The sequence below is a fragment of the Aquarana catesbeiana genome, linkage group LG05 (assembly GCF_042186555.1).
Source record: "Aquarana catesbeiana isolate 2022-GZ linkage group LG05, ASM4218655v1, whole genome shotgun sequence".
Lineage (NCBI taxonomy): Eukaryota > Metazoa > Chordata > Amphibia > Anura > Ranidae > Aquarana > Aquarana catesbeiana.
The window spans coordinates 476,338,887-476,627,244 of NC_133328.1; the positions used below are offsets into that span (position 1 = coordinate 476,338,887).

Below are 288,358 nucleotides of genomic sequence, written 5' to 3' on the forward strand. Positions count from 1 at the left end.
TTGAGACCCTGTGTTAGTGTGCCTAGGACTGTGCAATGCTGTACCCTAATACTCCACTAGTGTGTGGTAGCGTTCGAAATAGTCACCAATGCAAAGACCAGGTATGTCAGGACAGGAGGGACAATAAAGGCGGGTGTCAAGCCTATATCCGCGCTTTCTACAGACACATCTTCTTTGGGGATTTCTTTGGGTAGGGGTACCAGGGAGGACATGCGGAAAATGCCTCCCATGCAGCCGGCTCACTGCATTTGGATTGGGAAGTTGGGCCACAGCAGCGTCTGGAAAAAGAAGGGTTGTGATGATCTCTTCCTGGAATTTAAGGAAGGATCCAGTTCGTTCTGAAGCTTTGTATAGCACATAAGCATTCAGCAGAGCCAACTGAAATAAGTATACAGACACTTTTTTATACCAGCGTCTGGCCTTACGGGCAATTAGGTACGGCGCCAACAACTGGTCGTTGAGATCCACCCCTTTCATATTAAGGTTATATTAGTGGACACAGAGGGGTTTCTCCACAACACCAGTCGCCGTAGGAATTTGGACCGTCGTGTCTGCGTGAAGGGAGGACAGAACAAAAACATTCTTATTATCCCTCCACTTCACAGCGAGCAAATTATATACACTTCAAGCAGGCTCTCTCCCCCAGCCTTAGAAGGGAATCTACAAGCCTGTGGGGTAAGCCCCGGTGCCGTATGCGCCAATTCCATGATCAAACAAGTGACTAAAATGTGGCACGCTCATGTAATAATTGTCCACATATAAAAATGGTACCCCTTTCCGAATAAGGGTGACACCAAGTCCCACAAAATCTTACCAGCGCTCCCTATGTAGTCTGGGCAGTTCTCCGGCTCTATGTAACTATCTCCTCCCTCGTAAACCATAAAACTATATGTATAGCCTGTGGCCCTGTCACAGAGCTTATACATCTTGACCCCATATCTGGCACGCTTGCTGGGAAGATACTGTTTGAATCACAAGCGGCCAGAAAACTTAATCAGGGACTCATCAACGCAGACAACTTGATCGGGAGTAAACAAGGCTGCAAACTGCTGGTTGAAGTGGTTTACAAGGGGCCGAATATTGTAGAGCCGATCGTATTCATGGTCACCCCGAGGACGACAGAGTTCATTGTCATTGAAATGCATGAACAGCAAGATCTGCTCGTATCGTGTCCTGGTCATGGAGGCAGAGCACACGGGCATATGGTGAATTGGGTCAGTGGACCAATATGACCGCAACTCACTCTATTTAGTTATGCCCATGAGGAGGGATAGGCCCAGAAAGGTCTTAAATTCAGAAACCATAATAGGTTTCCAATCTCTGGCAAGGGTCAACTGTGGATTAGCAGCGATGAATTGACCAGCATATAAATTGCTTTGGTCCACAATTGCTTTTGGTCCACAATAGATCTATAGAGATCTTCCGTGAAAAACAGCGAATAAAAATCAAGTGGCGTAAAATCAACTGTTTCCACCTGAATTCCGGGTTGGCCAGTGAATGGGGGAAGTACGGGTGCTGCAGAAGTGGTGGGCTCCCAATTTGTATTGGCAAATGCAGCAGGAAGGGCACTATGGGCTTAACAGGCCTGTCTTTGTCTTCTTGGTGGCTGTGGGACTCTACTCGTGCTAGCCACCTCACCAGCTTGAACTTCACTTATGGGACTCGCCACGTCACCAAGTGTTACTGCAGTGCTGGATGTACGACCAGGATGTACTAGGCCACTGGTGCTTGCCAGTTCACCAGACAGATGAGCGGCACTAGTACTGGCTCTCTGCTCCATACGAGAGCCCTGCGGTTCTTGCACCTCAACGACAGCAGAAGAACGGGGTCGGGTACGCCTGACCTTGGCAGGGACCACTACTCCGTCGTCAGAGCTATCTGTCAGGGTGCCGCTGCTGTCTACGGGTTCGTATTCTGAGCCTGAATCTGACAGATGGATGACTTCCTCTTCACTATCTGTCATGCTCAGAAACATGTAGGCCTCTTCACTGGTGTACCTTCAATTTGACATTTTGGTCTCTAAATTTACTGGTACACTAGTGAGACTCACAGGAAAAAAAGAGCTCCTGACTGTCAGCGACTGATTCAAACGCTACCAAAAAACTGTTAGTGTTCGCAGGGATCAGGGCTGACTCTGCGAACGCTGCATTTATGTGTGTTATGTTTTTGTAAGTGACAGTGATCGATTGATACTGCGCTTGGGTGGGCTGGGCGGAGGGGCTAAACACAGGTGCTAGCAGGTATCTGGGCTGATCCTGCTAACGCTGCGTTTTAGGGAACCCTAAACTGCTGGGGACGCTAATATAGTTCTGATCAATTATTGATCCGTTCAGACACTATACTTCTAAGGGAGGTGTATGGTGCGTGCGTGGGTGTTAGCGCTACTGGCACTAACCTGACGCTACCTGGGGCGACGCAGACCTTGACTGACGCTAAAACCTAACTGATGTCACCCACCGGTTGATCAGGGGGTTAAACCTTTATTGGGTAATATACGGCGGGTGCCCTGACGCTATAAAAAAAATATCTAACTAACCAGCGTCACCCGTGACACTAATAGGGTGATCACTGGTGACAGGGGGTGATCAAGGGGTTAAACCTTTATTGGGGGGGTTAGGGGGTCCCTAGACCTATCTGGGCCTACTACTAATTACCCTAACACTGATTAGTGTCACTAATGAAACCAGTACAATGATCAAAGAAAAATATGATCACTGCACTGGGTGACACAGTGACAGGGGGTGAAGGGGTTAACAGTGTAGTGTTGGTGCCACTCACAGTTAGATGTTATCTCTCCTCTCTCTGGAACAAAAAGGATTCCAGGAGGAGAGATGACATCACTTCCCCTGTCTGTGTTTAAACTTACACAGGCAGGGGAGGATTTCATTTGTCAGGACTGATAAGCAGGTCCAGGCCAGAAACCACTGGCCTGGGCCTGGAGACTGATCGGTTAGCCAACTAATCCGATCGTCGCGGCCGCCGTAACATAACGCAGATTCGCCCACCCATGCCATTCTGCCGCAGTAAAACTGCATCGGCTGGTCGGGAAGTGGTTAAAAAGGCGAGACTCTTCCTACAAATACAGGCGGACCTGCGTCCCGCCTTCCTACATGCCGAAGCATGGGGGCAATCCGCCCCTAATGTTAGGGGTAAATCTCCCCTCCACCCCTGCTTCGGTATATATGCTCTTTTTTTAACTGTGGTGGTGAAATCACCTCCTACAGCACTGGAGTCGCTGATTTACATATCATGAGAGCAAACGCTGTTGCTGTCAAGATACATGAATCATTACTGAATGGCGTACCTGAAAAGAAAATAATGGTTAATAATAAAGCACAGTAAACAGGAAAGTAAAAAAGAATTACATACCTGAAAAGCAAACATGATAAAACATATAAAACATTGGAGTTAAGCATAAAATACAGTAAAATAGAGAGAGAACAATAGAGAGAGAACAACAAGAAAATGACAACGATTTTTGGCTTTCTTATTTTTGATATTTTTTTTTTTTTACACTTTTATTTGTAACTGTAATGCCGCGTACACACGGTCGGATTTTCCGACGGAAAATGTTCGATGGGAGCTTTTTGTCGGAAATTCCAACTGTGTGTAGGCTCCATCGGACATTTTCCAGCGGAATTTCCGACACACAAAATTTGAGATCTGGATCTCAAATTTTCTGACAACCAAAATCCATTCTCGTAAATTCCGACGCACAAAGTTCCGCATGCTCAGAATCAAGCAGAAGAGCCGCACTGGCTATTGAACTTCATTTTTCTCGGCTCATCGTACGTGTTGTACATCACCGCGTTCTTGACATTCGGAATTTCCGACAAGATTTGTGTGACCGTGTGTATGCAAGACAAGTTTGAGCCAAAATCCGTCGGAAAAAATCCATGGATTTTGTTGTCGGAAAGTCCGATCGTGTGTACGGGGCATAAAGGTTCCAGTTTCAGGTCTCTCAAAATGCAATGGCATCTTTGGAGACCCTGTGAAAGTGTGCCCTAGGACTGTGCCGTGCTGTACCCTACGCTAATACTCCACTAGTGTGTGGTAGAGACGGAAACAGTCACCAATGTAAAGACCAGGTTGGTTAGGGCAGGTGGGACAAAAATAGCAAATGTCACGCCTATATTCGTGCTTGCTACAGACACATCTTATTTGGGGTGCTCCTTGGGTAGGGGTACCAGGGAGGACATACGGAAAATGCCTCTCATGTAGCCAGTTAGTTGGTTTCACTGTCAGTCTTTTATAGTGTCAGGGTATCCCCATATATAATCTAGTAAAGGTTTTAACCCCCTGATCGCCCCCTAGTTACCTCCACCCTTTCACCCCGTCACCAGTGATCACCGTCACGGGTGACGCTAATTAGTTTTTTATAGCGTCATATGTAAAGTGTATATTTTTTTTATAAACAAGACTAAAACATACATACTATCTTCTCATATCACTAACTTATCTATGTTTACAATAATATATATATATATATATATATATATATATATATATATATACACACACACACACAGTGGGGAGGGAAAGTATTCAGACCCCCTTAAATTTTTCACTTTTTGCTATATTATATATTATATATTATATATGCAGCCATTTGCTAAAATCATTTAAGTTATTTTTTTTTCCTCATTCATGTACACACAGCACCCCATATTGACAGAAGAACACAGAATTGTTGACATTTTTGCAGGTTTATAAAAAAAGAAAAACTGAAATATCACATGGTCCTAAGTATTCAGACCCTTTGCTGTGACACTCATATATTTAACTCAGCTGCTGTCCATTTCTTCTGATCATCCTTGAGATGGTTCTACACCTTCATTTGAGTCCAGCTGTGTTTGATTATACTGATTGGACTTGATTAGGAAAGCCACACACCTGTCTATATAAGACCTTACAGCTCACAGTGCATGTCAGAGCAAATGAGAATCATGAGGTCAAAGGAACTACCTGAAGAGCTCAGAGACAGAATTGTGGCAGGGCACAGATCTGGCCAAGGTTACAAAAAAGTTTCTGCTGCACTTAAGGTTCTTAAGAGCACAGTGGCTTCCATAATTCTTAAATGGAAGACGTTTGGGACGACCAGAACCCTTCCTAGAGCTAGCCGTCCAGCCAAACTCAGCTATCGGGGGAGAAGAGCCTTGGTGAGAGAGGTAAAGAAGAACCCAAAGATCACTGTGGCTGAGCTCCAGAGATACAGTCGGAAGATGAGAGAAAGTTGTAGAAAGTCAACTATCACTGCAGCCCTCCACCAGTCGGGGCTTTATGGCAGGGTGGCCCGACAGAAGCCTCTCCTCAGTGCAAGACACATGAAAGCCCGCATGGAGTTTGCTAAAAAACACCTGAAGGACTCCAATTTTGGTGAGAAATAAGATTCTCTGATCAAATGAGACCAAGATAGAACTTTTTGGCCTTAATTCGAAGCGGTATGTGTGGAGAAAACCAGGCACTGCTCATCACCTGTCCAATACAGTCCCAACAGTGAAGCATGGTGGTGGCGGCATCATGCTGTGGGGGTGTTTTTCAGCTGCAGGGACAGGACGACTGGTTTCAATCAAGGGAAAGATGAATGCGGCCAAGTACAGGGATATCCTGGACAAAAACCTTCTCCAGAGTGCTCAGGACCTCAGACTGGACCGAAGGTTTACCTTCTAACAAGACAATGACCCTAAGCACACAGCTAAAATAATGAAGGAGTGGCTTCACAACAACTCTGTGACTGTTCTTGAATGGCCCAGCCAGAGCCCTGACTTAAACCCAATCGAGCATCTCTGGAGAGACCTAAAAATGGCTGTCCACCAACGTTTACCATCCAACCTGACAGAACTGGAGAGGATCTGCAAGGAGGAATGGTAGAAGATCCCCAAATCCAGGTGTGAAAAACTTGTTGCATCTTTCCCAAAAAGACTCATGGCTGTATTAGATCAAAAGGGTGCTTCTACTAAATACTGAGCAAAGCCTACACCTTTGTTTAATCTGATTGCAGGGGTTACCAATACTAAGGGATTTATATCTCAATGTTACAGTATGCTACTACAGAACTTTTTAAGTAAACACCCTTTAGGTATGCTGGCCAAGTGGGAGAAGGATGTTGGCCCGCTTGATGGAGAACAATGGGAAGAGGTGTTGCAGGCGGTACCTACTTGCTCTTTAAACGTTACGCAGAGATTGACACAACTATACATCATCCTTAGAGTATACTATACCCCCCATAGACTACATGCTATGGGTCTCCGGCCCACTCCACTCTGTACCAGATGCAAAAGGGAACACTGGGACCTGATCCACCTACTGTGGAGGTGCCCAAAGCTCCACCTCTATTGGAAGGGGGTGGTGGACACCGTTAACAGGATATTTCAGGTTACGATGCCCACTGATCCAAAACACTGCCTGCTTAATGTAATAGATGAGCTGGGATGGGAGGAAAGTACTAGAGTGGCAATTACTAGAGTTATGTTTATGGCACGGAAACTAATAATGACACATTGGATATCAGAAGAGCCTCCTGCTCTTACAGAATGGATTAATGCTATAGGGGAACTGTTGCAGAAGGAAAAAATAATTTACCAACACAGAGGCTGCCCACAGAAGTTTGAGAAACTATGGGGGCCTTGGCTGAATGTTCCTGGGTTTGCCCCGGTGGATTTGGTCATGGGCAGATTGTTGGGTATGGGTATGTGAGGTAATACATGTCATACAGCTGGAACCTCTTCTTTCTGCTATATATACCCTTATTTAACTTGCTTTCTTCTTATATTGATTGTGAGACACTAGGGGTTATTAATTAATTAATTAATTAAAAAAAAAAAAAAAAAAAAGATAAAAAAAAGGGGGTTATACTGTGTTCCCAAGCCAAGCAGTTAGGTAAATCAATGACTCAGGAAATGCTAGATCATTTATACAATCTGCGGTGCATGCAATTATGATGTTACTCAAGGTAAATTGTTATATTGAATATAATTGTAATGTCGGTATGTTTTTATATGTTTTTTCTCAATAAAGCTTGTTTTTGGATAAAAAAAAAATAAAAAAATACTGAGCAAAGGGTCTGAATACTTAGGAACATGTGATATTTCAGTTTTTCTTTTTTAATAAATCTGCAAAAATGTGAACAATTCTGTGTTTTTCTGTCAATATGGGGTGCTGTGTGTACATTAATGAGGGAAAAAATGAACCCTAAATGATTTTAGCAAATGGCTGTGTGTGTTTTTTTTTTTTTTTTTTCAAATAGAAGTGAGGGGAAAGGGAGAGGTTCAGGAGTTAACAGAGGAGGTGACAAGAAATCAGAAACACACAGCAAGCCTGGGTTCACACATATGCGAACACAGACTTTGCATGTGATTTGCACCCGCACTGTGGGGCCAATCACATGCGATGTCTGTGGAATGCGAGTTCAGCCATAGAGTTTGTATGGCTGAACTTGCATTGGATTCGCACAGAAAAAGTGCAGGGACTTTTTCTCGCACTGGAATCGGATCGCATGGTGTTCTCACCCATGCGATCCGATTTCTGTCCGAATCCACAGTTCGCACTGCGATCTGTGAACCGATCTGGGGGTGTCATTAACATTGTATGGACACCCACAGCGGTTCGCAGAGAGCAGTGTGAACTGCCTGCGGGAGAGATGTGATGCAGGAACTGGCGCTGGAATCGAGCTGGTTCCCGCATTGCTATAGTGTGAACCTAGGCTTAGGCCCCATACAGACTATTAGATTTTCTGCAGAATTTTGTCTTCAGATTTACCAAAACCATATAATATGGTTTTCTTAAATCTAAAGACAAAAATCTGCAGAATATCTAATAGTGTGTATGGGGCCTAAGAAACAATTTCATGGCAAATAATTTACAAGTACTATAATATCTATCTTAGCTATAAAATCTATTCAAGAACAAAAAAACATACGTACTATCTTATCATATCACTATCTTATCTGTTTACAATTTTAATTTTTTTCAAACAAACAGAAGTGAGGGGAAAGGGAGAGGTTTAGGAGTTAACAGAGGATGTGACAAGGAAATTATTTCATAAAAAAATAAATTACATGGACATGGAATAGTGGATCTGTATGGATTATTAAAAAATTATATATTATTTAGTGTCATGAAAGACAATAAATTGTTAGATGGTAAAGAAGTGATGCTAAACTCTGGATTAAAAAAAAATATCCAATTCAGGTTTGTGTTCTTAACCCCAAAAAAGTGATTTTTACTGGTTTCAGACTCCTCCAAATCTCCATATTTTTTTTTGTGATCCGACTTCCTGCTGTGGGCTGTAGGCTATGGGCAGTGTACATAGAGCATTGTACATAACTGCAACGAACGTGCACTGCTTGTCCCAAACAAACAGAAACGAAGGGGAAAATGAAAGGTGTGGGAGCTCATGGAGGATGTTACAGTATAAGGAAGCAGAAAAATAAAGAAAGAAATGAATTAATAAAATAGATAACAGGTCCCTTAAAAAGGGGGGAGTGTGTATTGATTTTTACTTAAACATAAAAGGTCGTTGTTTAGTGTTGCAAAAAAAAATGCGGCCTCCTCCACCCCTTATAGCCGGCCAATCCCTCTCCTTTTTGTAAGATGTTTATGTATGAAGTGACACTAAACTATGGTTTTAAAAAAAAAAAATGTGTTTTTCTGTTTATATTTTGAGTTTGTTGCTACATTTTGTAGCCTGGTCTGCAGTGTTCACCTAAGGAGTAGTGTTTCCATCAGGGTGAACGGACTCCTTTTCGGTGGTAATTGTCTGGGAGCCTCCACCTAAGAGCTAGAGGCTGCGTCAGGATGAAGGGACTCCTTTTCGGCGGTAATGGTCTGGGAGCCTCCACCCGCGAGCTAGAGGCTGCCTCAGGGTGAAGGAAGTCCTTTGCAGCGGTAATGGTCTGGGAGCCCTCACCCGAGAGCTAGAGTCTGAGTCAGGGTGAAGGGACTCCTTTTCGGTGGTAATCGTCTGGGAGCCTCCACCCGCGAGCTAGAGGCTATGTCAGGAAGAAGGGACTCCTTTTCGGTGGTAATTGTCTGGGAGCCTCCAGCCGAGAGCTAAAGGCTGCATCAGGATGAAGGGACTCCTTTTCGGTGGCAATTGTCTGGGAGCCTCCACCTGTGAGCTAGAGGCCGCGTCAGGGTGAAGGGACTCCTTTTTGGTGGAAATGATCTGGGAGTCTCCAGTAAGAAATTAATTAATGAAAATAGATAACAGGTCCATTAAAAAAGGGGGAGTGTGTATTGATTTTTACTTAAAAATAAGGTCAAGGTCAAAAAAAAATCCGGACTCCTCCACCCCTTTTAGCCGGCCAATGCCTCTCCTTTTTCGGTGGTAATGGTCTGGGAGCCTTCACCTGAGAGCTAGAGGCCGTGTCAGAGTGAAGGGACTCCTTTTCGGTGGTGATTGTTTGGGAGCCTCCACCTGCGAGCTAGAGGCCGTGTCAGGGTGAAGGGACTCCTTTTTGGTGGTAATGGTCTGGGAGCCTCCAGTAAGAAATGAATTCATGAAAATAGATAACAGGTTCATTAAAAAAGGGGCAGTGTGTATTGATTTTTACTGAAAAATAAGGTCATTGTTTAATGTTGCAACAAGAAAAAAAATCCGGCCTCCTCCACCCCTTATAGCCGGCCAATGCTTCTCCTTTTTTCAATGGTAATGGTCTGGGAACCTTCACCTGAGAGCTAGAGGCCGCATCAGGGTAAAGGGACTCCTTTTCGGTGGTAATTGTCTGGGAGCTTCCCCCCGTGAGCTAGAGCCGGCATCAGGGTGAAGGGACTCCTTTTCAGGGGTAATTGTCTGGGAGCCTCCACCCACGAGCTAGAGGCCACGTCAGGGTGAAGGGACTTCTTTTCGGTGGTAATTGTCTGGGAGCCTCCACCCACGAGCTAGAGGCCACGTCAGGGTGAAGGGACTTCTTTTCGGTGGTAATTGTCTGGGAGCCTCCACCCACGAGCTAGAGGCCACGTCAGGGTGAAGGGACTCCTTTTCGTTGGTTAATGTCTGGGCGCCTCCACCCGTGAGCTAGAGCCCGCGTCAGGGTGAAGGGACTCCTTTTCGGTGGCAATTGTCTGGGAGCCTCCACCTGCGAGCTAGAGGCCGTGTCAGGGTGAAGGGCCTCCTTTTCGGTGGTAATTGTCTGGGAGCCTCCAGTAAGAAATGAATTCATGAAAATAGATAACAGGTTCATTAAAAAAGGGGCAGTGTGTATTGATTTTTACTGAAAAATAAGGTCATTGTTTAATGTTGCAACAAGAAAAAAAATCCGGCCTCCTCCACCCCTTATAGCCGGCCAATGCTTCTCCTTTTTTCAATGGTAATGGTCTGGGAACCTTCACCTGAGAGCTAGAGGGTGGGTCAGAATGAAGGGACTCCTTTTTGTTGTTTATTGTCTGGGAGCCTCCACCCACGAGCTAGAGGCCACATCAGGGGGAAAGGGACTCCTTTTCGGTGGTAATTGTCTGGGAACCTCCACCCGCGATCTAGAGGCCGCATCAGGGTAAAGGGACTCCTTTTCGGTGGTAATTGTCTGGGAGCTTCCCCCCGTGAGCTAGAGCCGGCATCAGGGTGAAGGGACTCCTTTTCAGGGGTAATTGTCTGGGAGCCTCCACCCACGAGCTAGAGGCCACGTCAGGGTGAAGGGACTTCTTTTCGGTGGTAATTGTCTGGGAGCCTCCACCCACGAGCTAGAGGCCACGTCAGGGTGAAGGGACTTCTTTACGGTGGTAATTGTCTGGGAGCCTCCACCCACGAGCTAGAGGCCACGTCAGGGTGAAGGGACTCCTTTTCGGTGGTTAATGCCTGGGTGCCTCCACCCGTGAGCTAGAGCCCGCGTCAGGGTGAAGGGACTCCTTTTCGGTGGCAATTGTCTGGGAGCCTCCACCCGCGAGCTAGAGGCCGTGTCAGGGTGAAGGGTCTCCTTTTCGGTGGTAATTGTCTGGGAGCCTCCACCCACGAGCTAGAGGCCACGTCAGGGTGAAGGGACTTCTTTTCGGTGGTGATTGTCTGGGAGCCTCCACCCACGAGCTAGAGGCCACGTCAGGGTGAAGGGACTCCTTTTCGTTGGTTAATGTCTGGGCGCCTCCACCCGTGAGCTAGAGCCCGCGTCAGGGTGAAGGGACTCCTTTTCGGTGGCAATTGTCTGGGAGCCTCCACCCGCGAGCTAGAGGCCGTGTCAGGGTGAAGGGCCTCCTTTTCGGTGGTAATTGTCTGGGAGCCTCCACCCGCGAGCTAGAGGCCGCGTCAGGATGAAGGGACTCCATTTTGGTAGTAATTGTCTGGAGTATGTTTTTTTTTCCAAAAAAAAGAAAAATACATATTGGTATATACAGTGGGGACGGAAAGTATTCAGACCCCCTTAAATTTTTCACTCTTTGTTATACTGCAGTCATTTGCTAAAATCATTTAAGTTCATTTTTTTTCCTCATTAATGTACACACAGCACCCTATATTGACAGAAAAACACAGAATTGTTGAAATTTTTGCAGATTTATTAAAAAAGAAAAAATGAAATATCACATGGTCCTAAGTATTCAGACCCTTTGCTGTGACACTCATATATTTAACTCAGGTGCTGTCCATTTTTTCTGATCATCCTTGAGATGGTTCTACACCTTCATTTGAGTCCAGCTGTTTGATTATACTTATTGGACTTGATTAGGAAAGCCACACACCTGTCTATATAAGACCTTACAGCTCACAGTGCATGTCAGAGCAAATGAGAATCATGAGGTCAAAGGAACTGCCTGAAGATCTCAGTGACAGAATTGTGGCAAGGCACAGATCTGGCCAAGGTTTCAAAAAAAATTCTGCTGCACTTAAGGTTCCTAAGAGCACAGTGGCCTCCATAATCCTTAAATGGAAGACGTTTGGGAAGACCAGAACCCTTCCTAGAGCTGGCCGTCCGGCCAAACTGAGCTATCTGGGGAGAAGAGCATTGATGAGAGAGGTAAAGAAGAACCCAAAGATCACACTGTGGCCAAGCTCCAGAGATGCAGTCGGGAGATGGGAGAAAGTTGTAGAGAGTCAACCATCACTGCAGCCCTCCACCAATCGTGGCTTTATGGCAGAGTCATAATTATGGAAGCCTCTCCTCAGTGCAAGACACATGAAAGCCCGCATGAAGTTTGCTAAAAAACACCCGAAGGACTCCAAGATGGTGAGAAATAAGATTCTCTGGTCTGATGAGACCAAGATAGAACTTTTTGGCCTTAATTCTAAGCGGTGTGTGTGGAGAAAACCAGGCACTGCTCATCACCTGTCCAATACAGTCCCAACAGTAATGCATGGTGGTGGCAGCATCATGCTGTGGGGGTGCTTTTCAGCTGCAGGGACAGGACGACTGGTTGCAATCGAGGGAAAGTACAGGGATATCCTGGACGAAAACCTTCTCCAGCGTGCTCAGGACCTCAGACTGGGCCGAAGGTTTACCTTCCAACAAGACAATGACCCTAAGCACACAGTTAAAATAACGAAGGAGTGGCTTCACAACAACTCCGTGACTGTTCTTGAATGGCCCAGCCAGAGCCCTGACTTAAACCCAATTGAGCATCTCTGGAGAGACCTAAAAATGGCTGTCCACCAACGTTTACCATCCAACCTGACAGAACTGGAGAGGATCTGCAAGGAGGAATGGCAGAGGATCCCCAAATCCAGGTGGAAAAAACTTGTTGCATCTTTCCCCAAAAGACTCATGGCTGTATTAGATTAAAATGGTGCTTCTACTAAATACTGAGCAAAGGGTCTGAATACTTATGTGATATTTCAGTTTTTCTTTTTTAATAAATCTGCAAAAATGTCAACAATTCTGTTTTTCTGTCAATATGGGGTGCTGTGTGTACAATAACGAGGAACAAAATGAACTTAAATGATTTTAGCAAGTAGCTGCAATATAACAAAGAGTGAAAAAATTAAGGGGGTCTGAATACTTTTCGTCCCCACAGTATTGCCCCATGTTGTTTTTGAGGCATGAGTGGTATACTATACATTACATGAAAACCATTTGTATGCCTCCATTTTCATCAATCCTCGCGACAACACGAATCTGCAAGACAGGGTCTTCATTTGGTGGAGCAAATGCCTGGCAGATAGGACAAGTTGGGGTTTGTCGAAGCCATCTGTTAATACAATCAGGATGGAACGTGGGAGAACATGGTAATGTTCTGGTGTCCTCTGCATTATACTCACCGAGGCAAATGGAATGGGTAGGCTGCTCCATTGCCGGTGGTCTCTGTGGCGCTGGGTGTTGTTGAGCATCTTTGTCTCCAGGAGAACGGCTCCTGTTTTCTGCCTCCTCCCGTCTCCCTTGAAGTTGTCCTCTTGTCCGGTGTGCAATTGGCTCCTCTCCGCCCTCCTGACGGGTTCGCCTTCCACGGGACTGACGTCGTGAAGCTCGTGGCATGGTGGTGGTGACTGATGCCAGTGTACCTGAAAAAAACTAAAAATGTTTAATACTAATCATAAATAGTAATATATACAATAATAGTACCATCAATATATTTGAATAAAAAACTATAATAATCCCAGGAGACACAATCTGACAATGTGACTCGGTCAGCTTCCAGTGCAGGAATGTTTTGAACTAACTGCAGTCAGGTTTGAACCAGTTTGCAGCCCACTGTGACATCACACACCTCATACCAGCTGCCACTTTTAAAGCCTGAAAATTTTGACTGGGAATACCTTGGTCATATAACACTGTAGCCAAATACATTTTATATAATTTCATAGATTTTACATATAAACTGTACTATGGTCATTTTAATGGCTGGGTATGCTGGGCATAATTCCCAATATCTCTTCTTATTCTGTATGTGTGGATCCTGCACAGTGCCACTTCTATTTTCCCCTATGCTGGGTATAATTCTCAATATCTCTTCTTATTCTGTATGGATGGACTCACCACAGTACCACTTCTCTTGTCCCGTATGCTGGGTGTTTTTTTTCCAGTATCATATTTACCTAGGTGGATGCTGCATCTGTCCCCCGTCACCTCGACACGGAGAACCGAGCGATCGAAAACTGTAGATCCCTCGGTTCTGACAGCTCCATGACCAGAGAGCTGCAGACTGTCAGTCACCGCTCTCTGCTCTGCCCCCTCCTCACTCACTGGAGCGCTGGGCTGTGGAGGGGGTGGAGTGGCCGGCTCAGGCTCTCAGCAGCTCACTGAGAGGCTGATCCGGGGGTTGGTCCAGGGACCTTGCGGATCCCGACTTCCATTGTCGTGATGATGCGGATTCCTGGACCGAGTTATGTGACGTGTCACAGGAGTGCAAAACGAGCTTTGGCTGTACTTCTCCTTTAACCACTTGACACCCAGGCCAATTCTGACATTTCTCTCCTACATGTAAAAATCACCATTTTTTTGCTAGAAAATTACATAGAATCCCCAAACATTATATATGTTTTTTTTTAGCAGAGACCATAGAGAATACAATGGCGGTCATTGAAACTTTTGATTTCGCACAGTATTTGCGCAGCAATTTATCAAATGCGTTTTTTTTTTGGAAAAAATAGTTTCATGCTTTAAAAATAAACAAAACATTAAAGTTAGCCCAATTTTTTTGCATAATGTGAAAGATGAAGTTAAGCCGAGTAACCAGATACCTAACATGTCATGCTCGTGGAATGGCGCCAAACTTCGGTACTTAAAAATCCCCATAGGCAACGCTTTAACATTTTTTACTGGTTATGGTTTGAGTTACAGAGGAGATCTAGAGCTATAATTATTGCTCTCGCTCGAACGTTAATGGCGACACCTCACATGTGTGGTTTGAACACCGTTTTCATACGTGGGCGGGACTTACGTATGCATTCGCTTCTGCATGCGAGCACACGGGGACAGGGGCACTTTAATTTTTTTTTTTATTGTCAATTTTACTTTAGATTTTTTTAGTTTGACACTTAAAAAAAAAAAAAAAAAATGTTGATCACTTTTATTCCTATTACAAGGGATGTAAACATCCCTTGTAATAGGAATATGGCATGATCGGTCCTCTTTACAGTGAGATATGGGGTCAATAAGACCCCACATCTCACCTCTAGGCTGGTACAGCTGAAATAATAATTAAAAAAAACGATCTAAGCTTCCCAGCCGAGTCGGCGCCGTTTGTTTGAATGCAGAGGCCGGGCATGACGTCATAACATCGCGCCCGGCCTCCAAACGATCATAGAGACTCCGGCGACCATGGAAATCTCTATGGTAGACATCCGGGGCCGGCGGATTTGTTCTCCGGCTCAGCGATGGCAGCGGTGAGTCGGTAGAAGCACCGGAGGGAAGGGGGGGACGTCCCCTCTCGCCGCCCAAAAGAACGATCAAGTGGCGGAACAGCCGCTATGATAGTTCTTATGGTGTAGGGAATCGCCGGCTGATATAATACAATATCTGAATGATGCCTGTAGCTGCACTAGGGTTGCCACTCGTCCGGGATTCACCCGGACAAACCTGGACACATAATTCAGACTGGACTATGGCTTCCCAGCAGGGTTGCTGGCTGCAGTTGTCTAAGCTGAGAGTGTCTGTTATACTCTCTTTCACACTGCCCAAAGCCAGCACTAACAATTCCCCCCACATACAGACAGGAGAAGAGAGAGGGCTCGATCTGCTCCTCTTCCTCCCGCCCCTACCCCTCTGTGTCTGCCCACACTCCAATCCCCGGCGCTGTGCCTCAGAAAAGGAAAGTGGGGGCCGGAAATTTGAAGTCCAGCAGCCTCAGATACGTCTGGCTGAGAGGTGCTGACTGCCAAGGGGTGAGTGAGCTCACCATCCATCCCTGTCTGTGACTGAAGTCTCCCCCTTCTCTCTCCTGCCTCTGAGTACACTAAGGTAAATCAGGGTTCTCAGAACACCCCTTATATCACAGTTCCCCTTTACACCAGAGGCCACGGTGTTCAGCCTTACATCAGAGTCCTCACCGTGCATCAGAGTACTCAGTGTTCCCCCTTAAATCAGGGTTCCCAGAGCATTCCTTATGTTAGAGTCGCCAGAGTTCTCCCTTACATCAGAGTCTGCAGAGTCCGCCCTTACAGTGTAAGGGAACTCTGTGGATTCAGATGTAAAGGGGGAACTCTGTGGATTCAGATGTAAAGGGGGAACTCTGTGGATTCAGATGTAAAGGGGGAACTCTGTGGATTCAGATGTAAAGGGGGAACTCTGTGGATTCAGATGTAAAGGGGGAACTCTTGTGATTAACTTCATATTATTAGAAATGTTATTTAATTGCAAAATATATGTATAGTTTACAAAAATAAAAGTGCTGTGCGCCGCTAAAGTGTTCGGGTTTGACTTAAAGAAAAGGTGGCAACCCTAAGCTGCACCCATCATTCATATATACCCGCACAAAGTCAAGGACGGCATATGACGGCCGGCGGGCAGGAAGTGGTTAAAGCTGGTTTCTCCCCTCTCCTACCCACCGGCTTTCAGCTGCTGGAAGGAGAGACACAGACATGGCCGGATCCAGGGGGGTGCTGATTTCCACACAGATTTTAGTTGTGCCCCCCCCCCCCCCCCCCGGCCAGCCCTTACTTTGATGTGATGCCTGAGTGGCACCTGATTCCCCCCCCACCATTACCCATCACATTCGGCTACCCGCTGGAGTGCACACTAAAACTGTCACGGAAGTGACGTTCCGTCGCCGCCATCTTGCTTCACCCTGTACATAGTAAGGATACACTGAGAAGGGGGAAAGCGGACATCTTCTTACACCCACCGGAGTCTTGCATTTTACACTTAGTTTTTAGCAGTAAAGTGAGTTTATCTAGTGAAATACAGTACTTACAATTCCGTCTGACTCGTTAGATGTTGAATTTTAAAAGCAGCGTCAAGCCTGCTTATGTCATAGGTTTGCTAATCTGACAGAAGTTCGCTGCTTTCAAAATTCAACATCTAACCAGTCAGACGTAGTTCTAAGTCCTTTATTTCACTATATAAACTCAGTTTACTGTTACAAATAAGTGTAAAATGCAAAACTCCGGTGGGTGTAACAAGATGTCCTCTTTCCCCTTCTCAGTGTATCCTTACTATTGAGGAGTGCGGGGTATAGCAAGATGGTGGAGACGGAACGTCACTTCCGTTACACATTCTGACGGGTCGCCTAAGCTGACGAAACAACAGTGTTGGAACGCTTATGACGGCATCGCGCATGCACACTCCAGCGGGTAGCCAAATGCGATGGGTCGCCATATGTGACGAAACACCCGCTCCCAGAGTCGGGAAAAGGGAATGGCATCCTGGAGCAGTGAGAGGAGAAGTGGCAGAGTGGAGAGATGGCATCGGACTGTACACACACACACAAAGTTTGATTACCGCCCCCTATCTCCTCCAAGGGCTACTCATCTCCCAGCAGCAGGAAATGTGGATAGGGGGCGATAATCACACTGTAATTGTGTACAGTCGGATGCCATCTAAGAGCGATCCTGTCTCATGTGCTGGAGGAGCGCTGTAGTGACATGAGGAGAGGGTGAAGGCTACAGGGAAATTGTACACAATGGGGGGGGGGGGGGGTAATTGTATGTGCTTTGGATGTTTGTGGAGAAGGGGGGGATGGGCAGCTATCTGTGATGAGAAGTGTAATCAGGATTGGGGGGGGATTTGCTAGAAGGAGGAATGGGGAAGGATAGGTGCTAGGAGAAGAGTTTGGGGGGATTTGAGCCAGGAGGAGGTATTGGGTGAATGTATGTACTGGGGGGGAAGTGCAAGTGCAAATATCTGCTAAGGGGGGGGGGGGCTTGAGCTGGGAGGAGGGATTGGGTGGGAATTTGTGCTAGGAGGGGGATTGAGGGGGGAGGGGCAATCTCTGCTAGAAGTGATTGGGAGGATTTGTGCTAGGAAGGAGGATTGGGGGGTTTGTACTAGGAGGGATTGGGGAGATTTGTGCTGGAAAGAGGAATGAGGGGGGATTTGGCTGGGATGGGGAATTTGGGGGAGTAAATTTTTGTTAGGAGGGGGAATTGTGGCGGGATGTGAGTTGGGAGGCAGGATTGGGGAGCAATGATTTAAGCTGGGAGGAGGGGAGCCCTGTCAGGTAGGCCCCCGTGATTTCTATGCCCCCCCACTCTTAGGTAACACCAGACCCCTCTATACCCCCTACTCCTAGATAACACCATAACCACTATAACCCCTACTCCTAGATAACACCATAACCACTATACCCCCTACTCCTAGATAACACCATAACCACTATAACCCCTACTCCTAGATAACACCATAACCACTATACCCCCTACTCCTAGATAACACCATAACCACTATACCCCCTACTCCTAGATAACACCATAACCACTATAACCCCTACTCCTAGATAACACCATAACCACTATACCCCCTACTCCTAGATAACACCATAACCACTATACCCCCTACTCCTAGATAACACCATAACCACTATACCCCCTACTCCTAGATAACACCATAACCTCTATACCCCCTACTCCTAGATAACACCATAACCACTATACCCCCTACTCCTAGATAACACCATAACCTCTATACCCCCTACTCCTAGATAACACCATAACCACTATACCCCTTACTCCTAGATAACAACAGAAGGATTATACCTCCCACAATTAGGTAACAGATCCCCCTATACCCCCACTCTTGGAAAACACCAAAACCACTATACCACTCCCCCCACACACACACTATACTACCAACTATGGGCAATGTGTGCCCCCCTGGCAGGGATCTCTGTGCCCCCACTTGGTAGTGTGTGCCCCCTGGCAGGGATTTCTGTGCCCCCAATGGATAGTGTGTGCCCCCCCGGCAGGGATCTCTCTACCCCCAATGGGTAGTGTGCACCCCCTGGCGGGGATATATCTGTGCCCCCACTGGGTTGGGTGCGCCCCCGGGCCCACATCTGTGCCCCCCTGGCAGGGATCTCTATGCCCCCACTGGGTAGTGTGTGCCCCCACTGGGTAGTGCGTGCCCCTGGCGAGGATCTCTGTGCCCCCATTGGGTAGTGTGTGCCCCCCAGCAGGGATTTCTGCCCCACCGGGTGGTGTGTGCCCCCCAACAGGGATCTCTGTGTCCCCACTAGGTAGTGTGTGCGCCCTGGCGTGGATCTCTATGCCCCCACTGGGTAGTTTTGCCCCCGTCAGGGATCTCTCTGCCCCCACTGGGTAGTGTGTGCCCCCAGGCGGGGACCTCTGTGCCCCCACTTGGTAGTGTGTGCCCCCAGGCAGAGATTTGTGCCCCCACTGTGCCCTAACTGCTGCAGCAGCGCTTTGTGGTGGTTTTAACCCTTTCTCGGCCCCTAGCAGGGGGGTAAAAGCGCCCTGCGAGCTGCCGAATAGTGCCGCGAAATTGATGGTAAAGCGCTGCTAAAAATAGCGGCGTTTTACCGCCAACGCACCCACCGCCCCAGTGTGAAAAGGGGCCATACTCCTGATATCATTAACTAGTCGTATTCCTCCACTGGCTGAGCGGATGGAGTGCAGAGCCAGTCTGGATCACCACAGGAGGTAAGCACTTGAGCCCGGGGGGGGGATAAATAGTGTTCCTTCTCCTGGCCCCCAGCTGAGCAGAAGTTTTTGGAATTGTTGCAGACAAGAGGTTACTCCACAGAATATACTGGCATGGTTGAACAGCCTCAGCCCGGGATCACACTTGTGCGAACACAGAAATCGCATGTGATTCGCAACCGCATTGCTGTGCCGATCGCATGCGAAGTCTGTGCAATGCCAGTTCAGCCATACAATTGTATGGCTGAACTTGCATTAGATTTGAAGGAAAATAGTGCAGGGACTTTTTTTCCCCCACACTGGAATCAAATCGCATGGGTGTTCTCACCTATGTGATCTGATTACTGTGCGAGTTCACAGTTCCCACTGCAATCTGTGAACCGATCTGGGGGTGCCATTAACATTGTAATGACACCCGCAGCGGTTCGCAGAGGGCAGTGTGAACTGCCTGCGGGAGAGATGTGATGCAGGAACCGGCGCTAGAATTGCACTGGTTCCCACATCACATATGTTTGAACCCAGGCTCAGGGGATCATTTACAAATGTGGTGTCCTCTGAAGAGCAATCCATGTTTGGATTGCTCTTCAGAGGGAATTTGACAGGCAGTGAGGAGGTGTTATATCACCTCCTCACCACCTATTTAAACCCCAGAGCAGCACCCCGCAACTGAATGCATTGCACACGGGTGCAGGAAACCCCTCATTCACTTGGATGGGCCACATTCAGCAGGCATTATTGCTCGCTGAACCCAACAGTGCAGACAATTTTTGCCACACTGTGATGCAAAGCATTTTGGCTATTGTGTGTGCAGATCCCCCATCTGCTGCCTTTGCAGCTTAAGAAGAACAGTTGGGTAGCAGTAAAAACACAGCTCAACCTCTTTTTTACTGTCCCCCAACCACAAGTGTAAATGAAGTCGCAGAGCACTCTGAAGAGTAATCCACAGTGGATGATTTTTTTAAAAGTATCTGACAGGTGGTGAAGAAGCGTTATGTTTTCTCCTCACCACCACCTGTTTTTAACCCGTAAAATCCCATGCCACTGTGCCGTAGCCATGTGCATTGCACACAGTTACTGCCCATTGACACATTCAGTTGAATGGGTGGAGTTAAGCAAGGGCAGTGCCATAGGCTAGTGGGCTCTTTCACCCGGGCGATCCTGCTGGCGGACTCAGCTTTGCTCAGCGGGCGATCGATCTGCTGATACCCGCTAAGCAGGCAGATGACAGGTCTGTCTCCGATCACTGTGCAGAGACGGACCTGTCAGAGCACCGTTCTCCATTTTCATCCGATCCGATGGACGGATGGAATATAGGGTCACCATCACTGGATTTCACGGACAGGATCGCAGTGGGTGTCAGCGGACATGTCACCGCTCCATAGAGGTGAATGGAGGCTCCGATCAGGTCCACCTGTGATAGGGGCTTTAGTGTTCAGGTTTGGCTTGAAGAAAAGGTGGCAACCCCCCCCCCCCCCCCCCCCCCGAGAGAAAACACTGACAGATCATTACAGCACAAGCCGGGTCCAGCTCTCTATTGTCCCCCCACACCAGGGCTGGAGCTAGGATTTTTGACACCCTAGGCAAAACCTAATTTTGCCGTCCCCCCTTGCCCTGCCCATGTATACAGTGGCAGTGTATATGCTCATCTTCAAGTCACAGAAGAGATCCCCAATTACTAAGCACAATAAGTCCTAGTTCTCAGGTCACAAAGTGTACCCCTCATTACAAGGTGTATAAAACCTCCACCCCCAGGACATATAGGACCTGGGGATGGGTAGAAGATGTACTGAGGTCCCCATTATAAGTACAGTGCCCCCCATCCTTTAGGATACACAGGGGTTTCTCAATATGAGCGCAGCCCCCCTAATCCAGATGACAGGGGCCCCCCATTATATGAACTACAGTGCCCCCCGCCACCCACGCCTCTACCCCCCATGTTCCATCACTGTACTTTCCTGTACACATATTCCATCACTGCACACATGTTACATTGCTGTACTCTCTACTGCACACGTTACATTGCTGTACTCTCTACTGCACACATGTTACATTGCTGTACTCTCTACTGCACACGTTACATTGCTGTACTCTCTACTGCACACGTTACATTGCTGTACTCTCTACTGCACACGTTACATTGCTGTACTCTCTACTGCACACGTTACATTGCTGTACTCTCTACTGCACACGTTACATTGCTGTACTCTCTACTGCACACGTTACATTGCTGTACTCTCTACTGCACACGTTACATTGCTGTACTCTCTCTACTGCACACGTTACATTGCTGTACTCTCTCTACTGCACACGTTACATTGCTGTACTCTCTACTGCACACGTTACATTGCTGTACTCTCTACTGCACACGTTACATTGCTGTACTCTCTACTGCACACGTTACATTGCTGTACTCTCTCTACTGCACACGTTACATTGCTGTACTCTCTCTACTGCACACGTTACATTGCTGTACTCTCTCTACTGCACACGTTACATTGCTGTACTCTCTACTGCACACGTTACATTGCTGTACTCTCTACTGCACACGTTACATTGCTGTACTCTCTACTGCACACGTTACATTGCTGTACTCTCTCTACTGCACACGTTACATTGCTGTACTCTCTACTGCACACGTTACATTGCTGTACTCTCTACTGCACACGTTACATTGCTGTACTCTCTACTGCACACGTTACATTGCTGTACTCTCTACTGCACACATGTTACATTGCTGTACTCTCTACTGCACACGTTACATTGCTGTACTCTCTACTGCACACGTTACATTGCTGTACTCTCTACTGCACACATGTTACATTGCTGTACTCTCTACTGCACACGTTACATTGCTGTACTCTCTACTGCACACGTTACATTGTTGTACTCTCTACTGCACACGTTACATTGCTGTACTCTCTACTGCACACGTTACATTGCTGTACTCTCTACTGCACACGTTACATTGCTGTACTCTCTACTGCACACGTTACATTGCTGTACTCTCTACTGCACACGTTACATTGCTGTACTCTCTATACTACACACACGTTACATTGCTGTACTCTCTCTACTACACACACGTTACATTTCTGTACTCTCTCTACTACACACACGTTACATTTCTGTACTCTCTATACTACACACACGTTACATTGCTGTACTCTCTATACTACACACACGTTACATTGCTGTACTCTCTATACTACACACACGTTACATTGCTGTACTCTCTATACTACACACACGTTACATTGCTGTACTCTCTCTACTGCACACGTTACATTGCTGTACTCTCTCTACTGCACACGTTACATTGCTGTACTCTCTATACTACACACACGTTACATTGCTGTACTCTCTATACTACACACACGTTACATTGCTGTACTCTCTATACTACACACACGTTACATTGCTGTACTCTCTCTACTGCACACGTTACATTGCTGTACTCTCTATACTACACACACGTTACATTGCTGTACTCTCTATACTACACACACGTTACATTGCTGTACTCTCTCTACTGCACACGTTACATTGCTGTACTCTCTATACTACACACACGTTACATTTCTGTACTCTCTATACTACACACACGTTACATTGCTGTACTCTCTATACTACACACACGTTACATTGCTGTACTCTCTCTACTGCACACGTTACATTGCTGTACTCTCTCTACTGCACACGTTACATTGCTGTACTCTCTATACTACACACACATTACATTGCTGTACTCTCTATACTTCACACACGTTACATTGCTGTACTCTCTCTACTGCACACGTTACATTGCTGTACTCTCTCTACTGCACACGTTACATTGCTGTACTCTCTACTGCACACGTTACATTGCTGTACTCTCTACTGCACACGTTACATTGCTGTACTCTCTACTGCACACGTTACATTGCTGTACTCTCTCTACTGCACACGTTACATTGCTGTACTCTCTCTACTGCACACGTTACATTGCTGTACTCTCTCTACTGCACACGTTACATTGCTGTACTCTCTACTGCACACGTTACATTGCTGTACTCTCTACTGCACACGTTACATTGCTGTACTCTCTCTACTGCACACGTTACATTGCTGTACTCTCTACTGCACACGTTACATTGCTGTACTCTCTACTGCACACGTTACATTGCTGTACTCTCTACTGCACACGTTACATTGCTGTACTCTCTACTGCACACATGTTACATTGCTGTACTCTCTACTGCACACGTTACATTGCTGTACTCTCTACTGCACACGTTACATTGCTGTACTCTCTACTGCACACATGTTACATTGCTGTACTCTCTACTGCACACGTTACATTGCTGTACTCTCTACTGCACACGTTACATTGTTGTACTCTCTACTGCACACGTTACATTGCTGTACTCTCTACTGCACACGTTACATTGCTGTACTCTCTACTGCACACGTTACATTGCTGTACTCTCTACTGCACACGTTACATTGCTGTACTCTCTACTGCACACGTTACATTGCTGTACTCTCTATACTACACACACGTTACATTGCTGTACTCTCTCTACTACACACACGTTACATTTCTGTACTCTCTCTACTACACACACGTTACATTTCTGTACTCTCTATACTACACACACGTTACATTGCTGTACTCTCTATACTACACACACGTTACATTGCTGTACTCTCTATACTACACACACGTTACATTGCTGTACTCTCTATACTACACACACGTTACATTGCTGTACTCTCTCTACTGCACACGTTACATTGCTGTACTCTCTCTACTGCACATGTTACATTGCTGTACTCTCTATACTACACACACGTTACATTGCTGTACTCTCTATACTACACACACGTTACATTGCTGTACTCTCTATACTACACACACGTTACATTGCTGTACTCTCTCTACTGCACACGTTACATTGCTGTACTCTCTATACTACACACACGTTACATTGCTGTACTCTCTATACTACACACACGTTACATTGCTGTACTCTCTCTACTGCACACGTTACATTGCTGTACTCTCTATACTACACACACGTTACATTTCTGTACTCTCTATACTACACACACGTTACATTGCTGTACTCTCTCTACTGCACACGTTACATTGCTGTACTCTCTCTACTGCACACGTTACATTGCTGTACTCTCTATACTACACACACATTACATTGCTGTACTCTCTATACTACACACACGTTACATTGCTGTACTCTCTCTACTGCACACGTTACATTGCTGTACTCTCTATACTACACACACGTTACATTGCTGTACTCTCTCTACTGCACACGTTACATTGCTGTACTCTCTATACTACACACACGTTACATTTCTGTACTCTCTATACTACACACACGTTACATTGCTGTACTCTCTCTACTGCACACGTTACATTGCTGTACTCTCTCTACTGCACACGTTACATTGCTGTACTCTCTATACTACACACACATTACATTGCTGTACTCTCTATACTACACACACGTTACATTGCTGTACTCTCTCTACTGCACACGTTACATTGCTGTACTCTCTATACTACACACACGTTACATTGCTGTACTCTCTCTACTACACACACGTTACATTGCTGTACTCTCTACTGCACACGTTACATTGCTGTACTCTCTACTGCACACGTTACATTGCTGTACTCTCTACTGCACACGTTACATTGCTGTACTCTCTACTGCACACATTACATTGCTGTACTCTCTACTGCACACGTTACATTGCTGTACTCTCTACTGCACACGTTACATTGCTGTACTCTCTATACTACACACACGTTACATTGCTGTACTCTCTCTACTACACACACGTTACATTTCTGTACTCTCTATACTACACACACGTTACATTGCTGTACTCTCTCTACTGCACACGTTACATTGCTGTACTCTCTATACTACACACACGTTACATTGCTGTACTCTCTATACTACACACACGTTACATTGCTGTACTCTCTCTACTGCACACGTTACATTGCTGTACTCTCTATACTACACACACGTTACATTGCTGTACTCTCTATACTACACACACGTTACATTGCTGTACTCTCTCTACTGCACACGTTACATTGCTGTACTCTCTATACTACACACACGTTACATTGCTGTACTCTCTCTACTGCACACGTTACATTGCTGTACTCTCTATACTACACACACGTTACATTGCTGTACTCTCTATACTACACACACGTTACATTGCTGTACTCTCTCTACTGCACACACGTTACATTGCTGTACTCTCTATACTACACACACGTTACATTGCTGTACTCTCTCTACTACACACACGTTACATTGCTGTACTCTCTATACTACACACACGTTACATTGCTGTACTCTCTATACTACACACACGTTACATTGCTGTACTCTCTATACTACACACACGTTACATTGCTGTACTCTCTCTACTGCACACGTTACATTGCTGTACTCTCTCTACTGCACACGTTACATTGCTGTACTCTCTATACTACACACGTTACATTGCTGTACTCTCTATACTACACACACGTTACATTGCTGTACTCTCTATACTACACACACGTTACATTGTTGTACTCTCTCTACTACACACACGTTACATTGCTGTACTCTCTATACTACACACACGTTACATTGCTGTACTCTCTACTGCACACGTTACATTGCTGTACTCTCTATACTACACACACGTTACATTTCTGTACTCTCTATACTACACACACGTTACATTGCTGTACTCTCTATACTACACACACGTTACATTGCTGTACTCTCTATACTACACACACGTTACATTGCTGTACTCTCTCTACTGCACACGTTACATTGCTGTACTCTCTATACTACACACGTTACATTGCTGTACTCTCTATACTACACACACGTTACATTGCTGTACTCTCTCTACTGCACACGTTACATTGCTGTACTCTCTATACTACACACGTTACATTGCTGTACTCTCTATACTACACACGTTACATTGCTGTACTCTCTATACTACACACACGTTACATTGCTGTACTCTCTCTACTGCACACGTTACATTGCTGTACTCTCTATACTACACACACGTTACATTGCTGTACTCTCTATACTACACACACGTTACATTGCTGTACTCTCTATACTACACACACGTTACATTGCTGTACTCTCTATACTACACACACGTTACATTGTTGTACTCTCTCTACTGCACACACGTTACATTGCTGTACTCTCTATACTACACACACGTTACATTGCTGTACTCTCTACTGCACACGTTACATTGCTGTACTCTCTCTACTGCACACGTTACATTGCTGTACTCTCTATACTACACACGTTACATTGCTGTACTCTCTATACTACACACACGTTACATTGCTGTACTCTCTATACTACACACACGTTACATTGTTGTACTCTCTCTACTACACACACGTTACATTGCTGTACTCTCTATACTACACACACGTTACATTGCTGTACTCTCTACTGCACACGTTACATTGCTGTACTCTCTATACTACACACACGTTACATTTCTGTACTCTCTATACTACACACACGTTACATTGCTGTACTCTCTATACTACACACACGTTACATTGCTGTACTCTCTATACTACACACACGTTACATTGCTGTACTCTCTCTACTGCACACGTTACATTGCTGTACTCTCTATACTACACACGTTACATTGCTGTACTCTCTATACTACACACACGTTACATTGCTGTACTCTCTCTACTGCACACGTTACATTGCTGTACTCTCTATACTACACACGTTACATTGCTGTACTCTCTATACTACACACGTTACATTGCTGTACTCTCTATACTACACACACGTTACATTGCTGTACTCTCTCTACTGCACACGTTACATTGCTGTACTCTCTATACTACACACACGTTACATTGCTGTACTCTCTATACTACACACACGTTACATTGCTGTACTCTCTATACTACACACACGTTACATTGCTGTACTCTCTATACTACACACACGTTACATTGTTGTACTCTCTCTACTACACACACGTTACATTGCTGTACTCTCTATACTACACACACGTTACATTGCTGTACTCTCTACTGCACACGTTACATTGCTGTACTCTCTCTCCTACACATATTCCCTATTGATGGTAATCCAGGTTCAGTGTACATCTGTGACAAGAGGGGCTCTGACTCCTCCCACTCTCGCTCCAGCACACATTTCATTCTCCAATCTGCACATTGTACTTCTCACACAGCTTGGACTTGAAGAGAAGGCGGGTGTAGAGCTGAGTGACAGAGCAGCAGACCAATCAGCAGCCAGAGCTAATGCTGGGAGGCGGAACTATGCGGATAGCAGAGTAGGAGGGGCTTTAGCGTCGCTCTTGTCACAGACACAAGGGGGGGACAGAAGTACAACAATCACACATAATGCTGCCTCTGTGTCAGCGGCGCTGCTGATCCGATGCTGAGCCCCTCCCCCAAAGTGTCCTCTTGTCTGGGCTCTCCATACAGGACCGCTCACTCTGTCCATCCTCACCCTCCTCTTCAGTCCCCCCCACCGGGATCCCTTCCCCAGATCTGCATCCCATTCCCCGCATACAAACTTCCTCTTCTATGGGGCGCAGGTTTTCCTGCTGCAGACAGACAGCTATTGGATCCGGATTTTGCCTCCCCCCTACCCTGGCGTTCTAGGCAGCCGCCTGTCCTGCCCCACACATCCGGGCACTGGACCCGATCTCACTGGTAATGTGACATCACTGCTACTGACACTAGATCTCCGATGAAAGAGCTGAGGATGCAATCTCCGATAAAGCCGCTATAGGGCGCTGTGCCTCTTCTGTGACGAGACCTGATAAGACACGCCTTCTCCCTGGCCATCAACAGAAGAGAATGGCTCCGCTCAGCCGTCTCGTGCTCGGTGTGACCATTACCCGCCTCCTCCGCCAATCAGAGTAAACGTGCCCCCCCAACCCCCGCACTGGGCTGGAGAGAGGATTTGGCGTTCTTCATCCTCCAGCCTGCAGGTGGCAATAGAGAGCGCCGCTGTACAGTGAGAACGGTGTAGGCAGTACTAGAGACATAGGAAGTCCTCCATATACAACAGACTGCTGTGTAGTACACAGCAGTGTACAGGAAGAAAGATGGAGCAGGAGGAGTACTACCTGGAGCTAAGTGACCGGCCAGTCCTGTTTGAGAACGCCACCAGTGTCAACTGCGTGTTCTTTGATGAGGCCAACAAACAGGTAATACTGTGCTGTATTCATATTGTCTGTATATGGGAGAGGAGTGTATAGAAGACAGGAGATCCCCCATATCAGATAATACTCTGCTGTATTCATATTGTCTGTATATGGGAGAGGAGTGTATAGAAGAGAGGAGATGCCCCATATCAGATAATACTGTGCTGTATTCATATTGTCTGTATATGGGAGAGGAGTGTATAGAAGAGAGGAGATGCCCCATATCAGATAATACTGTGCTGTATTCATATTGTCTGTATATGGGAGAGGAGTGTATAGAAGAGAGGAGATCCCCCATATCAGATAATACTCTGCTACTGTGCTGTATTCATATTTTCTGTATATGGGAGAGGAGTGTATAGAAGAGAGGAGATCCCCCATATCAGATAGTACTGTGCTGTATTCATATTATCTATATATGGGAGAGGGGTATATAGAAGAGAGGAGATCCCCCATATCAGATAATACTCTGCTACTGTACTGTATTCATATTGTCTGTATATGGGAGAGGGATCAGTCTACATATAGAAGAGATGTGATCCTCCTTATCGGGGAATACTATCCTGTACTCGTATTGTCTGTCTCTAGGAGAGGGTGCAGACTGCGCACTCAGGTGATGTGATTACCCTATAGCTGGGGCTCAGGCACTACTCACCTTCTATGCCTAGAGTGGTCAGTTTTTAATAGGAAAGCAAAGGGACTAGCAGGATCTCCAGATATTTCACGCAAAGGAAGCAATACAAAGAGAACAGGATACTTTCTCATACAAGTAGATGGTACAGCAGACACACCTATCAGGAATATGAAATGTTGGGGTAACAAAGACTTTATCTTCTGTTGGTCAATGACTGAGGACCCACGTGGCAGCCAGGTGACAAGCATTTTCAGGAGGTGATCCTGGTCAGAGCACACATTTCTCTCCTTTTTAAAAGAGAGTTTTTTTCTTTCAGGCAGGGTTCATACTTCTGTGAATTGGATGTAGGGAGTTTGCTCAGCTCTCAATGGAGCTGGGTCACAAACCTCCGGGGCGGCCGCGGTCCGCACTGAAAAAGGGTCCTGTGCGTCTGACTCAGATTCAGGTCCAAATTCAGGAAAAAAACTCATTCTTGATTCGCTTCTGAAACGGAGAACAATGACGCACCAGACCCCCTGCTGCGAGCCGTGGCCGGATCTAATGGAAACTTAGCCTTAAACAGTATTATCCTAAAAGCAAGTTCGTATTGCAATGCAGCTGGCCAATTCTAGGAAATGATGGCTGCATTCGTTTTCCTTTTTTTTTTTTTTTTTTTTTTTCATGCTTTGTGTCTATCTAGAGCTCCTGCCTTGCATGCAAACACACGGAGCCCATAACTTTACTTCCATGGAGTCATATGCTTTCTCTTAACACTCATTTCCTCTTTTCTCTCGTTTCTGTTCTGATTTCCCACATGATCTTCTCCTGACTACGCCAGCTATCGCTCACACTTTATTTCTGTATATTGCATTAAGTGACCGCTCGCTGATGATCATTAACCAGCACCACGTCTCTAAGGGTCGGTTCACACTACAACGACTTGGGATCCGACTTGTCAGCCCTTAAGTCGCCCCACATTGGGAATTGCATTATAGTCAATGAGAGCCGTCTTAATGTACACTACTGAAGTCGCTCCGACTTCAGAAAAGGTTTCTGTACTACTTCAAGGCGACTTCTAGGCAACTTGTATCCATAGATTTCAATGGAAGTCGCCTCCAAGTCGGATCTCCATCTATATTGAAGCGACTTTACAGGAAAAAAAATTGGTTTACCCAGGCAAACCCTCCCTCCCAGAGAGCTGATTATTCTGTGATTGGCCACAGCCAAAGTCGCCAGTCCTGGAGGCCACTTGAAGTCACGTTGTAAGTTGCTTAAAGTCTCACTGAAGTTGTGTTGCCCCTGTGTGAATCGGCACTAACAGTCTATCTCCTGGAGCGCTCAGCTGCTTGTGTTCTTTCTGGACAGTAATAAACGGACCAATTATACATGGCCCTATCTGCCCTTCTACACCCTTTTCAGTTTAGGAGTAGAAGATGGTTATATTGGTAACAGTTCCACCAAAAACAATATTTTTGGCTTTGTCTGTGCAGTGGGGGGTTGAATTTATGGCTTACATAAGGGGATTAGTAATGAGTGTCTGAGACAAACTTTGTCAACTCAACTGGAATGCAGCCAATCCGCTTATACCTTTCTGTTTTCTAAGCTGGGTGGCTAAAATGAAAGATAGAATGTGATTGGTTGTTATGGGCAGCGGCACCAGTTAAGATGAAACTTTTGTCAAACACTTTTTATTAATTGCCCCCAATGTGTGGGCAGGCCCTTTGAAGTCAAAGCAACAGTATTGTTTTTCTAGGTTAGAATCTCCATGTGGACAAGGACAGAGAGGGGGGGGGGCATAGGCAGTGTTCTTAACCACTTGCCCACCTAAACCCCCTTCCTAACCAGACCAATTGTCCGCTTTCGGTGCTCTCTTAATCACCGCTGGGTTTTTTATTTTTTGCGCTGTAAATGAAAAAAGACCGAAAATTCTGTAATAAATAAATACATTTTTCTTTGTTATAAAACTTTGCAAATTAGTAATTTTTCTTCATAAATTTTGGCCAAAATTTATACTGCTACATATCTTTGGTAAAAATTAATCCAAATTGTGTATATTATTTGGTCTGTGTGAAAGTTAAAGTTCACAAGCTATGGTGTCAATCACTGAAAATTGATCACACCTGATGTACTGACGGCCTAACAAGCCAGGAAAGTACAAATACCCCCCGAATGACCCCTTTTTTTTAAAGTAGGCAGTCCAATGTATTTAGTAAGAGGCATGGTGTGTTTTTCAAATTTGTAATTTTTTTTTTCCCCACAATTCTTTGCAAAATCGAGGGTGTTTTTTTTTTTTTTTTTTTTTTTCACAAAATTGTCATATTAGCAGGTTATTTCTCACACACAACATATGCATAGCACAAATTACACCCCAAAATACATTCTACTACTTCTGAGTATGACGATACCACATGTGTGAGACTTTTACACAGCGTGGCCACATACAGAGGCCCAACATGCAGGGAGTACTATCAGGCGTTCTTGGAGCATAAATTACACACATAATTTCTTGACTATCTCTTGCACTTTTGAAGGCCCTGGAGCACCAGGACAATGGAAACACCCCACAAATGACCCCATTTTCCCATTTTGGAAAGTAAACACCCCAACGTATAATCTGAGGCATAATGTGTCTTTTGAACATGTCGGTTTTTTTTTTTTTTTTTTTTTTTTTTACAAGTTTTTGGAAAATGTGGAAAGAAAATGAAAACGCATTTTATTTTATTTTTTTTTTTCACAAAGTTGTCCATTTTATACAATATTTCTAACACATAGCATGTACATAGCAAAAATTACAACCCAAAATAGATTCTCCTACTCCTCCTGAGTATGGGCATACCACATGTGGGAGACTTTTACACAGCCTGGCCACATCCCGAGGCCCAACATGCAGGGAGCACCATCAGCATGCGGGGACATAAATTTCAAATCTAATTTGACTACCTATTACACTTTGAGGCACTGTAGTGGCATGAGCCGTGGATGGGGATGGCTGAGCATGGTTGAGCCATGAATGTGTATGGCTGGCTGAGTGTGGCTGGGTATGGCTGAGTGTGGATGGGATGGCTGGGTGGGTATACCTGGCTGAGCATGGATGGACGGATGAGTGCTGGAATGGGCACAGATCAGCGCTGTGGACACTACAGATCCAGCCCACAGCGCTGCTGCACCTGATCTCTCCCCTCTCCCCTCACACTGTACCGATTGGTACGGGGAGGGGAGAGATGACCCGACATGACGCCGGTTTGTTTACAAGTGATCGCTCCGTCATTTGACATATCGATCGCGTGGTAAACGGCCGCTGTCAGCGGCCATTTTCCCTTATGCGCCGGGTCCTCAGGAGCAGGATTCTGGAAGCCGACCACGCTGCAGCCGTCTTTCGGCTATGGCCCAGTCGGCAAGTGGTTGTAAAGGCTGAACGTTTTTTATCTTCATGCATTCTATGCAGCCCTCCTAATAATTACCTAAGCCCAATCCCGATCCAGTGATGTGCACAAGAGCTGAAGCTTTCCCAGGTCTTTCCCTCCTGATTTGCTTATATGCAGGAGCTATTGGCTCCCGCGGCTGTTAATCACAGCCAGTGAGGGAGGAGTGGGGCTGAGCCATGCTCTGTGTCTTATGGACACAGAGAGCCGGCTCAGGAAGAAGCATGCATGAGTGCCCCTTTAGTGGCTTGCTGAGGGGGCCCTCGGCAAGGGGCCCAGAGTGCCAGCATGGGACCCGAAAAAAGGAGGTTTGGGGTTGCTCTGTGCAAAACCACTGCACAGAGCAGGTAAGAATGACGTGTTTGTTATTTTTGTTTTGTTTTTTTACCTTTTACAATCACTTTGAGTTCAACAGAGAAAATTCTGGATTTCAGTGCAGCAGAAGCACTGTGTTGTCAGCCAGCAGGAAGTTAGGTGCACGCACTGGATTTCTGGCAGGATCATCAGGTAATTCTCTGTACTTGCAGCATTTTTAAAGTGATTGTCAAGTCTTTGTTATTTTAATAAAAAAGAAAAAACAATGTTATACTTACCTTCTCTGTGCAGTGATTTTGCACTGGGCAGCCCAAGTCCTCCTCTTCTCGGGTCCCTGGATGGAGCTCTTGGCCCCTCCCTCCTGTTCAGTGCCCCCACAGCAAGCAGCTTGCTATGGGGGCACCCGAGCCGAGCTGCAGCTCCCTGTGTCCATTAAGACACAGAACTGTGATTTGGCCCCGCCCCCCTCTCTTTCCTGATTGGCTAACTGGGTTTGACAGCAGCGGGAGCCAATGGTACTGCTGCTGTGTCTCAGCCAACCACGAGGGAGAGTCCCGGGTGGCCAAAGGACTCGTGGACATTACTGGATAGAGATGAGGCTCAGCTAAGTATTAGGGGGGCTGCTAGACACAGGTTTTTTTTTTTTTATCTTAATGCATTAGTCAGGTCCATACATATTGGGACATCGACACAATTCTAATCTTTTTGGCTCTATACATCACCACAATGGATTTGAAATGAAACGAACAAAATATGCTTTAACTGCAGACATTCAGCTTTAATTTGAGGGTATTTACATCCAAATCAGGTGAACGGTGTTGGAATTACAACAGTTTGTATATGTGCCTCCCACTTTTTAAGGGACCAAAAGTAATGGGACAGATTAACAATCATCCATCAAACTCACTTTTTAATACTTGGTTGCAAATCCTTTGCAGTCAATTACAAACTGAAGTCTGGAACGCATAGACATCACCAGACGCTGGGATTCATCCCTGGTGCTGCTCTGCCAGGCCTCTACTGCAACTGTCTTCAGTTCCTGCTTGTTCTTGGGGCATTTTCCCTTCAGTTTTGTCTTCAGCAAGTGAAATGCATGCTCAATCGGATTCAGGTCAGGTGATTGACCTGGCCATTGCATAACATTCCACTTCTTTTCCTTAAACTCTTTGGTTGCTTTCGCAGTATGCTTCGGGTCATTGTCCATCTGCACTGTGAAGTGCCGTCCAATGAGTTCTGAAGCATTTTGCTGAATATGAGCAGATAATATTGCCCAAAACATCTATCCTATCCTATCCTATCCTATCCTCTTTTTTGATGTAGCTTAACCACTTGAGCCCCGGACCATTATGCCGCCTAAGGACCAGAGATCTTTTTCCAATTTGGCACTGCGTCGCTTTAACTGCTAATTGCGCGGTCATGCAATGCTGTACCCAAACGAAATTTGCGTCCTTTTCTTCCCACAAATAGAGCTTTCTTTTGATGGTATTTGATCACCTCTGCTGTTTTTATTTTTTGCGCTATAAACGGAAAAAGACCGAAAATTTTGAAAAAAAATGATATTTTATACTTTTTGTTATAAAAAAAAAATCCAATAAACTCAATTTTAGTCATACATTTAGGCCAAAATGTATTCGGCCACATGTCTCTGGTAAAAAAAATGTCAATAAGCGTATATTTATTGGTTTGCGCAAAAGTTATAGCGTCTACAAACTAGGGTACATTTTCTGGAATTTACACAGCTTTTAGTTTATGACTGCCTATGTCATTTCTTGAGGTGCTAAAATGGCAGGGCAGTACAAACCCCCCCCCCCCCCCAAATGACCCCATTTTGGAAAGTAGACACCCCAAGGAAATTGCTGAGAGGCATGTTGAACCCATTGAATATTTATTTTTTTTGTCCCAAGTGATTGAATAATGACAAAAAAAAAAAAAATATTTACAAAAAGTTGTCACTAAATGATATATTGCTCACACAGGCCATGGGCATATGTGGAATTGCACCCCAAAATACATTCAGCTACTTCTCCTGAGTATGGGGACCCCATTTGGAAATGACCCCATTTTGGAAAGTAGACACCCCAAGCTATTTGCTGAGAGGCATGGTGAGTATTTTGCAGCTCTCATTTGTTTTTGAAAATGAAGAAAGTCAAGAAAAAAACTTTTTTTTTTTTTTTTTTTTTCTTTTTTCAATTTTCAAAACTTTGTGACAAAAAGTGAGGTCTGCAAAATACTCACTATACCTCTCAGCAAATAGCTTTGGGTGTCTACTTTCCAAAATGGGGTCATTTGGGGGGGTTTGTGCCACCTGGGCATTCCATGGCCTCCGAGACTGTGATAGGCAGTGAAGAGTGAAATCAAGAATTCACGCCCTTAGAAAGCCTGAAGGCGGTGCTTGGTTTTCGTGGTCCTGTACGTGGCTAGGCTCCCAAAAAGTCTCACACATGTGGTATCCCCATACTCAGGAGAAGCAGCAGAATGTATTTTGGGGTGTAATTTCACATATTCCCATGGCATGTTTGAGCAATATATCATTTAGTGACAACTTTGTGCAAAAAAAAAAAAAAAAATTTTGTCTCTTTCCCGCAACTTGTGTCGCAATATAAAATATTCCATGGACTCGACATGCCTCTCAGCAAATAGCTTGGGGTGTCTACTTTCCATAATGGGGTCATTTGGGGGGGGTTTTGAACTGTCCTGGCATTTTATGCACAACATTTAGAAGCTATGTCACACATCACCCACTCTTCTAACCACTTGAAGACAAAGCCCTTTCTGACACTTTTTGTTTACATGAAAAAGTTTTTTTTTTTTTTTTTTGCAAGAAAATTACTTTGAACCCCAAAACATTATATATTTATTTAAAGCAAATGCCCTACAGATTAAAATGGTGGGTGTTTCATTTTTTTTTTTTTCCACACAGTATTTGCGCAGCGATTTTTCAAACGCATTTTTTGGGGAAAAAACACACTTTTTTTAAATTTTAATGCACTAAAACACCCTATATTGCCCAAATGTTTGATGAAATAAAAAAGATGATCTTAGGCCGAGTACATGGATACCAAACATGACATGCTTTACAATTGCGAACAAACGTGCAGTGGCAACAAAATAAATACATTTTTAAAAGCCATTAAAAGCCTTTACAGGTTACCACTTTAGATTTACAGAGGAGGTCTACTGCAAAAATTACTGCCCTCGATCTGACCTTCGCGGTGATACCTGACATGCATGGTGCAATTGCTGTTTACGTTTGACGACAGACCGCCGCTTGCGTTTGCCTTAGCGCAAGAGCAGGGGGCGACAGGGGTGCTTTTTTTTTTTTTTTTTTTTTTTTTCTTTATTATTTTATTTTTAAACTGTTCCTTTCATTTTTTTTTTTTTATCATTTTTATTGTTATCTCGGGGAATGTAAATATCCCCTATGATAGCAATAGGTAGTGACAGGTACTCTTTTTTTGAAAAAATTGGGGTCTATTAGACCCTAGATCTCTCCTCTGCCCTCAAAGCATCTGACCACACCAAGATCGGTGTGATAAAATGCTTCCCCAATTTACCAATGGCGCTATTTACATCCGGCGAAATCTAAGTCATAAAATGCTCGTAGCTTCCGGTTTCTTAGGCCATAGAGATGTTTGGAGCCACTCTGGTCTCTGATCAGCTCTATGGTCAGCTGGCTGAATCACCGGCTGCATTCTCAGGTTCCCTGTTGAGACAGGAGAGCCAGAGAAAAACACGGAAGACGGTGGGGGTGGGGGGGTGGGGGGGGGCATTCCCTCCCACGGCTTGTAAAGGCAGTCTAGAGGCTAATTAGCCGCTAGGATTGCTTTTACATGAAAGCCGACCGCTGGCTGAAAAGAATGATACCAAGATGATACCTAAACCTGCAGGCATCATTCTGGTATAACCACTCAAAGTCGTGAATTGCGTACCTGAAGACAAAAAAATGGTTAACAATAAAACACAGTAAACGGTAAAGTATAAAAAATTGCATACCTGAAAAACAAACATGATAAAACATAATAACAATAAAACATTGCAGAATAGAATACAGTAAAAAAGAGCAGAACAATAGAGAGAGAGAGAACAATAAAACGACAACTATTTTTTTTAAAAATATATATATATATATATATATATATATATATATATATATATATATATATATATATATATATATATATATATATATATATATATATATATATATATATATATATATATATATATATATATATATATATAAAATTTTTTTTTTTTGTAACTAACTTTTATAACTGTAACCGGTTCCAGGTTCGGGTCTCTCAAAATGCGATGGCATCTTGGGAGACCCTGTGAAAGTGTGCCTAGTCTGTGCAATGCTGTACCCTACGCTAATACTCAACTAGTGTATGGTAGCGTTCAAAACATTCACCAATGCAAAGATCAGGATTGTCAGGACAGGAGGGACAATAATAGTGGGTGTCACGCCTATATCCGCACTTGCTGCAGACACGACATCTTTTTTGGGGGGGTTCGCTGGGTAGGGGTACTCGGGAGGACATAAAGAAAATGCCTCTCATGCAGCCGACTGCATTTGGTTGGGGATGTGAATAGGGGAAGTACGGGCGCTGCAGAAGCGGTGGGTTCCCAATTAGGATTGGCGAATACAGCAGGAAGGGCACTATGGGCACGACGGGCCTGTGTTTGTCTTTTTGGTGGCAGCGGGACACTACTTGTGCTTGCCACCTCACCAGCTTGAACTGCACTTATGGGACTCGCCACGTCACCAAGTGTTACTGCAGTGCTGGTTTGACTACGACCTGGGTGTACTAGGCCGCTGGTGCTTGCCAGTTTACCAAAACGCTACCAAAAAAACTGTTAGCGATCGCAGGGATCAGGCCTGACTCTGCGAACGCTGCAGTTATGCGTTTAGTGTTTTGTAAGTGACAGTGATCGATCGATACTGCACTTGGGTGGGCAGGGCTGGGCCGAGGGGCAAAACGCAGGTGCTAGCAGGTATCTGGGCTGATCCCGCTAACACTGCGTTTTTGGGAACCCTAAACTGCTGGGGACGCTAGTATAGATCTGATCGGATCAGATATTAATCCGTTCAGATACTATACCACTAAGGGAGGTGTACGGTGCGTGCGTGCGTGGGTGTTAGCGGTACTGGCGCTAACCTGGCGCTGCTTGGGGCTGGTGCTTGCCAGTTCACCAAAATGCTACCAAAAAACTGTTAGCGATCGCAGGGATCAGGCCTGACTCTGCGAACGCTGCAGTTATGCATTTAGTGTTTTGTAAGTGACAGCGATCGATCGATACTGCACTTGGGTGGGCTGGGCTGGGCCGGGCGGAGGGGCAAAACGCAGGTGCTAGTAGGTATCTGGGCTGATCCCGCTAACACTGCGTGTTTGGGAACCCTAAACTGCTGGGGACGCTAGTATAGATCTGATCGGATCAGATATTGATTCGTACAGATACTATACCACTAAGGGAGGCGTATGCTGCGTGCGTGGGTGTTAGCGGTACTGGCGCTAATCTGACGCTGCCTGGGGCGACGCATATCACCGCCGGGCGATCAGGGGGCTAAACCTTTATTGGGTAATAAACGGCGGGTGCCCTGACACTATAAAAAATAAACAAACTAACCAGCGTCACCCGTAACACTTATACGGTGATCAGTGGTGAAAGGGTTAACTAGGGGGCAATCAAGGGGTTAAAACATTTATTAGGTAGTATATGGGGGTCCCTGTCGCTATAAAACGCTGACGGCGAACCTAAATATTTACGTCCCTAACTAGCGTCACCAGCGACACTAATACAGCGATCAGAAAAATGATTGCTTAGTGACACTGGTGACAGGGGGTGATCAAGGGGTTAAAACTTTATTAGGGGGGGTTAGGGGGGTACCCTAGACCTACAGGGGGCTAACCCTAACTGTCCTAACACTGTAACTGTCACAAACTGACACCAATGCAGTAATCAGGAAAAAAAAAAAAAAAAAACTGCTGGTGTCAGTTTGTGACGGGGGGGGATCGGGGTGTTTTGTGTGCCTGGCATGTTCTACTGTGTGTGTAGTGTTTTCACTCACAGTCTTCTCTCCTCGGCGCCGGAACGGAAAATACCGAGCCGAGGAGAGATGATATCATTTCCTTTGCTGCTGTTTAGCATACAGCAGCAAAGGAAATGATCTGATTGGCCGGCGGCGATCGCGAGGGGGGGGCCACGAACGGATGGCCTCCCCCTCACCTCCGATCGCCGGGGGACAAAACAGGACCACCTCGGGCACCGGGGGGGGGGTCCGATCGGACCCCCCACCCGCGGGAGGCAAATCACGTGTATGTACGTGATTTTGCCTGCCCGTGCCACCTTGCCGACGTACATCGGTGTGAGGCGGTCCTTAAGTGGTTAATGTTATGTTATAGCTTATCATCTGGCACCATCTAGCGGCCAAAATATAAAAGGACTGCATCTTTATTTCTTTTATTGTTCAGAGTTTGACATGGAAGTATTCTGTTTGTTTTACATTTGGACATTAACTTGACCTACCCACAATGCACAGTAACTCCCACAAATCTTAGGGAACAGAATTGCATTGTGGGAAGCCTATAAAAAGGCTGGGAGCGGCCATCTTAGGTCTCTTGTTCCTGGGACGCGTGGCCTGCCAGCAGGGCTCTGTGGGTGTGTGTGTTCCACAGAGTTGCGGCCCACTCTGTGCGGAGTGGAACAGCAGCCAGTGATCCTGCCTTACATCACTGCGTGCTGAAGCAGCAGTGTGATCCGTTCCAGAGACCCTTGAAGGAGGTAACTGAGGACTCCTGGTCGTCTGTGAAGTGGTACAGCGTGACAGTGTGGCCGCAGCGAATAAACTGAGATACTGTGGAGACAGAACCCTGTCCATCAGAACGGAGTCTTCTGACAACACTGTCCTGGTTGGGTGAGAGGGCTGTTGCCTACAAATTTATTGATGCACTTTTATACACACGTGTACACAAGACAGAGTTGCTGGGGACCCATAGTCCCACAAGCAAAGTCAAGAGGATTTAATACTGAGTCCCCATCAAAGTTATAGTTATAGTGCGGCTGCACTAGTACTTTACTCCCACATTTTCAGCCCACTTTAATCAGGAGTCATTAACCCTTTGGATTACAAAACCTACTTTGTTATTGCTAGCAGAAGAAAAGAAGATAAAGAAGGACTGTTCAGTAAAATACAAGGCCTTGGGTTATTTTACTATATTGGGGTAGTGTGATACTAAAGGAGGGAGCTCCCTAGTGTTGTCAGGGGGACGCAGATATTCAAGAGGGTATAAAGCAGAGTACAGGCCCAAATAAATTAGCAGCTCCTTCGGGCGTCCGTGCTATATATATATATATATATATATATATATATATATATTGCAGTCTGTTTTTTTTTTTTTTTTTTCTTCTGCTTATCCTGTGAGCCTCAGTTACATCCTGCTGCCTGTTTCTGCACTTCCGCCCTTCCTCCCTCTGTCCTTCAGTAAAAGGCTCTGCAAGGACAACATAGCTGCTGGGGAGAGGGGCGGGGCATGCTTCCCTGCCAGAGGGGCGGAGCTATGTCTGCATCCAATACAGATCACAGAGCAAGACTCCAGTCACAGCCACCTCCATAGGGATGATCATAAAACAGAATTAGAATGCTTCCTATGGATGTCATGTGAACATTTCTTTATTAGTGCAGTGTGACTCTGTTAGTGATGAAGATTGCACATATCACTGACTATCATTAGGACATCAGGTTGCTATGGGAGATGTTATTGTATTGGGTGCACATTGTACTACATATGAATGGATATTGTCCTGCATAATACAGTGTTGGGGTGCAGGGTGTATATGGAGGTTCACGTTGCTGTGATATTGTTTGGGGTGGAGTGTGTTAAGTCATGTATGTATTAATCTATATTGGGGAGCAAGCTGCAGCAGATTTGGGGAAATGGTTCCTATTGGTGTGTATTACTAGTTGTGGGGTGCATTGAACTCTATGTAATTGCCTGCATGATATATGTATTGGGGTTCAGAGCAACGTGTATTAGAGTGCACAGTGTGCTATGCATCAAGGAGTATATGGGTGTATAATGAAGTGTTGCGGTGTATGGTGTGTTGAAGTACATGTACTGGGCTCTGTGCTTTTATGTATCAAGGTTTGTGATGCGGCATTCATTGGATAATATATTACTGAGTATGTGATGAATGTGGTGCATGCTGAAGGCATAGTTCTTATTATATATCCTGCTCCTGGACTAAAATGTGAAAGCAGATCAGATTGTAATAGCAAAAAGTTACCTGCGGGCAGGATGGTATCCGGGACTGAGAGTTCCTTCGGGTCATCATACATATGTGATAATGCATCTGGCTTGACTTTTTTTAGATCCAGGCCAGTAGGTGATGTCAAACAAAAACCTTGACGTGGCTTTAGGTGTCTAGCAGACCGTAGATACTCCAGATAATTGTGTATATATTAGTATTGGATGTGCTGCACCTTCCAACAAATACCTCCACTCTTCTAGGGCCACTTTGATGGCGAGTAATTCTCGATCTTCCACATCATAGTTTCTCTCCGCTGGATAGAGTTTGCGGAAGAAGGTGGCCACGGCATGCATCAAGTCCTTCAAACCCTGGCGTTGTGATACAACCGCTCCTATTGCAATTTCTGAGGCATCCACTTCAAGTATATAGGGTAATGCTGGATCAGGATAGTTGAGAATAGGAGCTGAGATGAAAAGTTCTTTTTAATTATCGAAAGCATCTTGTGCTTCAGGATTCCAGCAGAATCGCAGGTTCTGTTTGGTCAGTTGTGTGATGGGAGTGATGATTGCAGAGAAACCTTTTAATAACTGTTCAGTAGTTGGCGAACCCTACAAAACAATGCAACCCCTTCTTATCTTTAGGTGCAGGCCAGTCCAATATGGCAGATACTCGACACATGGTCGCAGCGAGTGGTCTTTCTTCGTAACAAAGATTATTGCTGCCCCTGCTGGAGAAGTAGATGGGCGGAGGAACCCTTTCTTGAGATTCTCATTTGCATACTCCTTTAATGCCTCTTGTTCCCATTTAGAAAGTGGGAATATGCGACCAAAGGGAATCTTGGCCCCAGGAAGCAGCTCAATCGGACAGTCATATGGCCGATGGGGGGGGGGGCATCAGCCCCCTGTTTACTGAAAACATCCTGGTACTCATCATAAACCTCAGGCACTGGCTGATCTATTTCCGGATCAGAGTTCATGCATAACAGTGTTGCTGGGGTATTGGGGAGCTTGGGCAAACAGTGCTCTTGGCAATAAGGTGGTTAAAGCTTGACCTCTCCTGTAACCCAATCGATCTGGGGTTTGTGAGCTTGAAGCCAAGGTAGGCCCAGGATGACACGAACCAATGGGGAGGTAATGGCGTAAAGGCTTAATAATTCTATATGGAGTTACTACAGGTATTCAAAGTGTCTCTTGAGTTACTAATCCTGATTTGATACAGGAGCCATCAGCCAGGTACACAGACAGTCCTTTTGCCTTTGGTCGCAGAGGGATAAGTTGCTGTGTGGCAAAAGTCAGGTCAATAAAGCAACTACTGCCCCCCAGAGTCAGTGATGGCGTTGACCGAAACTGTTCCTCTCGGAAAGTGGAAGGAAGGCAGAAGAGCCAAATGAGTTGCCTGGGCAGACAATGATGACAGATGAGCAGGAGGCGGACACTTATGTACTTCTGCAGGACAGGCCCGCACGTAATGGCTGGCTTCTCCACAATAAAGACACAAGTTGCCCTGTTGGTGACGTAGACTCTCTTCAGGAGATAAGGAAGGATGCATCAGTCCGATTTGCAAAGGTTCAGGGGCACTGGATGCAGGGTTGATGGAGCTTGAGCTGGTTGGAGCAGTGCTGGCAGGCTAGTAAGCAGGAACTAGGGCTCTGGGCATCATCCAGACAGGACGACTTTGTTGGATAGATCTTTCTGTCCTGCACTCACGGAGATGACTGAATAGCCAGAGTAATAAGCCCCTCCAAGTTGTTGGGTACTTCAACCCGGGCTAGTTTGTCCTTAAGACCTTTGGAAAAACTATGACTGAACTGATGTCGCAGGGCCACATTGTTCCATTGTGTGTCTGCGCTCCAGCATCTGAAGTCTGTAACATAGTCCTCATCCGCTCTGCAGCCTTGCTGGAGTGCATGAAGAGCAGCCTCTGCTGTAACAGTTCGCTGTGGGTCGTCATACAGTTGCGCCATTGCGTCGAAGGATGACATGGCATGAGTTTGTGCGTTATTCTCCTCCAGCAGCTGGTGAGCCCAGGTCTGGGGTTCCCCTTGAAGAAGCGTGATAATGAATCCCACCTTGGTGGATTCCAGAGAGAAAGTCTGTGGTTGCAGGGCGAAATATAATTGGCATGCATTGCGAAATGTCCTGAACTTGCTTCGATCCCCTGAGAATCTTTCAGTTGTGGTCAATAGGGGTTCAGGTGGCAACATCATCACAGTAGCAGTCTGTGCTGGTGCCGCAGCAGGCAGAGAAACTGTAGGTGAACTTGCGGGGATGGATAGGGACTGCACCCGTTCCTCCAGCTGAACGTAGCCTTCTTGCAGAGTTTTCAAAGCTTGTGTAAGGGCTGCGAGATGCTGACAGATCTTATCTGTCGGAGAGGTCCCTCATGCAGGCTCAGACATGGCTGTCTGATACTATCACGTACCTTTCAGGAGAGCTTGGCGGGTAGAGGGAGACCTCTCATACAGCCCTGGTGTTCTGCCATATAGTGTCTTCCTATCGGATAGTGTCCGCTCCGTACTGCGCAGGCGCAGCGCTTGCGCAGTACGGAGCAGAAGGAGATGCCGAAAATGTCCGAAGTTGATCAGCTGACCATCAGCTGTACACGGCGCTTCGGCAGTTCTTAGCGATGGCTGTGTAAGAGGGCCCCTCGCGGGCTCGCTTCGCTCGCCACGCTTCGGGCACGGCCTCGCTGCGCTCGGCAACTATTTATTCTCACTCTATGTCCACTTGGATAGTAGGGAATGATCCTGGACATAGGGTGAGAATAAAAGCGCAGGCGCCGTGTACAGCTGATGATCAGCTGTTAAACTTCGGAGACTTTCGGCGTCTCGTTTGTCCTCCGTACTGCGCCTGCGCAGTACAGGGAGGACACTATATGATAGGGGACTGTATTTGACAAGACACCGGCTCAAGGACTACTGAAGTTGTGACCATGGCTTTGAGAGCACGGCGAGGTAAGGGTGCCTGCAAGATTCTCCGTTGATAGCAGAGATGAGTAGCTGGTGAGTAGCAGGACCGGACTGGATTGCTGAGCAGCAGATAGCAGGAGTGGCGGATGCAGGTATGTTGTGGATGCAGGACAGCGGCACTAGAGCCACACAGAGCATGCGTACCTGCCTCTGCCTAGGAGCTTTGGCTCACCATGGCCAGCACATCCCTGACAGCAGCACACATACAGCTCAGCACACTGTCCATACATGTCAGTATACACAGTGCAGCACACATACAGGTGGCACCATTGGTCCCGAGCAGCAGGTTCTGAGGGGCGGCACATTGCCCGCTAATCTCCTCTCCTTATCCCACTGTGTGGATGGCCTTGCGCTGCTGCTATTAGAGGTAATGGCAGAGCACTCGTCGCCATACCTGCACAGCTGACCACCCGCTCATCCTCTCCGCAGCTCCCCCCACCCGTCCTCTCCGCGGCTCCACCCCCCCACCCATCCTCTCCACGGCTCCCTCCCCAATGCTGCTGACAAGAGAAAGTCAGCTGACAGGCTGACGGCCAACAGCGTGAAAGGGCCAACAGCGTGAAAGGGGAGGAACTTTCTGCTGAGCAGAGACCCCATGATGAAAGAGGGATCGCTATAGGCGCGGCTGACACTGAGAGAAAGTAAGTGACAGCGCAACTAATCCCATCTCCACCACCCCTGCCTGTGTCTAACCACCCCTGCCTGTGTCTAAACCACCACCACCGCTGCCTGTGTTTAAACCCCACCCCATCCCCACCCCCCCCCCCCCCACCACCACCCATGCCTGTGTCTATCCCACCTACCACCACCCCTGCCTGTATCTAAATCCACAACCACCAGCCCTGTCTGTGTCTATCCCCCCCCGACCACCACCAGCCCTGTCTGTGTCTATCCCCCCCCGACCACCACCAGCCCTGTCTGTGTCTATCCCCCCCCACCACCACCAGCCCTGTCTGTGTCTATTTCCCCACCACCAGCCCTGTCTGTGTCTATCCACCCCCACCTCCACCAGCCCTGTCTGTGTCTATTCCCCCCCCCCCCCCCCCCCCTACCACCACCAGCCCTGTCTGTGTCTATTCTCCCCCCCCCCCCCCACCACCACCAGCCCTGTCTGTGTCTATCCACCCCCACCTCCACCACCACTCCTGCCTAGGTCTAAACCCCCTACCACCACCCCTGCCTGTGTCTAAACCCCCCCCCCCAGCACAATGTCTTGGGCCGTCACTGGGGGGGGGGGGTGACACTGTGTTTTACTGCACTCTAGTGCCACTGTATCTATGTATCCTATTTATTTATCGATCTAATTGTTTTTCTTACCTGCATATAGTGTCTTTAAAATTGGCACACTTACTTTATTTTATGGTGGATTCACACAAACCTTTTCATCCTACTTTCTTGTGCTTGGTACTGAGCTACCATATCTTTGATGGGGAGATTGTCGCCATAGCGATTCAGGAATCTGTAGCAAAGACAAATCCCTACCACTACTACAATAACAAAGAGCAAGCTCCCAATCCACACCCAATAAGTAAAGTAGGCTAGAGTGTCCTGGATCCACCCTCTGTCCTTTATTGTGGTCGTCCGGGAATGATTCTTTCTGGTCATTCTCCACCTGCTGACCATCATCATCATACATAATGAGAGAGTCATACTTATATGTGTTCTCTTGGGTAGCAGAGTCTTCTTGTCCACTCTGCTGATTTATGTTCAATTCCCGAACGTCAACCAAGCCTTGCTGTTCCATGTCCTTCTCCTCCTTCTTTCCCTGCATTTCCAAGCCCTGCTTTTCCATGCCCTGCCCTTCCAAGCTTTGCATTTCCAACCGTGCTCTTCCATGCCCTGCCCTTCCAAGCTTTGCATTTCCAAGCCCTGCCCTTCCAAACAGTGTCTTTCTATGTCCTGCCCTTCCAAACTTTTAATTTCCATGCCATGCTCTTTCATGCCCTTCTCCTCCAAGCCCTATTTTTTCGGCATCATTCCTCCATGACTTTCTCTTTCATTCCCTCCTTTTCTAATCTCTTCTCATCCTGCAGCTTTATTTCCTGCAGGCGCTCCTCCTCTAACCAATCCTTCATTAATCTCTGTTCCTCAAATCTCTTCTCATCCTCACGGTTTTCCACTTCAAATGGTGGGACCATTTTGATGGCAATATGATGGGGCAGTTTTGATGGTGGCAATATGATGGGTGGCAGTTTTGATGGTGGCAATATGGGGGCAGTTTTGATGGGGGCAATATGATGGGGGGGCAGTTTTGATGGGGGGCAATATGATGGGGCAGTTTTGATGGTGGCAATATGATGGGGCAATATGATGGATCCGTTTTGATGGTGGCAATATGATGGTGGCAGTTTTGATGGTGGCAATATGATGGTGACAATATGATGGGGCAGTTTTGATGGTGGCAATATGATGGGGGCCGTTTTGATGGGGGCCGTTTTGATGGGGGGCCGTTTTGATGGGGGCCGTTTTGATGGGGGCCGTTTTGATGGTGGCAATATGATGGGGGCAATATGATAGGGCAGTTTTGATGGTGGCAATATGATGGGGCAATTTTGATGGGGGGCCGTTTTGATGGTGGCAATATGATGGGGGGCCGTTTTGATGGTGGCAATATGATGGGACAGTTTTGATGGGAGCGATGTGGTGCAATTTTCTTGGGTCAGTGTGGTGCGATTTGATGGGGGATGGTAATTGTGCTGACTGGGGGGGAATGGTAATTGTGCAGACTGGAGGGTGATAATTGTGCAGACTGGGGGGGGTGGGGGTGGGGGTGGTAATTGTGCAGACTGGGGGCATGGTAATTGTGCAGGATTTGTGAGAAATGTTATATGCCAGGCTTTGTTTTGTTGTACATGCAGTATATTTATTGGCTCCTGGAGGGAGGAGGGGAGGAGAGGTTTACATAGCTAAGGGACAGCAACATCCTGTGACACTGCCGTTGCTATGAAAATCTATTACACTGCTTGTGCAGCATTGAGCATGTGCAAGGATGAGATCCAGGAAGAAATACAGTCTGGCTTCAGATGCCCACTCTTAACATGGCCACGGTCTGCTGCAAGTTTATATAGTTAAAAAATGCTGTAATAACCTAACAAAACGGACCTTGGTTTACAGACTAACTTTACTAGAATACATTAAGCTTGTGTATTATAGGGGTATTTTCATATAAAAAGTATAATTTTGGCCGGAACACCGCTTTAAAATAATTTTTAGTTTTTGCTGGAAAATTACTTAGAACCCCCAAATATATATACACACCCTAGAGAATAGTGGTGGTTGTTGCAATATTTTATGTCACACTGTAATTGTGCAGCGGTCTTTCAGATGCAATTTTTTTTTTTTTTTGGAAAAAATTACTTTAATTAAAAAAAAACCATAACCAGTAAAGTTATCCCTTCTTCCTCATTTTTTCTTTTTTGTGATATGTGAAAGATTTTAGACTTCTCCCGAGCCTCGCCCATCCTCTGGAATTCCCTACCCCAATCTGTCAGACTGTCTCCAAATTTATCCACTTTTAGGCGATCCCTGAAAACTTTCCTCTTCAGAGAAGCCTATCCTGCCTCCATCTAATAACTGCACTATTTTCTCCATTAGCTCATCCCCCACAGCTATTACTCTTTTGTATAACTTGACCCTCCCTCCTAGATTGTACGCTCTAACGAGCAGGGCCCTCTGATTCCTCCTGTATTGAATTGTATTGTACTTGTATTGTCTGCCCTAATGTAAAGTGCTGCGCAAACTGTCTTCGCTATATAAATCCTGTATAATAATAATAAATATATATATATATATATATATATATATATATATATATATATATATATATATATATATATATATATATATATATATATATATATATATATATATATATATATATATAATTAGAACTCACGTTAAAGCAGAGTAAAGTGGAACTTCCGCTTATACGCTTCCTCTGCGTATAAGGGATCTGCTTTTGACACGTCCCCTTTCCCAATTCCAAAGACGGGGCCGCGGCCCGATCTCCTGGAAATTCAGCCCCCCGCCACCGGGCCACTTAGCGCAGTGCGTTTCGCGCATGCGCAGTAGGGATCAAGCTGTGAAACGCTTCACTGCCGGGTTCTCTTACCAGGAATGGCAGTAGCATCCGCGAGTCGATCGGAAGATCGGCTGGGGTGCCGACATCGCTGTCTCCCTGGACAAGTAAGTGCCCTATTATTTATACTTTTTATTTTTTTTTCACCCAGGCTGAACCTCTTCAAGTACATATCTGTTTAACTGCAAAATCTGCATAGGTGTCCCTGGTCCCGCCAATGATAGAAAATCACAGCCACTGGAGAAGTTCAGGGACCCCGTTGGTATAGGGCAGAAGTGATGTCGGCTTGGGGGCGACCCGTCTATATGTCACCTCCAGCCCTGTAAGCACCTCCAGCAGCCGTGATTTTCTATCATCCGCGGGACATCTATGCAGAATTTGCATTTAAACTTTTTCTTTAAAGCGGCGTTACAGTCTCTAATTTTTTTTTTTTTTTTTTTTAAGAAGTCAGCAGCTACAAATACTGCGCATGCGCGAGCTGCGCTTTCTGAATGGCCATGTCATGTTTTGGGACACACACAGGTCCCAGAAGGCAGTGAGGGGAGGGGGGGGGATTTAGGTGTAGGACGGAAGTCCTGCAGGAAACCAACAAAAGAGGTACAAAACTGTAAAAAAAAAAAGTAAATAAATATCAAATAACGAGGAGGCGTGAGGTGCTCAATTGATTAACAACTAGTTTCAATTTAACCTGGAACTCCACCTTAATGTGAGTTCTTACATTTTTAATAAACTGCCCACTAGATGACGCTTTTCCCTTTTCTGTACACACACAGAGGAGCGGTGGGGGAAATTGCATGTGATTCGGACAGGAATCGCACCGCATTCCTTTTCAAATCACATGCGATTCTTTGCAGTGCGATTTGTGCCCATTCATTTTGTATTGATGCAAACTGCACCGCAATGTATCGGTTTTGGTATCGGGAGCATTTGCGTGAGTACCGATACTTATAGTGCAAATAAATAATTGGTATTGGTGTATCCCTAATAAATATATATATATTTATATTATAATTTTTTTTTTTTTTTTTGCCCTGTCGTACTGTACACTTTAATGACCAACTTGCTTATTCACACAAATTCTCTTCTTCTCCTTAAAGGTGTTTGCGGTGCGGTCTGGAGGGGCCACAGGGGTTGTGGTCAAGGGCCCAGAGGACAGAATTCCCATTTCTTTCCGGTAACCTAAATTAATTCTAGTTTTATTTTATTCATTTTATTACAGGTATTTATATAGACCTGACAATTTACACTGACAGTATGGAGGCGTCACTAGCAGTGTCAAACCATACAATAGATACTCCTTATTTGTCAATGCACAGAGGGATTGGATTGTTCGTTTCTGAATGATCAGATCATTGGGAGATATATTGCACACCTCCATACAGAGAATGTCAGGTAATTGTCCCCTCTACATGGTGGGACATGTCACAGTGTATGGCTGACAGTAACGGTACCAGTGTTAATTTTGACATCAAATTTCGATTTAGTTTTAGTTCTAGTCTTTTGACTAAAATGCCATTTTAGTTTTAGTCGTATTTTAGTCATCTGAGTTGTTTGTCTTATTTTAGTCGTCTAAAATCTCTAGTACATTCTGGTTAAATAAAATCGAATGCATTAAGATAAATTGTAACGCATTATTTATGCATTTCTTTAGAATTGCCAAACTCATTATATACTCCTGGACTAAAAATCAAATCACATGTTGTTATTTATGGTATTAAAGTGATATTAAAGGCGTGTTTGTTTTGTTTTTTTTTTTTTTGTTTTTTTATAACAAACCTGTTGTGCTTACCTGCTCTATGCAGTGGTTTTGTACAAAGCAACCCCGATTCTCCTCTTCTCGGCTCCCCCCGCCAGTGCTCCTGGCCCCTCCCTCCTGCCGAGTGCCCCCAGAGCCAGCAGCTTACTATGAGGGCACCCAAGCAGGCTCATTCTCGAGCCGCTGCTCTGCACGTCCATTCACACACAGGGCCGGACTCAGCATCTCCCCCTCTCCTCATTGGCTCACTGGCTGTGATTGACTGCAGCCGGAAGCAAAAGCACTTCAAAAAAGTGTGAAAGCAGCCTTATAGAGTCCACAAACTGGTGTGTGTTTGTGTGTGTGTATGTGTGTATATGTGTGTGTGTATATATATATATATATATATATATATATATATATATGTGTGTGTATTAAGGTTGTCCCGATACCACTTTTTTAGGACCGAGTACAAGTACCGATACTTTTTTTTCAAGTACTCGCCGATACCGGTTACCGATACTTTTTTTTTTTTTTTTTTTTAAATCAGCCCTGTTGGGGGGCTTTGGTGAGATATCAGGGGTCTTAACAGACATCTGTTATCTCCCCCTTGAGACAGAGAAAGAGACAGAGGATAGAGATTCCCCAGTCCCTTTCTCTGCAGCCTCAGCTACACTGAGAATGAATGGAGAGAAGACAGCGGCTCCTCTCCATTCATAAACTGACACAGTAATCACAGGAGATTACAATGTTTCAGTTATGTGAATGGAGAGAGTCAGCTGACTCTCTCCATTCACAAAGGAAGGAGGAGGAGGATGGAGGAACTGAGGGGGAGAACGGAGGGGACAGAGAAGGAGAGGGGAACGGAGGGGACAGTGGAGAGGCACAGCAGAATGGAGGGGACAGCAGAGGGGGACAGAAAAGGAGAGAGGAACGGAGGGGGACAGCGGAGAGGCACAGGGAAGGAGGGAGGAATGGAGGGGGACAGAGGAACGGAGGGAGCACGGAGGAGGATGCAGTGACAGTCAGCGGTGAGCGATCACCGCTGTATGTCACTAAAGCTGCTGAAAGCCGCTGGGGGAGAATCTTGTAACTCCCCCTCGCGCCGATCACAGCTGTCTTCCAGGTATCGGGGAAGCATCGGGAGCATTTGCCTGAGTACAAGTACTTGGGCAAATGCTTGGTATCGGGACAACCCTAGTGTGTGTGTGTATATATATGTATATCTATATCTCTGAAAATCAATCAGTCCTTACCAGGGTGGATTTGATTTAAATCAACTCAATTTTAAATCATAATTTTTAAAGAGCAACTGTCATCTCTGTCCCGCAGCGGCTTCTCCTCTGACCCGCTGTTGACTCACCGACAGTCCCATTCACTTTAATGGTGATGCGGCAGTGACACAAGGGGAGGGACATGGCGGCAGCAGGTGAGTGGATGCCCGCTAACAGGCGCTGCCATGATGGATATGAAATGACAGGTGCTCTTTAATTGTAAGGACTTATTCTTGCTGGTAGTTAGAATATTTAATATTTGCAAACAAAATGAAGGTTTCCTATTTAGAATAATAGGCTGTCAGGCTAGTAAAACAGCAATTTTAGAACCGATTCAATCATATAGTTTGTAGTGTACGTAGATTTGTTTTATCTTGTGATTCCTGTGAAATTGTGTGAATGAATCAATGTAGTGCATGTTATGTCAGCTCATAGCACTTGGATTCATTGAATGAGTTTACCAAAAATGTAAATATTGCAGAATATACAGCCTCATGCTACATAACTAAGCTCCATTTCATGCTGAATAAAATCAATTATTACTGTATCTTAAATAGAAATATAACCCTTAGATTATTACTCCAAAAGCATTTTATTAAAATAATTTTGATAAAAAATCCCAAAAATCGATTTAAATCCAAAAAAATCTGATTTGACCGCTTGCCGACTGGCTCACGCCGATATACGTCGGCAGAAGGGCACGTACAGGCATATTAACGTACCTGTACATTGCCCTTTAAGAAGTGGCTTGTGGGCGCGCCCGCCCACCATGAGCTCCATGAGTGTGATCGCGGGTCCCGCGGACTCTATGTCCGCGGGGATACCCGCGATCTTCTCAAGGAGAGGAAGAACGGGGAAATGCTTGTTTACATCAGCCTAGTGACAGGACACCGATCACAGCTCCCTGTGATTGGGAGCAGTGATCAGTGTCGTGTCACATATAGCCCAGCCCCCCACAGTCAGAATCACTACCTAGGACACACTTAACCCTTACAGCGCCCCCTAGTGGTTAACCCTTTCACACAGAGGCATCGGGCATAATCATGATTATGGCGAAACATGTAGAGGCTACCCACTTTTGTATCTTGACCATCTACCTTTATGTGTTAGTTTTCAATTGAACTTTTTAACCATACTTTGTTCAAATTTAAATTGATGAAATTGTTATTGTTTCTTAACCTCCCTGGCAATTTTCCCGAGTGTGGCTTGGGGTTAAATTTTAGTACCATTAGCGGTAACCCTGAGCCACACTCGGGATTGCATTGCAGGATCCTGGTGCATTGTACTTACCTTGTCCCCAGGATCCTGCGATGTCCCCCCGCTGTGTCTGCGGGCTCCGTCCTCTGCCCGATGCCTCTGTGTGCCGGGCTCCGTTCCCTGCGAGCGTCGCGACGCACGGGGAAGGAGCCCGGTGGAAAATTCAAAAAAATTGAAAATTCATAACACAGTACACTGTAATCTTACAGATTACATTACTGTATTCATTTCACCTCCCTTTTGTCCCTAGTGCTTTGTCCAATGCCCTGCATGCAGTTTTATATATAGATAGAGAGACAGAGAGCTGTTCCGTCTGCCTGGAAACTTGAGATTGTCCATAGCAACCAAAAAGGTGTCCCTTCACGTCAAAAGTGGATTTAGACCAGCTAGAACACAGCGATAGTAAATTAGAACTCTTGCAGAATTGAGCGATAGTGAATTGCGTGGAAATTCATTTTATTATTTTTTATAATTTATAGTTATTTAGTTATAATTTATGATTTTGTGTTTCAAACTTTATCATACCCGGGATATCTACTAGACTCTTGTTTGGACAGATTTAAGTGTGTTTTTCCTAAGAATTACAAGCCTACAATATAAAACGCCAAATTTCTATGCAAAACAATTGTAACGCTTTGAGACGTAAAAATTTGACATAATCATACTGCCAGGGCGGTTAAAGTAATTTTGCACCCTAAAACTCCCATTTTTGCTTTTTGTTTATTCTATTATTATAGGGAAGTGGTGTATTGTTAAGACCTCTTATTCTTAGATTTAAAACCATTTTATTGGCCACAGCTAGTTACATGGTACAGATGGGCTGTGAATAATCCTGTCTGTACCAAGTGAATACTGTGACCAATCACAGCTAGCAACACAATTGTACACAATAGATGGCATTTAAGGAAGCCATCCATTGTTTATAACTGTCAAGTGATCTGCTGTGATTGGTCACAGCGACTACGAGGTACCGTCACCGGGCCGGTACACTGATCATTCAACCACTGGACACAGCCAATGACAGATCGCGCAACAGCGCAGTCGCCATATGACGAATGTCCCACCCAGAAATCATTTGACAGTAGGCTGGGCGGGAAGTGGTTAAAATTGAATGTGCTATTATTATAGGCTGGATATGTTCCCGATTTAGAAAAGGCCAGCAGAGGGCTCCAAAGAGATATTGTGAAAGAGTGTAATGTGATGAACTGCCTAAGAAAGGGAAAGGATTGGTTGGAGCCTGCGTTTCTCAGCCAATATAGCTTGCTGATAGGGGGCTGGGGCATTAACAGAGGTGGAGGTCCGAGGAAAGCGGAAGTTCAGGTGGGTAAACGTCCCTCCCCCACATTTTCGTTCCGTTTTTGTTTGTTGACGAAAATTGGAAATGATTTCCATCATAGTTTTTCGTCAGTTTACTTAATTCGAAATTTTATTTTCGTTCCGTCACTGAAAACAAGCAGCTGATGAAAACTATGACCAAAATATTTTAGTTGACGAAATTAACATTAAATGGGACATCAATCTTTATCCCTGGCAGAGCCCACTCCCAAGGTTCCACTTTGTGATGTTCTGTGCCCCATACATACAGTGCCTTGAAATTTCACACATTTTGCCATGTTAAAACCAAAAATGTAAATCTATTTTATCGGTGGTTTGTGATAGACCAACACAAAGTGACACAAGTATGTGAAGTGGAAGGAAAATGATAAATGGTTTTCAAATTTTTTTTTTTTTTTTTTATAAATATCTGAAAAGTGTGGCGTGCATTTGTATTCAGTCCCCTTTACTCTGTTGCCCCTAACTAAAATCAAGTGGAACCAATTGACTTCAGAAGTTACCTAATTAGTAAATAGAGTCCACCTATGTGTTTTTTTTTTATCTCAGTATAAATACAGCTGTTCTGTGAAGCCCTCAGAGGTTTGTTGGAGAACCATAGTGAACAAACGGCATCATTAAGGCCAAAGGAACACACGAGACAGGTCAGGGATAAATTTGTGGAGAAGTTTAAAGCAGGGTTAGGTTATAAAAAAAATAAAAATATCCCAACTGTTCAATCCATCATCTGAAAATGGAAAGAGTATGGTACAATTGCAAACCTACCAAGACATGGCCGTCCACCTAAACTGATAGGCCTGGCAAGAAGAGCATTAATCAGAGAAGCAGCCAAGAGGCCCATGGTAACGCTGGAGGAGCTGCAGAGATCCACAGCTCAGGTGGGAGAATCTGTCCACAGGATAACTATTAGTTGTGCACTCCACAAATCTGGCCTTTAGGCCAGCTTCACACTGGGGCGGTGGGTACGTCGGCGGTAAAACGCCGCTATTTTTAGTGACGCTTTACCGTCGTTTTAGCGACGCTATTCGGCCGCTAGCGGGACGGTTTTAACCCTCACTAGCGCCCGAAAAAAGGTTAAAACTGCCCGCAAGGCGACGCTGCAGCGGCGCTTTGCTGGCAGTATAGCCACGCTACCTCATTGATTTCAATGGGCAGGAGTGGTGAATACACCCCTCCTTCACCGCTTCAAAGATGCTGCTTGCAGGATTTTTTCTTTCCATCCTGCAAGCGCACCGCTCCAGTGTGAAGGCCCTCGAGCTTTCACACTGGAGACACAGCAGCGGCTGTTTCAGGTCAGTTTGCAGGCGCTATTTTTAGCGCAATAGCGCCTGCAAAACGACCCAGTGTGAAAGGGGTCTTAGGTAGAGTGGCAAGAAGAAAGTCAGAAAGCCATAACACAGCAAACATGTGGAAGAAGGTCCTCTGGTCAGGTAAGACCAAAATTGAACTTTTTCGCCTAAAAGCAAAACACTATGTGTGGTGGAAAACACTGCACATCACCCTGAACACACCATCCCCACTGTGAAACATGGTGGTGGCAGCATCATGTTATGAGGATGCTTTTCTTCTGTAGGGACAGGGAAGCTGGTCAGAGTTAATTGGAAGATGGATGGAGCCAAATACAGGGCAAGAAAATCTGTTAGAATCTGCAAAAAACTTGAGGTTGAGGAGGAGGTTCACCTTCCAGCAGGACATGACCCTAAAAATACAGCCAGAGCTACAATGGAATGGTTTTGATCAAAGCATATTCATGTGTTTTGAATGACCCAGTCAAAGTCCAGACCTAAATCCAATTGAGAGTTTGAGACTCTGTGGCAAGACTGGAAAATTGCTGTTTACAGACACTCTCCATCCAATCTGACAGAGCTTGAGCTATTTTGCAAAGAAGAATGGGCAAAAATGTCACTCTCTATATGTGAAAAGCTGGTAGAGACATCCCCAGAAAGATTTGCAGCTGTAATTGCAGCACAAGGTGGTTCTACAAAGTATTGACCCGGGGGGGGGGGGCGCTGAATACAAATGCACGCCACACTTTTCACATATTTATTTGTAAAAAAAAAAAAAAATTAAAAAACACTTATTTTCCTTCCACTTCACAATTGTGTTCCATTTTGTGTTGGTCTGTCACATAAAATCCCAATAAAATACATTTATGTTTTTGGTTGTAACATGACAAGATGTGTAAAATTTCAAGGGGTATGAATACTTTTTCAAGGTTGTAGGTGAGAATGTTGAATTGTTTTTTATGTCTATTTTTATTTTCTAGAATGGAAGACAAGGGAGAAGTGAAGTGTATCAAATTTTCATTAGGAAACAAAATTCTTGCTGTGCAAAGGACTGCTAAAACTGTGGTGAGTCACATGTTGATCTCTGAATGGCAATGCTGTGCAGTTCTCATGTCCTTCTGTATGCATATTTTCCCTAAAATGTAAAATAAAATGTTATCCTGCATCATCATAAAAATATTAGGTCAGCCCTGCAAGTATAAATATGGGAGAACATTTTATAGCAGCCTTCTTTGTGCATTGGTAAAGTTCAGACATCATTTGCGTTCTGTAACCCAAGGGCTGTATACATATCCCAGCAATTATACAAAAATTGAAAGGTAGAAATCATACAAACATACAAAGCCAGCAGCCGTACAAACATAAAAAATACAGATCCTATTTTTATCTAAATAGTTTGATCACTGTCATCACACTCTGTTTGGATTTCTATTTCATAGGATTTTATCAACCTAATTCAAGATTATTCTCAGCTAGAATATTCACAGGAATGTAAGGTAAGGGTTTTGTATTGTGGTGTTAATATACTGTAAATATAGACTGTATATTGTTGTAAAAAAAGAAAAGAACTTGCATGCAAAGTAATCAGAATATAACATTTATTCAGACGGCAGCACTTCAAAATACCTGAATACAAGTTAGCAATAAACTAAAATAAAACATTGTCATGCTATCTTAGAATATTGTTAAAACCTGTGTGTGTGTGTGTGTGTGTGTGTGTGTATATATGTATATATGTATGTATGTGTGTGTGTGTGTGTGTATATATGTATATGTGTATATATATATATATATATAGATCTATATATATATATATATATATATAGATCTATATATATATATATATATATTATAATTTTTTTTTTCTATCGACAGATATTTAGATTTCACACCTATGTGACACTTGCAATATTTTTTATATATATTTTAGTGTGAAATCTAAAATTAAGTGTCCATACAAAAATATTAAATAGGACCATATAGGCGCAGATGCTGTTATTCTGTGTTCCTGTTTTAATACTCCATCATCAGGAAAAAGACGCTCTTTCTGCTTACCAGATGTATTGACCCCTATACTAGGAGATCTGACAGCGCTCAAGCTATGTCTCAGCTACTAGGGGATCCAAGCAAGAAACTTCCTGCACCCATACTATTAGGTGAACTCAATAATGTAGCAGTAAACATGAAGGGGGAATAACGCAGGACCGCCATAGTGTTCTATCTATCTATCTATCTATCTATCTATCTATCTATCTATCTATCTATCTATCTATCTATCTATCTATCTATCTATCTATCTATCTAATCTATCATATCAAGTGAACCAGATTTATTGTCAATTGCCAAGCAAGTGTTGTGATGTTGGCTCCAACTCCAAAGATTTTGGTTTGTTGTTCAATTGTGTTGTACAGTTTATAAGTCACATTAAAGGTGGAAAAAGTTCTGAAATGATTTATCTTTGTCTCATATATATATTTTTTTTTTTTTACATCACAGAAACCTGACATTTGAACAGGGGTGTGTAGACTTTTTATATCGTGTGTGTGTGTGTGTGTGTGTGTGTGTGTATGTATGTATGTATAATAAGCAGGTCCATAAATATTGGGACATCGACACAATTCTAATCTTTTTGGCTCTATACACCACCACAATGGATTTGAAATGAAACAAACAAGATGTGCTTTAACCACTTACCGACCGCCGCACGACGATGTACGTCCAAACTTTGGTGGCGGATATGGTTGTTATGGCAGCAGCTAGCTGCCATAACCCCGGTATCCCCTTTTTTGCACAGAGGCCGAATTTCAGATAAAAGTGGTCCTTGCGGTGGATTCGCCGCGAGATCACTTTTATCGGTGGTGGGAGAGGGGTGCCCTCCGCCGCTTACTGGAGCTGTCAGTAGCGGCAGAGGCGATCGCATCTGTCTCCGTCCTGTGTCTGGAGACGAGTGAGGCTAAGCTGGCGCCCACTTGTCTCCATGACACTGCTGGGCGAAGTCGACGTCAAAACGTCACTTCCGTCCACGCCTCTTAAAGGCACATTTTTGCAAATGTCATTTTTTTTAAATGACTTTTTTTTAATTGCATTTTTGTGTAAATATGAGATCTGAGGTCTTTTTGACCTCAAATCTCATATTTAAGAGGTCCTGCCATGCTTTTTTTCTATTACAAGGGATGTTTACATTCCTTGTAATAGGAATAAAAGTGACACCATTTTTTTTTTTTTTTAAACCGTGTAAAAATAAATAAAATATCGTAAAATAAATAATAAAAAAAAAAAAAAAAATTTATTTAACCCCCCCCCCACTCCCGACGAGCTTGCGCGCAGAAGCGAACGCATACGCGAGTAGCGCCCGCATATGAAAACAGTGGTCAAACCACACATGTGAGGTATCGCAGCGACTGGTAGAGCGAGAGCAATAATTCTAGCCCTAGATCTCCTCTGTACCGCAAAATATGCAACCTGTAGAATTTTTTTAATGTCGCCTATGGAGATTTTTGAGGGTAAAAGTTTGACGCCATTGCACGAGCGGGCGCAATTTTCAAGCGTGACATGTTGGGTATCAATTTACTTGGCGTAACTTTATATTTCACAATATAAAAAAATTGGGCTAAACTTTACTGTTGTCTTATTTTTTTTTATTCAAAAAAGTGAATTTTTTCCAAAAAAAGTGCGCTTTTAAGACTGGTGCGCAAATACAGTGCAAAAAAAAGTATTGCAACGACCGCCATTTTATTCTCTAGGGTGTTAGAAGAAAAACCATATATAATGTTTGGGGGTTATAAGTAATTTTCTAGCAAAAAAAACCTGTTTTAAACATGTAAACACCTAAAATCCAAAACGAGGCTGGTCCTTAAGTGGTTAACTGCAGACTTTCAGCTGTTCCATGGCCAGGTGTGTGTTATCCCCTCATTATCCCATTTACAAGGAGCAGGTAAACGGTCCAGAGTTCATTTCAAGTGTGCTATTTGCATTTGTAATCTGTTGCTGTCAACTCTCGATATGAGATCCGAAGAGCTGTCACTATCAGTGAAGCAAGCCATCATTAGGCTGAAAAAACAAAACAAACCCATCAGAGAGATAACAAAAACATTAGGTGTGGCCAAATCAGCTGTTTGGAACATCCTTAAAAAAGAACGCACTGGTGAGCTCAGCAACACCAAAAGACCCGTAAGACCGCGGAAAACAGCTGTGGTGGATAACCGAAGAATTCTTTCCCTGGTGAAGAAAACACCCTTCACCACAGTTGGCCAGATCAAGAACACTCTCCAGGAGGTAGGTGTAAGTGTGTCAAAGTCAACAATCAAGAGAAGACTTCACCAGAGTGAATACAGAGGGTTCACCACAAGATGTAAACCATTGGTGAGCCTCAAAAACAGGAAGGCCAGATTAGAGTTTGCCAAATAACATCTAAAAAAAGCCTTCACAGTTCTGAAACAACATCCTATGGACAGATGAGACCAACATCAACTTGTACCAGAGTGATGGGAAGAGAAGAGTATGGAGAAGGAAAGGAACTGTTCATGATCCAAAGTATACCACCTCATCAGTGAAGCATGGTGGTGGTAGTGTCATGGCGTGGGCATGTATGGTTGCCAATAGAACTGGTTCTCTTGTATTTATTGATGATGTGACTGCTGACAAAAGCAGCAGGATGAATTCTGAAGTGTTTCAGGCAATATTATCTGCTCATATTCAGCAAAATGCTTCAGAACTCATTGGACGGCGCTTCACAGTGCAGATGGACAATGACCCGAAGCATACTGCGAAAGCAACCAAAGATTTTTTTTAAGGGAAAGAAGTGGAATGTTATGCAATGGCCAAGTCAATCACCTGACCTGAATCCGATTGAGCATGCATTTCACTTGCTGAAGACGAAACTGAAGGGAAAATGCCCCAAGAACAAGCAGGAACTGAAGACAGTTGCAGTAGAGGCCTGGCAGAGCATCACCAGGGATGAATCCCAGCGTCTGGTGATGTCTATGCGTTCCAGACTTCAGGCTGTAATTGACTGCAAAGGATTTGCAACCAAGTATTAAAAAGTGAAGGTTTGATTGATGATTGTTAATCTGTCCCATTACTTTTGGTCCATTAAAAAGTGGCAGGCACATATAGAAACTGTTGTAATTCCAACACCGTTCACCTGATTTGGATGTAAATACCCTCAAATTAAAGCTGAACGTCTGCAGTTAAAGGACATCTTGTTCGTTTCATTTCAAATCCATTGTGGTGGTGTATAGAGCCAAAAAGATTAGAATTGTGTCGATGTCCCAATATTTATGGACCTGGCTGTGTGTATGTGTGTGTGTGTGTGTATATATATATATATATATATATGTATATGTGTGTGTGTGTGTGTATATATATATATATATATATATATGTGTGTGTGTGTGTATATGTATGTATGTATATATATATATATATATATATATATATGTGTGTGTGTGTGTGTGTGTGTGTGTGTGTGTGTGTGTATATGTATGTATATATATATATATATATATATATATATATATATATATATATATATATATATATATATATATATATATATATATATATATATATATATATATACTTTTACAATATCATTTTGTTATGGTTGAAAATGATCTGTACATCTGGATAAATCCTGTGCGCTGAATTAGAAATATAATGGCATGGGTGGAGGAATCTCTTAATGACACCCCAAAATGGATCACAAATCGCAGTGCGATTGCTAGGATCACGTCACGAGTGTGAATGCCCATGCATTGCGATTCGGGTGCGGAGGAAAAAAGGGTCCTGCACCATTTTGGTGCGGATGTGATGCAAGCCATATAAACTGTATGGCTCAAATCGCACCACACAGACATTGCAGGAATGATATGCGATTGCTGGTGCCATGCAGGTCTCCTGCAGATCTGTCAGTGTATGGGCTTGCTCGTAATGAGCTACCACAGCGTCATCGTAGTTAATTGAAAACTACAAGCTGACAGCCGCAAAGGGTGTAACATGTTACAAAAGGTGAACTTATGCTTTAATCAAAGTATGTCGAGCCAAGTGGTGCCAAGAAAGCCACACGCTGCTCGAATTTCAGCTGATATCTGCTTAATCACCTTCAATTCAGCACTCCGGTGTCCCACATCTTTGGCCGGTCTGCTTCCTGGTATTGATTTCTGGTCATTTTAATTTGTGTTTGTGTGTGCAGCTTGGTGTACAGTGCAGACAGGCAGGTTTGAAACTTTAGTCTTTTTTTTTTTTTTTTTTTAACTAAAGTTCTGCTTAGGTGAAGTAAAATCTCCTCTACAAAATAAATGGCAATAAAAACCTGATAATAGATCTAAGCCTTTGACGAAGAACCTGCTATTCTGCTTTGAAAATCTCATGAACCCCCCCCCCCCCCCCGTCACACTACAAAGCCAGCAATATATTTCCTGGTTCCGCAATTCAACTGCCTATGTCACTTCTGTGTGTCTTCAGACACTGTTTAAAGCTAAATTCCGGGCACCAAAATTGTTATTCAAATATATTCCTCTATAGCCACAAAGGATATAATAAATTCACTTTGTGTGCACCAAATTCCTTTGCAAACCCATTTTATTACCTTGTAAAATTAGCAGTGACATCATCACTGTGCTGTACATAGCCTGCCCAGACAGCAGAACTGTGGGAGGGGCCCAGCAGGCCCCACACACTACAGGCTGCCTGCAGAAAACTATAGGAGGGGGCGGATACAAGACCAGTCACCCTCCAAAAAGAGAGCGAGCAGCAGTGACAGCCTTTATTACAGGAAAGTCCTAAAACAGCTGAAACGTGATCTTCATGACTGTGTAGTGTGGCAGAGGGGAAGACTAGCTGTACAGAATTACAGATCATTTAGAACCTAACATGTATGTTTACTGCTTACCTGAAGGTCCACATACAGGTAGCACCGACTTCATGCCAGTGTCTGTTTTTTATAATTTTCGATCTGATGTTATGGTCTTCGCTACAGACAGTGAAAGAAATAAGTCTGCAAAGATCTAGATTATTCTGTAATCGTATAAGCATTGAATTGTCTACATATAATTTTGTAATGTACAGTTTCATGCGTCTTTTCCTAAAAATGGAATTCAATGCTTTCATGACCATGATGAGGGGATGACAGGCTAACGGTTTATTTCTAATTTTTTTTTTTTTTTTTAAATGGTTGGATCGAATATCCTTAACAAATAACTTGAACAAAATAAAGATTTTGTTTTTTTTCTTTCTTTTTAAGACCAAGAATGCAAAGATTTTGGGATTTTGCTGGACTAGTGCCACAGAGATTGTCTTCATAACCGACCAAGGAATTGAGTTTTATCAGGTATCCAACTGGGAACACAAATGGCCGCTATACTCTTCTATTGTCTATTCAGAAGGAAAAGGTTGTAGTTTGTGTACTGGTTCTCTAACAGAAATGTTATGTGTGTTGCAGGTGCTGGCTGAAAAGCGGACCCTGAAGTTACTGAAGAGTCAGAGTATTAATGTGAACTGGTACATGTACTGTCCGGAGAGCAGTGTCATCCTTCTATCTACTGCCAACCTATGTAATGTGCTACAGCCGTTCCACTTCAAGGTAAGGCAGCACTGCAGTAGATAAACCCTAGCTAAAGCAGAAGCTGCTCTGGTGGTTTGGACCCCTGGGATAATTTCCATTAATTTGGAGTGACCACATTAAGGGAGATTAAGAGTACCTGAGACATTTATTTTTGTTTTTTTATTTAAGATAATTTGAATCTTTGCCCATTACACAAACTCGCACCCCCTGATGCTCACATACCATGTGCTCTGCCATTGCTCTGTTGCTCCACTGGACCCTTCAGTAAATACCTGGTCCTTCCTGGTATGTGGGGGGCATTTGGGCACTTCCCAAGATGCAGTGCTAAAGTCTGAACAGTCAATTGCCATGCTTAAACACTGTCACCCGATCAGCAGGAGGAGCCACCTGTTTACAATGGAGCTTTTACACAGAGTTGTGGCGGGGAACATAACTATCGGTGGCTATGGGTTTTTACATACAAAGTGTGCCACCTCAGTGGGCAAAGTGACCAAGTCCCTTTACCTGGGAATAAGGATGATACCATAATTCTTTCTGTGTTTTCAGGCACTAGTTTTCTTTAAAAACTTAGTTTTTTTTTTTTTTTTTAAAGGCACAAGGTTTTTTTTTACCTTCATGCTGTGTGCAGCAACCCCCCTAATATTTACCTGAGCCCCCTCTCGATCCAGCGATGTCCACGAGAGCCTTGCCTCTCTGGAGACTCACACTCCTGATTGGCTTTTGGCAGGAGCTATTGGCTCCCACTGCTGTCAATCACAGCCAGTGAGCCAATCAGGAGACGGGGCCAAACCGCAGCAGCTCTGTGTGTGAGTGGACACACACAGAGAAACGGGTTGGGAGCCCGGGAAGGAGCCAGGAGCGCCAGCGTGGGACCTAAGAAGAGGAGGATCCAGGCTGCTCTGTGCAAAACCATTACAAAAGAGCAGGTAATGCAGGGATTGGATATATTTATGGCAAATAGAAATCTCAGCCATGGGCATGGCTTACAGACAAAATAATTTTATTTTGAGTACTCTGAAAGCAAATTTTCCCTTTTTACTAGTTTACTTCTTTACATTTTGCTCTTTTTTTAAAAAAAATTATGCATACTAATGGCAGGTGAGAGATTTCTCCACCCATCTCCATTTTGCTACAACTTAGTAGGCAGTGGGAAGTAAGGCTCGGTTCACACAGGGACGACTTGTCAGGTGACCTAGTCGCCTCCCGTTCTGTGCTATGGAACCGTTCTAAGGGGAGCGACGCAAGTCGCTCCGACTTAGAAAAAGGTTCCTGTATGACTTTGGGGGCGACTTGGGGCGACTTGCATAGACTTCTATACAGAAGTCGTTTTGCAAGTCGCCCGGGCAGTCGTGTGCAGGTCGCCTCGGTGAGGCGACCTGCAAGTCGTGCCGCCTCTGGTGCGAACCGAGGCTAACTATACTTTCCATTTTATGTTGAGAAGTTTAGTGCTTACTCAAACAGATTTTGCAGGAAATTCTATATATATATTTTTTGTGTTATCTAGTTATTCTATAATGCCCCCCCAGGGCAGCACAACACAGCCCATTCCTTCCAAGGTGTCACAGGCAGTGTTCTAATTTGACTGTCATTGGACTGGGTCTAGCTTTTTAGTGATTCTTTTACAGTTTTAATTAATTTCTTTTGGACATGCCCCAACGATTTGTACCAAACATGGAATTCTAATATGTTAATTGTAGCTCAAGGTTTTTATTTAGAGAAACACATTCCAAACATTAGGCTCTGCCACATGTTAAATGCATTTCATTTACAGCCTTTTGCTTCTGATAGATGTGTGTGTGCTCAGAAAAGCCCCTTTAATTAAAGGGACACCTAACTCTGGATAAAACAGATATCTTCAAGTATATATTTTTAAGGCAAAAAGTACCTTTTTATTGTTCTTGGCCCCCTCCAAATTCCTTTCTTTGTTGCTGTGATCTGACTTTGCATTAGAGGGTGGCTACATTTGTTCTCCTTCATCCCATTGTATGAGGTGTGTCTATTAAATAATGAGACTGATTAAATAACTCGCCTTTATTTATATGTATTACTAATTTAATGCTTGTCCCTTTCAATATAGTCCCCATTTGCACTAATACATTGCTGCAGTCTTGTTTTCCACTGGTCAAAGGCATGGAGAAAATCAATTTCTGTCTGTTTCAACACATCCGCTGTTTTCTTCTTTACAGCATCAACTGACTCAAAACGTGTCCCTTTTAAGCACTGATTTAACTTTTGGGAATTCATTCTCGCGTCCCTCGCTGAATCTTTTGTGTCACTCACACACACGCACGAGACAGGCCGTTGTTGCATCAGATTAGGCGACCTGTCGGAATTTGTAATGGAAGTGACGTTCAGTCGCCGCCATCTTGCTACACCCCGCACCCGTCCACAGTAAGGATACAGTGAGAAGGCGACAAGTAGACATCTTGTTGCACCCACTGGAGTTTAGCATTTCACACTTATTTATAACAGTAAACAAAGCTTATATAGTGAAATGTAGTATTTAAAAATCAGTTTGTCTAGATGTTGAATTCTAAAAGAAATGGCAACCCTACTGATCTCACAGCTTTGCTAATCTGACAGAACACAGCTGCTTTTATAATTCAACATCAAAACAGTCTGAAGCATTTCGAAATAATGAATTTCACTGTATAAGCTCCGTTTACTGTTAAAAAAAAGGGTGTAAAATGCAAGACGCCAATGGGTGTAACAAGATATCCGCTTGCCGCCTTCTCGCTGTATCCTTACTGTGGACGAGTGCGTGGTGTAGCAAGATGGTGGCGACGAAACGTTACTTCTGTTACAAATTCTGATGGGTCGCCTAATCTGACGAAACACCGTCATTCCTATAAGCTGTAGTAAGCATTTGAAAACATTCTGTTGGTGTTTTGTGCAGTTTTACTAAAAATTTCAAATTGACACATTGTTCAACTTTTAAACTGATAATTTTTTCGGCACATTAGAAAACACAACCGAACTAAATGGCGACTCACAATCAACTGAACGTCATAGAGTGGTGCTGCTTGTCATGCAGGTTCAAACATGTTCAAGGTCACCACGCATGCAGTTATAACTTCCGACTGCTTTGTTTACTAGTTGAGATCACCGTCTCGTTATTTAATAGACACACCTCGTTTGTAGGAACATCTTTTGCTCGCTCCTGGGATAGGAGCTAGGGGCCATGGACTATGGGATTTCTAGTGTACATAAAGCAGTGCACTGCTTGTTCCAGACAAATGGAAGTGAAGGGTAAAAAGACAGTTTCAGGAGCTCACGGAAAATGTTATAAGGAGGCAGGAAAACACAGAACCAATTGATAATTAGATTACAAAGTCATTGAGTTGATGTGTATGGATTATTTTTAAAGGATATTGTTTAATATCAATTTAAAGTGGTTCTAGGGCTGAAGGTTTTTACCTTCTTTAATGCATTTGCTGCATTAAGGTAAAATACCTTCTGAGTGCAGTTACTCCCAGCCCCAGCCTTATACTTACCTGAGTCTGATCTTGATCCAGCGTGGTGCTTGAGAGCAGCAGCGCTCTCCACTCTCCCCCTCTTCATAGACTTGGAGACAGCTGTCGGTCAAAGCCAGTGAGGAGGCAGCACGAGGAGGGGCAGGGCCGAGCCACTGTGTGTGTGTGTGTGTGTGTGTGTGTGTGTCAATGGACACACAGAGCTTGGCTCAAGAGTAAGCATGCATGAGTTGTCCCCATAGCATGTGGCTTGCTGTGCTGGGCACTAGGCAGAGGAGAGGAGCCAGGACCACCGGCGGAGGATCTAAGAATAGGAGGACCAAAATCACTCAGCAGGTAAGCATAACATGTTTGTTATTTAAAAATAATTATTAGTGTACAATCACTTTTAATTCTCGACTTATGTTTTCATAGTTCTTCACCCAGTTTTAACATTTGTCTTCCCAACAGAGTGGAACAATGTCAAAGATGGCAAAGTTTGAAATAGAGTTACCAGTATCCTCCACAAAGCAAGCAAAGATTTCTGAGAGAGACATCGCAATGGCGACAATGTAAACACTACGGGAATGGGGATTGGAACATATACAAATAGAGATCAGTCATGTAATGGGTTAAAATCCATACAACAAGATTTGTCTTAATCATAAACTTGTTCCTGTATTTCATAAATTTAGTACAGTATACCTGGGAGAAGATGTTAGACCTTTATCTGTTAGACTATTATCACAATGATCTTTGTATAGTGTGGATTGTAATTTGATAAAGTGTTTCTATTACATTTACACACTAAACAGTTCTCGATTTCTCTAGTTATTAGTTTTAGAATAATTTTAATATTCTCTTGTTTTATTTTCCTTTTTCTTGTTAGATATGGGCAGCTTTATGTCATGTTCCTGAGACATCATGCAAAAGCTTCCAGCAGCCCTGGAGCTGAGGTGGTCCTCTATCACTTACCACGGTATGGAATTCAGTCATAACATAGAAATACTGTATATTGGAATAAATCAGCTTCATATACAGCAGGGATATGCAATTAGCGGACCTCCAGCTGTTGCAGAACTACAATTCCCATGAGGCATAGCAAGACTCTGACAACCACAAGCATGACACCCAGAGGCATGATGGGACTTGTAGTTTTGCAACAGCTGGAGGTCCGCTAATTGCATATCCCTGATATCCAGTGTGTGTTGGGTCATACTTGTGTGGCTCAAATTTCCTAAATATTAATGGACAGATGAAAAGTGATCAAGCTGTCTAACCCCCATTGGACAGCCTGCGTGTCTCTGCTTTAAGGATAGGTTCACCTTTTGTAACATTTTTACATGTTACACTTGTATATAGGGGTAGCCTGTTACTGTGATCCAGTCCTGCTTGGGAGCAGTAAAAATATAGGGTTGAGACATGTTTTTACCACCCTCCAACTGTTTGACCTTTAAGGTGCAAAATGGGGGTGGTCACATGCTGCGATGCTTTGCTTGTAAAAATGATCCGTGCTTTGTTATCTCTCCCTGAACACAATCTATTCACCTGCTTACATTGGCATGTTGTGGTATTTTAGGGGTTAAAATAGGCGGTGAGGAGGCAAAATGTCTGTCAAATGTCAATGGTGGCTCACACTTCAGAGGGTTAGCGCTAGTTTAAACTAGTCCCAACTCTTCTGAAAGTTGCTTTGTTGGGAATAACCTAATTATTCTAAGCTGTAAACAGAAATCGCAGCAAATGAATCTTCTCATTAAAGTGTATAAGCCTCATCATCGTATAGCTTATCCGTATGTTCTCCTTTGTACTCATTGTACTTTCTCTTTCTCCAGGGAAGGCTCGTGTAAAAAGATGTACATTCTGAAACTGAACAGGACAGGGAAGTTTGCACTCAATGTTGTAGATAATTTAGTAGTAGTCCATCACCAGGATACTGAGGTAAGAAGGTGTGTAATGAGTTCAGCCATTACCTGTATAATCCTGGACTTCTGAGCACTTCATTCATACTTCTTTCAGACATCTGTGATCTTTGACATTCGCCTGCGAGGAGAGTATGATGGCACAGTAATCTTACACCAACCAGTGCTACCTGCCCGTTCTATACATCCATACCACATCCCCATGACCGGTATGTATTCCCATGATCAGAGCCTGATGCTTTTTGGTGGGTGTGCTTTCCCTCTTTGTATATGATCATTTTTCGTTGACATTTTGATGTTTTGTCAAACCAATATAAAGTTCTAAATTTAGAAACCAACAAATCACAGAAAAATACATAGTTGTTCATTCTTTTTCTGTGTTCTTTAATTCACAGGCCCTTCTGCTGTGGCTGGACAGCTCCCAATTCCATGCAAACTCTGTATCCTTTCTATAATGACTTACAGGCTGAGCTTATACTGCATGTGTAAAGTGTTGGTATGTATTTATAGGGTGTATTTTATCCCAAAACAGTTGTAGGCAAGGTAGTGATTTACTGTGTACACAGCTTTATACTACTTTCAGTAGTTGTGTGAATACCATACCTCCCCCTTCTTCTTTTTTTTTTTTTTTTTTTTTTTTTTTTTTTCTCAATATCATACTTGCCTAAGTGGATGCTGCATCTGTCCCCCGCTAGCTCTAACACTGAGAACCGAGCAATCAAACACCATTGATTGCTCAGTTTTCAGGGCTCCCTGAGCAGATAGCTGGTGGCTGTTGGTCACCGCTGTCTACTCTACCACTGTGTCACTCACTGGAGTTCTGGGCTGTGGAGGAGGCAGGAGCGGTGGGCTCAGGCTATCAGCGGCTCACTGAGAGGCTGAGCCGGGTGTCTAGCCAGGCATGTGGGCGGATCCCGACTTCATTGTCGCGATCTTGCCTGAGCCTGGACCAGCTCTGCGAGATCAGCCGACAGCGGGCTTTAGCCCGCTGCATGCTGAAAACAGGTCACAGGCGTGCAAAACAGACTGCACCCATGTGATCCATATACAGTGGTATAAAAAGTCTACACACCCCTGTTTAACCACTTGCCGCCCGCCATATAGCAGAATGACGGTGGCAAAGTGGTTTCAATATCCTGACTGGACATCATATGGCGTCCCCAGGATATTGAGCCGCTGCGCGCCCCCGGGGGCGCGCATCGCGGCGATCGTTGTTGCGGGGTGTCAGTCTGACACCCCGCAGCACCGATCTAGGTAAAGAGTCTCTGATGGAGACTCTTTACCACGTGATCAGCCGTGTCCAATCACGGCTGATCACGATGTAAATAGGAAGAGCCAGTGATCGGCTTTTCCTCACTCGCATCTGACAGACACGAGTAGAGGAGAGCCGATCAGCTGCTCTCCTGACAGGGGGGGTCTGTGCTGATTGTTTATCAGCACAGCCCTCCCTCGGATCCTACCCAGGACCACCAGGGAAGCCGCCCAGGACCACCAGGGAAACCAGCCACACTGGACCACCAGGTATGCCCCTAGACCCCCAGGGAAATACTAACCAGTGCAAAGGCAACTGCCAATCAATGCCCAGGCAGCTGCCAATCAGTTCCCACTCCAATGCCTACCAGTGCCACCAGGGATGCCTATCAGTGCCGCGTATCAGTGCCCATCAGTGCCACCCATAAGGACCCATCTTTGCAGCCTTTCCGTGCCCATCAGTGTCGCCCATCAGTGCCCACCAGTGCCACCCATGAGTGCCCATCAGTGCCGCCTATCAATGCCCATCAGTGCCGCCTATCAGTGCCCATCGTCAGTGCCCGCTCATTGGTGCAACCTTATCAGTGCCGCCTTATCAGTGCCCATCAGTGAAAGAGAAAATTTACTTATTTACAAAATTTTTAAACAGAAACAAAAGCAAAACTTTTATTTTTTTTTTCAAAATTTTTGGTCTTTTTGTATTTGTTTAGCAAAAAATAAAAACCGCAGAGGTGATCAAATGCCACCAAAAGAAAGCTCTATTTGTGGGAACAAAATGATAAAAATTTAGTTTGGGTACAGTGTAGCATGACCGCGCAATTGTTATTCAAACTGAGACAGCACTGAAAGCTGAAAATTGGTCTGGGCAGGAAGGTGTCCTGTATTGAAGTGGTTAAAATGTCAGGTTTCTATGACTTAGAAAAATGAGACAAAGTTAAATCATTTCAGAACTTTTTCCACCTTTAATGTGACCTATAAACTGTACAACTCAATTGAAAAACAAACTGAAATTATTTTTTTTTGGGAAGGGGGGGGGGGGAGTAAAAATAAAATAATGTGGCTGCATTAGTGTGCACACCCTTTTATAGCTGGGGATGTAGCTGTGTTCAGAATTAAGCAATCACATTCAAACTCCTGTTAAATAGGAGTCAGTACACACCTGCCATCATTTAAAGTGCCTCTGAATAACCCCAAATAAAGTTCAGCTGTTCTAGTAGGTCTTTCCTGACATTCTTAGTCGCATCCTACAGCAAAAGCCATGGTCCACAAAGAGCTTCCAAAGCATCAGAGGGATCTCATTGTTAAAAGGTATCAGTCAGGAGAAAAGTACAAAAGCATTTCCAAGGCATTAGATATACCATGGAACACAGTGAAGACAGTCATCATCAAGTAGAGAAAATATGATACAACAGTTACATTACCAAGAACTGGACGTCCCTCCAAAATTGATGAAATGACCAGAAGAAAACTGGTCAGGGAGGCTGCTAAGAGGCCTACAGCAACATTAAAGGAGCTGCAGGAATATCTGGCAATTACTGGCTGAGTGGTACATGTGACCAGAATCTCCTGTATTCTTCATATGTCTGGGCTATGAGGTAGAGTGGCAAGACGGAAGCCTTTTCTTACAAAGAAAAACATCCAAGCCCGGCTAAATTTTGCAAAAACACATCTGAAGTCTCCCAAAAGCATGTGGGAAAATGTGTTATGGTCTGATGAAACCAAAGTTGAACCTTTTAGCCATAATTCCAAAAGATATGTTTGGAGCAAAAACAACACTGCACATCACCAAAAGAACACTATACCCACTGTGATGCATGGCGGTGGCAGAATTATGCTTTGGGGCTGTTTTTCTTCAGTTGGAACAGCATTAGTCAAGGTAGAGGGAATTATGAACAGTTCCAAATACCAGTCAATATTGGCACAAAACCTTCAGGCTTCTCTGCTAGAAAACAGCCTAACGACCCAAAGCATACATCCAAATCAACAAAGGAATGGCTTTACCAGAGGAAGATTCAAGTTTTGGGATGGCCCAGCCAGAGCCCAGACTTAAATTAGATTGAAAATCTGTGGGGTTATCTGAAGAGGGCTGTGCACAGGAGTTGCCCTCGTAATCTGACAGATTTGAAGTGTTTTTGCAAAGAAGAGTGGGCAAATATTGCCAAGCCAAGATGTGCCATGATGATAGACTCATACCCAAAAAGACTGAGAGCTGTAATAAAATCAAAAGATGCTTTAACAAAGTATAAGTTTAAGGGTGTGCACACTTATGCAACCATATTATTTTAGTTTTTTATTTTTACTTCCCTCCACCTAAAAGATTAGTTTGTTGTTCAACTGAGTTGTACAGTTTATAGGTCACATTAAAGGTGGAAAAAGTTCTGAAATTATTTATCTTTGTCTCATTTTTTTTTTTACATTACAGAAACCTGACATTTTAACAGGGATGTAGACTTTTTATAGCGTGTGCGTGTTATACGCCAATACTACAATTTCGGCTGCCTCGGAGGCAACAGGGGGGGGCAGGACAAGTGCCGTCAGATTACACACAGTGAGAATCTCCTGTTCACTTGGCGGCCTCTGTAATAGGAAGTCAATAGATGGCAATGGCGAGACTGCTGTATTGATGGCAATGGCGAGGCTGCTGCATTGATGGCAATGGCGAGGCTGCATTGATGTGGACTAATAAGGCTCTATTGATGGCACTTGTGAGGCTGCAGGCGGGCATTGATCAGGCTGCATTGATGGCAATGGTGAGGCTGCAGATGGGCACTGACCCTTATTTTGCTTCAAAGTTCCTTATTTAAAATTTAAGTTTTTTTCCTGAAACTTCCCTCTTAAAATGAATGTGCGTGTTATACGCCTGTGCGTGTTATATGCCGATAAATACGGTATATATATATATATATATATATATATATATATATATGTATGTATGTGTGTATATATATATTTTTTTTTTTTTTTATTATTATTATTTCTGCATTCAGAAAAATATATATATTTTCTGATTTTTCTGAATGCAGTGGATTAGCACCATTAAAGCCTCCTTTATCCAATTCTTCTTGATAATACTTTCACTAATTGTAATTTCCAGGCAGGGAAAATAAACCTATTGGGTAGAAACTGAACAGCCTGCTTTCCTGTATCACCGCCTTTAGATTTGCACTGCTTTTAGAGCTTATCAGCTAACTTCAGGAAGATACAGCCCAGCCAAGGAAGTTTACTGCCCTGAATGGTGTCAGCAGTGTGGTTAAAAGGCTAATCTGTATGTTGCAGGTGAATTGGGGAACCTTTTTAGGTAAATATTGCTACCCTGCAAAAGTTACTATCCATGCTTTAGTTGTAAAATTTTAGATTTCCTGACGCATTGGGAATTCAGTGTGCAGGAGATATCAAACATGGCCTAGTATGGGATAGGCAATCAGAGTGTACTGTTTAGTAGCCAAGAACCAGATGCCAGGCAAGGGTTGTTTACAGCTGAGCAGTTGTCATGGGCCGTTTGTCAGACAGGATGCTCTTACCTGTATAAACCCATGGTCAGGGGATGCAGCAATGCTGTGCGTATCCTCCCTTCTTTCTGCCTTGGCTTCCTAAGCTCCATTAATTTTCTAATAATTTTAAAAGAGGCTGCAGCATCACTGCTTGCCTATAGATGGTGCACTTAGTATTGCTGCTTGTCTACACTATCCACTCTGTCTGTAAGAAACCTGCAGTGTCGTGTCAGTTTGTTCTGTATTTTGTTCTTTAACTATCAGATTCATCTTCTTGGATTGTCTTTCAGCCTGATATCATAATCAGTGCTAGTGAAGGTAAGAGCTCAGGATGTTGTGGGGGGCAAGTTCTTTATAGGAAGAACGGTTTGATCAGCAGAGAACTTCTTTACAGTGATTGTTATGTCGGTCACCTCACACTTTGTAGTATTTGTTTTATGTCCTCAGGTTTCCTGTGGTACCTTCGTATCAAACTGCAGCCTATTGTGCACCAGCTGACAGACAAGGGGCGACTAATGGATTTTTTGCTTCAACGTAAAGACTGTAAAGCTGTCATTTTATCAGTTTGCTCACAAAGTAAGTGCTGACAACACTATATTTTAACAGAAAATACACATTGCAACAGCATTAACCCAAACAATGTTCTATTATGTCTTCAGTGTTATCAGAGATGGATAGGGCGTCGCTGCCAGTCATTGCTACAGTCTTCGACAAACTCAACTGTGAATATAAGAAATATCTAGAAGCTGAGCACAGCTATACAGTGGTAAGATCTGCTATGTTCTGGCCAGGAACCTGTTGCCCATGTTCATTGGAGACCACCATTTTCTGTATGAAACCAGCATTCAGTTCAATTGAACATATAGCAAGAATGTAATGTGCAAAGTCTGATATTTTTTAGGTGGCATAATTATGTGTCTGCTCTACTATGTCTGTTGGAGCCCCTGAAAATCTTGTGCAAATTGTGTCTTTCTGAATATGACTAAGCCCCGGTGGAAGAGGTGAAACGCGTCGGCCATGATTTCTCGGCGGAGGCATGTAGGCTGAAGCCATTCCTTACTGTTGTGTCATGCTGGTGGAGTGGTGCTCTAAGTATATTTCATGTATTTCTGAAAGGTGATATACTTGAATTTTTGAACAGCATTCTGTTGGAGAATTAGGTAGGCAGGGAGTGCAGTAACGCTAAGATTAGGCAGCTAAGGGTGTCTAATGTATAGTATTGGTCTTATTTGTACGTTTCCTTTATGCAGGCTTACTTTAAATGAAACCTTTTGCAAGAAAAATATGGGACCTCCTAAAAATTCTAGTTGCCTGGCTATAAGGCTAATCCAGTGGCTTCAGTTCTTGGAACAAGTATGACTATCAGGAGTTCTGCACTCACTGACGACAGCATGGTTGTTGAATAGTGGCTATAAAACGAATGCAGCCAAAGACAGAGAGGGTGTTGGCACTTTCAGAGCTAGGTCAGCAGGGGCTACCTCTATATATTGTTCTCTTGTACAGGTTACAACAGGATAACATAGAAGGATGGATTAAATGGATATATGGATGGATTAGATACATTAAACCGATAAAAAATTAAAGTTTTATCAATCCCAAAATTGATGTCATTCCATGCAAAAATATGATCTCTATCTGCACAACTTTTTTCATTTTTGCATGTTGTGATTGTTTGTAAATGCCTGGTTGATCCTGCTATTTCACTGTACCCCCTATTCAGCATGGCAGAGGAATAGCAGCCAATTCTAGGTATTCCTTGTTGCCACTCTCAGTGCATATCCCTTTTAAGATCCGTGTTTGATAGATGTGCGCGTCTTGTTCCGGGTCTAGAAGATGCCCCGCGTGACCATTTTCGTCATCACATGGGGCAGCTCCAGCAGGTGCTGTGAAATCTCCTCCCACTGCGCTGTTCTCTGCCCCTTTCCCTGCACTTACATATCAGCTAAAGAATGTGACTGAGGCCATCAAGCGACACAAACTCCATCTCCGCAATTGTCAAACTGATTTATAAATATATTTTTTATTACAGTCAGACTGATTTATTTATATATTTTTATTACAAGCTATATGGGAATGAAAAAAGGTGGCTTAGATATATTTCATTAGCTTAAATAGGTGTGATTGGAGTTGCACACCCTAGGACCTACATATTATGCAATATTCCTTGATTTAGATGTTTGTCTCAATATACCAATATATCAAACTAAACAAAAACATAAAGTGCATTTAGAGTTTTGTACAGTGAATCAAACCCATCACATAATAAATGATTATAATAGAGTGTCCAAATATGGCTGTAAATCGGGCCACTTAGAATCATAAAGTTTAATCCGTTAAAAGTGATGTCAAAATCAACGTCTGCTAATCACAACGTGCTCACAGAACCCTCACCTCAAATATAACTTAGGTAGGCTATATAATCAATCTCCAGTATGGCCTACTTAAAGCGGAGTTCCACCCAAAAATGAATCCTCCACTTATCTGATTCCTCCCCCCCTCCGGTGCCACATTTGGCACCTTTCATGGGGGGGGGAAGCGGGTACCTGTTTTTGACAAGTACCATGCCCCCACTTCTGTCGGACCTGGCCGCGGTGAGGTACGTCACAATTTCGGCCCACTCCTCCTCCCTCCTCCTTTCCCCTGCTGCCAGGCCAGTAAGAGTTCAGCGTGCTTCGTGCATGCGCAGTAGGGACCCGGCTGTAAAGCCGCAAGGCTTCACTTTCTGGGATCTCTTACCAGCAATGGCGGCGGCAGCAGCACCCGACAGCCAATGGAAACATTGTCTGGGGTGCCGACATTGTTGGATTCCAGGACAGGTAGGTTTCCTAATATTAAAGTGGAGTTCCACCCAAAAATGGAACTTCCACTTTTTGGATTCCCCCCCCCCCTCCGGTGTCACATTTGGCACCTTTCAGGGGGAGGAGGGAGCAGATAACCTGTCTAATACAGGTATTTGCTCCCACTTCCTGGCATAGATCACCGCGGCGCTTGCGGTGACCTACGCCACTTCCGGCGCCTACACTGTCCTCCCCCGCTGTATTCTGGGAGACACACAGGTCCCAGAACACAGCAGAGACCAGAGAGGGCGAGCAGCGCGACTCTCGCATGCGCAGTAGGGAACCAGGAAGTGAAGCCGCACGGCTTCACTTATTCCCTTACCGAGGATGGCGGCGGCAGCAGCCGAGAGCTGACGAACGGATAGGCTTCGGCTGCCGACATCGCGGGCTCCCTGGACAGGTAAGTGTCCATATATTAAAAGTCAGCAGCTGCAGTATTTGTAGCTGCTGGTTTTTAAATTTTTATTTTTTTTTTTTTTTCGGCGGACCTCCGCTTTAAAAGTCAGCAGCTAGTGTGTGTGTGTGTGTGTGTGTGTGTGTGTGTGTGTGTGTGTGTGTGTGTTTGTTTTTTTTTTCTTTGGAAAATTTTATAATTCTAAGTGGCCTGATTGACAGCCACATTTGAACACTCTTAAGTATAATCATTTATTATGTGATGGGTTTAAACACTGTACAAAACTCCTAAATGCACTTTATATTTTTGTTTAGTTTGATATATTGTTATATTGAGACAAGGAATATAGCATAATATGTATGTCATAGACTGCGCAACTCCAATCACACCTATTTGAACATTTCTCACTTTTGGAAACACTTTAGGAGTTGCAGCAACCACTTTTTGATAAGATTGAACCACATTTGTATTATTCATTTAGCAGTTGGTAGTGCGGGGGTTCTCCATACACTTAATATTTCATTAGCTATTTTTTATTTTGAATAAAATATATAAAGAGTAAAGTCACACAGACTGGGGCACTCTTCACAAGTAGTACAAAGTAATCGCTTAAAAAACCTGGCGACAGTAAACCGTACATAGGTCCTTTAGCTTCTAATGTTCCATGGGCAATGTACAAACTATAAGGACAAAAACCGGGAAGTGAAGTTATTCTTTTTATTATTAATGAATGAAGAAAGTTAAAATAGTCAAACTCCCATTCATTGATACAAAGACAAGCATGTCAGCATAAGTGAGATTCAAAGAGATAGAGTCCCCCTTTAGGTAGTGTTTCTGTGTCCCATGCGCACCTGTGCGGTCTCAAATTGTCAAAAAAAACAGTTCTCTTGTGCAGTTAGTTCCTCCTAAACAGAGGGATCTGCAGAGTGCACTGTGTGACGCCAGGCAGAGGGTGTGCAGCATGCTGGATAACAGATAATACAACCCTGCCTTAGGAAAGAACAAGTCATGCTGGCGTCTAGGCAAACACACAAGCTCCTTTCAGAAGCACTGGGAGAACTGCTGGCCACCGCAGAGGGATACCTGGCGTGCTTGTGTTGCCACGAAAAACCATTTAGGGCATGCCCCCCTTTTTTTAAGTCAAAGGCAATACATGGAGAAACTTGTATATAACTGAGCACAAGATTAACAAATTAACTCTTTAGAGTTTAAATTGAGGCTAAACCTCTATTATATCACTGAGGGGTTATAGAAAATCAATATAGTAAGTAATACGACCAAACTTTAGCATGAATACAATTAAAAAACAAATTTAGAACCCATATGTAAAAAGTTGTACATGTTATCACATCATTTAAAAAAAATTATTAAAACTCAAAGGCTGGCCATACATGGGCGAACTTCGAATGGATTTTGTTTTTTGAAAATCAGAAAATTTGTGCATTTTGTGATCCGATTACGCCACCATTGATTTCGAAATTCGGCCAACAAAGCCTTCAATATCACCTCATGTTGCTACAGAAAATAATTTTTCATGGCTGGGAATCTTCTTTTCTTTTCTTTCCGGGAATTTTCTTTTCTCGCACAATTCTCCCATCATTGATTAGAAAATCGTTCACTTTTCAAAGAATTTCCAACATGCCTGATTTCCTCAAATTGGATGGCCGCACGTAAATCGGCTGTTGCTGCAGCCCACTAATGGTGCGAAATACGAACGAAAATTCTTAGATAAGATTTTCGAAAGAAAATTCTTTCACAATTCGACCCATGTATGGCCTGCCAAAGGAGAAATATCTATGAATTAAGACTAAATATAATGGCATACATGTTATGGTTTATGTGAATGTCACTGAAAATCACTTGAATAATCAGATCTGTCAAAATAAACTTCCAATGTAACTTTAAAAGTGGATAATGTGAAAGAAAATGTACTAATACGCTCCAATACACTAACACATACCGTAAGTGACTTGGGTAAAGATTATAACCCACTAACATTGGCATGAAACCAAATTATAGTATTGACCTCCTTTCCTTCATTGAGGCCTCCTAGAGATGTGCTGTTTAGCATAAAAATCGAGGTGTCCCTTTTGGCAAAGTTTAGAAAACCTATCTGATTCAGGTATATTCAGAGGGAATGCCTCAATCCCAAATAGTGATGGGCCTTAGATGTCTTTATATAAGCGATAAGTCGAAAAATGTCAGGGCACACTATGTTTCGCGCTACCCTGTTTTATGAAACACTGTTGCTCGCATTGTGCGGATGGTGCGGCCCACATAAAGACCACCTAGGGCCGTACACTACAAACCGTGTGCTGCAGTTGGTGAACTGTTTGGTCTGGAATGTACGACCAGCAGATGTTGTGAAATTTTTCTGGGGTTCGTTTCAAACAATCATTTTAGGCATAATTTCGGAGTATTAGATATTAGAATGATATCATGTCCTGGGTCTGACTCTGCTCTTTATGGTACAGGCAGTTGAGACCAGTCAAGGTAGAAGTAATACTCTTGTGAAGAGACCCGTGCGCGGACAAGCTGTTATAGACCAGTCTGACATGTACACGCATGTATTGTCTGTATTCACTGACCTGAAGGTGAGTCTGCTTGATTTCTAATACAAAGGCTTCAAAATCAACACAGAATATTAGTGCACTTGTTTTCCTGCTGCTAACAGAAAAATATAGAATAACAAAAAAAATAAATAAATATATAGATAGATCTAGATCTTGAAAAATTTGAATATTGTGCAAAAGTTCATTTATTTCACTAATGCAACTTAAAAGGTGAAACTAATATATGAGATAGACTCACTACATGCAAAGCAAGATAGTTCAAGCTGTGATTTGTCATAATTGTGATGATTATGGCTTACAGCTCATGAAAACCCCAAATCCACAATCTCAGAAAATTAGAATATTGTGAAAAGGTGCAATATTCTAGGCTCAAAGTGTCCCACTCTAATCTGTTAATTAAGGCATAACACCTGCAAAGGGTTCTTGAGCCTTTAAATAGTCTGTCTAGTTCAGTAGGAATCACAATCATGGGAAAGACTTCTGACCAGACAGTTGTGCAGAAAACCATCATTGACACCCTCCATAAGGAGGGAAAGCCTCAAAAGGTAATTGCAAAAGAAGTTGGATGTTCCCAAAGTGCTGTATCAAAGCACATTAATAGAAAGTTATGTGGAAGGGAAAAGTGTGGAAGAAAAATTTGCACAAGCAGCAGGGATGACCGCAGCCTGGAGAGAATTGTCAGGAAAAGGCCATTCAAAAGTGTTGGGGACTTTCACAAGGAGTGGACTGAGGCTGGAGTCAGTGTATCAAGAGCCACCACACACAGACGGATCCTGGACATGGGCTTCAAATGTCGTATTCCTCTTGATTGATTGCATGTAATATTCTAATTTTCTGAGATTGTGGATTTGGGGTTTTCATGAGTTGTAAGCCATAATCATCACAATTATGACAAATCACGGCTTGAACTATCTTGCTTTGCATGTAATGAGTCCATCTCATATATTAGTTTCACCTTTTTTAAGTTGCATTTGTGAAATAAATTAACTTTTGCACAATATTCTAATTTTTCGAGTGTGTGTGTGTGTGTGTGTGTGTGTGTGTATAAGCTTTTAAGAACGCCACTTTTTTATATCTAATACAGCTACAGCACTAAAACTAAAATAAACTCATCCTATAAAGGAGGATGTTATATACTTCCTGGCAACCCCTGGTCTTCAAGCTCCTCCATTTTTCTGATCCTCATGTCATAGCTTCGCAGAACTGAACCAGGAGAAGATTGTGGGTATCTCAGCTTTGTGTCTACATGAGATGTGCAGTTGATTAACAGGATAATTAGATTGATTGGCTGATTGATAAAAGGTGTGGTTTTGTAATCACTCGATTCAATGCTGGCAAATGTTTAAGACACCTTTAACACTGGGGCGCTTTTCAGGTGTTTTAGCGTTAAAACTAGCGCATGTAAAAAGCGCCTCTAAAGCCACCCCAGTGTCAAAGCCCGAGTGCTTTGACACTGGGGCGGTGCGCTTGCAGGACAGGAAAAAAAAAGTCCTGCAAACAGCATCTTTGGGGCGGTGTGGAAGCGCTGTATACACCACTCCTCCGCCACCCCTGCCCATTAAAATGAACGGCAGCTCTGCCAAAGCACCTGCAAAGCGATTCGGCAGTGTCACAAAATGGGCCCTATTAACCCTTTCCTTGGCTGCTAGGGGGGTTAAAAGCGCGCTGCTATAACAGCGGTAAAGCGCTGCTAAAACTAGCGGCGTTTTGCCACTAATGGACCCGCCAACCCAGTGTGAAAGGGGTCTTGCTGTCCTTGGAAGCCCCTTTTTTAATACATTTTTATACATTTATTTATTTTTTTTTATTTGTTACCTAGGAGGCTCCACATAAGTTTATCATTGCTGTCCTCATGGAGTACATCCGTTCTCTGAACCATAGTCAGATCCCTGTGCAGGTATTGTATGCATATATTTCTCTAGGACTTTTACAATGTTTTATTCACTGTTTACAGTTAGTTTCAAGTAAGATTACTGATTTCCCTGTTGTGTTTTCTACCCATCAGAGCAAAGTTTTAGGGCCCCCGCAAAGGCCTTCTTTAGCTCAGTGCTTATGTTATTAGACAGTTTTACCTGCTTCAGCCCCTACTAATGTGAGGCAGGAGATTGGGCAATGGCTTTGGAGGCCTTAAAGCTTGACACTGAGCTGACACATTTGCACTGGGAGGGTTGAATTACAAGACCTGCGGGTATCCATTTGAGGTAAAACTTCATCATTTTATTATAACAATTTAAGTTCACCTTTACAAAAAGGCCATGGACTCAGTTGATCACAGATCGGGGGAAAAGGGCCTATCACAGCGGCCCTTTACCAGGTGATCAGCTGAGTCCAATGACAGCTGATCATGGATGTAAACACAAGCCAGTTATTGGCTTTTCTTTCCTCACACTGACAGCATGAGGAGAGCTGATTATCAGTCCCTTTAACACAAGCTGCTTATCAGGGCACTGATTATCAGTACAGTTCCAAGAGTGCTGCCAATCGGTGCCCATCAGTGCAGTCTCATCAGCGCACATCAGTGAAGGAGAAAAATTACTCGTTTGCAAAATGTTATAACAAACCATGAAAACTTTTTTTTTTTGTTTTGTTTTCAGTCTTAATTCATTTGTTTAACAAAAAATTAAAATCCCAGTGGTGATTAAATACCACCAAAAGAAATCTCTATTTGTGTAAAAAAAAAAATTCATATTGGTGTAGTGTTGCATGACTGCGCAATTGTCATTTAAAGTGTGACAGCGCTGAAAATGGGCCTGGGCAGGAAGGGGGTAAAAGTGCCCAGTAGGCAAGTGGTTAAGAAATAAAATTCAAATTCTTGCAAATATCCATTTCTGGTTGATTCTCTTTAAAAACCCATTCAGTCATATAGCCTATTTATTATGTAATTGGACAACAATTTTTTTAAGTTCTCCCTATATGCCTTCTTCTTTTTCTTTTGCAGCACTACTTGTATGAACTGGTAATAAAGACATTGGTACAACACAACCTCTTCTATATGCTCCACCAGTTCCTTCAGTATCACGTGCTCAGTGACTCCAAACCTTTGGTATGTTTATTCACAGATCTGCGTAGAAATTAGCTTTTATGAGAGTATTCCAAAGTGCAGGAAAAATTGCTTGAAGTGTAGCCCCCACAACAAGCAGTTACCTTCTGCCTGTCATTTTCAGGTCCACATGTGAAAATAAAATGTACCCTTGGGGTTTACATAATAACCTCTATTTTAATATCATGTTGTTATGAATAGAGTACCCTTGTTAGGCCTAGTACACATGAGCAGAATATATATATATATAATCTCTCTTTCAAAACAATCATATGATATCAGTACAATAATCTGATCTTTGATACACAGATTTGGGCCGAAATTATCTAAAGGGACAAACACAAAAAAAACTTTCTCGTATGATACCAGATCGTACGAATTTTCATTCGATACAAATACATTACATCACTTCCGAATTTTTATTCTGCCATATGAGAATTTTCCTGCTTTAGTAACCTATTCGTTTTCGATATGGAGACAAGCATGCAAAAAAAAAACAAAAAACTGGATGATCATTAGTACGATAATCTCATTGTGTGTACTAGGCTTTAGACTTGAAATTTCAAAAGAGGTTATAGTTCTCAGGGATATTCTGTTAGTAGACCCTGTACATTCAAGAAGCTTTGAAGCCAGAGGGTCAGCATGACAGTGAGACAGCTAGTATTTTAGGAATTAACTTCGCAATGGCAACCTCAATGTGTATCTCCTGACAGGTTTCATTTAAAGAGACCTGTGTCAGTACAGCACTGAAACTAATCACATCTTGTAAAAGAACATGCTATATACTTCCCAACACGCATGTCTTCAAACTCCATCACTTTTCACCACTTCATGTTCCAGCCCTGCCTTCTGTGTACATTCCAGGCATAGACAGTTGGCAGATTTTCTCAGCTAGCAGTGCCTGGAAGTGGTCCCTTCACCCAGTGGTGTTCCAGGAATTTTTTTTCACAAGATGGGGACACCAGATGTGGACATCCTGGTCTCTGGGTTAAAGCTTTTCCTTTTCTGCTTCACTGAATCAAGATGGAGGGCATTCCAATGATCCACTTTGCTCCAGCCTGATCCAGGTGGATGTGGTACGCTGACCTGGTAAGACACCTGACAGACACTCCGTAGGCTCTGCTGGAATCATCAAGATCTTTTGATTTGCCATACTGCTTCTTGGTCCCTGGCCAGAATTGCTGTTACCCTGGTTCTGAGGGCAAGACATCATACGATGTCTCGTATGATGTCTATTACAAGACATCATACTTCACTTGGTGTGAGTTTCCACCCCAGGAGTTCCTCCTTGAAACAAATGCATTCTTTCTTTCTTGTAGTTGGGTCTGGACAAGCATTTGGCTCTTAGCGCTTTGAAGGGGAAGGTTTTTGCACTGTTCTATTCTGTTTCAGGGGCTGTTGACCTCACTCTTTTTTTAATAGGACCTTGGCACAGGTCTCACATGTAGCCTTGTGGGATCTGAATCTGGTTTGCTCTGTGCTTTCTCTGTCTACTTTCACAAATTGGTTTTCCTTGTAGCCATCACTTCTGCGAAAAGAATATCTGAGCTGGAGGTCTTGCCCTACACGGAAACCCCTTTTGATCTTGCTTAGGCACAGGGTGGTTTTGAGGCCTAGGACTTCCTTCCTTCTTTCTTAAGAAGATATTTTCTGCCTTTCACCTAAAACCAGGACTTTGTTCTTCTGTCCAGTTCACCATTTTCCTCCATTGTCTGGATGTGGTTCAAGCTGTGAGAGTTAATGTGCTTGCCACTGCTTCCTTCACGCTTATGGCCTCACAAATCAGGTTCCACCCTTTCTAGTCAAGGCAAACTACTAGATTTATAAGTGTTTCATGGGCTTTTCAGCATCGAGCAACTCTTTCCCAAGTTGCAAGGCTGCACCTGGCCTTCATTTTTTTTTTTTATATATGTTCTCTAGGTAGATTTCTTGGCCTCATCTGATCACAGCTTCAAGCGTAAAGTCCTTTAGGTGGCTATTTGAGCTTCAGGCAGTCTTTAGTGTTCCACTGTTTTTTTTTTTTTTTGTTTGTTTTTTTTTTTTTCTTGGGCCTGTCAGAAACCATTTGATTGGTTGCCCACCCCTTAGCTGAACTGCTTTTAGACATCCCAAAGTTTAAAGACTTCCTGTTTCCTTCAATGGAATGAGAGAGAAAATAGTATTTTTGTAAAATTGAGTCCATTGAGGGTCACTGAAGAAATAGTTGGGTCCCATTCTGTGTATTTAGTCATGCTCTGCTACAAAACAAAACCATGCTAGGAGTATATGGGGCTGGCCTAGTTTTTTTTTTTTTTTTGTTTGCCCGCCTCTAATCCTTCTCTATGTGGTAGTATAACCCAAAGGGTCCAAACTTACCTTGGACTCCAGACAGAAAAATTTTGTATGAGGAGTACAAAAATCCTATTTTTTGTTTTTGAATGGATAGTACAGAATTGGTAAATCTTGAACATGAATTTTCAATATTTAGGAAATAGTTTTGATTTCTCATTATTTACTGTATTTTCAGGCCTGCCTGTTGCTATCTTTAGAGAGTGTCTATCCCCCAGCACATCAGCTTTCCCTGGATATGTTAAAGGTAAATATTTTTTCTTAAATATTGGGATCTAAATGGAGAATCATTCAGGACCGGTTCACACCAGGATCGCACAGGAACACGTGCCACATTCTCGTGTGGTGCCATTCTGCTGGGCTGAAATTGCACCAGAAAGTGGAAAAAAGTGCATGCACTACTTTAAAAAATTAAAATGCAAAGCATCAAATCGCATGGTACTGTTGCAATTTGGTGCACTTGGTTTGTGATCGACCTTTGGTGTGCCGTTAACAATACATAGGCACCCGCAGCAGATTGCAAAGACAGTGCGTTCGAGCGTATTGCAGGGAATGTGCCATTCCCACACATTCTGGTGTGAGCTGGCTCTTAGTCACAATGGCCCTTATGCTTAATATAATGTATGTATTGGCCATAATAACCAAAAAATGCTTACTTTTTATGTTTAGACAGTAGATAAACGACTGCTTCAATTTCATGGGCTGTGTGGATAACACCTTGCTATAAATTGTGTTTTTTTTTTTTTTTTTAAATGTTTTAAATTTTTTAAAAAATTTAGGTTTACAGGGAAAATAATAATTATAACGATACAGGGCAATGGGGCACAGCAAGAAATATTGTTATGGAAATGATTAAGAGCTCCAATCGAGCCCAAGGTTATCTGCTGCTGTCTCTAATTGGAAAGTGTGGATATGCATGCATATAAAAGTAAACACTCTGAGACACGCTCAGCACCGTTACTTCTTACACTTCTAATTTATTCAAGGCAGTGCTAATGTTTTATACACACAAATACGTCATTGCTATGTTAGTCTAATAGGTACATCTCATTGGTTAAGATAGAAAAGAAGATGGAGAATCTTCATAACGAGGTTTGGCTGTCCTTGGTTTTATCTTCAGTTCCGCGTTCTTCTGATGTGTGGGATGTAGGGGGTACCCGCCATCTTGAGAAAATATAGGAACAGAGCAAACCTGGATACTTATATAATGAGTAAGGAGAAAAATATGTATGCACATAAGAAAATAGACATTTTCAGATTATTATTATTATTATTATTTACATCACATTCCTTCACAATCCCCCCTAAAATGACTATTTTCTCTTTTCTGTCCCTAATACTAAAGGTCCCACTTTGGCCTGGCCCTTCTCCTCAGCAACTCTTTTAGGCTGTATATAGAATTGGGCAGCAACTGTTCACTTCCCTCCTCGATACAGCTGGAGAGGTGCAGTCAGGCGCTATCTATCCCTAAAACCCTATAGGATTGTGAGGTTATGGACAGAGAGTGACTGTAGAGGAGTGAAGGGTTTGTCATCTTCCATCATAAGGAGGTCCTCTTCTTCTTGGTGGAGAAATGTAGGTGTGCTATTGTCTACAGCTTTGCTCATTACCTTTTTTTCAAAAGGTAGAATACAGCATACAGTCAGGGCTAAAAGGACCAGGATTATTAATACCGTTACCCCTATCTGGGCGAGCACCTTCTGCCACCCACTCATCCAGCTAAAGTATTGATCCCATGGGTCTGTGATACCTGAGTTCTTCTTCAACTCCAATGACAGATCTTCTAATTTCTTTATAGCTAAAGTAACCTTACCATTTGGCCCAGTATTATCAGGAATGTATGTACAACAGGTTCCCGTTTTTTCCTATGATTTTACAAAACACCTCCTTTCCCAGATAGCACCATGTCTAAGGCCATCAGGTCCTGGAATGTCATGTAGGAAGTGGGGGCTAACTGGTCAACAATTCCCTGGAGGGCATCTTTAGTGTAATTTACAAATCTCTGTTGGTTAAAATATGTGTAGTGTCAGGTCACCTAGAGGCTGGGTGACAGATGCACACCGTTGGGATCAGGAGTGCACCGCAAGGTAGTGGACCATATGGCTGACTGCTGCGGATTGAACCCTGGGAGGTTCGGGAAGCAGGTCTACTGGATCACTGACACAGATCCCACTGGGAGCTAGAGCATAGATTCCCCAGGGTGCGGAGTCTAAGAGCCAGCAGGTGTTCACCAAAGCCTTTAATGGTAAGGATGGACTGCGCTGCAGTCTGGCTCCAGGTCGCGGCCCTCAGGGTCTCACAGCTCACGCTCACGGTAGACTACAGGAGAAGAGGAAGGAGGCAGCTGGCTGGAACATCAGGGTCACAGGCAAACCGGGATGGTCGGGAACAGGCCAAAGTCGGTAACAGGAATCAGATGTAGGAAACACAGCAAGTACACATAGAGGCTAACACACAATGGTTGATCAGCACTGCTGGCTTGCATTGCACAGGTTAATATAGGGTTCCCTGATAGGGCCTGGGGTGGGGCCATGCTTAGAGGAGAGGTTACAAAAGCAGTCAGGTGAGGGTCAGCTGGTCTCTAGAGATGAACACATGGAGACAGGTATGCTGATCGACAAACTCTATTGCATAACCATGACATGTAGTTAATCCAATCTACATTCTTGCTGACAGTTGTTATGGGGATCAAAGACTCAAAACCAGCTTTTACCTGGTCCCTGGCTTTAAACTCATCAGGGACCCCCCTTGTAACCCTTATGACATCTATGTGCACATGAGGGTCAAAGCTTCCGGAGAGAGCTGCTCGCTTCCTCCTCTGACTGTGTGCTGGGTCAGTGTATGTATCAGGGGTATCTTTGGTTAGGATATGGGGGCTTTCTATTTTCATCTTTTTTGTCTAATGCACTCTGTGGTCGCCCAGTCTGGCCCTGTGTTCCAACCCACTGGCCCCCACTGGAACCACAACTCTGTCCCCAGTAACTGTCTGTGTGGCATACATATATGTCCTTACCGTCAGGGATATCACTGTACCAGTGGCATCACCATGAAGGGTCAAACGGACAAGGTACTATGTCACAGTAATCTAAGGTAAAGGTGGTCACATGTGTACCTGAAGAGTTACACTAAAACGTAATTATGTTATCATTTTTGTGATGGCCACCTCCTGGGCCCCTCCCCCCTAGATCAAACAGAAAAAGGATATGCAGCACCCGAAAACACGCTCTCCTGCAGTGATAAGCGTGCATTCAGGTGTTCTTCCTGGCCAATTTGACTGAGGTGGCTGTGGTCAGCAAAACTTGGAATGGACCATCATAACTTGGCTCAAGTATCTCCAGACAGTAGTTGGTGTGTTCCTGTATCTAATTCAGGATCTGGAATGGAAGAAAACACCTGGACATGCATTCAGGTTAATTCTCGTGATAATGTGGTTACATAATTAGTCAACACATCAGACTGCAACTGTAACTGTTGTGGAAAGTAACAACCAAGTCTGGGAGCTGAACCAAACAAAATTTCATTAGTGTATAGGGCATGTTTCCTCCGGGTGTGTGTCTGACACTGAACAGGGCTATGGGCTAACTGTCTGGCCAACTCATGTTAGTCTCTTCAGCCATCTTTAACATCCTGTTTTTAGTGTCCCATTCATCCTTTCTACCTTCCCGCTACTTTGAGGGTGGTATGTGATGTGTAGTGCTAACTGAACCCCCAGTGCTGCCCAAATCTCTTTTGTAAGGGTTGCTGTTAAGGCTGGTCCCTGATCTCTCAATATCACCTCTGGGACCCCAAATCTACCTACTATCTCACTCAGTAGTTATTTAGCTGTGGTCCTGGCAGTCGTGACCACTTCCACTAGGGCGTTTTCGAATCTGCCACTTCTTGGCACTTGAGAATGATCAATTTGCATCCTCTGGAATGGGGTATAGGGCTTTTGCCAGGTGCTTCTTCTGTGTTTTTTCTGTGCGTCCTGGGTTACATTTGGTGCAGATAATGCATTATCTGCAGAAGTTGTCGGTCAGTGGAGTAACTCTTGGTGCAACACTTGTTGATAAGAGAGTTCATAAAAGTCTTTGTCAAGTGGGCAGTTCCATGTGCCCATTGCACCATGGCTGGGTACATACTCCTGGGTAGACAAGGCTTCTTGTTGCACTCGAATAGTCCATTTCTGAGAGTTGCTCCTCTCCGTTTCCAGCTTTCCTTCTTATCCGGACTTGTTGTTTCCTGTATTTCTTTTAGATAAACTCTGTCCACTGGGAAAGTCTGTAAGGTAAGCACGGGGTGGTCTTATTCTACCACCCTGCTGTCCACTTCCCGTGGACCACCAGCTGTCTGGCAGCTGAATTGGCTAGATGATTGCTTCAAGCTTCCTTTGAGTTCATTTTGTCGTGTGCTTTACTCAGAATAGTCACTTGGGTTGGGAGAAGCAAGGCATCAATCAAGTTTTCACAGGTGTTCCTGCAGCCGTCAGGAATCCTCTGTCCTAGATAACACCATAATCATGGGCAATGCTGAAAGCATATCTTGAGTCCATATGACTGTTGGCTCCTCCTCCTTTCCCCCCTCGAGAAGTGGAAGAAGGGTGGTAGGGTTCAGTGTTTGACAACTTAATAGAGTAATGCTGTCCAGTAGGAGGAAACACAGGAGTCTCAAGTGTCTGGTAGTGGACAAGTGTTTCGGCAGGATCCTGGTTGAATATGGCAACAACGTCATGGGGAGTAAGCAGAACGAGGCAGTGTCTGAGGACCAAGTTCAAAGTTTTGTCAAGCAAGGCTTGTATAGCAAAGCCAGCTCGCAGACACAATAGGCCTCCTCTTGCTACCGCATCCAGCCGACAGGAATAATATCCTACGGGGCGTAGGCTGATGCCGTGTGATTGGGTAAGTACACCTGCAGCATGTCCCAGACGTTCGGATACAAAGAGCTTGAGCATTTTGTCGTAGTCTGGGAGCCCTAGCGCCTGAGATGGCACACTTGAGGGCCTCAAACTTAGATATTTCTTCAGGAGACATCTGGAAGGGTCTGATTGCAGAGCATCAGTAGGAAGGCTTCTGGAATCCATGCTCTGCACTAGGAAATTAGTCCAAGGAAAATGACAGGTGTTGAGCACCACTGCAATTTGGGCTTTGAGGCTCTGCAGCCCTGGTTGGCAAGATAGCACAACAGGCTTTCTGAGGTGACTTCAACAGGGGGTAAGTCAGCTGCACAAAGGAGAAGGTCATCAACATGTTGGAAGAGAATCGCTTCCGGGTGTTCCTCTTGTCATGTGTCAAGGATGATAGCCATAGCTTTTGCAAACTGGCTTGGAAAGTTCTGTGCCCCTTGTGGCACAACTGTTTAGGTATGTTGCCGTTTCTTTCCGTGGATGAATGCGAAAAGGTACCAGCAGGAGGGGTGAGGGTGGACACTGAACAAAACGTTTGTAAGGTCCACCTCTGTGAGGTATTTTGCAGTCAAAGGCATCCACAGCAGGTACCTGGTTCTCTTTTTAGGATTCTCTTCTTGGGGTTATTGTGGTTTCCGGGGCAATGAAGCGCCCTCTTTTAGCTTGACTGAAACTGGTGGCACCTTTAAGTGACCGTTGTCTTCCGGTCCTGTGGACCATAAGCACACAGGGATTCTGTCAAGTAGTTCCTGCAGTATTGAACTTGAAGTTTTTGCTTCATTAAGCGTCGTCAGGAGAGGCAAAAAACACAAAGCAGATGAGTCTTCCAAACATAGGGGAGTATGTAACTTCATCCCCCCTTCAGGCGTGTCCTGATTGAGGCCTGTAGTCTGGACAACACATCAGCTCCTAGTAGATTCAAGGGACATGTAGAGGAGGCCGCAAATCAGGAAATGTCCCCACTTGGAGTGGCTCTACAAATGGACTGGAGCGGGGCAACCCATCAACTCCCACGCAGGAAACGTGTGTGTCTCTTTTCAAAGTGGGAGAAACTCAGATCATCAAAGGCCTGTACGAGTCTAGCATGATACTTCTTCAGACTCCCCTTTATCTTGGGTAATATCTTGGATTGTGGTGGTCTGATCCGTCAACTTCTCCTTTGCCCAGTCGTGGAGTTGTGCACAGAACTCCACGCCTGAGGTGTAGGAAGTGGCACTTGTCAGGCAGGCATCATTGAAGGCCATCTGCATGACTGGCCAAAAGACATATCCTGCTTTGATTTGGAATAGGCTGATCAAGTCTCTCCAGGCAGCTGAGTAAGTTTCTTGTATCTGCACTATCCTGTGGTAGAAGGGAATTGGTTGCTTCTCTGGGTCAGGCAGACTTGTCACTAAGGCCACTGCTTGTGATAGAGTAAAAGCGACATACATCACTGGTGCCCCTTCTGGTAACCGAGACTGTTGGGGCGGGGGCTGACAAGAGGCACTGTTCCTTATGGTTGCCAGCATGTGTTTGAGATCCTCTCGGACCTGTGAGTCCGGAGCCAGATTGGGGGTTAAATCAGTGGGTGGCCTTGCTGCCTGTTGTTGGGCTTCCCACTCAGACGCTTTTTCATCATGAACATATCCGGCCTGGGAATGTGATGCTTCCATATTGGGGAAGACAGATGTGTGGTATGAACCATCCTGGTTTAAAACAGGGAGGGCTGGGTACAGGCTGTTTAAGCTCACTGGGTGTACCAAGATGGCTGCCGGCAGGAAGTGCACTGGGCTGGGCAGTGAGTGAAGGCATGGGTGCACCAAGATGGCCGCCGGGCGGAGTTGTCACAGTGGGCTGTGCTTGGGCTGGGAGGGAGAGAAGGGAGTGGATGTCAGGTGGAGGGCAGGGTTGTCCCTCCCTTCTCTCGGTCCAGGTTTTTTGATAGGGGGGTGGTTTAGGCACATTATCAATTCTGTGATACACATACATAATACAATCGCCATCTTTCTTAACTTCCTTTATCCAATTTTCTTTATCACACAGGATTTTTCTCCCTGTTTCTTTAGCAACATAACTTTCGCCACTTCGTTCAACTTTGTTAACTATTTCAACATCTTCTTCTCTTCACAATATCACATTCTTTACAATATCACTTTCTGTTCTCTCTCTGTTTCTCGGCTAACGGCTTGAGAGGAGAATACGTATAACCAAGGGGTTAATATTCTTTCTCAGTGTTCTTTATCAACAAATTCCTTGGGTGTGGGCACATAAGACTGCGCTCCTAGCTTCTACTGTCTTCTATAACCCTGTAATGTACGGTTAATCTCAGAACAAGAACAAACATGTCAGGGGTAGTGAGGAGCAACGGCCCGTGACCCAACAGATCCCCCGGGCAGCCCCCCCTCCGACCTTAACCAGTCCCCAACCCCTCTCGTGTTTAGCAAACAGTAAACCACAAATACACTCACGACAGGACATTACACCTGCCACTCTTCGAACTGCAAAATTTCAGCAGGCTAAGATAACCCCAGGGGCAGACAACTCCCCTTAAACCCAGTTAAAGGCCGTCATTACAGTTACTCCCAGAGGCCGACAGCTCATCTGGGGGTGAGACATCTGTAACGCTTTCAGACTGCAAACCCTCAAAGATTCGACAAACCAATGAGTAACCCGTCCCATAACCGACTGCCACAATAACCCATCTCACTCCAGAGGCCGACAGCTCATCTGGAGATGAGAACACACATGTAGCACTTTTAGACTGCTGAGTTTCGTAGCCCAAAGAATGGCAGACAGTGAACAAATACAGACAGCAGAAACCCATTGGCAGGTTCGTTAAAACAACCTCAGGCGAGGAAATACCTGCCTCTAAGACAGTCTTAGCATACCGACAGAATCCAGCCGAAAGATAAGAAAGTCGTACAGTGGTAAGAATATAAATAAGACTTACCGGTACTGTTAGGGCTGCGCAAACCCCTGTCTCATCAATCAGTTAACGCCCGAATGCTTATCGCGGTATGGCTTCGACTGTAGCCTTAGGTCCCGGGTTTCGGCACCAGCTGTTATGGAAATGATTAAGAGCTCCAATCGAGCCCAAGGTTATCTGCTGCTGTCTCTAATTGGAAAGTGTGGATATGCATGCATATAAAAGTAAACACTCTGAGACACGCTCAGCACCGTTACTTCTTACACTTCTAATTTATTCAAGGCGGTGCTAATGTTTTATACACACAAATACGTCATTGCTATGTTAGTCTAATAGGTACATCTCATTGGTTAAGATAGAAAAGAAGATGGAGAATCTTCATAACGAGGTTTGGCTGTCCTTGGTTTTATCTTCAGTTCCGCGTTCTTCTGATGTGTGGGATGTAGGGGGTACCCGCCATCTTGAGAAAATATAGGAACAGAGCAAACCTGTATACTTATATAATGAGTAAGGAGAAAAATATGTATGCACATAAGAAAATAGACATTTTCAGATTATTATTATTATTATTTACATCACATTCCTTCACAATATGAGGACAAATTCTGATAATGTGATAGATGTAGAAAAGCTCATAGAAAAAGTGGTGGCTTAGTAGTTGGCACTGCTGCCTTGCAGCACTGGCATCCTCAGTTTAGATCCCAGCCAGGACATTATCTGCATGAAGTTAGTTGTTCTCCCCGTGGTTGTGTAGGCTGGTGGGTCAATTATCTCATATGTAAATTGGCTCTGATATGTATATATGTGTGAAATAGGGACTAATGTAAGCTCCTTGAGAACAGGCACTGCATAACATTAATAATACCAAAAACATGTACAGCATGTCTAGGGTTTTACCTACCAAAGGATGTATAATGTTGCCCATGGAAATCTTGTGATACACATGCTTCTGACAATTTCAACAAATGAATACAGCATAATGGTTTTCTTCCATTTGCCCAGCTGAGTGTGCACAAATAAGCAGAGCATGGAGCATTTGTGACACTGGTATGTTAGCATAGTAGTTTTCGAACAAAGGGATTTGACACTGTCCAAAATGTTGGTATTAAAAACTATGGAACAAAAAAAATTTAACGTTAAGGCAATATATAGAATTAAAGATTTTTTACTGTTATCCTTCAAAAGGAGAAGGGTAATCCCAGGCAGGACATAGAAAAAGAACATCCTTGAGCAATAGCAGACGTGGGTAATATGCAGGCCAACAGGGTTATTACATTTCACGTATGAATACTTTATCTCCACAGAGGCTTTCCACGGCCAATGATGAGATTGTTGAAGTCTTACTATCTAAATATCAAGTTTTGGCAGCTCTAAGGTTTGTGAGAAGCATTGGTGGACATGACAGTGTGTCGGCTCGCAAGTTCTTGGATGCTGCAAAGCAAGCAGCAGATGACATGCTCTTCTATACTGTCTTCAGATTCTTTGAGCAAAGAAACCAACGTCTTCGAGGAAACCCCAACTTCACACCAGGTAAGATTTTGTAAAAGTGCATTTCCCAACAAGATACTTTGAGTTCTCATTTTCAGAGCTTACTGATAGGAGTTCATATCCACACCCTAGTAGAGAGAAAGTGGGTACGATTCTACATTTAAAAAAACCATAGTAATCAACAGATATCTTCCTGCAGTAGCACAGCTGAACCATGTGCAGTGAGCCTCCATAGGTTTATATGTAGCCCAATGCCAAGTCCGGAGAGGCGTGAGATTAATTCAGGACGACTAGCGTGGATGGGATGTTCTAGATTTAAATCAAATGTGCAGCTCCTTTTTAAAGAATAAGTTCACCTTTTTGGTAACTTGTTACCAAAGAGCACCTGCCTGCACCCCTCTGATCTCCCACAGGCTCTTCTCCCTGCATTTGCAATTTAAAAAGAGTGTAGCTACGTCATTCATTCACAGCTTTCCGTGAACAAACTACACTTGCCGTGCTCCACCGCAGCAGATGGCTCATAGTTTATCTTCCTGCGCTCCAGTAACTGTCTACTCGTTCGGATTGTGGGTGCAATGCTCTTTGCAGGCACAGGGATGTGCGAATCCTATTGCCCAACTTCCAATGTCATGTCTTTATGGGCACAGGGTAGGTGTTTTTACATTTACCCCTAATTCACACCAGTGCAACTTCAAAGCCCACTATCAGTCTGGGTTCACACATATTTGGTGCGATTATCAAAGGTAGTTTTTCAGGTGGGATTCTGATACGATTCAGGGATGCAATTGTAAATAACTTTTTGTTCAATGTGAATTTAGTACTGCTGCAATTTACAATCTGCCTTCATATGCTAGTGCCTTCCAGCCACTTGTATGCAATACCGGCAATGAATCGCATCCTGTGTTGAACAGTTATCTCAGAATGCCACTATACTCTGTGAGTTTGGAACACATCACACCAAACTTGCACAGGACCCTTATATATTTTTTTTTCCCTAAACTGGATCGAATTTGCACCGCATAGATGTGAACATCCTTCATAGGATGTTCACATGTTTGTCAATATTTTATATCTTTTCATGTGACAACCCTGAAGAAATGACACTTTACATTGTGGCAAAGTAGTGAGTGTACAGTGTAAATGTGCTGTCCCCTCAAAATAACTCAACACACAGCCATTAATGTCTAAACCGCTGGCAACAAAAATGAGTACACCCCTAAGTGAAAATGTCCAAATTGGTTCCAAAGTGTCAATATTATGTATGGCCACCATTATTTCCCAGCACTGCCTTAACCCTCTTGGGCATGGAGTTCACCAGGTTGTCACTGGAGTCCTCTTCCACGATGACATCACGGAGCTGGTGGATGTTAGAGACCTTGCGCTCCTCTACCTTCCGTTTGAGGATGCCCCACAGATGCTCAATAGGGTTTAGGTCTGGAGACATGCTTGGCCAGTCTATCACCTTTACCCTCAGCTTCTTTAGCAAGGCAGTGGTCGTCTTGGAGGTGTGTTTGGGGTCGTTATGTTCAAATACTGCCCTGCAGCCCAGTCCCAGAAGGAAGGGGGGGGTATATCACAGTACATGTTGGCATTCATGGTTCCCTTAACTCCTTCAGATCCACGCTATAGCCAAATGACGGCAACAGCGCGGATCTGCTGTGCCAGGAGTACGTCTATTGACGTCCTCCTCTTTGCAGCACTGCCATGCCCCCCTCAGTGAGACTCGGCTCATCCCCACCCCTTACCACGTGATCAGCTGTCAGCCAATGACAGCTGATCAAGTGATGTAAACTGAGGATCGGTAATCTTTTTTTTTTTTTTTTTTTTTCTCATGCTGACAGCGATCGCCCGCTTCAGTTTGCAGGGACATCGGTCCCGAGGAGGAACAACATATTATGTGCCCACCAGTAACTCCTGCCAGTGCCACAAATCGGTGCCCACCTTACTTAAGTGCCAGCAATCAGTGCCGCCTATCAGTTCCCATCAATGCCACCTCATCAGCGTACATCAATGTAGGAGAAAAAAATACCTGTTTGCAAAATTTATTAACAAAATCTAAAACTGTTATGTTTTTTTTTTTTTAAATGTGGTCTTTTAAAATTTTTTTAACAAAAAATCCAGAGGTGATTAAATAATTGGGTACAGTGTTGTATGACCGCGCAATTGTCATTCAAGGAGTGACAGCGCTAAAAGCTGAAAATTGATCTGGGCAGGCAGGGGGTTTAGGTGCCCAGTAAGCAAGTGGTTAATGAACTGTAGCTCCGCAGTGCGGGCAGCACTCATGCAGCCCCAGACCATGACACTCCCACCACCATGCTTGACTGTAGGCAAGGCACACTTGTCTTTGTACTCCTCACCTGGTTGCTGCCACACACGCTTGACACCATCTGAACCAAATAAGTTTATCTTGGTCTCATCAGACCACAGGACATGGTTCCAGTAATCCATGTCCTTAGTCTGCTTGTCTTCAGCAAACGGTTTGTCGGCTTTCTTGTCCATCAGCTTTAGAAGAGGTTTCCTTCTCGGATGACAGCCATGCAGACCAATTTGATGCAGTGTTCAGCATATGGTCTGAGTACTGACAGGCTGACCCCCCCACCCCTTCAACAGTGCTGGCAGCACTCATACATCTATTTCCCAAAGACAAACCTCTGGATATGATGCTGAGCATGTGCACTCAAATGCTTTGGTCGACTATGGCAAGGCCAGTTCTGAGTGGAACCTGTCCTGTTAAACCGCTGTATGGTCTTGGCCATCGTGCTGCAGCTCAGTTTCAGGGTCTTGGCAATCTTCTTATAGCCTAGGCCATCTTTATGTAGAGCAACAATTCTTTTTTTTCAGAAACTCAGAGTGTTCTTTGCCATGAGGTGCCATGTTGAACTTCCAGTGACCAGTATAAGAGTGAGAGCAAAACAACAAATTTAACACACCAGAGACCTTGTAACACTTGAGTCACATGACACAGGGGATGGAAAATGGCTAACTGGCCCAGTTCAGACATTTTCACTTAGGGGTTACTCACTTTTGTCGCTAGCGGTTTAGACATTTAATGGCTGTGTGTTGACAGCAGTTTTACACTGTTATACAAGCTGTACACTCACTATTTTACATTGTAGCAAAGTGTCATTTCTTCAGTGTGGTCACATGAAAAACACAAAAGTAAGTACATCCCTCACATTTTTGAGATACTGTACATCCATTGAAAATCCTTATGCCGCGTACACACGGTCGGACTTTTCGGCTACAAAAGTCAGACGGCCCGTCCGATAGACTTTCAAACGACCGGACTTGCTTACACATGATCACACCAAAGTCCGACGGATTCATACGTGATGACGTACACCGGACTAAAATAAGGAAGTTGATAGCCAATAGCTGCCCTAGCATTGGTTTTTGTCCGTCGGACTAGCATACAGACTAACGGATTTCTGGGTCTGGCGGAGTTACGACGTAAAGATTTGAAGCATGTTCCAAATCTAAAATCCGTCAGATTTGCGACTGGAAAAGTCAGCTGAAGTCCACACATGATCGGATTGTTCGCCAGATTTGGTCCGTCAGACCAGTCCGGTCGAAAAGTCCTACTTTGTGTACGCGGCATTAGTGATAACTGTCTCATTCAGTTAGACTACTACTGAAAGAGACGCTTTGTCTTTTATTAAAATGATAAAAAGCCATAATTTATGGCTTTTATTTTATGTAAAAATGACAACTGTCCCAATTATAATGCTACTGAATGAGCCTTTTATTGGTAGGTATTTTCAAGGGATGAATGTCCCTTTTTAATTGTGTCCCTAATGCATGATTTCCTGAAAGGTGACTGTGTGTATGTGATATGGTTTTGGTTAAAATAATCTTTTATCAAGACAAGTTTGTCACCCAGATTTAGTCCCTTTTAGACCAGGTGTCAGCAACCTGGGAATTCACCTGCTAATAAATGAAGATAATAATCCTAACATAGTAATAACAGTACAGGTTTACCTCACTTTCAGGTGCTTCACTAATACAGAGCCAGTTAACCCTGAGGGAGCATGTGACTGGGATTTTACTGCCCCTCCCCCATCCTGGCACCCAGCATGGCCTGGAGTTGCTACCCCCCCCCCCCCCCCCCCTTATTGCAGTGTCCTCTGTCCCCTTCACATCAGAACTCTCCTACCTTTACACAGGTGTACAATGATTGGCATCACAGGGCGGGAACTGCTGAAGTAGTTAACTTTTCACATTAACAGGCTGGTGATTGGTTGCCAGGCGATCCTAGCAATCAATCACCTGCTGTTTAATGTAAAAAGTTAACTCCAGTGGTACACGCCCTGTGATACCAACTGCTTGCCGCTGTCCAATGAAGAGGAGAGTGGCGAAAATGTCTGCGGGCCGGGTGCCTGTGGGTTGCTGACCCCTGCTTTAGACAAACCGTTTTCTACGCCCCTAAGGCTCCAAAAAAAAAAAAAGTGTGCATATATATTTTTTTAACTTGGCCTTTAACTACTTCCCGCTCAACCTATAGCAAAATGACGCCTGGGCGGTGGTTCCGTTATCCTGACTGGACGTCATATGATGTCTTTCAGGATAACAGCTGACACGCACCCGATCGGTGGTGCGGCGTGTCAGTCTGACACACCACAACACTGATCTCTGTAGAGAGGCTCTTTACCACGTGATCAGCTGTGTCCAATCACAAGCTGATCAGGATGTAAACAGGAAGAGCCGTTTTATCGAGTACAGGAGAGCCGACCGGCTGCTCTCCTGACAGGGAAGGGGTCTGGGCTGATTGATTGTCCAGGCAGCCCCACCAGTTATAGCCGCCACCAGGGATGCAAATCTGTGTCCAAAAAGTATGCTAATCAGTGCCTATATGATGCGACATGGTGTCCATCAGTAATGCCTGCCAGTGATGCCCATCAGTAAATGAGAAAAAAAAGTACTTCTTTACAAAATTTTATAACGGAAACAAAGAAAATTTTTTTCAAAATTATCGGTCTTTGTTTAGCAAAAAATAAAAACTTCAGAGGTGATCAAATACCACCAAAAGAAAGCTCTATTTGTGGTAACAAAATTATAAAAGTTTAGTTTGGGTACAGTGTAGCATGACTGTGCAATTGTCATTTAAAAAGTGACAGAGCTGAAAATTGTCTTGGGCAGGAAGGGAGGAAAGTGCCTGGTATTGAGGTGGTTAGGCAAAGTCATTGCAAGATGTTGTCAAGGCAATAGAATATACTGCATCTTTTATCTTGATGTTCTTAACATATATTTAAAGGCCAAGTTCACCTTAAAAAAAAAAAAAAAATATGCATTTATATATATTTTTTTTCTTAGGAGCCTGTTAAGCATCACACTGCACCCATGATCAGTAGATTGAGGGTGCAATGTCAGGCTCTTGCAGACTGCCAGTATAGCTGTCTGCCAATACCTCTGATACAAGCAGGCAGTTACTGAAGTCCAGGAAGATCAATGAACTATAAGCACTCACCAGCCCCTCGTATTTCATTTAGAACTACAAGCCGTCAGCAGCAATTGTTGAAGTTCATTTATTTACAGAACTCTGAATGATGTGGCCATGTACGCACTGGGAGAGATTTAGTAAAGCTGTGTATGTTAGCCAATTAGTGTCTATATTCAGCTTTTTCAATTACTTTGACATTTAAAATCCAGAATCTGATCGATTTCTATGCAGAATTTCACCAAATTGTGTACTCTCCAGTCTTAGTAAATCTCCCCCAGTCACGGGGGTGGGGTTTAAGGTGGTGGATGCTCAACATGTTGCATCCTAAATACGGGTTCAATAGGTTGAGAAAAGGTCACCTTAACTCTTTTAAAGTATATGTTCATCTCAAATCTGTGCTCATGCTATAGACTTTGATTGCTGAGTCTAGCATTTTTACAAAAGCTAAGTTGAAATTATCCATTAGTTCTTATATTGAACCTATAACCATTGTAGTATACCGTGTGTGTGTGTGTGTATATGTATGTATGTATGTATGTGTATATATATATATATATATATATATATATATATATATATATATATTAGTGCTATGGCTTGCAGTATTAGAATTCCTATTCAGTTGATCTGACTTTCCAAAGTGAGTGTTGAATTGGTTACTGCCCATTTCCTGAGGAAGATTGAAGGGTGATAAAATGAATTAGACCAGGCTGTTAAGTTGACTTATTTTAATTAGAAAAACTGTACAGTTCAATTTTAGTTTCCCATGAAAACTGGAAGTAATGTCTGCTCTGCGGTCATAGATCTAAACTCCTGTGGTCACTGGGACAGGAAGCGAGTAGAACTTCAAGTAGGGATAGATTAGTCTGGGGAAGGGGGTTGTCAGTTTTTTCTTTAACTGGTGTGCGCTCCATGTTGGAAAGATTTCATCTGACTTGCTGTCTGTTATACTTGTCATGTAGACAGAAAGGGGAAAATATGTCTAACACAGACAACACAACCAGCGCTTCTGTCCCATTCACCACTATCCAAAACAAAGGCTTAGATGAAACTTCACTTTAAAAACACTGCCGCTAGACCATGCATCTGTTCTACTCATACTTCCTCCCTCTTTCTTCTCTGTAGGAGAACACTGCGAGGAGCATGTGACCTTCTTCAGACAGAGGTTTGGTGAACAAGCATTGCTAAAGATTAGTTCTTCTTAGCCTGTATATAAAAATTGTACAAATGTATTATACTAAGAATAAAGTCCATGCAGATTCTGCTTATAAAATGGTGTGAGCTCCTTTCTTTCTTCATGCGGCTCATATAGTCACTAATATAAAAAGTAATTAATAAAATATATTTGCCTTTGTGATAAAACATGAATCCATCTGAAATCAAGGAACGTGCATTGGTTTTGCATTTAGAAAACTAATTTTCAGGGTTGCCCATAAATTAAACAGATTGTATAAAACAAAAAAATCTTTCCCAATAAAATGTAACTTCTATATACACATGTGGAAAAACTTCTTGAGCATTGTGAAAGTCATTGGCTGTAACACTGCTATCATGGAAAAGTCCTTTCCTGAGACTGCCAGCTGCAGTGAGGGTGGTGCTGGGTTGGTCCTGCACTCCAGCTGGCTCCGTATAGCCTTCTCCATAGTCTGGGGGTGTACATAGTCACTCTAGTTGACAAGTCTTTCTTGTTCTGTGCCTCTTACTCTCTCCCGTGCTGCTTGAACCTTGGCTTTGTTTACTCGTGGCCCTGGGAGGAAACAAATATATAGTCTTGTCAGAAATACATAATTACCATTAGGGCAGTGTACATTTAATGGCTTTAAAACAGAGAGGATACATCCTAGAAACTCAGTTTTATTTTAAGTTGCATCTCCTATTCCAAATACCGGTAATTTCTTGTGTATCAATTCTATATAAAATTTGGATTTTTGTAGTCGGCATAAAATCCTTTTCTTATAGTCCATTGAGGGACACAGAAATCATATGCTTCCAGCCAAAAGGAGGATTGGACAATGGCAAAAAGTGTGTAGACCAGACCAGGATAACCTCGTTTCTAACCAGCATGCCACAGGTTTAAAAAAAAAAAAAAAAAAGCCAGTAAAGAGGGCTTTGTACCCCTGAGGCCCCTCTCACACTAGCGGACAGATCAGGTCTGCCAGTCAGTTTTTCAGAGGGACCCGGATCGGACCCTCCAGTCTCCTCCATGTTCGTTTACACCCACCCACATCTCATCTACTTAAAACCGACAGATGGGGATCCATTCCCCATCTATCTTTCGGATGGCAGTCAGGTATAAACAGACAGGCCATAGAGGGTAGCAGGCTGTGTTTGTATCCGCTCTGCATAAGTGGACCAGACCAGTAATCCACCTGCTTAGCGAAGATCAGCAGCCTCCATCGGAGCCCACACCATGTGTAAGAAGCCTTAATAGACTTCAAGAAAATACGTTTTTACGGTAGGTACAACTCTAAACAAACTACCTTCCCTGATGCAGGATCGTCTTTTGATGGAAAAGACACAGTAGTACCAAAGTAGTGTCCAAGCCAAGATATAATCAAGGTGAATCCCACAATATTAACCTGCAAAGATTAGCAACCATCCCTTCCCTTGGAAAAGTGAAGGCGCAACTTCATGCAGAGTTTCCCAAAAGGCTTAACAGGCTTTTTGTGAGAACTCACACCAGAAGCATAGGGGAGGAGAAAGCAGACCTTTCCTTGGACCTCTTACACTAAAGGCAGGCATCTGCTTTGACCCCTGGAGGTATCCTCGATGAGGGCATCTAGGGTAGGGCCAAAGAGACAGCTTCCCTCAATGACTAAGTAAGGTAGGTGCGCCATAGATACAGCAGTGTTCCAGCTTTCTAACCACAGTGCTTTGCACATCGGTATAGACATCAGACAATTTAGACACTTCGAACAGGCAAATCACAACTAAAGCATAAAGTAGGGTACACTATAAGAAAATTGGAAGAAATATTCCATACCAGGCACAATCGTTCAATTCTCGTAATAGTGTGTACACAACTTTAGACATCTGATTCAGACTCTTCAAATGACAAAACCCCAATTTTTTTTCTCGTACATGAACAAAACCAATTTTCATTCAAGGTGTACCGTTTTTGTACGAGTAAAAAAAAAAAAAAAAAAAAAAATCACATACGAAAGACAACGCATGATCATAAACAAAAAAGGCCTTTGTTGCACGAAAATTTTCATACATTAGTTCCATCCTCTGTTTCAATTTGCTGTGAAACAGAGGAAAACCGGACAATTGTTAACCTAATTTTCCTATAGTATGTACCCGCATTAAGACTTCACACACCCTATTAGGGGCTTACCCCAGCTGTGGTGAAATCCTTAGACCACGACAAGATGGGTTAGATCAGCCTGATTTGAGGTTATCCCTACCCCATGACAGATGCCAGAGAAAAATGGGATTTAAAAGGGAAAGATTCTAACTTCTAGTCAGTAGAATACTTAAAGGTAAACATACCCTCTACCAGTCTAGTTCTTGTTAGGCCACATTTACTAAAGTTCCCTCTGAAGAGGAAACATTTTCAAACACACCAAGGTGTCCTGGATAGGCTGTTAAGGAGCTTGGAAAGACCTGAAGCTGGAGGCAGCAGGGTAATCTTCCCAATGCAAAGTAGTACATACTGCATCAATAAGAACTGAAATGGTCTCTTTTGTATGGAGGTGACAGCAGGAGACTCTGATGCATCAAAAACAGTCTCCTCAAAGACAGATTGTGGAAACTGGCCACAAAGACTAATGTTACTACAGTAGACCCCCCCCCCCCACCACCACCACCCCTCTTTGGTCTTGGCCATGGTGGAGAGATTGGACCAGTGTTTCTCAACTCCAGTCCTCAAGGCGCCCCAACAGGTCATGTTTTCAGGATTTACCTCAGATGAAACGGCTGTGGTAATTACTAAGGCAGTGAAAGTGATCAAATCACCTGTGCAAAATAATGGAAAACCTGAAAACATGACCTGTTGGGGCGCCTTGAGGACTGGAGTTGAGAAACACTGGATTGGACTATGATTGCTTGCTTCTGTGGACAGATGTCTTTTAATACAGGTAACAAGTGGAGATTAGGAGCACTCCCTTTGAGAGTGCTCCTAATCTCCACTTGTTACCTGTATAGAAGACACCTGCAAGCCAGAAACCTTGCTGATTGATAGGGGATTAAATACTAAATTCAATCATTAAAATGCAAATAAAGGTATAACTTTTTTGAAATGTGTTTTTCTGGATATTTTTGTCTCTCACTGTTAAAATAAACCTACCATTAAAATTATGGACTGATCATTTCTTTGTCAGTGGGCAAACGTACAACTACAGCAGGAGATCAAATACCTTTTCTCTCACTGTACATCCCATCCACACAAGAAGCAGCAGTAGTAAGATTGTGGCCCGCCCAAGAGTTCAGCTGCACCCTATCTTAATGCTGTGACGGCAGTCTCCCATCTCTGCAAACAGCTTGAGCACAGGCACTGAAAGATCCTCCTTCCCCATCTGATTCCCTTACACACAGCTGCCATGTGCACAGTGTAGAGCTGGCTGCTGCAACTAAGCTGCCTTCCTGACCATGGATTTGCACAGGTCAGATCTAAACACGGTAGCCAGCTATAAACCTCCATGGAAATCGGATTTCAGCTCCACTGTCAAAGTGCTGTGTGGGGAGCAGGAGATCTTAGTGACTGTGTACAGTGCATGGATGGGAGACAGAGCTCTGCCCAGGGACTCCTGTTATGTGCCCTCCTGTACTATGTACAGACATAAATACATACAAACCACTTATAGGCTGGGAGAGGCATTTATGACAGGGGCGCAGTTTGTGCACAGGGAAGGGGATAGAGTGAGAACAGTGTGTACTGGGGGAAAAGAGGGTCAGTGTGTACAGGGGGGGAATTAAATAATCATTTACGAGGGGGGGGTTGGGAGGGGCAACTGTTGGTGAGGAACTCTTAAGGCCTCGCTATTGATGACATTTTGCGTCCTCCAGTATAATACACCAAGAGAGTGGTAAGACATGTTTCTGCAGAAGATCTTATTGCTAATGTACTCAGGAGCTAAAAAAAGCCAGCAAGTAACCCAATCTAAAAGGTAAATAAACAACAACAAAAAATACTGCGCTTGTGCGTTAAGTGCAAACAAATAAGCAGCGACAAAAATGTGAGAGATATACACATGAACAAATAAAATACAACTTATTTTGTATTTTAAAGTAACCCAATCTGCTGGGCCACACCTATGGCTGAAATGTCACTTCTGAATTAGACCAGTAAATCAAATCTGCAGCAATCTACTTCCCATCTATATATAGCGGATAAAGCCTGACATCAGCTTAGCATGACTTTCAGTGGGAATCTGTCCATGTTACAACATTTTTCCTACCCCTAAAAGCGCTGCGTTACACCCCTTTCACACTGAAGATGCTTTTCGGGCATTTTAGCGCTAAAAATAGTGCCTGAAAAGCACCTCTCAAGCCTCCCCAGTGTGAAAGCCAGAGTGCTTTCACACCGGGGCGGGGCAGGACGGGAAAAAAAAGTCCTAAAAGCAGCGTCTTTGGGGCGGAGCGGGAACAGTGTATACACTGCTCCTAAACCGCCCCCCTGCCATTGAAATCAATGAGCAGCGCTTTGCAGGCAGGTTTAACCCTTTCCTCGGCCGCTAACGGCGCTTTACCGTTAACGCAGCCGCGCTAGCAGTGTGAAAGGGCTCTTAACCTAACTGCATACATGAAGTTAAACACTAAACCCCAGTAAAGCTGATGTTTTATTTTGAAATTAGGGAACATTATATATGGGATGATGCTTTTGTGACATCACCCTATTATCTGACAGATCTGGCTTAATATGGTGATAATTGTTTGTATACAAAAATATTTCTGCAGCAGAATATCTATTTTGATATAGTACAAAAGGGATAAAAGTCCCAGCTTTTATAATTCTTTCTAATCCTAACATGGAAATGAAGGCACATAAAATAAATTATATAAACTATGATGTAATGAAAAACTGGTAAATACAGGATCAGTCTTGCACCCAGTTACATGATCTTTGTTGACATTTGGAGGATTTTAAGGAGTTGATTGCATGCAGAGCTGATCATCCACATAGCAACCTAGGCAGGAGCCTAGGGCACAACATATAGTATATCGGGGGTGGTGGGAATTTCAGAACAGCCTTCATGGTCCTGAAGAAAATCAGTTGGTGTAATTCAGGGGTCTTCAAACTATGGCCCTCCAGGTGTTCAGGAACTACAATTCCCATCATGCCTAGTCATGTCTGTGAATGTCAGAGTTTTACAATGCCTCATGGGATGTGTAGTTCTGCAACAGCTGGAGGGCCGTAGTTTGAGGATCCGTCTGTCATGTCACAAGGTGGATTAAACTCCTAAACACTTGGTGTTTGATGGGGATGGACCATGTCCATTAAGACAATGCCAAAGGGATCAAGCCCCTGTACAGGCACAAAACATGTCAGGGCGTCGTTGCTGAAGGCCATACACAGCCATATCCACATCTGAAGCACTGGGTCAGTTTTGAGCGGTATCTTACCCTACATATATCCACACATCTGAATTGGTGCCAGCCGCCTGCTCCCAATTTCTGAATATCGGTAGAGACACCTGTTATCCTCAAGCTTTGAGCTGCGTGATCACAACTGCTCTGTGCCTATTGCAATCCTCATCCATGGCAGTTAAACTACTGGGAGAGGGGCAAAGCTGCTACCCTTCTTGGTGCCCTATTGCTAATGAATCCGCCCCTGGAGAGACAAAACTTGATTCGAGACAGATTGATTGACTTGCTTTCAGTCTTCTGCGGTCTGCCTCCTCCCCCCAGGATTACACAGCAGATTCCTTCAGTGTTGGTCACAGGATTCAAAGTACAAGGGATCTTCAATTCAAGCTTGTTGAAGAATACATTTTTAAGCCTGCCCTTATACAGCACAGAGGATAAGTGTTCATATAAATCCGCTTTTCAGTATAGAGCAGCTTTAAAGAAAGCCCTATCATAACAGAAACAAAGGCCTGTCACCTTCTGAAAATTCTAGCTGCCTTACTATCATTCTAACAGTAATGCTCTAGAACTCAGTCAGACAAGAAAGTCTGACTGTAAAGGGTAATGTCTTGATTTTGCTAGTTTGAACCTGGGGAATGCCAAGTATCCCAATCTCATGATAAAATGCTCAGCATTCATTCAGATCTCACTGGAAGGATAGAGTCAATACCCTATTAGATTGTAAGCTCTTCTGAGCAGGGCCCTCTTAATCCTCTTGTATTTTATTGTATTATAACTGTATTGTCTCCCTTTTATATTGTAAAGCGCTGCGTAAACTGTTGGCGCTATATAAATCCTGTATAATAATATTAATCACCCTTACCTAGGCAATAGCCAGGGGTAAGGTCTGTATGTATAGAACTTTTCACCCCATGGGTTGTGTTTTTTTTTTCTCTTCACTTTAATGCAGCGCTTTGGATTAGGGGGGGGGGGGGGGGGAGTTGGGCTTTAATCCTCTTTAATATTTAAAATCACAAGATGCTTCAAGTATTCTTAGTTTAAGGGCAACTCAGTCAATCATTTCAAATTCTAACAGCATAAATTTACAAGCAGTGTGTATAAGCTGCAAAGAGCATGTGTGCATAGCCTTCAAGACTAGAACAGAGAATCGTTCTCATGTGACAGCGCTGTTAGCTATATTTAAAAACTTAAACAAGCTTGTTGGCATTAGCTTGCTTAAGGCACAAATAGTCACACATGACTGTGTAAGGCACATTCATTTATTCAGACAGAAATGCCCCTAAGACACAGCAATACACCCAGAAATATGCAGCATTAAATTGGCGTTGCCCTGTATGATCTCATCTTGATTCCTTGCTTAAAAGCACCAAGTCATTTTTTTGGTTTCAGGAGTTCATGAATATCTATTACAAATGTCTAGTTAAGACTGCTTTGAAAAACACATGCCTTTTGCATGTAGAAAATTATCCAGAGTGAGTGTTCCCTATGGGAAAAGGTGGATATCAAGATAACGAGTCTCTTTCCCTGTATATTCTACAAGTCAACATTGCTCCCGCACTCACCAATGTAACTAAGGAGAACTGGCAGAAATATTAGGCCATGAGCAGCTCCAAGAAGCACCATAGATAAGTACATCCTGAAGTAGAAAATCTTGAATATCCGAGACTTGGACAAGCCCAATACGCCAATACCCACAAATTTCGTCAGAGTGATTCCACTGAAGACCTAGGACAAATCAGATGATTAAATGTTGGTTTGATCCCACCTCAACATTATGCAATGTAAATGTTACAGTAACAAAAAGAGAACGAAACCAAAACAGCATTTTTGTTCTTGGGCTTTATTTAACAAGCCATCAACCACTTAATTTGCCCCATGCTGCCATTTTGTCACTAGTTCATAGTAAATTTATAGGCTAGAAGCATTAATAACAATCTGTGGATGGGGATTTTAAAGTGTATATGTAAGAAAACAAAGACATTAAGCACTAATGAAAAGCTAAAGGCCACTGTCAGCTGATGTTACTCAAGCCGGTCTAGACTGTGGAAAGATCCTGACTTTAATGTCAGAATCCATCCAGATGCCTGAGCCAGCTGCTCTCATCCTCTCCACAGCCCAGCAATCCAGTGAATGCTGAAGGGGCAGAGCACACAGCCTGTGACTGAGTCCCCAGCTTTTCTTACTGAAGACTTAGAACTGAGCGATCAGCAGTCCTTGATCTCTCAGTTCTTGGTGTAGAGGCGGTAGGGGACAGATGCAGCATTGGATGGATGCTGCACCCACCTAGGTAAGTATGATTATTATTATTTTTTTTTTTTTTTAATACCCTGCACTTCTCTTATTATTAGCCACGTGACCCAAGGGCAGATATCAATGTAACAAATTTAAATTGTAGCCGATTTCATCAGTATAGCTGAGGAAAAATTTTGTCATGGTACTGCTATCCATCAATATGAGCCATGTGTATTTGAGGTTAATGCATGCAGTAAGGCATTTTTTTAGGTTTTGATAGTCTAGCGCAACTCTATAACACGAAGGAACCCTTGAAATCACTTCTCATTCTCAGGGAACCTCTGCTAAGTCCTATTTCAACATCTCACAGTTCATTAACATGATAGTCAGTGGAAAGAATGCTCCTTACGTTTGTGGCCAGTGGGAAGAATGCTCTTTACGTTTGTGGTCAATGGGAAGAATGCCGCCCCCCCCTTACATATAGCTAAAAAGATCATTGGTGTCAATAATTACTTATCCAAGAGGCAGAAATTACTCATTGCTCAAGGAACCCCAACAACCTTTGGTGGAATCCATTGAACTTTGGATGGAAAAAGACTGGTCTAGCACTACCTATGAATAACAGCTGTTGGTTCATTTGCACACTTACCGAACTACCCATGTGTGCCAAGGCATCCTGTGCACGATGAACTCGACTTCCCTTTGTGCTGACTGAGAAGGCTCTGGTCACATGACTGCAGAACTCCACAGAAATGCCACAACACTGCAAGGTATAAATGTCAGCAGAATGTTATGGTAATGTTCATTGCATTAGTGAGAAAACAGAACACACGGATAGGGCACAAACATATACCAGTAAGACACAATGGACTTGGTACCGTGTAGTACACTTGCAGTCCGTGCATATGTAATACAAAGACTTCTACTCCTATGTTAATCTCCATGCGTGAATAACAGTTAAAGTGCATCTACCAGCCAAACTTTTTTTGGAAGTGTGAAAACTGCCAGGCTTTTATTTCTGTCTGTTACCCGATTAGAGAGATTCTCTTCATTTGTCCTGGTGAATATTGTCACCAGGACTAAAAATGAGGACAAGATCCAAAGTGTTACAGAACAGGAGGTGAGGGGGAAGTCCTTCAATCAGGGCACTTCTTTTAGTAATAACTGTCTAAAGCTGGCCACACACCGATTGAAATTTTTCAGGTTCAGCAGGAACCCACGGAATTTCGATCAGTGTTTGGCCATTCCCCACAAGAGACATATTGGAGATTCCCCCATTTACCTTGTTTCTGTAGATAGAGGATTTTTTGTTGTTGTAACGCAGCACAAAACATGCATGGCCGGCTTTAAGATTGCATTTTCCACTTGCTTGGGGAGATTTCCTCCTACTTCCCATTTGACTGTAGGACAGAAGTGGAGGTAAATCTCCCCAACAGGATAAAAGACAGAAAACAAAACATCTTGACAATATTCAGACTTTAAAGTGTGGCGCTCTAAACTGGTACCAAGGTAGTATAACCTAGTGCAAAACTGAATCAATTATTAAAAGTGACATTGATTTTGTTTTGCAGTAGGTTATACTATCAGTTTAGAGCACCATACTTTAAGGTTTGAATGGTTGTATATCCTGTATACTGACATTTCTACTTTATATATTTGTTGATAATCTGCGTTATCAGGTTCTTTATATTAATATCCTGACAATATTGTGCACCCTTTTTTATTCCATTCCATGTAACACATAAAAATATTTGGGCTATTAATACTTAATAGGTTTACTTAGGATTTTATAGAAAATAGAATTTAACTACAAAGAACTTACCATGACTAAATTCACCAGGGACACAGCATTCAGGCTGATGTTCCAAAGCCACATGACTCCAATCATATTGACAAGGATCATGGAAATGGTGAGACACATCAGAACAGCAGACCAGACCTCGAAGCCCAGCAGAATGACCGTCACAAAGAATATTGAAGCCAGTGACAGGCACAGATTGAACACTGTATCATCCACAATGGTTAAGTACTGTTCATAGAACACATAGAAAACACTGCAGGAAGAAAAAAAAAAAAGCCTTCAATGAATTTGTGTAAACACATTAAAAGACAAAAATAAGAACACCCCCCTTCTTTGTGTATACCCTAGTGAAATGTACGTTTGTTAAAAAGTCTGCCTTATTCCTCAGTAAAGTATGCCACAAGCCTTGTACTTGCCTCTGTCTTTGCTCCTTGAAAACAAACAACCCTTACAGTAGGCAAACCTTTTTTTTTTTTTTACCATTTTGGATAGAGTAAAGGGAGGGATATAACTGCTGTCATATAGAAAGAAAAAAAAGTGTTGTGGGTACATGAGACTTTCAAGAGGAAGTAAACCCTGATGGGTGTTACTTCCTCTTTGTTTCCCTGCAAAGGTAAAGCATAATGGGCTACTATGCATTGTATAGTAGCCCATTATGTGACACTTACCTGCAGGAGAAGCCTGTGATCTCTACAGGACTGCACAAGCTGGTAGGCTGACAAATAAATCTCTCATTGACTTGAATTTTTGACTTTAAGTCCAAATGTTGACCATTAAGTTCTCTACATCAGTATGTTTTGTAGCTATGAGAGTATAATGGTTTTAATCAGTGTACAGCCTTTGTTTTTACTTTGATTTCATTGCAGTAACAATAAAGTTTGGTTTTGGCTTTATATGGGTGTATTTTAATTGGGTGCCTTGAAAGCCCCATACACCGCAACACGTTTTTTCTTTATAATCTCAGAGATGTTGGCAGCATGTGCAAGCTCAACATGGGAAATTCCTTTAAATTGGGGAATTCCCTGGTAGTCACCAGAATTAGTGTGCTCATTGGAATATTTCCCCTCCATTCATGTTCAGATTACCACCCAAAATTTGGGATTTTCTTTCACTTTCAGTGAGAATGGTAAACAGGACAAACAAAAAGGGGGAATCTCCCCATCAGGGACATAGACAGCCATAAAAACTGATAAGTGTTCTAATCCCTCCCCACTCTATCCAAAAAACTAAAAGTACTGCATTTAGTTATACTTTTCTAATGATTACTATAATGTACTTATCATCCAACTGTCCATGACATCACAATACGGTTTTCCTCCAAGCTACACCCTTAAACAGCATGGTAAGAATTATTACTAGTCATAAAAATCTAACAGGAAGGATTCTGCAGCAGAAACATTTATAATAGCAAAACATAACTAGGAAAAAAAAATGACACACAAAGTACTAAAATTGTAATTGTCGTGATCTTTATGTTCTCACACCTCCAAAAGCAATCAGCCTTAGAAAATACCTGTAAGCAAAGACGCTGTAATTTTTGCCGGGGACATTGATGCTGTCAGTGATATTCTTTGATATCATTCGTGCTTTTCTTAAGGCATCAATAAAGTCTGCGGAGTTATGCAGGATGGTGTGGTAAGTCATAAAGTAAGTGGCCCCCACATCTGTATTACCGGAGATTAGGTCCACGGCAGTGCTGTATGCAGCATGTCCACTGAAAGGATTACAAAGAAAGAGTCACTTTTATTCCAGCTCACAACCATTACCAGGCAACCATCAATACATTCAAAGTCAATTTCCTTTTCTCAATTAGGCTTCATCTTTTGTACAAAAAAAAAAAAAAAAAGTTTGAAATTTTTTAAAAGTATGGAGTAGAAACATAAGATTACAAAGGTTACAGAAGTAAGAAAAACCAAGAGAAATGGAAAACCATATGTTAATGAGACATTAAGCTAAGTAACCAATTTCTACATCAAGATTTGTTAATGCTTTGATTCTACAGCCAAAACAATCAATGCCAAAACAAGGGCAAGTATAAAATATTCTGTCAATATGGCCCACTCACACCTTTTTACGTTTTAGCAAGTATTTTTATGTTACCTGCAAAAAAAATGCAAGAAACTGATCAAAATGTGTTAATGGCATTTTTTTTTTTTTTTTTAACTACACTGTAAATGGGGACTGGGCTAATAAAAGTTGAAAACAAAATACCCATAAGAGAGGAAATTTACTAAAAAAAAAAAAAAAATTAGGAAAGAAATGTGTAGATAATATATAAAACCAAGTTACACTAAATAATGAACTTCATTCATCACCAATAACAAAGTTAGCGTTGAGCCATTAAAGCCTCAAACAAATCTTTTTGAACGCATGCAGCGTTCATGTACTATGTTAAAAAAGTAGAAATACCTATATTAACCAGTTTCCGCCTGGCCTATAGCAAAATGACGGCGGGCCTGTCCTCGATCTGGGTGGATGTCATATGATGTTTTTGCTGCGATGCAATCTGTCACCAGCCATGTTCATTGGACATAGCCAATGATTGATAAGTGTACTGGCTCGCTGCCGGTACCATGTGATCATTGTGACCAATTGCAGCAGATCACATGTCAATTGTAAACAATGGATTGCTTCCTTTCATATCATCCATTGTGTACAATTGTGTTAGCTGCAAACGGTCACAGTGATCACTTGGTACAGACAGGGCCAATCACAGTCCATCTGTACCAAGTGAATAGGTCTGGCCAATCACAGCTAATCACAACAAAAACACACTGAATGAATTGATTTCAAATCAGTAAAATGCTTGCTTATAGCAATGAAATTCACTCAATAATACAAAAGTACAGCGCTACAATATTTTAAACAAAGTGCCATGGGCTCAAACAAAAAAGATAATTTTTTTTTTTACATGTGATCGTCACATAACAATCCTAGCGTACAATAAAAAGTCTACAGAGTGCAACACGTATGAGAAGTGTGTAAAGATCATCCAATAAAGGTATGTCCCGAGTGGTAACGGAAAGACGTGACAAAAGTGCTTCTCCACATAGGACTCCAGTGCGGTTTCCTTCCTTATGTGGAGAAGCACTTTTGTCACGTCTTTCCGTTACCACTCGGGGACATACTTTTATTGGATGATCTTTACACACTTTTGATATGTGTTGCACTTTATGGACTTTTCATTGTATGCTTGGATTGTTATGTGATGATCACATGTACTGTATAATATATGACTGCTGGTTGGAAGCTAAACAGTGGGGACCTTGAGTGGAGAGTGAACAATTCTTGCTTTTTGACTGCTGGTGATTGTTGGATTGCATTTTTAGGTTCTTTTTTGGGGCTTTTCCTTGTAGCTTTTTAACACCTTTTTCTGACACTTTTTAAACGGCTTTTTTTTTTCTTTGCTTCCTTCAGCCTACTAATTAAGGGGAGTGGTTAATTGGTCACAGGTGCTTGAGGCCTATATAACCTTGTGTAGAACTCATTGTGAGCCTGCTCACTTTTGAGTCTACTGTAACTCTGTCCAAGTGGAACTGGTCTAAGTGGGGAGTTAAAAAACTAGAGTTGTAAACAGGAGGTTATAACAGGGGTCATAGTACTTGTGTAGTGTGAGTACCCGAGTGTTGTCTGAGTAGCGTGTGTGGATCATTAGTACTTGTGTAGTATGTATTGTGTATTGCGAGTGCACGTAGGTCTGCGAGTGGTCTGCAAATGCATGTAGGTCTGCGAGTGGACGTAGGTCTGCCAGTGCCTGTGTATTGTCTTGTTGAGTATTAGTGTCAGGAAGGTAGTTGTTAGGTAATTTGGACAGGGTATAATCCCCAATCCTCATTAAATTTAATAGGTACGATGCCCGGCGGGTGTGGAGAGGCGACTAGTACATCTTGCAGCATGTATGCATTCCTTGATCATCCGATCGAGGGTGAATACTGCTGTGCAAAATGTAAGCGCATTGGTTTCCCTGGAAGCCCAGGTTCTGAATCTGGGGAAGCAACTGTTAGCACTGAGAAGTCCCTCCATACTAAAGGAGAGACAGGAACTTACATGGCAGGTGCCAGCACAGAGGCAGGTGGAGACAAAGAGGTGCAGGCACTAGCAAAGAGTAGATGGGTGACAGTCAGGAAGGGTAGAGGGGGAAAAGTGCCAGGGAGGCCGATCCAGGGCTGGAGCATCCCAATAAGTACGCTCCTTTGAGTGACATTGGTGAAACCAGTCAGGGACCAGCACTGCTGGAGCTGAGGGACTCTCCTAGCTGCCAGGGGAAGAACTGCTCCAGTGAGAGTGGGGGGGAAGCGAAGGGAAAGGAAAGACAGATTCTGGTGGTAGGGGACTCAATTCTTAGAAGGACAGAGAGGCCAATCTGTAACAAAGACCTGAAGCGCCGAACAGTATGTTGACTACTGGGCGCTCGGGTTCGCCACATCACGTGGTAGACAGATTACTGGGAGGGGCTGGGGAAGCATGTTGGCACCAATGACAAAGTCGAAGGCAGATGGAGTGTCCTAAAGAACGATTTTAGGGACTTAGGAGCTAAATTGAGGAAAAGGACCTCCAAGGTAGTATTCTCAGGGATACTACCGGTACATCGAGCCACACCAGAAAGGCAGAGAGAGATTAGGGAAGTAAACAAATGGCTGAAGAGCTGGTGTAGTAAGGAGGGGTTTGGGTTCCTGGAGGACTGGGCCGACTTCTCAGTCGATAACCTGTACTATAGAAGGGACGGACTGCGCCTAAATGAGGAGGGTGCAGATCAGCTGGGAAGGAAGATGGCCAAAAAGTTAGAGGGGTTTTTAAACTAGGCAATGGGGGGGGAGGGTCCAGAGGTAGAGATAGTCAGCGTGGAACATATTTCAGAGGGTAGTATTGGGGGCATTAGTGGTAGGTTGACCAAAGTACATAAACCCAAGGTAAGTATAGTAGCAAGTCCTAGTTGCAATCTCGGAACACCCAAAAAGAGGATAATATGCGACCGATCTAAACTACATGGCATGTTCACCAATGCCAGGAGCCTGGCGGACAAGATGGGTGAACTAGAGATACTGTTGTACGAGGAGGATTTGGATTTTGTGGGAATTTCAGAGACCTGGTTCAACAGCTCTCATGATTGGCTGGCAAACATTCAAGGGTATACCCTTTATTGCAAGGATAGAGAGTAAAAAAGGGGGAGGGGTATGCCTATATATCAAGAATAATGTACAAGTGAATGTGAGATGACATCACTAAGGGAGCTATGGAGGAGGTGGAATCCTTAGGGGAAGAGCTCCAAAGGGATGAAGCTAAGGGGAAAATAATACTGGGAGTATGCTATAGACCCCTTAACCTGAGGGAGGAAGGGGAGACAGATCTCCTATCACAATTTGGATTAGCAGCACGGATGGGAAGTGTTATCATAATGGGGGAATTTAACTATCGAGACAGACTGGGCGGAGGGAACCGCGCATTCATCTAAGGCTCGCCAGTTCCTAAATGTCTTGCAGGACAATTTTATGGGTCAGATGGTAGACGTACCAACTAGAAATAAAGCGTTACTGGATCTACAAATAACCAATACAGACCTGATCACGGATGTGGAAATACGGGGCAGTTTAGGTAACAGCGATCACAGGTCAATTGGCTTCAGTTTAAATCACACAAATAGGAAACATAAGGGGAATACAAAGACACTGAATTTCAAAAGAGCCAACTTCCCTAAACTACGAGCCTTGCTAGAAGGCATAAATTGAGATAAAATCTTAGGAACAAAGAACACGGAGGATAGATGGGTTTGCTTTAAGAGCATATTAAATAAGGGCATTAGCCAATGCATCCCATTGGGTAATAAATTTAAAAGAGCGAACAAAAGTCCTGGATGACTTAACTCCAATGTAAAAATGCATATAAAAGAAAAGGAGAAGGCCTTCAAAAAATACAAGGCTGAGGGATCAGCATTCAGACTTTATAAAGAATGCAACAAGAACTGTAAGGGTGCAATAAGGACGGCTAAGATAGAACATGAAAGACACAAAGCGGAGGAGAGCAAAAAAAAATCCCAAGAAATTCTTTAAGTATGTAAACAGTAAAAAAGGGAGGACAGACCATATTGGCCCCATAAAGAATGAGGAAGGACATCTGGTTACAAAGGATGGGGAGGTGGCAAAGGTATTGAATTTATTCTTCTCCTCAGTCTTCACAAGGGAATCGGGGGGGGGGGGGCTTCAGTAACCAAAACTGCAGTGTTTATCCTCATGACACATCACAGGAAGCACCTCCATGGTTAACAGAGGACAGAATTAAAATTAGACTTGGGAAACTTAACATCAATAAATCACCGGGACCATATGGCTTGCACCCAAGGGTACTTGGGGAACTCAGTCAAGTAATTGCCAGACCAGACTATTGTTCCTAATTTCTACTGACAGTCTGACTGGAATGGTACCAGCTGATTGGAGAAAAGCCAATAAAACACCAATATTTAAAAAGGGCCCAAAATACATCCCTGGGAATAACCAGTTAGCCTAACATAGTATGTCAACTCTTGGAGGAGATGATAAGGGATTATATACAAGATTTTAGTAATGAGAACGGTATCATTAGCAGTAATCAGCATGGATTCATGAATAATCGTTCTTACCAAACCAATCTATTAACCATCTATGAGGCGAGTTGCCATCTTGATAAAGGAAGGCCCATAGACGTGGTGTATCTGGATTTTGCAAAAGCATTTGACACAGTTCCCCATAAACACTTACTACAAAATAAGGTCCGTTGGCATGGACCATAGGGTGAGTACATGGATTGAAAACTGGCTACAAGGGTGAGTTCAGAGGGTGGTAATAAATGGTGAGTACTCGGAATGGTCAGGGGTGGGTAGGGGTGGATAGTGGGGTCCCCCAGGGTTCTGTTCTGGGATCAATCCTATTTAATTTGTTGATAAATGGACCTCGAGGATGGGGTAAACAGTTAAATTTCTGTATTTGCGGACGATACTAAGCTAAGCAGGGCAATAACTTCTTTCTCCGCAGGATGTGGAAACCTTGCAAAAAGATCTGAACAAATTAATGGGGTGGGCAACAACATCGCAAATGAGGTTCAATATAGAAAAATGTAAAATAATGCATCTGGGTGGCAAAAATATGAATGCAATCTATACACTGGGGGGAGAACCCAGGATGGAAAAGGACCTGGGGGTCCTAGTAGATGATGGGCTCAGCAATGGCATGCAATGCCAAGCTGCTGCTAACAAAGCAAACAGAATATTGGCATGCATTAAAAAGGGGATCAACTCCAGAGATAAAATGATAATTCTCTCACTCTACAAGGCTCTACAAGGCTCTGGTCCTGCTGCACCTGGAGTATGCTGTCCAGTTCTGGGCACCAGTCCTCAGGAAGGATGTACTGGAAATGGAGCGAGTACAGAGAAGGGTACAAAGAAATGTAAAAAAAATAAAGTACTGATCACTTTACCAGCATAGTACAGGGTTACTATGGTAACATTATATTGCTCTGGTCACAATGTGTTAAAAGAAAAATTTATAAAAAAAAAAAAAAAAAAAAGAAAAAATGCTATACATTTTTTTTTAAAAATGGGAAAAAAAAATAACATTTTTGGTTTCTTTTTGTACGGTCACCAGTCAGTATCCCTGATCCCCACCAAATGACAATGATGTACTGCACTGGTGACACCATGTTAAAAAGAAAAAAAAAAAATGAAAAAAAATGTAAAACTTTAAATGTCTTGATTTTCCCCAAAAAAATTGTGACAAAAAAATGACAACTTCAAAAAAATTGCCGTGCCCTTTACTAAATACTTTGGACTGTCTACTTTCCAAACAGGGTTCATTTGTGGGTATTTGTATTGTCCTGACATTTTTGGGCTTCAAGAAATGAGAAAGGCCATCAGTACATCAGGATTGATTGATTTTCATAAAATATTATAATAATTATATACACACACATATACACACACACCATAGTTTGTGGACTAACTTTTCTGCAGACTAAATATATACTGATTTGCGTTATTTTCACCAAAGGAATGTGGCAGAATACATTTTGGCCTAAATCTATGAAGAACAAATATTTATTTGCAAAATGTTATAACCGAAACGAAGAAAGACGCTTTTTGTTTATGTAACAAAAAATAAAAAACCCAGTGGTGATTAAATACCACCAAAAGAAAGCTCTGTCTCAAAAAAAAAAATATGATAAAAACGTAATTTGGGTACAGTGTTGCATGACTGCGCAATTGTTATTCAAAGTGTGACAGCGCTGAAAATGGGCCTGGGCAAGAAGGGGGTAAAAGTGCCCAGTAGGCAAGTGGTTAAAAAAAGGACACTGTCATCCTTTATGAAAACATCAAGCAGTCAAAGCCGAAACCCAGACGCACTAAGTTCCTAAATAAAGAATCCATCCTACTTTCAACCATAAGCTGCACTTTCTATACCTGCTTTTACAAATAACGGGTAACCCAAGCACACAATCTCAGACTCTCGAAATGACTACATGTGTTTCCCTAGGTTAGCATAAATACCTCTAGAAACTGAACATGCACAACCATTTTTGGGAACTTACCCTTTACCGCACTTTGGGTTAGGATTGTCTGAGAGGAACATAGGCAGAAATTTCATGAAATCCTCTCCCACTGGTTTCCGTTTGCCTTCTGCTGTAAAATTACGACAACGATGGCAGGATGGATCCACAACTGCAGAGAATACATTTAGTTAGGTTCAGTACTTTACTATGTCACACATTCACTTGGGGGGGGGGTTGGTTTGGGAGAAGTGAAGGCCCAGAGGGGGAGGTGAAGGAGAGGAGGAAGGGAAAACGAAGGAGATTCTGCACAACCCCTACAAAGAGATTAATAAGGTCACACAATATCCAAAAAGCCTACTGAGACGACCATGGGAGCCAAACATTTTCATACATCCTGGGGCAATTTTGATTAATATAAGTCAGTATACATCATCTGAGTGTCATGTACACCTAATAAGGCCAGCTCCAGGGACACTGGAAGGCAACCAAAGTATTTAAGCTCAAAACACATCCAACCAAAAAGGGGGAACTTAGGACAGTCCCAGAACATATGGAGGCAAGAGCCCCAATGATTGAAACAGCGTGGACAGGAGGGAGTGCAGTCTGGATAAATTCTATATAATCGCACGGGGTATAATACACTATATTCTGTCACTAATATAATATAGTGACAGTGTACAGTATTATCACCGATCACTGTATTAGCCTCAATGGTTAAAGTCAGTGTCATTTAGTCAGTTCCCACCCAGTTAATTAGTGTCAGATTGTCCGTCACACTATCACTTTCCCACTATAAGTCGCTGATCACAGCCATTTATTTAAAAGATAAAATAAAAATTCCAGTATATATACCATAGTTTGAAGATGCTACAAGTTTCATGCAAACCCACTTATTGAGATTTTTATTTTATTTTTTACTAGACATGTAGCAGAACACATTTTAGCCTACAATCATGAAGACATTTTTTTTTTTTTTATTATTTGGATATGTCTTATAGCATAAATTAAAGAAAATGTATCAAATACCACCAAAAGAAAGCTATTTGTGTGACAAAAGCATTGCATGACTGCGCAAATATCAGTTGAAGTAGTGCAGTGCTAAATAGAAAAAAATGGCCTGGTCACAAAGGGGATAAAACCTTCAGAAGCTGAAGTGGTTAATATCTGCTAGGCTGATCCTTATCAAAATTACCTGAAGCATTGCAGAACGTGCCAGTTTCATTATACACACGGCAACACGAAGACTGAGGCTTCACCCAGTCAAAGTAATCATCAAGCCAGGAGGAAGGGGGATAGCCTATTCTTGTGCTGGAACAGGATGAAAGTCATCAGAACGTGGCACAGTTATACAGACACATCTGACATATGCTCTATGAGTGGTTACTCACTAGTTGTCAATTTGTGCAGCATTGTAAATCTGTTGAACCAGCGAGTTGTTATTGCACCCCGCTCCACCGCACACCATCGCCTGCCCTTCCAATGTTCTATAATCATGACCTTCTTGTACCACAAAATACACTGGAGCACCGGAATGCAGGTATTTATTCAGAGACTCAAAGTATGTCAGTACATAGGAGTCCTACAGAAAGAAGAGAAGTCATGTGCTCAGCACACTGCAGATCTTCCATTCTATGCAGTAATCAGAATCTACATCTAGAATGTAAACTTACATCCGGCATCGACAGGGTCTGATCCAAGCCGATCTCTACTTTATTGACCACAGCAATACTGAAGGAAAGCATCCCCACAAAGACCGCCATCTGCAACACACAATACAACTTAGATTTTATACCAATCAGCTGAATCATTACACCTTTACTCCGGTTGCCAAGAATAAACTTTGCACTGGGCTACACAGTATAATAGATAATACACATAATTTCCCATTTAATAAATATGTAGCTGCTCCATCATGCCTCTGCCTATGGGAGTCATGCTTATAACTGTCAGCAACTTGCAATGCCCCATGGGACTTGTAGTCCTACAACAGCTGGAGGGCCACAGATTGAGCACCTATGGGTTTAACCCTTAGGTTAACAACCAAAGTTTGTTTTTGCGCATTGTTTTTTTCACATTCATGGAGTTCAACTTTAACTCTTCCAATGGTAACAATTGTTACAGTGACTACTGTTTATAAGAGGATTTCACTTCCCAATCTGTTTATGGCACAGGAAGTGAAGACATTTTCCCCACTGGGGACAGATGATTAAAAAAAGAAAAAAACCCTAACGGGGGTTGTAACTCTTACTTTGATTTATCCATAATCCAAGAAATGTTTAAATATCTGGGGTTGTAACATCAAATTAAAGGGGAATTCTATCCAAAAGCAGCTACACTCAGGAACTTTTATATTGGTTTTAGCAGCCTTCAATCCACCCATTCCTGCCCTTAGCAATGGGACCATTCCAAAGCTCTAAACTAAACCCACAGTTTGGATATTCTGCTAGTGTGCGAGATAAAAACCCATATGTAATATATATTTCACGCACCACTATAGGCCGGATCCAGTCTTGCATTAGCAGAGGGGCATAGAGCTTCTTGAAGAACAGGAAAAGACAGCTCTTTGGTTTGTCTGTAGAACGATCCTTCTTACACCCTGGGACACAACAGAGAATGTCCAGCCTGCTTCTCTGCAGGAATACAAAGATAAATCAGATTCTGTATTAATTTTCCTAAATGTTAAGAGTACAAAAGGTGATTAATATATGTTTAAGCTACATAATAGTACAAAATATCAAATATAGGTGCTTAGGGCAAAACAAAATCTGGCTTATAGATAACCTTCTGAAAATAACGGTTCAATGATTTACGCAGATTTATCACACTTCCATTAAGGTCACTGCTTTGGCACACACATCGCCTCACTAAGGCTGCATTCACACCCGAGCGTAGCTTTTCAGGCAGAAAATCGCAATATTTTACCGCGATTTTTGCAGCGGGTTTTTACCGCAATTTTGTGCAGGGCAAAAGGTCACCAATGTAAAAAGCAGAAAAACGCCCAAATCTGCCGAAAAAAAAAAAGGTTCCAGAACTTGTTTGAGCTTCAGGTGTTTTGTAGCTTCTGGCTTTTGGAGTGGAGATGTGAACCATCTCCACAGAGAATAATTGATTTTTTTTCCCCTCCAGCGTTTTGTAGCTTGAGGCTTCAAGCTACAAAACGCTCAGGTGTGAATGGGGCCTCACTGTTTAAACTGATTTTCCTTGTATAAATCTTGTCAGGCATGATTTGCCATGGGATCAACAGCGTCTTGAGGCGATATACTCCCCCCAGCAGCGGACATGCATCTCTCCATTAGGAGATTGTGCCGTCTGGTGCCCTCTTCGGGCTTCCACTGGTAAGCTATGCCTGACTATAACACTCCAAAATTATCTTATTTACTGTATCTATGTAAAATTGTACTTTGTCCTTTCTACTGTTATCATTATCTGCGATTACATAAATATGAGACTGTATTTTTCTATAGAAGTTTATGGTCGATTCCTCCTGAAGAAGCGACTTGTGTCACGAAACATGTAGAGGATTACATCTGGAACCTACATCTTTACTCCTCATATACCAGTGGGGTTTATCTGTTCTCTTTTGAACCACCTGTAACTGTATGCAATAACAATTTTATGTACAGGGGGTCCCCGGGTTACAAACAAGTTAGGGACTGTAGGTTGGTTCTTAAGTTGAATCTGTTTGTAAGTCGGAACAGGTACATTTTTTAAGTGCAGCTCCAGCCAAAAAAATTATTTTTAAGCTTTTTAGATAGTTAATGTTTTTTATCTATGTTCTTTTTTCAATAAATTTATACTTTTTAAATCCCTGGGTACCGAGATAGTCCACAACAATTCGTTGTTGTCGTCGTGGGGCAATATTTTGGAGTAGCCCAAGACACACCCTTTTCCACTATCCAAATTTCAGGGATGATGGTACCCGCCCCCATCTCTTTTTTTTACTACCTAAATTGAGGCAACATCCTAGATCACACTTCCATTAAGTAGATAACCTACTCTATGGGAAGTATTTATAAAAGATCTTAGCAGAGCTATTTGTCCTGTGAAAATGCATGTAGGTTCACATTCTGTGCAAATGATGGTAAATTGAAATGTTACAAGGCTATTTTGTCTCTAGGACGGATGTTCTTTATTCATAAGAATAGAGTGAAAAAGGAAAAGACCACATTATGGCTACTACAGGGGAACTGATGACATTAGGAAATAAGTATTTCTTAAAACTGAAACTCTAGTTCCCATATTTTAATATTTACCTCCTGACGTTTCATATCCAAACCTAGTAGGCTCACAAAGAAGGTGATCTGAAGCAGGAAATCCAGGAAGACCGCCATTCCAGCAAAGAGTGAAAAGGTTCGTACAGCCGGCATACTGGACATTGCTCCTGTGATGATACAAACACATCCCGTGGTTCAGTTTGGTCAGCATAGTGGGAAAGAGGGATATATTTTTTTATGGTACACTGCAATAAGATAAAAGTGACCATTGCATTAAAAATTTAAAAGAAACCTACCTGCAAAACAGAGGATTTATACCTGTTCTTCTGATTTTTGCCAGAAGAAGCTTCCACCTCTGGGTAGTGACAGGTACTCTGGGTCTGGAGCAGAGTAAGTTAAGATCACCTTGCACGGCTTCAGTGCCTCTGCTGTGAAATTTGAGGATGAACTGCTCCACAGTGCTTTCAGCTAAAGAGGTCAGCGAGTCCTCATTTAGTGCAGCTGAGAACAAATGAGTACGGTTGCCCTGCTTTACACTAGTGTCTTTTATCATGCGATTTGACAGTTCAAAAATCACACGACAAGTCGCACTCCACTTTTTTACATGAAAAAGTCTACAACACAAGTGATTACAGGAGGCTGATACCAATAAAAATGTTATGTATTTACACGTGATACATTTAAATGCATTTACTGAGCACATAATGGCATGATTGTTTTTTAGTCTGGACCCAAATATGACCAAGGCACACTTTTCCCTGACCCGTGTTACATTGCTTGCCCAATTATCAAGGACAAAGCTCTGTCACATGAAAGAAAAGGGAGTAAGTCACATGGCTCCTTCATTGGTGGAAGCATTTTCTTCACGCTCCTGGTCTAAACAGAACCACATGGAAAAGGAATAAAACAAAGATTTCCCTGAACAGTGCTGCAATCCAAATACTTTGTTACTGTGCTTTTCCATACTGAATTTTTACAAATGGATTCATGGTAATAAAAATAATTTTGGCAATGACTTAAAAAGAAAAAAAAAAATGTAGACAATACTTTATCTTAAAGAATAAAAGGTAAAAACTAACCCAAGAAAAAGGCCACAGTTTCAGAGAGTGAGGACAGGAATATGCTTGGGGCAACATCACCCAGGACTCTGCCGATCTGCTCATCCAGCTTCTCACCCTGTAAGCGTTCATCTCTCTGTAAAAGTAAAAGCTTTACTAAATACCAATATTATGATACTATTTGATACTATAACATTTGTTATAGTATCAAATGCTTACACCTAATGCTAGCAATACGCATTAAAAGTTTGTCTCATTCAGTCTCAACAAGAGAAAACAGCACGAATGGACAAATCTGCAGTGCCGGGCACCCGTGGCTGCCAGAATACCCAAACAGTTGCTGCACATCCTTCTACAAAAGTGGATTGAAAAATTAATTTGTATCGAACCAGGTGGTGCCGGCAGGGCTACATGCAAAATAAATTTCGGATAATTCAGCAGGAAATAGAGGCTCTCTCACTCCTCATTGGCTCAGATACAGCAGCAGGAGCCAGTGGCTCCCGCTGCTTTCAATCACAACCAGTGAAGAGGGAGTGGGGGGCAGGGGTGAGCCATGCTCTGTGTGTCTTATGAACACAGAGTTCGGGAGAGAGCATGCAGGAGTGCCCCCATAAGCAAGCGGCTTGCTATAGGGGCACTCACCGGGTGGGACGGAGACAGGAGCGCCGGCAGGGGACCCGAGAAGGGGAGGACTGCCCACAGTAGCCAAGTATAGCACGTTTGTTATTTTTTTTTATTAAAAAAAGTTTACTAATTAGTGTGCTTTCAATCATTATTTAAATGATTATTTCAGTAAATACAGCTGTGCTCAAACGTATGCACACCCTTGGAGAATTGGTGATATACAGTATGTACCATTTTTAAAGAAAATATGAGTGAGTAAAACACATTTCTTTTTATTTCTTACAGGATTAATATTTAACTGTAGGTCATAACAGGATAACATAATCATAAAACAAAACATGACAAATAATCAAATGAAATGACCCCTGTTCAAAAGTCTACTCTCAGTACTTAATACGGTGTATTGCCCCCTTTAGCATCAATGAGAGCGTGCAGTCTTTTGTAATAGTTTATGAGACCTCAAATTCTTGCAGGTGGTATAGCTGCCCATTCATCTTGGCAAAATGCTTCCAGGTCATGCAAAACCACTCATTTAAGATCTTCCCATAGCGGCTCGATATTAGGGTCAGGAGACAGTGATGGCCACTCCAGAACCTTCACCTTTTTCTTCTGTAACCAATGGAGAGTTAACTTGGTCTTGTGCTTAGGGTCATTGTCGTGCTGGAAAGACCAAGAGCGTCCAATGCACAGCTTTCGTGTAGAAGAATGCAATTTGTCAGCCAGTATTTTCTGATAACATGCTGCATTCATCTTGCCATCAATTTTTACAAGATTCCCCGTGCCTTTAGAGCTCCCCCACCCCCAAACATCAGTGAGCCACCACAATGCTTCAAAGTGGGGATGGTATAATTGTCACTATAGGCCTTATTGAACCCTCTCCAAACAGTGCTTATGGTTGTAACCATAAAACTATTTTGGCCTCTTCACTCCAGATTACAGTGTGCCAGAAACTGTATGGCATGTCATAGTGTTGTTGGGCATATTGTAACCGGACTTTTTTGTGAAATTAGCGCAGGAAAGGCTTCTTTCTGGCAACTCAACTATGCAGCTCATTTTTGTTCAAGTATTGTCGTATTGTGCTCCTTGAAATAACCCATCTTTCAGAGCAGCCTGTATTTCTTCTAAGGTTACCTGTGGGGTTTTCTTTGTATCCTGAACAATTCTTCTGGCAGTTGCTGCAATCTATCTTGGTCTACACAACCTTAGCTTGGTATCAAGAGATCCCTGAATTCTCCACTTCTTAATAAGTGATTGAACAGTACTGACTGGCATATTCAAGGTTTTGGATATCTTTTATAGCCTTTTCCATCTTTATAAAGTTCCATTACCTTGTTACGCAGATCTTTTGACAGTTCTCCCCATGGCTCAGTATCTAGCCTGCTCAGTGCATTCACGCTAACAAACTCATTGACTATTTATACACAGACACTAAACGCAATTTAAAAAGCTGCAGATATGGAAAATTAATCTTTATTTGCCATTTTAAATTATGTTACCTTGTGTGTCTGGACCAAGGCCAAACATTTCAGGGTATGTAAACTTTTGATCAGGACCATTTGGGTTCTATTTTTATTATTATTTATAAAAAGGAGTCAACAACTATGTAATAAATGGCTTCATATAATCACTATTCTTAAATAAAAGACAGTTTTTTAACACGTTCAGTCATATTGACAATATGAATACCAAAACCTCGAGATTTCTGCCAGGGTATGCAAACTTTTGAGCACAACTGTAATCACAGAAATGTGATACAATACCCAGGACAACTAAACAAACTGTAATTTATTTTTTAAAGCTCATTTGCATCCAAAAATAATTTTTGGTATCTGAATTTTGAATGCTGTGTCCCTGCTGGGGAGACTTGATCTCATGTTCTCTCCTTGGTGACCACATAGGCACTGAGGGAAAAACCTCCCCAAGTGCTACAGAAAGAGCAATAAAAACCCAGCAAATGGTTCAATCATTTTGCAATACTGTTGAAAAAATTATATATTATATTTATAGCAGGGTGACCCAGTGCCACAGGGCAAAATGGTGGTTTATGCCAGATTTGAGGAAGTGAGCACACTAATGGAACAGGTGTGTGCTGGGTTTATGTTCGAGCCAGAGTTAGAGCTCAGAGCCCCACCCTTCCAAGGAAGTCAGTGTGTGGGGAGAGCCGTGAAAGGTGTTGGCTTACACCATACTGTCCAGGTTAGGAAGGACCAAGGCCCGAGCCTGAGAGAGAGTCCAGGAGAGATAGAGCAGCTAGGGAGTGGAGCCAAAAGGACGCAGAGCTGAGGTACAGCATCTGTGCACAAACACTGGGACAAGTCTGGTGGTCAGGAGGACCACTGCTGTATTAATCAGAGCAGCTGCCACAAGAGAGCTAGGAGACTTAATGTTATGTTTGTTGTATTGATGGCGAGAACCCCCTGAATCAGAAGACATACCCGTGTGAACCTTTGATGTTCTTTAAATAAAAGTGGGCAGCAAAGCCCTGAAAACTATATCTGTTGTGGAGTAAACTCACTATTTTGGCACTACCATTGAGCTAAGAAACTCGACGTGTCAAAATTATATAAGTCCGCTCTCTACTGACGTCACAGAAGTCAGTCCAGGCACCACATAATCACAACAATAAAGTCTGGATCCACAAGGTGCCTGGATTGACACCCAGCTCAGCCTCTCGGCAAACAGCTGAGAGTCTGAGCCGGCCACCCCCTCCAGAGCCCAGCGCCCCAATGAGCAAAAAGAGGGCAGAGCAGAGAGCTGTGACTGGCAGTCTACAGCTCTCTGCTCGGGGAGCTCTGAAAACCGAGCGTTTGGCAGTGGTCGATCGCTCGGTTCTCAGCGTAGAGGCGCCGGGGGACAGATGCAGCAACGGACCACCAAGGTAAGTATGATTCCTAAAATAAAAAAATAAAGAAACCACTTCTCTTTTAATGAAAATAACTACTGTTACGGTAACCAATACTTGCTCTACTTAAGGAATTAAGCCTATATATTATATGTACAAAGAATACAAGTATCTTATATTAGACTGATGCAGCCCTGCAACAGACTGCATACATGGCCAACATCTTAATTTTTATACATGGAAAGACAAACAGCACTTTACCTGCAAGGTTTGCACAATGATATATATGTTGTCCACTCCAACTGCTAGAACCAGGAATGGGATGACCTCAATAACTATAAGAGTGAGTGGAATGCGAGCGTAGCTGAAGATTCCCAGGGAGCAAACGACTGAGCTTAGCACAATAAGGATACCAGAAACACCGAGTGAAATCTTTGAGTCCACCTGGAAAAAAATGGGAAGATAAATAAATAATTTTTACATTTAAAAATGCAAAATAAATACCAAAAATAAAATAATCACAAATGGCAGGTTAGATATGCAGTTAAGGTTTTGGATTGCAGTAACAAGGATGATAATCTATGTAAAGCGAATATCCAGCATATCACAAACCAGCTGTGATTTGTCTGCAGAAGTCCCACTTGACAGTTGAGACTTCCAAATTCTTGAATGGGTAATATTTACAAAACGCCATTTATTCTTATTACTCTTCCTATTCCAGAGGTGATCGCATCTTAAAAACTGTGGTGCTCTGTTCTCCCACAGGCAGTTACAGGGCAGATATCTTTTATGTAATGGAGTTGATTTACTAAAACTGAAATGTGCAAAACCAGACTTCAGCTTTTTATTCCCAATTGAGTTTTTTTCCCAACGCTTCTTTGAGATGCAATGTGCATGAGCCCTAAGACCATTTCACACTGTGGCGGTTTGCAGGTGCTTTACCGCTAGAAATAGCCTCTTCATTAGCACCTGAAAACCGCCTCCCATTCATTCCAGTGTGTCTTTTCACACTGGGGCGGTGCACTTGCGGGATGTTCCGAAAAGTCCTGCAAGCAGCATCTTTGGGGTGGGTTGGGAGCGCTGGATTTAGCTCTCCCAAAATGCCCTGCCCATTGGAAAGAATGGGCAGCTCTTTCAAAGCGCCGCAACACAGGAGTTTTTAACCCCTTTTTTTGGGTTAAAAGCGCCCTGCTAGAGGCCAACTATTATTATAATAATAATTTTTCCTATAATTCTACTTTAAGCTCTGAAATCAATAGACTTTTTTTTTTTTTAGCAAAGCAGACAAGGATAGCCAAAACATAAGAGGAACCTAAAGCCCCGCTTCCTGACCATAACAAATAAAGAACACATACACAAAACATTAACTTTATCTAAAGTCAAATCAAGAAAAATAAGTGGTACTCACCAAAATACGGTTACACTGGCTAATTTGACCTAGGGCCAGTGAGATGTAGACAAACATCAGAACATAGCTGATAACGACTGTTTTCACGTCACTCTTACTTTCCCTGTTAAGCTCATCTTCAATACTCCTCTCAGCAGAGAATGAGATGGATAAATTGGAGTTTTTGTAATTTTTCACAAATCTAATAAATCTAGGGAAGAAGAACAAGGCCAGATATTGTAAGCAACTATATACCTGTACAAGTCTTCTCTTGCACAAGCCATACGTAAACATCGGAATGCTCATTGATGGCTTTGGGCTGAGGAATCACACTTGGTTGTCGCTCTATCATTATACTAGTGGTACAATTCAGCCACATACATGACGCTTATCTGGAGCAGAGGCCACTCTAATCTATAACACTGGGAATCATAAAACACATACTTACTCTTTCTCCCAAGCCAGGGCCTTGTTTATCTTCTCAGTGTCATTGTGAAAGTTATTTACGGGAAAGGTAATCACAAGTGCTGTAGCATTGTTATAATTCTCTCCTGAAATAAAAGCATTTTGGCATGAAATTCGAATCTACGCAAGACTGAAGACAAACACAATCACATGAAATGCACTTTTGCACAGCACTCTTTCTCTAATATTTATTAGAGTCGATTTTATAATTGCAGAAAAACAGAAGCAAAACTGAAATTGAAGCAATTTGAAGTCAATTTGAAATAGGATTTTGTTTAAATTTTATTTAAATTGACATTAACCATTTCAATACTGCGCTGTCCCACTTTGAATGACAATTGCGCAGTCATGCAACGCTGTACCCAAACAAAGTATTTACCATTTTTGGAGAGACAGTTAGTGCTTTCTTTTGGTGGCATTTATTTACCACTGGGTTTTTATTTTTTGCTAAACTAATGAAAAAAGACCCAACATTTTAAGAAAAAAAATTAAGTTTTCTTTGTTATAAAAGGTTGTAAATAAGTAAGTTTTCACTGATGGGCAGCATCGATGGGCACTGATAGGCACCACTGATGGGCACTGAAAGGCATCACAGGTGGGACTGCACTGATGATCACTGCAGATTCTCCCCCCCCCGTCAGGAGAGCTGCTTATCGGCTGTCCTCTATTCACGCACTGTCAGCGTTAATAGAGGAATTAACGATAGCCGGCACTTCCTGGTTGCAGTTTGATTAGCTGTGATTGGACACAGCTGATCACATAGTAAAGAGCCTACGTCATATGACCTCTGATCAGGATAACTGATCCAGTGCATGTTTAAGAGATATTAATTTTACCTACATGTCGAGTTTACGAACACTTTAACCAGATCCCGCCCAGCCTATAGCCAAATGACGGCCGGGCGGGATCTGGATAAAGTGGTAGTAAATTCAACATGTAGGTAAAATGAATATCTCCTAAACATGCACTGTTTAGGAGATATTCTAGCAAGCAGCAGCCGGTGCCATCACTGGCGCATGCGCCCTGAATGAACGGCATACCCCGCGCGCAGCTCGGCAATTCAACCGGGAGGGAGACCGAGCGAAGATGGAAGCTTCTGCAGTGGTGACAGCACACTGCTGGAGGGCTTCATTTCAAGATAAGTCTTTCATAATGTGCCAGTATGCAATGCCTACTAGCACATTATGACTTTACCTTGCAGGAAGAGGTTTTCCCCCTAGGTATACTAGCAGCAGTTGATTTAATCACTTACTGAGTATGCACCTTCTTTATCTTTCAATCTTTATGTATTTGTTTAAGGTGGTGACATAACTGCTGACCCAGGTTTCCCATTTCAGGGCGACTCCTTTTTCTTGCAGTATCCTATGGAGCCGTTGCATGCAGGGACTAGAGTTGTTGACTCTACACCAGGGGTCTCCTAAATCCTAAAAGGACAGCAAACTGGCCCTTTGCTTGGAACGTTTGGAGGGCTGGACTGTGGACAGTGGGAGTAAAAAATGCCCCAGCATCAGTGCCCATCATTGGTTTTCATGGGAGGAATAGTGCCCTATCGATGGTGTTAGTAGGGGGAATGTTCCCCATTAGTGGTGTTAGTTGGCAGAATAGTGCCCCATCATTGGTGTCAGTTGGTAGAATAGTGCCCCAAGGGCCAGATAAGGACAAGCAAAAGGCCAAATCCAGCTCTACACTGTGTGCATCAATAGAAACACAAAGCCATGTAGCCTAGGATGGAAAGGTACTCCCCTGCTGCTTCTCCCTCCTCCTCCTCTAAGCTACACAGACTGGACTCCAAGCTACACTGTTCATGGTTAACTCATTCCTGTAAAAACAGGAAGTTCAAGGCAGCAGCTCAGGTAGAGCGAGGGCCAGCAGCATTGAAATTTGTATACTGCAAATGCTAAGGTAGGAATTTAACGTTTACTGGGGAATGTTTAATTTTATTGTGCTTAATGTGTTAAGCTAACACTGAGGGTTTAATACTACTTTAATAACATCTGTAAAAACTCAAAATATCTGGATACAATTTCATTAGTTGTTAGACCCAGAGCAAACAGAAGAAAAACAGCAAAACATGGTAAAAGTTGTGGAACAAGAAATGGAAAAAAAAAACGACTAAGGAGTTGTCCATGTGAGCAGCGGAGGCCATGGGAAGAAATACAGTAGAATTAGAAGACCTGCCAGAAATCCCTTATATCAGTGGTTCTCAACTCCTTTCCTCAGGACCCCCTAACAGGCCAGATTTTAAGTATTACCTGGGGGCAGGGCTTTTTTTCAGCAGAAAGGCAGGGGAAAGCAGTTCCGGCACCTCCAGCACACAATGTATGTAATGCCAAGGGGTGCTGGGGTGTGCTGGAGGGTCTACTGATGCTGGCTGCTCAGGGATCTATTATTGCTGGATGGGGATATATTTATTTGTGGCGGCCTATTGTTTCTGGGGAGGTCTATTGTTGCTGGGGGGGGGGCTCTATTGTTGCTGGGGGGGTCAATTATTGCTGGAAGGGATCTACTGTTGAGGGAGGGGTCTATTGTTCCTGGCTGCTGGGAGATCTGTTCTTGCTGACGGGGGTATTGCTGCTGGGGAGATATTTTGTTGCAGGGGTCCCATGTAGCTGGGGGTCTATTGATGCTTGGGGGAGGGGTATATTGCTGTTGGCTGCAGGGGGATCTATTTTACAGCTTTTCTTGTTATCATTACCAAATTCCATACAAATTACTTAGCATGACATAATGATACATGGTTCTGCATTCTCTAAACGGGGGGGGGGGCGCTGGGAGATGGGTAGGGGGTGGAACCAAGGGATGGTGCTCGGAGGTGGGCAGGGACAAGAAGTGACTCAAGGGGAGAGTTCCAGCACCTATTCTCTAAGAAAAAAAGCCCTGCCTTGGGGAGATGCAGACTAGAATACTGCAATTCCATCACCTGTGATGTACTTCCGTTATCTTGTAGACCTGGCCTGTTAGTGGGTCAAGAGGACAAGAGTTGAGAACCACTGTCTTATATAATAACTCCGTTACCACACAAAATATTTTCAGGCAGAGAATACCTATAAAAGATGACAGGATATACTATCCTTTCCTGATACCCACACCTCCAAACTCTTCTCTAATGCTGAGTGGAGGGGCGGATTGCATGAGCGGCACAGACCGGGGGGCTGTGAGACCCCCTCCGCTCACTACAGGAAATAGAACTCCCAGCTCGCTTTCAGAGGACTACAAGGGGGCATGTCAGACCACTGGCTGAGCTTACAGGAGGACTAGAAGCCAGCGGTCTTACAAACAGGATGTCACCAGGCAATAACTGTTTATCAGCAAGTTCAGCAGCCTATTACAGAGGAACTACAGAGCTCAGAAGAAGATGGATGGCAAAGTTGGTAGGAGATCAGCAACAAGAACATGGAAAAAAAAATGTTGGCCGGAGTTCTGCTTTAAGGTTTCCAAGGCTGGCAACCGCTTTGTAATCTTAAATCAACTTCCAAGTAGCATCCTTGTGGCTGATGTGGCCCAACACGTATAGTAACTCTCTAGTGTTGCTTAAAAAAAAGTAATCAATTAACATTGCAAGGAAGGTATCCAACCATATTTTACATTTCTCCTTATTTAGGTGTTCTAATAAGCAGCGCCTTTTCTATGGACTGGTAGCAGTTTCTGTATGACATCAGTGCATACTTGTAAAAAACAGTATAGCAAACCACGTCTGTATCCCTGCTTGATGACTCACCTGCTTAGCAGGGCAGATGTAGGCGACATCACTAATCAGGGAGTTATATGAGACAGATGTCAACGCAGTGAAAATCATCTTTCATTTAATCTGCTACACAGCTGACAGGTTACAACCACTACAAAGATAGCATACAACACTACAGAAAGATTTATTATCAATGTATTATAAAGTTGTTCCTCCTGGCAAAGCCATGTGGAAGGGTGGCAATAGGCATGGAGGCAGAGCCAGGCGGCGTGGGAGCAAGTGAGAAATTGCTGGATTATATCGTTTTACTGATATGCATATCTTTAATGAATAAAATGTGAGTTCATTTCCTAAGTTGGGTTGGTGTATTCTGTGTTATTAACTGGGATACTACACTATCAGAGTTTTTTTTCTTCTTTTTCCCTGAGCACTTCTCAGTGTAGAGGGGGCAGGGGGCTCGATGTTGCATCCACCTAGGGGAGTATAAATGTCCCCCCCCCCCCATCTTAAACTTCTCTTCTAACCCACTAATAATATGTAGTGTAGCCTTGTTAGCAAAAAGAAGCATTTCACTTTGAACAGTTATACTGCTCATGTATGAATGTTGACAGCTTATGCTGGAATGCGCATATATGTGCATACAACTACTTTTTAAAACCAACATATTCGATAAATATTTGCACAGCTTGAGATAAATAGTGCACAAATGTATACAAGTGCTCAATGTGACATACCATCATAGCCTCCAAGAACAAGCCATGGGAAGATTGGGCCACCAAAAGTGCCTAGGCATGGGTCATGAAGTTCAGAGGTGTCATTCAAAGAAGCTGGTGACCTGTAAGCGAGACGATTATGATCAGGACGATTGGTAAATAGCGACATCCTTAATAGTTTACTATTACCTACTTATCTATTACTTATTTTATTTCTTACTTTCACTGAAAATACAGATCTGCAGTAAGTATATTCAAAATGAGATTTGATTGGGATGATGACGTTAATAGGCCATCAAATGACAGGTACTTGGGAGGGGGATGGCTATAAAAGTTTGTATGATATGGCCAATGGTTTTTCTGATTCCAAAAACAGATCAGATGTCAGTTAGATGTACAAATAAGGGGGCGTGGCCTGGACCGGTATGGTGTGAGAAGCGCAACTCTGGAGCTTCGCTTGAGAAATATCTGTTTCACCTAAACCTGTGGCTATCCTCTTGCTCTTCTACCTACCCTATACTGCCTGGACCTTTCCCCAACACTACACCTCATGTCTCTGCCAAAAAAGACAGACACCATAGCAAAGCTGGATAAGTTCTGGCTCAAGGAGAAGGAGACTTTGGGGGTAGATGGCGCCACCGTGTCATCATCCACAGATGCGGCAGGAGCCGGACACTGCCAAGGTCCTGGAGGGAATATCCAACTGTCAGAGCACACTGACGAGCAAGGTAGAGGAGGTGAAGATCGATATCTCCTTTATTCGTCAAGATCTTCAGAATTAAAGGGAACGAGTCACAGAGATGGAGACCCGCATCAGCCACATGGAGGATGACATGCCACCATTGCAGGTTGCAACTGAGAGGCTCCAGCACCAGATGCATACTGTACAACAAAAGCAGGATGACATGGATAACAGGCTCCGGCGCTGTAACCTAAGATTTGTGGGGCTGCCTAAGGGTGTGGAGGGTTCCGACCCCCCCCCACCTTCCTTGAGAATCTGCTTATCTCCATGTTTAGCAGGCCTGCCTTTTCAGCAACGTTCGTGGTGGAGCGGGTCCATCGCCTGGCAGCCAGACCACCGCCGCAGGGCACGCCTCAGCGAACCTTTTTTGCCAATTTGTTTAATTATAGAGATCGGGATGCCATATTGCGTCTTACCAGAGAAAAAAGGCAGTATCCCTTTTAATAATGGCAGAACAATGGTGTTCCCGGACTTCGCTGCAGAAGTTCAGAAAATGAGGGCACAATTCACAGAGGCTAAATGACAACTTTGAATATGTCATATCTCCTACTCCATGTCATTCCCCGCTAGACTCCAGGTTGTAGGAGAAGACAATGCCTATTTCTTTGACAACCCTGAAGGGGTCTTTGCCTGGCTGGTAAAACTTGACATGCTCCGTAAGCCTGCTTGATCATCTACATATCCCCTATTGACGCTGGCTTAATGTGCTGGCTATTATCCGTAAGTTACTCTACCTTATGACTATGGCCCTGTTCCCCTTCCATTTCCCCTTTGCTTATTATGTTGCCTATGTATATGAACCCTAGATGTATAGATAAGATCTGTCTGCTGGATGATCCTTCCATTAACATGCATGCACCGACTGCTAGAGAGTACATGTTTATACATACTGGGGATGGATACTGTGACTCTTTACAGTAATTGTAATTAGCCATAACAAGGCTACCATTGTCATAAGACTTTGGGCATCATTAGTGGTCCACTTTTAGTACTAATCCTTAATGATCCATTTCCAGTCTAGTGAAATAACCATAGCTCAAGAGTATATGAATGGGCCTTGATAACATTCAGTCATTTAACATGGTACAATTAAAAACTGAGAATACAAGGCTAAGAAAGCTTAAAATACAAAAATATCAATTACATGCAATCACTGAGCTACTAGTTCCCATTTGTACATTATGTTTTGGATCCCATTCACACCAGAATGAAGTGCAGGAAACACGCATTTCGTCTGTGTTACAGTAGTACCATGCAATCCAGTTGCAATGCGTTTTAAAAAGTAGGGCATGTGAATCACACAGCAATGCACTGTGCATTCCTGTGAGATTCATGGTGTCAACCAGCCACTTACGTGTTACTGATGTACTGTTACAATCCATTTGTGAGGGAAAAAAAAAAAAAAAAACACAGCTCGGTTGCATTTAATGCCCCACTGTAAAACAAGACACACTGAATTTTTACATCTTTTGAGGAACAAAGACGTTTGTGCACTTTGCTGGGGAAGTGAAAGCAGCAGAGAACCTTTTACTGGGCAGTAAAGTCACTGCTGTATACACAGACAAGTCTGTAGGCCGGTATAAAAAGGAGCACGCCATTGTTCTAAGTGCAAGGAGGGGGAGGTGACCTGATGCATGGAGCAGTAAGACGTGCAGTGTCTCAGCTCCCAGACCCCGCGGCTGTACAGGGCTTCTACACGGCACGAAACTCGGTCCACATCGATCCCATGGGGGAAGGATAAGTACAAAGACCAGAAAGAGATCGGGGGGGTCTCGCAAGCGAGGTGATTTGGGGCATTTTTTCACCCGATCCTCGGCTGCGGCCCAGCGCCGGCCTGAATCCAAGATTGCACCGGTGCCTCAGTCCCCGACCCGCTCTGGGTCAGCCCTGGACTCTGTCCCATTAGAGTTGAATGGCATTCACAATCCGCTACATTTTACTAGTGAATATGAACTTTTCCAGAACTCTGGTTGTTTCTTCAATTGATACAACAAAAAAAAAAAAAAAATCACAAAAACCTGAAAACGTATTTTGTAAGCCTACACAGAAGAAAAGCAGATGGCAATGACATTGTATAGCATAAAAGTAAATAAAACTTACCGCACACAGTATAAGAAGTGAGTGTGGTAATCCGCATGAACATAGAAATCATCCCTCACGGTATGATTTAAAACAGAATAGCTGTTCTGGAAATAGTTCAGGACACTGAGGATTGTACAGTTGTTATTGTACGGTGCCAGTGGAGCCAGGCAGATGTCTTTTAGCATCACGGCCTCACTCTTGTACGTGGCAGTTATGTTTTCAATGGCATCTTGTAATTCTAAGACCTGCAGAGAACAGCACAAATGATGGTTAATACTGCTACATCAGAGCCAGGTCAAGATTCCCACTAAAGAACTCAGCATAAACATGCTATAATGTTCAAAGAGCCAGCCATGCACCGCATTTACCTTCTCTATTAACGTTCAAACAGATTTAAACAAAAGTGACTGCATTCTGGAAACAGATCATTTTGAATTGCCCAACACTACTCATCCTGTTACACACACACTACCCGATTATGATCAAAGAGCAGGTCACAGTACTCACACCAAAACTAAGCTTGGCATTGATCAATATGCTTTATTTAAAAAAAATATTGTTTCTATGTATAGTTTATAATGACTTAAATATATTGATTGGTATATTTCCGCATTACATATGCAAGCTTTGCTTCCTGCTGCACGATGTTTGTGCTTTAGTTTACAGCACATTCTCATAGAGCAAGTCTATATATGCTTTACTGCATATACAGACTGATTTTACGGTTGTGGGTTTAGTAATACTTTAGCGTTTCAGGGTCTGATTTCAAATGCAATTATTGCAGAAAGAAGCACTTCTGATGTTCCTAGTTTTTTTTTTAGTATTTTGATCTACTGTTCTTTAACCCGTGCAAAGTATTTAATAAAAAAACGTTTACATTTTAAATTTCTCCTTATTCTAAATTTTGCTGCTGTAATACATTTGGAGAATGGTAAACGAGAAGCGGGGTAAACCAAGCACTATACTGCTGTGCTGCATTGCAAAGCAAAAAGAATAACATTTACTGTGCGAGGAGCAAATATAGCTATCCAATGTCATTACAAAACTACACAAAGCCCGAACCCAAAGTTTAAAGAGAAGTACAGCCAAAGCTTGTTTGGCTGTACTTCTCCTGTGGATCACAGTGACCTGCTTTCAGCAGACAGCAGGCTGAAGCTGGCTGACATCAAAGATCTGGTCCAGGCTCGGGAAGGATCATGACCAGAGAGCCTGAGCTGGCCGCTCCCATCCCCTCCACAGCCCAGCGCTCCAGTCACCAGCTCTCTGCTCACAGGGCTGTGAGAACCAAGCGATTTGTGGTGTTTGATCGCTCGGTTTTCAGTGTTAGAACTGGCAGGGGACAGATGCTGCACCCAGCTAGGCAAGTATGATTAAAAAAAAGAAACAAAAAAAAATCCAACACTTCTCTTTTAAATCAGTAAAATATATTCCAGGTGCATCAAAGCCAAAAGGTGTTCAAAGTCCTACAAGTTTGTTTTCTTTGAAAAGCAGCCACAGTCTGAGAAGAAAAGGTTGTCCTGTGCCAGCATGCAGGAGTAGAGGGGAGCAGTGGTCTATTTACAGACATCGGACATACCCTGGGCCGTTAGAACTCTAGCTCTGCAATCAGCAAAAAAAAATCATACTAATAAAGATTTTATCACTCAGCACACCCTTGGCACTCAAAGGCCAGCAGTGTCTGTATGCTATGTAGGCTGTGTGCATAGACTAGTTAACCAATTCAGTCTCTGGGTTTAAACACAATTTAAACTTTAGTATAAAACCCGGTTTCAAACTTAAAGTGATTGTAAAGTCTCGTTATTTTCCCCCATAAAAATAACAAACATGTTATACTTACTGGCTCTGTTGCAGCGGATTTGCAAAGAGCAGCCCGGATCCTCCTCTACTCGGGTCCCTCTTCAGCTCTCCTGGCCCCTCCCTCCTTTTCAGTGCCCCCACAGCAAACAGCTTGCTTTGGGGGCACCTGAGCCGAGTCACAGCCCCCTGTGTCTCTATCTCGGATGGCTGAGACATTCGTGGACATCGCTGGACAGAGAGGGATCTCAGGGAAGCGTTAGAGGGGCTGCTATACACAGAAGGCTTTTTATTTTAATGCATAGAATGCATTAAGATAAAAAAAAAACTTCTGCCTTTACAAACCTTTTAAACTAGAACTATAGGCAAAATTTTTTTTTTTTATTTTGGATAGACCAAGGAAAGGTTATAACTCCTGTAAGATTTTTTTCTGCCATCTGTCCCCCATTGCAGAGATTTACCTTTACTTCCTGTCCCATAACCAGGAGGTCCCCTGTAAATTAGGGGAATTCTTTGGGGACCCCCAGGTCACCAGAACTAGTGTCCATATTGGAGGATTTCCCTTCTCTTACTTTTCTGGGGACAACCCAAAATTTGGGATTTTCTTTTACTTTTAATGACAACGGTAAGCAGGACAAACAGAGAGGGGAAATCTCCCTAACACACAGCAATAAAAACCAGACAAACGTTTTAATCCCTCTCCATTCTATCCAAAACTAAAATAAAAGTTTTGCCTTTATTAATACTTTAATCAGTTCCTGGGCTTACAATCATGCATCAGGGCATGCAATTAAAACTGATCTGTAACAATGTATAAAATATGATTTTTTCGTCATACTTACCTGTAAAATCTTTTTCTTTGAGTACATCATGGGACACAGAGTCAGGCTAATATTCAATACATACTGGGTTATACGCCATCACCAGGTGAATGGACACTGGTAAACCAAAGGTCTTCAGACAGGAAGTGATCCCCTATATAACACCTCCCACACAGGAAGCACTTCAGTTTTGTAGCAAGCACTCAATCCTCAAAAAAAAAAAGAGAAAGAAAGAAGAGGGGAGGGATCTCTGTGTCCCATGATGTACTCAAAGAAAAGGATTTTTACAGGTAAGCATGACGAAAAAAATCCTATTTTTTTTTTTCATACATCATGGGACACAGTCAGGCCAATATTCATTACCTACTGGGACGTCCCAGAGCAATAGCCTTGAGGGGAGGGAGACACCGTGCCAAGCAAGAACCATCAGAACTTATACGGCAGCCCGCAATACACTGTGGCCGACAGCCGAATCCTTGGCTGCTCGAACATCTACTTGATAAAATTTTATGAACGTATGCACTGAAGACCAGGTAGCAGCCTTACAAATCTGAGCCACAGATACCCCAGATACCTGATGGCGAAAAGCCCAGGAGGTTCCTACACCCCTGGTAGAATGAGCTCTCCCCCTAAAGGAAGGAGCTTCACCTTTCAGACCGTAGGCCTGAATGACCAATTGAAGGACCCAATTGGCAATGGAAGCTGCCTGCCCTTTCTTGGGTCTTTTTGGTAAAACAAAAAAGGAGCCTGATCCTCGGATCTCCGCAGATATAGACAAATAAACCTTGACTGCCCGGACAACATCCAAAGAATGCAGTCGCCTCTCTTTCACCGAACGAGGCTGAGAGAAAAAAGAAGGCAGAATAATGTCCTGATTTAAATGAAAGGCCAACACCACTTTTGGCAAAAAGGATGGAACATGTCATAACACAATCCTGTCGTGGTGAAGGATCAAGTATGGTTTCCTGTATGAAAGGCTTGCCAACTCCGACACCTTTCTAGCCAAGTTGATGGCCATCAGGAAGGCTAGCTTGTGTCACAGCAAGTCTAATGAAATTTCCTTGATAGGTTCAAATGGTCGCTTCTGTAACACAGATAACACCAAGTTCAAGTCCCAAGGACACATAGGTGACCTAATGGGGGGAAGCAAGCGAGTTACCCCCTGCATAAAGGTTCGGATCAGTGAATGGGAGGCTAAAGGCCTTTGAAAGAATACTGATAAATTTTTCCTAGTGACAGCTTTTCTAGCATTCACTAGGGTAGACACTACCGATCGCGAGATGCCCCTGACCTTTAACACCCTGGCTTCAATAGCCATGCCATTAAATTTAGAGACTGTAAATTGGGGTGGAATATAGGACCTTGAGACAGTAGATCAGGGCGACGTGGAAGCGTCCATGGCTCGTCTATTGTCATTCTCACAATCTCTGGGAACCAGGGCCTTCTGGGCCAGGCTGGTGCTACCAGAATGACTGAAACACCCTCTTTCTGAATCCTGCGCAACAAATGTGGAAGGAGGGGATTGGAGGGAAAGCATAAACCAGTGAGTACTGTCTCCATGGAACTATCAGAGCATCTGCTCCGATTGCCAGAGGATCCCTTGTTCGGGACACAAATTGCTGTAGCGTGTTGTAGAACCTGGATGCCAATAGGTCAACCTCTGGCCATCCCCAACGCTGGCAAATTTCCATCAACCCCCCCTTGGTGCGGGGACCATTCCCCCGGGCAGATCTGCTGGTGGCTGAGACCATCTGCCTTCCAGTCCTCTACTCCCGGGATATGGACTGCCGACAGAATCGGCACCTGTCTCTCTGCCCAGGCTAGTATGTGGTTCTGAACAGTAAAGCATATGTGCAAAAACCATAAGTGAAGTAAAATGAACAAACACAGTATAAAGTGTCCACATATGGTAAATGGATAATTCCAAACTCAAATTAATAAGAGGAACTAGTATGAACCAATAGAAATGATGTGAGACTGGAAATTAAAGTCAATAGTGCACGATGTGGATCTGTGACTATGAGTCAACAACGGGGTACAGAACTTCCGTAGCTGTAAACCAACATCTCGATATGGGGCATCAGAATGAAAACATCAGGAAGTAAGATAAAATGGGTACTCTTACCAGATAACGTGGACTCCACTGTCGTATGACATGGAGTCAATGGTGCATGGAGCCAAACCTAGGCTGGAAAACAATATCCGGAACGGTGGAACCTCTGTCTCACTTCTCGACTTCTCTGGTGGGGTGAAGAAACATCAGGAAGGGCCGCCAACTGGATATCAGCCAATAGACCTCAAGGATGTGTTCCAAGGAGAAGCCGGGACAGATTTGATCCAGACCCCGTGATGGAAGGCGATCTCCCCTTCCTTACGCTGCTTAGATTTTATTTTAATTGTGATCACTTTTATCCATTTTCTGTATGGTATTTTTAGAAATAAAAATCCCTGGTTTACCTGCACTATGCAGAAGCTTTTTATTTTTCATTTGCATATTATCCCGATGCAAGAAACTGCCTTCCAGTAGCCCCACTTCCATCACGGGGTCTGGATCAAATCTGTCCCCGGCTTCTCCTTGGAACACATCCTTGAGGTCTATTGGCTGATATCCAGTTGGCGGCCCTTCCTGATGTTTCTTCACCACACCAGAGAAGTCGAGAAGTGAGACAGAGGTTCCACCGTTCCGGATATCGCTTTCCAGCCTAGGTTTGGCTCCATGCACCATTGACTCCATGTCATACGACAGTGGAGTCCACTTTATCTGGTAAGAGTACCCATCTTATCTTACTTCCTGATGTTTTCATTCTGATGCCCCATATCGAGATGTTGGTTTACAGCTACGGAAGTTCTGTACCCCGTTGTTGACTCAGTCACAGATCCACATCGTGCACTGTTGACTTTAATTTCCAGTCTCACATCATTTCTATTGGTTCATACTAGTTCCTCTTATTAATTTGAGTTTGGAATTATCCATTTACCATATGTTGACACTTTATACTGTGTTTGTTCATTTTACTTCACTTATGGTTTTTGCACATATGCTTTACTGTTCAGTACAGCATCTCTTACTTAATTGTTTCACTACACCCTAACTTCCCAATATTTCTTAGCGCTGCATTTTTTCCTAGTTATCAGTTATTGTTTGTCACAATGTATGCAGCTGCTGGCTCACATATATTTTATTTTTGCTATTATAGCGCAGTGTTTTCATATTCTCTAGTATGTGGTTCACCTCCTTCAGAGCTGAACAACTCCTGGTACCGCATTGGTGGTTTATATAGCCCAGTGCAGCGGCATTGGTTGGACTGAACCCTGATAAGGCAGTCCTGATACTCCACCGTCCAGGACTGTAGGGCCAGACGTACTGCCCTTAATTCCAGTACGTTGATGGGCAGGATCTGTTTTGTCCCTGACCATTTCCCCTGAGCTATGAGCTCTTCTAGGGTCGCTCCCCAGCCAGAGAGAGTGGCATCTGTAGTCCAAGTTACCGGGAGAAAGGATTTTCCCTTTTGCAGGTTCTGATCCTGCAACCACCAGTTTAGGCCTAAGCGTGCCCGAGGAGATAAGCACATTGGATAATCCAGGGCTTTTCCTCTTCTGATCCAGGCCAAGAAGATGTCTTGTTGTAAAGGCCTGGAATGGAACTGGACATAGGGCACTGCCTCGAAGGAGGATAGCATCCTCCCTAGAAGACTCATACAGAGACGAATGAAGGGTTGTCTGGTGCCCCTTATCTGATGCACCTGAACCTTCAGGGAACAGATCCTTACAGGTGGCAAGAATATTCTTGCTAGAACTATATCTAGGATCAGACCCAAATACTTTAGACTTTGAGCTGGTTTCAAGGCTGACTTTTCGGTATTTATGATCCAGCCTAAGCTTTCAAATACCGCACTGTGCATATTATGTTCTGTTCTAGAGCCTGTAATGAGTGATCTCTGTGTAGGGGGTCGTCCAGATACCCGAGCACCAGGATCCCTTGGGCCCTTAAAAGACCCAGTACTGGTGCTAGGACCTTTGTCAACACCCGAGGAGCTGTAGCCAGCTCGAAGGGTAGAGCCACAAACTGAAAATGACGTTCCTCTACTGCAAAACGTAGGAACCACTGATGAGGCTAAAAGATAGGTATGTGTAAATACGTGTCTTTTATATCGATGGAAGCTAGAAAGTGGAGTGAGGCTACTACTGAGCGGACAGACTCAGGACTGTATCAGTAGATACTTGTTCAGGGATCTTGGGTCCAAAATAGGCCTTGTGTCCCCATTTGGTTTCTGAACCTAAAACAGGTTTGAGTAAAACCCTGTGTCCCTTTCAGATACCGGAACCTCTACAATCACTCCTTGATGCACTAGATGATCTAGTGCCTGAAGTAGTAAGTTTCTTTTTGGAGGATCCGAGGAAACGCTGGATCTTAAAAACCTCTGAGGAGGAACCCCCCGCAACTCTAGCTTGTAACCGCGAGATATAATTGAGGTGACCCATTCATCTTGAATTCTTGTTCTCCAAATGTCTGCAAAATACAGCAGCCTTCCCCCCACTCGATGGAGCGGATGCATCCCCTCAAAAGGAGGGCTTGGTGCTGGGTTTTGAAGAATTTTGGACCCAGGGCTTCTTCTGGCCCTGGCTCTGCAGCTTGCTCCTGGCCCTAGTGCCCTGTTGGCGATGGAACCGCCTTGACACTGAGATATTTGAGGAAGCAGTCCCTGAGGTTTTAAACGAGGGACGTCTGGTGCTTCTCTTCACAGGATGTAGGGAACTCTTCCCTCCGGAGATCTTTTGGATATATTTGGCCAAATGATCGACAAATAAACATTTCCCATGAAAAGGGAAACCTGCCAATAACTTTTTACAAGGAAGCTCGACTGATCAGTTTTTAAGCCATAAGAGTCTGCACATATGTACAGACGAGAGAGCAAAAACGAGAAACCTGCTGTATTGAATCCTTTAAGGTGTCAATAGCAAAACACAACGCTCGATAAATATCAGTCTTACTTTGAAGCAGATCATCCTCCTTGTTAGGCCTATCAGGCTGTTTGACCTGATCCTTTACGGACTGGCAGATACCAATTGCTGCAACAGCTGGCTGAATAGCTGAACTGGCCAAAGAAGCCTTTAATAATGACTCCAATTTCTTGTCAACAGGGTCTTTCAAACCCTGTGCGTTATCTACTGGACAGGTTAAATTGTAAAGCTTCAGTTTTTTTTGTTTTTTTTTTAAATAACAAACATCATTACTTGCCTCCACTGTGCAGCTTCTGGGGTCCCTCGGCGCCTCCTCCTCTTATCAGATAACCCCCAGGAGAAGAGCTCTCCCGGGGGGTTACCTTGCGAGCACACTCCCAAGTCCAGCATTTGCCTCCATAGACACGAATGCCAAACTCGGCCCCGCCCCCCATGTGATTGGATTTGATTGACAGCAGCAGGAGCCAATGGCTGCGCTGCCATCAATCTATCCAGTCAAGAGCTGGGACCCTGTGCAGAGAGGGACAGCGTGTCTCCGCTGAGTGAATGAAGGGGCTCAGGTAAGTAAAGCAGGGGGGGGGGGGGGGGGGCTGGTCACTGCCAGAAGTTTTTTCACCTTAATGCATAGGATGCATTAAGGTGAAAAAACACGAGGGTTTACAACCCCTTTAAGTTTTGGTTTAAAAGAAGAGAGACTACTGCATCTACTGCTGGCATGCTCCATTTTTTCATGAACTTTTCATCCATGGGATATAAGAGGGAAAACCTCTTAGGAGGAACAAAAATCCTGTCAGGATGTTCCCAATCAGCATACACTGCCTGTTCCAACAAGGGGTGTAGAGGGAAAGCCTGTGCGGCCTGAAGAGGCCACAGGGATCCCAAAGAGGACCAGGGGGCCCAGTAACCTGCAAGAGGCAACTTAAAGACAGAACAAACCATTTTGGTCAGAGTCAGGATCAAAAGCCTCTGCGACTGAGAGGCAGACAACAACTGGATATCTTCTTGTCCAGATTGCTTGGAAGCAGACTCATCTGCTGGGCCCTCCACAGAGTCCTGAGCTTTAAGCTCTTCCCCATCCTCAACCCATTCCTGCTCTAGACTAGGAGGCTCTGGGGAGGGGGATCTGTCACACTTCCTGCTACCTTGTGGAATGGAGGCAATCATGCCAGCAATCCTGTGCTCTAACCCAGCTAGGTCCGAGGACAGTTCATCTATAGTGATAAAGGGTGAAGCAGCAGCGTTGACTGTAGGCACAATACCAGATAGGCGCAGAGGCTCAGATTGCCCGGGAGCCTTTGATTTTTCAGAGGATACAACACTGGGCATATGATTAGGTTCATCAGGAACTAATGACAACATAGGTGTGCCCTTCCCTGTAGTATTAGTCCCGCTCCTCTTTTTTGAAGACATTTACCAGACACAAAAAGAAAGTAATTGGGTGTAGTATTTAAAAACACCTCAGAAGAGAGACCTTTTAATAGGGCTCCAAAGCCCCTATGTAACAATCCTGCTAAGCACCTTTAGCCTGCCAAGCAACACTTGGTGACTCACATGGCCCGGTAAGGAAAGAATGAACCACTGCAAATGTCTGTTCAGAGCCTGCTCTGTGTCCCACAGCTGCCTTCTGGAAGCACCGCATGCTTGCCTATACAGCTTAAATAAGCTGGGTGTGCGCCAGAACGTTATGTGCGTGCGTGGTCCCGGCGAACAGGCGTGGCTGTATTTGCGTATGACTCAAATCCTCGTGTGCCCAGATAAAGGCTACTGCGCATGTGCGGCGAAGCCAACAAACAACTGCTAAGTCCAGCAGCGCTTTTGCAAAGACACGTGCACCCTGGTGAACCAAGGCGAAATGACGCATTGTCGTGCGCCATCATACAGCCAGACACAAGCAAAAAAGGTACACTTTGCAAACACCCACAGCTAGCCCAAAACTCCCCCGTATGGTCACCACACAGCTCTAGCTAGCTTGACTGATTGTTACAATCACTGGGGTTTCACTTACCCATCCAGGCACAGGGCAGCTTAGAAGCTAAGAGCCCAAACTTCACCCTTAACGGTGGGTTCCTGTCACTTGAGGACCTTCAAGGACTGGGTACTTTTTTCTTGTTTAGTGTCCACTCTCTTGGACCTGTACAGCACCCTGCAGGATTGCCTTAGCGCTGTGGTGTCCAGGATTCCACTTCGCAGGGTCCAGCACCCGGAGGCTGCATTACAGGCAAAAGCTTGCAGGATCTTGAGTCTTCTTTGCAAGGCTCGGGTACCATTTATCTAAGCATATAAGCCAGTGTCAAATGGATCCGATCGGTCAATCCCTTGATTCATTTAAGAACTGCTTGTGGGACTAGAGACCTGGAGCTCAGAGAGCTCAAACAAACCATGCCATCCACCTTGCAGACACTGGTAAAAAACTGAAGTGCTTCCCGTGTGGGAGGGGTCACATAGGAGATCACTTCCTGTCTGAAGACCTTTGGTCTACCAGAAAGAAGCACTTCTCACTGGTGAGCCCGGTTTAAGGAAGAAGTGATGCAACATCATTTGCATGTCCAGCAAATTACCGCAGCCATCTTTAGGCAGGAGTAAGTTAATCCAGCCTGACCCTGCATCCCACTATAGCAATAGATCATTGCAAAAGTGATCTTTTGCTTGTTAATAGCAAGCAATATAGTTCACTATTAAAAGTAATTCTTTGCATTGGATACATTGGGGTTTGGATCAAAATCCTATTCCATTGAATACATGCCAAGAACCCACTTAAAAATAATCCAAACCCACTCCTTCACCTAGACAAAGAAAACCCTTTGTTTGGACTAGAGGTACAGACCTAAAACTGATTAAGAGGTATGGCCAACATTCAACACAGGACAGTTAGTTAGAGATTTAGCTTGATCACTCCACTTTGATAATCAATTCTCACTTTGTACACCTATTAGTTACCTGACTGAGAATATCAAAGGTTAGAGGAGGTCCAAAATGCTCATCCCTCCCTGATGGATATGGGGAGTAGGTGTCTCCTTTGCTGTTAGGTGCAGTGATGATCAGCTGTTCTGTGCGGAAGAACGGTCCAAAGTGTGTGTCAAAGTAATCCTTCTCTTTGCGTGCCTGACTGTGCGGGTCAGACCACAGTTCTACGGGGTCAGTAGTGACCCGCATGAATTTCAGTCCTGAAGCACACACAGCAATTAGAGCCACAGAGACGAAAATGACGATCCAGGGGTGTCTGACACAGAAGGAACCCCATTTGGTGAAAACAACCCTCAAACAGTTCTCCAGGCGCTCCCCGAATCTGTCACAACATGATGGATCACCTACAATGCACAAGAAGAAAAAGCACTGATATTAGTATAGTCTGGAAAGACATTACACATATGTGTACAATGGAAAAGGTATTCCAACATTGAATTTCATCTAAATCTATTATAGTCTAATATAGAGTCTACTGCCCTAAACTGATAATGTGATTAGAGGCACCACAATGGTAAGTGTAATCTGCAGCAAGTTCAATCCATTAATAAGCTGTTTGTGCTACCCTGTTTCCCCGAAAATAAGGCCTAGCGTGATTGTCAGTGATGGCTGCAATATAAGCCTTACCCCCAAATAAGCCCTACCCCGTTTCCCCGAAAATAAGCCCTACCTTGAAAAAATGGGAGTCAAAGAGCACTATGAAAGGTGAGGCAGCAGGAACATGTATTAAACAGGATGATGCACAATACAATGAAATGCTAGGGAGTGCAAAATCTGGTGCAATTCTGCATAGAAACCAATCAGCTTCCAGGTTTTATTATCAAAGCTTAATTAAACAAGCTGAAGCTAGAAGCTGATGGCTACCATACACAGCTGCACCAGATTCTGAGTGCTCCACATTTTTTAAATCTACCCCATTGTATCTACAGCAACATCACACTGTAGTATAAAGCCATTAAAATTACAGCCATAAAGTTTCTTTCATGCCAAGTAGCGCAGAGGGTTTACTATAGGGAAAAATGTATTTGCAGTCTGATGCACCTAGGGACAAGCTGCTATGTCCCAAGCAGAAGAAGTGGAAGCCCTTAAGCTCAGTTCACACTACTGGTGACCTAATAGTCGCACAACTTATGGTGCAACTTTGCCAGGCGACTTCCTGGCGACTTGAGTACTACTTTGAAGCGAGGGAGGAGCTAAACCACAGGGAATGCCTAGGTAATCTCCCTGTAATGTCGGATCCAAATCACATCAATATAGATGAGGATCCGAATTGGAGGCAACTTCCATTTAAGTCTATGGGCACAAGTCGGATAGAAGTCGCTTTGAAGTAGCACAGGAACCTTTTCTAAAGTCAGCGCGACTTCAGTAGTGCCAATTAGGACAGCACTCATCAACTAACACATTTCACGTGACTTGTGGTCTCACAAGTCGGTTCCCAAGTGGCTGCAGGGTGAAGTGAGCCTTAGGCCGGGCTCACACTGGTACGACACGACAGTTGAACGACTGTGGATCTGACTTTGCCCTGCGATTTGAAGTCCAACTTCAATGAACAGGGATCCAACTTTGATTCTGACAATGCAGGCACTTTGGTATGAATCTTTAGGGGGAACTCCACGAAAAATTAAAAAAAAAAAAAACTGCATTGGTTCCCCCTCCAAGAGCATACCAGGCCCCTTCAGTCTGGCAGAGGTTTTAAGGGGAACCCAACGGCAAAAAAAAAAAAAAAAACGGCGTGGGGGTTCCCCCAAAATCCTTGCCAGACCCTTATCCCAGCACCCAGCCCGGCAGGTCAGGAAATGGGGTGGGGACGAGCAAGTGCTCCCTCCTCCAGAACCGTACCAGGCCACATGCCATCAACATGGGGGGGATACTTTGAGGCAGGGGGGGCCCTGCGCCCCCCCACCCCAAAACACCTTGTCCCCATGTGGATAAGGACAAGGGCCTCTTCCCGACAACCCTGGCCGTTGGTTGTCAGGGTCGGCAGGCGGGGGCTTATCGGGATCTGGAAGCCCCCTTTAACAAGGGGGCCACAGATCCCGGGCCCCCTACCCTATGTGATTGCGTATGGGGTACATTGTACTCCTACCCATTCACCTAAAGAAAGTGTCAAAAATAAAACGAAGTACACAGGTTTTTAAAGTAATTTATTAAGACAGCTCCGACGTCTCTTACGATTTCTTCTCCCCTCTCCAGCATTTCTGCCTCCTCCGCCGACGTCTTCTGCCTCTCCTTTTGGATCAGGTTAGTCCACTTATGTTTCTATACAAATAACTGTACAACTTTTGTCTACTCTGCTTTTTTAGTAAAGCTTGACACATATACTTATGTTAGAGTATACATGCTCTCATACAAAAATATTATTACATTATATAACTTGATGTTCATCTTACTAAATTTGGCAAATTATTGAGACATACATGTATGTTTACAGCCGATATCTATCAAGCTACATACTGAGGACCATTCACCTTTACTCTTGCCATGTCTGCTGCCTTGCGTCCCCCCTGGGGGTACTTGTGTCCATCCTCTCCCCCTAAGCTCCCGTGCCATACTCTGGCTGCTGCTGTCCATTTGGGGGTTCAATGATGAAGACTCTGGTTTCGTTCATTGGTAAGTATTGGGCCGTTTTGCTCTGGCCCATTCTGCCATTGTTCTTACATTTACCACTGTGACACATCTTTTTGTCCATTTAGATACATCTCATCCGCATCCACCCCTGATGAGCGAGCTATGATCTTGCGAAACGCGCATTGGGTTTTCTGATGCGTGCATTTGTATATACTGCATTGTATAACGTTTGTATCAACTTTATTTATTCTCTTTATTATGTGCAAACCCATTGGCTGAGCTAATATGCTATATTATCCATGTATGTACATTAATTTTAATAAACATTTATACTGCTATTACTCTTGTTACTCAGTGGCTAACTGTGACCACCTCATTTAAAATCCCAGGGCGACTCTCTCTCTTTTTTTTTTTTTTTTTTGCATATGTATTATAGGGATGGAGGTGAATCACTGGTGACTGCAGACCTTTTATTTTATTTTGCTTCTTCTGCCTCTCCTGGTTCTTCTCCTCCCTCCACTGATGTCTTGTAGCCCTCTCCGGTTCTTTTCCCTCTGTCCGCTGTCTTCTTCCTCTGCCTGGTCTTGTCCGCTGTCTTCTCACTCTTTTGCTGGGTCTTCTCCCTCTGCTGTTCTTCCCATGTTGACTCGATGCTCTCTCGCACACTGTTAGGTGTGCGGTGTGCCACTACTTATATATCAGCATGAGGCGGGGGTTACCAGGTGACGTGTTATGGAGGCCCCGTCCCTTATGACATCAGCTCCCCGGGGCATGATTGTGGTGGTGACGTCATAAGGGGCAGGGCCTCTGGATGACATCACCTATTGTCCCCCGCCCCATGCCAATATAAGTAGTGGCACACCGCGCACCTAACAGAGCAGGAGAGAGCGTCAAGTCAACATTGGAAGAAAAGAGCAAGAAGACAGCGGACAAAACCTGGCAGAGGGAGAAGAACGGGAGAGGGCTACAAGACATCAGCGGAGAAGACCCAGAGAGGGGAGAAGAACCGGCAGAGGCAGAAGACGTCTGCGGAGGAGGCAGAAGAGCTGGAGAGGGGAGAAGCGCTCGGAAGAGACGCCAGAGCTGTCCTAATAAATTACTTTAAAAACCTGTGTACCGCGTTTTATTTGTGACACTTTCTTTTAGGTGAATGGGTAGGGGTACAATGTACCCCATATTCATTCACATAGGGTAGGGGGCTGGGATCTGGGGGCCCCCTTGTTAAAGGGGGCTTCCAGATCCTGATAAGCCCACCCCCGCAGACCCGACAACCAACGGCCAGGGTTGTCGCTAGGAGGCCCTTGTCCTCATCAACATGGGGACAAGGTGCTTTGGGGCTGCGTGCTCGGATAAGGGTCTGTTATGGATTTGGGGGGGGGGGAGACGCCTTTTTTTTTTTTTTTTCGGCGTGGGGTTCCCCTTAAAATCCATGTCAGACCAAGGGGCCTGGTATGTTCTTGGAGGGGGAACCCATGCCTTTTTTTTTTTTTTTTTTTTTTTTTTTTTTTTGGCGTGGAGTTCCCTTTCAAGATCATCAGAGCACAAAAGTCTAATGCCAAAGTTGGATCAGTTAAGACTTCAGTGATATTCAATGGGCTGAAGTAGGATCAACTTTGGACTAAAGTAGTGCAGGGAGCATTTTTAAAGTTGGACTGACTTGTGTCGGACCAGTTAAGACAACTCTCATAGGGAAACATTGATTTTCAGACACGACATGAGCTCCCAATGTTGGAGCGTTTGTCGTACAAGTGTGAACCCGGCCTTAATGTGTATAAAAACTATTCAGCTACAATATACAGGTTAGGAGCATTTCATATCTAGGTAATAATATTCACAGCCCATTAATTCAGCACCACAGTACCATTACACCCAAATGAAATTAACTCCCATCCACACCCAGGTGAACTTAGAAAAATGTGCCATTAAAATCATACTTGTCAGCAATAAAAGCTCATCTGTATTTTACAATGTGTTGCACTTAAAAGGGTAATAAGTTGAAAAACCACAACATATCCAGCAGCATAATGGAACACCTCACAGCATTTTTACAGGAGAGCGTGCATGTCAAATCTGCATTAGGAAATCTTATGAAATATTCACCCCCAGAGTTACTCAAAATGGTATACCTGATACCGTAGTTGAATTGACAGAGTATGCCAAGGTGCTGTCAATCGGAGCATATTCTGAAACTATCTTCTTTTTTCTGGAGGAGAAAAAAGGACAAATAAGGGGTTTAATGTCACATTCTAATGTATGAAAATCATGCAGCAGGATAAAATACTGAAAGTATATAAAAACTATCATCTTTTAAAACAACCCATTCAGTTGGAAAAATAATAGCAGCAGGAAATTTGAATTATGGCGGTGCTCAAGGAAAGAAAAGTACAGATAGTAAAATTTAAAGTTTTATTACATAAAAGATCAACATAGAGGTAGGGTTCAATAAAATGATTGGCAGAGCATATTGAGAAATATTTTTACTTGTCGCTGATGTCCATAAAACAGAGGTGGTCACCAGGGATGCTCAGGAAATAAATATATAACATTTATATATTTATATTTAAGTACAGGGGCGCCAGAGGAAACTGTAGTAATGGAATCGGTATATTGCGGTGTTGCTTTAAATAGCCACTGCAATACCATAGACAACAACACGGTTGCCCCTGCTCTCCAGTATCGTCCCTGTACTCTCTATATACCTGAGCATACCTGGTCCATTTATGCCCCCTGTGGTCATGCACAGCCTCCCCCGCCGCCCACTGCGGATTGGCCTGGTGCCCTCATTTGGTGCTCTTCAAGTGTATGGAGATTGGTGGTCTATAAATAATACCCTGAAGAAGCCATTGCTGGCGAAACATGTTGGGATATAACATCTACTTTTGACCACCTCTGTTTTATGGACATCAGTGACTAGTAAAAATATTTATCAATATGCTCTGTCAATCATTTTATTGAACCCTACCTCTATGTTGATGTTTTATGTAGTAAAACTAAGTTTTATTATCTATGTACATTTCTTTACTTGAGCACCACCATAATTCCTGCTGCTACTATTTTTCAATTACCAGGGATGAGGTGTCCGATATTCTAGGGTCACTCAATCTACTCTCCCAGTTAACCCATTCAGTTTAAAATAAAAATGAAAAAAGGCAAAAATATTTGTATATACATAAAAAAAGAAAAAAAAAAAAAAAAAAAAAACAAACACACACACATTATAAATAGCCCCCCTCCCTTTTTTTATAATTGATCACATAATCGGCGTTCTCTGCTGCATAGGGAGCTTAGAGAGATGGGGGGAGGAGAATTAGCAGCACACTGAACTTCCCAGTGAATGGCTCTGCAGGGAGGAGGGGCATATCACCACAAGTTCATTCACTGGAGGAGAGCAGACCTCAGATCTATCCATAAAGAGGACCTGTCGTGGGCCAATGCTGTCACAAGGGATATTGTTCATCGCTTGTGATAGCAATAAGGGTAATACAAAAAAAAAAAAATAATAATTTAGGTGTCCCCATTGCCCCTATGCTTCCACGCAAATGAGAACGCATGCATATATGACTGGCGATTGCACTACACTTCTGCGGTATGGTCACAAATGTCAGATTAAGAGCAATAGTTCTAGAACCAAACAACCTGTGTATCTTTAAACTGGTAACCTGTTTAAAGCGTCGGACATGTCCTATGGACAATTTTAAGTACCGCAGTTTGGCGCAATTCAACAGGCGGAAATAAGGAAGTTTAATTCCTTGGTAACACAAATTGCTAATCAGCCAATCACATGGCAGCAACTCAATGCATTCAGGCATCTAGGACATGGTGAAGACAACTTGCTGAAGTTCACACCAAGCATCAGAATAGGGAAGAAAGGTGATTTAAGTCACTTTGAACGTGGCATGGTTATTGGTGCCAGGCGGGCTGGTCTGAGCATTTCAAAAACTGCTGATCTACTGGGATTTTCAAGCACAACCATCTCTAGAGTTTACAGGGAATGGTTAGAAAAAGAGAAAATGTCCAGTGAGTGGAGGTTGTGTGGACGAAAGTACCTTGTTAATGTCAGAGGAGAATGGGCAGACTGGTTTGAGATGATAGAAAGGCAACAGTAACTCAAATAACCACTAGTTACAACCAAGGTATGCAGAATACCATCTCTGAACTCAGAACACATCGAACCTTGAAGCAGATGGGCTACAGCAGCAGAAGACCACACCGAGTGCCACTTCTGTCAGCTAAGTACAGGAAACGGAGGCTACAAATCGTACAGGCTCACCAAAATTGGACAATAGAAGATTGGAAAAATATTGTCCGGTCTGATGAGTCTCAAATTCAGCTGCAACATTCAGATGGTAGGGTCAGAATTTGGCGTAAACCTGAAAATCCATCCTGCCTTGTATCAACGGTTCAGGCTGGTGGTGGTGTAATGGTGTGGGGGACATTTTTTGGCACACTTTGGGCCCCTTAGTACCAATTGAGCATTGTTTAAACCCCGCGGCCTACCTGAGTATTGTTGCTGACCATCTCCATCCCTTTATGGACTACAGTGTATCCATCTTCTGATGGCTACTTCCAGCAGGATAATGCATCATGTCACAAAGCTCAAATCATCTCACCACTGGTTTATTGAACATGACGAGTTCACTGTACTCGTGGTCTTCACAGTCACCACATCTCAATCCAATAGAGCACCTTTGGGATGTGGTGGAACGAGAGATTCGCATCATGGATGTGCAGCTGACAAATCTGCAGCAACTGCGTGATGTTATGTCAATATGGACCAAAATCTCTGAGGAATGTTTCCAACACCTTGTTGAATCTATGCCATGAAGAATGAAGGCAGTTCTGAAGCCAAAAGGGGGTCCAACCCGGTACTAGCAAGGTGTACCTAATAAAGTGGCCGGTGAGTGTATATTGTTCCAGATTTTGAGAGAGGATTCAGAAATTATCCACTTAGAGGCAAATGAAGTTTGCCAACAGAAACAAGTTATGCTACCCATAGATTTTCGTTTAGGCATGGACTGCAGAAGTAACAGCTGGATGCTGACTGGCTGCTACAAGCAACACATTTTCTTATTATATATATCTATTACGTAAGGCTCCAAATGTATTCTTAACCCCTTACCGACCGGCTCACGCCGATATATACGTAGGCAGAAGGGCACGTACAGGCATATTAACGTACTTGTACATTGCTCTTTAAGAAGCGGCATTGTGGGCGGCGCACCGCAAGCTCCGCGAGTGTGATCTCGAGTCACGCAGACTCGATGTCCGCGGAGATACCCGCAATCATCTCACGGAGAGGAAGAACGGGGTGGTGCTAATGTAAACAAGCATTTCCCTGTTCTGCCTAGTGACAGGACACTGATAAAAAAAAAAAAAAAAAAAAATCGCTGATCGCCGCCATTACTAGTAAAAAAATAAAATTATTAATAAAAAAAATGCCATAAAACTATCCCCTATTTTGTAGACGCTATAACTTTTGTGCAAACCAATCAATAAAGGTTTATTGCGATTTTTTTTTTTTTACCAAACCTATGTAGAAGAATACGTATCGGCCTAAACTGAGGAAAAAAAAAATGTTTTTTTATATACTTTTTGGGGATATTTATTATAGCAAAACGTAAAAAATATTGCGGTTTTTTCAAAATTGACGCTATCTTTTTGTTTATAGCGCAAAAAATAAAAACCGCAGAGGTGATCAAATACCACCAAAAGAAAGCTCTATTTGTGGGAAAAAAAGGACGTCAATTTTGTTTGGGAGCCACGTTGCACGACCACGCAATTGTCAGTTAAAGCGACGCAGTGCCGAATCGCAAAAAACGCTCTGTTCTTTGGCCAGCCAAATGGTCCACAGCTGAAGAGGTTAAAGTGATACTAAAATTTCGATTTTTTATTCTTTGAAAATAACAAACATGTTATACTTACCTGCTCTGTGAAATGGTTTTGCAGAGAGCAGCCCAGAGCCTCCTCTTCGAGTCCCTCGCAGGCACTCCTGGCTCCTCCCTCCTACCGAGTGCCCCACAGCAAGTAACTTGCTATGGGGGCACCTGAGTTGAGCCGCAGCTCGGTGTGTCCATTCACACGTGGAGCCACCGTTCGGCCCCACCCCCTCTCTCTCCTCATTGGATAACTGATTTTGATTGACAGCAGTGGGAGCCAATAGCACCGCTGCTGCGTCTCAGCCAATCAGAAGGGAGAGTCCCAAACAGCTGAGGCACTCGTGCACATCGCTGGACCGAGATGAGGCTCAGGTAAGTATTAGGGAGGCTGCTGCACACAGAAGGTTTTATTATCTTAAAGCATAGAATGCATTAGGATAAAAACCTTCTGCCTTTCCAACCACTTTAAGTCTCTTGGTGACCCTTGTGGCAAGTCCTCGGTTTGCGCTCTCCGCACAGTTGGCTTAGTCAGTACAAAGGGGGAACCACTCCTGTGAGATTTTAAATGTATATTACTGATAATACAGTGGTACTAGAGGGAACAGTGAAACTCGGGCAGGATCGGTGAAATTCTTCACCCAAATGATATAAGAATTGCACAGTTCACTCAGCCCAATAAACCATCTTTATATGAACAAATCATTTTTTGGTGCTCTAACCTAATTCTAAATGGATAAAAAAAAAAAAAAAAAAAAAAAAGACAAAAACTAGACTAAAGACCTGTGGTTAACAGAATGCATGCTGGGTAATGAAATTCATAAGCAAGTGCTGTGCACAGGTGGTTTGGTCATAGGGAAGCAGATTCAGCATGTCTATGTACCTGTAACACCAAGCTCCAATGAGAACAGAGCAGAAGAGAAGTAAAAATGCAGCATAGGATATCCACATGATTATAACCATAGCATCAAAACCAAAGAGAAGCCAGGGAGATGGAGGAGGTGGTGGTACTGGTTTACTGCCACAGACAAGAGTACAGTCCTGACAACTACACGGGGCACCAAATTCATCCACAGACTCATTGCATCCCTTTGTAGCGTTGTTCATGGGAATCATCTTGTGCAGTGGATTATCTGTAAGGAACACATACAATTCTTTTGTTAGTATGAAAAAAAAATTCCCAGCAGATATCTTAGAAAATAAATTTATGTGTGAATACGTTGGGAAGGTGGTGATTCCCTCATACATAAATTCTGGAACAGAATCAAATGATCTACACCAGATGTCTTCAAACTGTGGCCCCGGGGGCCAGATATTGCCCTTTGCTTGCCTTTATCCAGCCCTTGGGGTATCACTCCTCACCAAGAACGGGGCATCATTCCTCCCACGGACACCGTGGGGCATCATTCCTCCTTATGGACTTCATCAAAGGGGCACTATTCTTTCCACTGACACCATCAAGGAAGCGCTATTTCTACTACCAACACCATCGAGGGGGCACTATTCCTTCCAATGACACCATCGAGGGGGCACTATTCCTACCACTGACACCATCGAGGGGGCACTATTCCTACCACTGACACCATCGAGGGGGCACTATTCCTACCACTGACACCATCGAGGGGGCACTATTCCTACCACTGACACCATCGAGGGGGCACTATTCCTACCACTGACACCATCGAGGGGGCACTATTCCTACCACTGACACCGAGGGGGCACTATTCCTACCACTGACACCGAGGGGGCACTATTCCTACCACTGACACCGAGGGGGCACTATTCCTCCCACTGACACCATCGAGGGGGCACTATTCCTCCCACTGACACCATCGAGGGGGCACTATTCCTCCCAATGACACCATCGAGGGGGCACTATTCCTCCCAATGACACCATCGAGGGGGGGCTATTCCTACCACTGACACCATCGAGGGGGGGCTATTCCTACCACTGACACCATCGAGGGGGCACTATTCCTCCCAATGACACCATCGAGGGGGCACTATTCCTCCCAATGACACCATTGAGGGGGCACTATTCCTACCACTGACACCATCGAGGGGGGGCTATTCCTACCACTGAACACAATCAGAGGGGCACTATTCCTACCACTGACACCATCGAGGGGGCACTATTCCTACCACTGAACTCAAAGGGGCACTATTCCTCCCAATGACACCATCGAGGGGGCACTATTCTTTCCACTGACACCATCGAGGGGGCACTATTCCTACCACTGACACCATCGAGGGGGCACTATTCCTACCACTGACACCATCGAGGGGGCACTATTCCTACCACTGACACCATCGAGGGGGCACTATTCCTACCACTGACACCATCGAGGGGGCACTATTCCTACCACTGACACCGAGGGGGCACTATTCCTACCACTGACACCGAGGGGGCACTATTCCTACCACTGACACCGAGGGGGCACTATTCCTACCACTGACACCATCGAGGGGGCACTATTCCTCCCACTGACACCATCGAGGGGGCACTATTCCTCCCAATGACACCATCGAGGGGGCACTATTCCTCCCAATGACACCATCGAGGGGGCACTATTCCTCCCAATGACACCATCGAGGGGGGGCTATTCCTACCACTGACACCATCGAGGGGGGGCTATTCCTACCACTGACACCATCGAGGGGGCACTATTCCTCCCAATGACACCATCGAGGGGGCACTATTCCTCCCAATGACACCATTGAGGGGGCACTATTCCTACCACTGACACCATCGAGGGGGGGCTATTCCTACCACTGAACACAATCAGAGGGGCACTATTCCTACCACTGACACCATCGAGGGGGCACTATTCCTACCACTGAACTCAAAGGGGCACTATTCCTCCCAATGACACCATCGAGGGGGCACTATTCTTTCCACTGACACCATCGAGGGGGGGCTATTCCTACCACTGAACACAAAGGGGCACTATTACTCCCAATGACACCATCGAGGGGGCACTATTCCTACCACTGAACACAATCAAAGGGGCACTATTCCTCCCAATGACACCATCGAGGGGGGGCTATTCCTCCCACTAATACCAGGAAAGGGGCCTTGTTTACTCCCACTGACATCGGGACATTTTCTACTCCCACAGGCCACAGTCTGGCCCCTCTAAAGCCTGAAGGACACCATTCACCATTAAAATTGTGAGAAAATTCTGAACGCCTGCTTAATATCATTAAACGCAATGAAAATCATCGCTCTTTATATTTATAGCACAAGCTACTGCTAAGGCATAGAAAATAAGAACATTTTTCAGAGGTTAAGCTGTATCACAAAGATGAGGATCAACAAAGGAACAACAGGGAAACTCTCAGAGAAGAGTCATGGCTTCCTGGTCTAGACACTTTTTTCCCCACCCCGACCTCAACGTCGATCAATATCCACTCACCCTCTAAGTGCTGTTCAACCCCTTGAATCCTGGACAGACCCTTTCTGAAGCCCCCTAAGCTAGAGAAATGGCTGTACTGTACCTGAAAAGTAAGGTGTGATGGTAAAAGGAATCTGCCCATTAGCCTTGTTGAACATGTATTGGATCCAGTTGGTTGCATTGCAATCTTTAGCTTCTCTTCCACACATCAAACTCAAAGCTTTAACATTACTGGATGGGGCTTCTACATCCTTACAGGCATTGTACATAGCTGAATAAGAGCAGACACAACATATTGTTAGGTTTTTTTTTTTTGTAAAAAGGTTTAGGTTTACATTGCTTTAGGTGTCATTCTAAAGCTGAATAGCATGAGATGAAAACCCCACTTTAATTTGATTGAAAATTGGATGATAGTGCATGCTCACCTAACAAATATGTGCAAAAAAAAAAAAAAAGCTTTGACAGTCTGAATACACAATTGCACCTACAGATTTCTATCAGCATGAAACAAGTAGTGAAAGGTAGCATACAGAAGTACTGCAAAAAGCAAGAAAACCATTTTCAATGTATATCTGAAACACAGAAAAGCAATGCAGTATATTAATTCAAACTGTAATAGAGGCAAACAGAAAATGAATAAGAGCATGTGACCAGATCCCACTCAAGACACCAAAACGATTTGTCTTTACAGGACTGCTAAATCATTCTGTACTGTACAGCAGAACTTAAAAAGGGAGAATGAGAAGCAGCATGATTAGCCAATCAGCTCTATTGCAATGCTCATGTGCAAACAAAAGAACACGTTGATGGGAAGAAACAGCATAGGGATAGACCAGGGGTAGGCAACCTCGGACCTCCAGCTGTGGTGAAACTACAAATCCCATCATGCCTCTGCCTCTAGGAGTCATGCCTGTGATTGTCAGGATCTTGCAATGTCTCATGGGACTTGTAGTTTCAGCTGGAGGGCCGAGGTTGCCTACCCCTGGGATAGACCAATGAGCTCGTTAGTCTGACATTTCTCCTTCAGCCTGGGTTCAAAGTTGCTTGACTTGCCGGGCCCCAGCGCGACTTCGGTGCGACTTCTTTAACAGAAATCACTGCAGGTCATACCAAAGTTGGACCAAAAGTAGTGCAGGAACCTTTTTCTAAGTCGAAGCGACTCAAGTCGCACCGCTTAGAACGGTCCCATTGCACAGACTCGGGTCCAACGTCTGATGAGACAAGTGCTCCAAAGTTGGAGAGATTGTCGCATCAGTGTGAACCGGGTCTTACTGTTCAGTCACAAGCTGTGGACACTTACAAGACCTACAGTAGTTCTATTAACTGCAGTATAGAAAAATTAGGTCTCCTGCCTGCCAAGCAGGGTTGTGCTGTCTGCCAGGGATCTATAAATCTTCGAACTGGATGGACAGAAATACAAATCTTTTGACAGGCAAAACAGCTCCCATACAGTATATTTATTTTGTCTGTATATTTAAAAAGTGACATTAAAAGCTCATTTACAACAAAAAAAAAAAAAAATCATGTTATACTCATCTGCTCTGTGTAATGGTTTTGCAAAGAGCAGCCCAGATCCTCCTCTTCTCGGGTCCCCCAACAGCGCTCCCTGCCCCTCCTCTTCAGCCAGTGCCCCCAATAACAAGCTGCTTACTCTGGAGCATGCTCGCTCCCGAGCCACGGCTCTGCCCTGTCCCCCCCTCTCTCTCCTCATTGGCCGTGATTGACAGTAGGGGGAGACAATGACCCCTGCTGCTGTCTCAGCCAATAAGGAATGAGAGAACCCAGAGAAGCTCAGCTCTTGTGCATAATGCTGGATCAAGAGGGAGCTCAGGTGAGTATTAGGGGGGCTGGGGGCCACTGCACACACAAGTTTTTTTTACCTACATGCATAGAATTCATTAAGGTAAACAACCTTAAGCCTTTACAACCACTTTAACTGTCTGCCTGGAGTTCAGCCTTAAAAGCAAACCTGCCACTTCCTCTCAATGAAAAGTGACAGGTTCTCTTGATAAAACACCCCTCACTGCTAATATTTACCCTTACCATGCTCCCCTGCAAGAGTCTTTAGATATTTGAGATATGTGGGAACATGTGAGCTTAGCCCCTTGCTCCCACAATGTAATGTTCAGCAATGAGCAGCCAGCAGCAGGTCACACTAGGAATGCGGGAAGCTCATTAACGCCATGTAAGCTCCAATTCAGATACTCAACATAAACAGAGCCTTAAAGTGATTGTAAAGTCTCGTTTTTTTTTCCCTATAAAAATAACAAACATATTATACTTACCTGCTCTGTAGCAGTGGATTCGCACAGAGCAGCCTAGATCCTCCTCTTCTCGGGTCCCTCTTCTGTGCTCCTGGCCCCTCCCTCCTGTTCAGTGCCCCCACAGCAAGCAGCTTGCTATAGGGGGGGGGGGGGGATGAGTCACAGCTCCATGTAGCCATTCAGACACAGATCCCTGACCCAGCCCCGCCTCCTCTCTCCCACAATTGGCTAGCTGATTTTGATTGACAGCAGCGGAAGCCAATGTCAGTGCTGCTGTGTCTCAGCCAATCAGGAAGGAGAATCTCGGACGGCTGAGACATTCGTGGACATCGCTGGACAGAGCGGGACCTCAGGTAAGTATTAGGGGGTTCAAAAATGTATTCAAATTCATACACTAAAAATACAGTAAATACAGAATCTAAAGTGCTAAATAATCAAAGAGATAGATGAACTTCCCATGTGATAGATGAAAATAGTCCAATATAGTACAGCGTCCAGACTGATGCTAACCTAAACAGGATATGGTGCAAGTGACACAAAATTCAAAGTAAACATATCTTCAGAATGGTGCTAGGGATTACACTGACTATCAGGATTCCCAAGCTCCATATAGACCGCCATCCACAAAGAAACATTCAGGGAGATCCATTGCAGGATCCGATCCTGGAATACGGATTATCCTTGGTTATCTTTATGCTGTTACCTTACAGCGGTAAGGTAAGGAGCCACTGCACCCTTAGGTGCAGGATCACTTATTCACATCATCACAACACAGAATGCCAGTTGGAATTCAGCACTTAACGCTGTAATCACTAGCACCATTCTGAAGATATACGTTTACCCTATCCTGTTTAGGTTAGCGTCGGTCTGGACGCTGTACTATATGGGACTATTTGCACATATTGGAAGTTCATCACCTATCTCTTTGATTATTTAGCACTTTATTTATTTACTGTGTTTTTAGTGCATGAATTTGAATCATTTTTTGGAGTCCATTATCTTGTACACTTAGCACTTTATATGAATCACTGAGCACTTTGTTTTCTATTACTTGGAGCGCAGCACCGTATATTGATTTTTTTAATTATATTTCCTGCTGGGTAATGTTTGACTCAATCGGTGCTTGCCGCAACCAAGCACAATATTTATATATTTCAGTTTAGGCAGCGCGGGAATATTCATTTCATCTATCTTAAGTATTAGGGGGGCTGCTGCACATAGAAGGCTTATCTTAATGCAAAGAACGCAATAAGATAAAAAAAACCTTCTGCCTTTACAACCCCTGTAAGCTCATGACTCATTGCAAGTAAAAAGGGTGGCAGGGTAGTGCAAAGAAGTATCATCTGGGAATTTGGATTTTGAAGAGAACCTGCCACTTTGCCCTAAAATGGGCAATTGTGCTTAAAAAAGGAAACCTGTAGGGAAATACAGTGAGGCAAAAAAGGAACAGGAAATAGCATCTAATGTGTGAGACTAAGTAAAATGAGAGATATTCCTGCGCTACCCGGTTGGAAAAAGAAAAAAGCAAAACGCTGAGAGGTGTGGAAAATCTATGCGACTGGACAGCGGCACACACCAGAAAAAGGGCCAGGCATGAACCCAAAAAAGTGGAAATATGAGAAGGGGGGGGGGGGGGGGGGGTGCTGCGCTAACCAGAAATTAGCTATAGATCTCCGTGTAGTGATCCCTTACTATGTGCTAATAGCCTATAGCACATAAAATCGCATAAATAAATACAAATACGAAGGGTTGCAAAATAAAATCGCATAGGTTGGTGTTAAATACTAAAAACCTAGTGAACTGTAAAATTGCTGTATTAATGTGATAATCCAGGGAAGTGATATAAATTAACTATTGTATTATTATTAGCACATAGTAAGGGATCACTACACGGAGATCTATAGCTAATTTCTGGTTAGCGCAGACTATTTTCCACATATGCATGAGAGAACTACAATACATTGCAGGCCAAGTTCACCTTTAACAAAAAATAAATACACATTTTTGCAGGTAAAAAAAAAAAAAGTGCATTTATTTATTTTTTTTATACCGGAGCCTGCAAAGTATTGCACCTGCAAAAAGTGGCACCTTGGCACAATCTCCTTTCAGCCTTCTGCCTGTACCTCAGTGCAGGCTTTAAATTTAGAAATATGGAGGGAGTGTGAATGGACTACGAGTGGGCTGATCAGCACAAGGGGGCTTGTAGTTTATTCAATCACTGTGAATGAATGACATGGCTGTGCAGGCGGAGCCCCGGTCAGCTATGTTGATTTTAAAGTGTGAAAGTGGTTGCGGGGGGAAACACCACCCACCCGCTTTTATATGCGATGGGGTTTTGGAGTGGGGTGCTGAATGCGTTACATGCTCAATGGTGAACTTATCCTTTAAAGAAAATCCTGCTTAAAGCAGCTTTGTAGAAGCCTTTATAGAGCACCCATGGGGTTAGTAAGGTTAAGCACAATTTTTTTTTTAATCTTTTATTTAGTTGGCATGGTTTAATGACACAACACAATATGAATAGTTTTGGTATATAATACAGCATACCAGATATTCATTACCAAAGATAAAAGGTTGTAAACCCAGGATGACATTATGTCTACCGATGACCCGAGTTATCTTGTATATGCCAGGATAGATGTAAGGAGGATAGAACCTCGGGGCCAGGTATGGTTAAAGCGGGGTTCCACCCAAATTTTGAACAATATCTGTATGTATTCTCTTCCTTGCCTAGATGCTGACATGCCGCTTAAAAAAATTTAAATCGCCGTAATTACCTTTTATTTTTCTATTCTTCTTTGCACTTCCTGGTTCTCCTCCCGTGGGAGTAGGCGTGTTTCTAGCCTCTCCCAGACTCCGCACAGTCTCCTGGGAGCTAGTCTCAGGCTTCCCAGGATGCCACTGAGCATGTGTGGGAACGAGCGGTGAATGCTGGGAGCACAGCATTCACCGCATTCAGGAAATAAATGCTTGTGGGCTTCAAATGCCCACAATGAAGATGGAAACCGCCTGCAGTGAATAATATAAGTTATTCTTTCCGACGAAATCTGACACAGGCGGACATATTACACACAATATGTGAGTATGTAATGCTGAGAAGAAAAGTTTGTGAATGAACTCAAAAAAAAAAAAAAAAAAAAAAACGATAGATAGGTGGACCCCCGCTTTAAGGCAAGTCATAGCCAAAACGCTAAAGTGTTCTAATAGGGGGTGGGGCCATGGAACCAGACCAAATAATTTTTTCAATTTTATATAGAAAAAAGGAAACACAGAGCCATAGAGACATATAGAAGAAGTATTGAAATAAATAAATAATAAAAAGGAGGAAAAGAAAAGAGCATAACAGAAAGAAGAAGAGTAGGAAGTGGCGCAAGGAGCGGGGGGGGGGGGGGGGGGAGTGGGGGGGGAGATTGGAGAAGGGGTGGAGAGATACGAAATGTGAGGTCACGAGCCACAGACGGTATTCAGGTTTGGCATTTCTAAAATACAAAAAGTGTAGTCAGGGTCCTAGTAAGGTAAATTTATTTCGGCAGGGTCACAGTCAAGGAGAGTTCTACCTTCATCAGAGAAGACGAACATGTTCCAGAGCGACCAAGTCTAGCATTCTTGTTGGTGGCATGCCGAAAGAATGAGGTCTTCCAGCTTATTTAGGTCCTCTACTTTCATAAGCCACATCCTGATGGTCGGAGGCTGTGGGGATTTCCATTTAAAAGGAATGCATGCCTTGGCGGCATCAAGGAGGTGGCAAATGATTGATTTTTGTAGACTCTACCAGGGGCACAGAGGCATAGAGGAGGAAAAAGGCTGGATCGTCCGGTATCGGGTGCTCTGTGAATTTTTGGGCAATGCGTTTGACCTCTTTCCAATAGTGTTTTAGTTTGGGACAAGTTCAAAAAACATGGAGAATGGTGCCCCGTTCTTCCTGGCATCTCCAGCAACAATCAGAAGTTGCAGGAATTTTTTTTTGCAACCTCACCGGTGTTCTATACCATCTGGTTAAAATTTAAAAAGTTAGTTTTTTGCACCTTCATGCAGATCGAGGATTAGTAGGTAAATCGGAGGAGATGTTGTCTTTGTTGTGCACTGAACGAGTTACTAAGATCTTGCTCTCACTCGTGGAGGCAGCTTAGGGAGTGGTGTTCCGGAGGTGTGATCAGTAGGTTGTAGGTGGCTGAAAGTGTGTAACGCACTCCCAAATCCGAGCAGTATTCCTCTAAAGTTGTGAGGGGTCTACTGAAGTTACTCGGGGGCGGGAGGGATCTGAGAAAATGAGTGAGTTGAAGAGCCTTCCAAAATCCCAAACAGAAGGAACCAGCCGGGTCGGCGAGAGCTGAGATTGACGGTCAGCGCCCCTCAATCAAGAAGTGAGAGGCCTGCAAACGTCCAGACCTTGTGGAGTTCCGAAAGGTTGGATCCTGGTATCCCGAGGTAAAAAGTGGATTACCCGATATTGGGAATAATGGTGAGGTCGGGGAGGAGAGAGGAGTTTGCGTAAACAAAGTTTCACAGTCTGGATAATCGGGGGGATGGTTTTTCACTTCCCTCGGCAGAGAGACATAGCACCAAGGTGCTTTACAGAGGGATATGGCACTTTGAGCTTGCTCTATCCAAACCCATAATTTAAAGTCGTCATGCCTACTCCAATCAAGGAGTCTTAGATGTACAGCCTGGTAGTATTTGCGTATGTCTGGCACCGCCAGTCCTCCATATTGCTTAGGTAGTGTGAGCGGACTTCAATCGTGGCCATTCATGGGCCCATATGAATGCAAAAAATATCCTTTGGATCTGTTTGAAATAGCTAGATGGGATATAGATTGGTAGAGCTTGTAGGAAATATAGGAACTTAGGAAGGATACTCATTTTGAGAATGTTGCAGCGGCCAAACCACGAGTGGAATCCCGTGGACCATTTTTCCAGAAGAGCGCTAAACTTTTTTCAGTGGTGGGGGAAGTTTAATTCAAATATCTTGGATATGTTGGAAGGGATAAGCGTGCCTATGTCAGCGCATGCTATTCCATCCAAGTTGCTCTGGAGTTGTGAGAGAGTTAGCTGCGGGAGGTTAATTCCCATTGCTTCTGATTTGGTAAAATTGATTTGGAGATTGGAGAGGACTCCATATCTCTCAAATTCCTTCATCAGATTCAGAAGCGAGATCAAGGGGTTCGTAAGGGAAAATAACATAACATGTCGTCAGCATAGGCTGAGACCTTTTGTTGGGTATCTCCAACTGTTATGCCAGTAACGTCCAGGTTCAAACGTATGGTACATAAAAATGGTTCCAGTGACAGGGCGAAAAGGAGGGGTGACAGTGGGCATCCCTGTCTTGTTACATTTGTAATTTTAAAAGGTTCCGACAGGACCCCATTGGCTCGAACTTCAGCTGAGTTCGAGAGTAAATTGTGGCAATCCACTAGAGCATATTGGTGCCAAAGCCAGCATGCTTTAAAACTGAAAACATGAAGCTCTGGTTCACCCTGTCAAAGGCTTTTTCTGCGTCGGTACTAAGGAACATACATTGGGTACGGGATTTGTTGGCTACATGTAGTAAATTTAGGACCTTGGTGGTATTGTCTCCAGCTTCTCGGGTGGGGACGAAGCCTACTTGATCTAAATGAACTAGGTTCGGAAGATGGTGTTGAATCCTTTTTGCCAAGATTTTCGTGAAGAGTTTGAGGTTTAGATTGAGCAACGAGATTGTCCGATAGCTCCCACAGGAGGTTGGATCTTTGCCCTCCTTAGGAATCACTGACTTATGGCCAGTAAAGTGTCTACAGCAAATGATGTGGTGGAGCCTATCGCGTTAAACAGTTTGACCAAGGGCAAGGGCTTGAATGGGGCAAGGGAAGGTAGTAAGGCCTTATAATATTGGATAGTAAGGCCTTCTGGGCCTGGCGGCTTCCCTAGTTTAGTGGCCCCTATGGCTCCCTGGAGTTCCTCTATGGTGATGGGGTCTTCCAAGGCTTCCCTGTCTGCACTCGATAGTTGGAGCATGTAGGAGGAAGACGGGTAAGAGTTTATGTGTTCCTGTGGTGGGGACCTAGTTGGCAGGTTGTATAGGGAGTTATAAAACTTCTGGAACTCCTGTGCTACATCATGAGGCATTGTAACTTTGGGTCTGTGTGGCGGTATCAGATATGGTACATACGTCACCAATTTCTGTTCTCTCAGGGATCTTGCTAGCATCCTGCTGCATTTATTTCCAGACTTGTATAATATTTTCCGATACATCTGCAGTGCCTCTTTGGCTTTAAATTGCAGGAGATCTGTAATTTGTGTACAACAGGTGAGGCGCTCTCTCTCTAGGGAAGGAGACGGTGCATGTTTATTACTTCTAAGGCCTTCTAAGACCTTTAAGTCCTCCAACGATGATGTTAACCGTTTAGTACGTTGTTGCTTGAGCCTTGACCCATGCTTGATAAGGACACAAATGATCGCTTTGTGTGCCTCTCAAACAATACCGGGGCCACAGTCTGATGTGTCGTTAGTTCTGAAGTAAAAATCTAGTTCTTTAGTGACATCTGCAAGCACTTCATTGCCTTGCAGGAGGCTTTTATTTAGCCTCCAGCGCCTGGACCTGGATGTCATGGAGTCAGTGAGAGCGTAGGATAGGAACACCGGGGAATGGTCGGACCATGTGATGGAGCTTATGGTGGAGGCGCGTACTGCATGTAATTGAGCATGAGGTACTAAAAAGTAGTCAATGCGCAAGTATGCCTTGTGTGACAGAGAACAGAAAATGAAATCCCTTTCTGTGGGATGTAAAAGGCGCCACACATCAATTAGTTGGCTCTTATGCAAAGAATGGGCAATGGGCAAATGCTCTTATGCAAAGAAGTGTGGTGGGGTCCTTAAGCGGGTAGGGCCATAACGCCCGGGACACGTATCTCACACAAAGTGGGGGTTACACGTCAGTCATAGGGCACGGGTATGGTGAGATGCAGACCTCAATGATCAGTAAAGAAAACATGCCAAGTAGGAACACCGGGCAATATTGATGGCTGACATATAACTCATCCCGTTAGCAGAGCTGGACACAGTATATGCATATCCACTTTTGTAAAAAGAACTATAGCCCCTCATCAGCAAACCTATGAGAGAAGTCTAGCACATCAACAACAGGCAGGAGAGTGCCAATTATGAAGGTAGTCAAGGTAGTAATTTAAATACATACATGCAGTGTCCCTGCTGCCCTAGTTCAGCACATAAGAAACTTATACTCCTGATTGAGCAGGTATAACCATGCTTGGAAAAAAAGAAAAAAACAACAACATTAAAAGTAGAGGCAAGGGGAAGACTGGAGGGCATCACAGGCATGTAAAAAACAATATAGTTCAGAAAACATTAAGGCTCCAAGACAGTGTTGAAAAATCATGTAGGAAGTCACCCAGTATACTGCTAGATGGGAACCGAGTAGAAGATATAAAAATTGAGGCACAAAGACCACACAGCCATATTGCATCGGGTATCACAGCCTGTAATCGGTATAAGGGTATGCACTTGTCGAGTTCCAAGGAGGGACGGGGGGCCCTCTAAAAGTGCATGAGAGAGAGAGAGAGAGAGAGAGAGAGAGAGAGAGAGAGAGAGAGAGAGAGAGAGAGAGAGAGAGAGACAGAGAGACAGAGAGACAGAGAGACAGAGAGACAGAGAGACAGAGAGACAGAGAGACAGAGAGACAGAGAGACAGAGACACTATTGTAAGAACTCAGTGTTAAATGGTTTGTCTCAACCCTCTTACTTCTACTTTGTCTGGACAGCTTGGTCTGTTGACTTACCGACTAACACCAGGTGAAAAAAAAAAAAAGGGAAAAAGCCCTAAAAATAAAAACAAATGCAGCCAACACATCTAAGAATTGGTAAGCTGCAACCGAATACATTTCTGTTTTTGGGTTTAATACCACGCTAAACAAGCTGCTAGCAGGCTTCATTAAAGCGGTATTGAACCCAAAAGCAAACACTATATTGCAGCTTGCATTTGTTTTTGTTTTTTTTAACAAAGGTTTTTTTATTTAAACCAAGTTGCATACAAATATTACAGTTTGTATATACACTTACATATTCATATTATACAGTGACAACATAGTAAGTAAAGATGTAAATATATTGGTAGTTCTCTTTTTTTTTGTTTTTGTTTTTCCCAATTGTTTTGTCACATATTATAAAATACAGGCATAGCACTTTTATCGATGCATAATGTAGTTCTGGTGCAAAAGAAATATACATCAATCATGAGCAGGTTTCCGAATCCTGTAACCAGCGATCCCATATTTTATTAAATTTATCCGGGCAACCCCTGTTGATATATATAAACCGTTTGTAAGGGAGAGTCCCATTTATATCTGATCTCCACTCCTTAATCTCAGGGGGTGATGTACGCATCCATTTCCTAGCTATTATCTTCCTACATAAGAAGAGTTTCCTGTAGAAATATTTTGGTGTATTTTTCTGGAGGGTCCGGGAATATGCCACGCAAACACTGCTTTGGGTCTAGTGCTACGGGGGAACCCATGTTATCGTGCAGAAAATTTACAGTTTGCTTCCAAAGACCTTGTATTTGCGGACAGGACCAAAGAAGGTGAAAAAATGAACCACTTACAGACGCATTTGTTTTCTTTTTAAGGCGCTCTTTCATTTTCACTTGGTGATCCAGCCAGTAAGCCTGTTGTTTCTCAAAAAAAGAACACACTTTCCTGCAGGTGTAACCATTGGAGAACTGACACAAACCAATTAACACTGACAGGGGTGCTTACAATGGTCAGTTTTTATGCAAAACCTTTATCCCAAAAAAAAAGGTAAAAACTGTTGTTGTAACTGCTTATAAAGTGAGGGAAAAAAAAAACACTAAATGAAGCCACCACATCTAATGACTGGTAAGCTGCACTATATTACATTTTTGTTTTTTGGTGTAGGAAAACTTAAAGCTTCAGCACTACTTGTAACCTAAGGCTGCCATACACATCTAAGCAAAAGTTGAGTGTTCAGTCAAAAAGTTAAAAAGGCAGCAACAAAGCTTGCTAAAAGCTTTGGACATACTTTTGTAAAAATGTGCTGTACACGTTGCTCTATCGAATCCTCAATCCCGTATATACAAGCCTTTATAAGAAATGCTTGCCTGATCCGTCAGAGCTGGTACTTTTTACAATTCTGGTAAATATTACTTACCATTAGAAAAACTTTGCCCGATGTAGTAATCCATGGTAATGATGCTTTTGTTTCCTTTGGACAGCCCGCTGTAGTCTATGGTTCCTGTAACATTCAGAAATTCTGACTGCCGCGGACTGCAGGTCAGCTCACAGAACAAAGTCATCAAATTATAAAAGCAGGAAGGACACCTGGAAGAAAAGAGAATACAAGCGCTGCTGAGGGTTTTATAGAACTTGGCACACTCCGATAAAACATTTTGGTCAGGCTGATCTCAAGCCTTCACATACATAAAAGTGGAACTTCACTCTCTCAATCAACACTGACTATTTTTAAACTTCATGCTGCTACCATTAGTAAATAGATAAGTAAATATGATATACTTTTTTTTTTTTACATTTCTTCAGTTACTTCCTGGTTCCCATGGCTATGCAAATGATATCATACATCCCAGAAGTCTTCAGGAGGGTAGGAGGGGTCTTCTCAGCTAAGCACACCCTCCTGCCTGCATGCCTGAGCTAAGGGCAAATGGATTCCAGGAAGCAAATGCTACATTAATCATCTGCCCTTACACAAGATGGCCGCTGCTGGCAGACAACATCTGACATCTAAACAACGAAAGGAATTCTCCCTCTTGTTCTGAGGATTGGTGGAAAAAGAAGGAAGTACAATCTCTTGAGTTCTGTGGCTAGCTTCGGGAGATACAGGGGGTCCTACCTGAGTACAACCCTGTCATCAAATAATAGGAAAAAAGGACTCTTTTATTGACAGAGCGTGAATGTCGCTTATCCTCCTGGCCGTTGTAGCCGCCAGCAGGCAGGCTGTCTTTAGGGTAAGCACCTTAAGAGGAATAAGAGCTAACAGTTCAAACGGTGCCCTGGTTAGGGCTTCCAAGACTAACGTAAGGTCCCAGGGAGGAAACTTGCTTATCTGCACTGGCGACAGTCTAGCTCTGGCTGACAGGACCTTTTAATTCAGAGGGTCCAGAGCCAACCTCCTGTCAAAAAAAAAAAATAAAATAAAAAAAAAAAAAAAAAACAGGACAAAGCCGTTACCTGAACCCCAAGAGTCTTGGTCGCCAGCCCCTGATCCGCGTCATTCTGGAGAAAGTCCAGGAAGCCAGGGATCTCTTGTTGGGAAGTCCCCTTCGTCTGGCAGCAGCGCGAGAAGACTCCCCAGACTTTTGCGTAAATACGCCTGGTAACCAGCTTCCTACTCAAAAGAAGGGTGTCAATTACTCTCTCAGAACACCCCCTTTTTTGCAGGCTCTCCCTTTCAAGAGCCAAGCCGTCAGCCTGATGAAGCCAGGATCTGGGTGACAGACTGGGCCCTGAAGGAGAAGGTCCTGCCGGTCCGGAATACGCTGAGGGGGAGTTATGGAACAATTTCCCAAGGAAGGGACCCAGGTCCTCTTGGGCCACCACGAGGTGATCAGAATCAGTCTGCTCTCTGAGAGACTTAGCTTCTGCCGTATCCTCGGGATCAGAACTAAGGGGGAAAGGCATATGCCAAGCGGAATTCCCAAACTTGGGCCAGCGCGTCTACCCCCTCTGAACCCCTCTCTCATGAGAGAGAAAGATCTCTTCACTCTTCTGTCCCCTCTGCGGGCAAAGAGATCGATCTCTGGGTTGCCAAAGTGCCGGCATACATAATACTTTGGGGTTCAATCCCCACTCCCCCTGATGAATCGGCCACCGACTGAGGTAGTCCGCTTCGACATTGTATGCCCCCTTTATATGTACTGCTGAGACGGAGGGATTCTCTGCTCTGTCCACTCGAGGAGCTCCAGAGCCAGGGTCAGAAGAGAGCGAGACCTGGTGCCTTCCTGATGATTCAGGAATGCCACCTCTGTTGCGTTGTCGGAAAGGATCTGGACCTCCCGGCCCCTGATTCTTTCCTCAAAGGCCCTTAAGGCCTCTCTTACCGCCAAGAGTTCCCAGAAATTGGAGGAAGCGCTCCTCTGGTTCTGGTTCCAGGCGCCCTGGGCTCGAAGTTCCTCTAAGTGGGCCCCCCAACCTCAGGCGCTTGCATCCGTTGTTACCCTGAGGGGTTGGAGTTGGGCCCAAAAGGTGGCCCTCCCGCAACCTCTGGGGATAGAGCCACCACTGTAGAGACTCCTTTACCCTTGCTGGAATGAGGACCCTGTTGTCCAGCGTTCCTCTTTTCCCGTCCCAGGAGGATAGGAGGAATTGCTGGAGAGGGAGAGTTCTGGAATGCAGCTGATCCCATGGAACCGCTGGGATACAGGATGTCATCAGCCCGAGAACTCTCATGACCCCTCTGTAAGAGACCTCTTCTAGATCTAGATAGGACGATACTGCCGAAATAAGGCCCTCTACCTTCCCCTGGGGCAAAACAAGCTTCTGTGCTGTTAAATCCACCAGGAATCCTAGATAGACCTTGGTCTGGGCAGGAACCAGCGAGGATTTCTCCTGGCTCATGATCCATCCAAGGTACTCACTAGATTAGCTAAGGTCGGAGAGGAGGAGATCTCGATTCTGGTTGTAAACCAGAATTTCGGCAAGATAGGGGATCAGCTTTACCCCTTGGAGATGAAGGTATGAAACCACCTCTGCCAGGATCTTTGTAAACACTCTCGGACAAGCTGCCAGTCCAAAGGGTAGGGCAGAGAACTGCCAGTGCTGCACTTCCTGCTCCAAGGGAATCGCAAACCTTAGAAAAGCCTGGTGCGCTGGAAAGATAGGGACGTAAATATAGGCATCCTTCAAGTCTATCGTTACCATAAATATGTCCTGACAGTATAGACGCTTTCCATGCGGAAGCTCTTGTACCGCAGGAACATATTTAACCTCCTTAGATTTATTATGAGGCAGTACTTTCCCGAGGGCTTTGGGACTACGAAGATGTGGGAGTAAAATCCCTGCCCGCACTGTCCTGCTGGAACTGGCACAATGACCCCCTGCTCTGCCAGCTGTCTGATTCTGTGTAAGAGACCCACTGCTTTCTGCGGGTTCCTGGGTAAGTGGGTTAAAAGGAAACTTGGGGGAGGACAGTAGAGAAACTCCAATCTGTAGCCCTCTCTTACAATCTGAAGGATATGGGGACTCTGAGTAATCCTTTCCCTCTGAGAGAGAGAGAGAAAGTGGGAAAGTCTTCCCCCTACCCTTACGTCACTTGGTATCCTTGTCGGCAGACTTTTGGCTGGGGAAGAGAAGATCTCCCTTCTGCTTGCCCTTGCCGACTCCTCAATGCCTATTAACGGCAACATCCTTTTCATCTCTAAACCGGTTTTTAGCCTGGGGGCATCGAAAAAAAATTTCCCCTGTCCTTCTTAGGTGTAATGGGAAATTTCTTGCCTTTCTCTGTAGACCTAAAAAGGGCCTGGTCCAACCCAGAGCCAAAGCGCAGGGAACCCGCAAATGGAAGACCACACAGTCGAGTCTAAGAAGAGTTGCCCCCCTCCCAGGTCTTGACCCACAAGGCTCTCCTTGCGAAATTCAAAAGGGCACCAGTCTTGGCGGTTTTACGCTTCGTCTCGACTGCCGCATCTGCCATGTAGGCTACTGCCCTACCAATCACCTCTACAGAGTCCAAGACCTGTTTGGACTTAGAGGTTCGCGACACATGATCCATTAGTTTGGCGACCCACATGTCTGCATTCCTCGAGCCAAAACCAAGGCAGGACTCATAGCCGCTACATTGACTTCCCAGGCCCCGCGCAAGAGGGTCTCGGCCCGTCGATCCATCTGATCCCTGATGTTGCCTGCATCCTCAAATGAGAGGTCGGATTGCTTGGACACCACCTCAAGTACCTCTAAGTGGGCTGGTACTGACCGAACTGGCTAGAGCAGGATGTGGACGCCTGCTCCTCCGCCAGTCAGATCTCCGCTCCTGGTCACACAACACAGCCGCGCCATTTTCTTGAAGCCCAGAAACTGGAAGTGATGCGGAGATGTCATTTCCAGCGCTGGAGAGGAAGCCACCATCTCTCAGGGTGCCATCCTGGAAGAACGACTTGAGAAAATTAACCTTCTCTTGGTGCTAGTTCACACCAGACGCAGTTCTGTTCGCTTTTTTTCTGCACTAAAAATGCATGCACAGTGTTTTCCATGTATTACATGTATTCCAATGGCTCTAGTTCACACCACGCAGTCAGTTTTCGGAGCAGAAACTGACTGGAAACTGACTGCATGGTGTGAACTAGAGCCAGTGGAATACATGGAAAACACTGTGCATGCATTTTATGCAGAAAAAAAAGCACACGGAACTGAATGGAACTGCGTCTGGTGTGAACTGTAACTTATTGTTCTGGTGTCAACCCAAAATTTGTTGTTTTTTTTTTTTTTTACTTTCACTTTTGAGAATTGTAAACAGGACAAACAGAGGGTGAACCTCCCTAATGGGGACGCAGACATCAATGAAAACTCACAAGTGTTCTAATTTCTAATCCCTTTCCACTCTACCCAAAAAAAACTTAAAATAAATACGTTTTGCTTTTAGTTACTCTTTACATCTACAGCCTGACGCTTGATCCCCTCGCCCATCTACCACAATTCCAAGTGAACGCTTAACTGATGAGAACTGGCTGGTGTAGATGCACAAAAGTCAGAAACCAGCAGTCTGCTTCTGTGCAGATAATGACCGCCTCTCTTGTTATTCACAATGAAGACTATGTCATTAATGGAGCAAAAGCAGTGACAGGGACATGATTGGCAACAGCATCCAACCTCTGAATAAAAAGCTCAAAACAACAAACTACACAATACAATCAAGAAAAAAAAAAAAAAAAAAAAACACACACAACATGATAGTGAGCAAAAGAAAAGGACTCTGGGCAGCCTTAAGTGGCTCAATATTTCCAAGCTATAAAGCAGTTACAGACATAGTTACATAGTAGGCAAGGCTGCAAAAAGACAATAGTCCAGTTCAACCTGTGTGGGTGCATGTGTATCAGTGTCTATAATGTTTTCCCATATCCCTGTATGTTGTGTCCTTTAAGATGAACATCTAAAAGTCTTTTAAGGATATCCATTATCCCAGCAGCCACCACCAATTGTGAGAGTTCCATATCCTTATTGCCCTAATAGTGATGAACCCCCTACGCAGTTTAAGGTTAAACCACTTCTTCTCCAGTCTCATTGTGTGGCCCCATATTCTTTTACACTCCCTATGACTGAATAGTTTATTTCCTATGCTGGGATCCCCATTGAGATATTTGTAGATCGCCATCATATCTCCTGTCAAGCGTCTTTTCTCCAGTGAGTTTTCTTCACAGTAAGATCTATGAAAATGTGGAGAAGACTCCCTCAAGAGCTGGTTCTCTCCAGCTCAGTAGATGTTTTTAAAAAGGCCTGGATTCTTTCCTAAATGTACATTATATAACTGAATACTAATATTTATAGGTAAAGTTGATCCAGGGAAAATACGAATCCCTTTTGGGGAATCAGGAAGGATTTTTTTCCCCCAGCTGGAGCAAATTGGATCATGATTTTTTTTTTTTTTTTGGGGGGGTGGGTTGCCTCTCTCTGGATCAACCGTGGATATAGGATAGTGTATATGGAGGTTTTCTATTTGTGTGTGCGTGTTTTTTTTTTTTTTTTTTCCTTCTTCTTTATCTATGTTGGTTGAACTGGATAAACTTGTGTCTTTTTTCAACCAGATTAACTATGTAACTCCATGTAATCCATGATTCCAAGCCTGTCTGTATTAAAACAGCTGGTGATCACATGCTGAATTGTTCAATGATCACTCCTTCTCAAGAGAAATCAATCAGATTTTGTTATTCAGAATGAGAGATACATCAGTGTATGGGGCGATTGGTGTTGGTAAAGAGTTTGTTGTTTACAGAGATCAGTGGATCAGGGTGAAGAGTATACTCAGCCCTGGATGACTCAGAGCAATGTCTCACCCCTTATCAGAGGACTCATTAGGAAGTTACAATGAGTGACAGCCTGTCCAAAGAGCTACTTCTGCTGCACTGTCTTTACCTCTACCACAGTGATTTGGAGGCAGGTTATGAAACAAAAGTTCATTTGTAAAGCAAAAGACTGTATAAACAGTACCAAATCAGATAAACAAGATCATTTATAAACTTAGTGTTACTAAACCCAGGACCCTGAATTCACCATTTCTGACCCCCCCACACAGAACATGGAAATGAAATACTTTTAGTAAATATAAACTGCTAAATACCTTTTCTAATCAGCAGTATATAGCAGTCTTGTGACTCCTATCAGTGTCTGGTTAAAGCTTGTAGGAGGAGTTTTGCCCTGACTGTCCCCTGACCCTCTGTCTGGACAGTGCGGGTGGCACTGTGCTTATCATAAGCACTTTCCCAAGAAAAAAAAAAAAAAAAACGCTCTAGCAATACACACCAAACTGAGCATGTGCACCTTGTCCCCAGGAAATGATTAGGGGACAGTGGAAAAAGGGGAGGATCAGAGAAGACAGGATGAAACAGCCTTTTTACACAATGCAAAGGATCAACCCCTTGGGTTCCAAGTGAGTATAACAAGCTTCACTGCATATACAGACTGATTTTACTGTTGTGGGTTTAGTTACTAAGTTAAAATAACAATTGGCCTAAAACTACTTTATTTAATTTAGAATGCTGAACTCCAGCAGAAAGAAAATACCAAGTTACTATCATTGTGTTTGGGTGTTGGGTCTTTTGAAGCAAACACCCAAACACAAGGGAATTAACTTGGTGTATACATTGCAGTGAAGTGAGGAATCCAAAGTACATTTAGGAGCTTAAAGTGGTTGTAAAGTCAGAAGGTTTTATATCTTAATGCATTCTATGCATCAAGATAAAAAAAAACCTTCTGTATGAAGCAGCAGCTCCAACACACCCCAATACTTACCCAAGTCCCATCTCTCTCCAGCCATGTTCACGAGTGCCTCGGCCATCAGGGACTCTCCTCCTGATTGGCTGAGACACAGCAGCGCGCCATTGGCTTCTGCTGCTGTCATAGTCAGTTAGCCAATCAGGAGAGAGAGGGGGCAGGGGTCGAACCAGGGCTCTGTCTGAATAGACCCATAGAGCTGTGACTCGGCTCATGTGTCCCCATAGCAAGCCGCTTGCTGTGGGGGCACTCGACGGGGGGGAGGGGCCAGGAGAGACGAAGAGGGACCCAAGAAGAGGAGGATCCGGGCTGCTCTTTGCAAATCCACTGCAACAGAGCAGGTAAGTATAACATGTTTGTTATTTTTAGAGAAAAAAAAAAGAAAAAAGACTTTATAATCACTTTAAGCAACATCTCAAACAAATGGCCTAATATAGGAGGGCCGATTCTACAGATCAAGACAGCAATTTTCCTACATCCTAACCACCATTTTAAACACGGCACAGGGATAGCAGCTATTAATCCCAGGACCATCCCCGTACCATTTTAAAATGGAGGCCCATCTCAGCGGTTCCTGCAGCCCCCCTCCGCTTTATCACCTGTCTGTGACTGGCTGGGACCCAGTACTAAGCCCAGGAGCTTAATAGCCTCTGGGCTTCCGATCCCAACATGCAGCACTCCATAGGAGCCCCTGTAGGAGATCACTGGTGGCTTCTACATTGTATTTACATTGTAAGGGATTTTCTGAGACAGAGGGCAACTGGTTCACAAATGACATGAATGAAGTACCGTATATACTCAAGTATATGCCGAGTTTTTCAGTACATTTTTTTTGTGCTGAAAATGCCCCCCTCGGCTTATACTGGAGTCAATCACTTTTCTGCAGCAGAGAATGACATTATCCAATCAGATTTAGGGGCCCTGTATCTCAGGACCACTTGGTGTTAGGAACCCCAAATTTGGTATGCAAACCCAGTGGAACTAGCACTACAACATATCCAAAGCACTAAGTGACCCTGAGATACAGGGCCCCAAAATCCGTTTGGAAAATGTCATTCTCTGCTGCAGAAAAGTGCTTGACATTTTCCAAACTGACTTTGGGGCCCTGTATCTTGGGGCCTCTTGGTGCTAGGAACCCCAGCTTTGAATATGTTGTCATGCTAGTACCACTGGGTTTGCACCACCATCAATGGAAAGGGGTGGGGTGTCTTCAACTGCATCTGCCAATTACTTATAATGCGGTTTTAATAGTCCTACCCATCTCTTCAAAATTACAGAACAAGTCCGGTCGAATGGGACTGCAACTAGATATACTATGACCTGAATAGACAAGACAGACTGATGATGTACTGTGCAGTATTAGTGTAAAGAATGGTTAAACATAACACTAAAAATGTTCTCATCTGCAAACTTGTTTTGTCATGTTCCAATTAAAGGAGTGCTAAAACTATGTGACTAAAGTTAATAAAGAGCATTACTTACATACTCAAAAACCTTATTAGTACTGTTGAAATATTGTTTCTCACTTTGAAAATGTGTGCATATCCCAAGTCAACCCCTGTATCTGCAAATGCAGTTTTTTTCATTATTCCCAGTTCTTCTTAACAGCCAGCAAGGTTTGATACATCAGCTTCCTGACAATTGCAAAATGTTATCTCCCGTGGTTTCTTGCAGTGCCACCAGTCCTAGTACTGCTGTACTGTTTAAGCCAGAGTGAAAGAACATATCCCTGGGCACCTTTAGACATGTATGTTCCAGGGAAATAGCTGGCCATTGGAAGTTAGAGACATAAGCTATACCCATCAGTTGCCCCATTACAAACCTGCTTTTGAGACAGTAATCAAGAAACTGATCATCACAGCACAGCTAAAGTCTGCATTATACAAAAGCCAGCAGGGAGGAACATGCCCATTTAAAGGGATGCTGAGAATGTATTCTTTCATTCTGGAGAGATTGGGAGAGCTGAATGAATTGTAGACACAGGCATAAAGGAAATTAAATAAATAAATAAATGCAAATGTGAATCTCTGGAACAAAGCTGAGGAATTTATGGGGGATAAAAGTACACAATATTTTTAAGAAAAAGAATGAAAAAAAAAAAATGGAGAACTGAAACATGAAGCATACAGTATATGTCATTTTTGTTTGACTTTAGTTACACTTTAAGCTCCAATGAACCCTCATTTTTGTTATTTATTCATCAGTTTAACATTGTGCAACACTTTCAGCTGCTTTCACATAGGTGGTTAGTTACCTCTCATACATACCTTGAGAGAAACTGCAGAGGAAGCTGTAGGTTTTTGTTTAGCGTATTGAGCTGTTGGGTATCACAGCACACGCTGACATTGCCATAGTACAGGGATGGGCACAGTTGCTGCAGAAAATAAAAACAAAGTTTGCGGTGACACTGTGATTGCTGAACTATAACAGCTGGACAAAGGACAGCAATTTCACAATAGCTTTAAGTATATGACTCCTTAGATGATGACATCTCCAGTCATGGTGGCTTATAATGACCGACAAAACTGAAATAGCAGATTGTCTGCACTTCTACATCACATTTATTTTATGATGACAGAAGAACCCCTGTAATAAACTTTCCACGCTCAGTGAAACTCTACTTATAATTACTATACTTAAGGCGGGCCATAGATGTTTGGAATCTTAGCCAGTTCAGCAGGAACTGGCCGAGATGCAAACTGTGTGTGGGCAGGCTGAATGTACCAAGTTGATCAGTCAATCAACTTATATACAACCAGCCTGCCAGATTCAGGTGCAATTATTGCTAGCAGCTGCTACAGCCGCTAGCAACAATCACAGTTTCCTCCTGGCAGATAAGTCTTTGTCAGTCCGCCGGGAGCCGACAACTGCTTGTCGGGGGGGGGGGGGGGGGGCTGCCTAAAGCTCACAGTACACTGCATGATGGTCACTGGGAAGAATGCTCCCTACATCTGTGGTCATTGGGAATAACACCCCCACCCCCTTACAGAAGGCCAAAAAGATCACTGGTGTCAGTGGTTACTTATCTAAGAGGCGAGCATTGCCCACTGCACAAGGAACCACTGGCAACCTCTGGAGGAACCTTGATTGGGAAATGCTGTGCGTCATTGTATCCAGAAGGAATCCCACACCGTCATCAGCAGTTGTGCAAGACAAACACATAAATCAAACTAGAGGTCAACATACCCATGCTTTGACATGCTTTGACCCATGCTTTGAAACAGATTCAGCCTTCCATAATGAAAGCCAAAATGAGAGTGAATACATGTGGTATATTAACAGCATAAATCTAATGATCACATACATATACCAATGGGGTCGTTGCGAGACTGTAAAAGTTAGGGTTGCACCGATACCAGGTTTTTACCAACGAGTACCGATACAATTGGTCAAGTACACGCAGATACCTAGTACCAATACCTTTGCGGTGCAAATTTGAGCCCATACAAAATTATTGGGTTCAAATCGCACTGCAAAGAATCGCAGCAATTATCCAGGAGGGACTTCCCTTCATCCGAATATACGAACATGTTTTCTTGTATCGTTCTCTTTTGTTTTGGGCAGTTATGCCGCATACACACGAGCGGACTTTACGGCAGACTTTGCCCGGCGGATGGGATTTCGTAGGTTTTAAATCTATCCGTCGAACTCGAGTCCGGTCGAAAAGTCCGCTCGTCTGTATGCTAGTTCGACGGACAAAAAGCCACGCTAGGGCAGCTATTAGCTACTGGCTATGAACTTCCTTATTTTAGTCTGGTCGTACGTCATCACATACGAATTCGACGGACTTTGGTGGATTGTGTGTAGGCAAGTCCGTTCATTCGGAAAGTCCGCCGAGCAAAGTCTGCCGCAAAGTCTGCCGTAAAGTCCACTCGTGTGTACGCGGCATTAGTATCAAATCTTCTAAGGTATTGACACGCCTAACTTTGAGCCACATGGCGATGGATGGGGGGGTTGGGGTCTTTCCAACACAGAGTGACACAGGCTCTGGCAGCGTTAGGTGACAAAGGATTGATTTTTTGTACATCCGAATCGGTATGTGTGAGCAGTGGAGTAGGAAGAAGGCAGGATCCATTGGGATAATAAAATCCGTAAATTGTTCGGAGATCCTCGGTACCTCCGACCAGTATTGGAGTTTTGAGAAGGACCAGAAGACATGGAGAAATGTGCCTGTCTCTCCCTGGAAAGCATTTATTCAAAACTGACGGGGTGAGATACCATTGCGTCAATATTTTATAGTTGGATTCCTGTGTGCGCACACAGATGGAAGATTTCAGGGAGAGATGGATGATGATGTTTTGATGCTGGGCAGGTGTGAAAGACCTATTTAAGTCCCCCCCCCATTAACTGAGGCTTGGTAAGATGAAATCAGCCAGAGGAGAGACGAGCAAGGCATATATCTTAGATAGCGTATGGGGGAGGGGGCCCTTGTCCTCACATTAAGATTCAAACAGTGTCCGTTGACTACGGTATTGGGTTGGGGGGTCCAGTGTTTGGAAGAAGTACTGAAGCGCTTGCCAGAAAGGTAATCCAAACTGACCTTCCAGTTGTATCAGTATGGAGATTGTGGGCCAGGCGTTGGCTATTAAAAAATGGGAGGTTTGAAAGCAGCCCCTCGGTCGAAGATCCTGAAACAGGTCTTTCTCTTCCCCCAGTGGAAACCTGGGGTTACCCAATATGGGGAACAGCGGGGAATGGGCGGACGAGAGTTCTGGTTTCGTGCTGGCCATATGTTTGACTCGGAGAGCGGGTCCTATGGTTGGATGTGAGGAAAGCAGATAGGGAAGTATAGCACCATGCCCTATTTAGGGGGTGCGGGGGGGATGGTATTAGTACTAAACTGTTGTTCTATATGTGTCCATAGCTTAAGATCCTTGTGCCTGCACCAGTCAATTACCCTACTAAGATGGGCTGCTTGATAATATTTAAACGCATCTGGGACGGCCACCCCTCCATGGATCTTGGGTAAGGCCAGTAGGATTCTATTGATCCTCTGCAGTTTTTGTGCCCATGTCAACTTCGTAAAGAGAGAATTGATTTGGCCAAAGAAGGTTGAAGGGATGGAGATGGGTAAAGTCTGAAAGAGGTGCAGGAACTTTGGCAAGATGCTCATTTTGATGATGTTACAGCGGCCAAACCAGGAGTGCAATTCTCGGTTCCATTTGTCTAAAAGGGAGCGAACTGCACTGAGCAAGGGTGGGAAGTTCATCCTAAATGTATCCGCTAAATTTGGTGGGATGTCGGTGCCCAAGTACTTCAAAGCTGAAGATGTCTACTTAAAGTTGAGCTGTAGAGTAGGACGCAAAGGGGAGGGCAGAGCAACTCCCATCGCCTTCGATTTGGAATAGTTAATTTCCATATTTGATAGAGCACCATACTGATCAAATTCTTTCAGGAGATTCGGCAGAGAAATGTGTGGGTTGGTCAAGGAGAAGAAGAGAACGACGAAATGAGAGGACGAAAAGCAGGGGTGAGAGAGGGCATCCCTGGCGCATGTCGTTGAAGATAGGCAATGGCTCTGCAAACACCCCATTGGCCTTCACCGCAGCCCTTTATATTGTAGCTCAAGGACCTGAATGTCCACCATCAATTTGGACAGTTGTGCTTGTCTCGCTTTCTTGACCCGCGATCCGTGTTTGATCAGAGTACCCAGTATGACCGCCTTGTGGGCTTCCAACACTATACCTGGGTCACTTTCAGGGGTGATATTCGTCTGAAAAGTATGCTATAAGCTCTTGCACCACATCAGTCGGGACCTATGGGATCTATAACAAACTCTTGTCTAGGCACCATCGCCAATCTGGGGCGCCGGCGAAGTTAGACAGGGAGAGACGCAGCATAACCGATGCATGGTCGGACCAGGTTATCCTCCCAATAGAAACATCTAATACAAGAGATAGTAGTTGGTGAGGGTGAACAAAAAGGTCAATCTGAGAGTATAACTGGTGCGGTGTGGAAAAGTAGGGGGTGAAGGGGTAGATTAGAGAGGGGAGGACAGGGGGTAGGAAAAGAAGTAGATAGAACAGGATGGTTTCATTTACCTCATACACTGCTTTTATCCGTGATCACGTTTTAATTTTTAATTTTTGCTCCCTGTACTGCGATTTTTTAATAAAAATACGGAGTTACACTATGTGGAAGTATCCCTTTTTTCTCCACATGTTCTGATGCATCAAGGAACTATTGATCTTGGAAATCATCTTTGACCCAGTTCTAGTGGACCAGAAGGGACATCCATAGCCGAGAGAGGCTCTACCCTTGCCTCCACCATAGAGGCTCTACCCTTGCCTCCATCACCTCATGTTTCTGCCCTTGGTGGCACAAAGTCTTACTGATTCTATGCTTATGGCAATAGAATCCAACACAGCTGGTAAGCGTATTCCATCCTTCTACTTACCTTGAAGACTTCTGAGTACATCGTTGAGAAGTTGCATGTATTGCCCCATGGTTCATTTACCCTGATTGTGGACTTTTGTGTTGACAGCCACACGGCATTATTTGGGACATTATATGCACGTGCACATTTATTACTTATACAAGTTGATTTAGCGCTACATTTATTTAATATATGGTATTCATTCATGTCACATGGTTTGTAGCAGCTTACTCACTCACTGTCCATCCTCATTTTTTAGGGTAGCGCAATAATTATTCCCTTCCTTAGAACAGGAAAGAGTAGTCCGGGTCCAGTAAGAGGAACTACAAGTGGCACTCATTTCAGAACTCTCGAGTCCATTCAAGTGCAGGCCTATATGGGGAAGTGAATGGAAACAGCCAAAAGGTAGAGCCCGTACTGAAACCCCTAAGCATTGATAAAGGATTAACTAGAATCACAGCAAAACTGTATTTTTAGTAACAAAAAAACGCTAAGAGGAAGACAAACCGCTAACATTGTACACTTATATGGCAACCCGTAGGAGCCGCTGCAAATTGCACCCCTTGCAGAGAGAATAAACATTGTTCCCCCCCACTGGTATGGCAACTGTGTCTTAGCATGCAGTGGACCATGGCATTAAACATATTCGTCACCCCTCCTGCATAGGAGAGAGGTGAGGCGGCTCCACCTGGCGATATAGGCCAGGGAAGCGTGGTCGCCAACCGTCCCATAGGTAATTCACCATGCCCGTGCATGTAACACACCCCAGCACAGCCCCTTATTCTCCTAGGTCAGCTTTACCAGGAGGCTGCTCACTCACAATCCACAACCTCATCAACCGTCACTCCCCTCGCTCACCATAGTTGCCCGGCCAGGCTGGAGGTACAACAAACTCACATGAGTTGTGAAATGTCCACGGGTGGGCAGAAAAATACATGTCACGGCCCACCGGGGAGGAAGAAGCTCCCCTCAGCCATTAAGGGTAAAGGAAGCCGCTCAATCCCCAGAAGGAGAGCCCCCTCGGGACCCACGCATCCCATGGCAGTAACACTCAATGCAACTAGGGTATATGATCAACATAGTGTGGTCTGGCAAGAAAGTCTCTGCACATACATAACCCATCTGTGAACAAATGGTAAACATTTCTTGTAAATGCAGTATAAATCGTACATCATGAGTAACATCCTAAATGCAGAATAGATATATACAATACACATGGGGACCCAGGAGTGGGTGAGATCCAGAGGGGCAGCAGTGGTAGCAATCAGTGAGCCTTCAGGTGTGGGGGGGCAGAGCTGAAGACATGTTATTCCAGTGGTGGAGATACAAGAGAGTTGAGAAACCAGGCCCTCCAGAGCAGTGTTATTCAGGCTCTGAACATACGATGGCCCCGGGTGATGATCCCACCAAAGAGAGGTTACTGTGTCGGGGTATCCATAGAAATTGCAGAAACCGAGTCATTGACAGAGCTGGCATCTCCAAAACAGGAAAAGAGGGGAGCAGCATGTACTGAGACCCAACGGGCCGTTGAGCCTTGCAGGGAAAATCCTAGGAGGAATTAAGGCTCACGATCTCCAGGCAGGGAGACAGTGCGGGATCCACACTGCCCTCTGCCCATTCGAGGCAGGCAGTGCAGGAGAGGGACCAGTGCGTCGGGATGGTAGCAGCAAGGGTTGTAGCCAGTTCAGGATCAGAAAAGCCTCTGTCTCCAGGAAGGCAAATAGCCCCAGTAGATCCTCCAGGTGATGCAGCGTAAAAGAAGCGGTGCCCCTCCTCACCGCCAAAGAGATAGGGAAACCCCAACGATAAGTGCAGCCTAGCTGCCTCAACTTATCCAGGAGGGGCTGCAGCAGTGCCCATCGCTGCAAAGTGGCCCTATACAGATCAGGCAAGATCTTTACTGTGGCCCCATCAAAATCAGTCACCTACTTCCCAGGTTTTTCCGCAGAATGAGCTCCTTGTGGGAGGCGGCACAGGACATCTCTGGGTCTGCTCAGCTCTGAAGAAGGCGGACCAAGGTTCCTGTGCACCCTGTCGAATTCAAGATCCTGGGGTGCAACCGAGGCAGCCAGCTGCTGACAAATCTCTAGGATCATGGGTTGCAGGGACTCCTGGCCTGTGGCTTCTGGGATACCCCGCAATCTCAGATTGTTGCGGCTGCTCCGATCTGCGAGCTCTTCCATGTGCAGCTGCAGGGAGGTGCTCCAGCTGGGACACCCGGCTCTCTAGGGAGGATAAGGAAGTTTCCCCGTGGCGATCCTGTCAGACAGCAGCTGCACATCTGCCCTGACGGAGTGAATGTCCCTGCGGTGAGCTTCCTCCAGATGGAGGACCAGCGCTTCCATGTCCGACCGCGTCAGGAGTGCTTGGAGGAGAGCCCTGAGATCTGGGTCCCCCATGATAGAGGGCAGGGGGGCTGATGTACCCGGAGAGGCTGGATGTTGAGAGGTCAGTTCCGCTGGGTATCCCGACAAGGGATCGAAGTCGGCCGACAAGGCAGGGGGGGCAATCCGGATCAAGACACTCCACGTGTCTCCGCCGTGCGGACCCAGAGCGTGCAAGTCCGGGATCCGGGGAAGAAGTGTGGTATTTCTGACTGCGGGTGGGGGGGGGGGGGTCCTTTACCTTCCCCTTCCTCTTAGAGCTCATAACGGGGTATATAGCTGCATCTGACGGTGGAAAGCTGAGGGAATGGACGGAGCTTTTGTAAAAACACGTCCTTACACCGCCATGTCTAGACCACGCCCAAGCCCATTCAATTTGAGTGGGCTCAAATTGCATTGCAAACGTATCGATTTCGGGTATTGGAGCATTTGCACGATTACTCATGCAAATACAGATACCGGTGCAACACTAGTAAAGGTCCATCCTAGCATTTGCAAATTCACATTGACCTCCGTTAGCCTCAAAGTAAAGGATGCCTCTACAAAACCTAATGACTGGAACACTAAGACCTTAAAGGACCCAATTTTCCTGTTAATTAGGACATTTGTGGTCTGCCAATGTATGGGTGCTGCAGTTCAGCGTTGGACAATTTGACCAAGCTACAAAGTCTGCGTCTGTGGCCAAATATCAAAGAGGTATTCCTATGAATGCTTGATTTTTCACACCGAATGGACTGATAATCACGGCATATATCCAAATAAAAAATCACGTCAGGGAAAAGTTTGAAAAAAAATAATGAAACGTCCTACCTGTAGTAATTCATGACCGGCTTCAGGTAAGGGTATTGGAGGACCGAGGTATTCACAGTTGTACCGCTTTTCTCCTTCTGCTTTCCCACATTCCCCATACCATACACAGTGCTGGGAAGAAACCTAAAATACGAAAACAAGCTTACTTTAATAAAACTACTTACAGAAGTAGCCAGATTTCATTTGTCACAATGCTGATGGCAAACAACGTAATTTTCTTCATGTGGCAATACAAAATCACAATTGTAGCTTAATTGGAGGCTAAATAAAAACTATACATTTTTCATGAGATACCAGGCTGTGAGTGATAAATTAAATATTACCTCTGTAGCCATACGAGGTCAAGGAGTTGGGTGCAAGGTGGTGTATGCCACCTCCTGGATCTTTCTCATTTGTTTAAAATGTACTGCTTCTCGGAGCGCAAATAGTATAGCATTTGATATACTCCAGCGCTCCAAAAAGGAGAAATACCTCCTACAAAGCAGCCACTATGCCTGACCCTCCTTCTCCCCCTTTTCATTCACAGAAAGTTTTGAATTTTGTGAATGGCTTCACAGAATGCAAAGCTTTCTGTAATTGGGTAAGGGGAGAAAACGGGGTGGGCAGTGCAGCTGCAAATCACACTATGGCTGCTGTGTAGGACACACGTAGCTGTGCTGTCAAAATGCCGAAGTATAGCGATCGCTAAAGGCGCTCAGTGAAACCGTTATTTAAAAGTTACTGTAAGCAAGTTTGTAGCCTTGCGCAACCTCAATTCCAAAAAAGTTGGGACGCTGTGTAAAATCTACATAAAAACAGAATGCAATGATTTGCAAATCTCATAAACACGTATTTTGTTCTCAATAGAAAACAGAAAATATTAAAATGTTTGAACTGAGAAATTGTACCATTTTAAAGAAAAAAAAAAAAATGAAGGCAATTTTGAAATTGATTGAAGCAACAAGTCGCAAAAGTTGGGACAAGTCAACAAAAAGCTGACAAAGTAAGGGACTTGTCCATTATACGGATTCCGCTTATCAGGCGGATGACAGGTCCATCTCTGCTTACTGTGCAGAGACGGACCTGTCAGAGCCCTGCTCTCCTCTATGGGGAGACTGGATGAAAATGGACCGCTTGTCTGTTTTCATCAGATCCCATCTGATCTGATCTGCCAGACATATAGAAAATAGGGTCACCATCCATCTGAATTTCATGAACAGGATCTGATATCGGCGGATGTGAGCGGACATGTCACTGCCGACATCCGCCGCTCCATAGAGGTGAATGGAGCGTCCAATCAGGTCCGCCTGAAAAACTGCCAGGCGGACCTGATCAGAGCGCCCGTGTGAAAAAAGGGGCCCAAGTGGTACTAACAAGGAAGATTTCAGTATCATGACAGGTTATAAAAAGAGCATCTTAGAGAGTCAGTGTCTCAGAAGTAAAGATGGACAGAGGTTCACCCATGTGTAAAAAGCTGCATCTATTAAAATATGGGCTTATGAGAATTGAAAATCATTGCATTTTGCTTTTAGGCCCCTTTCACACTTGTGCGACTCGGGACTGCAAAATCGCATGATAAGTCGTACCCCATGATTTCCAATGAGTACCACTCATGTCTGTACAATGACTTCAAAGTAGTCCCTGCACTACTTTTGGTCCGACTTTGATGCGACTTTAGGTTCATAGACCTCAAGATTACACAGGTACTGCTTCACGTCGCATCAAAATTGCGACAAAAACAGCAGCAAAAAATTGTCGGCTTTTAGGTCACACAAGTGTGAAAGGAGCCTTTTTTTTCCCCTTTTAGTTTTCAGGGTCCCAACTTTTGGAAATTGGGGGTTGTACACCCAGACTACTACTACTAACATTTCTGAAAGTCTCAAAGCCCTAAATAATATTACAGCATGATGGGGGTACAATATGTCCAACATGGGATGATCATAAAATCAAGAAAAGTCATTTTTAGGCATAATTTGCCAATGCTAGGAGTGTACAATGATAGGCATTGCCATTTCTGTTTTGTTATGCATGTGTACACAATATAAAATGACATCCGGGAGGATCCTGCTTCCTCCATTTAAAACCCCAAACGTGCAATTATATGCAAACACAGAAAATGTAATAAAGGACAGCTACAGCTTTCACACTTGTCCTTGGCTTTTTCACACTGAAAACTATCCCAGCACTGGAAAGAGATGTACTAAGAATCAGGAACTGTGACAGACGTGCAACAATCTTTGTCAGCAGTTAAATGTCTGAGCTATTCAGCTAATAAACATTAAGCAATAATGTATGGCTCATCGGTTAATCAATAAGGCAGTTTAGCATTTGTGTTGTGTGATAAAAACAAAAAACTCCAACAGCCTGGTGCTGCTTAAAAAAAAAAAAAAAAAAAAAAAAAAGTTAAATAGAAAATAAATAAATAAATAAAAAAACCGCACCAACACAACTAATTTAAAGCCGTAATAAATACAATACCAAAAATGTAACATATTGCAGCTTACCAATCATTAGATGATTTGTTTGTTTATTTTAAGCTTTTTCCAACTCTAAAGGGCTCATGTACACTATAGTTTCTAAACTTGAGTTTAGGAGTTTCTGGCATTTTTTTTTGCCAAAGCTCCTAAACTCAACTCCATAGAAGACTATGTGTCCATGTACACGAGTTTAGAAGCTGCTGCGGTTACAGGAGATTCAACCTTCCTCTCCTGAACAAAGAATAATTGCATTCAGGATAGTTTTGACTGCCAGACGTTTTGCGTTTTCCAGCGGCCGGCGGTCAACCTAGTCTGTGTGTACAAGAGCCCCAATACAGGTGGTGTGTTACTAGCCAGGTCACCAGATGTAAAGTGCCCCTATTCTAGATGAAGACGCACAGGGGGGACCTTTGGACAGCAGCATTGTCAGTCTGGGGGAAGGGGAGCGATAGATGTACTAGCAGATTTAAATATACTAACATATTGAAGCCAAACTCCACCTAACACTTCATAAGACGTTACAGCATTTTTTTTGTGTTTTAGCCTAGATTGACACTGCTGCATGAATGAAATCGTGTGAGTTCAGCTGAACCTGCACAATTTCATACCCGCATGTCAGTCCGACTTCGGGGGGGCGATTTCAGAGACATCTGTGCGGGTTCCTGCACAGATGTCTATTGAAATCGCACCCGAAGTGGCCAAAAAGGGGTTCCTCAAAAGTTGGGATTTTAACGGACCAAAAACAGTGGGTATAATACAAAAGTACAAAGTTTATTTGGAAATCAAAAGTAAAATGGAATAAACACAAGTACATAACATCACATATGATGGCATTGAATGGAACCAGAGGATAACCTATTGGTCAACATTAGATTCTCTTCTGTCCTATAGGACAGAAGAGAATCAAACGCGTTTCAACAAATAGTGAAGGTCTTCTACAGGGACAAAGGGTTATGCAGTTCCAAATTTCTCAAAATTAATCCTATGTGCTGATAATTCAAGGTTTGGAAGTTATAGTTCAAGAGCAAGATAAAACTGCTAAAAATGTGCCAGCGAGTGAAGAGAGACAGCACCGCCAGATGGGACCCCCAAACCCTAGACCGGAAGACCCCAAAAGGGGCCAAGTCAAATGAAGGACAGGTGGTTCATGGTGGTGACTCCAAAGATCTTAAGTACATGGAGCATATAGGATCACTGGGTGTAGTGGTGATGACATACACCAATATAGCCACAGGCTGGTGTGAATATAATTAAAGATGGTTTTTGCTTAATGCAGCATGCAAACAAGCATCAGGGCTAGGGAGAAGAAGACTGCAGAGGGAACATTAGTTACAGGTATTGTAACAGTCAAAATGGAAACATCTTACAATGGCACTGATGTGTTCTATCATATCTGCAGTGTAGCAGTGCAGTGTGCAGGTAGCGTCTCCCACGAGCAGCATTGACGGCAATAGCCGCTGATTTAGCATGCAATTTGACATGCCAAATCGCATCAATGTAAACCTAGGCTTTAAGATTATTTTAAGTACCTCCATCAGTGATAAATGGTTTGTCTCATCCCGGTTTGCTCTTGGGTTTAATACTGCTTTAATAACTGCCATAGCTAGAGAAGAATCAGTACACTGCCGAGCACTGATCGGCACTCTGATTAGAAGAAACCTCTACTAAGAGAAATACCTAGGCCGACACTGCTGACGTTTTCTTCTGAAAATGCTAATTCCCTTGCTGTCATGCAGATCTATTATTTTCAGTACTTTCCGAGTCACTGACCTTGAATTAGTATATAGATCAATAGTAAGTATATCCCTCGGACAGAACAGGCTAAACACTAGTTCCAAGTCTATGATTCACAATGTACTGAAAGTAGAGTCAGCAAGGTATTGCTAAAAGGAGGTCATCTACAGCAGTCCATACATGGATCACAATTCAGTAGGGATTCAGTTCCGTGGGGACCAGCTAAATTGCTATCTGTATTTGGGCAGCAAAGTTGTACAGAAGTCAATCTACCGATAGACTTGTTGGATTCTCCCCGCTCAAATCAGCACTGCAGGCTATAGCTAGTGCACTGAACAAAAAACAACTGAACAGATTCCACCATCCACACAATGCAGGAGAAATCCTCCACGCTATCTTACGGTATTCCGACGGTGGTGCAGCCAACTTGCTGCAGTGCTGATCAAGGGAAAATTTTCAAATGACCTATCTGGAATAGAGGCAGCTACAGACAGATCAAAATTTGACTGGTGCCTGCTGAACCAACCAAATTTCGATGCATCTATGGCCAGCTTTGAAGCACCCAATTAAGTAAAAAGCTGAAAGTTAAAGAGATCATAGACACAAAAATAGAAGCAGCTAAAGCTATATCTGGACTTGATCTAAGAAAAGTCAAATTTTCTCTGCCCCCTTAACTTCCTTATTGGCCAGCAGGATGCTTTTCACATTAACTGGCCAATAAGAAGGATGAGCTGAATCAAAGCTTTGCATACAGGATACACTGAGATTTGCATATACTGTATATATCTGTTTATATCTCTGCATGTACTGCTCATTTTGACATGTGCCTTTAAATGAAGCCAACATGTTATTATTTAGTTCATAATAAGTTTACTTTGTATGGTTGAGGCTTCTGATATTGGATCAGCCTAAACCAGTGGTCTCTAAAATGCAGCCCATGGGCCAGATGTGGCCCTTTGGGCACTATTCCGCCCACTGGCACCAATAATGGGACACTATTCCATCCACTGACACCAATGATGGGGCACCATTCCTCCCACTGACACCAATGATGGGACACTATTCCATCCACTGACACCAACGATGGGGCACCATTCCTCCCACTGACACCAATGATGGGACACTATTCCATCCACTGACACCAACGATGGGGCACCATTCCTCCCACTGACACCAACGATGGGGCACCATTCCTCCCACTGACACCAACGATGGGGCACCATTCCTCCCACTGTCACCAACGAAGGGGCACAACTCCTCCCATGACTAAGGTCTAACGTCCGAAACGTGTAGGCTGTTTTACAGCTTTGTACATGCATTTTATAAAAGAAATACTATTTGGATGTCATCCTGAGTGCCGACCATCCCTTTCCTTTATTCTGGAATGTTGGAGGTGTCAGCAGCCTCAAGGTCTGAGCACCAGGCGGAGCTTTTATGTGGGAAGGTTGCAGCGCCTATACACCTGTATTCCTCCCTACTGACACCAACGATGGGGGACTATTCCTCCAACTGACACCAACAATTGGGCATGGTTTACTCCTGATTCTGGGGGCATTTTCTGCTCCCACTGACCACAGTCCATCCCCCTTAAAGTCTGAAGATAGCATACTGGCCCTTTGTTGACGTCCACGGCTTTGAGCGGGGATATCTGAATGATGCCTGTAGCTACAGGCATCATTCAGATATCGTCTTTTAGAGCCGCTGAATCTGTGCACCATAAGAATGATCATAGCGGCTGTTCCCCCCTCCCGCCCATCTCCGGTGCTTCTACCGACTCACCGCTACGATTGGGGAGTCAGATACAGGATCCGTCAGCCCCGGATATTCAAATTAGAGATTTCCGGCGGACCAGATGGTCGCCGGAGTCTCTATGACCGTTTAGAATTCAAAAAAACGTTGCAGCTTTGGCTGGTAAGCGGTGATTTTTTTATTTATTTTTTTTTATTTCAGGCTTCCCAGGCTAGAGGTGAGATGTGGGGTCTTAGTGACCCCATATCTCACTGTAAAGAGCACCTGTCATGCCATATTCCTATTACAAGGGATGTTTACATTCCTTGTAATAGAAATAAAAGTGATCAAAAAAAATTGGGGGAAAAAAAAAAAAAAAGTGTCAAGCTAAAATAAAGTAAAATTAACAATAAAAAAAATAAAAATAAAAATTTTAAAGCACCCCTGTCCCCGTGTGCTCGCACGCAGAAGCGACCGCATATGTAAGTCCCGCCCACATATGAAAACGGTGTTCAAACCACACATGTGAGGTATCGCCGCGAACGTTAGAGCGAGAGCAATAATTCTGGTCCTAGACCTCCTCTGTAACTCAAAACATGTAACCAGTAAAAAATTTTAAGTAGCAAAGTTTGGCGCCATTCCATGAGCGTGTGCAATTTTGAAGCGTGACATGTTGGTTATCTATTTACTTGGCGTAACTTCATCTTTCACATTATGCAAAAGCATTGGGCTAACTTTACTGTTTTGTTTTTTTAAAGCACAAAACTGTTTTTTTTTCCAAAAAAAAAAAAAGCATTAAAAAAAATTGCTGCGCAAATACTTTGCGAGATAAAAAGTTGCAATAACCCCCATTGTATTCTCTAGGGTCTTTGCTAAAAAAAACATATATAATGTTTGGGGGTTCTATGTAATTTTCTAGCAAAAAAAAAAAAAAGATGATTTTTACATGTAGGAGAGAAATGTCAGAATTGGTCTGGTAGGCAAGTGGTTAAAAAGTTTGGAGACCCCTGGCCTAAACTATTTATAAATATGGGCAACACAACACATGGGCATATTTGTATAAATCATGCATAGTGCAGGAACTCCTGAAAATACTGCAGTGTGAACAAATGGATGGAATGGATGGAACCTTTGTCTATCAAGTTCTTCTATTCAGCAAATATAACTAGGCAAAGAACAGGATGAAGTTGTGCAGACCTCATACACTCAGTAATTTAATTCTGATCTGACCTAGCTTTACCGGATTACCTGCCCCTAGGTAGACCCGTAGAACTTGGTGGACTGGACTGTGTATTTATGCTAAACTCTACAAAAAAAAAAAAAGACAAATCTTCACACTACAGTTGGTTTGGGTCCAAATCAGAGTGAAAAACAATTAGAGATGCTCCAAATCCTGTCAATGCAAATGGCATGCAAACTATGCAAGCTAAATACATAACTCACTTTGCCCTAGATTAGCGGCATTATCTTGATAAGCCAGTAAGCAACGCCAACACCTGATAAGAGCAGTGCACTTTTGGACCCAAACAACCCTTCACTAGCAGGATTATACAAAGTCTTCTAACCTAATGTAAACACAGCCATGGGGAGATAAAAAGATGTATGGCTGGCAGCTACCTTTAGGTGTTTAAAAGCTCTACTAGGAAAAACAGGTATGATATGTGATTGGTTCATTGTGGTGGGTAGTAGCATACAATTTTATTTCAATTAAAAAATAAAACGCACCTAGAGAACACCACGAATTTAGCTGGTTTCCTGGAACAGAGGCATGGTCTTAAAGTGCATCTTTACCCTCGAGGGCATGTTACCTCCCCCATCCACCCTTCCTCCCCTCTGCTGCAGAAATCAGGCACCGATTTTTTTTTTGTCCGTTATTTAGTTTTTTTTTTTTTTTTTGTTTTGTTTTTTTAACAATGCCCCCCCCCCCCCCATGCATGTCATTTGCCTAGGCCAGGGGTCTTCAAACTTTCTAAACAAAGGGCCAGTTTACTATCCTTCAGACTTTAAAGGTGCCCTTGCATGAAGTGGGCAGAATAGTGTCCCATCGATGGCATCAGTGGGCAGAATAGTGTTCCATCAATGGAGTCAGTAGGCAGAATAGTGTCCCATCAGTGGGCAGAATAGTGTTCCATCAATGGAGTCAGTAGGCAGAATAGTGTCCCATCAGTGGGCAGAATAGTTCCCCAAGGGCTGTATAAAGGCAAGCAAAGGGCCACAGTTTGCAGACCCCTGCCCTAGGCAAACGATGTGAACTCCGTCCCACCTCCTGGGATGTGTACATCACATATCCCAGGAGGTATGTCATCGGGAAGTTGCGGGCTTAACCCAGATGGGCCGGCAGCTTACCAATGACATCACAGAAGATGATGGTGGGGCTTGGGGGGGGGGGGGGGGCAGAAAAGAGGTAGACTTCAGCAGGACAGCGCTGGATACGCTGGGCGGGTGAGTCCCTTGAATGTGTAAGACCTGCTGCAACAGGTAAGGGGGGGTGGGGGTAAAGAAAAAAAAAAAAAGAAGGAGGGTGGGGGGTGGGGGGGGTTCGTTAGGGACCGTGAAAATCCACTTAAAGAGGACTGATTCTCAAATGTTAACACAGCAATAGGCCCGATTTACAAATTTACTAAGCTACAACCCAAGTTGTATTTGCCGTAATGACAGTAATTTAAACCTTAAAAATAAAGAATCACTTGGACAAAATAACACCAGGTTATAGCTCAGTGAATGTGCCAAATATCTGCATGATTTCTGCAGAACAACACTCTAAGAGCAAACTGCTTGCTGCAAATATTTCATAAGAAAAAATAAAATAAATAGGACCGAAGGATCCAGGGAAAATTAAATGCACTCTACGCAAACTTCCTCAAACTGGTGGTGGACCAAGCCAAGTATATAGTATAAAAGTTCACAGACCTGTTCAGCAAGTTCAATGACACATGCTCATCAATTTTGAACTTTCCAATTGTGGAGAGACAACAAAAGTAAAGCATACACGGAATAACATGCAGAATTTTGTGCAGTAAATATAACATCTATAGGGAAAGAATATGGGATTAAAAGCACAAAGCATTCCTACTGAATGTCATTTCTCTTTCACCCGTAAGGCTATAGAAGGGAAGAGGGGGTTATTAAAGAGCAAAAAAAACACAGAGCATGTGACACTCAGAAGAACTCTGCAAGGCATGTGCTTTCCAGACATTTGGCTAGTACTAAACTGAATAAGATCCCTGTGCTCTATGACCATGTTCTGTAAAGAAAAGGTCAACAGAGAATTAGGATAAAAACAAGGTCAAAACCGTGTGGACCAAAATGGGAAGTGGTGAAGAAACATGTTTTTTGTTCTACATAAGACAACAAGAAATTTTATATTTATAGCAATGAACGGTAAAGACTGTATAATGAATCTGAATTGTGTCCGAGGGTTTTCTCCTTCCATAGAGAGTCATCACTTTTTAGGAGTAGCATGGACCGAGTCTTGAGCAGAGAGGATTGGAGGATTACATTAAGTATATCTCCTTTCTCCAATCCCCTTAGACAAAAATGAGCAGGTAACCCATGCAGTGCTGGAACTGCTCCACTGAAAACTTTTTTTTTGTCTGGAGTTGGGCTTTAAAAGCCTGGCAGTAAAAAGACACCAGCATATCTGTAAGGGACAGTGGGAGGTCAGTATAATGGGTTACACTGAAATAAAAGAAAATTAAAAAAAAAAAAAAAAAAAAAAAAAAACTTACAGGAACTGTGCCTTTGGAAAAAAAAAAAAACTGGAATTGGACTTGCTGGTAAGTATTTCCTTGAGTCTTCCAGGACAGCTCATAAGATATGGGCACCTGGCTCCAGCAGGAACAGAAAACACATAACCAAAAATACTTTAAAAAAGGAAGTCCTTCTGCTAAACTGGTCAGTTTATGACTGACAAATGCATAGAAAATGACGAGCTTGTTGCAATCATGACATCTTCCATAACTGCTGCCAGAAAGACGAGTACAGTATTCTGATTTATTCCATTAGTCTGATATTTACATTTGCTCAGAACTTCCCATTTACACAAGAACAGTAAAGCAGGAAAGTATATGATAATATATCAGTGGCAGCTGGCGGTCGGCAAACAACCACCCATCCACCCCCCTGCCCTGGGCGGCAACAAGCACCCCCCCCCCCCCCCGCTGTTTGCCGGTTGGTCCGGCACTTATCCCATCGTGGCGGGTGGCAGGCAGCGTGGTGAAGCAGCTCAGCTCTGAGTCCTCTCCTCCATGACGGCTTCCAGCTCCTCCCCTCCTCGGCGTCCAAAAGGATCGCCTGTCCTTTCAGCCAATCGGGTGACCGGTGTCAAAACACACTTCCTGAGTGGCCAGTAGGAGGATCAGTGTTACAACGGCACATATTGATTAGCTGTTGTAACACACTTGGGTGGGCTCAGAGCGCACTCTATGGCCCGAGCCCACTCTATATTGAAGACTATTAGAGCCTCTGGCTCCAATCGGTGCTTCAAAAATAGAGCCCCTCCCCCTCTGCATTAGAATCCGCTCTCCTCTATGGGCGACTGGATGTCAATGAACATTTTGTCAATTTCTATCCGACTATCATATGATCCGATAGACGGATAGGGAACAGATCCCATCCATCTGTTTCTGGCGGATAGAATCAGAGTGAACGTCAGCGGGTGCACCAAAAAAAAAAAAAACCTGACAGGCGGACCCAATCGGTCCACCTGTGTGAAAGGGGCCTTAGACGTTAAAGAAAGACCTGTCTCAATCTACATCACAGGATCTTCTGAATGTTTTAACATGCAGGTTCAACTGAAGGCAGCCCTTGCTTATGCACATTTCTTGATATATTCAGTTAAAACTGTGACATTGCAAAGAAAACACACTGGCCTCTTGAGTTTTATTTTTATTACATGCAGAAAAACAGGTTATGGAAGTATAGATAAACATTGTACTTCCCACATCACTTTCCCCTGTCTTTAAAACCTGCACAGAAGTCGATATTCTCCAAACACGTAAAATAGAATTTACTTAACCACTTCAATACCAGGCACTTTCCCCCCTTCCTGCCCAAGCCAATTTTCAGCTTTCAGCGCTGTCGCAATTTGAATGACAATTGCGCGGTCATGCAACACTGTACCCAAACAATTTTTTTTTTATCATTTTGTTCCCACAAATAGAGCTTTCTTTTGGTGGTATTTGATCACCTCTGCAATTTTTATTTTTTGCGCAACAAATAAAAAAAGACCAGAAATTTTGAAAAAAAAAAAAAAGTTTTTCTTTGTTTCTGTTAAATTTTTTTGTAAATAAGTACGTTTTCTTCTTCAATGACGAGCACTGATATGGCTGCACTGACGGGCACTGATGAGGTGGCACCAATGAGGTGGCACTGATGGGTACTTATAGGTGGCACTGGCATGCGGCACTGATGGGCACTCAAAGGTGGCACTGATGGGTACTTATGGGTGACACTGATAGGTGGCACTGATGACGCTGATGGGTGGCATTACTGGGCATCACTCAATTTTTTTGTTTTCATAATGCTGCCAGTCAATGTCCATTTGTGGGCATTGATTGGGCATATGTTGGCACATGTGGATGGCCATGGGGGATGTACCTGGCCATCCACATATTATGTACTTCCCCGGTGGTCCTGGCGGCTTTCCTGTGGTCCTGGGTGGGCATCTGAGGGGGGCTGTGCTGATAAACAATCAGCACAGCCCCCCCTGTCAGGAGAGCCACCGATCGGCTCTCCTCTACTCGCGTCTGTCAGACACGAGTGAGGAAAAGCCGATCAACGGTTCTTCCTATTTACATCGTGATCAGCCTTGATTGGACATGGCTGATCACATAGTAAAGAGCCTCTGCCGGAGGCTATTTACCAAGATCAGTGTAGCGGTGTGTCAGACTGAAACACAGCACCACCGATCGCTGGCTGTTATCGATCACCGGCTGTTATCCTGCAGGGCATCATATGATAACTGAACCACTGCCCGGCCGTCATTCTGCTATAGGCCGGGTGGGAAGTGGTTAGGAAGGTAAATGCACAGTGTGTATGATAAAGTATAAAATCATTACATGCAGATGTCCAATAAACTCATGTATGTCATTTCCAGCACGATTTAAATTTAATTTGTCACAATAAAAAGCTTCATCTAGGAGCAGTGGTCTCCAAACTGCAGCCCTTTGCTTACCTTTATCCAGCCCTTGAGGCATTATTCCCGACACCATAGATGGGGCGCCACGCCTGCCGCCGACACCATAGATGGGGCGCCACGCCTGCCGTCGACACCATAGATGGGGCGCCACGCCTGCCGCCGACACCATAGATGGGGCGCCACGCCTGCCGCCGACACCATAGATGGGGCGCCACGCCTGCCGCCGACACCATAGATGGGGCGCCACGCCTGCCGCCGACACCATAGATGGGGCACTATTTTGTTTCCCCCTAATACCAAAGATCGGGCATTGTTAACTCCCACTAGACACACAGTCCAGCCCACCTAAAGTCTGGAGGAGGACAGACTTTAGAAAGTTTGGAGACCCCTGCTCACATTGTACAATGTGCTGTGTGATGTACCTTACATGAATATGACTTACATGAAGGTGTATGGGAGTCAAGCTTTTCTAACGGTCTGGATTTATTAGAGGGGGGGCACCACAATAAGCTATGTAAACTGAAATCTCTACAAACCATACAGTACACAGAATGGACTAAACAGAATGCTTCACATACCAACACCACAAACAATCGTCATGAAATCACAAAGGGACGGTTGATATAGAAGCATTGTTCCACTGGGATACAAAGAGCTCATTCACGGCCCTATTTGTCCCATTCTTTATTGCTGTAGTTCAAAAACCATGTCATTAAAATAATCAACACCCTGATATAACTATTTTCTGTGCATCTTGCTGGGAGTTCGTCAGTTCAGGCCTAGGTGAGAACGACATAGGGGGAGATTTACTAAGAAGAAGGCGCTGCACCAATTCAAACATTAATTGGTGCGCCGGAAAATTCATGAATCAAACGCACAAACCGGCGCACATTGAAGCGCAAATAGCGATAATAAATACCCGCATATGTAAACTGCAACTGTTGCTAGGGTAACTGGGGTTTTTCTCATTGATAGTAGTGCACGCCCAATACAATTGGTTAATTTCATCTCATTGGATGTTTCTTGTTAAGCAATTAGTACGTGTTCTCAGTTAATTAATCCTTTTGATGCTAATCTCATTCCTATCACTTCTAATATATCTTTGAAATGTGTTTTTTTTTCTTTAACCTAAATCTTTCAATACATTACAAAGAATAGAGAAGTGTTTCTAAACCCAATAAATAATTATTTTTTTCCGATCTTGATCTTTAAAAAGGTGACCATACACTGCAATCAGTTAGATCTTAAATTAGATTTAGTGCAGAGCCTGTTTGATTTCCTATAATTTGAATTAATTGTTCTGGTGCGTCTTCCTATTACCCATTTTGCCTAAATATCGAGTTGTACAGAGATTGGCCAATCAGATTGCATAGTGCATGACCATCTTAAGTGCCAAATTTGGAATGTAGATGACCCACTTGTATTTTCCAAACGATATTTCTTGGGCATTATACAAGGCACATGAAAAACCACCTTTTTTTCAAGACATGCTAGAGTGATCAGGAATCTTTAAACTACGGCTCTCCAGCTGTTGCGGCACTACACATCCCATGAGGCATTGTAAAACTCTGACATTCACAGACATGACTAGGCATGATGGGAATTGTAGTTCCTGAACAACTGGAGGGCCATAGTTTGAAGACCCCTGTGCTAGACCTTATTATGCCTCCATAATTGGGAGTGTGGCATCTACCAAACTTCTCTCTGCTGGTGGACACAAAAACCTACATCTATAGACAGATATACACATACACACACACACTGAAGCAGGAAGCAATATACATTGGCCCGGAAGTGAATCTGTACACAGGAAGTAGGTGTGTGTTTTGAGGCCAAATCATTTAGACATACACACATGACCCACACAAACACCACCCCATGTAAAAGTAGATAACAAAATTTTCTTAAACTTGCAAATAAGGATCATCTCTTCCTCAGAGAACAGTGAGCAGCGCATGGTGGTGGGAAGAAATTAGCAGCGGTACAAGCAACTTCCTGGCGGGGCGTGATATCATTCCTGTGTGCTGGCCACCGCTTCCGGGAACCAGGTATGTGGCACAGGTACATACCTCCACGCTCACAGCAGTTGCGCATCTCACATACACAGAGGTCGCGTATCTAGATGCATTTGGCGCATCTAGCTATAGGAACCCAATTTAAATGGAAATTAATAGTAAAGCAGATGCAGATTTCCAGGACTGGACTAACAAAGGTTTATAGTGAAAGGCAACTGGTGTTTTCTATTAAACAAGGTCTAAATGGGCCATTGACATGCATCACAGTTGAACTTGGAAATGTGTCTTTGCAAAGTTAAAACTAAATGAAATCCTTTCTTATTTTTGCTTGGGGATAGAGTGCAGAGGAAATTATAAGTCTTGTCAGTTTTTGGGGAAGTCTACATCCCCGATAGGGTGAAGACAACTCCCAAATTTTGCCAGTTTCTACTTCAAATTTATTCTCTTCCTGTCACATAGCTAAAACAGGAAGTGATTAGCTTTCAGAAATTTTCAGAAAAAGGGACACAAAGCTCAACCTAAAAAAGACAAGCAGGGGTTCTAACACTCACTTGGTTTCCCTCAAATGCCCCCAATTAGAATAGGATTGTCTGGAGCTAGATTTTAGCGCAGTGCTCTAAATCAGTGCTTCTCAACCCTGCCTCAAGTACCCCCAACAGGCCATGTTTGCAGGTTTACCTTCATCTTGCACAGGTGCTTTAAATCAGAGTCAATGGCTGGGTATTTTGGACAGCTATTTTATCTAAGAGAAATTCCCAAAACATGGCCTGTCGGGGGGTACTTGAGGACTGAGGCTGAGAACCACTGCATTAAAATCGAAAATTGAATACTTACCTCTCTGTAATTTTCCTTTCCATGGCAGCATACACACAATCCATGCATATGCTACCATGAGGGCACCAGGAAAATAGCTTTTAGACAAATCAAACCTTTTTTGTTTTGCCATGCCAATCAGCCGAGTTAAGCTGCAGCTGGGAAATCTGTTGCATGAAAATTGTTTAGAAATGTTTTGAAACATCAAAAATATTTCAGTGAAAAATATCTCCCCCCCCCCCCCAAAAAAAAAATTAAAATAAAATCAAAGTAAAAAATGCTTGCTCTAAAAAAAAAAAACACACACATCTGTTTTGCAAAGACATAAACAAAATACAAAAGAGAAAATACATGCATTACAAACTCTATAAAAAACACCCAAAAGGTACCCTCTTGCCACACACACCCCATCAAGCAATCTTGCCTCTTTTCAGGGAAAGGTAAAGCATTCTATCTGCAAGCTTTATATAACATAGGTTTGTGTGCTAATGAGGCAATTGAAGTCTGCCTGTAAAGTGCTGTAGCATGTATCCAAAATGCTGCTTCAAAAATGTACGGCTTTAGAGCCCATTCACACAGGGGCAACACGACTTCCAGCACGACTTTGGGAGGCAACTTGGACACGACTTGAGTATGAATCACAGCAACGACTTGGGGCACACTTACAACACAACTTGAAGTCGCCTCCAGGACAGGGAACTTTACAAGTGGCCAATCAGAGCTTATCAGCTGTGTGTGAGAAGGAGGGGCTGGCTGTTTAGTGGGAGGAAATTACTTTCTGTTTCTTTTCTGCTTCCTGTAAAGTTGCCTCAGTATGAACAGTGATCAGACTTGGAGGCAACTTCCATTGAAATCAATGGGTACAAGTTGCCTTCAAGTCGGATTGAAGTAGTACAGGAACCTTTTCTGAAGTCGGAGCGACTGCAGTAGTGTGCATTGATGACAGATCCATTCACTTACATTGATTTTTTCGTGTAGCGCGACTTGAGGCGACTAGGGGCGACTAGGGGCGACTTGAAGTCGGATCCAAAGTTGCCCCTGTGTGAATGGGCTCTTAGGGAAAACTTACAAATCTACAATTGTAGCTGCAAGATTTTTAAACCAAAACAAAAAAATAGCCTGCCCCCCAATATATACAAGGCCATTTGGGTCTGTTAAAAGTGGTTATAAACCCTTTACAACCACTTTCTGCTACAGGTAAGCCTATAATGAGGCTTACCCTGTGGCTACCCTGGATATCTCCTAAACCTGCACGGTTTAGGAGATATCCCCTGTATTTTCCAACGTCATCGGCACATGCGCACCGAAGCAACGGCACGTACGTGCCGTTGCTTGAGTCAGACTGTGCCGTTACCGGCGGAGTGACATCATTGCAGCTCCGGCCAATCACAGGGCTGGAGCCCACGATACCCGGAAGTAACTCCGGGAGCGATGTTGGTCGCCGGAGTGGTGAACGAGGACCACTGCGGGGGCTTCAATCTCAGGTAAGTAATTCATAATGAGCTAGTATGCTATGCTCATTATGCATATAGTTGTTTACAACAACTTTAAGGCTTAAAATGAGAACTCCCCTTAGTGAAAAATACCACACCAAATGAAAAAAAATATTGTGCCCCTTCGACACACTAATAAACCCCTAGCCAAACACACAGCAAGCTAGCCCATGAAAGGGGGGTGAATGCTTGGGGGCAGGAGGGGCTTAGGCATCCAAAAAGTCAACCATCTTGTTCCCATATTCAGGGGGGCAAGAGCCTCTTCCACACAACCCTAGGCTGGGGTTGTGGGGGCTGACGACAGGGGGCTTTACAGAATGCAGATAGCCCCTTTAAAAGTAGTGTGTACAAGATGCTTTGTGGTTGGTATTGGGCTGAGGCCAACATGCCCCAAAGGCAGCCAGCTATGTTGAGTGCATGTGGCCTTGTATGGTTCAATCACTCTTCTCGCCCCTTTACTAGCTGGCCCTGTTGTATGCTCTGAAAAAGGATGTGGTTTAGATTGGTGAAGGCAGCTCACAGCCTTTTGAGAATGGAGTGGAGTGTGGAGTTCCCCCTCTAAAAGCAAAAGTTAGCCGTAGGAAATCCAGGGGGTTAGAGGGGAGAGATAAGAGCATTGGAGAATGGAGTGTGGAGTTCCCCTTTAGGCCCCTTTCACACTGGGGCGGTTTGCAGCCGTTATTGCACTAAAAATAGCGCCTGCAACCGCCCCTAAACAGCCTCCGCTGTTTGTTCAGTGTGAAAGCCCGAGAAGCGGTGCGCTAGCAGGAGAAGAAAAAAAATCTCCTGTCAGCCGCATCTTTGGAGCGGTGAAGGAGCGGTGTATTCACCGCTCCTAAACCGCTCCTGCCCATTGAAATCAATGGGACAGGCGCGGCTATACCGCTGCTATAGCCGCGCTATACGAGGGGTTTTAACCCTTTTTTGGCCGCCAGCGGGGGGTTAAAATCGCACCGCTAGCGGCTGAATACCGCGGTAAAACAGCGCTAAAAATAGCGCTGTTTTACCGCCGACGCCCCCTACCGCCCCAGTGTGAAAGGTGCCTTAGACCCCTTTCACACCGAGGGCGTTTTGCAGGCGCTATAGCATTAATAATAGCGCCTGCAATCCGCCCTCAAACAGCTGCTCCATTGTTTCCAGTGTGAAAGCCCGAGGGCTTTCACACCGGAGCGGTGCGCTGGCAGGAGGTCAGGAAAAGTCCTGCCAGCAGCTTCTTTGGAGCGGTGAAGGAGCGGTGTGTTTACCGCTCCTCCACCGCTGCTCCACCGCTGCTTCCCATTGAAATCTATGGGGCAGCGCTGGGAAAACACCGCTATTCCAGTGCACTGCGGGCGGTTTTAAACCCTTTCTCGGCTGCTAGCGGGGGGGTAAAAGCGCCCACTAGTGGCCGAAATGCGCCTCAAATCCGACGGTAAAACGCTGCTAAAAATATCGGCGTTTTACCGCCGACGCTATAGGCGGCTTAGTGTGAAAGGGGTCTTAAAAGCAAAAGCTAGCCCAAGGAAATCATATGCATTAGAGGGGGAAGGTTAAATGCCCTTTACATAATTTTAACAAGGTGCATGTCACATGTTGGCAACATAACATGCCAACATGACCTGTGCGCAAATATCATAAAAAAAAAAAAAATTAATAATTACATAAAAGGTGAACCAGCTCAACAAAAAATAATAAATACATTTGTCAAGTTTAGAAGTGCGCCCCGTTCAACCCGTGCAATTGCATGTACGTTGCTTAACATTTACTAAGAATTTGGCCGCGCAGTGAACAAACTCATGTGAGCGAGCACAAGAGCCGCTTGCACATGTGCACTGCTTACATTGATCTCTCACAGTTCTAAAACGTACTTGCAGGCACAGAAAGATTTCTCTGAAAAAGTTACTTTCTCATTCTATTTTGGGCATATTTATTACTTGGGCAGTTGTTACTAAACTTCCTCACATCACCCCATAATATTGGCACCTCCATCTTCTGTCAACATTGAATATGCCGTGCGCCATGTCCATAGTGGCGCACTGATTGCATACTCCCATACGCCGAGATCGCTAGAGTAAATGGGGGATTCGTGCTCTGTTACCGGCGCACTGTTTCGTAAACATGAAAATGTGCGTTGCTCCTTTCGTAAATCACCCCTACCACATCACAGATTCCCGGAGGCATCAGGGCTACACTGTATGTGCAGAGCGCGTCATCAGGAGGGCAGCTCCAAAAACTTGAGAAAAAAGGACAGCTCTGAGATCTCTGGGCAAGGAAGTATGCCACTTCAGTTCATTGCAGCAGACAAGGTAGGTGAAGTTTGGGGGGGGGGGGGGGGGGGGGGTGATGTTCCTCTTTAGTTCAACTATTTCAGAAAAGAACAGTTGGGTGATGTACTCGAAAATGGGCCCTCATTCACTCATTCTAAATTTGTATTATTTAAAGTGGTTGTAAAGCTCGGACATGAAATATGAACAAAGCATATCCCTCTATAGTGTGTACTTGTCTCAATCCGGAGCACAGTGTCATTTCTCTCTGCTGTCTTGTTCTTCTGCTATCAAGATGAGTAACTTCTAACAAGTTTTCCTGACACCAAGAGAAAAAAAAAGGTGACAGGGGAGGGATTTCCAGTTGATTGACAGCCTTAGCTCTGTCCCTGTGAGCTGTGTGAAGGAGGGGGGGGGGGGGTAAGTCCTTTCCCTCCAATCAGCTCTCAGGGCTTTGAGCTTTGGAGGTGTGTAATCCTAGCTCTCCGCCCCCTTTTTTTCCCTGGCAGCTCAGACAAACTTTATAAATCCTGCACTATGACTGGCTGTAGAGAAGGGAAGACGGCAGATAAACAGGTACAATGTATAAAGGAAGATTTGTTTTATCTCTGTGTATCACCTGAGCCCAGTAACTTCACTGGGTATATGGAAGGGTTTACAACCACTTTAAATAGAGGTTAATCTAGGGAAGTTTTATACCAGATAATCTGTGTCCATGCCTGACAGATATGAACACAGACATGATATGCATCAAGACCTGTACAAGTACTGCGTCTCTCAGTGTAATCGATTTTGACAGGCTGGCTGCACGAAACACCCAGCATTCCCTGGGCACATATGTCTATGTCTATGCCCAGGTGAATGAAAAATTAGTTCATCAAAAAGAAAGCAAATATACAGTGAGGAAAAAAGTATTTGATCCCCTGCTGACTTTGTAGGTTTGCCCACTGACAAAGAAATGATCAGTCTATAATTTTAATGGCAGGTTTATTTTAAACAGTGAGAGACAGAATAACAAAATTCAGAAAAACACATTTCAAAAAAGGTATAAATTGATTTGCATTTTAATGAGTGAAATAAGTATTTGACTCCTTTGCAAAACATGACTTAGTACCTGGTGGCAAAACCCTTGTTGGCAATCACAGAGGTCAGACGTTTCTTGTAGTTGGACACCAGGTTTGCACACATCTCAGGAGGGATTTTGTCCCATTCCTCTTTGCAGATCCTCTCCAATCATTAGGGCTTCAAGCCAATAAGTTGTGCTGCAGTGCAAGGAGAATGCCGACGGTCTACTCACAGGCTGGGAAGGGACAAGACCTGTAAATATTACTGCTGCAGTAACATTTGTGTAACAGAGCCGTGTAAATCTCAGGACTGGATAGACAAATGCAAATCCTTTGGCAGGTAAAGCAGCCCTTGCATACGTTTTATTCAACGCTATGTCTATTACTGGAAAGTCACAAGGGATTGGGAGTAGAAATGTACCGACACCTAATATAGTGACCCCACTAGAACCACTTGCTCAATAACACTCAATCTAATTTCAACCACTTGTTCTTGGGCCCAGCCTCAAGAGTCTCATTTCACACGTGGCAAAAACCCAAACCATCCGCTCAGAGATGGAATGTAAACACAAGCTCGTGCCAATGTAAGCAGAAAGTTTATCAATTTTGGGACATGGGAGTGAAGTGGCCTTGTGATGACTGGTATAGCCTTGAAATCTTCTGTACACTGTTTTCAAGGGCTTTTACCTTGTTTCTACTCAAAGAATGTAAAGCAATGGTGAATAGCCAGTGAAGGTAGACACCCAACATAGGATTCAAAAGCAAAAATAAATAAATTCCAAAAACGACTAACATTTTTATGAGATACTTGCATATATTGGGATAGATCTAAAAAAGATGCCATGGTAAAGACAGAACAGCCTTCTTAACCCTCATTCTGACAAAATTTAAGCAAGCGCAGAAAAAGCTGCAGATTTACATTTACTAAAATGCCAAACTAAAATAACGCATACCGTTGATTTTATGCTACATCCACACTTGAATGCAGCATATTCAGGTGATTATTAAGGTTATTTTGGCACCTTTTAGGAGTGATGTGCCATTCAGGAGCTTCTTTGGGGCAGGATCGTGTATTTTTGGCCTCAGATTTATATTAGAGGAGCACCTGAAAACACTTTTTTTGTTAAGCACTCCTCCCATTGAGTTTATGGGGCCAAAAAGACCCAAATCTACCTGAAAAGAAGCTCCTGTACTTTTCCAAGCAAGAGGTGTAAGAGCACTCAGGTGTGATCAGGCACTGTTTAAAACAATAACGTTTTTAATGCTAAGATTTTTTGTAGCTTAGGAGCAGGTATCTCAAAACTACAGCCCTCTAGCTGATGCGGAACTACACGTCCCATGTGACATTGCAAAACTCTGACATTTGCAGACATGGCTAGGCATGATGGGAATTGTAGTTCCTGAACTGGGAGGGCCATAGTTTGGAGACCCCTGGCTTAGAGCAATATGCTAAAGGTGTGACTGAGGCCTTATCCTTTTCCTGCACGCCCTGACACCCCTTTAAAAAGTTTGGAATGCCCAGGGGGCAGGAATGATCAGCGATCATGTGACCACCGTGACTGGCAGTCACAGTGGTCACATGATCAAGAGCTGGTCCCACTGGCTACTAATAGTTAGCCCACACTGAGGGCTGTATTTGACAGCTCAGAAGTGAAAAAAAATTGTTGCCCAGAGGACTTTTTATAGAGGTTAAACAAGTACATTAATCATATATTAAAGCAGATTCTTATACTTACATAGAAAAAGTTTGAAAACTGAGGAAAGCACCAAACACAACTCATACAATTTTCATATTTGAAAAGGTTATATACACTTTCTTCTTCTAAGCTAACAAGGTTTGCGTGACGGTCAACGAACAGAGAAAATAGGAAACATAATCGAGCAACGCGTTTCATAAAACACTTCACTTCATCGGGATGTTTCTGGCAGGGTGTAGATATTAAGGGGGCCACATTAGGAACAATCAGATCTGCCAACAGATGGAGAGTCTATGCCGGGGCCGAAGAGACAGGGGTCAGGTATCAAGTCGTCCAAGGGGAAGATACTAATGGTCAGGTATGGCTAATGCACCCAATGAAAACAGAACTCACAAATCCATGGTAAGCACAGTTAACGGAGCCAAAGCAATGCAACCTATCCAGTAAAATGGTGATATGTATGTATATGTATATATATATATATATATATATATATATATATATATATATATATATATATATATATATATATATATATATATATATATATATATCTGAAGTATTTAACCCCTTCCCGCCGACCGAACGCATATATGCGTCCTCGGCTTTCCGGGGTTATACCGGGATGATGCCCGCAGCTGCAGGCATCATCCCGGTACCGTTGTTTTCAGCGGGCGATCGGCTACCCGTATATAACAACCGATGCGGCTAAAAGCCGCTCGGTTGTTATACCGGAGGAGCGGGAGGGGACATCCCCCCCCCTCCCGCCGCTGTTACCGGGCCTCCCGTGCGATCGGGAGGCCCGGTGTCCGTTCCGCTGCCTTCGGCGGCTGGGGGCGGACTGGAACGAAGCTGCGAGCGGCTTCGTTCCAGCCTTCTTCTTGTAAATGCGGAAGCGACGTCATGACGTCACTTCCCGTTTACTCGGCTGCCAATGGCGCCGAATTTAAAAAAGTACACAGTATTCAGAATCGCCGTTTTCGGCGATCTGAATACTTTGAAGTGTAAAGGAGGGATGGGGGGTCTTTTAGACCCCCGATCCCTCCATAAAGAGTACCTGTCACCACATATTACTGTCACAAGGGATGTTTACATTGCTTGTGACAGCAATAAAAGTAAAAAAAAAAAAAAAAAAAATTTAAACACAATTTATAAAGTACAAAAATAAATAAATTAAATAAAAAAAAAAAAAAAAAATTTTTTTAAAGTGCCCCTGTCCCCGCGAGCTCGCGCAGCGAAGAAAACGCATACGGAAGTCGCGCCCGCATATGTAAACGGTGTTCAAACCACACATGTGAGGTATCGCCGCGATCGTCAGAGCGAGAGCAATAATTCTAGCCCTAGACCTCCTGGTAACCGTAAAATTTTTTTAAAGCGTCGCCTATGGAAATTCAAAGGTACCGTAGTTCGTCGCCATTCCACGAGTGCGTGCAATTATAAAGCATGACATGTTTGGTATCTATTTACTCGGCGTAACATCATCTTTCACATTATACAAAAAAATTGGGGTAACTTTACTGTTTGGATTTTTTAAAATTCATGAAAGTGTCACTTTTCCAAAAATTTGCGTTTAAAACACCGCTGCACAAATACCGTGTGATAAAAAATATTGCAACAATCGTTATTTTATTCTCTAGATTCTTTGCTAAAAAAATATATATAATGTTTGGGGGTTCTAAGTAATTTTCTAGCAAAAAATATGGATTTTAACTTGTAAACACCAAATTTCAAAAATAGGCTTAGTCATGAAAGGGTTAAACCCCCGTATTAGACCTAGCTATCTTCTGTTCTGTCTTGACAGAACACCCCACAAGTGTTACATGGGTAGCAAGAGGTTAAAGCAAAAAATAAATTCCAAATGACATTAGGGCTCCCTATCCCTTGCTCCTGGCTAATAAAAGAATAGTCTTCACAGTCACACCCTATCCAAACTGCATCCTGTCATTACAGTGCATCACTGGAGAAAGACGGGGAACTTAGCATCGTTCTCTAAGGGCAACAAGATATAAGCATTCTTCATACTATGACATACTTTGTTGTAGTTACTGCTTGTGATCGGAAATCCAGGCAATGTGTACGTTCATTCAGCACTGCATACAGCCGACATATTTAGAGAAACAGGTTTGTATTTGCAAAAGAGACCTCAAGACTTGTTCTGCATATACCGACCATTTAAGCAAAACTTTAAGCAGAACTCCAGCCAAAAATTACAACATAAAAAATGAACAGACCATTAAAAGACAAAGCGAATACAACCAGCTTTTGTTGCAATATTTACTTTCAATCAAGAGATTTTCACTTAGTATTTTCTGCCACTAGGTGTTCTCAGTCAGATGGCCAGCATCAATACATTTTGTGGATCTGCCGCTGGGAAGGGAGGACGATCACCTCCTGTCCCTGGTCCTTGGCCTGCTGCTGGGTAGGGGGAAGGGCTTCCTCCCCTCCCTTTATCTTGGACTGCCGCTGGGGAGTGAGGTCAGTTTCCTCCCTTCCCTGCACATCAGACTGCCACTGGGGAGGGAGGACAACCACCTCCTCTGCTGAGTCCTTGAACTGCCACTGGGGAGATGAGCTGGTTGCTCCATATGCTGGACTCAATGTGGAGCGAGGACAACTTCCTTCACCCCTGAGACCCTACACTGCCGTTGGAAAGGGAAGACGACCACCTCCTCTCCCGGCCTGTGGATCTGTCACTGGGGAGGAAGGAAGACCACCTCTTCTCCCAGACTGTGGCTCTGTTGCTGGGGAAGAACAACCACCACTTTCTCACCCAGAGCTTCTGGAACTGCTGCAGGTGTGGGGCAGTCCCCCTCCAAAAGCCCCAGTCCCAGTTGGGTCTGTCACACGTTTATTCTGAGCCCAGGTCAACCTGGACCCACTCCAACCTATGACTGGAGAGTGAAAAGGGAAGCATACAGTGATGAGCTCATCTAGCTGTCACTCTGCTCTCTCCTCCTATCAGCATGCTTCCTGTTAGCACATGAACTGATAGGCTCCTTGCGCTGCTTTTTCCTCCCAAAACTCCAATCCTCCTACACAGGGACTACAAGAGGCTGATTCCAGATCAAATTCAATGAAACGGTTTGCATTTAAAAACATATTTACTGATGTATTGTTGATTACAGTGCTGCATTAAAGCTAAACTCTGGGATAAGCAAATATTTCCTAAATAAAAGGGTCATGTGTATTCGTCTTTGAATATTGGTGTGCTTAGTGTATTTCTTCCAGACATGTGCAGTAATCCAGTATGAAATGTAGCCTTAGTGCAGAAGCTTCCTGTAATAAAGACCGCTCACTGCTCCTCTCTCTCCTTGTGTACAGTGACTGGTCTTGCCTCCGCCCCCTCCTGTAGTTTTCTTAAGGCAGCCTGTAGTGGGTGGAGCCTGCTGGGTACCTCCCTCTGCTCTCTGACAGGCTATGTACAACACAGTGATGATGTCACTGTCCACTTTTGCAAGGTAATAAAATTTGCAAAGGCACTGGATGCACACAAAGTGGATATTGAGGAATATATTTAAAATTAAAGATATTGTGTCTGGAGTTCAGCTTTAATTTGCATCTTTTGTATCTGGCTATAGTTCAGCGTTAAACAATGTGTGTTAAAGAGGATGTGTCAGGCTAAATGTGCAACATCAGACGTGCTTCGTGTACTCTGCCAGCAGTGAATGGTTCTTTTATACTCTGCTCATTACTGATGCACACTGCATAATAGCGAAATAAAATACAGCCAGGCAGTGTGCAGAACCTGACAATTTCTGTTTAACACAAATTAAACTAAGCAATGGCATTCTCATATAAAGATACAGCAGATATACAAAAGGTATGCACTTAGCATACCCTCACCAATACTATATCTACATAGAAGACATAGAGCCTACTGTTTGCATTCACGCAGGCAAGCACGATAAATATACAACCCTGTCAATAAGCAGAGAGATGAACACAAAATCAGGTAGAAATCCGTCATTATAAAGGGTTAATACTCCATGTGTTCACATGCAGAAAACAGTGACTGGGCACAGACACAGCTCCACCGAATAGCAAATCTATAATAGTCAGCAATGACAGCAGGGCACATGACTCTCAGCTGAGCTAAACATATTCATTTCCCCCAGTCTGCACATTACACATCATGTATCATCTACTCAATGACTGCCAGCTTTGTATTTAAAAATACTAATTAGTAGGATGAATAAAAAAAAAAATATATTACGATTTAATATTACTGTCCACACTTAAATTTACACTTTTTATTTAAAGTGCTATTAAACATGTATTATATTGAAGCTTACAGTTCTTGGATGTTATACTTGCTAGGTTTTTTTAGGCTTTATTTCTTCTCTTTTCACCTGGTGATCCAGCCAGTAATTCTGTTTTTGAAAAGAACAAGATCTCCAGCAAATGTATCACATTACAGGGAGGAGACAAACCATTTAACGCTGGAGGTGAGACTATAAGGCCTCATGCACACTGGACATTTTTGAAAGTTTTTTTACAGCTGTGGTTTTTGGCTTCAGACATTTTTTCTCTACAGTCAATAAACTCTCCAGCATGTTATCCTATGTGTCCATTCACACATAGGCTGTTATCAACTGTTTTTGGCTTGGGCGTTTTTTTTTTTGGCTGGGAAAAAATAAATAAATAAATAAAAACACACACACACACACACACACACACACACACACACACACACACAAAACACAACACAACAAATGATAACGCTAAAAAAACCGATTGCAAAAACTCTGAAAAACTCACTGCAAAGCTACTGGCATTTTTTTTTTTTATAATGTCCAGTGTGCATGAGGCCTAATGAACAGCTTTTATTTATGTAAAAACTTTATTCCAAAAGGGGGAAAAAAAAAGATGTTTGCTGTAACTGCTTATACAGTATTAGCTGGAGTTTGGTTTCAGTTTATTAGTGTATTTAAATCTGATAGTACATCTAATACCCCCCTCCCCCAGACTGATAATGCTGCTGTCCAACGGTGCCACTTGTGCTCCGTCATCCAGAGTTGGTGCACTCTTATACAGGAGGTGTGTTACTGGCCAGATCACCAGGTGAAAACAGAGGTTCAAAAATAAAATAAAAAAACTTTTTTTTAAAGTCTTATCGATAACAATAATAATAATAATAATAAAAAAAACAAACAAACACCCAGGTATCTAACTGAAGTTCCTCTTTAACTTGACATCCTGTATTACGCCTATGCTTCATCACTGGCTCACAAGGTAATAAAAGCAGAATTAGGATCGGTATCATCAATAAGCCTCACCGCTGTTTCCTGTGAAAACCAGAGGATCCCAAACGGCTTACTTTTTTTTTTTTTATTCTACACACAACTAGAGATTTTTTTTTTTTTTTTCCCCAAATTCTTTATTTACAACTAGAGATTTTACATGGAAGTGGAATATAAGAGGCATAGTACAGCTGCACGATTCTGGCCAAAATAAGAATCACAATTTTTTTGCTTAGAATAAAAAGATCACAATTCTCTCAAGGTGTAAAATCTTTCACTTTATACAAAAAAAAAAAATTGTGCTAACTTTACTGGTTAGTTTTTTTTTTTTTTTAATTCATTAAAGTGTATTTTTTTCCCAAAAAAAATGCATTTGAACGACTGCTGCGCAAATACGGTGCGACATAAAATATTTCAACAACCACCATTTTATTCTTTAGGGTCTCTACCAAAAAAATATATATATATATATATATATATATATATATATATATATATATATATATATATATATATATTTATTATATTTATTTTGGGGGTTCTAAGTAATTTCTAGTAAAAAAAAAAAAAAATATTTTAACTTGAAACCAACAAATGTCAGAAAAAGTTTTAGTGTTTAAGTGGTTAAACTTCCCTAATTTTCACACCAAAGTATATTCCTTTGATCTAAAGGACAAATTGTTAGAATGTTTCTACTTAGTTCCACTGCTAAAGAATGTTGTGATTTTTGGAAGACTGACCGTTTTTTTTTCCCTTTCTTTTGACCGCTGTTGGCTTCAGCAGAGCAGAGAGAATTTTCTGCATAGAAAGAATCGGGAAATACTTTTTTCAAGATCGCAACGGGGGAAAAAAAAAAGTCGCGATAACGATTCTTCACGATTAATCGTGCAGCTCTAAGGCCCCTTTCACACATGCGGACAGTATGTCCGTATTTCATCCATCCGTTTTCGGATGAAATACGGACATACATGCATCCCTATGGGATAGCGGGTGTCAGCGGATGTACATCCGCTAACACCCGATGTCGTCCGCCTCCGCTCTCGTCCGATTCTGCGGACGGAAGAAAATCCTATTTGTCACTGGGGGTGTTCCTCCGATCCCCCATAGGGGAGAGCGGAGATCTGACAGGGCGGTCCCTGCACAGTGTGCGGGTCCCGCCCTGTCATCTGCCTGCTCAGCTGGGGAAAACGGAGCGATCCCCGCTGAGCAGCGGATAAACACGGGGCGGATCAACACGGATCCGTCCCGTGTGAAAGGGGCCTTAGGCATAGTTAGGTTTTAAATACAAGGTCAGCTTTAAAAAGACAAAATGCAATAATCAATAAGGGCCAACAAACTCATTAAATCCCAGCTCCTGGAATTAGAGAAAATCAACCCTTGCAGTGGGTCCAACCATGCAAATATGAATGTTAGTTAGGTCTAGGAGGAGCCAAAGGGGCTGTAATACCTTACACCGCTGTAGATGACAGCAGGACAACACTGGCCACACAAGTTTCTAAATTGTGCACAACATAGGAAAAAAGGTAAGAGGGAAATAAACCTTGGAGGATGTGGCGAGGGGGAAATTTCCTTTTTATTTTCACAATATAGGAATTGTGGAATAAGCGGACGCTATACACATTTGTAAAATAAATATATTCACAAAGCCTGGGATAAATGAGCCATGTGTGAAGGCCACCATGGTCGAGTCTGCCTGGATTGGTGCTTTTCTTTGCCGGAGATAAACCAACGCTAGGAGCAGTCCACAGTATTCTCCATGCACTTAAAGTGATAATAAACCCTACGTTTTTTAAGCTTTCAGCAGCTCTTTCATTACTGAGTATGCAGTTTCTTTATCTTTTAAAAAGAGAAGTATGGTCAAGGCTTTTCTGGCCTTACTTCTCTTATGGGTTACAGAAATGAGGAATGCAATAACTTTTGCCCTCCAGTGACCCAGAGTCAACTGATAGCAGGCTATTTGTCCACTATCAGTTGACAGGGCAGAGCTGCTCCAGGCTCGGGAGGCATCCCAATAATACTGTCAGGATCCACTTCACTGCCCAATTGACAGCTGGCTTCACCTTTCAGCAGGAGGCCAAGAGCCAGAGCCAGCTGCTCCCGCTCACTTCCCAGCCTGGTGCTCTAGTGAGCTCCTGAAGAGTAGAGCAGAGACTGGTGACTGACAGTGACTGCTCGCCACTCAGAACTGACCAAGAGCTGAGCGATCATGTGATCGCTCAGTTCTCCATCTTGGAGCTAACGGAGGACAGCTGCATACTTCTCCTTGGCCCATTTTAAGCTGGTGCCATTACCACTGCCCTAGGTTTCCTGGTTAAGGGTGGGTCCTATCTCTTACAGCATCCTATGGAACTATCCTTGATTGCAGGAACGAAATCAGTGTCTCCCCATTCATACGGCAACACAGCCCAGTTCAGTGCAGCGAGCTACAATGAATAGACAACATGCATTTCAGTTCACTGGATATCACCACACAACATCTTACAGTATTACATGCTCTCTGCTATGATTTTAAATTCATTTTAGAATATGAATAATGCAGAAGGAGAATTACAACTTCATAGTGCAGGGAAGCAGAACCAGGAACTTTGGTTGGGAGGATTTTGCTACTCACAGCGATAAGATAGAAATAGACAGCAATTCAACTAAGCACCATTTAACAAAAACTGAACTACATGTTGGAATGACAATTGATCTTGATTATTTATAAAACATGACTGCTGATTAAAGGATACGATACCTTTTTGTAACAGGTTACATGTTACACCCTGAGAATGGGTGTAACATGTTACAAAACGGTAACACGTAATATATTACAAATGCACCGGCCCCCCGCACCACTACCGAGTCCCCATTTTGACAGTGAGCGAGGGATCTTTTCCCCCCACTCACTTTCACAAGCTAGGAAAAAAAAAAAACCACAAAAACAGAAAACATGGCCATGGGGGCCTCTGCCTCTGCGTCATTCATTCACACCAGGGTTTATTTACTAAAGCTGGCGGACTGCAAAATCAGGCTCACTTCTGCAAAGAAACCAATCAGCTTCTAATCTCAGCTTGTTCAATTAAGCTTTGACAATAAAACCTGGAAGCTGATTGGTTTCTATGCAGAAGTGAGCCTGATTTTGCACTCTCCAGCTTTAGTACATAAACCCCAGTGTTCTATGAATGGGAAATCTACAAGTCCCGACAGCCTTTTGCGGTTGCCAGCTTGTAAATCTCAATGAATTACCAGGGCAACGTTCATTTTGTGCACTTTTCATAAAGTTGTGGGAAAAAAAAAAGGAAATTGCGTGATGCACTGACATGCACATCATTCCGCCCTCACTATAGCTCACTGCAACTGAAACTGACAGTATGGGCTTCATATAGGCCTCATTCACACAAACGGTGGGGCTGTGGTTCAGCAAAAAGTTTAAATCAGCAACAGGGTTCACAGGTGTGCGCAATCTGCTGCGGCCAGGAAACCGGTACAAATTAAAGACAGGCTGACTGGCTATTTACATGTAACCGCCAAGGCTACATCCACAAGGATGATTTGGCTCGGTGTGAATGGTATGGGCAGAAATCTGACAATTCCTGCTGCTGTTTTTTTCCCCTTTGCGGACACAGTTTGCATCCGGGGCTGCTCATCTGTCCCCAACCTCATGCTCAATAAAGCTATATTAGCATGGGCAATTTGGCCTGGTGCAAATGGCAGAGACAGGAATCTGACGCTTCCTGCTGCTGTTTTTTCCACCCATAAGTTGAAGCCACGGAGCCCATACACTTTACTAACCGGTCAGCCACAGCTACACGTGCACAGCCAGCGATTACCTGCAGCGATTGTTGCTGGACGCACTCAATTCAGTCACACAGTGTAAATGAATTAAGGCCCAAAATGGGTCTTAATTCATTTACAGACCTCTTAATCAAGGAAGTACCGCAAGTCCTCTGGCACAAGCTGGAAAATCTCAATGAGAGGACTCATGCATACAGAGATGAAAAAATGCTGCTGTTACATGCATGGAGTGGCTTTTCAGCCTGTAAAAGCTCTTCTATAAAAGCCTAAGTGTCTGTGTACACAGGCGTCTAGGCTGGGTTCACACTGCCACATACAGCGGCTCACAGCAGGGGTCCGGTGCGTCCCCCGTATCAGGTGCGACTTCAGCCTGAATTCAGACCAGAAGACGCACAGGACTCCTGTGCAATTCTCCAGAGAGAGTCAGTCACAATCTTCTGACATGCGAATTGAATGCGGGGAAACCATATCCAATTCGCAATAGTGTGAACCCAGCCTTACAGGTGTATTAAAAAGAGGAGCTTTTACAGGCAATAAATAAAAACCCACCAAAGGCACATTCAGGAAAGGAGCTCAAGAGCAGTAGAAAACTTGGAATATGCCTAAAACGCATTTAAACATGCATATACGCTAGATGTGTTTATAAACATAGAAAAATGATGGCAGGAACAAAAAAGACCAAGTGGCCCATCAAGTCTGCCTCATTTTTTTATTTTATTTTTTTTTTCGGCATATAGATCTATGTTTGTCCCAAGCACTTACAGTTGACTGACTTACTACGTCTGATGGAAGTCTACTATTCCAAGCATCAACTACTCTTTCAGTAGATAGATATAAACTAAGGTTAGTGAATAAGATTTTTAAAATATTAAAATTTTGGAAAACTCGATAATAGAAGAAATTAAAAATAAGCAAACTCCTGAAAAAACACCACAATGATGTGAAACTGAGAAGGAGTTAATGAACGTAAAGTTGAATATGTCTCTCGACAGTATTTGCTGAAGTGGTTAATAAAAACAAAAAACAAAAAAAAACTACTCTTTCAGTAAAATAAAAAAAACATTTCTAAGGCTGGGTTTGCACTTTGTGCAGCCACGGGGCACAGCAGGGGGTCCAGCGCGTCCCAGTTCACGGTCCGCATTAGGCCTGAATTTGGACCTAAAACAGAGCCAAAGACGCACAGGACCCTTCTGCTGTGCGCTTTGCGGCCACCCCGGAGATGTGTGAACCAGCTCCATTGAGAGCCGGTCACACTCTCTGTCATGCAAATTGGATGCGGGGAAAACCACATCCAATTCGTATAAGTCTGAACCCAGCCTAGGATTAGTTTTGAACTTTCCTCCTGTCAGTTTGAAGTCATGTCCCCGTGTTCTCGATCTTGGTTTTATATTAAAAATACTGCCCTCCTGAACCTTATTCACCACCTTGATGTATTTGAAGGTTTTAGACTACATGTCCACCCCCCCCCCCCCCCCCACCCTTTACTCTCTTTCCTTCAGACTGTACATTTTAAAGTGGAGCACCAGTCTCCCCCCAAAAAATGAAAGGCCAGCAGCTACAAATATTATAGCTGCTGACTTTTAATATAAGGACACTAATCTGTTCCAGAGATCCTGCACTGTCCTCACCAGAGCCGATTCTTCAATAGGCTTCGGGTCCAGGTGCTGGCATATTAATTATGGGGAAACTGGTTGTGAAGCCTTGCGGCTTTACAGCTGGCTTCCTACTGTGCATGTGCAAGCCTCACCCTGTAATTGGTTCCAAAGTCTTCTGGGTCAAAGTGGGCAGAATCTGGGCGGGAATGTATACCTGTCAAAACCACCCAACCCCCCCCCCCCCAAAAAAAATGTAAAAATTGCCATACCCAAGAGCCAGTTCACATCTGTGCAACTTTAGCACGCTACAACAACGGCACTTAAAAAGCACAAGAAAAATAGTCCCCTTTAAATGATATGAAACTTCAAATCTGTGTTCTGAACTACAGGACTGTGTGCTGTGCGTTTGAAAAGTCCTGCTTACTGCATCTTCCCTGCATTTTCTTAAAAATGCACCTTCGATTATAGTCAATGGTAGCGCACCAAAAATTAACTAAAAGCGCATCGTGTGTTTTCATTAGTGTGTTTTTTAAAGTCACTTCCATTTTTTACCAGATCTTTAGCATGATACCATTCCGTAAAACATGTTCTATATGTGTATTTTCATGCTGCATTATGTTATGCTTATGGCTCATATCCCGTGTGTGGTATTATTACAGCTATATCTTTTCTTATATTTCAATTAAAAAAATATATATATTGTACCTGAAAAAGCATGATACGCATTTCCTAAAAAAACTGCATATAGCGTTTTGCAGCGCAAAAAAAGTGTGTAAGGGTACTTAACATAAGCTAAAGAGAAAATCCAACTAAATAGAAAAAAAAAAAAAAAATTTCACAAAACCCTGCTACACAGGGGTAGGCAACCTTAAGATGCCAGCTGTTGTGGAACAAGTCATTGCAAGACTGACATCCACAGCCATGATGGGATTTGTAGTGTCACCACAGTTAAGGTAGAACTAAACCCTCCTATCCTTTTCAACCAAGGAAGCCGCCATCTTGGCCTCTGATCTGCAACTGCCAAGGTGCTGCACATTAGATCAGTTATGACTCCAGCCATTTGATTGTTTGACAGTTTCACTGAAAGTACAAGCAGATGTGACAGTTAGCATCCATGGAATGCCGAGAATGTTAATGTTTTGTGAAACTGGTAAAATTAATGAGTTTAGTTCTGCTTTAAGGCCCCTTTCACACTGGGGCGGTTTGCAGGCGCTATTGCACTAAAAATAGCGCCAGCAAACCGACCTGAAACAGCCATTGCTGTCTCACCAGTGTGAGAACCCGGGGGCTTTCACACTGGAGCGGTGCGCTGGCAGGAGGGAAAAAAAAAAAAAAAAAAAACTCCTGCAAACAGCCGACGCCCCCACCTCTCCAGTGTGAAAGGGGCCTAAGAGTGGAGGTTGTCTTTCCAAGCTATTAAATCAATGATCACCTAGCTGGTACTCTACTGATGGGGCATGGATTTCTAGCTTCAATGAGAACAGGTCCTTAGATTTGGTCTTGCAGGCTTATACATCTGGCATCAGCGCAACAATTTTTTTTTTCTTTCCAGCAGAACACGTATCCGTATATTTCACACTTGTGGAAATAAGGGGAAGGTTCTGGCTATCACAGTTATACATGCCAAGGACAGAGCTACAAAAACATTCAATAAAACAAAGTGAAAGAGTCACAGTGGCCCCAATGTCATAAAGGACAACTTTGGTAAAGTTTTCTGTTCCATAAAGCAAAAACTACTTCTGCTTTTCAAATCCCCCGCTATGGTATGCCACATATCTGTACAGACAGCACTGTTTAATTCATAATTAAAGGCAGAACCTTTTAGTTTAGTTTTGGATATAGTGAGAAGGGATTAGAGCCCCTGTCTTTTTTTTTTGCTGTCTGTGTCCCAGTTAGGGAGCTTTATCCTCTCTATTTGTCCTTTTTACAGTTATCACAGAGTATCCCATATGTTAGTTCTGTCACTAGAACAGGAAGAGGAAAAATCTGGGGACATTAGTTCTGGTGACATCCAGGGATTGCCTCATTTTGGAGGATTTCCTCTCAGTTCCTATTTTGGCTATGGGACTGGAAGTGAAGGAAAATCTCCTGAATGGGATGCTGGTGACAAAAAAAAAAAAAAGGGGGGGGGGGGAAGGAGGACAGAAGTCGATGTTGCCTTCAAATTTTACTTTAGGGCTGCATTCTCACCTAGTCATATTGAGAATGCACCATGTTTATGTGCATTCACTGCTACCTGCAAAGGGTTGCCCATTCATTTCCTTTGGCTTCCCCATGTGCCACAGATGTGTCAAAGTAGCTCATACAGCTTTCTACATGGAAAAAACACGTCTCCTCACTGCATATAGGGTGCCATTAACAACCAACAGCACTGCAAGTGTGATGTGTTTTTCAAAAGTTTTGTAAACGTGTGCAAAAAAAACGCATGCTTTTCCGAAATGCTGAGATGTGAATGGAGTAGAGATGCACTGACATTTCGGCGGCCAAAAATGGTGCTTTTAACATTTTGCCGATAGAGAAAAGGGTGCCGATAAGGAACCAAAACCACATGCGATTTTACCACAATTTAATCGTGCGGTTTTAAAGGTCACGTGACTCAAAAAGATCAAAAACATAACATGGGTGCGTTATTGATGCGTTTTCAATGCATTTCAACAAGGAGGTGTTTTTGGTGCATTTTTTTTTTTTAACTGACCAAAAATGCAGTAAACAAGATGTATAACACCACAATGGAAGCGCAACGGACCAGGGTGAAGACATACATAGAGTTTAAAGGGATGCATTTTTCTTGAGCTTTAGGTGCTGATAATAAATTCATATTCATTTAAATTCATGATATTAATTAAAAAGTCAATATATATATTACACATATTATATATATGCACACACACACATACAAAACACAACACCACTGTCAATTGCATCCTGGATTTTTGATTTCAGCACCAAAATTTCCATTCTGTGCACCTCTAGAATGGAGAGTACAGCCCAACTCTGGAAAGTAGAAAAATTCAGATTAACTGCTCATTTAGGTCTAGGGGAAGGCACAAGCACTTTTACTTACCCAGTCTCTGGTGATGGACTGTCCCTCGGCATCCTCACAGGGCTACAGACCCTGCAATGGTCTTGATGACATAAGATAATTGGATGCCTGGATCGACCATTAAGCACTGTTAAATTAAGCTATAACTTACAAAAATTGATCAATCTTTCATCTGAGTGAATAACCAAAAAATGCAGTCCTAGCGACCCTAAAATCGCATATAACAAAAAAAAAGGGGGAAGAAAGTTCTCCCAAGAGGGCCAGACATAGGACACTATGATTGATTTATTAGAAAAAGTTACACACAACAATTTAATGAAAAAAAGAGACTGATAAAGTAGCCCACAGAGAGGTTAAAAAAAGAGAACGTCATTGATTAAAAGGGGGAGTTCACAGCTGCGCATGCATCACACATTCAATAGTTAGCTACTGAAAGACAAATTGTGTGTGTGTGTATATATATATCTCTATCTATATCTCCTTCCTTAATTAGGCTGGGTTTATAGCAAACGCAACTTCTGGTAACTATTAACTACTTCAATACCAGGCACCTACACCCTCTTCCTGCCCAAGCCAATTTTCAACTTTCAGTGCTGTCGCTGTTTAAATGACAATTGCGCGGTCATGCTACACTGTACCCAAACAAAATTTTTATCATTTTGTTCCCACAAATAGAGCTTTCTTTTGGTGGTATTTGATCACCTCTGCGTATTTTATTTTTTGCTTAAGAAATAACAAACATTTTGAAAAAAAAAAAAAGGTTTTCTTTTGTTTCTGTTATAAAATTTTGTAAATAAGTACGTTTTCTCCTTCACTGATGGGCACTGATAAGGCGGCACTGATGAGGTCACACTGATGGGTGGCATTGATATGCAGCACCGATGGGCATTGATAGGCGGTACTGATGGGCAGCACTGCTGGGCACTGATAGATGGCATTGATAGGCATCACTGATGGCACTGGCAGGCATTGGGGATGGGCACTGATTGGCAGCTGCCTGGGCACTGATTTGCATTTCTCTGGTGGTCTAGGGTGGTATACCTGATGGTCCAGTGTGGTGGCCATCCCTGGTGGTCCTGGGGGCATCCTGGTGGTCCTGGGCGGGCACCTGAGGGAGGGCTGCACTGATAAACAATCAGCACAGACCCCTCTGTCAGGAGAGCAGCCAATCGGCTCTCCTCTACTCGTGTCTGTCAGACGCAAGTGAGAAAAACGCCGATCAACGGCTCTTCCTGTTTACATCGTGATCAGCTGTGATTGGACACGGTTGATCACGTGGTAAAGAGCCTCCGTCAGAGGCTCTTTACCGAGATCAGTGTAGCGGTGTGTCAGACTGACACACCACACCACCAATCGCCGCAATGCACGCCCCAACGGGTGCGCGAGAGCGGTCGTTCTGGAGGGCCTGTCAAATGACGTGCACCCAGAAGGAGAGCCGCGCCGCCCAGCCGTCATTTGACAGCCGGGTAGTGGTTAAAGTTATTGGGTCAGGTGGCTCATTTGAATGTGGATGGTGTGGAGCGAATTAATTTGTACATAGCTGTCCTGGGATCATGTATAGGGTGTTGAATAGCAGTCCACAACGGGATGATAATGAGTCCCTTATTGAAATTTTTGGACAGATTCCACCTTGTAAAAGCAGAGGGGGTGGTTTTGCTGATGCTTGAGGAACGGACTTAGCACAGAGTCTCTCAATACACTAGTAGCACGGATACATCTCCATCAGGTGCAGAGTGAGGAGGCAACATGGGAACGGGGGATCGTTTACGCACTGCATGAGCAAAGCACGGTGTTGGTGGCTGAACGGCGGCTTTATGTACTTCGGTCGAAACCGCCAGTCTGTGTGAACGGCATCTCATACATAGCAGGAAATCCTCCAGGTGTCCGGATTCAGGTATATACTGAGCATGGCTCAAACTCAGATCAATGGGTAGAGGTGCATGGAAGCGGTGGACACAGGACTTGGTGAGAGTATCTCTATCTGATTATAAAACCTCAATGGTGTTTTATTTCCCATGTTGCCTCCCCACTGTGCACCTGATGGAGATGTATCCGTGCTACTAGTGTATTGAGTGACTCCGAGGGCTTTCACACCGGAGCGGTGCGCTGGCAGGACGTCAGGAAAAGAAGTCCTGCCAGTGGCTTCTTTGTGTTTACCGCTCCTCCACCGCTGCTCCCCATTGAAATCAATGGGTCAGCGCTGGGATACCGCTGGCAAAACACCGCTATTGCGGCGCATTGCGGGCGGTTTTAACCCTTTCTCGGCCAAAAGCACCCCGCTAGCGGCCGAAATGCGCCGCAAATCCGACGGCAAAACGCCGCTAAAAATAGCGGCGTTTTACCGCCGACGCTATAGGTGGCTCGGTGTGAAAGAGGACTCATTATCATCCCGTTGTGGACTTCTACTCAACACCCTATACATGATACAGGACAGCTATGTACAAATTAATTCGCTCCACACCATCCACATTCAAATGAGCCACCTGACCCAATAATTTTAATAGTTAGTTACCAGAAGTTGTGTTTGCTATAATCCAGGCCTAATTTAAGGAAGGAGCTCTATATATACCATTTGTCTTTCTGTAGCTAACTATTGGTCAGTGTGAGTGCTTGAATGTGAGATGCATGCGCAGCTGCGAACTCCCCCTTTTAATCAATGACAATGTTGTCTTTTTTAACCTGTCTGTGGGCTACTTTTATCAGTCTCTTTTTTTCATTAAATTGTTGTGTGTAACTTTTTCTAATAAATCAATCACAGTGTCCTATGTCTGGCCCTCTTGGGAGAACTTTCTTCCCCCCTTTGCCCTAGACCACTTAGACCACCAGAAAACATGGGGGAGGCGCTGCTGATAGGACCGGTTTACCAATGTGGAGGCGCGCACAAGTAAATACACTTTTGCAAGCCCCTAGACCTAAACATGCCATCAACCCTCAAAATGCGGGCACAGCCCAACTACAAGGGAGGATATTCAGGTTTCCTGGAGTTGAGCTTTAACATGGATTGCCAGGACAGCACTACTTCTCAATAGGATCCATAAGGCCAGCTGACACCAGGCCACAGGGGATAAAATAGATTGCATGTGCTGTGATGCTATTTATTGAGATCGGCACCCCAATGCGAGCGAGGTGCTGATTACAGGTTATCATGGATCACTACAATACATGTCATCCTGTGTGTTACCCCACACTGTGATACAATGTAACCAGCACCACTCCTGTTCTACATCGTAACCCATTCATCGTGAATCGGCTGCCAAATGGCCCGTACACACGATCTGAAAATCGGATGAAATATACCGCTTTCGAAGCGATTGGGATAATTGGATCTTTAGTACAGAGCTTTCGAGAGCCGATCGCGACAGTTCATCTGATGGAACAAACACGAAAAATGTTCTCGTATGATAACAGATTGTACGATTTTCATTTAATCGTTACAGTTGTCGTCCGAAAATACAGTAGAAATACACTACAACACATGACATCACTTCTGATTTTTTATTCTGTCGTACAAGAATTTTCATAACTTCTCCATTTTCGATAAGCAACTAGCATGCAAAATAAAAAAAAAATGAACGATCTGTCGTCTGATTTTTGGATCGTGTGTACGGGCCGTAACTCAGTTTAATGAGGATGTGTACCCTGCACAGCACTGTCAGGCCCTCGCAGGTCACAATGTGTGTGTTATATATATATATATATATATATTTTTTTTTTTTTTTTCTCCTTCTGATCAGATCTAAGCAGATAGATCCACTTTCCAATGTAAGGCAGATGAAGATGATGAAGAGTGGGGGAGTGTTGGATGGTGTGCTGTTCCCCCTATAATAAAACAATGATTATTCCTCTATTAGATGATCACATAGTGACATGAGATCCTGAAAAACCATGGAAATGAAGTTTCAGGTGAAAAGACAGAACACACATGTGGTGTGATAGGGAGAAGATGCTGGAAGGGTGACCCCTCTGTCTGATCCTCCATAGAAGAGATCAGTAATAAGTCCTGGAGGAGTACACATCACTGACAGCCTGATGATAATAATAATACAGATCAGAGTGTATGAAGGAGCGGACACTGGAATGTGGTGCAGCCTTTGGTCCAGTGTCAGGCACCTCTCCGGACACTTACCTTGTTAGGTAGGTGCAGAGCCCCCAGTACACAGAAGGTGATGAGGCGGAGAAGCCGGCATCCACCCATGTTAACAGCGGGAAGCAGAATGCTGATCTCCGGTCAGTACTATCCGGGGTGTGTACACACAGGAAGCCGCTCCCCGATCAGCACACCACTCCCTCCTACTACACACTATCGGATGACAGCACCGAGCTCCGCCCACATGGACACGCCTCTTCCCCTCTGCAGAGCCGCTCATGGAACGCACGGCGTAGCCAATGACTGTGGAGCGCTGTGACCCGGAAAGGGATCTCCGGTGTGTGAGAGCGGGGTCACTGACATGGACTGATGGAGGAGGAGGAGAAAAAGGAGAAGAAGAAGGCTCCTATCCTAATAATGGACGCCATTCCCCATTCCATTGCTATACAAATACAACCACTTATAAACTTCAATACACTTTTAGCCCTTCCTGAACAGACCAGCTATCAGCGCTCTCACACTTTGAATGACAATTGTGCGGTCGTGCAACACTGTACACAAATACGTTTTTTATCATTTTTTTCCACACAAATTGAGCTTGCTTTTGGTGGAATTTTTTATTTTTTGCTAAACAAATTAAAAATAACATTTTTTTTAACTTTCTTTTAGTTTTTGTTATAAAATTTAGAACATAAGTAATGTTTCTTCTTTGCTGATGAGCTTACACCAATGGGCACTCATGAGGTAACACTGATGAGGAGACACTGATGAAGCTGCATTGATGGGCACTGGTGAGGCTGCACGGATGGGGATGAGGTTGCATTGATGGGCACTGATGAGGCTGCATTGATGAGCACTGATGAGGCTGCAATGATGGGCACAGGGGAGGCTGCATTGATGGGCACTGATGAGAAGGGACTAATGAGGCTGCATTGATGGGTACTGATGAGGCTTCATTGATGGGCACTGGTGAGGCTGCATTGATGGGCACTGATGAGGCTGCTTTGATGGGCACTGGTGAGGCTGCATTGATGGGCACTGGTGATGCTGCATTGATGGGCACTGGTGAGGCTGCACTGATGAGAATTGGAGAGCTGCACTGTAGCAGTCTTTTGGCTATAGCACATTAGGGAACAGGTTGATTTTTTATAGGTAACATCCTATATAAGTAACACATCTTTGTGAAAGTACTGTGGGCCACGTGAGAACATTGGCTTAATCACTTCAGCCCCGGAAGGATTTACCCCCTTCCTGATCAGACCATTTTTTGCAATACGGCACTGTGTCGCTTTAACTGACAATTGCACGGTCATGCAACATTGTACCCAAACAAAGGAGAGGAGACCGATCGCCGCTTCTAAGTACTAGGAGCAGACGATCTGTCTCTACTCCCCTGACAGAACACTCCTCCTCTACTCCCCTGTTTACATTGGCAGATCTCCATTCTGTCCTCCTCGGGAGCAATCACGGGTAGCCGGTGGTCATCGCAAGCAGCTTGCTATGGGGGGCACCTGATCTGAGCCGCAGCTCCGTGTGTCCATTCAAACATGGAGACGCGGTTCAGCCCTGCCCCCCCATCTTCTGATTGGCTAACTGTCTTTGATTGACAACAGCGGGAGCCAATGGCGCTGCTGCTGTGTCTCAGCCAATCAGGAGGGAGAGTCCCTGAAGGTCAAGGCACTCGTGCACAGCACTGGAACGAGATGGGCCTCAGGTGAACATCTTAATGCATTGGATTGCATTAAGATAAAAAACCTTCTGCTTTTACAACCACTTTAACATGCCCTTGGGACACCAGTCCTTCCACTGGCAATGATGGAGCACTACTGCTCCTAATACCAACAATGGAACACTATTCCTCTCACTGACACAAACAATGGAACTCTATTCCTTTCACTGACACCAACAATGGAACACTATTCCTTCCACTGACACCAACAATGGAACACTATTCTTCGCACTGACACCAACAATGGAACACTATTCTTCCCACTGACACCAACAATGGAACACTATTCTTCCCACTGACACCAACAATGGAACACTATTCTTCCCACTGACACCAACAATGGAACACTATTCTTCCCACTGACACCAACAATAAAACACTATTCCTTCCACTGACACCAACAATCAAACACTATGCCTTCCACTAACACCAACAATGTCTACTGACACCAACAACAGAACTATATTCCTCCCACTGACACCGACAATGGAAAACTATTCCTTCCACTGACACCAACATAGGAACACTATTGCTCCCACTGACACCAACGACAGGGCACTATAACTTTCACTGAAAACGATGATGGGACACTATTCATTCCACTGACACCAACAATGGAACACTATTCTTTTCACTGACAACAATGGGGAACTATTCCTCCAACTGAAACCAAGAGTGGGACACTATTTCTCTGGGAGATACAAACGATGGAGCACTATTCCTCTCACAGATACCAATGATGGAGCACTATTCCTCTCGCAGATACCAACAATGGAGCACTATTTCTCTCGCAGATACAAACGATGGAGCACTATTTCTCTCACAGATACAAAACATTCCTCTCACAGATACCAAAGATTGGGGCACGATTTCTGTGGAGGATACAAACGATGGAGCACTATTCCTCACGCAGATAACAACGTTGGACTACTATTCCTCTCACAGGTACCAATGATGGAGCACTAATCCTCTCCCAGATATCAACGATGGAGCACTATTCCTCTCCCAGATACCAACGATGGAGCACTATTCCTCTCCCAGATACCAACGATGGAGCACTATTCCTCTCCCAGATACCAACGATGGAGCACTATTCCTCTCCCAGATATAAACGATGGAGCACTATTCCTCTCCCAGATACCAACAATGCAGCACTATTCCTCTCCCAGATACCAACGATGGAGCACTATTCCTCTCCCAGATACCAACAATGCAGCACTATTCCTCTCACAGATACCAACGATGGAGCACTATTGCTCTCCCAGATACCAAGGATGGAGCATTAATCCTCTCACAGATACCAACGATAGAGCACTAATCCTCTCCCAGATACCAACGATGGGGCACTAGTCCTCTCACAGATACCAACGATAGAGCACTAATCCTCTCCCAGATACCAACGATGGAGCACTAGTCCTCTCACAGATACCAAGATGGAGCACTAATCCTCTCACAGATACCAACGATGGAGCACTAATCCTCTCACAGATACCAACACTGGAGCACTATTCCTCTCGCAGATACCAATGATGGAGCACTAATCCTCTCACAGATACCAACAATAGAGCACTATTCCTTTCATTGGCACCAAAGATGGGGCACTATTCTCCATACTGATTCTAATGATGGGACACTATTCCCCTCGCAGATATCAACGATGGAGCACTATTCCTTCCACTGATACCAACAATGGGGCACTACTCTTTCCTTTGAAAACAAGCATGGGGAACTATTCCTCCCACTCTATACCTACAATGGGACACTATTTCCCCCACTGATACCATGAATGTGGCATTATCCCCCCCCCACTCATTTCAACAACGGGGCACCATTCTTCCTTTAAAAGTTTGCAGACTCCTGACTATATAACAGGTTCACTTTAAACATTGCTTCTCAATTATAAGTCATGAACTTTCATTCCATACAGTCAGGTCCATAAATATTGGGACATCGACACAATTCTAATCTTTTTGGCTCGATACACCACCACAATGGATTTGAAATGAAACAAAAAAGATGTGCTTTAACTGCAGACTTTCAGCTTTAATTTGAGGATATTTACATCCAAATCAGGTGAACGGTGTAGGAATTACAACAGTTTGTATATGTGCCTCCCACTTTTTAAGGGACCAAAAGTAATGGGACAATTGGCTGCTCAGCTGTTCCATGGCCAGGTGTGTGTTATTCCCTCATTATCCCATTTAGAAGGAGCAGATAAAAGGTCCAGAGTTCATTTCAAATGTGCTATTTGCATTAGGAATCTGTTGCTGTCAGCTCTCAATATGAGATCCAAAGAGCTGTCACTATCAGTGAAGCAAGCCATCATTAGGCTGAAAAAACAAAACAAACCCATCAGAGAGATAGCAAAAACATTAGATTTGGCCAAATAAACTGCTTGGAACATCCTAAAAAAGAAAGAATGCACCGGTAAATTCAGCAACACCAAAAGACCCGGAAGACCGCGGAAAACAGCTGTGGTGGATGACCGAAGAATTCTTTCCCTAGTGAAGAAAACACCCTTCACAACAGTTGGCCAGATCAAGAACACTCTCCAGGAGGTAGGTGTATGTGTGTCAAAGTCAACAATCAAGAGAAGACTTCACCAGAGTGAATACAGAGGGTTCACCACAAGATGTAAACCATTGGTGAGCCTCAAAAACAGGAAGGCCAGATTAGAGTTTGCCAAACAACATCTAAAAAAGTCTTCACAGTTGTGGAACAACATCCTATGGACAGATGAGACCAACATCAACTTGTACCAGAGTGATGGGAAGAAAAGAGTATGGAGAAGGAAAGGAACTGCTCATGATCCAAAGCATACCACCTCATCAGTGAAGCATGGTGGTGGTAGTGTCATGGTGTGGGCATGTATGGCTGTCAATGGAACTGGTTCTCTTGTATTTATTGATGATGTGACTGCTGACAAAAGCAGCAGGATGAATTCTGAAGTGTTTCGGGCAATATTATCTGCTCATATTCAGCAAAATGCTTCAGAACTCATTGGACGGTGCTTCACAGTGCAGATGGACAATGACCCGAAGCATACTGCGAAAGCAACCAAAGAGTTTTTAAAGAAGTGGAATGTTATGCAATGGCCAAGTCAATCACCTGACCTGAATCCGATTGAGCATGCATTTCACTTGCTGAAGACGAAACTGAAGGGAAAATGCCCCAAGAACAAGCAGGAACTGAAGACACTTGCAGTAGAGGCCTGGCAGAGCATCACCAGGGATGAAACCCAGTGTCTGGTGATGTCTATGCTTTCCAGACTTCAGGCTGTAATTGACTGCAAAGGATTTGCAACCAAGTATTAAAAATTGAAAGTTTGATGGATGATTGTTAATCTGTCCCATTACTTTTGGTCCCTTAAAAAGTGGGAGGCACATATAGAAACTGTTGTAATTCCAACAACGTTCACCTGATTTGGATGTAAATACCCTCAAATTAAAGCTGAACGTCTGCAGTTAAAGCACATCTTGTTCGTTTCATTTAAAATCCATTGTGGTGGTGTATAGAGCCAAAAAGATTAGAATTGTGTCGATGTCCCAATATTTATGGACCTGACTGTACATGTGGTGATGTTCAACCCATCACTGTTTTAACATCGTTATTGTAAAATACATGTTCTGCTTGTTAGATAAGTGGATACATTCATGAATGCTTTCTTTTGTAACCTCCGGCAGATTACTTTATCTCAATGGGTCTCTTGATGTATTACGATCAGTACAGGAAGGAAGCTGCATGTGATACATACAGAAGATAGAATGGGCTGTCTTCATGAGACTTTTATGGGCAGACTGGATGGACTACTCAGTCTTTTTCTGCCGTCACTTTGCTATGTTTCTATACTCCATATTTCTCTGACAATGATATTTATAGCAGTAAAGTTGACGTATGAAAGCATGTGTCATCAGTAGTAGGGAATACCAATATTAGTGTGACTGTATGGCTTCATTGGAAGAATGTCACATACGTAAGGAGGAGCATGAAGGAGGAGCGTGAAGGAGGAGCAGGGATCACACCACTGGTAATCGGAGCCGTGCCCTTTACGTAATGTTTGTTTTATATCTCCAGTGCCTTTAGAAAGTTTTTCAGTTTCAGTGGTGTGATATGATGTCTTGCTCTCATAGTTAATCATAGTTAATCATTTTATAGTAGAATAAAGTATATTGATATAGTTGTATAAGGAGCAGTATTGGAACAAAGAATCAATAAAAGTTTGAATAACAAACATACTTACACAGTAATGGTACAGGTGGGGCACAAGTCAGAGGGTTCGGTGCGGTGACTGGCTTTTTGCCACACTGGTCTCTGTTGGGGCACATGGAGAACAATAGATTTCTATGTGCCCTGTGTTTTACCATGGTTATGTGATAGTACCCAGTTATTACTGCAATGCAGCCGGGAAGTGTGGTGAGCTGTGGCAAAATACAGACACATAGCCATTTACCGCAACACACAGGAAGGCACCACGTGTTGAATGAGGTATAACTTTGCGCATTACATGAATCACTGCGGGTCACTGCCAGTAACAACTGATAGCTGCCCACACATTAAAACGGAGCATTTAGTACGTGGGCTGTGTGGATGAGCCCAGAGATTTTGAGTGGTACCTTGGGTTACGAGTATAATTCGTTCCAGAAAAATGCTTGTAATCCAAAGCACTCATATATCAAAGCGAGGTTCCCCATAGGATATAATGGAAACTCAGATAATCCGTTCCAGTGGCACTGCTAGTGTATGCAGTACTGCATGTAACCAGAGGTGGGGGGCATCCAGAGACATTTGGAAACACAACGTGTTTCCGAACAGCTCCGAACTGGTCCGAATGGCTCAGAGTGTCACCTGCGCCCACGCAACCTCTAGCCAAATGTGGTGCTGCACACCCCAGAGGCCGGAATCCTGCTTGTTTTGTGAGACAACGCTCGCAAACTGAGTCAGGATTTTTTAAAAATAATAGCTCGTATTGCCAAACGCTTGTAAACCACATTACTCGCAATCCGAGGTATTAGTGTACTTGAACATTTATTTTCCTGCTAAAGGGTCAGTTAAAAAAGGTATATTTTATTTATAAGTGGAGCCTGGTGGACAGCTGAACTCACAGCACTTCTATTGACGCATGTTAAATGCACTTGAGTTGATGTGCATCAACATCCTTTTTTTTCAATGCATTGTGTTGATGTATGTTTGTTTATTCCCAGCAGGAGCCAAAATACATTATGTTTCTTTTCTTAAAGTGTATCTATAGCCAAATTTTTGAATGTACTCAATTTATAATTCTGCTCCGAAAGCTGCTTCTGTGGTTAGGCTTTGTGGAAACCACGCTTGTCCTAAAGGTACACTATATTACCAAATGTATTGGGACACCTGCCTTTACACACACATGAACTTTAATGTCAACCCAGTCTTAGTCCATGGGGTTCAATATTGAGTTGTCCCGCCCTTTGCAGCTATAACAGCTTCAACTCTTCTGTGAAGGCTGTACACCAGCTTTAGGAGTGTGTCTATGGGAATGTTTGACCATTCTTCCAGCACATTTGTGAGGTCAGGCACTGATGTTGGATGAGAAGGCCCGGCTCGCAGTCTCCGCTCTAATTCATCCAAAAGGTGTTCTATAGGGTTGAGGTCAGGACTCTGTGCAGGCCATTCAAGTTCCTCCACCCCAAACTTGCTCATCCATGTCTTTACGGACCTTGCTTTGTTCACTGGTCCAAATCATTTGGTGTAGAGGGGATTATGGTGTGGGGTTGTTTTTCATGAGTTGGGCTTGACCTCTTAGTTCCAGTGAAGGGAACTCTTGGTTCCAGCATACCAAGACATTTTGGACAATTTTATGCTCCCAGCTTTGTGGGAACAGTTTAGGGATGGTCTCCTTATGTTCCAACATGACTGTGCACCAGTGCAAAAAGCAAGGTCCATAAAGACATGGATGAGCGAATTTGGGGTGGAGGAACTTGACTGGCCTGCACAAAGTCTTGTCCTCAACCCGATAGAACAACTTTGGGATGAAATAGAGCGGAGACTGCGAGCCAGGCCTTCTCGTCCACATCAGTGCCTGACCTCACAAATGCGCTTCTGGAAGAATGGTCAAATATTCCCATAGACACACTCCTAAACCTTGTGGACAGCCTTCCCAGAGGATTTGAAGCTGTTATAGCTGCAAAGGGTGGGCCAACTCAATATTGAACCCTACGGACTAAGATCGGGTTGCCAAGTTCATGTGCATGCAAAGGCAGGCATCCCAATACTATTGGTAATATAGTGTATGTATTTCTCAACACTGCACAAGTATTTGGAAACTACTGGGGCCCTTGACCACATTTTATTACAAAGGAGAACTAACTCTTTACAATTTAAGCATTGCCAAAATTACAGAAAACCATACTACAAACTACTACCATACTACACAATGGGGGAGATTTTCTAAAACTGGTACACAGAATATGGGGCAGCTGTGCATAGTATCCAATCAGCTTCTAGATTTTAGCACAGTACAGCTTTGAAATTGCGCTGCTTTAGTGCAATTTCAAAGCCAGTGCAATTTCGAATGTGATTTCATTGTGTCTTGCAACGTCATTTAAAAGAAGTCAATGCAAGTCGCAATGAAATTGCAGAAAAGTAGTGCAGGAACCTTTTTCAAAGTTGCTACGACTTGAATGTTTCCATTCCTGAAAATAGGGTACAACTTGTCATGAGATTTTGAACGGTCATATCGCATGACAAACCGCATTGGTGTGAACGAGGGCTTAATGTCAAAACTTAGGCTGGCTATATATTATGCAATTTTCTTATTCAATTTTCTTTTAGATTTACCAAAACCATATAATATGAGGTCAAACCTAAACACTTTCAATGTGTATGCTGTCAGGCAGGCCCTTGCACTACACAGTTGAAGGTAAATCTAAAGAAAATTTAATAGGAAAATTGTATGGTCAGCCTTAATTGCACAAGTTGAAGTTAGAATGAAGTTAGATTGGTTGCTATGCACACCTTGCGACCATATACCGTATACATACGGAGGCAAGGCGGCTCTCCTGTGCAAAATCACATACCTGTACATGATTTTGCACTTCCAGGTCTGGGGCATACGCGTACGCCGCCAGCAAACCCCACTCTCGCTCTGCTTGGACACAGCAGGAGCCAATCAGCGGGTCCGGTGGACGCGATGTCTGCAAGGACCCGCCAATTGTTACCAAGAGGGACAGAATGGCGGTCTGCCTATGCAGAGGCGGCTCTCCAATTAGGCAAATTAGGCGATCGCCTTAGGCCTCGCGATCACAGGGGCCTCGCCATTGCCGCATTTGCCTGATATGTGTAAGCAGGTGCCCTGGATCCCCATCCCGCTTGCTCTCCCCGCCGGCCACCGGCAAATGACAGGAGCGGGTCCGAGAAGACCTCCTTCACCCCCGTGCTCGAGCCACCGCTAAAAGACTGGAGGGCATTCTCTCTCTGATTCCTGCCCATTCCCCCTCCTTCCTCCTGCCAGAGTTGAGCAGAGCAGAAGAAGATCGGAGGAGCGGCTGTGTCTGTGTTGAGGGAGAGAAGCTGCTGCGGACTCTTCTCCCCCTCTCCTCCTCTCACCACTGTACTCGTGTTTCTTCCCCCTCCTTCTTATTGGACAGGGGGAAAAAAACACTAAAATTAAGCAGAGAGGAGGATTGTGGGAAATGTAGTCCCAAGGGCTGGACATTGCAACACTAAGGGAAGAAACTGCAGCCCCCCAGCATGCCCAGCTGAAGAGGAGGGAGAGAGATCCAGAAGCCTGGGAGAATTTTGGGGAAGTGCACCCAGAACTCCATCAGAGAGAGAGAATCCCACTGCACTGCACCACCAGAGAGAAATCCACACAGCCTAGCACCATCTCTTCTTAAGAAAGGTATGAAGTTATTTCCAGAATACAGATCTGGGCACTACCCAGCGGAGTCGCCATAGGCAACCCAGAATGAGCTAACTCCTGATCAGAGGAACCATTGTGTTGCTGTATCCCTGGGTCTGGTAAGAGGGCCGGTCGGCCATTATCTACTGCCATCTATAGGAACTGCCCACCCTGTTATTCTTTGGCCCTAATACTGCCCGCAGGCCCTATGCACAGCTGCAACATGCACCAGCGATTAGAGAGGAAGATTTAGGACTTAGTGCTAGTTCACACTGCAGCGATGTTCAACATCAGATGTGATTTGTACCACACTGCAGTGCAAATCACATGCAATCTCTGCAATGCAATTTCAGCCATACAGATTGTATGGCTGAATTCGAATTGCATTTGGACCAAACTCGCACAGGACCTCTTTTCTGATCTGCAACGGAATCAGAACGCATGGGTGTTCACACCCATGTGATCTGATTCTTGTCCGAATTTGCAGTTCACACTGCGATATGCAAACTGATTTGGGGGTGTCATTAACTTTGTATTGACAGTCCCAGCAGTTCGCATAGGGCAGAGTGAACTGCCACTGGGAGACATGCGTTCACATCGCTGTAGTGTGAACCAACACTTAGGCTCGGTTCACACTGGTGCGATGCGAGATCCCTGCAAATCCACTGCGGGTTCCCACATTCACACTGCCTTACTGCCACTGGAAGTGGCAATACAAAGTTAATGACACCCCCAGATTGGTTGACATATTGCTGTGCAAACTGTCAATTCAGACATGAATCGGATCGCATGAGTGTAAACACCCGTGCGATCTGATTCTGGTGCGGACCAAAAAAGGGTCCTGCATGACCTTGGTCCAAATGCGATGCAAATTCAGCCATACTATCTGTATGGCAGAAATCGCATAGCACAGACTTCACATGTGATTTGCTCTGCAGTGTGGTGCGAATCACATGTGAGGTTGCACAGCACACTGGTGTGAACCGAGCCTAAAGACTGCCCTATAACTGTAGTGTCCCCAGGGCTATGGTCGGCACTACCATATGGCGGCTTAAGCAGTCACCTCAGTTCGCCAGGATAGGGGGGCAGTAAAATCCTAATCCACAGCCACTTGCTGGGGATTCTGATTTTTACAGTGCTGAATGTTTTTTTTTTTTTACACACTCCCAGCCCCTATAGCAGCTGGGAGTGTGTGTACTTTAGTAAAGCTGACTGTCGCCTTTCATCTGGAAGTGTTACAAGTGGCTGGGAAGCCGCCTATCACTTCCACCACTGACACCCCCTTCACCATGTTTACCGGGCACCACTGTCCCACCTGCGGGCCCGGTGCTGTCATGGTGGGTGGCACTGGGAAGGGCAGCGGTAGCTCAGCAGACCTTCGTCCACTCAGCCACCCTCCTGTACACAGACCGGGAAGTGTCATGTATGACGTCAGCCGGCAGCCGCTGCCTTTTGTTTTTCTTCTGTAGGAAGTTGGGCCGGCGGCCCAGCCGGCCGCTGTTGCATTCCGGGAGTTGTAGTCCGTGCTCAAGCTCTCGAGCAGGGCAAAGGAAACTACAACTCTGGTGAGTCTGCATTTATGGACACTGGTGAGTCTGCATTGATGAGCACTGATGAGGCTGCATTGATAGGCACTGATGAGGCGGCACTGGTGAAGCTGCATTGAAAAACTAGGTGGGCATGGATGAGCTGATTCGGTGGTTCAATGGGCCACTTAACTGGACAGGCTGCCAGCCTTCCCCTGTATGACGTCACTTCTTGGACCAGGGATAAGTAAAAAAAAATCCTTGCACCGGCCCTGCGCAGTTTGTTGTTGCCATTTAAAGGGGGACCCCACCTTCTCTAATTTTTTCGAGTGCACTCGAAAACCACTAGGAAACTGCTCTTACTTCAGACACGTTTGGAATACAGTTGTGTTGCTAAATATTTATTTACCTATTCTCGTATTGATATTTTTGCTATTGATATAGAGCTGCTTTTATAGATATAGTTGTTTACCTTTATTACCTGAGGGTAGTTCTACTCTGCTTTGTGAACTGCACTTTTTGTCATTTATGCAAGTTCCTAATTCTAGACAAATAGTGTCTACCACTAAGCACGTGTGTAATTGTTTATTGCCTATATCCTACAGTAAGGTGAAAGGTACTATACGCTTTGTGTGTCTGTACTGATTCAATCAACTAGGTGTGTCAGAGGGGCTGAGGGTGTTCTTGGAGTTGAGGCGCAGAACAGGGAACCCAAAATTACCAAGCGGCTCCTTCAAGGGTAGTGCGACACACATTACCCCAGTTTTGATTGACAGGGGACCTTAACACTGCTGTGCTCAGGCAGCATTAAGAGCCCTGTCTCATTTAAGCGTGCCGAACATCTGATCTGCAGCACTTTATTTTAGAGGTGACAAGACATCTTAATGCCGCTGTATGCAGGCAATGTTAAAAGCCCTGTTACACTCACTTCTTGCGTAACCTAAGACTCCTGATGCTCTGCCTACCAGCCAATGAGGAGTGAGATTGCGTCCGCACACGTCACTTTTCCCATCCACTGCGCGAGGATCTCAATCTGTGAAGGCCTGCTGCATAATTCAAGGGCATCAGTGGGGCCTCATGTCTAAGTTTTGCCTAAGGCCTCACAAAGCCTAGAGCCGCCTCTGTGCCTATGTAAACAAAGCAGATCGCCTTTCTGTGAGAAGGGGAAGTAGTGATTCTGTGTTTCTCTTAAGCAGGAACACGGATATCTGCCTTTCCACCGTACAAGCACTCCCCACACAGTTAGCAAGCACTCCCTAGAAACACATTTAGCCCCCTTAATCGCCCCTGATGTTAACCCCTTCCCTGCCAGTGTCATTAGTAGAGTGACAGTGCATAATTTTAGCACTGATCATTGTATTGAATAAATTCGACTTTTTACATTTTTTATTGAATGTGTTTTATAGCAGAATGTAAGAAATGTTTTTTTTTTTTCTAAATTGTTGGTCTTTTTTTGTTGAAACCGCATTGGTGATCAAATACCACCAAAAGAAAGCTCTATTTGTGGGAAAAATAGGACATTAATTTTATTTGGTTACAGCGTCGCACGACCGCGCAAATGTCAGTTAAAATAACGCAGTGCCGTTTCACAAAAAATGGCCTGGTCATGAAGGGGGGGGGGGGTGCCAAGTGGTTAATCAGAGAAATTTTAAGTAAACAAAATACCATATAGTACATTTTGAGTACCAACTCATCAAAAGGTGAAATTACAATAGATCTACAATTCAAATTCTGGGAGTCAGTACATCCCGACAGCAGCTGTGTACACACATAAAAGTATAAAGAATTTGGAAAAAAAAATCAACAAAAAACAAAACAAGAATATAAAATAAATAGCAAACAAACGTCCTGGAGTGTGCAATACCCCTACCAGACATATTGGAAGCATGAGAAAGAAGGCACTCATATTGGATCAATGACCCAGCAATAGTATAATTTACCCACCATAATATCCATTAGCCCTAGGACCCCATAGCAAACCCTTTAGCACTCCTACGTTCCTCTGGTTAAAGCTGCAACAATCTAGTGAGGGTAAATTGTACGGTCCACCCCAGGGGTGTCTAACCAGTCTTTACAATTTTTCCTACATTTTTTTAGGTGCGTTTCTATGCTGATAGGTATTCTTCATGGTCATCAGTTTTAGTAAATCTCCACCAAAGTGGCTTGGCAGATCATACCATTGCTGTGGTCATATTCATGAGCTGAACTTTCTTTTTTACTGTAAGAGCACCACCTACAGGCAATGTTCCAAACTGAAGGCAAATTTTCCTGTGGCCCTATTTTATATAAGTATATACAGTGGACATAAAAAGTCTACACATCCTTGTTAAAATGTCAGGTTTCAGTGATGTAAACAAATTATTTAAAAACTTTTTCCACCTTTAATGTGACCTATAAACTGTACAACTCAATTGAAAAATAAACTAAAATCTTTTAGGGGGGAAGAAAAACTAAAATAATATGGTTGCATATGGGTGGTAATCTGAAGAGGGCTGTGCACAGGAGATGCCCTCGCAATCTGACAGATTTGGAGTGTTTTTTGCAAAGAAGAGTGAGCAAATATTGCCAAGCCAAGATATGCTATGATGATAGACTCATACCCAAAAAGACTGAGTGCTGTAATAAAATCAAAGGGTGCTTCAACAAAGTATTAGTTTAAGGGTGTTCACACTTATGCAACCATATTATTTTAATTTTTTCTTTTTACTTCCCTCCACCTAAAAGATGTCAGTTTGTTTTTGTATTGAGTTGTACAGTTTATAGGTCACATTAAAGGTGGGAAAAGTTCTGAAATGATTTATCTTTGTCTCATTCCTTTACATCACAGAAACCTGACATTTTAACAGGGGTGTGTGGACTTTTTATATCCAGTGTACCTTCAGTATCTCACAAAAGTGAGTACACCCCTCGCATTTTTTAAATATTTTATTAGATCTTTTCATGTGACAACACTGAATAAATAACACTTTGCTACAATGTAAAGTAGTGAGTGTAGTGAGTGTACAGCTTGTAAAACAGTGTAAATTTGCTGTTCCCTCAAAATAACGCAACACACAGCCATTAATGTCTAAACCGCTGGCAACAAAAGTGAGTACACCCCTAAGTGAAAATGTCCAAATTGGGCCCAAAGTGTCAATATTTTGTGTGGCCACCATTATTTTCCAGCACTGCCTTAACCCTCTTGGGCATGGAATACACGCTTCACAGGTTCCTACTAGAGTCCACGGAGCTGGTGGATGTTAGAGACCTTGCGCTCCTCCACCTTCCGTTTGAGGATGCCCCACAGATGCTCAATAGGGTTTATGTCTGGAAACATGCTTGGCCAGTCCATCACCTTTACCCTCAGGGATCATGCTCTGCTTCAGTATGTCACAGTACATGTTGGCATTCATGGTTTCCTCAATGAACTGTAGCTCCCCAGTGCCGGCAGCACTCATGCCCCAGACCATGACACTCCCACCACCATGCTTGACTGTAGGCAAGACACACTTGTCTTTGTAATCCTCACCTGGTTGCTGCCACACACGCTTGATGCCATCTGAACCAAATAAGTTTTTCTTGGTCTCATCAGACCACAGGACATGGTTTCAGTAATCCATGTCCTCAGTCTGCTTGTCTTCAGCAAACTCTTTGCGGGCTTTCTTGTGCATCATCTTTAGAAGAGGCTTCCTTCTGGGACGACAACCATGCAGACCAATATAATGCAGTGTGTGGTGCATGGTCTGAGCACCGACAGGCTGACCCCCCCACCCCTTCAACCTCTGCAGCAATGCTGGCAACAATCATACGTCTATTTCCCAAAGACAACCTTTGGATATGACGCTGAGCACATGAACTCAACTTCTTTGGTCGACCATGGCGAGGCCTGTTCTGAGTGGAACCTGTCATGTTAAACTACTGTATGGTCTTGGCCACCATGCTGCAGGTCAGTTTCAGGGTCTTGGCAATCTTCTTATAGCCTAGGCCATCTTTATGTAGAGCAACAATTCTTTTTTTCAGATCCTCAGAGAGTTCTTTGCCATGAAGTGCCATGTTGAACTTCCAGTGACCAGTATGAGAGAGTGATAACACGAAATTTAACACACCTGCTCCCCATTCACAAATGAGACCTTGTAACACTAACGAGTCACATGACACCAGGGAGGGAAAATGGCTAATTGGGCCCAATTTGGACATTTTCACTTAGGGGTGTACTCACTCTTGTTGCCAGCAGTTTAGACATTAATGGCTGTGTGTTGAGTTATTTTGAGGGGACAACAAATTTACACTGTTATACAAGCTGTACACTCACTACTTTACATTGTAGCAAAGTGTCATTTCTTCAGTGTTATCACATGAAAGAATATAATAAAATATTTACAAAAATGTGAGGGGTGTACTCACTTTTGTGAGTTACTGTATATGCCTGACATTCTGCAACAGCTGTTCATAATATACTCTCTCTCTCTTTCTCTCTCTCTCTCTCTGATAACATGCACACAAGTTGACACAAAGGGGTTTGAATGGTTATTAAAGGTAACCATCCTCACCTGTGATCTGTTTGCTTGTAATTAGTGTGTGTGTATAAAAGGTCAATGAGTTTCTGGACTCCTGACAGACCCTTGCATCTTTCATCCAGTGCTGCACTGATGTTTCTGGATTCTGAGTCATGGGAAAAGCAAAAGAATTGTCAAAGGATCTGCGGGAGAAGGTAGTTGAACTGTATAAAACAGGAAAGGGATATAAAAAGATATCCAAGGAATTGAAAATGCCAATCAGCAGTGTTCAAACTTTAATCAAGAAGTGGAAAATGAGGGGTTCTGTTAAAACCAAGCCACGGTCAGGTAGACCAACTCAAATTTCAGCCACAACTGCCAGGAAAATTGTTCGGGATGTAAAGAAAATCCCACAAATAACTTCAGGCGAAATACAGGACTCTCTGAAAACATGTGGTGTGGCTGTTTCAGGATGCACAATAAGGAGGTACTTGAAGAAAGATGGGCTGCATGGTCGAGTCGCCAGAAGAAAGCCATTACTACACAAATGCCACAAAGAATCCCACTTACATTATGCCTAACAGCACAGAGACAAGCCTCAAACCTTTTGGCACAAAGTCATTTGGAGTGATGAGACCAAAATTGAGCTTTTTAGCCTCGGTTCACACTGGGACGACTTGTCAGGCGACCTAGGTCGCCTGACAAATAGCATCCCGTTCAGTACAATGGAACCATTCTAAGGGGAGCGACGCAAGTCACTCCGACTTAGAAAAAGGTTCCTGTATGACTTTGGGGGCGACTTGGGGCAACTTGCATAGACTTCTATACAGAAGTCGTTTTGCAAGTCGCCCGGGCAGTCGTGTGCAGGTCGCCTCGGTGAGGCGACCTGCAAGTCGTGCCGCCTCTGGTGTGAACCGAGGCTAAGCCACAACCATAAACGCTACATTTGGAGAGGCGTCAACAAGGCCTATGATGAAAGGTACAAAGGTGGATCGCTGATGTTTTGGGGATGTGTGAGCTACAAAGGCACAGGAAATTTGGTCTAAAGTGTTGGCAAAATGAATGCAGTATGTTATCAAAAAATATTAGAGGAACATTTGCATTCATCAGCCAGGAAGCTGTGCATGGGATGTACTTTGACATTCTAACATGACAATGATCCAAAACACAAGGCCAAGTCGACCTGTCATTGGCTACAGCAGAATAAAGTGGTTGTGGAGTAGCCATCTCAGTCTCCTGACCTCAATATCATTAAGCCACTCTGGGGAGATCTCAAACGTGCAGTTCATGCAAGACAGCCCAAGAATTTACAGGAACTGGAGGCTTTTTGCCAAAAGGAATGGGCAGCTTTACCATCTGAGAAGATAAGGAGCCTCATCCACAAATAAGACAAACGACTTCAAGCTGTCATTGATGATGTTAAAGGGGACAATACACGGTATTAAGAACTGGGGTATGTAAACTTTTGATCAGGGTAACTTGGGTAGTTTCTGTTGCCATTATGATTTAAAAAGAGTAAACACAGTTGATTGATAATAAATGGCTTCAGCCAAACACTAACCATAGTGAAAGAAAAGTTTTTGTGTTATCATTCATATTCCCTGAAAAATACGTTCATTTTTTTCCTCATTAATGTACACACAGCACCCCATATTGACAGAAAAACACAGAATTGATGACATTTTTGCAGATTTATTAAAAAAGAAAAACTGAAATATCACATGGTCCTAAGTATGAAGACCCTTTGCTGTGACACTCATATATTTAACTCAGGTGCTGTCCATTTCTTCTGATCATCCTTGAGATGGTACTACACCTTCATTTGAGTCCAGCTGTGTTTGATTATACTGATTGGACTTGATTAGGAAAGCCACACACCTGTCTATATAAGGCCTTACAGCTCATACCCAAAGATCACTGTGGCTGAGCTCCAGAGATGCAGTCGGGAGATGGGAGAAAGTTGTAGAAAGTCAACCATCACTGCAGCCCTCCACCAGTCAGGGCTTTATGGCAGAGTGGCCCGACGGAAGCCTCTCCTCAGTGCAAGACACATGAAAGCCTGCATGGAGTTTGCTAAAAAACACCTGAAGGACTCCAAGATGGTGAGAAATAAGATTCTCTGGTCTGATGAGACCAAGATAGAACTTTTTGGCCTTAATTCTAAGCGGTATGTGTGGAGAAAACCAGGCACTGCTCATCACCTGTCCAATACAGTCTCAACAGTGAAGCATGGTGGTGGCAGCATCATGCTGTGGGGGTGTTTTTCAGCTGCAGGGACAGAACAACTGTTTGCAATTGAGGGAGAGATGAATGCGGCCAAGTACAGGGATATCCCGGACGAAAACCTTCTCCAGAGTTCTCAGGACCTCAGACTGGGCCGAAGGTTTACCTTCCAACAAGACAATGACCCTAAGCACAAAGCTAAAATAACGAAGGAGTGGCTTCACAACTCAGTGACTGTTCTTGAATGGCCCAGCCAGAGCCCTGACTTAAACCCAATTGAGCATCTCTGGAGAGACCTAAAAATTGCTGTTCACCAACGTTTACCATCCAACCTGACAGAACTGGAGAGGATCTGCAAGGAGGAATGGCAGAGGATCCCCAAATCCAGGTGTGAAAAACTTTTTGCATCTTTCCCAAAAAGACTCATGGCTGTATTAGATCAAAAGGGTGCTTCTACTAAATACTGAGCAAAGGGTCTGAATACTTAGAACCATGTGATATTTCAGTTTTTCTTTTTTAATAAATCTGCAAATATGTCAACAATTCTGTGTTTTTCTGTCAATATGGGGTGCTGTGTGTACATTAATGAGGAAAAAAAATGAATTTAAAGCGGGGGTCCACCTATCTATTTTTTTTTTTTTGAGTTCATTCACAAACTTTTCTTCTCAGCATTACATACTCACATATTGTGTGTAATATGTCCGCCTGTGTCAGATTTCGTCGGAAAGAATAACTTTTAACTATTTTAACTATTATTCACTGCAGGCGGTTTCCATCTTCATTGTGGGCATTTGAAGCCCACAAGCATTTATTTACTGGATGTGGTGAATGCTGTGCTCCCAGCATTCACTGCTCGTTCCCGCACATGCTCAGTGGCATCCTGGGAAGCCTGAGACTAGCTCCCAGGAGTCTGGGAGAGGCTAGAAACACGCCTACTCCCATGGGAGGAGAACCAGGAAGTGCAAAGAAGAATAGAAAAATAAAAGGTAATTACGGCGATTTAAATTTTTTTAAACGGCATGTCAGCATCTAGGCAAGGAAGAGAATACATACAGATATTGTTCAAAATTTGGGTGGAACCCCGCTTTAAATGATTTTAGCAAATGGCTGAAAAATTTAAGGGGGTCTGAATACTTTCCGTACCCACTGTATATTTATTTATTTATATACAGAAACACACTCTTAATAAATAGATGTAAAATAAATGTAAACAAACATTTGAAACTGTATTAAAACATGGACAGTGTCAGTGGGGCAGTTGACGGGTCAGTAATGCCGCGTACACACGACCGGTTTAGCCGTCATAATAAACTCTGACGGTTTCTCAGACGGAATTCCATTCAAGCCTACACACGGTCAACCCAAAGTCCGACCAAAGTCCGACCATTCAGAACACGGTGACGTACAACACGTACGATGGGACTAGAAAAAGGAAGTTCAATAGCCAGTAGTCAATAGCTTCCGTCTCGTACTTGCTTCAGAGCATGCGTCTTTTTTGGTCCGTCGGACCAGCATTCAGATGATCGGTTTTCCCGTTAGGAATTGGGTCCGTCAGAAAGATTTAGAACATGTTCCATTTCTGGGTCCGGCAGATTTTTCTAAAAAAAAAGTCAGATGAGGCCTACACACGATCGGTATATACGATGAAAAGCTTCCGTCGGACTTTTTCTGTTGGACATTCTGCTCGTGTGTATGCAGCTGAAGGCAGAGGTTGGTGTCAGTAGTACAGTGAATGGTGTCAGTCAGTGGAGCAGAGAACAGTGTCATTAGAGCAGTGGATCTTTTTTTTTTTTTATTATTATTATTTTTTACAATTTTATTTTCTTAACTATTTTTTTACTATATTATTTTTTTTTTACAATTTTTTGGAAGAGGTGATATATCAGGGGTCTAAACAGCTTTTGAGAGTGAGAAAGGGACTGAGGACCGAGATTCCCAAGTCCCTTACTCTGCAGCCTCAGCTGTACTGGACAGTGAAAGAATGGGAAGTGCTCTGTGCTGAGCAGCTTCCTGTTCATTCACAATCACAGTCTACTATGCTTTAGTTATGAATGGACACAGGAGCGATCGGTATTGATTACTCACTGTGTTCATTCAGAAAAGCAAAATGTCCTTTACTGGCCCCTTCCCCACTCTGCATCTTGAAACATCCCCCGCAGCAGCGGGTGGGAGAGGAGAAGAGGGAAGCCGGCAGTGATGCAGAGAATGAGGGACAGGGAAGATTCTGGGGGCCTGGAAGCAGGGGGATCAGCGGCGCACAGGGTGATTAGGGTGTGCCTCAGCATACCCCATGCGCACGCCTATGCCTACTACAGACATGCTTATTCTGTTTGAAGACCCTGCAAGTACATCAAATACTTTTAGACTGCCAAAATTGCACTTGCCCCTAAAGCTAAACTCTGTGATTCTTGCACAATCTTCCTTGCCCTACACACTGGAAGGGTTAAATGCTTGTTAAGTCAAAGAGTAGAGGAATAAGGTTTAACCCTTTCATGACTAAGCCTATTTTTGACATTTGGTGTTATATATATATTTTTAGCAGAGAATCTAGAGAATAAAATGGCGATCGTTGCAATATTTTATGTCACACGGTATTTGTGCAGCGGTGTGTTAAACGCAACTTTTTGGGAAAAGGGACACTTTCATGAATTAAAAAAAAACGAAACAGTAAAGTTAGCCCAATTTTTTTGTATAATATGAAAGATGATGTTACGCCGAGTAAATAGATACCAAACATGCGCTTTATAATTGCACGCACTCATGGAATGGCGACAAACTACGGTACCTAAAAATCTCCATAGGAGATGCTTTACATTTTTTTTACGGTTACCAGGTTAGAGTTGCAGAGGAGGTCTAGTGCTAGAATTATTGCTCTCGCTCTGACGATCGCGGTGATACCTCACATGTGTGATTTGAACACCCACCGTTTATATATGCAGGCGCGACTTCCGTATGCGTTTTCTTTGCTGCGCGAGCTCGCGGGGACGGGGGCACTTTGAAATGTTTTTTTTTCTTATTTATTTTATATTAATAAATTGTGTTTTAAAAAAAAAAAAAAAATTGACTTTTATTGCTGTCACTAGGAATGTAAACATCCCTTGTGACAGTAATAGGTGGTGACAGGTACTCTTTATGGTGGGATCGGGGGTCTAAAAGACCCTCGATCCCTCCTTTGCACTTTAAAGTATTCAGATCGCCATTTTCGGAGATTCTTAATACTGTATATTTTTTTAAAACCGGCGCCATTGGCAGCTGAGTAAACGGGAAGTGACGTCATGACGTTGCTTTCGTGTTTACAATCAGGAGACTGGAACAAAGCCTTTTCCAGCTTTGTTCCAGTCTGTCCCTAGCCGCTGGAGGCATCGGATTGTCGATCGGGTCTCCCGGTGGGATGGAAGGCCCGTTGAGAGCGGCGGGAGGGGGGACGTCCCCTCCCGCTCCTCCGGTATAACAGCCGAGTGGCTTTTAGCCTGCAGCTGCAGGCATCATCCCGGTATAACCCCCGAAAGCCGAGGCCGCACATCTGCATACGCTCGGCAGCAAGGGGATAATACTTACCTTATTCCCTCATCTATGCTAAACAGCTTGTAAGGAGGAATTTGCACTGACAGCTATTGTATTCAGACAGCAGGAATACCAGTGGCTGCCTGAATAACCGAACAATGACTGCATCTGATAAAATACAGCCACTGTACAGTGGACAATTTTCCACCCTGCTCATTTTTTTTTAAAATTGACCTTTGTGGGGCTGGGTGGTGGTGACAAGGCCACCCAAAACTTGAATTTCAGACAGTCCAGCTGGAATTGAATGAAATTCAAGTCATGCATGACCTGACCAGCCTAGGTATACAGGTGCATTTAAAAAAAATTTGAATATCATTAAAAAGTTAATTTATTTCAGTAATTCAATTCAAAAAGTGGACCCATATATTATATTGATTAGTTACACACAGAGTGATATATTTCAAGCATTTCTTTCTTTTAATTTTGATGATGGTTTACAGCTAGTGAAATCCTGAAATTCAGTATTTCAGAAAATTAGAATACTGTGAAAATGTTCAATATTGTAGACTTATGGTGTCACACTCTAATCAGCTAATTAACTCAAAACACCTGGAAAGGTTTCCCGAGCTTTTAAATGGTCTCTCAGTCTGATTCAGTAGGTTACACAATCATGGGGAACCCTGCTTCCAGTTGTCCAGAAGACAGTCATTGACACCCTCCACAAGGAGGGTAAGTCACAAAAGGTCATTGGAAATAAAGAAACTGAGTCATTGCTACAGAAGGTCATTGCTAAAGAAGTTGAGCGGAAGGAAAAAGTGTGGTAGAAAAAGGTGCATAAGCAACCGGGATAACCACAGCTTTGGGAGGATTGTGAAGCACAGGCCATTTAAGAATTTGGGGGAGATTCACAAGGAGTAGACTAATGCCGCATACACACGGTCGGACTTTTCGGCTACAAAAGTCCGACAGCCTGTCCGACAGACTTTCGACGGACTTTTGTCGGACTTTTGGCGTACTTTTGGCGGACTTGCGGCGGACTTTCTTACGAACGGACTTGCCTACATACGATCACACAAAAGTCCGACGGATTCGTACGTGATGACGTACACCGGACTAAAATAAGAAAGTTGATAGCCAGTAACCAATAGCTGCCCTAGCGTGGGTTTTTGCCTGTCGGACTAACACACAGACGAGCGGATTTCTGGGTCCGGCGTAGTTACGACGTAAAGATTTGAAGCATGTTTCAAATCTAAAGTCCGTCAGATTTGTGGCTGGAAAAGTCTGCTGAAAATCTGCTGAAAGTCCGGGGAAGCCCACACACGATCGGATTGTCAGCCAGCTTTAGTCCGTCGGCGTCCGTCGGACTTTTGTAGACGAAAAGTCCGACTGTGTGTACGCGGCATAAGGCTGGTGTCAGTGCTTCAAGAGCCACCACACACAGATGTATCCAGGACATGGGCTACAACTGTCGCATTCCTTATGTCAAGCCACTCCTGTACCAGAGACAACGTCGGAAGCGTCTTAACTGGGTTAAGGAGAAAAAGGACTGGACTGTTGCTCAGTGGTCCAAAGCCCTCTTTTTGTATGAAAGTAAACTTTGCATTTCATTTGGAAATCAAGGTCCCAGAGTCTGGAGAAAGAGTGGAGAGGCACAGAATCCAAGTTGCATGAGGTCCAGTGTGAAGTTTCCATAGTCATTGATGATTTCGGGAGCCATGTCATCTGCTGGTGTTGGTCCACTGTGTTTTATAAACCCCATAGAGAATCTGTGGGGTATTGTCAAGAGGAAGTTGAGAGACACCAGACCCAACAATGCAGACGAGGTGAAGGCCACTATCAAAGCAACCTGGGCTTCCATAATACCTCAGCAGTGCCACAGGCTGATCGCCTTCATGCCATGCCGCATTGATGCAGTAATTCATGCAAAAAGAGCCCCGACCAAGTATTGAGTGCATACTATACTGTACATGGACACACTTTTCGTTAAGTCAACATTTCTGTATTAAAAATCCTTTTTTTTTATTGGACTTATGTAATATTCTAATTTTCTGAGAAACTGAATTTTGGATTTTCACTAGCTGTAAGCCATAATCAACAACATTAAAAGAAAGAAATGCTTGAAATATATCACTCTGTGTGTAATGAATCTATAATATATGAGTTTAACTTTTTGAATTGAATTACTGAAATAAATTAGTTTTTTGATGATATTCTAATTTTTTGAGATGCACCTGTATATCTTGTGTGTACCCTAAGGTCCTGTGAAACTTACAGCAACTGCCACTTCCACACCCAATGTCTTAAGCAGGCACTGCAACATGTTTTCTGTTTAAACATTCAAACCATTTATACCATTCCTGTGACTGGGAGTGCTTAGTACACATCAGGAACACATGGCAGCCACTCCCTTTTGCTGCTCTTTTGTACAAAACTTGGTAAGATTACATTGTCCCACTGTCACCCTCCAGTCTTTTCTTGTTCTGTTCAGCTATTGCTGGTACTCAGCAACATGTGAGCTTGTAACCTTCTCTTATCTGGAATGTTGTGTATGATACAGAGCTTCATATTGTTCCAGGAAATTTATATTTCTGTTACCTGTGCTATATAAATACTGTATATATGACTTGCTCCTTCTGTGGGGTGTTTTATCTGTTATCAACCACATCATACCATATAGTGGTAACTCATGACATACTGGTGTCCCTAGATTTCCTTAGATTTCAGCATACTTGTTTATTGATTCAGGCTGGGCTATCAGTTTTATTAAACAGGAAGCTTGTCAATAAAGAAAAAAGACAGGTAAAAACTGTATTGCATTGCAGAGCTGTGTGAAGTTGGCACCCCATGTTTGTAAAACCAGAATAAAAATATACCATTCGTTTGTGCCGCGTTTGTGCTGATTTGTGCCGCAAAAATGAGCGTTTGTGCCGGTTCGGTTTCTGAGATATTAAACATTCAATTTAATGCAAGCCCCGCCCACTTTGCACCCCATGTCCCTGAATTTTAAAAACAAAGGTGCCATTCGTTTGTGCCGCGTTTGTGCTGGTTTGTGCCGCAAAAATAAACGTTTGTGCCGCTTTGGTTGCGGAGATATTGTGCGTTATAGTTGCTGTAACCCCGCCCATTTTGCACCCCATGTTCCTGAATTTTAAAAACAAACGTGCCATTCGTTTGTGCCGCGTTTGTGCTGGTTTGTGCCGCAAAAATAAACGTTTGTGCCGCTTTGGTTGCGGAGATATTGTGCGTTATAGTTGCTGTAACCCCGCCCATTTTGCACCCCATGTTCCTGAATTTTAAAAACAAACGTGCCATTAGTTTGTGCCGCGTTTGTGCTGGTTTGTGCCGCAAAAATAAACGTTTGTGCCGCTTTGGTTGCGGAGATATTGTGCGTTATAGTTGCTGTAACCCCGCCCATTTTGCACCCCATGTTCCTGAATTTTAAAAACAAACGTGCCATTAGTTTGTGCCGCGTTTGTGCTGGTTTGTGCCGCAAAACTAAACGTTTGTGCCGCTTTGGTTGAGGAGATATTGTGCGTTATAGTTGCTGTAACCCCGCCCATTTTGCACCCCATGTTCCTGAATTTTAAAAACAAACGCGCCATTCGTTTGTGCCGCGTTTGTGCTGGTTTGTGCCGCAAAAATAAATGTTTGTGCCGCTTTGGTTGCGGAGATATTGTGCGTTATAGTTGCTGTAACCCCGCCCATTTTGCACCCCATGTTCCTGAATTTTAAAAACAAACGTGCCATTCGTTTGTGCCGCGTTTGTGCCGCAAAAATAAATGTTTGTGCCGCTTTGGTTGCGGAGATATTGTGCGTTATAGTTGCTGTAACCCCGCCCATTTTGCACCCCATGTTCCTGAATTTTAAAAACAAACGCGCCATTCGTTTGTGCCGCGTTTGTGCTGGTTTGTGCCGCAAAAATAAATGTTTGTGCCGCTTTGCTTGCGGAGATATTGTGCGTTATAGTTGCTGTAACCCCGCCCATTTTGCACCCCATGTTCCTGAATTTAAAAAAAAAACGTGCCATTCGTTTGTGCCGCGTTTGTGCTGGTTTGTGCCGCAAAAATAAAAGTTTGTGCCGATTTGGTTGCAGAGATATTGTGCGTTATAGTTGCTGTAACCCCGCCCATTTTGCACCCCATGTTCCTGAATTTTAAAAACAAACGCGCCATTCGTTTGTGCCGCGTTTGTGCTGGTTTGTGCCGCAAAAATAAACGTTTGTGCCGCTTTGGTTGCGGAGATATTGTGCGTTATAGTTGCTGTAACCCCGCCCATTTTGCACCCCATGTTCCTGAATTTTAAAAACAAACGTGCCATTAGTTTGTGCCGCGTTTGTGCTGGTTTGTGCCGCAAAAATAAAACTTTGTGCCACTTTGGTTGCGGAGATATTGTGCGTTATAGTTGCTGTAACCCCGCCCATTTTGCACCCCATGTTCCTGAATTTTAAAAACAAATGTGCCATTCGTTTGTGCCGCGTTTGTGCTGGTTTGTGCCACAAAAATAAAACTTTGTGCCGCTTTGGTTGCGGAGATATTGTGCGTTATAGTTGCTGTAACCCCGCCCATTTTGCACCCCATGTTCCTGAATTTTAAAAACAAACGCACCATTTGTTTGTGCCGGGTTTGTGCTGGTTTGTGCCGCAAAAATAAACGTTTGTGCCGCTTTTGTTGCGGAGATATTGTGCGTTATATTTGCTGCAACCCCACCCACTTTGCACCCCATGTTCCTGAATTTTAAAAACAAACGTGCCATTTGTTTGTGCCGCGTTTGTGCTGGTTTGTGCCGCAATAATAAACGTTTGTGCCGCTTTGGTTGCGGAGATATTGTGCGTTATAGTTGCTGTAACCCCGCCCATTTTGCACCCCATGTTCCTGAATTTTAAAAACAAACGCGCCATTCGTTTGTGCCGCGTTTGTGCTGGTTTGTGCCACAAAAATAAATGTTTGTGCCGCTTTGGTTACGGAGATATTGTGCGTTATAGTTGCTGCAACCCCGCCCACATTGCACCCCATGTTCCTGAATTTTAAAAACAAACGCGCCATTTGTTTGTGCCGGGTTTATGCTGGTTTGTGTCGTAAAAATAAACGTTTGTGCAGCTTTGGTTGCGGAGATATTGTGCGTTATATGTTGTCAAACCACATTGACTTTACACCTTGTTATTAAAGCTTACATACAGAACCTAAACTCAGCTTGGGTTTCCTTAATGTAAAGCTCCTCCCACTGTACTGGCACTGCACTTCACATTGTACCCTGAAAAAGGCACCTCTGCCGGGTTAGCCCCCCCATATCAAAATTTTTGAAAAAATCTTATGCAGTTTGTTAGATCTTTGTTAGATCAGGTTAGATCAACCGTTGTTTGCGTTAGATCTCACACAGAAGAAGCGATATTAACAGTTATTTGCTGGGGGGGCTAACCCGTCATCAGCCCCCCCTTATCAAAAAATTGACCAAACAGTTAGCTATTTTGGAAGCAATTTGTTAGATCCGGTATGATCAAGTGTTTTTAACGTTAGATCTCACATAATTAGAGACTGATTAAGTGATTAATGTGGGGGGGGCTGGCTCCCCCTTATCAAATTTTCGGCCCAAAAATCATTCAGGCTAATAGATATTGGTTAGATCCGGTAAGATCAAGTGGTTTTAACGTTAGATCTCACATCATTTCAGAGATATTCCACATCAAAATAGAGATATTAGGTGGTACATATGGACGGGTTAGCCCCCCCTTATCAAATTTTCGGCCCAAAAATCATTCAGGCTAATAGATATTCGTTAGATCCGGTAAGATCAAGAGGTTTTAACGTAAGATCTCACATCATTTCAGAGATTTCATATTCTTTGCCAATAACAACATCCAAGTTAGTAGATAATTGTTAGATGAAGTTATTATTGCATTAAACCTAGCATGCACATGGCAGAAATCAGTAATAATCGCAATGTAAGTAGGGATAAAAGCTTGTTGCAGTTTGATCAGTGAGATGTTTTATTTAATCTATGATAAATACATAACAATTCGTTATTTTATATGAGAAGTTAGGCCCCTGTGGCAGTAGCTTAAAATTAATAAATTTTGGCATCGCTGCTCTAAATTGTGGGCACAACTGGAACAGGCCTAGACTGACATTCTGCTGCCAGGGGCTCTGTGGTGCTATGACCAACTACCGCCTGTGCTGAAGTCACACCCCATAATGGGTACGACACTCCGCATATGCTCCCAGGTCAGCACACAGAACCGGCTTTCTTCCCTGATTCCCCATTGCTCCTTATCATAGAAAAACCGTGGTTCCTCCCTGGTCTGGAACCCCAAATGTTTTCGGACCCTAAGCCAAACAGGTAGGGTCCAGGCATCCCACTTCCTAACGGGAGGCCAATGGCCTTCCACAGTAGTGCTAATGAGCCCTTCAAACTTTCCTTGTGGACAGCGCTACAATTACAACACTTTCTCAATACTTTGCCTAATCCACAGGGATTTAATCATCCCCTGACGTCCTTTGAAGCATACTGTTCCAAAGAGGGTTCCCTTCCACAGGCTCTATCCAAAACATACGCCCTCTTGAACTGTCCGGCTGAACAACCACACTTACCGTTCTTGAAAAAATGGGAAAGTAAGCTGGGGCGTATATTTACATCTCCTCAGATACAACATGTCCTCAGATTTTCGTTGAAATCATCGGTTTGTACGAAAATTAAAGAGACCAACTATAAACTGTTAACAAGGTGGTACCTCACCCTGCAACTACTGACCAATGTTGGAGATGCCAGGGGGATGGAGGAACACAACTTCACATATTTTGGTCGTGCCCTAAATTGATTCACTTCTGGGAGACAGATAAACCACGCAAAAATTTACGGAATACAAGGTTCCTGGTGATCCAGCTTTTTCCTGCTACATGTCTCCTCCATCTGAGCCAAACTCTATAAAAACTCCATTCCAAATGAGATGGAAGATCTAGTACTCACTGCACAACACCAACAGGAAAAATACTCTAACACTTGGGGACTATGGAACCAGTTTGTCGTTTCCGCAGAGGGTACTGCCCTTCTTGGGACTTAATGTCACAGATAAGTTCCAGAGCCCGTTCACCATAGTTATCCTGAACCAACGCCATTTCACCCCCCCCCCCCCTTCTCTCCTCTTACCTTTTCCATCCTTTTTTCCTTACCTTCTTTGATTATTGAAAATGAGAAAATAGTTTTGGGCGACAGTGGGTCTTGCTCCACAGCCCATTTTCCATCTTTAATAAAAACTGATAGGCCAGGAGGTAAGCAGCCTTTTGAGCACAGTGTGCCGAAAAATGTTTTCAAAGAAATTGAGCATGCCGATTTTATAACAAAAAAAGTCAACTTCACAATCTCAATCACGAAAAGGATTTTTTATAAAGTAAATGCTGTAAACTACTTTAGTAGTGAGAAATTAACATCCTGCACTCTCACGCCTCAGATCAACCCCAATTCATACACCTTCACACCTCAGATCACTGTATCACCTGCAAATCTGCCCCACCACTGTACCCCCCTGCTCAACTGCCCCACCACTGTAACCCCCTGCAAATCTGCCCCACCACCGTACCCGCATGCTCTTCTGTCTCACTGCTGAACCATCTTCTCATCTGTCCTAACACTGAACTTATCTGCTCATCTGCCCCACCACTGTAACTCCCTTTCTCATCTGTCCCACCTCTCTAACCCCCTTTCTCATCTGCCCCACCACTGTAAACCCCTTTCTCATCTGCCCCACCACTGTACCTCCCTCACATCTGTCCCACCTCTGTTCCCCCTGCTCATCTTCCCCACCTCTGTAACCCCCTTTCTCATCTGCCCCACCACTGTAACCCCCTTTCTCATCTGCCCCACCTCTGTAACCCCCTTTCTCATCTGCCCCACCTCTGTAACCCCCTTTCTCATCTGCCCCACCTCTGTAACCCCCTTTCTCATCTGCCCCACCACTGTAACCCCCTTTCTCTTCTGCCCCATCACTGTACCTCCTGCACATCTGTCTCACCTCTGTTCCCCCTGCTCATCTGTACCACTAATGTACCTCCTTTCTCCTCTGCCCCGCCACTGTACCCCCCTGTACATCTGCCCCACCTCTGTTCTCCCTGCTCTTCTGCCCAACCACTGTAACCCCCTGCTCATCTGTCCACCAATGCACCTCCTTTCACATCTGCCCCACCGCTGTACCCCCCTGCTCTTCTGTCCCACCGCTAAACCCCCTTCTCATCTGCCCCAACACTGAACCCCTCCTGCTCATTTTCCCACCACTGTAACCCCCTTCTCATCTTGCCCAACACTAAACCTCTCCCCCACTCATCTGCCCCATCACTGTACCCCCCTGCTTTTCTGTCCCACTGCTGAACCCCCTTTGCATCCCTCCCACCACTGCACCTTCTGCACATCTGCACCACCACTGTACCCCCTTGCTCTTCTGCCCCACCACTGTAACCCCCCTGCTCATCTACCCCATCAATGTACCATTTTTCTCATCTGCCCCACCACTGTACCTCTCTGCACATTTGCTCCACCGCCATATTCCCATGTTCTTCTGTCTACTACTGAATCACCTTCTCATCTGCCCTACCACTGTAACCCACTTTTTCATCTGCCTTACTAATGTACCTCCTGCACATCTGTTTCACCTCTGTACCCCCTGCTCTTCTGCCCCACCTATGTTCCCCCTGTTCTCCTGCCCCACCACTGTAACCTCCTGCTCATCTGTCCCACCAATACACCTCCTTTCACATTTGCCCCACTGTTCTACCCCCCCTGCTTTTCTGTCCCACCACTGAACCTCCTTCTCATCTGCACCAAAACTGAACCCTCCCTGCACATCTGCCCCACGGCTGTACCCTCCTGTTCTTCTGTCCCACATCTAAACCCCTCCTGCTCATTTTTCCCACCAATGTACCCTCTTCTCATCTATGATATGTGTGATATGCAGAGTGGTAAAAGGAAGCAGAGATGAGACACATCTACTTGTCCTGGCACACTCATCCTGCTGATTCACCTCTCGCATCCAGTCCACGTGCTTGTATGTGATGTATGGGATGTATGTGATGTATGGGATGTGTGGGATGTATGTGATGTATGTGATGTGTGGGATGTATGTGATGTCACATACGAGCATCTGGAATGGATGTGCAATGATGAGCTCAGGTCAGGGGTATTTTCTGAAAGCAGTGGGCTTGTGTGCAGGATCATAAGTTGGGCCCCCGCAGCTGAGGAAAAGTTTTTGCGCCGCAGCAAAAGTTGGGTGTGATTTTCATTGCGCTGAATATAAGGGGGGGCCAGCCCGTCCATATGTACCACCTAATATCTCTATTTTGATGTGGAATATCTCTGAAATGATGTGAGATCTAACTTTAAAACCACTTGATCTTACCTGATCTAACGAATATCTATTAGCCTGAATGATTTTTGGGCCGAAAATTTGATAAGGGGGGGCCAGCCCCCCCACATTAATCACTTAATCAGTCTCCAATTATGTGAGATCTAACGTTAAAAACACTTGATCATACCGGATCCAACAAATTGCTTCCAAAATAGCTAACTGTTTGGTCAATTTTTTGATAAGGGGGGGCTGATGACGGGTTAGCCCCCCCAGCAAATAACTGTTAATATCGCTTCTTCTGTGTGAGATCTAACGCAAACAACGGTTGATCTAACCTGATCTAACAAAGATCTAACAAACTGCATAAGATTTTTTCAAAAATTTTGATATGGGGGGGCTAACCCGGCAGAGGTGCCTTTTTCAGGGTACAATGTGAAGTGCAGTGCCAGTACAGTGGGAGGAGCTTTACATTAAGGAAACCCAAGCTGAGTTTAGGTTCTGTATGTAAGCTTTAATAACAGGGTGTAAAGTCAATGTGGTTTGACAACATATAACGCACAATATCTCCGCAACCAAAGCTGCACAAACGTTTATTTTTACGACACAAACCAGCATAAACCCGGCAAAAAACAAATGGCGTGTTTGTTTTTAAAATTCAGGAACATGGGGTGCAATGTGGGCGGGGTTGCAGCAACTATAACGCACAATATCTCCGCAACCAAAGCGGCACAAACGTTTATTTTTGCGGCACAAACCAGCACAAACGCGGCACAAATGAATGGCACGTTTGTTTTTAAAATTCAGGAACATGGGGTGCAAAATGGGCAGGGTTACAGCAACTATAACGCACAATATCTCCGCAACCAAAGCGGCACAAACATTTATTTTTGCGGCACAAACCAGCACAAACGCGGCACAAACGAATGGCGTGTTTGTTTTTAAAATTCAGGAACATGGGGTGCAAAATGGGCGGAGTTACAGCAACTATAACGCACAATATCTCCGCAACCAAAGCGGCACAAACGTTTATTTTTGCGGCACAAACCAGCACAAACGCGGCACAAACGAATGGCGCGTTTGTTTTTAAGATTCAGGAACATGGGGTGCAAAGTGGGCGGGGTTACAGCAACCATAACGCACAATATCTCCGCAACCAAAGCGGCACAAACTTTTATTTTTGCGGCACAAACCAGCACAAACGCGGCACAAATGAATGGCACGTTTGTTTTTAAAATTCAGGAACATGGGGTGCAAAATGGGCGGGGTTACAGCAACTATAACGCACAATATCTCTGCAACCAAAGCGGCACAAACGTTTATTTTTGCGGCACAAACCAGCACAAACGCGGCACAAACGAATGGCACGTTTGTTTTTAAAATTCAGGGACATGGGGTGCAAAGTGGGTGGGGTTGCAGCAACTATAACGCACAATATCTCCGCAACCAAAGCGGCACAAAGTTTTATTTTTGCGGCACAAACCAGCACAAACGCGGCACAAATGAATGGCACGTTTGTTTTTAAAATTCAGGAACATGGGGTGCAAAATGGGCAGGGTTACAGCAACTATAACGCACAATATCTCCGCAACCAAAGCGGCACAAACATTTATTTTTGCGGCACAAACCAGCACAAACGCGGCACAAACGAATGGCGTGTTTGTTTTTAAAATTCAGGAACATGGGGTGCAAAATGGGCGGGGTTACAGCAACTATAACGCACAATATCTCCGCAACCAAAGCGGCACAAACGTTTATTTTTGCGGCACAAACCAGCACAAACGTGGCACAAACGAATGGCGCGTTTGTTTTTAAGATTCAGGAACATGGGGTGCAAAGTGGGCGGGGTTACAGCAACCATAACGCACAATATCTCCGCAACCAAAGCGGCACAAACTTTTATTTTTGCGGCACAAACCAGCACAAACGCGGCACAAACGAATGGCGCGTTTGTTTTTAAAATTCAGGAACATGGGGTGCAAAATGGGCGGGGTTACAGCAACTATAACGCACAATATCTCTGCAACCAAAGCGGCACAAACGTTTATTTTTGCGGCACAAACCAGCACAAACGCGGCACAAACGAATGGCACGTTTGTTTTTAAAATTCAGGGACATGGGGTGCAAAGTGGGTGGGGTTGCAGCAACTATAACGCACAATATCTCCGCAACCAAAGCGGCACAAAGTTTTATTTTTGCGGCACAAACCAGCACAAACGCGGCACAAATGAATGGCACGTTTGTTTTTAAAATTCAGGAACATGGGGTGCAAAATGGGCAGGGTTACAGCAACTATAAAGCACAATATCTCCGCAACCAAAGCGGCACAAACATTTATTTTTGCGGCACAAACCAGCACAAACGTGGCACAAACGAATGGCGTGTTTGTTTTTAAAATTCAGGAACATGGGGTGCAAAATGGGCGGGGTTACAGCAACTATAACGCACAATATCTCCGCAACCAAAGCGGCACAAACGTTTATTTTTGCGGCACAAACCAGCACAAACGCGGCACAAACGAATGGCGTGTTTGTTTTTAAGATTCAGGAACATGGGGTGCAAAGTGGGCGGGGTTACAGCAACCATAACGCACAATATCTCCGCAACCAAAGCGGCACAAACTTTTATTTTTGCGGCACAAACCAGCACAAACGCGGCACAAACGAATGTCGCGTTTGTTTTTAAAATTCAGGAACATGGGGTGCAAAATGGGCGGGGTTACAGCAACTATAACGCACAATATCTCTGCAACTAAAGCGGCACAAACGTTTATTTTTGCGGCACAAACCAGCACAAACGCGGCACAAACGAATGGTGCGTTTGTTTTTAAAATTCAGGAACATGGGGTGCAAAATGGGCGGGGTTACAGCAACTATAACGCACAATATCTCCGCAACCAAAGCGGCACAAACGTTTATTTTTGCAGCACAAACCAGCACAAACGCGGCACAAACGAACGGCGCGTTTGTTTTTAAAATTCAGGGACATGGGGTGCAATGTGGGCGGGGTTACAGCAACTATAACGCACAATATCTCCGCAACCAAAGCGGCAGAAACGTTTATTTTTGCGGCACAAACCAGCACAAACGCGGCACAAACAAATGGCACGTTTGTTTTTAAAATTCAGGAACATGGGGTGCAAAATGGGCGGGGTTACAGCAACTATAACGCACAATATCTCCGCAACCAAAGCGGCACAAACGTTTATTTTTGCGGCACAAACCAGCACAAACGCGGCACAAACGAATGGCGCGTTTGTTTTTAAAATTCAGGAACATGGGGTGCAAAATGGGCGGGGTTACAGCAACTATAACGCACAATATCTCCTCAACCAAAGCGGCACAAACGTTTATTTTTGCGGCACAAACCAGCACAAACGCGGCACAAACGAATGGTGCGTTTGTTTTTAAAATTCAGGAACATGGGGTGCAAAATGGGCGGGGTTACAGCAACTATAACGCACAATATCTCCGCAACCAAAGCGGCACAAACGTTTATTTTTGCAGCACAAACCAGCACAAACGCGGCACAAACGAACGGCGCGTTTGTTTTTAAAATTCAGGGACATGGGGTGCAAAGTGGGCGGGGCTTGCATTAAATTGAATGTTTAATATCTCAGAAACCGAACCGGCACAAACGCTCGTTTTTGCGGCACAAATCAGCACAAACGCGGCACAAACGAATGGTATATTTTTATTCAGGTTTTACAAACATGGGGTGCCAACTTCACACAGCTGCATTGCAGTACTGTTCCTGAAAAGTCACTTCTTCAGGGATGCTTATCCTGCCTCCAGCTACTTTTTCCATCAACTTATCCTTTGAGCTGCCCATAGATGACTGTTTTTTTTTTGTTTTTTCAATCGGCTGCTGAGTGTGTAAACAAGCCCTCACAAGTTATTATCTTTTGTATAACTTGACCCTCCTTTTATATTTTAAGCTGCCATGAGTAGGGCCCTCTGAACCTTATTGTAATGAAGTTTATTGTACTGTACTGTCTCCTTTTATATTGTAAAGCGCTGCACAAACCGTTAGTGCTTTACAGTGCCTTGAAAAAGTGAAAAAGTATTCATACCCCTTGACATTTTCCACATTTTGTCATGGTAAAACCAAAAATGTAAATGTATTTTATTGGGATTTTATGCAGGCATATACTGGCCATCGGGACTACTGGGAGATTCCCGGTGGGCCAATGGCTCAGTGGGCCAGTCAGGTGCGGTCCTGGAGCCGCTCCTCTCTGACAGTGAGTGATCACAATTTCACTCCTGTCAGGAGGAGCAGCTTCCGTCATATGCTGGAGAGAGCATTAGGCAGTTATGCTCCCTCCAGCCTGCAGGGGGAGATAGACCAACGGCAGACTTTCCTTCCTCTCTCCCCTATCACTTGTTATCACATGACTGGAGAGAGGAACGAGAAGCTGCCTTCAAAACGGTGAGTACATGTGGGAGGGGGAGGACACTGATGTGAAGGGCTGCTGATGGGGGCTCTCTGATGGGGACTGTGATGTGAAGTGGGCTGCTGGTGGGGACTGTGATGTGAAGTGGGCTGCTGGTGGGGACTGTGATGTGAAGTGGTCTGCTGGTGGGGACTGTGATGTGAAGGGAGCTGCTGGTGGGGACTCTGATGTGGAGTGGTCTGCTGGTGGGGACTGTGATGTGAAGGGAGCTGCTGGTGGGGACTGTGATGTGAAGTGGGCTGCTGGTGGGGACTGTGATGTGAAGTGGTCTGCTGGTGGGGACTGTGATGTGGAGTGGTCTGCTGGTGGGGACTCTGATGTGAAGGGAGCTGCTGATTGGGACACTCTGATGTAAGGGGGACGCTGTTGGGGATTCTCTGATGTAAGGGGGACACTGTTTAGGACACTCTGATGTAAGGGGGACGCTGTTGGGGACACTCTGATGTAAGGGGGACGTTGTTGTGGACACTCTGATGTAAGGGGATGCTGTTGGGGACACTTTGATGTAAGGGGGGCGCTGTTGGGGACACTTTGATGTAAGGGGGACGCTGTTGGGGACACTCTGATGTAAGGGGGACGCTGTTGGGGACACTCTGATGTAAGGGGGACGCTGTTGGGGACACTGATGTAAGGGGGACGCTGTTGGGGACACTCAAAATTAAAGTGGGCCAGTCATGAGGAAGTCCAGGGCTAAATTTTTGTCCCAGTCCAGCCCTGATTTTATGTGATAGACCAACACAAAGTGGCACATACCGTATTTATCGGCATATAACACGCACAGGCATATAACACGCACATTCATTTTAAGAGGGAAGTTTCAGGAAAAAACTTAAATTTTAAATAAGGAACTTTGAAGCAAAATAAGGGTCAGTGCCCATCTGCAGCCTCACCATTGCCATCAATGCAGCCTGATTAATGCCCACCTGCAGCCTCACCATTGCCTTCAATGCAGCCTCACCATTGCCATCAATGCAGCAGCCTCACCATAGCCATCAATGCAGCAGCCTCGCCATTGCCATCTATTGACTTCCTGGCCGCCAAGTAAACAGGAGATTCTCACTGTATGTAATCTGATGGCATTCGTCCCCCCCCCCCCGTTGCCTCCGAGGCTGCTGAAATTGAAGTATTGGCGTATAACACGCACACGTTATTTGCACCCAATTTTCATGGTGAAAACGTGAGTGTTATACACCGATAAATACAGTAATTGTGAAGTGAAAGAAAAATGAGAAATGGTTTTCAACATTTTTTACAAATAAAAATATGAAAAGTGTGGCATACATTTGTATTCAGCCCCCCTACTTTGTAGAACCACCTTTCACTGCAATGACAGCTGCAAGTCTTTTTGGGGATGTCTCTACCAGCTTTGCACATCTAGAGTGACATTTTTGCCCATTCTTCTTTGCAAAATAGCTCAAGCTGTCAGACTGGATGGAGAGCATCTGTGAACAGCAATTTTCAAGTCTTGCCACTGATTCTCAATTGGATTTGGATCTGGGTTTTGACTGGGTCATTCTAACACATGAATATGCTTTGATGTAAACAATTCCATTGTAGCTCTGGCTGTATGTTTAGGGTTGTTGTCTGGCTGGAAGTTGAACCTCTGCCCCAGTCTCAAGTTTTTTGCAGACTCTAATGCCGTGTACACACGACTGGACTTTCCGTCAGAAAAGGTCCGACGGAATTATTCCGTCGGACATTCCGATCGTGTGTGGGCTTCAGAAAGACTTTTTCTTTCTAAAATTCTGACGGACCTAGAAATAGAACATGTTTCAAATCTTTCCGACGGAATCAGTTCCTATCGGGAAAACCACTCGTCTGTATGCTATTCCGACGGACCAAAAACAACGTAAGGGCAGCTATTGGTTACTGGCTATTGAACCTCCTTTTTCTAGTCCTGTCGTACGTCATCGCGTTCTAAACTATCGGACTTTGGTGTGATCATGTGCAGGCAAGTCCGTTTCAGCGAAACTCCATCGGAAAGACCGTCGGAGTCTATTCTGACGGAAAGTACGGTCGTGTGTACGCGGCATAACAGGTTTTCTTCTACGATTCTAAGACAGATTCTCCCACCTGACTTGTATTTCTGCAGCTCCTCCAGAGTTACCATGGGCCTCTTGGCTGCTTCTCTGATTAATGCTCTCCTTGCCCGGCCTGTCAGTTTATTATTATTATTATTATTATTCAGGATTTATATAGCGCCAACAGTTTACGCAGCGCTTTACAATATAAAAGGGAGACAATACAGTTATAATATAATACAATACAATAGGATTAAGAGGGCCCTGCTCAGAAGAGCTTACAATCTAGGTGGACGGCCATGTCTTGGTAGGGTTGCAGTTGTGCCATACTCTTTCCATTTTTGGATGATGGATTGAACTGTGCTCCATGAGATGTTCAGTAATAATAATAATAATAATAATAATTTTATATAACCTAACCCTGCTTTAAACTTCTACACAACTTTATCCCTGACCTCTCTGGTGTGTTCCTTGGCCTTCATGATGCTGTTTGTTCACTAAGGTTCTCTAACAAACCTCTGAGGGCTTCACAGAACAGCTGTATTAATACTGAGATTAAATTACACACAGGTGGACTCTATTTACTAATTAGGTGACTTCTGAAGGCAATAAAATCCCAATAAAATACATTTACGATTTTGGTTGTAACATGACAAAATGTGGAAAATGTCAAGGGGTATGAATACTTTTTCAAGGCACTGTATATATCCTGTATAATAATATTATTAATTCCTGTTGTTTGTCATTAAATATTAAAAGCCAGCCTAATGGCGGTCAAAAAAGTTTCAATAAATGATCAATTTATTTTCTGATCAATCCCTCTCAAAAGGAGTAATCCATCTTTAAATTAAAAAACAACTGCGCTTAGTGTAAGAATGTATCTTGTGAACAGCAGCATTCAAAATCACCCAATACCAGTGCATTAAATATCACTCATTTGTTGTGCTGTCCGTTTAAAGCAGTGCTTCTCAACCTTGCTAGTGTCGTGACCCCTTGATAAAATTTCCCAAGTTGTGGGGACCCCTAACAGTAAAATTATTTTCATAGCATGGGTTGTCAGCACCCAAGGCAAGACAAGTAATTTGCGCCCCTAATGGACATTTAGTGCTCCCTGAGTCCCTTCCACTCGTACAGTATTGAAACCCTTTATGGTACATTTTAGGATGTACCACTCTCCTCCTTTCTTTCTCTATGCTAATTTCTTGTTTTTTCCCCATCCCTGTCTCTAGCCGTCTTTCTTGTTCTTTCTCTTATTCTTTCTCTCCCTTTTTCTTTGTTCCTCTCCCTTCCATGTATTCTCTATTTTTATTCCTTCTCTTACTCCTTGGTGGGGGCAGTGGGATAAGTGGCAGTGCTGGTGAGGAGTTGGAATGAGTGGCAATGCTGGGGGGAGTTCTGATCAGCCAACTTAGGTGCTCTTGATCAAGGTCATCTGCTGATCTGAGAACTGTAGTGGGGACATTTAATGGCAACTATAATCACAGGTAGTGTTGCTCACTGTGTCTCCGACTTTGTGGTGTCTCGTAACAGTGACACCAATGCTGAAATCGGGAGATATGGTCTCCTCCAGCCCCTCAAATTTAACATTCCTCACCAGTCAGCTGACCTCTAGCCTCTGTCCCCCAGCTATTCTGTGCATTGAATGGGCGGCTGCAAAGAGGCTGACATAGGCTCCAGGGACAGCCCTGCTGGGCAGCCGCAGAAAGTCTGGGAGAGTGGCGCAGGCTTCAGGAACAGCCCAGGATTCGGTGACCCCTGGCAAATTATCATTGGACCCCAGAGGGGGTCCCGACCCCCAGGTTGAGAACCACTGGTTTAAAGCAATACAAACCAAAAACTTGATTTAAACGTAAATTAATAGTCTGTGATCAAATAAAAAAAAAACAACCACCACAATTAACCACTTAAGCTCCGGAAGGTTTACCCCCCCTTCATAACCAGGCCATTTTTTGCGATACGGCGCTATAAACAAAAAAAGACAGACAATTTAAAAAAAAAAAACCAAAAAAAAAAAAAACAATATTTCTTACTTTCTGCTATAAAACAAATTCAATAAAAAAAATGGAAAAAAAATACAAATGGCTTCATCAATTTAGGCCAATATGTATTCTGCTACACATTTTTGGTAAAAAAATCACAAAAGTGTATATTGATTGGTCTGCGCAAAAGTTATAGCATCTACAAACTATGAGATAGATTTATGGATTTTTCTTTTTTTTACCAGTAATGGCATTGTGCAGCGACTTATAGTGGGACTGTGACATTGCAGCAGATAAATTGGACACTAAGTGACACTTTTTTGGGGACCAGTGACACTAATAAAGTGATCAGTGCTAAAAATATGCACTGTCACTGTACTAATGACACTGGCAGGGAAGGGGTTAACATCAGGGGTGATCAAAGGGTTAAATGTATTCCTAGGATGGGATTACTAACTGTGAGGGATGTTCTTTTACTGTGAGAAGGCAGAGATCTGTGTTCCTGCTTAGCAAAAACACAGCATCACTACCTCCTCTTCTCACTGAACGGCGATCTGCCTTGTTTACATCGACAGACTGTTGTTCTGTCTTGCTTGGGAACGATCGGCGGGTCCCGGCAGACATCGGGTCCGCCGTACTTGCTGATTGGCTCCCGCTGTGTCGCTGGAGGCGTGAGTGCGTGCCCCAGACCTGGAAGTGCAGAATCACGTACGGGTACCTTATTCTGCATAGGAGAGACACCTTGATGCCGTATATATACAGTATAAGGTCGGCAAAAAGTTAAACTCTGCCTCATCCGCTTACTGCGGATGAGAGAACCCCTAGGAAGAGGGAGACATTGTGCCTTTATTGTGGCCAGGCAGGTCACTTTTTGAAGTCTTGTCCTACCCGTCCAGGGAACGCCCGAACCTTGAGATCCTCTCACAAACAGACCTTAGGTGGCGTTATTTCATCCCCAGTTATCCAGATGGATAAGCCCCTAGTTTCTGTTACCCTTTCTTGGGCAGAGTCGTCCATCGAGATACAGGCTCTAATCAACTCTGGGGCTGCAAGCCTGTTCATAGATGCTGCCTTTGTATCGAAGCACTTGATTCCGCTGCAGCTGCGTGACACTCCACTTGCCATTGAGGGGAGACCTCTACAGCCTGTCCATGTGAAATATGAGACTGTTCTATTGTCCATGGCCGTAGGGGCTCTTCACCATGAGATAATCCAATTCCTTTATTTCCTCACCTAAGTTTCCGGTGGTTATTGGTTATCCTTGGTTACAGAGGCACACCCCCTCTTTTGATTGGCTCCATGCTGACGTTCTCTCCTGGTCGCCACAATGCAGTAAGACATGCTTCCAGAAGGTAGCCAAGGTCCTGTGCACCTCTTCACTCTCCTCCCTGCCAGAGGAGTACCGCGATTTTAGCGATGTCTTTGTCAAAGGTCAAGCTGGTAGTTTACCTCCACACCGGTCGTATGATTGCATAATTGACCTTCAACCTGGTGCCATAAAACCTCGTGGCCGGGTTTACCCTTTGTCAGTCTTGGAGGATAAGGCCATGGAGGAGTATGTTGTAGACGCACTTTCTCGAGGTTTCATCCGCAAATCCTCGTCTCCTGCTGGTGCTCTTTTCTTCTTTGTGTAGAAGAAGACTGGTGAACTGAGACCTTGTATTGATTATAGAGGTCTCAATCGTTTCACAATTAAGAATGCCTATCCGATTGCATTGATTACACAGTTATTTGACCGCCTCAAGGGAGCAACAGTTTTCACTAAGCTTAATTTGAGAGGGGCATACAACCTCGTGAGGATTAAAGAGGGCGACGAGTGGAAAACTGCGTTTAATACCAGAACAGGCCATTATGAGTATCTCTTAATGCCTTTTGGCCTTTGTAATGCCCCTGCAGTTTTCCAGGAATTTATTAACGATGTCCGCCGAAGTTTGTTGCAGTTATGTGTGGTGGTTTATCTCGACGATATCCTCATATTTTCCAAGTCCCTGGAGAGCCACCACACAGATGTCTGTTGTGTGGTTCAGAAATTAAGAGAGAACAATCTCTATTGTAAATTGGAAAAGTGCGAATTCCATCGTGAACAGGTTATATTCCTGGGTTATGTCATTTCCACTGTTGGTTTGTCGATGGACCCAGAGAAACTTTCACCAGTCCTACAGTGGCCCTGACCCATGGGTTTACGTCCTCTGCAGCGTTTTCTTGGTTTTGCCAACTATTATCAGAAGTTTATTCGTAATTTCTCGTCTCTGGTCAAGCCCCTGACTGATATGACCAGAAAGGACGGTAACCCACAGAGTTGGCGCCCTTCTGTCCCAATATCCTACCTCTGAGAATGCTTCCTTGTGGCTACTTTTCCAAGAAATTGTCACCTGCGGAGTGCAATTACAAGATTGGTGACAGAGAGCTGTTAGCGATCATTTTAGCCCTGAAAGAATGGAAACATCTCCTCGAAGGAACCACTGAGTCAGTTCTCATTCTTACCGGCCATAAGAATCTTACATTCTTGTCTGAGGCTAAACACCTTTCTCCCAGAAGGGCTTGATGGGCTCTTTTCTTGTCTAGTTTCAATTACATTCTCTAATACTTAGGATGTAAAGGCTGACGCTTTGTCACGACAATTTTCTTCCACTTCCAAGATGGAGTCGGTTCCGGTTCCTGTGATTCCTCCTGATCGTATTCTGGCTACCGTTCGCACAAGTCTCACTTCTCCTTTGGGTGACAAAATTCTTGCTGCTCAGGTCCATGCTCCTCCTGAGAAACCTTGTGACCGCTGCTTCGTCCCAGAGAGTCTCCATACTGCCGTGCTCCAGACTTACCATTCTCCCAAGGCTGCTGGCCACCCTGGGAAGAATGAACTCTTTTGGGCCATTTCCCAACAATTCTGGTGGCCTAGTCTATGCGCTGATGTAACCGCCTTCGTAGCTGCCTGTTCCATGTGTGCTCAGAGTAAGACTCCATGACACCTTCCAGTGGGCCTCCTACAACCCATACCCAATGGAACAAGACCTTGGACCCACCTGTCTATGGATTTCATTGTGGAGTTACCCAACTCCCAGGGCAACACAGTTATCCTTATGGTGGTTGACCGGTTCTCAAAAATGTCCCATTGTATTCCACTTAAAAAGTTGCCCACTTCTAAGGAACTGGCTTCCATTTTTGCTTGGGAGATCTTTCGCTTACATGGACTACCCAAGGTGATTGTCTCGGACAGGGGTAGTCAGTTTGTGTCCCGGTTCTGGCGAGCCTTTTGTGCACAGTTGGGAATTCAGCTTGCTTTCTCCTCTGCATATCACCCGCAGTCTAATGGGGCTGCAGAACGAGCCAATCAGTCCTTGGAGCAATTCCTACGTTGCTATATTTCTGACCATCATAACAACTGGTCAGACCTCTTACCGTGGTTGGAGTTTGCTCACAATAGTGCCTTGAATTCTGCTTCCCGATTGTCCCCGTTTATGGCGAACTATGGTTTCCAACCTTCCATGTTGCCTGACTCATTTGTTCCGAAGAGTATTCCTGTGTTAGAGGCGCATCTTCGTGGTCTTCGTTCCACTTGCGCACAGGTCCAGGAGGCTTTGCGACATGCTAATGATAGATACAGACTCCATGCTGGCCGCATACGCCTGCCTGCGCCTTCCTACCAGGTTGGGGACAGGGTCTGGCTGTCATCTCGCAACCTCCGACTTCGTGTTCCCTCTCTGAAGTTCGCACCTCGGTTTATTGGGCCTTTCCGTATTCTTCGCAGGATTAATCCAGTGGCTTACGCATTAGACCTTCCTTCTAATACGCATATCTCGAATGTATTTTATGTCTCCTTTTTAAAACCTTTGGTCTGCAACCGCTTTACCACCTCGGTGCCTCGTCCTCACCTTGTACAGGTTGAGATCCATGAGGAGTATGAAGTACAGTCCATTGCTGACTCCCGTAGGTTCCCTGGGCGCATACAGTACCTGGTGCATTGGAAAGGGTGCGGTCTGGAGAAATGCTCTTGGGTCTCATCCTCGAACGTACATGCCCCTTTTTTATTATTATTAAACAAGTGTGATTTAACTGTACTTCTGTCTCAGTCTGATTCATGGTTTCAGACAAAAGCTCAGAGCAGAGCATTGCCATCCTTTCAAGGAAAGTAAGCTAAGGTTTTCTAGTATAGAATAGGTCTGAAGGGTTTAGAGGCAGTGGCGGAACTACCGCCATAGCGACCCACGCGTGCGCAATGGGGCCCGCAGCCATGTAGGGCCCGGCAGAGGCGGCTCTCTAATTCGGCAATTAGGCTAATTGAAGAGCCGCCTCTGATGAAAAATGTCGCCGCTCCAAGCACGGCCAAGCAGTGGAGAGAGGGGTCGGAGCGTGGCTGTCTTTGGGAGGAGGCGGGGCCAGCGCTGTGTTCTCTTAAGGAGGAAAAGGGGAGGAGATTCCAGCAGTGAGCACAATTCCCTCTGCTCGGGAGACACAGATTGCGCCCCGCCCCTCCCCAGCCGTCACCCCCCCCCCTACCACTGGAGCGCTCAGCGGAGCGGCAGTTTCCGCACACCCCAGAGGAGGCATCTGGCTGACCAGGAGAGGAAGAGGAAGGCACCGCGGAGGAGGCCTCACAAGCGCTGTATGGAGCCGATCCGACCGAAGGGAAGGTAAGAGAGAAGAGGTGTCTGGGCTGCCCCTCTCTGGGGCTGTCAATCAGTGTGGGGGGGGATTTAAGGGCTCCAGCTGCAGGGAGAGGCAAAGCTACCTCCATGCCACAATCTTTTCTGCAGCCAGCGACAAACAAAAATTTTTTTTTTATTAGAGAGAGCCACCCCCCATCCATGTTCCTGCAGCATCCCTCAGCTACAGCCAGAGACTGGTCTTTATGTCCACCCCTGCCCCATCCTCCCCACTCCATTCTTCGTGATCATGTGTCACTAACAGTAAGGACAGCTCAGTGTCCTAGTGTGTCCACCTGTGATTGACAGCCCCTGACCCCTCCCACCACCCTGCCCTTACCCCTGCAGGGCTCCACTGGGGGGGGTGTTTGGGAGGTCCCAGTCCAGGGCTGATCCTCTGCCATGTTGGCCGGGTGTTCTGCATCCTGAGCTGGCACTGCCAGCTGATTGGCTTTTCCGCTGCTACCTCCCTCACTGACACCAGCACCGAGATAGAGAGCACCGACACCAGCACCGATATAGAGAGCACTGACACCAGCACCGAGATAGAGAGCACCGACACCAGCACCGATATAGAGAGCACTGACACCAGCACCGAGATAGAGAGCACCGACACCAGCACCGAGATAGAGAGCACAGACACCAGCACCGAGATAGAGAGCACAGACACCAGCACCGAGATAGAGAGCACCGACACCAGCACCAAGATAGAGAGCACCGACACCAGCACTGAGATAGAGAGCACCAAAACCACCGACACCAGCACTGAGATAGAGAGCACCGACACCAGCACTGAGATAGAGAGCACCGACACCAGCACTGAGATAGAGAGCACTGACACCAGCACTGAGATAGAGAGCACTGACACCAGTGCTCTCTATCTCCAGCACTGAGAGAGAGAGCACTGACACTAGCACTGAGATAGAGAGCACTGACACCAGAACTGAGATAGAGAGCACTGACACCAGCACTGAGATAAGGGAACACTGACACCAGCACTGAGATAAAGAGCACTGACACCAACACTGAGATAGAGAGCACTGACACCAGCACTGAGATAAGGGAACACTGACACCAGCACCGAGATAAAGAGCACCGACACCAGCACCGAGATAGAGAGCATTGACACCAGCACTGAGATAGTGAGCACTGACACCAGCACTGAGATAGTGAGCACTGACACCAGCACTGAGATAGAGAGGACTGACACCAGCACCAGGATAGAGAGCACTGACACCAGCACCAGGATAGAGAGCACTGACACCAGCACCAGGATAGAGAGCACTGACACCAGCACTGAGATAGAGAGCACTGACACAGCACTGAGATAGAGAGCATTGACACCAGCACTGAGATAGAGAGCACTGACACCAGCACTGAGATAGAGAGCACTGACACCAGCACTGAGATAGAGAGCACTGACACCAGCACTGAGATAGAGAGCACTGACACCAGCACTGAGATAAGAGAGCACTGACACCAGCACTGAGATAGAGAGCACTGACTCCAGCACTGAGATAAGAGAGCACTGACTCCAGCACTGAGATAAGAGAGCACTGACTCCAGCACTGAGATAAGAGAGCACTGACACCAGCACTGAGATAAGAGAGCACTGACACCAGCACTGAGATAAGAGAGCACTGACGTGACACCAGCACTGAGATAAGGGAACACTGACACCGGCACTGAGATAAGAGAGCACTGACACCAGCACTGAGATAAGGGAACACTGACACCAGCACTGAGATAAGAGAGCACTGACACCAGCACTGAGATAAGGGAACACTGACACCAGCACTGAGATAAGGGAACACTGACACCAGCACTGAGATAAAGAGCACTGACACCAACATTGAGATAGAGAGCACTGACACCAGCACTGAGATAAGGGAACACTGACACCAGCACTGAGATAAAGAGCACCGACACCAGCACCGAGATAGAGAGCATTGACACCAGCACTGAGATAGAGAGCACTGACACCAGCACTGAGATAGAGAGCACTGACACCAGCACCAGGATAGAGAGCACTGACACCAGCACTGAGATAGAGAGCACTGACACCAGCACTGAGATAGAGAGCACTGACACCAGCACCGAGATAGAGAGCATTGACACCAGCACTGAGATAGAGAGCACTGACACCAGCACTGAGATAGAGAGCACTGACACCAGCACTGAGATAGAGAGAACTGACACCAGCACTGAGATAAGAGAGCACTGACACCAGCACTGAGATGGAGAGCACTGACACCAGCACTGAGATAAGAGAGCACTGACACCAGCACTGAGATAGAGAGCACTGACTCCAGCACTGAGATAAGAGAGCACTGACTCCAGCACTGAGATAAGAGAGCACTGACACCAGCACTGAGATAAGAGAGCACTGACACCAGCACTGAGATAAGAGAGCACTGACTCCAGCACTGAGATAAGAGAGCACTGACACCAGCACTGAGATAAGAGAGCACTGACACCAGCACTGAGATAAGAGAGCACTGACACCAGCACTGAGATAAGAGAGCACTGACACCAGCACTGAGATAGAACATTTTGCTATGGGGCCCTGTGATTTCTAGTTACGCCCCTGTTTAGAGGGGTGAGAGGAGAGCTGAGTACTTCCAGGTTCATTCTGAACCTGTGAAGAAGTGTGAGGAAATTTGAGGAAAAGATCATTATATTGTCTGCAAAGGCAGACCATATAAGGAAAAATATGGAAGCTGCCTTTGCAGACCTCCTAAAAATGCAAATTGTCTGCCTGTATTTGTCTTTAATACATGTCAGTCAGAATTCCAGAACAAGCATATAAGTATGTGCACATAACATTTTATGGTTTTCAAGTTAATATATGTGGGTTAAACCTGTGTAGTATTATTTAAGTGTATTTTACTGTGTTATTGTGTTACCCTGCTGAGGTGGTACTCTCTGAAAGGTAAGGGTTAACACTGCTGGCAGGTTTTCCCAGGCTTTTTTAGAAAGTACCACCCTCTGCTGAGGCAAAAACATAAAAAGTGAGGGAACCACCTCTTGAGGGTGCTGCTGTTAGTAAGTCGGCCAGAGGTTCGGTTTTCAGGTTACCCCATCTAAGGAAGAAGTATGTTGCTAAGGATGTGATCCACTACTTGCACTTAACCACCCCTTGTGGGAACCCAGATGGGGTTCCAGAGGTATGGACTTATGCTTTGGACTCTAAAGGACTTTTCACACTTACTTTAAGGTGTGACTATATCTTGAGGCAGGGGCACCAGGAAAATACAGAATGGGCACTAAGGGGGACTTAGAAGAGCTTGCATAGGCATTGTGTTTTGAAAACATCTATGTTGAACTGTTCTCTTGTTGTACTTAAACAACTTCAGTAAGGCTCGGTTCACACAGGGGCAACCCGACTTACAGCACAACTTTGCAAGGCGATTTGGAGGCGATTTGGAGGCGACTTCAATGCGACTTCAGCGTGACTTTGCGCAACTTACAATGCGACTTCAAGTTGCCTCCAGGACAGGCGACTTTGGCTGTGGCCAATCACAGAATAATAAGCTCTGTGGGAGGGAGGGGGTTGCCTGGGTAAACGTTTGAAGTACCTGGCTAAATTATTTTCTTTTTTCTGTAAAGTTGCTTCAATATAGATGGAGATCTGACTACGAGGCAACTTCCATTGAAATCTATGGGTACAAGTTGCCTAGAAGTCGCCTTGAAGTAGTACAGGAACCTTTTCTGAAGTCGGAGCAACTTCAGTAGTGTACATTAAGATGGCTCTCATTCACTTCAATGGAATTTCTTATGTCCAGCAACTTGGGGCAACTTGAGGTCTGATAAGTCGGATCCCAAGTTGCTGTAGTGTGTACCGACACTAAAGAATTCAGTTTATATATGCTTTGGCATGGTCTGAAGTCACTTCAGGACAATCTTAAAGGGGTGCATGCATGCTTGGCATAACACAGAACAGGGTTTACACCCGGGGACAAGATGAGATAGAGAAGATGCAGCACAGATGTCTAATGTGCAAGCTATTCAGAGAAGGCTATCTTGCTATTGCCAGTAACTACAGTACTAGTGTCGGGGCATACGCAGCCAGACAGTCAGAAAGCGGTGTGACACTTCAAAGGTGATGGGCCCTGGTAGTGAAGGAGCTTGTGTGCTTAGGCTGCTTTCCTAGTACTCAGAACCCCAACATTGGATCCAACTCACGGCACAGGGCATCCTAGGGCCCAGCCTGGAAGTCAAAGAAGATGGAGTGAGGCCCCAGGAGAAGAATAAGCATGGTTTATGTACAAAGTTGAGCTTCCTAGTATTCAAGTGTAACATAGGTGACAGGTTACTGGGCTGGTGAAGCCCGGTACAAGCTTCACGGTAATGACTCCAAAATGCTGCACAATACAGAGAGATGAGTTATGAAGTGTAATGAGGAACTGTTATCCATAGTGTACAGCATGTAATGAGTTAAAGAACTGTGCCACAGATTACAAGATGCTAATCGTGTCTTTATGGAGAAACAATCGCTTTAAGGTTGCCTAAACGCCAGCCTTAAAGTGTTTGTAAACCCAATGGCATCCTTTCTAAACTACTGCCATAGTGGTTATCTATGAGGATATACATGCCTCCTGCATGTATCTTTACCTGTCAAATGTCTCCCCTCTGTCTGTTATGAGACCCGAAAAACTGCATATTCTGTGGGTGGATCTGTTGTCTGGAGCTCGGTGGGTGGAGTCCTGATGTCAGTAGACTCCCCGCCCACCTCTACACTCCCCTTGTCAATATGCATTTTCTCCTGTGTATTTCTAACACTGAACTTCTGCTATGATCTCTAACATCCAGTGAAAAGACAGGAAAGTAGCCACATGACTTTAGCATGCCAAATCATGCTGAGGTGTGAAACAGCCAATCCTTGCAGAGCTGCTGAAGAAAGTAGTGGGGGAGGGAATTAAAAAATACTGCATGTCTTAGGCTAGTGCACAAGATATCTAAATCACCTGTCACTCACAGCAAGGGGGAGGATTTGACAAAGTTTTTCTTTGATTTATCCCACTGAACAATAAAAGAAGATTGCTCAGAGCTGGATTAACTCTGTGTGGCAAGACTGGGCTCAAATGATAGGAAATCTTATATTCTACATTATGACATAAAAAAAAAAAAATTGGGGGTTTACATCCACTTTAAGTTAAATGGCAGCCTCAGTCCTCCTCTGGGGGCACTAGCGAGCATTTTCTCTGGGTCCCCGCATGGGCGCACTAATAACCCCCTCAAACATGAAATCAATGATTGTCAGGTAAGTGTCAGAACAACTTACAGTATCTCACAAAAGTGAGTACACCCCTCACATTTTTGTAAATATTTTATTATATCTTTTCATGTGACAACACTGAAGAAATTACACTTTGCTACAATGTAAAGTAGTGAGTGTACAGCTTGTATAACAGTGTCAATTTGCTGTCCCCTCAAAATAACTCAGCACACAGCCATTAATGTCTAAACCGCTGGCAACAAAAGTGAGTACACTTCTAAATGAAAATGTGCTAATTGGGCCCAATTATCCATTTTCCCTTCCTGGTGTCATGTGACTCGTTAGTGTTACAAGGTCTCAGGTGTGAATGGGAAGCAGGTGTGTTAAATTTGGTGTTATCGCTCTTACTCTCTCATACTGGTCACTGGAAGATCAACATGGCACCTCATGGCGAAGAACTCTCTGAGGATCTGAAAAAAAGAATTGTAGCTCTACATAAAGATGGCCTAGGCTATAAGAAGATTGCCAAGACCCTGAAACTGACCTGCAGCATGGTGGTCAAGACCATACAGCGGTTTAATAGGACAGGCTCCACTCAGAACAGGCCTCGCCATGGTCGACCAAAGAAGTTGAGTGCACGTGCTCAGTGTCATATTGTAATGTTCTTATCCCTCCACTGGAGGCTCCGACATCTATCCTGTAATGACTATATCCCTCCACTGGAGGCTCCGACATTTCTCCTGCAATGTTCTTATCTCCGTCGCAGATTGATGACATCGCAACGACATCACCCGGCTCCTCCTCTTGTCCCTACTTAAACAGCCGACTCCATTTGCTTGACGTTCGTGCTAAGAACCTGATGCCAGGCAAAGATCTCCATCAGAAGACTGCCGTCTTCACTCTCTTGGGCTGGTCGGAGCCCCGACTACCATCTCACTTTTGGGCCGGACAGAGCCCCGTCTACCAACTCACTTTTGGGAAATTCACTCAAGTATCTTTACATTCTCTATAAACGTTATCCCTGTGTACTGCTACTACGCTTACGTTATCTCTGATTATGGTTGTGTATAACCACTCTAAATAAAACCATTTGTATTTCCAAACTTACCTGAGTCTTCCTACCTGATAGCTGTCAAATTTAAAGTTAACTGTTACGAATATAGTATTCATAGACTTCTGAAGCTGTGATCCACACATTACAACATAGTTTACTGCTTGAAGCATTATACATATCTAGAGTTTGTCTTTGGGAAATAGATGTATGAGTGCTGCCAGCATTGCTGCAGAGGTTGAAAGGGTGGGGGGTCAGCCTGTCAGTGCTCAGACCATACGCCGCACACTGCATCAAATTGGTCTGCATGGTTGTCATCCCAGAAGGAAGCCTCTTCTAAAGATGATGCACAAGAAAACTCGCAGAATGCTGAAGACAAGCAGACTAAGGACATGGATTACTAGAACCATGTCCTGTGGTCTGATGAGACCAGGATTAATTTATTTGGTTCAGATGGTTTCAAACGTGTGTGGCGGCAACCAGGTTAGGAGTATGAAGAGAAGGGTGTCTTCCCTACAGTCACGCATGATAGTGGGAGTGTCATGGTCTGGGGCTGCATGAGTGCTGTTGGCACTGGGGAGCTACAGTTCATTGAGGGAACCATGAATGCCAACATGTACTGTGACATACTGAAGCAGAGCATGATCTCCTCCCTTCTGAGACTGGGCTGCAGGGCAGTATTCCAACATGATAACAACCCTAAACAGACTTCCAAGGCGACCACTGCCTTTCTAAAGAAGCTGAGGGTAAAGGTGATGGACTGGCCAATCATGTCTCCAGACCTAAACCCTATTGAGCATCTGTGGGGCATCCTCAAACAGAAGGTGGAGGAGCGCAAGGTCTCTAACATCCACCAGCTCTGTGATGTCGTCATGGAGGAGTGGAAGAAGACGTCAGTGGCAACCTGTGAAGCTCTGGTGAACTCCATGCCCAGCAGGGTTAAGGCAGTGCTGGGAAATAATGGTAACAAAACAAAGTATTGAAACTTTGGTCCCAATTTGGACATTTTCACTTAGGGGTGTACTCACTTTTGTTGCCAGTGGTTTAGACATTAATGGCTATGTGAGTTATTTTGAAAGGACCGCAAATTTACACTGTTATACAAGCTGTACACTCACTATTTTACATTGTAGCAAAGTGTCATTTCTTCAGGTTTGTCACATGAAAAGATATAATAAAATATTTACAAAAATGTGAGAGGTGTACTCACTTTTGTGAGATAGTGTATCTCTATACTTCAGAATGATAGCCAGGGACCTAGCATTTTTGAAAGGGGAGTTTAGCAATTGCAGTCTCAATAGCAGATTAATAACATCCCATTTTTGGACTCCTTTACATATGTAATGAGCAAATATGGCTACCCCCTGTAAATATATAAGTATTAAAACATTAACAGATCAGATATCTATAAGATTAATAATAGTGATGATATTGAGTTGACAAGTGTCAAAAAATATATAATAAAATTATATGATATAGACTGAGTGATATAAATAAATAGTGTAATACTATACAATAAATGACATAATTGTGCACAAAAAATGGATGCTCATAAGATAAAACAAGCAGACAAATATTCATAGCATACAATGCTAAGCCAGATGTACAGCTACAACTAGGTGCTCTGATTCTTCCGCATTCCAAAACAGTGAATAAATGTGATTGGTGTCTCTTCTTATAGTATTTATAACACTTCAGTGCTCACAAGCTTCTCACCTTACTGGTGTAAGGCAACAGCATTAGATATAGGTAAAATGTTATTTATAAAAACAGTGTGGTTTTACTCACATTAAAAACTGTAAACAAGGCATGCAAGGCAACAGCATTAGATATAGATAACTCTTGTAAGGGATCCTTGTGCCTTCACCTGTCTCTGGGGATCTCTTTACAAATGAAAGTAGCCCTTGGGACTGGATGGAAGACCGTGCCTCCTCCAAAATGATCCCAGGGTTCCACCTAGTATCCCCCGTAATAGGGGTGTATGAACAAAAGGGGCTCCAATAGTGTGATATCGTTTCCCAAAATGTTATTTATAAAAACAGTGTGGTTTTACTTACATTAAAAACTGTAAACAAGGCATGCATTCGATGAGCGGCGAGCTCGTACTCCTACGTCACGTCTGGTATATCTGTCGTTCAATCTCGATGCGTATCGTCACACCCTGAGGATTCCCTGATGAAGTCATGAGGGCGTGACAATATGTGTTGAGTTCGACAGATAGACCGGAAGGGATGTAGGAGTATGAGCTTGCCACTCGTGGATTGCATGCCTTGTTTACAGTTTTTAATGTGAGTAAAACCACGCTGTTTTCTTGGGAAACTATATCACACTATCGGAGCCCCTTTTGTTTATACACCACCATTACGGGGGATACTAGGTGGAACCCCAGGATCATTTTGGAGGAGGCATGGTTATTCATCCAGTCCCAAGGGCTGCGCTCATTTGTAGAGAGATCCCCAGAGACAGGTGGAGGCACAAGGATCCCTTATAAAGTTATCTATATCTAATGCTGTTGCCTTACAGTAGTAAGGTGAGAGGCTTGTGAGCACTAAGGTGTCATAAACACTATAAGAAGAGACACCAATCACATTTATACACTGTCTTGGAATGCAGAAGAATCAAAGCACCTAGTTGTAGCTTCACATTTGGCTTAGCATTGTATGCGCTGGGACTTTTTCACTATTTATTACAAGTTACTAATATTGGCACTTTATTTGTGGATATTTTATAAGTAGTGAATATTTATTTGTCTGCTTGTTTTATCTTATGAGCATCTATTTTTTGTGCACAATTATGTCATTTTTTGTATCGTATTACCCTATTTATTCATCTTATATCAATCAGTCTATATTCATATCAATTTATTATATACTTTTTGACACTTGACAGCGCAACATCATCACTATTATTTATACATTTTTTAGCCACGGATTTGCTTATCGTTGTTTGCGGCAGTTAAAGTCACTACTATATTTAAAGTGATAGCGCAGGAGTACCATTTTGTTATATCTATAAGATTATTTACATCAAGCAGACCTATTTTAAACATGGATCCAAAACTGATGACCATTCATTACCTTTAAAAAAATCTGTTGAAAATCTGTCTGCCATTTTTATAATCATTGTCACTTTAAACCAACTCAGAAATGGTTTGGTCACTAGTGCACACACAAGAACATGCTCTTTCCCTTTTACAATGAGAAAAAGGTAAAAAACTTCACTGATTTTAAAGTTGTTGGGAAATCTCTTAAGGAAACATGCATGTACATTATAATTATAGATGTAAATGCTGCCATTATGATATGTATTGCTGTATAGAGCTTCATTTGTACAGGTAGACCAGCAGCTGCTTAATAGGAAGATGTTCCGATATGGACTTCATCGCTGCCCAACCTCTACTGACTCTTCCAGAGATGAATATCTAAACCTTTGCTTCAACTCATGAAGGTGTACCTAGTCCTGCTAACCCATGTAAATGCACACATTAGTAAATGAGAACTTTTTTAATATACAGTAAAATACAACGCATTTGTATAGTCTTTAACAATTATTTTATGCCAATAAAGTGCTTTTGCATGTACTATATTCATCCAAATATAGCATAATACAGCGAGAAGTCACATATTTGAAAAGCTTGCACTTTCAACACATTATTTTGGAAATAATATGTATTTATATGAATACATTTACATTAAAAAAAAAACATATTTCCACAATGGAAAACAGGTTTATAGGCGCTACAACCTTCCCACATAAAAGCTCCGCCTGGTGCTTAGACCTTGAGGCTGCTGACACCTCCAACATAACAAAGTAGAGTAAGGAAAGGGATGGTCGGCACTCAGGATGACATCCAAAATAGTATTTCTTTATTACGTAAACATGTGCAATGCTGCAAATGCCATGACTAAGGACTAACTTCCGAAATGTGTAGGCTGTTTTACAGCATTGTACATGTTTACTTAAAGTGGAGTTCCACCCAAAAAATGTACTTTAAAGAAATCAAAAGCATTATCCATCAGCATCAACATTTGGCGCCTGTGCTTGCTAGTGCTCCTGGGAGACGTGTGTCATCCTTTCCCAGGAGTCAATGGGCAGCGCCGAGGGCTAGGTTGCCATAACAATGGGATGGGCACTTCCGACAACGACGCCTGTTGTGATGGCAACCAGAGAAGTTTCCACCGCTATGTGTGCATAATGCACATGTGTGAGATCAGGCGGTGCATGCTGGTTAATTCAGTAGCACCATATCCCGGAAGAACATCCTTATGGGCTTCCCCTGTCCACAAGCAAGATGGGAACAAACAAGAAGAAGAAATATAAGGTTTGTTTTTATATAAAATACAAACTATAGCAGCATAATATAGAAGAGTAATGTGCGTCACATTATAATAGTATGTTTATAATAGATGGATTTTTAAAAAAAAAGTTGCTAGATGTTGTTGAAACTCCGCTTTAATACAGAAATACTATTTTGGATGTCATCCTGAGTGACGACCATCCCTTTCCCTGCATCTTTGCGCAATATCCTCGCATTATGCTACTTTATGGCTCCTATTTTTCTATATAGTGAAACAGGAAAGGAAAGCATGCCATATATTCAAGTAATTCTGAGTATTAAGGTACAGGTATATTTGTAAACAGAAATGAGAACAGCACCCAAAACTTTATTATGTTTGGCAAATGCATATAACTAGATCATGTTAATTGGTAATTCACTTATATTTCCCCTACACAATATTGCCATATGGTTAAAGCTATTACTGTACTGTGCATAGATTTAAGCTACATTTTTTTATGTAAGAGCTCATGCATGTGAAGTAAAGGCATCATTATTACATGATCGTAATGAAACAGGTTTGCTGGCTGTGTAAGTTTATTCTAGTCATTCGAAGGGTTAGTGCATTTACGGTAAACAATTAATCTCTAAATTGTCCTATAATGTAAATCAATTACTGGACTGGTAAACTGTCCATAGACACTGGGTGGGGGAGTTTGGACATGCCTACACAATCCAGCATAATGGTCTCTTCATTAGAAGATTATACGGGTTTTGCAGGTATACAGTACATGCTTGTATGAAACGTTGAGAAGTGCCATGACAATATTTTAATGGTGGAAAAGGAAAACCTGGTAGTTAGACTATTCTAACAAGTTTTGTCTACTGAGTCTAAAAAAAGTCCAAGATAAACTGTAGACACTTACTCCTGTCACCATTTTTTACCTCCACTAACTATCACAATCATCTAATGCCTATATCAATCATGCTAAATTCTGATCCTCCAGGTCCCTGAAGATTGCTAGTTCTTGAGTCATCTTCTTGGACTCATACATGTCGAGTCATCCTTATAGACTCATATATGTCATTCAGTATTCAGTTAAATTACCTATAAGATTTTAATCCGAACAGCAGCAGATATGGCAGGCTCTCTGGAAGGTCCAAGCAGCTATTATACATATGTACTAGGCTAGGTGCCAGTTCTTGGAATCTGTATTGCCTACTGTCTTAAAGTTTAATGCCTGCCTGTTGTTGTTGACTTGTTTCTTGATGTTATGCCTACTCACTGATTCTGTTCTTTGCAGTGCACCTGTTAATGACAATGGCTTGTCACCTAAAATTGCATCATGCAGCCAGATACCCTGCTGTCTCCCTGCTGCTGCTTTCTCTGTGTTTCTCTTCCTGATTTGGTTCCTTTTTTGTCCTATCTGTTCTTGTGGTCCCAGCAGCCAAGCTCACTATAGGCACCCATGCCACTCTGTTGTCCTTGCAGGCCCCGTTTGACCTTCCAGGGGTGCAGGACTGCAGGTAGTGTCACCCTCTTCATGTCAGTGTCCAATCTCATACATGACACAAGCTTACACTCTTGTGTGCAAAATGTATGATATGTATAGGTTTTGTTTAAACCTGAATGTTTGGCCTTACGCCAACGAATTTATAAAGCACAGGTAATGTATATGTACTTTGATTTAATCACTTATATTTAGGCTAGCCATTGATGTGCAGATAACCCTCTTCCCAATATACTGGAAGATTTCTGTGAGAGCTAACAGGTTGTTTTAATCTCTTAAATAGGGATGAGCCGAACACCCCCCCGGTATGGTTCGCACAAGAACATGCGAACAGACAAACAATTTGTGTGAACACCATTAAAGTCTGTGGGACACGAACGTGAAATATCAAAAGTGTTAGTTTTAAAGGTTTATATGCTAGTTATTGCCATAAAAAGTGTATGGGGACTCGGGTACTGCCCCAGTGGACATGTATCAATGCAAAACGGCAGTTTTTTAAGGAGCAGTGATTTCAATAATGCTTAAAGAAGAACAATAAAAATTAAATATTCCTTTAAATATTGTGCCTGGGGGGTCCCCTTAGTCTGCCTGTAAAGTAGCACATATTTCCCATGTTTATAACAGTACCGCAGCAAAATTACATTTATAAAGGAAAAAATGTCATTTAAAATAGCTTGCGGTTGTAATCTATTGCCGGCTCCCAGCAATATACATACAAAATCATGTGATGTAAACGGGTGATGTAAATGGGTGACCCCACCCCCCTTTGACGTCACATGACCAGTTCCATCACCGGGTGGCCCCGCCCTTGCCTATATAACAGCTGTCACCGCGAAAAAGACAGCAGTCAGTGGGACACCACCCATCGAGGCAGAGCTTTTTTTTCTTCTATTTTTCGGGTCCATTGGCGCCGTATTTGAACATGGATGGACATCGCGGGACACTTTTTTTTCTTTTTTAATAAAGGAATTGACAAAAACTGTCTCCTGTCCTTTTTACTTTTATGACACTTTTTTGGTGAATGGGTAGGGGTACAATGTACCCCTACCCATTCACATAAGAGGGGGGTGGGATCTGGGGCCCCCTTGTTAAAGGGGGCTTACAGATTACGATAAGCCTCTGCCCGCAGACCTCCAAAACCACTGGGCAAGGGTTGTGGGGATGAGGCCCTTGTCTCTATCAACATGGGGACAAGGTGCTTTGGGGGGCAACACAACAAAAAATGCTAACAGACCTACGTAACAACGGGGGGGACAAAAAACTCACCAGAACCCAGAGAACCGTTTGAAGCATCTTTCACACAAAACTGGCCTCAGAGGACACCAGAACTTCCAACTAGTAAAAACCAAATAAATGTGTGAACAGAAGATCAGGAGGCAGTCTCACAATCTGAGAGACAGATGCCTGATGCAGGAACAGATATAGTAGAGTACATAGTAGAGTACACCTTAACAGGGAAAGGAAGGAACTGTACCTTTCAGACTATAGGCTCAAATGATGACTTATCTAATCCACCTGGCAGTGGTGGAATGAGAAGCAGGGACCTTCAAGAAGGACAAAGAGGGAATCACATTGCCTAAAGGAGGCTGTAGCCAAGGAGAAGATCCCCACTACATCCAGAAAATGGAGAAAAATTGCCTTGGGATATTTTAGAGCAGGACAGGAGGGAAAAACAATCTCCTGGTTTGAGGTAGGAGGAGGAAACCATCTTGGGAAGAAATGAGAAAAAATGAGGCCCTAGGCCTCCACACAACCATGTCCTTGTGTAACACCAAGAAAGGATCCCTATGAGAAGAGGCCACTAACTCAGAATCCTGCCTCGCAGAGTGTAATGAAAAAGGCCACCTTGCGAGTGAGGTCACTTAAGGGAATATCCTTAATAGGTTCTAGGGCAGCCTCTGAAGGTCTGAGAGAAATATAATGAGGTTCGGGGCATCCGGGACATACAGGAGTTAAGAAATATGCAACCCCTAGAATAAGGGCCTTGAGTAAGGAATGGGAGGCCAAAGGTCTCTGAAAGGTCTCTGAAAGAAAAGGGATAGGGCCGTGATTCACCTCTTGATGGAAATTAGGGCCAGTTGCTGCTCTAGACCCGACTGAAGAAAGGACAGGATGCACCCCATGACAAACTTTTTAGAATGGAATTTCCTAGCCTTGCACCATGCAAATAAGTCTTCTGAATGCGGTGGTAGACTTTGCAAGAAGTTGACTTCCTAGCCTCCAAGAGCATAGTGATAACTGGATAAGAGCAGAAGGGCCTCTGTTCACCAAGACCTGGGCTTGAACAGCCAAGTCATTAAAGCCAGCGACTAAGAAGCGAGCTGATAAACTGGCCCCTGGGACAGAAAGTCTGAATGACCTGGGACCTCAGGAGACTAAGTATGTCAGAGAGCTATGTCCTCCTTGTTAATCTCTAGCCTGCAGAGCAGACAAAATCAGAGTTAGAAAAGGTATAGATCAGGCTGAACTGATCCCATGGAGTCATCAGAGCATCCAGTACAAATGGAAATCCACCACATCAGAAAGAGCCTGGCCTTGCAGGTCAGATGTGTAAGGAGGCCCATAGGCTAAGTCTGTTTGTTTTATGCAGCCAGAATGTTCAGTTACAAGCATTTAGAATGAAAATGAGCAAACAACATTGGCTCATGGTAAAATGAACAGGATAGTTCTGGGACTGGAGCATCCAAGCACAACAACAGAGGGGAAGGAGGTAGTCTTGAGACAGGAGAATCTTGGACAGGGCCATATCCAATATCAGGACCATATCCAATATCAGGCCCAAGTACTCCCATTGAAAAGCTGGGTCAGAAGTCAGAAGCCAGAAGTTTTTGCTGGGTCCAGCAAAGACTTCTGGAAATGGAGGATCCATCTGAAGCTCTGCAGATTCTACACTTTTCACTAGGCTTTGGTAGACAGAACCAGAGTGGACTTGTCCTACTACAAGAGATTGTCCAGATAGCCCACAGTGTGGATGTTCTGAGCATGAACCAGAGCGAGGACTGGGGCATGCACCTTGATGAAGACCCAGGGTGCTATAGACAAGCCAAGAGGAAGAGCAGTAAAACTGATAATGTTTCATGCCCCCATAATGAAGATAGCTTTGATGAGGTGTGAAAATGAAGATGCATAACTAAACATAGTTGATGTCCACAGAGTTTAAAAGTTCTCCCGATAGAATAACCGAGGTGGTAGAGTCCAGGTGAAGCATGTGAACCCGTATGAAGGAGTTTATAAATAAACCAATTAGTTCCCACGTTGAGTAAATGCACCCTCAAGTTTCTGGGTGGCCTAAACTAGTCAAGGCAAGAACTTCAGGTGTTGGCATTATGGCCAGAGGCTAAACCTCCTCATGTGCTAATGCATGGGAACACAGGAAAAAGTACACTTTTCAGTATCCTTAGCTGAACAAAAGCTGTAGAAAAAACAGAGATGAGCTTTGGAGAAGAGGAGGGGCAGACTGATTGACTGACTGGAGTTAACCATTGTGGCAGGGTGCCACAGAAATAGCATCAGGAGCAGGAGGAGTCCACAAAGCCATTACCCTAGTGCCATGATGTACTGTACCAACAATATTAATGCATTACCCAGTTGCAAGGCAAGTGTCATTGGTGACTGAGGGGGGCATTACCAATTACGCTCCTGTTCTATGGCTGTGCCTGTGACCATTTAAAGTGTCCCAGCCCACTTTGCTAAACTGCAGCGAGGCTCAGAGACAGAACACTGGGGCCAGATTAAATGGCACTAGGTCCAGTTTACTGCAGCAGAAGTTTTCAACAATGCAAGATTAAAGGGACAAACCCCAACCTCAACCTCCTGGATAGGCATACCCCCAATGGGTCTACAGAGACAAGACTCCATCTAGTCACTACAGCTCTGGACATCTAAAGCACCCTGCAACTAAGGCAACACAGTGCACTTTGTTCAAAGTTAAGCACCTTTGCAGAATCTAATGCCCACAGTGACATTACAAGCCATTCACTCCACCCAGACTGAATATTACTGTACTGCCCTTTTAAACACCTATGCACTTGCAGCAACATGCAATTTCTACATGTACTAATTTATAACTTTTTATTTATGCGTAATGCAAAGAGGGGAAAAAACATTTGTGAACAGATTTTCTGTAGTGTTCTAAAATGCACAATAAGTGAATTTTGTGCATTTGTATGTTAAAAGGCAAAGCTTACATAGTTACATATTTAGTCTGACACAAGTCCATCTAGTTCAACCACTAGAATGAAAAAAAAAAAAAATATATATATATATATATTTGTGCTCATAAGTTTACATACCCTGGCAGAATTTATGATTTCTTGGCCATTTTTCAGAGAATATGAATGATAACACAAAAACTTTTCTTTCACTCGTTGTTAATGTTTGGCTGAAGCCATTTATTATGAATCAACTGTGTTTACTCTTAAATCATAATCACAACAAACTACCCAAATGACCCTGATCAAAAGTTTACATACCCCAGTTCTTAAAGCGGGGGTCCACCTATCTATCGTTTTTTTTTTTTGGAGTTCATTCACAAACTTTTCTTCTCATGATTATCTACTCACATGTTCTGTGTAATAAGTCCGCCTGTGTCCGATTTCGTTGTAAAGAATAACTTATAAAATTCACTGAAGGCGGTTTCCATCTTCATTGTGGGCATTTGAAGCCCACAAGCATGTATTTCCTGGATGCGGTGAATGCTGTGCTCCCAGCATTCACCGAGATGTTGTGATGACGCTGTTGCACAATGCATGCTGGGAAGCCTGAGACTAGCTCCCAGGGAACTGTGGGAGGTCTGGGAGAGGCTAGAAACATGCCTACTCCCATGGGAGGAAAACCAGGAAGTGCTAAGAAGATTAGAAAAAAAAAGGTAATTACGGCGATTAAAATTTTTTTACACAGCATGTCAGCATCTAGGCAAGGAAGAGAATGCATAGAGATAATGTTCAAAATTTGGGTGGAACCCCGCTTTAATAGCGTGTATTGCCCCCTTTAACATCAATGACAGCTTGAAGTCTTTTGTGGTATTTGTGGATGAGGCTCTTTATCTTCTCAGATGGTAAAGCTGCCCATTCCTTTTGGCAAAAAGCCTGCAGTTCCTGTAAATTCTTGGCTGTCTTGAATGAACTGCATGTTTGAAATCTCCCCAGAGTGGCTCAATGATATTGAGGTCAGGAGACTGAGATGGCCACTCCAGAACCTTCACTCTATTCTGCTGTAGCCAATTACAGGTCGACTTGCCCTTGTGTTTTGGATCATCGTTTTGTTGGAATGTCCAAGTACGTCCCATGCGCAGCTTCCTGGCTGATGAATGCAAATGTTCCTCCAGTATTTTTTGATAACAAGCTGAATTCATCTTGCCATCAATTTTGACCAAATTTCCTGTGCCTTTGTAGCTCACACATCATCCCCAAAACATCAGCGATCCACCTTCGTGTTTCACAGTAGGAATGGTGTACCTTTGATAATAGGCCTTGTTGACTCCTCTCCAAATGTAGTGTTTATGGTTGTGGCCAAAAAGCTCAATTTTGGTCTCATCACTCCAAATGACTTTGTGCCAGAAGGTTTGAGGCTTGCCTCTGTGCTGTTTGGCGTATTGTAAGCGGGATACTTTGTGGCATTTGCGTAGTAAGGGGTTTCTTCTGGCGACTCGACCATGCAGCCCACCTTTCTTCAAGTGCCTCCTTATTGTGCATCTTGAAACAGCCACGCCACATGTTTTCATAGAGTCCTGTATTTCACTGAAGTTATTTGTGGATTTTTCTTTGCATCCCGAACAATTTTCTGGCAGTTGTGGCTGAAATTTTAGTTGGTCTACCTGACTGTGATTTGGTTTCAACAGAACCCCTCATTTTCCACTTTTTGATTAGAGTTTGAACACTGCTGATTGGCATTCTCACTTCCTTGGATATCTTTTTATATCCTTTTCCTGTTTTATACAGTTCAACTCCCTTTTCACGCAGATCATTTGACAATTCTTTTACTTTCCTCATGACTCAGAATTCAGAAACGTCAGTGCAGCACTGGATAAAAGATGCAAGGGTCTGTCAGGAGTCCAAAAACTCATTGACCTTTTATACACACACACTATATACAAACAAACAGATCACAGGTGAGGATGGTTTCCTTTAGTAGCCATTCAAACCCCTTTGTGTCAACTTGTGTGCATGTTATAAGGCCAAAATCACCAGGGTATGTAAACTTTTGATCAGGATCGTTTGGGTAGTTTCTGTTGTCATTATTATTTAAAAAGAGTAACCATAGTTGATTGATAATACATTACTTCAGCCAAAAACTAACCATGAGTGAAAGAAATGTTTTTGTGTTATCATTCATATTATCTGAAAAATGGGCAAGAAATCATAAAGTCTGCCAGGGTATATAAACTTATGAGCACAACTGTATATACACATACATACACATACACATATACACAAAATCCTAAATATTCAATCCTATACCCACAGTTTATCCTGAGGAAGGCAAAAAAAAAAACCACACACAGTAAAGAATGATCCAATTTGCTCCAGCAGGGGGGGAAATTCCTTCCTGATCTCCTAAGATGCAAAAACGCTCTTTGTTATCATACTAAAAAATTTTAGTATGTTATTTTTAAAAAAATCAGTTAAATACTCTGTGGCGCAGTTCTGTAAATATCTTTGTAATTTTGTGCATTTACCATTCAGTGGTTGCCTGACACAGGTTCAAGCAGAAATGTATTACATGTCCTATAAAAAAATTAGATCAGCATTGACCACATGTGGTAGAATGTGCATGCAGATAAACAGGCAAGTGTAAACAGGCCCTTAATATTACATACATACAGTGGGGACGGAAAGTATTCAGACCCCCTTAAATTTTTCACTCTTTGTTATATTGTAGCCATTTGTTAAAATCATTTAAGTTCATTTTTTTCCTCATTAATGTACACACAGCACCCCATATTGACAGAAAAACACAGAATTGTTGACATTTTTGCAGATTTATTAAAAAAGAAAAAATGAAATATCACATGGTCCTAAGTATTCAGACCCTTTGCTAAGTATTTAGTAGAAGCACCCTTTTGATCTAATACAGCATTGAGTCTTTTTGGGAAAGATGCAACAAGTTTTTCACACCTGGATTTGGGGATCCTCTGCCATTCCTCCTTGCAGATCCTCTCCAGGTCTGTCAGGTTGGATGGTAAACGTTGGTGGACAGCCATTTTTAGGTCTCTCCAGAGATGCTCAATTGGGTTTAAGTCAGGGCTCTGGCTGGGCCATTCAAGAACAGTCACAGAGTTGTTGTGAAGCCACTCCTTCGTTATTTTAGCTGTGTGCTTAGGGTCATTGTCTTGTTGGAAGGTAAAGCTTTGGCCCAGTCTGAGGTTCTGAACACTCTGGAGAAGGTTTTCGTCCAGGATATCCCTGTACTTGGCCGCATTAATCTTTCCCGCGATTGCAACCAGTCGTTCTGGTCGTCCCAATTGTCTTCCATTTAAGGATTATGGAGGCCACTGTGCTCTTAGGAACTTTAAGTGCAGCAGAATTTTTTTGGTAACCTTGGCCAGATCTGTGCCTTGCCGCAATTCTGTCTCTGAG

The 288,358-nt window shown here is 43.8% G+C and overlaps 2 protein-coding genes across 3 annotated transcripts; one reads left to right on the forward strand and one right to left on the reverse strand.

Moving 5' to 3' along the window:
- The first annotated feature begins 28,287 nt into the window (after nucleotides 1-28,287).
- On the forward strand, nucleotides 28,288-100,084 carry RMC1 (regulator of MON1-CCZ1). 2 transcript variants are annotated; one of them, XM_073631480.1, is made up of 20 exons: nucleotides 28,288-28,723; nucleotides 49,464-49,540; nucleotides 56,231-56,315; nucleotides 56,690-56,746; nucleotides 62,494-62,580; nucleotides 62,692-62,832; nucleotides 66,738-66,838; nucleotides 67,156-67,245; nucleotides 68,099-68,204; nucleotides 68,283-68,394; nucleotides 68,581-68,624; nucleotides 73,197-73,245; nucleotides 73,375-73,503; nucleotides 73,587-73,693; nucleotides 78,633-78,752; nucleotides 80,551-80,628; nucleotides 81,670-81,774; nucleotides 84,278-84,346; nucleotides 93,191-93,416; nucleotides 99,937-100,084. In XM_073631480.1, the coding sequence occupies exons 1-20, from the start codon at nucleotides 28,622-28,624 to the stop codon at nucleotides 100,014-100,016; spliced, it is 1,965 nt and encodes a 654-aa protein (XP_073487581.1). In that variant the 5' UTR covers nucleotides 28,288-28,621; the 3' UTR covers nucleotides 100,017-100,084. The 2 variants fall into 2 exon arrangements, with proteins under 2 accessions (XP_073487581.1, XP_073487580.1); XM_073631479.1 differs by having other exon boundaries at nucleotides 28,296-28,723; nucleotides 68,581-68,625; nucleotides 73,192-73,245.
- NPC1 (NPC intracellular cholesterol transporter 1) lies at nucleotides 99,525-225,169 on the reverse strand. The gene is made up of 25 exons (XM_073631477.1): nucleotides 225,014-225,169; nucleotides 185,851-185,973; nucleotides 178,548-178,654; nucleotides 169,496-169,665; nucleotides 158,179-158,346; nucleotides 155,564-155,813; nucleotides 150,934-151,010; nucleotides 146,213-146,583; nucleotides 135,717-135,943; nucleotides 132,896-132,996; nucleotides 128,460-128,562; nucleotides 128,033-128,222; nucleotides 126,886-127,068; nucleotides 123,180-123,294; nucleotides 122,140-122,267; nucleotides 120,376-120,516; nucleotides 119,557-119,646; nucleotides 119,275-119,465; nucleotides 119,079-119,194; nucleotides 117,926-118,055; nucleotides 110,886-111,086; nucleotides 109,394-109,625; nucleotides 108,221-108,334; nucleotides 106,902-107,064; nucleotides 99,525-100,558 (listed from the first exon to the last, which is right to left on the reverse strand). Exons 1-25 carry the CDS (start codon nucleotides 225,080-225,082, stop codon nucleotides 100,479-100,481), a joined length of 3,840 nt encoding a protein of 1,279 aa, XP_073487578.1. The 5' UTR covers nucleotides 225,083-225,169; the 3' UTR covers nucleotides 99,525-100,478.
- Nucleotides 225,170-288,358: the final 63,189 nt, after the last annotated feature.

Bases quoted from the DNA above. Each gene is read 5' to 3' on its own strand.
- NPC1 (XM_073631477.1), bottom strand. From the start codon at position 225,082: ATGGGTGGATGCCGGCTTCTCCGCCTCATCACCTTCTGTGTACTGGGG. The intron at 169,666-178,547 runs GTATGTATGAGA...CTTTTCTTCCAG, and splicing joins CCTCTGCAGTTTCTCTCAAG to GTGTCCTTCCTGCTTTTATA. The intron at 109,626-110,885 runs GTATTTTCTAAG...TTCTTCCTGCAG, and splicing joins TACAGCGTCTTTGCTTACAG to TGTTTTCTATGTGTTCTATG.
- RMC1 (XM_073631479.1), top strand. From the start codon at position 28,622: ATGGAGCAGGAGGAGTACTACCTGGAGCTAAGTGACCGGCCAGTCCTG. The intron at 56,316-56,689 runs GTGAGTCACATG...TCTATTTCATAG, and splicing joins AAAGGACTGCTAAAACTGTG to GATTTTATCAACCTAATTCA. The intron at 73,694-78,632 runs GTAAGATCTGCT...TTTATGGTACAG, and splicing joins CTGAGCACAGCTATACAGTG to GCAGTTGAGACCAGTCAAGG.